At 41.1% G+C, this 288,358-nt stretch overlaps 1 long non-coding RNA gene across 1 annotated transcript; it reads right to left on the bottom strand.

The window, feature by feature from the left end:
* Nucleotides 1-66,028: 66,028 nt before the first annotated feature.
* LOC114011108 (uncharacterized) lies at nt 66,029-237,354 on the bottom strand. The gene is made up of 18 exons (XR_003552865.2): nt 237,244-237,354; nt 174,317-174,491; nt 170,022-170,198; nt 160,049-160,149; nt 154,501-155,033; nt 153,810-153,938; nt 131,985-132,147; nt 110,343-110,412; nt 91,467-91,532; nt 90,689-90,957; nt 89,895-90,187; nt 88,267-88,405; nt 85,152-85,334; nt 84,410-84,559; nt 82,704-82,876; nt 75,298-75,416; nt 66,297-66,421; nt 66,029-66,163 (listed from the first exon to the last, which is right to left on the bottom strand). It is a non-coding gene; the product is annotated as an uncharacterized LOC114011108 (long non-coding RNA).
* Nucleotides 237,355-288,358: the final 51,004 nt, after the last annotated feature.

The raw sequence follows: 288,358 nt of genomic DNA on the forward strand, positions 1-288,358 counted from the left end.
TTAGATAATCACATGTGCATGCACATACTCAGAGGTTCCTGACGGACACATGCCATCCTGGCAAGCTGAACTGCTCGAGAACCAGCTCCCTTGAGGATGTGCCTAAACCAGTTCAAAGCCAGAGCAGGCTCCCTAAGCCACAGGCTAATGAAGTTTCCCTTCATTAGGAGCAACATCACGATCCGGGGCTACTGCAGCTGTTCCTCAGCCTCCCAGGAGAAAGGAATTCTTGTGAAGCAAAGTCTCGGGTGTTCCCTCAAGCTTGAGCAATCATGATAGAAACCCTCCTCCACCCCTCTTTTCTTTTGGTACCTTTGAAGTCATGGAGGTGGCAACATCTGCCGAAGTGCACCATCAGACAAAGTGGCACTCGCAGCCCAGCAAGTGCTGCTCTCCCAGATGCATTTCCAGAGGATGATGTGAATGCAGTCCACACAGGTAACTATGATGAATTTATCTACTCATAAAGATTAATTGGTTCTATTTGCTCCTTCTGCTATTATTATTTAAAGAATAAACAACCTAATTTTTATTAGCATTTTGCAGAAAGGAATATGATTTAAACGACTCTGAGTATTCACCCATCTCCCTCAAGAAAACTGCCAAAGATAAAATTACAAATGCGTAGGTAATTTATTTGCTCAGCCATGTGTATCAGAACAAAATATGTTTCTCTGCATATTCTGACCAACTAGCCGCCCAGTAATATTTTAAGACTGTGTAATATCAAAATTAAATGTTTTCATAACGGCAGTTGTCAGGATCATAGCTCAATGCATTTCCTTTGCACAAAATGGGCAAATTTGAGTGAGATGGTAAAACTACAGGGTACATTTGCCTTGGGAATTAATCAACAGCCTACGTGGAATATGCACATCGAATTCCCTTTTGCTAAAATAATGGTGAATATGGAAATTTTCCATGTTTTAAAAATTAATACCCCTTCAAGGAACAGATGCAGGCACACAAGTTTAGACTAGGAGAGTCAGAATAATCAACAACACCACATGCATAAAGCAAAACACCCTCTAGGCCCACAACAGCATGGGACAGGCAACAAAATGCTCAGCCAGGTTTTACCGAGCAAAAGGGAGATGTTCTTTACAAGTGATAGACAGTATGAATACAACACCTATAATCTCAGCTATAACCAAGTGGTTCCATGTGGGAAACAGGAAGGTCACTGAAGTTTCAGCTGCATTTGTTGTTTTATTAATCACCATTCATAGGAATAAGTGTGCATGCAGCCAGTTCGGATGGGGCCAGATAAAACCTCAGGAAGATGTGTTAGGAAAATGTACCCCTTTGGTTCTCAGCAAAATCTGTGGGCCCTGGGTGGACTTACACTATACCTGGAATATCTGTATGACCCCTTACTTTTTTTAAATAAGAAAAAAAAAAAAAAGCCAAAAGATCCCTTTTCTAGGTCTTTGTGAAGAGGAACACCCAACCACAGTTGTGAAAGAACGCAAGGGGACACGTGTGGTGCCCCAGGTGTATCCACTGAACAGGGAGAACAACCAGAAGGAACTAACCCAAATGCGATGCCTGCAAATTAACCTTGATCACCTTGGTTAGCGACTGTGTTCATTTTGCTCTTCCATATAATAGATGATCATGTCACCTCCTCTAGGTACGGTTAGTTGTCCTAATTTCTTTCAGTAGACAACCTTGCTTTGAGGCAGAATTGGAGTCAGGCATCCCACTTCTGTCTGATCAGAAACAGTAAGGCAAGAAAGAAGAACTAATCTCGACTAAAACTTTACCAGTTTATTTTGTGTGACAGATAATATATTTCTACAGCCTCCCATGAGAACTCATATGGAGGAGGTTTAGCGGGCTATCAACACACTTCGTAACTCATATCACATCGCATTAATCATTAGCTTACATTAAAAAGGCCACCTGTCCTTGCCTGTTTGTTCCCTACAATGAAAAACGTTCCTCTATATTGCAGTTGTCCAATTATTCCGCATATTTGTTACAAGATTTTGCACATTAACATCTACTCAAACTGCAACCGTAAATCTACAGCTCCTCTTGTCAGAGTTTCTTCCTCTGGGTGAGGGAAATAAACTGAATAAAATGACACAAAGGCAGTAGTGCTTTGCTCAACCTCTGACCACACAAAGACAAAAAAACCCAAACAAACAACCAAAACCCAAAAAACAACAACCACTTTTTTTAGGTCTGAAATCTTCAGATAAGGGTCCTACAGTTCTACATCCCAGTCTGGGACAGCTGGTGAGATGCCATAAATTTCACAGACAAATTTGAGCTGATGGAATTTCTGGCTCGGTTTTGTACACTGAAACAACCTAAGTTTATGAGTTTTCAAGTATTTTCCCCAGAACAAACCCAGCCTCGGCTACACGGTACAGGTCAAGCAGGCACACAGTTTCGAACACTGATCTGAACTTTTTCAAACATTAAAAGCAGGAAGACATTAGACTTCACATCTGTACTCTCCTGCCCTGTCTCCAACCTGACCAACAAGATGCTATAGACTTGTGCATCTCTGGGAACGTACCTTTACGATGACAGTGATCTAAAATGATAAAAAGCCTAAAACCAAGAGGACAATACAGGCACATTCCTCCACACCTCTCTCCAGCCACCACATCAGTAGGGAAGCTCATCCTGATAGCCACAAATTCTCCTTGTTGCTTAAGACTTGATCACTTACCACAACCATTCCTGGGTTATCACTTGACTTACGGTATATAGGATAGAGAGATAAAACCAAGCAGTGGAATTATGATGCAAACTAAAGGTTAAAATAACAAAAGATGGATTAAGAAGGCATACAAAGAATGGAATCAAAGGATGTTTTGTGTGTGTGATGACCTGGAACAGATCCTGCAGCTTGCAGCAGCCAATTATAGGGTTTATTGTGGTGTGATTTAATAGCTATTTGAGAAGCTTGCATCAGCACATTCACTTATTGGGGCTTTCAATAATTTTAGCAGATAGAGAACTAGAGATGGCTGCTAATTATTTTGTTTGTGTAAGAGCTGGCTTTTTGTGGTTGGTATTGGGAAATGCATACGATCTAAGAGCAATTTTCCAACATATGAAGTGGTAATGGTAAATAATATTGTTGCTTGTGTAAATATTTGTAAAATATACAAAGGAGAGCCATTCTTTACTGTGGCAGCACTCACTGTTCACCAATTAGAAGGAAGCTCTAATATGTTACTAGCTGGGTATTCACAATAACTTGCAAATAAAATTGAGTTCAGACTACATAAGATGCTTTCCCCCTTCTTTTTGTGGTTACAATATAAGACACTGCAGAGGAGGGGGAGAATGAGTATTAAACACACGATATAGGAAAAATAACAGAAGACTTTTACAGAAATACAGTCCTATCTATGAAAGAGATACTTTTAGATGTGTTTGTACTTTAGCTCTTTTTCTTTTATACTTCACTACAAAGATAAGAAAACCATAATTTCAGCGAGTGATTAGAATAAGCTAAAAATACATGATAGTCTTTACAACAAAACCCCAAATTCAGTCCTCGGTGATCTGTGATGGTTTATGTACCCCACCAGAAACCTAACCTACATAAGGAAGGTTTATTCTTCACATTAAACCAGGGGGAGGGGGAGGAATGGGGGTGTGTGTCTCTGTCTCTGTGTGCGTGTGTTGTTTTGTTGGGGGGGGGGGGGGGCGTTGGTGTTTTTGTTTTATTTCTGGGTGTGTTTTTTTAATTGCAAGGAACCAATTATTTTTTTTAATGGTTTTATGTGGACTTTCTTGAAGCTGACCAGCAGGTATACTTTCCCTTCTCCCATGATAATGACTAAATCAAAATCTGGGTCTACATGCAGAATCATTTTAAATTTAAACTTCAGTGATCAAATCATCAACCCTAAAAAATCTTAGCCCTTTCTTGGATTTCTTTTTCAGATAAAGAATCCACATAATCACTTAGGCTTTTAATGTTTTATCCCAAATCACTGAACAGATGATATAACAAGATCATCTATATTCGATTCATCCTTTTCCAGCATTAAAGGAACTACTTGGGATCCTATTTCAGAGGTAGGACTTCATCCCAGATATGACTAGTTCAAATGTAAAATAACATAGTGAGACATCTAATTTTTGTCCCTAAGTTCCCTTCTGTGGAAGTAACGGTATTGTCTTTGTCCTGCTCTCCATTTTTTACGCACAAGATCTGCTCCTGTTATGATGGACTGGGGGAAATGTTTAGTAGATGAGGGTTTTTTTACTTCAAAAAGAGAAAATAGACAGTGGGATTGGTGAAACAGGAAGAAACAGACTAAAGAACCCCTGCTACTGCTGTGATGGGCAAAGGCTGCTCCAGGTGCCCTGGCCATGGTGGGCTCTGGCCAGAGAGACACCCTGGCACCACTAATAAAAGCCCTTCAGAAGCACTTCTAGCCACAGAAAAGGCATTATCCTTAACTCACAGCTAGGTAATAAGCATATGTCTGGATGTACGTCAACATAAGAGTACAAAAAAAGCGCAAAGGAAATAACAGATGGAAATGTACTGTCCACCACCATTAAAAACTGGAGGCGAGGGCATGTTCCCAATACAAAGTCATCATTTCAGCAGACAGCTGCCAAGGCCAGAGGTGTTACAGCTAAACAGCTGTAACTCAGGGCCTATTTCATTCTCCTGAAGATGAACAGGGGCTGCTTTTATTCAGAAGAAAACACTCATGATGCAATAAATATGGTAGGGCAAATGCTCACCTAGCATAAATAAACACAGCTTCTAAAAAGCACTGTACAGCTGCTAAGGACTTGGTCATCTGTATCAATGCTTTCCTCTCATGACACTATGCAGACTGATTGCTTGTGAGTGACAAAGGATCAATCTTTAATTAAAAATGTAAGTCCTAAAATGAATTTAAATTAAAACTATAGAGTCATTGCTCATCTATCGTTCCAGGGATAACAGAAAATACAGAGGGTTTGGAACGCAAGCAGCAGCGTTCAGCAGTTTCCATTTGCACCCCTCTATGTATTCATTAAAGCAGTCATTTCCTCAAAAGGTTTGAAGGTTTTATAAAATGTCTATTTGTAAGGTTTGAAGGAATTATAAACTGTCTATTCCCATCATTTGGTGTTAAACCAAATCCCTCAGCGACCAGCCCCTGCCTCACTGGAATGCCACCAAAACTGGGGTCTGCGACACCCTGCTTGCATTTTGGGTGAGATGTGTTAAAAACAAGAAAATAACTAAAACACAGTTGCAACCCTCTGCCAGGGGGTACGTACTACACAAGGCCTTGGAACAAGTGTGCGGGTAGCAAAGCTCCCACCACACCGAGGCTGGGGGGGAGAGCCGGCCTCCGCGTTCTGCTTTTCCTGCTTTTTCCAGAAGCAGCTGATGGATGCGGGAAGGCAGAATGCGACACGTGGCAGGGTTGCACTGTTGGAAAGGAGCCATACACATTACTGGCAGCATTTTATATTTTTTTTGGATGCATCTTTAGGCTTACCAACCACTCGTAAATATAGCTACCTGCGGGCAGAAAATGATTCTTTGCTTCTTTGATAGGTTCTTCAGGTTTATTTTTGACAAGACTCTCAGTCTGAAAAAGCCAGCTTTGCTTTGAGACGGATGGGGGCCGCGTGGGGACCGGCAGCGGGACCGGGTGAAGGCTGTAATTGTGCACGTTGCGGGGAGGGGTGACAGAGGCCACCTCCAGCATGAGCTAAGGGGGACCTCGGGGGTCATGCTCACACCAGCACTGCCCGGAGCCCTTCTGGCTGCGGTGGGTTCAGAGCTCTCTGGCGAGCCTGGGCGCTCAGCACCCGGCCTTGCTGGCGAATAACCTGCACCAGCCAGGGCCGCGGGCTGCGTGCGGCAGAGGCGATAGAGCACAGCCCCTTGGGGTACACAGCTCGGCGCCATCTCTCGTACCAGCCCGCTGGTGCCTGCCTCGGTGAAGGCCACGTTTCACCAGGTGAGACCCTGGGTGCTGCAGTGGCTGGAGGTCGGCCGCCGGCGGAGCATCCCCCTGTGCTGCGGCAGCCACAGCCCAAAGCCCGCGCTTGGAATCCTTGTCCTGCCGCTAATCCTTGCCCAAGGCTGAATCGCTGCCTGAGCAGGCCATACAGAGTAGCTAAACAGTATCAGCTATAACACTAATCATGATTTTTTCTTCATTTAACCAACAATTATTAAGTGCAGGTGAATAAACGGTGAAACTAAGACTCAAAATATTTTCCAAAACGATAAACATCAACCTACAAACATCACCAAATATTTGAAAAGCCCTGACAATCTCACAGAGAAAAAGTTGGTTGCCAAAAAAAAAAAAAAAAAGGAAGAAAAAGGTTTTAAAATGAATAGGTTACTCTTTTCCATCAGAATATTTAAGTATATTAAAGAAACTCATCACAAGTAAATTACAACCATTAGGGCTGTAAGCCCAGAAGGGAACCTACATTCATTGGTTTCTCCCGAAGGCAGATGACCCGTGCATTGAAGTCAATGGAAAAAATGTGGTACGTAAAGTTAGTCACATATACCTGAACCTGGGGAGTGCCAGTGTTACAGTTCCTGTCTGGAGAACTGAAAATATAATTCTGATCCAAAGTAATAGATTAGTTTTATTTGAATAACATTTTTAACTTATTTTGCTTTACTTTGTTCACTGAAGAATATATGTAACACTTTAAACAGAAGGAAAGAACTTTTCTAAGACATTTCTAATGTATTTTCTACTTTCTTGATTTGTAAAAGAAAGGCTTTGCAAGTGACTCCCACAGTATCTTTATTTCATCGCTTTCAGTGCTCACTCACATTACTACTCGGGGCTGTGAAGCAGAAAAGCTGAGGCAGCAGTTTGCATCCTGCACCATCATTCTTTCTGCAGAAATGGTAACCTCTAAAAGAAGGGCTAGGATGACAACGGGGTGCCTTAATGGGCCAGATCATTAAAACTAAAACTATTAGTTCATTTCTCAGCATGCACATTATGTACATGCACACAGCAACGCACAGGTAGGTAGGGTTTAGAGAAAGTAAGTCTTCCGTCATTATAAGAGGATTTAAAGAGACGGATCAAAAAGATGAGAAAAAATTACCTCCTTTTCATTTTCAACTCCATTAGAATTGTAACTCATTCTCTTCATGTGAGTATTACGTTCCCTGAATTTCACAAACTTCATCTCCTGCAGTTCCGAAGCAGTATTGTTCCTTTTGGCTAAGAGATCTTCTTCAAGGAAACACTTCAGAGATTGCATCGTTCACAGTCCTGCCTATTACTCAATAAAGCTGTAATCATGTTGCCCTAAATCTGTTTGTCCCACATGGAATAATCTGTTATTTTTTCCACTTGAACAAACCCTGCATGCTGTTGCACAATCAAGGGTAATACCATTCTTCCTAAACATGATTGCCTTAATTTTAATTTCCCCTATTATTAAAATAACAGAAATAATAATTTCACCAATTATGCTTTTTCTTTCTTTACCACTAGCTTCTTAAGACCTGCTTCAACAAATTATTAAAATATAACCACCTTCTCTATTCCTTTTCTTCATCTGCAACAGAAAAGAGTGTCTGGGGATAACACTGTGCTATACTAAAGTTTAGATTTGTATTTTGGAATACCAATAACCAGAGCCATCAAAAGTGATTGTTTTAATGACCTTTTAAAAGACTTGAAATCATTTTAGGAGGAAAAAGCCTAATTTCTGCAAGACCTTGTTTTTGTATAGAAAACATAATAGTTTTGTCCAACTGCAGTGTATGATACTGTAATAAAAAAATTAAAACATGTACTATAAAATGATAAAGAGTATAGTAATATGAAAATTTTGAAGCGTAGAGGATACAGTCATTCCCCTTGTGCCGGGACGCACACACACAAGTACTCCATTGCCGGACCGCCTCCCATGGTTTCCAGGACTCCTTATACCCTTCAGTCCTGCCTTCAGAGCAAACTGGAGTCCAGAGGAACTGCCTAAACCGAAAGGTGCCGAGAAGACGCAGGTAACTCTGCAGGATTAGAGCTCTCAAGCAATTTCTCTTTTGAGCACATGCTATGCTCTAGCAGCTGGCAACAAACTGCCCCTGCTAAATCACCTCCTGAATGTTGATTAAAACCGTAAAAGAATTTATTGTCATGCACTCAGGGCTTTTTCAACCTTAAATGGACTCATGTGAACTTCCTTTCTGGGTACATCAGCTGAGGCTGGCTGAGAGGAGTACAGCAATTAGACTCCACTGGAGTTTTAGAAGCAGCACTGCCCGTATATTGGAGTCTTTCTCCATACCCGTATTAGTGCAGCAGGAGAAATTAAAGTAGCAATACTGTTGCCAGAAAAGACAATAAGCAAATGGCTTATTTACTTTTTGTCCCTCCTTTCCCTTTCATCTTCTGACCACTCTGAATTTAGCCAGAAGTCCATTTGGTTTAGACATTTCTCATTAAGAACATGCTGAAGAGCAATACATTCCTCCTTCTCATCAGTACATTTTCTGATAATTTTTTTTTTTTCGAAAATCTTCCCGTTCCTTAATGAAAGATGCACAGTCACCAATTCTTGGCCAGGTGTTTTCCCACAATCAACTTCAGCTGAATTGAGGGCCATTTTTGTCCTTCCCTCAGTCCCTTCCCAAAAATCACCACTCAGCCAAGGCTTGTGTGAAATATTGGTGACAAAAATGGAAAAAGTGTTGAGTGGTTTCCACTAAGACGCAAACATGCTACCACTGATCATTTATGTTAAAGCCAGGGGCACATTATTCTGTACTGAGACACTTCACCAAGTTACTTTTGCTCCTGGGCAAGGTACTTATTGCTAAAGGCTGTATTATGGAGTTTGTACGCACGCACTTCTCCAGATAAAGGCATCATACCTGTTCTTCCTCCTTCATACAGCTGGTGCAAAATGTTCACCTGGACACTGGATAAGGAAAAGGAGAACAAGAAACAGGGGCAGCTAGAGCAATAGGGCTCCCTGGGGATAGCAGCACAGTATTGATTTATGTTTTGATAACAATGTTGAAGACAGAAAGTATTTGAAGCCAAACCAGAAGCCTATAATAACTATAACAGCACACTATTATAAGTGTGCTGATCAGGATATAATCGATATTAGCTTGCACTGAACACAAATATAAGCATAGTGAATCAGCATAATCAACAGCAATATGTGTTTTGCAACACTGATAGCCCAGCCAAACACCACGCACAGTATCGTATGTACACCAGCACGTGAGCAACCTGGCCATCAAAGGGGCACAGACAAGCAGTTGAAGACAGAGCTACATAGTAGAGAGTATGAATTTAATAGATTTTTTTTAATGTTGAAAATTTGTCAGTCTTCTAAACATTCCTGTCAAAGTGATCTCTAATTCCATGATAATATAGAGATATATAAAAATATATACTTCCTACAACCTCTAAGGAAGACAGAATTTTCGAAATCACACATTTCTTTTTGGCTCCAGCCATTGTGTTTTTATTTCATGTCATGCTGTGTGTTTCACATGATGAGATTTGAAATTCAGTAAGGTTTTCTAAGACCTGCCTACCATCACTGTCAGGGAAGAGGAGCCTCACAAACTGCTGCCTGAAGCTGTTCTACTGAAAATAGTGCTAATCTCGAAAGTGCAAATAAAAAATGGTAGAAAGCAACGGAGCAATTGTCTCCCCATCAACAGTGAATGAATGGCACAATTCTTTACACACCTTTATATTTCACACTCAAGTTAATTGAGAGATGGCTATAAAGTAGTCAGTAACAACGTATATAAAGATAGATTAACCCCTAACATTATCATTAAGCGTGCATGTATGTTACCCACGGGCGAATCAAGTACTCTCTGAAACCTAAGACATCATGGGGCACAACAGCAGCATTCAAAACCTATTCTCAATGGCTTAGAGCAAAATGCAGAAGGGTTAGAAACATTAAAAGAATGCAGAAAACGCTGAAAACTGGCATGGGAGGCTGCAGGCTCGAGCCCTCTCCCAGGCACGGCTGCCAACCCTGCCCTCCCACCTCCTGCTTGTGCCCCTCCATCCTGCTGCAGAGAGGAGGAGTGGGAGTCTCCATCCCCTCTGGAGTGACGGACTGCCCAGAAGATCCCTCCATGACCTACTTCTGTCAGGAGGAGCTATGTTAACTGCTTCAATTGCTTATTTCAACTGTAATGAGACTGGCGGCTCTCTCTAATGCCCAGCCGAACAGGTACACGTGGAGCTCAGCAGACCCCGGCAGGGTGGCGGCGAGAGGCGATAAGCTCCCCGCAGCATGCCGGGACCAGAGAAGGAGCTGACATTGGCTGTACTGAGAGCACGCCTGAATTCCCACCTCAGAGCCACTCACAGGTTGATCTGAAACAAACTGCTGACTCCAGGTCTGGTTCTGGCGGGACACGAAGCGCTGCCTCTTTGTAAACCGTTTTGCCTCAGCAGAGAAAGGAGTGGGGACGGCTCCCGCGCTGCCAAAGGTGATCGCTGCAGGACAGGGCTGCAGGGCAGAGTTTTTTGCGCTGTCCCCGCATGTGTTCCTCTGTTGTAGATAAGCCAAAGCCTCCCAGCTGCAGGTGTGACAAGCCAGGACTAATATACTTGCTAAACAAGCAAACAGGTCAGCAACAGACCTGCTCCACCAGTACCTCCGAGGGTGCTGCTACCTTACACACCCCCGCAGCATCAGCAACAGAGCATTTGCTGCGGTGAACAAAAACAGCAGTCTAAATCAAGCAATGTGGGAATATACATGCCACATCATGGTTTGCCAGCTAAATCATGGTTTTTGCTGAAATTTTTTTTGTTGAAAGCCCTGCCAGGAAACAAACAAAAAAACCCAAAACAAAACCAAACACCTGTCAGAACACCACTTCCCTCTATAAAGTCCAGTACTCTGCTCTGTTTGCTTATGGAAACTTCTTGGGCAAGCACAGGTCTGACCTTCCTGTGCTGGATGGGTCACCAGCCGTGTCCCACGTGAGCTCTCCAAGTCTCATCCTTCACGTTACAAGAAGAAGACTCCCTTGACCGTTGCCTGTTTCGAACATGAAGTCTGGGGAAAAAGAAATCACTGTACATTTGCTACATTTTTTAAATGGATATATACATGTAGCTCATCAACCAAAAACTGCTTCTATGCTTAATGTACAGGAAAAATTGTGACTGATAGGAATTATTGAACATGCACATAATCAATAATACCTAATCTTTGGGTACAGACCTGCATTGTATGTCAGTGGAGATGATTAAAAAGGCAACTCTTCCTAAAAAAGATGTTCCTTTCTGTTTTCAAATTAGTATCACAAGCTACCATTTTTAATTTCAGAGAGGATAAAGATCTCAACAATATCACAGAGGCTACTGTTGGATTGAGTATCCACATATTTCCTCCCAACACAAGTCAAATACCAAGCGTTCCTTTCCAATGAGATTTCTTCAAGTATTATCTTGCTGTTTCTTTAATATTGCACTGGCTTCCTCCGTTATCTATGCATTGCCAAGGTGATGGTCAAGCATTTAGTATTCAGCTTATCCCCATCTGCTGTCTACAAGGACAGATTTCCTGTACTACAGGAAAAGGCAACTCTAACATTAAACTCATGGTCTGCTGCTTTATTTCAAATGTAAAAATTAATAGGGCAACAAGCACAATGAGAAATGACCAAGCAACGGCCTAGAAAACCCCCAGTGAAAAGATTTAAATAAATCAGTGTTTTTTAATGAACAGAACTGCCTTGAAAACATGATCATCTTTATAGAAAGTAGCGCCACAAATAATTATCACACCCCGGGGGATCATAGGTTTCGCAGATGAAGTAAGAAAGACAAGATGCGTAGGTTGTTTTTCCTCCCCTGCCTTCACACGCTGCACTGACAAATGTACCAACAAGGCCAATGCCTGGTACCATCGCCACAAAACGCGCTTGGAGAGCTGCCCGAGTACCCATGCGCTGGCACATCTCTGTGCCAGGGCACGTGGCCGCAATTTGAGCTCTGTAGTGCACGTGCGGTGGGTCAGGGGATGCGCTCATTATGGGGCACCGCTGCTGCTGTGCAGCAGGGACAAAGCCCACCTCCTTAGGTGTTTGTCACCGCTGGTCTGGCTCCAGAAACCTGGACCAGAAAGACGGGAATTAATCTCCTCCAATATACTGCTCTTTCTAACACCAATTTAAGGGAAAGATTTACCCTGCTACACACACAGTAGGAAATTACGTGGATTGAATTTTAGCAAAAACTTAGCTGCAAATTCCTTACTGCTGCATTGCAAGAAGGTAACAGTGTAAAAGTCCTCATCTATATTAGATGAAATGTCTTCATCTCTCCATTATGTAAAGAATGTATAACTACCTGTTAGTTAAAAGAAAAAAAACCACGGCTGGCGCAAAATCTCTGTGATCAACTTCCTCTGACTTCTGGAGGACTTGCAATTTTTTGCTCTGACCAATCCATACAGTTTTCCTTCCATCTTGCATTCAGGGAGCCTACAGTCTAGATGGAGTTGAAACACACCTGACAGAGCCAACTTATTTTCTAAGATACCTGTTTGTTATATTTTAGTGATATTGACCTTTAATTGTAGTTTGCACAAAGGCCCAGACCTTCATGCTTGCCAAGATCTAATTTATCTCTAAAATTTAATATGCAGAATTGAGCTGCCTGAAACTCAGCTGAATAAGTATTTAAGTCTGGCGTACAGTCATCTAAGCTATTTTAACATTATTACTTTAAGTGGTTAAGTGTACAAATCTATGATCACAATAATTATATTTCGGGGTAAATCAGATTTACATAAAAGACAGCTGAAAAGCTGGTTCAGCCTCCCAATTTCTAAAAGCAATTTTTTTATTTTATTGGCAAACCATCACATTTAGGAAATCTAATCATCATGCAAGAGCTGACAAAAAAAAAAAAAAAAAGGCACACTTTGATGACATATGAAATGCATTTTCTTGCCCACTCCTGCTTCTGGGTTTTGATTTTTCCCCCCTCCTGCTAGCTGAAGGAGCAATTAGTGTTATTTAGACTCAAGTCTGCTCAAGAACCTGTTAAAATTTGCGTAGTTTCACGACCAATAAAACTAATAAAGACTGGATTCTTACTAATTTGTGTCTCCTGTGCTATCCCTTGTGTAGATTTTCTGATGTATTATGAGGACTGAACTCTCATGGGAACCTTCTTTCAGTTGAGGCAGGAATAGGTTCTCCTCTTTCTGGCAGCTCATTCTTGCAAAAATTCTAGAAATGCAGTATCTTTGAGACTTCTGCATCTCTGAAATTTGGTTGAAATTAGCCAGTAGATTAAATACATTCTGGAGAACGAAGAGGGGTGTGGGGAGGGGAAATAAGTGCATGCTTAAGTTCATGTGTACACACATATGTGCAAGAATGTGACCACACAAGCCGTCTTTCTTTGGGAAACCAGGTGAAATCACAAGTCTCTCACTGCAAGAGTGCAGTGCTAGGTACTGCAGTTTGCTAGATCTTTAAGGGTGCATCCTTAGGAATATTATCTTTTCCTAGAATACAACCCTGTTTTATGTGTGAGCCTTCTTCAGTGATGATAGGAGACCTTCAGATCAAACAGTCTGCTCTTGACGATTTACACAAATGCTTCTCTTGCCAGCAAAATTTTCACTTCACCTTTTAATGCTGGCAACTCCTGAGCAAGCCTGTGCAGCTCAGTGAACAACCTCTCAGCACAGAAGCTGGTCACTGGGCTCATTTCTCAGGTGCATGCCTTTGCCCTGTGTTCAATTAACCTCTTCCTCTCATACCGACAGGGACCGAACACTCATGCTGGTCCTTTCAGAGCCCTGTCAGAGTCTCTGCTTTCTCCTTCTCCCCACCATTCAGGGGAATGACAAAGGTCATCATAAAGAGGCATTTTCCTCCTTAATGACCTCCACCCTCATCGACGCATTGATTTGAGTTGTCATAAAACAACAAGGGCTCTTGGATTTTAGACTCTGCAGCTTGGGAACTTCACTTTACAAGTTTGCCCAGATTACCAGTTGTCCTTCATCTCTGAGCACCATTTCCCAGTTTTGAGGCTCTGACTGACAGAGCAAAAGCAAACAGAATACAATTTGGCAGAATCACCTGCCATCTTTCCACTCCAAAAGATTCAAAGCCTATCTGCAAAAATAGTGCTCTCACACAGAAGTGAATGCAGTTCAACCTAGTGTTAGAACGTGACGTGCAGAAAGAAAATTAATGAACGAGAAAAAAGCACGAGGGAAAAAATAAGAGGGTTGCTAGGTTTTCATTGTTTTCTTTTGCCCAAATACACAGATACTAGACAAGATAAACGAAGACTTAAATCACAAAAAATGTTCTCCCCTAGGCACATAGCTACTGCGGCACACTTACTAACAGTTGCTTTGTTCAAAGGATGTTCCATTTTACAGATAAACTCCATCTTCTGTGGGGGAAAAAGAATTTTAAAACCAAAGTCGTGAACACAATACAGGCGGCACTAGTGGTTATCTGCAAATTAAAATTGGCTCCACACAAGGAAATATTTAAAATCATTTTTCTTCCCCAAAAACTCTATGTTCTGAGCTCCACATCTCCCATAGCATACTCAGTGAAGCTGCTGGCCTCTAGGCAAAAAAAAGACAGCAATTTCTTTTCTTCTTTCATACTGCCCTGCCTTGCTCAAGATAATTTATATTGCCATTAGCTATTATATAGGGGAATACGAAACTCAGACTTTGGGGAATGTGAACCCCCAGGCATCAGAACAGGTTGCCCAGGGAAGGGGTTGAGTCACCAACCCTGGAGGTATTTAAAATGAGGTGCTCAGGGACATGGCTTAGTGGTGGGCTTGGCAGTGCTGGGTTAATGGTTGGACTTGATGACCTCAAAGGTCTTTACCAACTTAAACAATTCTATCACATGCCTTTAGGAAGGAAACAAGTAGGTGCACTTTTTCAACTCCTTCAGCAGAAACTCACCAAGAGAAAAATGCTCACAATGCAATGACTAAGGAGGACTGCTTTCAAAAGTGTATGGAGGCACGCTAGCCCCGTTGTAGTACAAAAGGAGATGTGCTTTCAACTTTTTAAATTGCTTCAGCAGATACTTTTGGCTATATTTATTTCTAATTGTCAAATATGTATGCAAATGTGCGTGTATGCAAAATCAGTCTTCATAGCTCTTGTAGTAGACTTGATGTGATGGACATGATCTTTATGTATGCACACATACATAATATAGTTTTATAGGAAAAGATCCAGTGAAGGTACTTCTTCTCTGGATCTGTTCTGGTGTTCAATCCGTTCTTGCTTGTTCAAAAGCAAGAAGAAGGGATTTAACTGTCTTTGAAATAATAATAAAAAACAAAATGAATCCTCAAGGAGGATGAAATGTTTGTAGAATTCAATTAGGAAGAGGAAATATAAGTAACCCATCTCTAATATTAAACAACTGCTGCCACCAAATGAGCTCTTTTTTTGCAGTTTCCTCCTAAATCAGTAATGGTTCATTAGTATCATACCTTAAATTGTACCTTAAAATGGACTGGAGTACTGCTTAAATCATTCAGAAAATCTTCATATAGCTCTATACATGTGTATATAGTATATTAAATATATACATACATGCACATATTATAAACAGAAGAGCTTCTAAAATTGTGCTCATCAGAAGTCAGCTGTTTCCACGAAGGGTATCCATGTTTCGGAAACTGGGAAAGCTGACAAAATCAGCAATATTTAGACTGGAAGTGATTATTTCCTTCCTAGCTGTATCCTAATCTAATTGCTTAATGGTTGTACAGTCCTGAATAGTCAGAGAGAAAATTAAAACTCTGCTCCACATTGACAGAGAAGTTTCTCAAACCTCCATCAAGGAGACACTCCCTCCACCCTGGACATTATTATTTTCACAGAGCGCTCCCAATTTTAGCTGTTTAAGCAGTTGTGTTCCGCATAAAGGGCGAGATCCAAAGTGATACCGACACATCTCAGATGCAAAAAATGGCCAAAACTGTGCGCTTCAATCCCAAACTTCTATCACACACGCACAGAGCTGCTACCCCTGATGCTCAGGCATGTGAGCAGGTTTTAAAGGCTGCAGGTTTTTATGTTTCTTTGCAAAGCTTTGTGCATTCGAAGATCTGCTGTTGAAAATGCCCACAGTAACCCTCGCCTTTGCAGAACAGACCTTCTCTCCAGGTACTGCTCTTTTGCCCAAGGCAGCCTAGAATTTGCAGGGCAGGTACCCCAAGCCAAACCGTGCCCAAAAGCCACTAAGCAGAAAAGATACTCGGAGCACACTGAAGCGCTGAGCTCTACCAAACCCATAGAAACCACAGCCTCTATCACCCACAGGCATGACCAAAGCAAGCTTCCTTGTATTGCTTACCCAGTGAGTAACACGCAAACACCTTCAAAGCCCAGGTGTCGTGTGTGTCCCCCCCTTCAAACTGCATGCCTTTCTCCTAGACATTAAGGTCACGCTCCTGCTTGCTCTCCCCTTGAAATTTTCTCTTTGGGTTCTTGTCAATCTAATGTCCAACTTCAACAGGAATGATGATGGATGGTCTCCAGGGAAATGTAACGTGGTGGTGAAGACAATTTCCTAACAGCAGGTAATATATAGGTGAATTTCTCAGACTGAGGAGGGAATTAACCCCAACCTCCCTGTTCCTGTCCCCTCCTGGCATTACTGTCATGCAGCCATCACCGACTTCGCATTCGAATAAAAGGATGAGCCTGTCATCTCTGTCAGATGCCTGCGGTGGCTGTGACATTCCAGTTTTACATTACACCTCACTGAAGGCAGTAAATACATGCCTTAGTCTCAGAGAAAGAAGAGAACTGAATTTCAGAAAGGAAGCTCCTTTCTGTAGTATTTCTATCAGTTAATTTTGAAACCTCTGTCTCAGCACACTAGAGAGGTTATAAATTTCATTCTCTGACCTAACACTGCAGCATCTCAAAGCCTATAAGATATGGTCCAAATTCCCTTCACGTCATTAAAAATATGGATTCTTTGCATGTTTTTCATTGACTACCAGGACAGGTGTGTTAGTGAGGACCTACCTATACATGTTGCTGGATTAATTTCTCTCCTTTAACTTATTTCTGTCATTCAAAATATGCGTATCTACTTAGCTGGAGCCACTACTCTTATCCTTGCCAAAATGCCTGATTGCCTTTGGGTATTCTTCTGCTGGTTTGCCCTAGATAAAAAATTCATCTATGTAAAGTAAAGCCATCTATACTATCAAAAATAAGTTACACCTCAGGTAACTTGAGGTGTTGAACATGATCCAAAGAGCAGCAGGAGGAAGCAGTCTCCCCAAAGAAGATGCTGAACACACTCAAACATTAGCTCAGTTTTCTAAAAAGAGCTGCCAGAACTCTACTGCTACAGTGACTGTAAAATAAATATCTACACATATAAATATATATTAAAAATTTTATACAGAGATATATTTGGCATCCATCACAGTTCCAAAAATGTCTTCCTTTGTAGGTGGTGGAAAGAATTTTTTTTCCAGTCCTCCTTTTTTCCACAGAATAAAAAATTTATATATACATCCTGTTGTTTCTTCTATTTGCTCAGTGGTTTCCAAAGCAATAGGTCTGTGCAATTCTTCTCTTTCTGACTTTTGGACAGGAGGATCTATCCTAGGGCATCAGCCGTGTGGCAAAGCTGAGCTTTTTCAGCTCAATTCAGTATTCTGCCGAGGGCTTTTCTGTTTCCTGGATGATGTCTCCAAATTTCCTTAGTTCTCTTTATCCTGCCAAAGAACTTGTTCTCTTGCTAAATGTCCGAAGCAATTTTAACCCAATGATGGATATTGTTGTCTCTTTTTTTCCTGGTCTTAGCACAAGTTGAGTCATTTTGCCTTTCCCCCACATTTAACGTATGTGTTCAGTGCATAGAAATTCAGCTCTATCAATCTGCTTTAGTCTTTTAACCCTCCGGTGCCTCTGGCTTTTCTTTTATTGCTTGAACACAATTTGTGGCAATATATTAGACTGTGTATGAGCATCTACCTTAAAATAAACAGCCATCCTGTTTGCTTTTAAATCAATAGCCTATTCATCTTCCATTCTGTTGCTGCCCATAGCTGCTAGGAAAAAAAAAATAAATATAAATAAAAAAAGTCACATAATGAATGTCACCTTTTTGTGCCATCACCATTGTAAAAGTGCTGACAGACTCTGCCCAGCTGTGTTTCTTGCACATTTTCCCATATCCTCAGGGCACTGGGAAATGGCTTCAGCTGGTGCCAGTTCCACAACAGAGCCCCTTTTGTTGGAGCGCGAGTTCCCATTTCAGCTGTGCCACTGCCACAGGACCCCCTCGCCTGTCAGTGACTGCTACCTGCACTGGCTGCAGCTTGCTGCTCCGCACGCTGGGAGCTGTGCTGGCAAAAGCTGCCACAGGGAAATACTTCGGTGTCTTATTCACCAAAATGCCGATCGCATTCCTGAGAACAGTGGGACTGCTGGCTCCAAGAAGAGAAAAACAACCCAGCCTTCTAGATACACGCTTGGCTTCAAAATTGCAAGATTAAGAAACAAAGCAAAGTGATCTTTTACTTTCTGGGGTTTATGGGGGTTGGGTTTGCTTTTAGCATTCATATCTTCCAAGGTTTTCTCTGCAAGGACTAGATCTTCCAAAACAACAGCCAAGAGGTTCAGATAACTGCCCCTTCCCAGGGGATGGACCAAACACAAAATATTATGAAACCTCTTCAAAAGTTATAAGCACTGAGGACACTGAAACCTATGTGGAAAGTACAGATTTTCCAATACAATATCCTGCCTTTCTTTACTAGGCAAATACAGGAACAGAGATACTGCTTTTGCTGATCCACAGGGAAGATAAATCAAGAGCAATCTAACTAAGGCTCATTTTTTCCATGACCAGGACTCTTGTTTCTCCTTTTGCAATATTTCCACCATGCATTTCATCAGAAGGAAGACACCGATTCCAAACACCTTGTTCTTTCTTTCTTTCCATTCAGTTCAACAATCAACAATTAATGTTACCTCGGCTTGAATATATTGTCATTTTGTTTCAGGAAGCACTACAGTGAGAGAGACCTGTCCAGGCTTTCCACGCCTGACCCACTGCACTCTAGTAGATATCAACATCTATATTATCTTTTCAAACCACATGAAATAAAATAAAAGAATAATTTTCTTTAGTGTTTTCACACCTTTGCACTCCATTTAATATATCTATGCATTTGCTAGGGAAGCAAAGGCCAGATGATAAATATTTCTAAATTGTTTTGCTATCAGTAAAAATAGGTGGTTTGTTATCTGTCGCTTCCATCCTTAGGAGCTGACTGTTTGCAGCAGGGATGCAGGTCTGAGCATTGTCTTAACTACTTATGGTAACAAATCCTGCTAGTAGTGGGTCTTTGTTTCCATAGCAACTGTCTAATAATTTGCCAGATAACATTTATGTGATAAACAAGCCTAGAAATCATTGTTGACTCACGTTAGACGAAATCCTATACATTCTGCACTGCACTCTCAGAGGCAGCAGTTGCACTACCCAGCTCTGAGGTTTCGCATTTCACATTAGGAGGTACTCAATCTTCTCCAAGAAGTAATAGGATTAAGCAATTTCCCCAAGCATCATAGAATATTCAACACAACTCATTTTAATGTGATCAGGATAAAGGCAACATCCTCTGCATCTGTCACCACACTACACATTCACAATTAATTAAGAAATGCATCTGCAAGCAGTGCCTCATTTAAAAGGGTTCTTTGAAGGAAGAAGACTCAAGAAAAAGCAGCCAGGCATACATGCAACTCCTAGAACCTTAACATTTTATTTAACAAATGCATGCAGATATTAAGTGAAAATCCTGAGCCACACCACGGTTCCTGACTGGCCTTTTGGTTACTCCTTGATGTTTCTTTTTGAAGCCAGCACGCACAAGACTACTGGGCACCTGAAGCAAACAGAAACACATTTCCCCAGTGGAAAAGTGGCACTGGCAGCACGGCAAAGCCTGGTGGCAGAGGAAGCTAGATGGAAATACAAATTGCCCTCACTCGCTGGCTTCAAAAAATAACACTTCAGTGGAGCCAGACTGTCCCAGGTAGCGGTTGTGTATGACTGAAGAACGGAGCTGCCTGGCGGGTTGGGAAATACATATCCCAGAAAAGAGCTAAAATGTTTTGAAGACAATGAGGCTGACTCTTATCTGGCAAAGCAGCGCAGAAATATCGACGTCTTCAGGTGCCCATCACAGTCAAGTTCATCTGACTGACATCTGCCACCACTTTACCATACTGTCACTGGGCATTTATATCCTAATGCAAGCTAACAGCAGCCCCCCATAACCACTGCTGACTCACGAGGAAAGCTACTTCTCCATTTTATGGTGTTAATGCTCCTATTGCACTTTTCCAAGACCTGATTGCTATATTTTCTTGTTTCGCCTTTTCAATACGGAATCCAACCCCCATCTGGCATGATATTGTTGACCTCAGCAAAAATTAATAATCACTGAGGTCACTGGCATGGGCTGCAACTCAGGAGAGCTCCGTTCCAGTTCCCTTCACCCTCTTGAGTGCAAAACTCAAACCATAACACATTTGCACAAACCCAATCAAGTCTTCTACTTGGAAAAAGAACCTCTGAAATTCTTCAACTTGCAATACACAAGAGTTCAGATTAGATTATCATCATGTTCCCTTTTAACTTTTAAATCAGTGCATCTTTTTAAAAATATATGCATTTCAGTGTGAAAATCTAGTTTATAATCCTTAGTGCCTACAATTAGAATGGCATGAATTATTTATTAGGAATCCATAAGAGCAAACAGGTTTCTCAAGAGTTTAGCTGAGTTTTGCTCAGACTAGTTTATTGCTTGTGGTAAAAACCGTACATAAACAACGTAATTGTCCTTTGAATTTCTGAGTTAGAATCTCAATGCATAATGTAAAGCTGGGTGAGACCTCAGAACGTAAGTCAATATAGACCAAAGCCAGTGAACAAAAAGTAGTAGGTTTTGCATGGTTTTGATCAGAGTCCCTTTGGAATAGTATCTTAAAAAAAATTAATAATAAAAGAAAAAAAATCACAGCTTTTAGAAGTACTTGTCGTGCACAGCATTAATTTGATTTTTCTTGCGAATTAAAATCACAATAATAGACTCTATTTCCTAATTACCTAGTTGCATAGCTTAGCACTAACCAAAAAAAAAATCAAAAGGAAAATGCTTAAAGAAACTAAAGGAAAAAAAAATCCTGTTTTGAATAATACTTTTTATATTATATAAATAATAGCCTTGAATATTCAAGTTACTGTTTTGAATTATATAGATGACTTGGAAGTTTCTTGACTTTATCTTATCTTAAAATCTGTGTTAAAATCAGCAGGAAGTTTAGTTTCCAACAACTGAATTTCAATGTATCTTTCATGTGGAGTATGCTGAGCTTTTTACAAGTGCTGTGTAGACCTCAGATAACCTGCTTCTATTGTTAGATGTATTAAATATCTTCATCATTGTTTCCAGTTTGTAGTAGAAATAATAGATGATTACACAAGTGGACAGAAAAATGTAGGTATACAAGTGCTATGTTTTACGGATTTTGATATCACTTATTCATACAACAATGGATTAGTGAGCAAATGGTTGAATTATTTCACTTCTTCAAGATGTGATTTCCATCTTTCCCTGTAAAGTTCAAGCGTTTGTTCCTCTCAGACCCCTCTGAAAGCAATACACTGTATTCAGCCTTTTCTTTTTAATCAGAAAACCTGTGAGCTGGTGCTTAGAGAGAAATTTTTAGCAAATTCAATATCTTTCCATAGCGTCCTTTCAAATACACAACATCTACCCACACACACGTGTCCACAAATCAAAAGGTCTAGTTAATGATCCCATAGATTAAAGACACCTTTCCATTTCATGTTCTGCGTCTCACTCAGAGTGCACAGGACTGTCTCCATATAAGCTTACTCCACACAACTCCAGTGCTACCAAAATACATTCCTATAGGTTTCAAGATCAATCCTTCTCCACGAAATGACACACAACTTCCCTGTGAGGATTAGATCCGTTCTTTGTATTGCAATATATTTGGGTTGCTCATCCAGTTGCAAATGTATTAGCTTTCAGCACCACCTAAATACTTAACATTTATGAAAATAAGTAAATGGGAGTCAAATACTGCCCTAACAAACGCAGCTGGAGCTTCTGCTACTTGTACAGTGGCTAATGACTCTTCAAAATAAAAAAGAAAAAAAATCAACTTTGCCACACAAACTTGTCAAAAACTTTTCAACACACCTACATTTTGCAAACCAACTTCAAACTACTATTGTAGCTGACAAAACCATTTCCTATACAGGGGTGTTTTATGGTAAGTTGATGATGCCATGTCTATCTACCAAAGCATGTGCTTGACAGACAAATCATTTTACAGCACAGTAAGTAAGGTAGAGCACTTCATAACCAAGTGTTTTACCTTGGATTGTCAACCAGTGTCAGCTAACAGCTGTGATTTGAAAGAAATCCCTCTGAGCTATTTCTTGTAGCTAACCTAAGGCAAGCTATAGGCTCCCTACAGCAAGGTGAAGTTTCACCCACTGCCATCCATCCTCACCTTCTGTCACTAGTCAATGAGCCATCATCTCACTCCACTTCTGTTCATTTCTTTCTAATTGGGATGTATGTTGTTTATGTTGTCATGGACGGAATGTATGTGATGTTACCGTCCTGGAACACTTTAGCCTTTGAGCGCCTGTTTTAAGCGTTAATCCATGCGTTTGGGTACGTGGGTTTGAGGCAAAGGTCAGGCAATCGGACTGTTTCACTCACCCAGTACAACAGCAGGAAATAAGACAGGCAGAAAGATGTATTACCTAGCTCACAGTAAGCATAAGAGAAGCTGAAAAAGGGGAAAAGTTTCCCTTAAGATTTAATGGTTTTGACCTACTGTGGGTAACTTCAGAGCTGGTAACCTAAGCCACAGGAAACCCTCCCAGGACACAACTATTTTGATCAGAATATTGTTTTTTCTAATGAATTACGATCACAGGATGCAGAATGAGAGAAAAAATTAGGATGGTTCAGACAGCTAGTTTTGGCTTTATATCCAGGCACAACAACATAAAATAGATTCCTCAGATTCCAAACATTCCCTTCAACTGCAGGTTAGAAGCTGTAACGGGGAGGTCTGACTGGAGGAGGCTGGAGGAGGAGACAAGTGGGAGGCAGCCAAGTTTCAATTGCACTTCTTAGACTCACAGCAACATTTACGGATGTGCTTACACGCTTTAGTAGCCTTCCAATTCCAAAGCTATGAAGTAAGGTAAAAGGATTTTACCTAACTCTTCAAATCACCTTAGCCCGTCTGTAAGGCAAAACGTTTGCCTGTGCTCGTAGTCTAAAACAATATAACCATAAGACTACTAGTGCTGGCCACTGCGACTCACCTCCTCAGCGACGTGGCTGGTCTGAGCACATCAGCTACACCCTCTGCTCCACACGCTGTTTGCCAAACCCTGAGTCAAGTTCAGGGTGCGGAACCTTAACTATTCAGTATGATCTTTATAAAAACCAATGAATTTTATTTCACTTGAGGTAGCAAATTACATCTTTTTCAGATGCACACATTTCTTCAGGAGTATACGAAACTGGCCATCAGCCTTCCTCAGTGCTCACGCCTTGATGAGTAAGCAGAAAACATCTAAAGAAAACAGCCCTGGAATCAGGGTTTTTGAGCTTCCTCAAGATCTCAAGTTCCTTCTCTCAACCGACATTTGCAGCTGCTGCATTCAGATAAATCAAACATGCGTGAAGAGAATATACAAAGGAGGTACAGGCCATTTCTGAAACCCACATAATTACCAAATTAAATGAAATATAATTGAGATTTATTTATTTAGCCACACACAATAATAGGATCTTAAAAGACGCCTGTATATTCCACTTAAATAGAATATAATTACTGGAAGGTGTGTGCCCTCAGCTATGCTGCTGCAGTTCCTTGAGGGAATTTTTTTCTGAGTGACACTGACTGGCAGATTTTCTTATTAGCAAATTAAAAATCCGGATCTGAAATAATAAATAACGGTAAGAGCTTTTTTTCCCCTCACTGTAAAGAACACAAATCAGAGCTGCATATCACATTCTCACGGAGTTTCACCAGGAGCTGCAGGCCCAGGTGCCCTTTGAGCATTTAAAAATGTCACCCTGCAGCACAGAGAGGGAAATGCTGAAATTCTTCCCTATTTCTTATTAAAATGCGTCCTCACAGCCCTTCTGCTCACTGAATCTGATTAGTTATTATGTGTGATGCCTTGATTATGATGAAAGGCAACCAACTGGGAAACAGCAAAGAAAGGTAAACATGACAATGCCTTTAGAATCTTCAGTTCTATCATCCCATGGTTAAAAACACTACGACAAAAAATAATCCAATAAATATATTTCTTTCATTTTAGATTTGCTGCTTCAGTCCACTTTCCATTGAGGTCTCGGTCTGTTGGCTGTGCTGAAGGAGGTACAGGGAAGATGCTAAGCTATCGCTGGCATTTCTTGTTTGCTCCTAAAGAGTTGCTTGTGGCCACTGTTGATATCTGGTATTTACCTGCTGCAATCCAGCTGCACGAGGGAAAACAGCCACTCAGTGGTGAGCCACAGGCTCATGGTCACGAGACTGAGAAGCTCAGAAGTGATAAGTGATAAGCACCAGAACAGGGGCGATATCTCTCCGGGCAAAACAGACGATGAACCCGAGCAGGCTGTAAACACCATACAAGATTTTGCTATGCTGGCTGGAAGTCCTTGAAGTTGCATTTCCATCCCAGGGTTCTCCTGTTCAGCATGGCTTTTTAAGCGGTGCTGCATACATAGCAGACAAAAGTTCATTCAAAATTACTTTTCCTGGGAGGTGTTGGGGTGTTTTTTTCTCTAGTCCCAGAAAGTTCTGACATCCCACAACTTAAAGTCATGTTATTTTACATTTTCAAAGCCTGCACCAATGTTTGGAGGCTTCTTCACTGCATGAGTTATAATCCCAGACTTTACTGGGGCTTCAGTGTTGGGGAAGACAGTCTTTCCAGTACACGTTGAGTGACAGACCATCCCCATAACTTTTTAGATGTCATCAAAAGGCACAAAGAATTGGATGATATCTATGAAGGAGCAATTTCCACTCCTGGCGGGGGGGGGGGGGGGGGCGGAAATAAAGCCAGCTGAGTAATAAAAACAAATATTCAAAAGCAAAATGAGGTTCAAAAAACCAGATATGATTTTTCTCTTATTAATGTGATAATTATGTTCACTGGTCATTGTTCATCAATACTAAGGTGATTATTCAAAACTATTTAACTGTCTTTTAAAATGTTATTTACTCACAACTACTGCTCCTTCTTTTTTGAACATTTTTATGACTGGCTTAGCAAACAGAGGCGAGGCCAGTTAATAACTTACAATACAAAAGTGTAGTTGAGAGGCTTGGGGTGGGATTTTTCAGGTGACTCAGGATTAATGTGCTGTTCCTGACACTGAAGTCAGAGACCATTCCTTCATTTGTATCACAAAAAAGGGAAATTAGGGATACAAAAATAAAATCTCCTTTTTAAGAAATCACTTAGTAAATCGCCCTAAAATCAGAAACGCCACGCCAAAGCAGCCCTATCATAGTACCTCAGCTGATTGTGGTTTTGGTCTGTTAAGCCTGTGTGTAGGATACATGTTGTGATTCTTCTGTTTTCACATTTAACCTAATTCACTCATGACATTTCTCAATACATTTAAGAGCGACTGAAATGACTGTCAGCCAGTGTAACACGATCTACTGGCTTCAGTTTCTGACTAGAATCTCCAGTTTCCTATGGTACCATATCTTGAGAGTTTACTTTGAGTCTTGGGACAATTGAGACTTCATTAGAAGTCTCCAATACAGAACTGATCCAATTACCTGAAATTCAAAGCCTTTTATTAACAAAAATAAATAAATACATAAAATAAAATTTTAAAAAATAAGCCTTTGTGGACTTAGGGAAAAATTGCTAAAAAGTGTGAACTCTTAGTGTCACCGAAATTGGGAATCAAACCCCTCAACACCAATGCAGCATTAAGAAGCAGGCACTCCTTTATTGCAGCGCTGGGTGCTCGGTGGCATCTCCACAGACCAAGCACACCTGTGTAGGTTTTTACCGTTATTTATACACAAAATTACAGGGTCGTACACTCCCAAATACAACGATTGGTTAGACATTTACAAATAATTGTAATATTTGCTGTGTCACCCTTCTCTGTTACTACACTTGTGCGGGGGAAGGGCCTTCACCTGGGCAAGGGTCTTTTTGACCTGTGGGCGTGATTTTTAGTATTATAATGAAGGCAGTTCACTTCTGGACACCTTACAAGTAAGTTTTGTTGCCGGGTTGGAAGCTGGATATCGGCCTTGCCAAGCTGTCCAAGAACTCATCCTATACACAACAGAACCTGGGCGCTCTGGTTATGGTCTGGAGAGTAAGGACTGAGGCTGTGATGGTCTATAGCATGGGGACTTCAAGGAACAGTCTCGGATAATCGGCAGTACAGCGATTCATACATCATTGGTTAATAAGGTGCTAACACGATTCCACCATGGAGGTTAACTCTTTAGAATCAAAATGTTCTTCTATGTAACTGTTACATTAACACAGACTATAGAAAGATTCAGTAAGATCTTAAGACAATCTGCAACATTAGGAATCCAAAACCAAATGGTAAATAAAAGTTTCTCAGATTCCCCTCCAAAATCTAAGTGACTTACCCATGTGAGACCCAGCACCCAGCTTATGACTTTTAAGCATTTAGCAGTAGCAGTTTTACACAAGTGGCAACCAAAAAGAATCCCGAGCCCATAGGAAACACAGGTTTTCCGAGAAAGCAAACACCCAGCACTTTGCAATACCTAACTCACATGACATTTACTGGTGTTTGTAAGGCAGCACCAATCCAACTTTTCTGTTGATTTAAGGGGAATTTAGGATTTTCTTCCCCTTCTATTTCTCACTGCCTCTTCTCACCGACAGCCAGCTTTGAGATTTAGTGCCCACTTACTTATTATCTCAAAAAGAGACGCAGCCCCAAATCACTGAGGTTCACCTGTCACTAGCATTGTTGAAAAATATGGAGAAATCAAAAAGCTAAAAATAGCTTGTAGCAGCGTAGCAGATTAATATGTGAGTTTATTAGTAGAGCAAGTACAAAAAAAATAAAATAAAACAGGCAGATGTTACTTTATATGTCTTCCATGCTGTCCTTACAGTATAGCCCATAGTTTAAATTCTCCCTTCTTAAATTAAAGTCAAGTAAATAAGCAGTATTTCTGTGCCAAAAAAGCCACTGGTTAGACGAGCAATGGATTTCCAATGAACACATATGCAAACCTATGGGAACAGCCGGGACTTTTCCTAGTATATCTTCTCTATTAAGCAGCTTGCTAGCTGCACTGCTTCCTGCCTTTGCCTGGTATCTCTTTCATTTTCTAATAAACTCACAAGATTTTGCAGAGATCTGTAATGACTCTTCAGGTTCAGCTCAAATATGAATCGCTTGCATGACTATTTCATTATTTTCATGCAAGCAAACCTCTTCAGAAATCGCCTTTTGTGGTGCAGTTTGTCCAGTATAAAATCCTGGGGCATACCCCTATTTAAAAGATAACACACTTTATTAGCTTTCATTTAACAGCTGCTTGTGCTGCAGACAGATTTAAAAAAAAAAAAAAAAGTTATGTAATTAGCTCTGATTTTATCGATTGCCTGTTGATGTGTGTTACTAACAGCAAATTTGATAAGCCTTGCGCAGGAAAGACCGCAAACATTGCGCCGAGAAATTTAGAAAGTGACTGCCACCCATAGACTAAAACCAACATAACACAACAGATGCCTGTAAGCAGCTACAGGACCAAGAATAAGAAACCACATCAGGCAGGGAAGAAAACCTTCTCCTGCAGGCTTTCCTTCTTGCTGCCATTTACAAATGGAACTGCATATAAACTCATGGAGAAAGGAAACTAAACATCCTTGATATAAATTTATGAAGGTACTAATAGGGTCATTGCTAAGGTGAAAAAAATGTCCAGGTTTGACCTGCCTTACAGCTGCAGTGTTAGATGGAAAAGGCATTTCTGAAAACACACAATGAATTTAAGAGTGCTCTGTCTCACACGTAAAGCTTAGCTTTAAAACAAATAAATAAAGAATGAGCCTGAGCTGTATTTTTGGCATGCCAACAGGATAAGAGTCATGCAGTAAGTGTTTTGGACATTTTTATGTCCTTCCAGCACTCACGTTGCTTGCAGAGGCTCGCAGGGTGTGTTGGTGTAGAGCAGTGCAGTGGGTTGACCGTGGCTGGATGCCCGGTGCCCACCAAGCCACTCTACCATTCCCATCCTCAGCAGAACAGGGCCGTGGAGAAAATAAGATTGAAAAACAGACTTGTGGGTCAAGGTAAAGGCAGTTTAATGAAGGATTAGCAGAAGTTGTGTGTGTGAGCGAAGGAAAACAGAAGATGTTATTCTCTACTTCCCATCATCGGCAGGCGATGTTCGGCCACTTGCCGGGAAGCGGGGCTTCAGCGCCTGTAGCGGCTGCTCCGGAAGACAAACATCGAAAAAACCAGATGCTGCCCCTTCCTCTTAGCTTTTATGTCTGAGCAGGTGTTATATGGTCTGGGATACCCCACTGGTCACTTTGGGCCATGTCCCCTCCCAAGGTCTTGCCCCCCCCAGCCTCCTGGTGAGGGGAGGGGGGCGGCTGGCGAGGCCCCTGGGGTGCTGTGCCGGCGGTGCCCAGCAGCCCAGCACCGGTGCCTCACCACCACCTTGCTGGCTGCCGACACGACGCACAGCACGGTGGGGGCTGCTGTGGGGCTCAGCAGACCCAGTGCAACCACTACTCACCCCAAGGCCCTTCGCCGTGCGGTAAGACTCGTGTGGGCCGGGGTCAGAACAAGTCACTCTCCAGCCAAGTGTAAAGGAAGCTTGGGCAAGGGCATGGCCCCCTCCTCACCTGGGTGCTAACATCTCCCCATGCCACAGCCCTTAGTTCTCTTGCTGTCAGAGCATGCAAAAAGGGGGTTAATCAGCAGCAGGGAGAAAAGAAGGTTATTTAATCCAAAGTTTCCAGGCACTTTTGCTGAGCTCAAGAAAGTCTGTCTTGTACAGATGAAAGCTGGAAGGAAAGACAAGAAGCTATTTTCTAGCTTTGATTATAGTAGAACCAATTGTCTCACTAAGCTTTAAAATTTCATATAGAAGTGCTACTGCGCCAATGGTGCAAATTATTTTGCAGAGAGATCCCATTTCAGTCTTTATTTCAGAATGTTTATGGTGTACCACAGTTGGGAAAGTTAAGGAAAGATGGTCTTAGCAGAAATATCCTGTCTAGAAGCAAGCTGAAAATCTGAACAGAACAAAGAATCGCCAGCTTCTCTTTCCTTTAAATCATAAGTAATTTAAATGAGATTTCCTTTATCAGAACTAATGCTTATAATGCATACTGTGTGAAAATATACAGTGATCACCTGCAATGCCTGGACCTACCTCAAAACTGTGTGCAGTCATTTTTCCATGTTTCACTTTATCCCGCTCCAAGGCTCACACCAAATGACAATGTGTGGGTTACCATTTAGGACCCAGTGTCTATATGGACACAACACGTTGTGTCACCAAATGAAAGCAACTTACAGCAATATTCAGCTGAGGCAGCAGCTGCCAGTGGAAAAGGAGTCTTCCTCTTTTTTTTCTCAAAGGAAAACAAGACAGGCAAGCAGAACTGCAATCTAGTACTGGTTTAGTTGACCCCCAGCCAGCAGACTTAAGGCTAGCATCACAGCAGCCATAGCATGGGTGGAAGACACTGCCACAGAGTTTTCAGGGATTTTCAAAACATTTGACAGCAAGACAGAATAATAAAGAGTGACTGGGGGGGGGGGGGGGGGGGGGCACATAATTACAGTGATAAAGGAGTATTTTTTGCATAGTTTCACCTTTCATGGATCAGTACAAATTACACCAAACATCACGTGGCATGTCAAGAAGATTTTAATTCCCAGGGTCAGATTCCCAGGTGTTGTGGTTTAACCCCAGCCAGTAACTAAGTACCACCCAGCTGCTCACTTGCTCCCCACCTGCCCCCGCCCCCCCCCCCCCCCAAGGGATGGGGAGGAGAATCGGGAAGGAATGTAAAACCTGATGGTTGAGATAAGAACAATCTAATAATTAAAATAATAATAATAATAAATAATAAAAAATATAATGGAAAGGAGGGAGAAGGGGAGATGAATGATATCCAAAGGGAAGGGAGAAAAAAAAAAAACAAACCAAGTGATGCGCAGTGCAGTTGCTCACCTGCCGCTGACCGATGCCCAGCCAGTCCCCAGCAGCCATCAGCAGGCCTGGGCCAACTCCCCCCAGTTTATAGACTGAGCATGATGTCCCATGGTATGGAATATCCCTTTGGATAGTTTGGGTCAGCTGTCCTGGCTGTGTCCCCTCCCGATTACTTGTGCCCCCTCCCCCAGCCCTCTCTCTGGCAGGGCCTGAGAAGCTGAAAAGTCCTTGGCTTAGTACAAACACCACCCAGCAACAACCAGCACCACCAGTGCGCTATCGACATTGTTCCCCCACCAAATCCAAAACACAGCGCTGCACCAGCCTCTAAGAAGAAAATCAACTCTGTCCCGGCTGACAGCAAGACATTAGGACAGTCCTGTTCTTTTTTTCTCTCATTTAGGGACTAGACGATTTGTATCACTGTTTTCATCAGAAAGGGATCTTAGATGATATACAGTAATTCAGATTCAAATATTCCACAGGCTCTGCCCTTCCCAGAGTCATAGTAGAATTGTAGTAGTAGTAGTAGAAATAATAATAATAATACTGATAGGAACATAATAGGAAGGTGAAAGCTATGTAAACTGATCTGGACTTTCTTCGTGCTTTTGTTGGAAATCTAGTACAAGGTGACAGCTGGTAAGAGAGAAATCAAATCACCCCAGACAGCTAGTAACCCCACCGCCTGCAGACAGCTAATAAACTTGCACAAGATGAGCTGATGATCTCTCTACATTGTCCGGTAAACAGATGATTCACTTCACAAAAATCATCAGTAGTTGGAACAAACATGACAATAAGTTTGGTCACATTGCAAAAAAAAATGTCACGGTAACGGCTCTTACAGTTTCAGTGCTTTTTTGTCCTGCTTACGACTGTGTTCAGCACCACATTTCCTGGGTGAGCGCAATCATCCAGTGAATTTGATTCCTACACAGTAGACTCCTCTGAATTGTGATCAGCCTGAATAAGAACAAAACCAGAACAAAACCAAACCACTTTTAAGGCACATTTCAAAGGTACATGCTGAAAATGGAAATATTATACTGAATGTAAACACTACGGGATATTCCCCTGTGAAATTCATGGGTACGTTAGCTTTTTGTTTTCTCTTAATCCTTATTTGCAAACTTCCCGTTAAGAAACAAAGCCCAGACACTCCCACCTGTTAGTTAGCAGCAAGCCAAAAAGAACTATGGAAACATAAATTGATATCACCATTAAAGAACAAGCATTTTCTTTCAAATTAAAACTGTCATTTCCTTTGGGGATGTTACTCCCTGACAAGCTGGCCTAGTGAAAATGCAGACTATAGAATAACTCTTCTCTGGAGAGTAGTTCTGCTGCCAGGTGTACCATCCTCTATATGTTCATATGGGCAACTCCATCCTATCATGTTCAGTTCTTGTCCCAGCTAAGGGGATTATGAATTCTATGTTTGGCAAGAACACCAGTGCTATAAATATTGCATGGATCCCTTGTCATATACGTTGATTCTTTCCCTTGCAACAGCTCCAGCTTTACCTAAATCCAGCAACTGCACTGCACCATTTTCACTGCCCATTTGCTTTGTAGCTGGCCAAACTGAATTATAATTAAGAAAGAACAGCTTTAATTGCATGCCAGCTAGGGTGCACAGATGAAATTCTGAAGCTTTACAACGTATATCAAGGAGGAAAGCTTGCCCTGAACAACTGTAGAATTGTAGCATTGTGCAAATGTGGCACTACTTCATCAATTCCTGCAATGTATTTCTCCTGTCACATTGTAAAGCCAACGGTGACATGAGTCCAAACAAATTAAGAGTTGTCAACTGTGTTAGCCTTTTGTCATTGCAGTGCTGTCTCCCGAATGTAGATCAGTCTAAATAATCCTTGAGGTACCAGTAGCTACACTATATTTGGGGAAATAACTCTTTTTTTATTGTCTGCAATTTCAGTAGCCTTAATCTAACTTGCAGGCAACAAGTAAAATCAACTGTACTAGCCAGAAAGGAATCATTACATATTCTGTATGGAAATGGGATTCGTTCAAAAAGTGGGAAGTGGGATTATACACATCTGTTATAGACAAAACAGTTCACACGAGGATCATTTTCAGGCAACTGCATAAGCAAGCCTTGCTTCTGCAACAGAAAATATGTTGAACTTGTAAGAGAACCAAATGAGAGGTACGAGCCATTTAGGTTTATCTCAGCAACCAGATTTTGCTCACATTTGGGTTGTTCTAACCACCCTACTATTGCAAGATCGCATGTCTTCAAAGCATATTAAACCAAAGCAGAACGGGACCACTTATTCTGTATGCAAAGTGACATATGTTTCATTTCTGCGTGCATAAATCTGCATGTAATATAGGCAGAGACAGGACACGGCAGAAAGTGTGCGGGGTAGGAAAAGCAGCTCCGAGATGGAGAAGGGAAAGGTTTGGGCAGTAGTTCTGCCCTCTGAACTGCTGCTGCTGACGGGTGCAAGTGCAGGGTGTAACCCTCCAAGGGCTGGTGGATCGCCTGTGGTCACTGCCTGGTATTCGCGATGCCAGGCTATGCAGAACTGCAGACAGCACTGTTCTTTGGCAGGAAGGACATCAAGCCATTCCTCAGGCTATGTGCTTGTAGAATACTCAGCAACAGGCTGTTAACTAGTTTTGAAAGGGAGACCTTGGTTTGAACACTGGCACGAGAGAAGAGACTACTGACTGTGATGGTGAGTAAGCAGTAGAGAGCACAGAGCAATGCGGACGTGGAGGATAACCACAGCGCACAGTGCAGCTGAGGGGCTGGGAGCCTGCCGGCACCATACTCCCCAACACACCAAAGCAGAGCCAACTCCTCTTCCAGAAAGGAGCATGTGTCATTTTAGGCATCTTATTTAAAAAGAAGTTATATCTGGAAATAAAGGCTTTTAAAGAAAGCGACTCAGAACTGAGGCAATCGTCTGGAGGCAAGTCCCCAGTGCAACTCCCCTCAGTTCAGTTCTCCAGCACAGCGTGCGCAGGTCTTGGAGCATTCACTGGAGCAACAAAGCCAGTCGTTTGGGCAGAGGCTGCCGCATGACCTGGGCGAGCAGAGTCCTGGCATATCAGCTAAACACTAAGGACAGGTTTCTGAGCCTCGTCCGAAGGCTGGCAGAGCTGGAAAGCATTAAAATCGGGAGGCTGGAGACCGAGGAAACAGACAAAGCTGAGAGCTGCAAAATAGTCCCCTCTGAGAACAAGTCCACAAACGGAACGATTTCCCACGACAGCTTTTGTGACACACCATCCATAAGACAGGTTATATATCAACGCCAGCCTACCTTTACAGGAAACATTTTGTTTTCATGGTACATTTAGCTAATACGGAATTATAATTGAGCTCATGTGATACTACCTAATATGCAAATACATTCATTATGATTCCTGGTATTACAATAGGTAGTAAATGAATTGATAATTACATGACACTTAAAACAAATAGGATAACACTTTGTAAAATCACAGCTAAGTGTTACTTTTTTACAACACATTATGTTCGTATACTACTCTTACAACCGACTGCAAGAGGTCTGGCATAGAGAGTGGCAATGCGGTATCTGCAACAAATTGACTGCAGCGTGCTTTCACTATTAGCAAGCAAGTGCTACTATGTGTTTTAGATACATTGAAGATATTTAATTAGAAAGCTGCCTAATGTACTCTTGATGTCTTATCTTCCAGCTGTTGACCATAGGGATCCACACAGGGTGTTTCAGTTAATATGAACTAGATGACTTTTTTGCCCCTCTGAGATGATAACTACATTCATGCAGAAAGTTCCATATAGATTTCTGTAGCACAGGCGTTGTTAACAACAGTATCAGATGACAAGCAGAATAAAATTAAATTGTTCCTGGATTTCACAACAGGCTGCAGAGGTTAATTACTACCCTACCTGTCTAAATGGTATGAATTTGGAGACTGCAAAGGAATCAGTGGTGTGGAAGACTTGTTTCTAATCAAGGGATGATGTACAACTGGATCCACAACGCCACCAAACCCTTGACAAATCATAAAACATGACTAGGGAGAGAAAGACATGGCATCTCTTTTCAAATAGCACAGTCTGGGCCAGTGATAAATTCTATTTAGTCTCTTTGGGGGACCAAAATAAGAAATGCCAAAATAAACGTAGCAAAGAAATCCACAACTGCTGCAGGAGGGTAGAGAGACACTAAAGAAGATTTCAACAGTGCTGAGACATAGCAGCAGCCTCTGCCGCACCAGCTGTGCAGATAAATAACTTCACTTTCTAGCCCAGTGAAGCTGGCTGCTTTTGCAAGTGTAGCCTGTACATTTAACTTAAGGACACGCTACAGTTAGCCAGACAAAGCCAAAACCCATCATGTCCTTCACAACTGGATTTCTTGGTCCTGTTTCCCAGGCCTGCTGCAAAGCACTCGGGAACAATTTGAAGAATTTTAAATCATTGTGACCCCTACTGTTGGAAAAGTAAATGTTAAACAAAAAATATCCAGTTCCTAACATAATAAGGAGCATCAGATATACTAAATTGGATCCTTACTCATCCAGTCCCACAAGGAGAGCGAATTCCAATAACTCCTTTATTACTGAATTTTCCAAGACTTTTTGCACTAACAAGTCTATCCTTTCACACACAGTAACATACAACTGCCCAGACTTTTACATGAAAAGAAAATGAAATATAGCAAGTTTGTGGACCTCTCCATTCCTGAGGTTAATTTCCATACAGAACCTGCAACAGCGGGAATACTTTGTCAAACTTTCTGATCATTTTGCAGCCCTCAGCAATTTTAAATGAGCAGCATGCTCTGGCAGTTTCATAAGTTTTTTTAATTGGGTTCAGATCCCTCTCCCTCCCCCCGTAAAGTTGTATAGGTGGAGCACCTCGCTTCTGGTACTTTAATAAGGATCATCGCTGTTGATTTCCCGTATGGCCATCTTAAAAGACTGAAGAAAGACAACTAAACTGGCAATCAGAAAGCAATCAGTGGAGGTTAGTACAACATCTGTCTTCCCATCTTTTCCTTATGTATAGTGTGGTGTTTAGAGAGGCACCACCAAGCGAAACTTAGCCCCAATTAAACATTTTATGAAAAAGTAAAAAAGCAGTGTCAGAGCCAAGGCAAGGTGCTTACAAAATTTTAAGAATTAATTACAAAGGAAATTCACATTTTACAGTAAGAACAAACTGCCCTGGGTTTGCTGCTCCGGTGCTGTGGCACCTAGCAAGAATGTGAAAACCTGATGTGAAACTTGCCCAGAAACCGTCTTAAAATGGAAGTAAAACAGCCTGGTTACTCTCACCAGTTAAAGGTAGATAGATGTCAAGCACAAGCCAGATTACGAGTAGAAAGGGTAAATCATATTTCAAAATTCCTTCTCCAAAGTAATTTAAGGGGTTAGTAATATAATTCAGGATACATCAATATACATTTCAGTCCTCACATATTACGTCAAGATATGTTTCGTTACTGAAATCTCATCACTTCTCCCAGGAAGACTGGCCTCGCGGGCACAGCCCCCAGCAAAACTAAGCATCCAGCTGCACGAGCCAGAGAGAAAAGCACCAGCAGAGAGCTCTTGCTGCTTGTGCAGTCACCAACCAAGAAAGACTGATATGGAGAAAAAGGGGGAAGAAAGAGTCCTCTTCCACTCTAATTTGTAGCAGCTATTTGGGTCCAAAGCCTCAGAAGACCAAGAAGAGGCTTCATAATCTCTGTACAAGCTTTTTGTACAGTCTTCTAATAAACAGACTTGCACAGAGGCATTCAACGAAAATAATTTAGAAATCTCATGAAAAGGTCAAGTGTATTTGTTTTCTTCATAAATGGAGATTCAATAACATCTGGGAAATTGATATTGATCATATTTTAATTCCTATGAACGTGGACAGGAGGGCAAGGGGAGAAAAAAAAGCAAAACCACATAAAAGCATGAGAAGCATAACACGAAGAAAATAATCTAGTTATAAGCAATGGTCTACATAGCATTTGCTGATGCCAAGCCCACCTATGATCAATATTCCTCTGTTTAACTCTATATAACACACACTTTCCAAATAGAAATGTATCTGAAAAGTAGAACTCCATAATCTTTGAAGGGAAAAACATTTAAATTAACATACACAGAGATATTAAAGACCTGTGTTGAAAGTCTAAAATGGACATGAGAGCTTCTCACACCCAGTTGGCATGGGGGGAGGTGAGAAGAGCACCTTACACACTATGAATGGAAGCCACAACCACTGTAAATCCCAGGACTTCTCAGGAGCCAGGAATGGGGGCAGAGGCAGAGCTCAGTGCAACTGCTCGTAACACAGAACATGGCTTAAAAACTCGAGGGAAAACCATCTCTGCTTTGGCTTGTGCACAGGGTAGGATGTGTGGTTTGTTTAAAGTGACGTCTTTAAATAGAGACCATCACGGTCCTGACAGTGTCGATGGAATACCTCGTATGTTACGTAGATCAGAGGTTTCTTCCCTTCCTCTGTTTCGACGAACCTCAAAAGTAATGCAAAGTAATACATGCTCTGATAGAAAGTGGCTGGAGAACTTGGGAGTGAACACATGCAAGTATCTCCATGTTGTTCTTTCCAGAGAATTGTCTAAAAACAGAAGTTTTATGAGCACGAAGCTTTCCTCCCATTCTTGAGCATCTCTACAACAGCAGCAAAGGTTTGCCCCAGTTTAACCAAAGACAGGGACCTGGAAATAGCGAGAAGCCATATTCTGTGACATCCACAGCCTTATGGACGCTGCTTACAGCTTCCATCGGAGATTTATAAGCTAACCCAAAGAGGTAATTAAAAGACAATTAAATTAAGCTTTACAGAAGGCGATGAAACTGGCCGTAAAGAAGCAAACTGCAGCACTGCAAACCACATAACATAAAACGGGGTGTGGAAAATACCGCAATGAACCTACTGCCTCATCTCACGATGCTGCCGCGGAGGTGGAATCAGGACAGGCCTGCACAGGCAGCCATTTCGGGCTGGGTTCCAGGGCTGGACTCAGCACTCGGACAAGGTTCTAGTGTCGACACAATATTTTGTGAAGGGGAAGCCTAAGCGATGCTCACAGCCCGGGGCAATTCCCAGAGTCCATGGCTGATGAGCAGAAATGCTGCACCAACAGGTGGGGAGGTGGCCGTGGTGGGAAAGCCAGCTAAAGCAAGCTGCACAAAGAGCCCAAGGACCAGGCAGGATTTGGCCACGTTGCTGGGGCCAACATTTAAGTCAGGAAAAAAGAACAGCAGCCTAAATGCAAAGCACAATAAAGAGTGTGAGGGATGGAAAATGCAGAGGGATTTCCTTTCACACAAACCACAATCCAGGCTAGGGGAATTTGCAGAGAAATTAATTACCCTCACAAGATCTCTGGACAAGGTAGGATCTCCTCTCCTTTCTGCCTGAGACAATTAGTGGAAGATGGAGTTACCCTGGTGTGTTTATTAGGCTGCTGCTGGAGATGAGAGCCACGCACAGGGACCAACAGCTGTACCAGGCCACTTCTGTGATCTTGGCTCATTTTTCTTTACAGTTTTTATTCATTTCTCAAAAATCAGGATATAGTTTTACTGCAAGAAAATAACTGCTAGGAGGTGAAAGAGTGTAAAACGAATGCATTCTGTAATATTAGTCATTTATCATTTATATGAAGTGTGTAATTGCTGAAAACTGCCAACAGATTGCAGGTCAACAGGGTCACAATGTGTACTTCCCACAGCATTGGGGAGAACAACTCATTGTGTTTTTGCATAATATCCTAATTTGAAAACTCAGGGCAAGATGCAGCTGCCAATATAAAGCAGCATCCCCGTAGCCTCTTCAAAGGAGAGGCACAGATTTACACCAGCTGCTGCTTCTGGACCTGTGATTCACGGAATAAAACGCTCCTACTGAGATCCCAGGGTTTTGTCACTGGAGAAAACACCCCCTCAGACATTTTTTTCACAATACTGCTTTGCAAATGTTGCAAGCAAAGGTATCCAAGCCCTGGTTTAAGGCTCCCAGAGTGGCTTCGGGGCCACATGCAGCTTCCACTCCCAGTAGGACAGTGGATTTTCCTGTCACAACAATGAGGAAAAGAGCTGTAAGATTGCCTCCTGTGACTTGGCAGGGGAAGGCATAGCCCTGAGCAGCGTGTTAGTCTGAGGGCACACTGTGACTTGCAGGGACACGGAGCTGTCAGCCACCAAACAGTCGCCCAGAGCTCAGGACCACGAGGGTATGCTTCAGCTAAAGCTCTCGCGGGCACTAAGGGTGAGGTGGTGTCTTGTCAGAGCAGATCTGCGCTGTAACTCAGCGTGACGGCAGCATATTCAAGCACATCTGAGCTAGTGCGATGCCAGGTGTCACCAGAATCAACATCCACAAGCCCAAACGGGCAGGTACCACCCATACACAGCCTCCCTGCTAGTGGCTGCCCAGGTAGCTTAGCTCTGGGCTTTCACCAGGGACCCTCCCTGGAGCACAAAGCGTTTGCATTTGGCTCTGGCTGTAGAGATAGGTAGCATTTCCTTTAATCTCCAGACTGCTGAGTGTGTCTAAACATAAATCTCCTCTGTAAAAACAAACCAAAACAAAAAGAAAGAAAAAATAATAAAAGAAAGAGATGATCCCTGTCTTCTGTTGTAAATAACTTACAGCTGCTTCCATTTTAAAACATATGCAAATATCAAGAAAGTGTACAGTTGATATATCCAACGTATTTAATTTGCAATTAGAGGAAAAAAGGTACATTTTAAAAAGAGTTATTGGATCTTCTGTTAAAGATTTTAGACAATAGCTGAAACCAGCTATACACATTCATGGAGACTCAAACTAAAGATGTTCTTCTCTGCAGGACATTCAGCTGCCACTGTGCAGAGACAGATTTTAAAAAAAAAAAAGGAAGGAAAGCAAGCAAGCAACAATGACAGGCTGAGTAGAACAGTGACACCAGTCTAAAATTCAGAGATGCAATCAGTCCTTGCAGATTTTCATCGGCTTTCTGACACTCTCCACTGAAAACTTTATTGTGCAGGCTAACATTTATTTTTTCTATTACATTGTTAGTTTTGTTCATCTCAGCAGATATTAATATTGATACTAACGTTACTCACACAAAACTAAATTTTGAAAGGCAAATATTACTAAGATCTAAGTAATGTGCTCAGCAGTTTTTGTTTGTATTAATCCCCTCTGTTTTTATCTCTGCAATCATTCCCAGAGTCCCAGAGCCCCCTTCAGAGCAATTATCTGCTTCACATTAGTGGCCTTTTACTTTATTAAAAAAAGGGGGCAAGTAAGATGAAAGCCCAAGAAATACACCTGTAATTTATGTTTGGATTAATTCGAATGTGAATAACCACACAGGATCAGCAGGACTCTGAGTCTTCCCACATTCAAAGCAGGCAGCACAACAACAGAGCATCAGGAAGGTCCCAGAGCATTTCTCTGATACTCTCCAATGCCACTGCATGAAGAATAAAAAGGTCCCTGCTCAGACAAACATCTTGAGACTCTGGAGGCTTTGCCTTCAGCTACCTGTGGCTACACTGAGCGCTCTTCCGACGGCAAGGAGGTACCCTCATTCCCTACTCATCCAATTATTCACCCATTGCTGTCTCCTTGCCCCAAACACCAGATCAAGAGCTCCCAGGAGCTGGAGCTGCCTTTGTATCAGTCACTCAACTGAGCCTAATGTAGCAGGGCTTTAGATACTCCCCAACACCAGAGACGATAACATTTCCTACTGCTTAGACGTGAGGCAATGGTTGTGTCAGAAATACGTAAGTACAGTAGACAGAGACAGATAGACTGACCTTTTGTCTTCACAAGGTCTTCACAAACAGGCGTGTAGACTGGGATGTGATGTTCTTGCAAAATATCAATTTCACCAGACTGGAATTGGACCTCTACAAAATCAATGCATCTTGGATAGACTTGTTCCAGTTTCACTGTCTTTACCGATTTATGCTGAGCTGTTTCACCTTTACAGTGATACTGTTCCATTTACTCCTGAATCTCATTTTTGTCTTATTTAATGACCATCTCAAGCAATTCCTTTTTGTATTTCTCACCTAATTCATACTTGACCTTTTCCAAATTTCCTTCCTTACAGCAATAAGCACACTTCAAAAGGTTTAGCAATCAAAGCAAATAAGCTCCCAGGAGTTTTTCCGTGTTCCTAAACTTAGTTTCATTTACCGAAGCCTATTAAAGGGAGCATCCAATATCCTAGACAGATTTCCTCTGCTTTCCCAATGGCCTTCTCCATCATACAATTCAGGACCATTGGGCAGAAGCCAACAAGTTACTGCCTGCATCTGGTACCTAGACCCTCCCCACAGAGACCCACAGCTACCCTCCCTTGCTCCCTCCAGCTTCCCGTCTCTGAGAGGAAAGTCAAAACACAGTTTGGTATTGACTAATGCGTCAATTAACTGTAGAATGCAGAAGCACACAATGTAAGACTTCTTTCTCAAATACACTTCATAAGCAAACGTCATGCATATACTGTGTACAATATGACACAATAATCATTAAAGAAAAGAAAATTCAGAAATCATGGAATACAGGCCTTCAGTTTGCAACATGGCTAAGCGTTGATATATCCAAAGTACTGAGACTCAGCAGTATGGTAGAAAAACTTAGCAAGATCCTACTATTATTTAGTTAGAGAGTGATTTCTTAGCCAAAATGATAATACCAACGTGACCCACAGAAGGGAACATGCTGCTCACCATTGAGAAACACAAGACAGTCAAATGCTTTCAGGCACCACAGTCTTATTTTGGTGGTTATTGAACTTATTTCAGGCCTTAGGTTCTTGCAAGAAACAGCTTACTCTCACAAGTCAGCCAAAGCCCAGCAATGAGTATAACCACCTATAGTAATGTGCCGATCATCTTTAATTCAAAGGCTGCAAGGCAAGTGCCTCTGCTTCCTAGGTTACAGGGTTCTAGGCAATAGGCACCATATATATGTAGGTGCGTGTATATATACTGTATACAGGTGCAGTGTGTACATATCACACAAACACAACAGTCCATTAGAAGCAGGCTATTGCCTCATTGAAAGCCCTGCTTGTAGACAATGGAGTATTTCTGTTCAGCCATCACTGCATAGCTACTAAAGAAACTTAATTTTTTTGCATGCCACTGTTTCTGCCTTCCTTCAGGTACAGCAATAGAAATTAAAAGGCGTTTTCTTACCATATATCAGGCTCAATGCATTAATTTTACAGTGTCCTTAAAGACAGAAGCCAAACCTACTGGCGGGTCTGAGCAAGAAAAGATCATTTGCCATGAAGCATATAGCAAGGACTGAAAACCAGAAAAGGAGCAAGAAAACCTGAGTGTCGATTAGACAATAAAGCAGGGATTCTGAAGAGTTAATGACTCTAAAGTAGTGCAAAAGTAATCAAGCTAAGTACAGATGAGTGCTGCACACCTCAGTGGAGCCCAACAGCTGGTGTTCTAGCCCACAGTCAGATATTCTATAAAACTGTCCTCACATGAATAAGTATGTGCAATGGCTGTCTTTCACACAGAGAAAACACTGTCTGGGGACCGGGCAATTAACCGTGGTGGGAAGCCATGAAATCCTAAAAAAACACATTTACAAAGCACAAACGCAAGAGCTCAGGGTCTTTGTGGACTGAATTCCACTTGCCTTGCTGTTTGTGGACATCTTCACTGGGGCTCACTGTGGTCATCAGCTCCTGAGTAGTTTTCCCTTTCAGTGAGCAACAGATCCTGCACTGCTGTTGTGGGATGCTGCAGCACCACGCCGCAGCCTCCGGCGGGGGAGATGTGAGCGGTCTGGGTTCAGGTTCTGATTCTGGCTGCACGATTTGGCATGCCTGGCCACGAAAGGGGTTGGGGTGTGTCAATGGTTATCAGGTTATTTTTATTTATATCAGATAGTTTTGGACAAGGGTTGGGGATGTGACTGAATAATTCAGTTGTGAATTCTTAAGAGATATCGGAAACTCCACCTCGCAGCATACAGGCAGCATGTTAAAGCACAAACAATCCTTGTCTTCTGAAAAGAGGGATATTAAGGCATGGGCTTCCCTGAACTGGAAATATAACCCAGTACCAAGACACTCATCACATAAATAGCTTTATTAACATAGCTGAAGATTTTTAATCAAAAGCATGTTGGGATTCCATTTCTAGACCTTCCCAGCCCACACACTTTTCCTCCTAGCACTACTCTTATCATCGTTGTTGTCGTTGCTATTTGTAACAAAACACTGTAAGCCAAAATCCCCTCGCACTTGGACATGTTGCTACAGCATATTTTGTGATTTAAAGTTTCAGGATTGTCTCTTGATCTTAATTCTTCAGGTTGTAAAGCCACTTCCAGCTGCCACAGTGAACAGTGATGGGGGCTCCCAGGAGGTGCGACTGTAAGTCAGCGTAAGGGGAGATGGGAAGCCTTTCGCTGCTAACCATGGCTTCATCCGAGAGACAGTAGGTATGGGCATCAAATGCTCGGAATAGAGGTTACAAAATATGATCGCTTGTTGATTCTCAACATTGATCATCCAAGGCTGTTTACATCTCATCTTAAATCCATTTGTCCATATTATTAGAGCTAAGACAGTTTCTCAATTTTAGAAGCCAGCAAAAATAACGACCACGTATGCCACATATCACAATAATACATCTAAAGTAAGTTACTTGCTTCCAGTAAGCTTCTATACACCTCAGCTATCAATTTTGCCTTTTCTACTCACCCAGTACGCCACCCAATTAAAACTAAAGCAAAGATACAAAAGAAAGAATCTGTCCTGGTGTTTCATGTATGAGTGGTGAAAGACAAAGACATGAAAGGTCTCCAGGAGCGTCCGTGGCTCCCACAGCCAAAGGCATGCTTAGCGGTATCGCAGGATTCTAATGAAAAGGTGGCATCAAAGCAAGTGTGGTCTTCCACTCCAAACAGACCAGTTTTCCTAAAACAAACGTTCTTCCACAGAAAGGTAATCCACAAAAGAAGTAAACACTTTCCTCACTAACAGTACACTATTAGTACACTATTACAAACACAAATAGTAATATTTTCATGCTCAGAAGTGCTTGGTTTACCTCACCAAAACTGCACTGGCAATTTACAGTAATTCCCATACATTATCTGCTCTAAAGAAATTTACAAAAAAAATCAGAAGCTAATGACATGAATTTGCCACCTTTTCATTGCAATCAGCCAGAATTTGTACCACATGTAGGTGACCAGACATTGTGCAAGGAAAACATTCCTGAAGAGCAGTACTTCAAAAATGTTAAGATTTTTGCACTCTTTCTTACAGAAAGGAACTAAAATATTACACAGGATGAATGAGCATCAGTAAAGGAAGAACCGTATGAAAGACAACACCATGGTCTTTTCAAAAACACTTTCTCTGGTTGGTGTACAGTAATGGCTCGAACATTTGTATATTCGGAATACAGCCCGTGCAGAGACATTGACGCACAGAGACTATAAAACATAATCTGATGACATAATTTTAAACACTCAAGACCTAAATACTACTTAAGAATATGACTTCCAAAAGCTTTTGTAAACAGCTTGTTTGCCTTCACTGGATTAACTAGAAAACAACAGCCATTGGCTTCTAGAGAAGGTAAGCTACCAGCTTTTAAAGAGGTCACCAAAGTCGTCCTGTGCCTGGAGATGGCTCTGTCACACCCTCCTCTGCTGCTGCACCAGGACGTGTTCGATACTACTTTGGCTTTTGCACATATCATCTGACAAGACACTACAAGGAGCAGAGGGGAATTGTAAGGAGGAAGGAAAGGGGAGAGGAACGTTATGCACCAACCTCTGCACCACTCTGAGGCAGGGCGTGTAGAGACATTTGGGGAAGGAGGAGTGAAGCTGAGCTGAGGGAGAAGGGCAGGTCAGGGGGTGTGTGTGGGGGTGTGTGTGTGAGGTGTTTTGTCTTTGTTTCTCATCATCCTAAACTATTTTTCATTGGCAACAAATAAAATTAATCTTCCTCAGGTCAAGTCTGTTTTGCCTGTGACTGGTAAGTGATCTCCCAGTCCTTATGCTGACCCACAAGCTTTTTTTCCATCTTACTTTTTGCCCCTGTACCTTCGAGGAGGCAGAGGGAGAGAGCAGCTGGGTGGGTGTCTGGCAGCCAGCTAAGGCTGACCCAACACAAAACCAAGATTGTCCGTGATGCCTCAAAAGCCTTACTAACTGAAGAACATAAGTAGGCTTATTCCTAAAGTTATAATTGACTTTATTCTTCCTCCACGTCATCATTTTTTAATACCCTTACGTGACTTAAGAATATAAATATGGTCACAGTGTTCCCTTTCAGACTGTGGAGTGGTCCCGTCAAAAGAAATAAGCATGAAGAGGTTGCAGAGATCATTACTTCAGGCACTAAATACTTTCAGATCATGATTTAGGCTGAGACAGATGATCAGGTGGGTGACTGCTCCCTTCTCATGTGAATGTAAGCCCTCACTAACACCGAACTGCAGCTTTCTGCATTTTATTTATGTCAGTTATAGTAAGTAATTTAGCTTGGAAAAGTGACAAAAAGGAAATACTACATAAAGTAAACACTACAGCTGCAGGTATATTCTCGTGTATGAACCCTCTGTACATGTAGGTTTAGTTCACATCTAAGGAGTACAAAAAAATCAGCAGAGTCATGTGTACAAAGAACTCTTACAGCAGCTCTTTCCCAATCAATTTGAAGTCTGGCGCACACAGAACCTGACCTTTGGGGGAAAACTTCATAACTTGAGGAAGAGAGTTTTTACTGATTTCAGAGGCCACGATATGAAGCACTCTGACTCAAATCACACTTAATAACAACAGATCCCTGCCAGTTCCTTCTCAGCTATTTAAAGAAACAAACAAACAAACCAACCAAAAAAAGTCCACAAGTTTATCCTCTCTCAAAGTATGATTCAGCAGCAAAACTATGAGAAGTGGTGGCTGGGGGACAGATGCAAAAAGTGAGGTCAACAGAATTGCAAAGACATTGTCAAAAGGGATGATGGGAGCAAATAGTAATCCGAAGGCTTTAGAAAATCAGGTTTCATCCAGACCTAACCATGAGGGAGGAGCTCCATGGACAACAAGTACTCATTTCCAAGGAAAACACAGCATTTGAGTGGGGGCTCCAAATGTAAAATTATCAAATTATAGACAGCTGAGAATATTATGTAAAATTCTTCCATGATTAAACAGCAAACCAAGAAAAGGAAAACAACCTTAAGGCATAATATTGATTTTTCTTCTTGACGTCAGGGATCAGGGCAGAATTCCAAGTGCAGCTTGCTCACAGTTACTGCAGATGAGCAGAATTAGCTTTCAGTGTCTTCCTTCCTAGCCTGGCTCTCGATTCAGCTACTCAAACTATGCAAAAAACATCGATCACATAAACCTGTATAAACACAAGATGTACATCATATTTTACCTATATAAGATATCCACCCCTACAAGATCCTTACTGTGCTTGCTATTTTCTGTAAGACCTTGCATTTCTATAGGAAGGGAGAATGCACTCGTCTAGGAGAGTGATTAGCATCTTCATTACATGCAGAACCGGTGGCAGATTAGGACTTCATGCATTTACTTATTGAGTAAAGAGTCTTTCAGAAACACTCCTTCACTGGTGCCTCGGCTGCTAAAAAACTGTATGAAGAAGTACTGGCGCTCTAAATATAGTCCTGTTGATGGTTGTCAAATGTGTAGTACTGTAGTGAATTCAAGGAAATCTCAAACAGTGAAATCACTGATCAAAGACGTGGTACTTAAAAAAAACAATAAAACAAAAAAACCAAACATGCCTAGTAAAAAAAAACTAGGATATTTTCTACAACAAGTTTGACTCACTTTACATCTACTTTCTTCACATTCTGAATAGCTGCCATCTAGTTGAATTTCCTGCATTAAATCAATCCCTACTTTTGTGCACTGGGCATACCTCCGAGAAAGAAAGAGGTGAGAAAGCCTTTCATTTCACTACCAGGCAAATGAGGAAAAGCTACATTAGAAAGATGATTACAAAGATCACAAGTACAATGTGAACGTTCATTCATATTTTAAAAAAAATCTGTTTTAATTTTCCTCATTAAAACCAAAGCAATTTAGTGCAGTTTAATTCCATTTGAAATCCAAATATCTGTGAAAACTTGTTATAGTATCTTTTTAATAGACCACGTAACCTACATTTTCTTTTCTTGGATCTTCATTCACTCCTTTTCACCGTTTTGCGTTACTGCTTCTCCAAGCCATTCTCAGTAAGTAGAGTCCTGCAATCCAATTTTAAAATTCAATAATTTTAATGTGCACTCGTTTTATCTTAAAGTTATCTGCTTTCATTTTTCCAGTACATTTTCCTTTCCAATTCTGCTTTTCATATTTGCCTTTTCTTTTCAATATAACCTCTGAATTATTAGTACATACATCAGTACCTATACGCATACGCTTTTATCTACTTACACATATGTATCTTTCTAGTCCACCATGGGGAGACAGGAGCAGATGACTGAATTAGTTCCTGGTCCTTCAGTCACTTTTCCCCACTGTTAACTTTTTTAATTTGTTTGTTTTGTTTTCTGCCTGTCACATTCTGTGCAACCTCTGTCCTCTGCAGGAACCTCCACTTTTTTTTCTTCTTTTTTTTTTTCCTCTTCATTTCCTCTCATTCATTTTCTCCACTGCTGATCTGCTCCAATAAGTACCATCTGTCTAAACAGACAAGAGGTTCCTCAAGGAGGTGGTTGTCAGGGCTACTTAGTGCTTGGTGTTGGGTTTGCAGGGCATGTGCTGGTGCTCAGCGCTGGTGCTGCATGGGGCACCTGCTGCACTGTGCAAGGACCTGCTGCTGTTTAGGACACTGGAATATGAACCAAGGTCTAAATGAGCTTAGAAAAAGTGGATGAACTTGGTTCAAACCTCCCCTCCCCATCTCAAATAACTGAACGTGTCTTTGGAGAAGCAGCCAAGCACACTCTAAGATTCACATTTCTAGAGCCCACCAAGTCAGGGACACAAGCGAACCACTGAGGGCTGGGCTGGCTTCTTGCAGCCTCCTGCCACGTGAACACTATCGCCATCGCACTGTGGGACCGTAAGAACTGTCATTTTCTACAGAGGCTCCTGTGCATGGCACATGCACTTCCGATGGACATCTCCTCAAACTATGTTCTCCTACAGCCTCCCTACAATATCAGCAAAGTCAAACAGTACTTCGGAAGCAGCACAGAAAAATAGTAGTTTTCATTTCAAACAAATAAGCTGGCTGCCTGAGGAGAGATGATAAAAACACGTCATGAGATGAGGAGAATTATCTTCTTGGACCTCTTTATTCTAAAGTAACAAATTTTCCTGCTTCACCTTTTCATCAGAATCAAAATAACTGCTCAGTTTAGATGGCAATTGCTCTCACAAGTTAAAAAAAAAATAGCGAACAAATCACCACTGATCTCATTACTTCTCCTTTGTCATTGAGATTTCACTTAAGTTTCTGGAATTGGTCTATTATATCACAGTATAGGCCTCACATTTTTCCTACAGAAGTCCTGAGCACACTAGCATTGGCTTTTTTTTGTTTGTTTTTAAAACATCTTTTAGGCTGAAATTAAATGAAGTAAATACTGTTCAGAGCCAGAAGCCTGCAAAATGCTTAGAAAAAGGATCTAGTATTTACCTAACACTCGCAAATATCAACAGCTTGCCAGAAAAAGCATTGATCTTTATTACAAAAACTGTTCTTTAGAGCAAGGAGAAATATATGTGTTAGACACCTGTACGTTTACAGTTAACTGGTTTCCATCAGAAAAGCTCTATAGGAAAAAGGCTGGTTTCAACAGTTTGTGCTACCACACTGCTTAACATGCACAGGGAAACAATCAGAAACATCACCAAAAGTTCTCTGCTTCCCCATTTCCTCTAATTTTCCACGTTCCATAAACAGCCTTCCCTACTCTGTTTAAAAACAACGGAAAAATTAAAGCAGAGACAAGCAGCAGGCTTGAAATCCAGATGTCCAAGGGATTGCTTCAGTAGGTCATCATTAAAAAAACGCACAAAAAGTCTTGCTCAGCCTGATGGGCAAGGAGCCAGGCAGCTTCAAGAGGAACAGGAATAACTAAATACCTAAACTTCCCTGGTCATGAGGACTGAACCCAGCAGCTCTAGTTATCGAGGCAGCAACTGTTGGCTGCGTCAAAGGACAATGTTCATTAACATGGGGCCATATTCAGACTCCTCCTGGCAGGCATCAAGAGGCTTTAAGAGATGGGCAATGATCTACATACTGTGAGTGAAGGGTAACGAAACGTATATTTGATACTTATCGCTTTCATGTACTCTCACTCCGCACATACCTAGATTAAATATTTGTCACAGAATAGCTCTGAAGAGCAAGTGACTTCTTTATGTCCTTTTCTTTTACAAATCATGAATATACATGGAAGGACAGCAAGCTAGCAAACATTGTCATTACAGAAGTAACGTCAAACCTGGGGTCATAAATGCATGTTGAAGCTCTTCTGTATTTTAGCTGAACAACGGGAACACTTTTCAATCTTCTTTCAACAAGATCTTTTCAATGCCACTGGGCTAATCTGGGAATGAAAGCCCAGCTCTGTAACAGCCCACTTTTATCACATTCTTTATTTAACAGTTCACTGTTCCAAAAGTTTGCAGGTAATTGGCTTGCTACATCAGCAATTACCTTCTTGGGTATAGCTGGGTATTCCTTCCTATGTAATTAAAACTGTTGAGTTGAGGAAACTAATCTAAGCCATTATAAAATAATGTAAGATCAGAACCTCTTCCACTTTCATTTAACCTGGTTTTGCAGACTCCAAGATTTCCAATCAGATCTTAATTTCTGATGCTGTTTGGACTTTATCCTTAATCTAAAGTGTCAGTAGTTAAATGCATCTCACTTGAAAAAGATGTATGAACAAAGCCTCTCTCATTGCTTGGGTACTTTAGTAAAGACACAAGAGGAAATTGCTCTAGAATGCAACTCTAGGGAGAAGAAAGAAGATTTCAAAACATGGCTGGCCTACTTCCAGACAGAAAACCATACACGTGAAGACTCAGATGTATGGAAACAGTTCCTTTACCAATTTTTTACCAAGCCTATCACAAAAGCACGATCCTGATTATGAAGCACTGCCAATGCAAGAAGCAATCAAGAGCCTGAGCAAGAGGCTTTTTAAATTTATGCTTGTATGATTAAATCCAGACTTGCGTATCCGCCATCCCTGCCTCCATTTGTCTCGCTGAGTGCATCTCTGAAATCAGAAGCGACGTGGAAAATTTGTGACAATCAGGCAATTGTACATGAGGTAGACACAGGATCCTCGTAACGAGCCACTTACTGTAAGCCAGACCACTGACCCCAGCGGGAAGATGCTTTGAAGTGTCTGAAGTGGACAAGTATGAGGGAAGCCGAAGTAAAAAGTGAAAGATCATTCTTCAAGGCCCTCTGAGGGTCCAGGACATCCAACTTTAAATCACCCGCTCATCCCCACATGGGACACAAATCATCTGATTTACCATGGCACAGCCCATGTGTTGGAGATCCACCTGACCCCTCACTGGGATCAATAAACAAACAGTGCATAAATGCACCACAAAAAAAAAAGTTTGCTCATAAATTTTAATAATGCCGGTAAAATGATAATTAGTTGCAAAGATTCCATCATTCAGGTTAATTGCATTAGATAACTCATTTCCATGAGCAGTTAACAAAGGAGTTTTCTATGCCAAATTGACATATAAAAGCTGATCTTTAACATTTTAAAACAATAGTAACTATATTGCCCTACTTTTTTTGAGCCAAATATACATGATATTGTAATAAGAAAAATCATAAATAGGCTCAACCCTGCTTCTGAAGCCCTGAATATGAACAAGTATTCACAGAGCTGATGCACTGTCAGGCCCACCAGTGCACCCATACCAGTGGATCTCTGCCAGTTCATATCAGGAAAGATTTTTCCCACTATCCTTGCTTTTTTGGGGTTAGGGATACTGTTTGTTTGTTCACCTTCATGGTATCTAATAAAGGTCATTGCTGAACACGTAATAAAATTAAAAAAAAAAAAAAAAAAGAGAAAGAGGAAAAATAAAATAGAGACTAAATGCAGCCCCATTTAATATTCCCTGTGTTTGTTGTTCCCAACCTTAATGTTACAAATGTGGCTGCAATTTCATTTTCCATTCACCTGAAAAATCAAGTCATTCCAACCTCCCAAAGAAAAGCATATTTCTTGCTATTTATCATTACCAGACATTTTAGCATAAACATCCCTGGTGTTGATTTAGATCATACCAGCAAGGAACAATCCTCTCCAACAATAAGCAAAAATCTAGTTGGTAAAACTATAATAGTTCTGGATTGTGCGTGGTCTTCACAGACTGGGATTCAGGTTACAGTGTGGTTTGTCATAAAATAATGGAGTAAAAATGCTGCGTGTTTTAGATGAGAGAAGGACAATCCTTTCCTCCAGATCTGGTGACAATTTGTAATGCCATCGATTTAAAATGATCTATACCAGGACTCGACTGACCAAAGTGTTTCAATAATCACGTTTATCTTAATGAGTCTTTCCACACACAAAGCCACTTAGGGGCATTTTGAGTAGATACTTCCCATGCAAAAAAGCGTAGATACTTCCCATTCAAAAAAGACTACCTAAAACCAAAATCCACTATGGAAATGTAGCAGCCAGCCAGGAAAACTTTTCCTTGGATAGGCCCATGAATTCACAAAGGAAATAATTTTTCCTTCCTTCTTGCCCAAACATACCAGCTCCTTTGATTCAGTAAACTGGGGTGGGGGGCCGAATCAGGTCAGCTCTTCACCTTTTGTAATGAAGACAAGCAAAGATAAGCATTTGGGAAACTCCAAAAATTCTGTAGGCCAATACCTCCACCTTCTCCCCAGATTTATTCTTCATAGTTAATCACACATGCAAATTCCTTAATATATTTGGAAAAGCTGTGATATCTCTATGTGGTAAGTAATACTGTCATTATTTTTAATATCCAAAGAGCATCTCCTCAGAATTTGTTTGTCTACCTTGGAAGCAGGATTTTGTAAAGAAGAGGTGTGTAGCAGTGATGCCCCAGCATCCTGTGGCTGGGGGTCCCCAGCTCTGGCACACGTTACATGCAGAAGCATCTTCTCTGCCTCTGAGTCTAAGACCCTGTCACTGCCCTCCAGTCCTTACACTGGAACAGGCACAAGCAACCACAGTCCGTCTTCTCCACGATTTTTATAAACCTCAGTGCCTTCTGCCTCAGTTCCATCTTGGCCAAGCAACCATATTAACCTACTTGATCATTCTTTGTTCTGCAGCAGTTTGATAACTTTGATCATCCCCATTGCCCCTCCCAGAAACTGCTTAAAACCAGCTCAGCCACACACTGTATCTGGAACTGCCTCTAATATCCCCTGTCAGTCCATTCCCCCTTCCTTCCCAGGTTATCTCCCTCCAATGTTCAAAAGGGACCAAAGGAACACGTTGCTAGGTATTCTGCAACAGTTTGACAGAGCAATTTTCAGCTTTCTACAGCTCCTAGATAATGCTACACACTATCAGCTTCCTGAAAAGCTAATCAGTTTTCAAGTATAATTACCAAAAAAGAGAGGGAGAGCAATTAAGGTTGAAGCCAATCAGTCTAAATTGCTCAATTTCATGAACTCTTAAGGAAAAAAAAAAATAAAGCAGGTCTGTGGACATTTTGACAACTCAGCTCTCCAGTTTGCTACATGAGCATTCCTGGAATCAGCCGTTTCAGAGCGTTACTCAATTTTCACAAAGTGTGTCAAGAAAATAAGGATCTGCATTTTCTCAACTTGGAAAACTGCTTTGGGACACGCAGCCTCCATATAACCGATGCTTTTCACTTTTCAGCTATCACGAACAGATTTCTGCTGTGCTTGCTTCATAAAAAGGCAGAAAGCAATGACTGCTTAAAGAAATCTATCTTTTCTAAAATGGTTGTTTTCAAATTCACATTATAGTCAATCATGCATTACTTCAATCTTTGTAGATATGCTGGTAGAAATAACCTTTTCTGCACATTAACCTACAGTCCCATAAACAATGACCCAGATTCTTCAGGTGTGGAAAAGGAGTTATATCAGCCAAGGCTTAGAGCCCCATCCAGCACAGATATCCTCATTGATCTGTACACCGTCTACTTCTTTTGCATTTCAGTATACTGTCTTGTTTACCAGACTGATTTTTTTTAATGTCCTATTTTGTCTGTTGCTGTTTGAAGCTTTTTAGTTTGTTTGGTGGGGGGAGGAGGTTAAAAACACAACAAAAGCTTCACAGCAGCAAATCTGTAGCTATGAATACTCTTGACTACTCCATTGCAGATTTTCACCCGTTAGGTATTGCTGCATTTTCCCTGTTGGAAGAAAATTATATTAACTTTCTTTCAGACCTACCTATCACTGTTTTTAAAACTAGCTTTATTTCTTTGCTGACTTCCAACACATTACTGAATTCCAATGAAAAATCCCTAGGGCATTTCACATTTACTCAAAGTCAGCTCTCCTGAAGGCAAAATTCACTCTTGTGCTGTTCCTCAAAAACGTGCTCGCATGACAACGTTGAAAGTAACGACATCTGAAGCTGAAAACCCCACACAGCCACCGCTTCAGCGCTGCCTGTCACCGTAGGCTTATTTACTAAGGTTGGGGCCAGAACAGATTGTGTCACTCTCCAGCATATTGCACATAAGAGACACCTCCACGCTTCTAAAAAAAAAAAAAAAAGGATCTCTTTCAAAGTTTTACACCACTCTCACAGTCAATACTTGTGCAATTAAAGTCTCCAAGCAGCTCAAAGACTTTCTTGCAAGCCTTGTCCACAAACCAGTCTCGTGACCTCTTTTCGGTGCCTGCCCTGGAGCACTATGCAAAGCACCACGAGTACCTGTGGTAACCGTCTCCATCACGCCATTGCTGCGTCAGCCACACCTTTTTAAATGCTTCTTGCTCACTCAATATCTCCTTTCTCTAAACACATTATCCCCCCTACATGAGACGGAATATTCCTTTAATAAATTCTATACCTTGCTGCCTTCAGATCTGCCTATTTTCAGTATGTTTTCCCCAACCTCCACCCCACCACCCCCAAAGGCTTCAGAATCAATTCAACATAGGATATCTTGGGAAAGTACTTTATCGTTATTTCTATGTTATCTTACATGCAAGTGCATAAAACATTTATTTTTAATCTCTTTCTTCTGAACTGTTTGTTAGACTTTCTCCCCTTCTTGTTCTTTCACTTCAGGAAAGTGCTGAAAGTCCTAAATCACAATTATTTATACTGTTGGTAGATGACTAGAATCATGAAAATCAGAACGTTACATGACAGCAGCATTACACACTGGGTCAATGAAACCCTCACACCTAGCTTTGACCATACTTTTCGCTTTTAATTCTGCTAAAAAATTCTGCTTGGTGCTGATATCCAGACCACCAGAAGCAAAGAGACACCCAGCCTGGGCTCCAATTTCACTTCCAAACTTCCACAGAGTTCCAAGTCGTTCCTCTAAAGCTTTACTTTGAAGCTGCTCTAGTTTCTATTCACGACCATACGCTCCTGTCAAACGCTGATTTTCCTCAGCAGGCTCAACCCAGCCACCTCGCGTCCAGCCGTATGGCTGCTCCACTCATGTTCTTTTGGAACTGCAGGGTTTCAAGGTTGCTTGTGGATGCACACGTTCAAGTTGGAAAGTTTAACAGGCAACAGTAAGATGTTCCCACCTTTGTATTTAACATCTGGGACTGTGGGACTGCAAGTGTTGACTGATTTACAATACCAGGGGGTTGTAGCTTTTTTCATACCAGAGCATCACTCACCCTTCTGGTTAAAGCTACTGCTATCTTACAAAGCACTCAACATACTTCCTCGGTGTCCACACCAAAACTACCCCAGGAATTGTCTTCCTCCCCCTTATTTGTCTTTTTTTTTTTTTTTTTTTTTTGCACTTCTCCAGTAAATTTAAATTAGAACTTTGCTCACTTTACAGATCTTCATGTGAATCAATAAGAAATACAAGAATTAAACGCCTTTTAAATTATAGAAGGATAAGGGGCTAAAAGGCTTACCTTAATTTTCCCCCTCAAGTTCCCAACTGATGCATGTTTTGAGGAAAATTCAAAAGAGCATTAAGTACCTATTTTCCTTTCACAGGTTTGCTTCCATCCTCAGAATAAAAATGCTTTAATAAATAAGAAAAAAAGAGGAACCTTTTTATAATTGTTGATTTTTACAATTATTTTTAACTTTTAAGGTCTTGTACAGATCTCACAATTTTCTGAACATTTGTGGCAATCTTCAATTATAATCACCAACACGCGCTACCAGAGGATTAAGCCTTTAGCATATACCAAGCAAACTGCATTGATTAATTGTGAAAGAACTGGAGAAATCATGTAAATATTTTTGTTCCATGATTGCTTATGTGTGGAAGCATCTACTATACCAGGCAAAGTCCTTTCAAGAAACTTATCTGCTGGAGACTTTGAATTGTATTCCCACTGAGTACTCACAATGGTGAAAAAATAGCTGACAAAACCCAAAAATGAAAGAGAAGCATATTTCTTATACCTGGAAATACTGTAGGCATACCTGTATATAACATAATCATAATGAACTAGAAGTGTTGCTAAAGTTCACTTTTTCTAAGCTACCATGGTTAGAGAAATAAGCTCTATTTATGTTCTTGTTTTTATTTATTATTTTAACAATGTAAAAATAGATTTTAAAAGAAGACTTTAAAACTATTTGATGAAATCAGGTGTAGAATACATTTTTTATTTTCACCTTTCCCCAGAGACATACAAGCAGTAAATCCACTTCTCCTGTTTTCTTTCAAAGAAAATTTATTTTAGAAATAGCAGAAGTATCACCCATAGCACTGCTGTGGAGCATTTCCATTATATAAACATCGAAGCTTTCCTGCACCTAGAAAAAAATTTCTTTGAACTGGATGGTAGTCTGAAAGCAAAAGAGATCATATTTTATGTGGGGAAGAAAATCCACTATTTTTTTTTTTCTTCAAACCAGGTCTATTGAAAGTGTCAGTACAATTCAAACTGATGTCTGTAGAGGTATGCAGGTACCCACCAGCTGAGGCTCCAATTTTCTGTTTGCAAACTGGTAAGGACACATTTGCGATAAGATTGATAATGGAATGCTAATATCTGTAACTCCCATAATTGTTCTAAAAAAAATAGGGTTTAATCTAATGGTCTGGACTAAAGGAATCAAAAGGCTGATGTCACTGTAAACCCTGCTAGCATTTACTCCAACAGCATGGCCTTTTAGTATGGAAACAAACGCACATCTCCAAAATATTTCTGGTTTCAAAGCACAGCTCACTCATAGATGTTTTCATTACGCTATGCGCCCTGGAGAGAAGGCAGATTGGATAGCACTTGTATGAATATGCAAACTTCAAATTCTTATTTATCATTTATCCAGAGCTACTAACACAACTGCAAACAATGTGAACTGTATCCAAACACGGCAGGTCCCAGAACAGTGAAATCTAGGTGGCATCATGACTATGACATTGTACCAGGTTGTAGAATCTCGTTTAATGGCCATTGTTTTAGCTGGCAAACTATGGAGAAGAAACGGCTTTTCCATGCTTTTAGCAGTTTTATTATTTGCGAATTACCCTATAACTTTTTTTTATTATGATTTATTTCCATCTCTGAGTCATTTGGAGATGTGTTTCCATACACACACACCCCCCAAAACTAAACAAAGCAAAACGATATCCACTGATGCTTGCCATCCAGCTCAGCACTGTTCAGGGTCTCTCTCCCGTGCATGGCTGGAGCACGGATGGGGGGTTGTAGTGGGAAGGCTTCTCATCCCCATTCTCCCCATCAGTCCTGGCGCTGGGGTTGGCCTCTATGCTGTGGCAAAATGCACAGCACAGGAGCCGTGCAAGGTGGTTCCTCCTCAATTTGCTCACTTCCAGTACCACCACCAAATCCTCTCTGTACTGATCTAAACAGCAGCATCCAGGGCAAGTAGGTCAGCTGCTCCCCAGAGAGGGGGCACGGTCTAAGAGCACGGAACTGTGCCAGACTAGGTGCCCTACGCTCCTGCTGTGCTTCTGGGAGTATCCAACATTACCTCTCTTTTTCTTGGAGGTTTGGATCGCTACAGAAATTAAGCAGCACACTCTCAACGTAGAATTGCTCTGTTTTTTTCCTCCATACTTGAAGACGTTTATTCCAGCAAGGATGGCAATTCCAGCTGGGAAAATGCACAGAGCTTGGCTGACCTCTCCAAGCACCAGCCCTTCTTAGCTCACAATACTGCATGAAGTTGAGGAGCAATTACCCCTGTCACTCCTCGGAATCTGTTTAACCGTCAGTTCTATTAAGAAAGCAGTTACACTGAGCAGTACCACTGAAGCAGGCATTACACTGTGCAAGCAGATGCACAGGGAAAATAAATACTGTAGCAGAGGTGGTACCCTTTGATGTCTGCTTTTGTAAATTTAATTAAGTGAGATGCTCAAAATTAACTTTGCCTTGTAACTGGTATAAAGCAGTCACCTTCTCAAAGCCAAGTATTTCAGGAAAGTGTCAGGTCATTGAACTAACAATATTAGGAATGATCATTACAAAGTGCATTGCTACCCCAGATTTCATCTCAAGATAAAGATCCCTTCTTCTGCCATTTAGTACTTTCAGATTATTTCTAGCAACACTTAAAAGTGACAGAACAAAAACCTTTGACATGAAATATTATACCTCAAGAAAGAAAGCCAGGCCAGCAAAGGCATCACCCCCTCTCAGCAAGTCAAACCAAACTCTTTTCAGATATTTGGAGCCACCACAGCCACAGATGGAGAAGTCAATCCCCAGCAATCACACCTCTGAAACACAGCAAAAAACCATCCACAGGTAACAACAATTCATTGACCTATCTGTACGAGATTGCCTCCCCTCTAGTTATTAACAATGGTCCATCACACAACTCAAATGCAGACAAAGGTCAAAGAGGTTCCCCCATGGAAGATGGAACACTACTGAAATGACACCACCTCCAAAATGAAGCTTAGAACTTTCCCTATTAACAGAACGAAGATGCTGCCCAACTCAGTGACCATCATGGTGGAGTCAATCAAAAAAATACATTTTTTTAAAAAAAAAACAAAAAAAGGTTTCAAGTTCAGTCTTTCCCAAGTCTTTTAAAAACTTTTCACAGCCCAAATACAGCCTGCAAGGGTAAAAAGAAATAATAATATATATTTTTTTAAAGCCTTTCAGACAGGCTGGGGCTTTTTAATGCAAGTCTGACTGCACTGATTTCACCCTCAGAAACAAAATTACCTAGATGCTAAAAAAAAAGAAAAAGTTGAAGGGAAAATATATATTCTAGGTGGCACAGAAACTAATTTGTATTGCACTGTAACATACACTATAAACTGTACACAGGAGTTACGGAAGTGAAAATAAAAGTCAGCTTCTCAGGAAGGAATCTTCCAGGTGATCGAAACCAAAAGACACTGTTTGTTGGTTTTCATTTAATCACTTATCTGTGATCAGCCCAGAGGAAGGGACCAGCACAACAAATATCCTATAGTATTAAAGTGAGGAGCCAGGGAAGTGGTTGAGTCACCATCCCTTGAGGGATTTAAAAGATGTGCAGATGTGGTGCTCAGGGACACGGGTTAGTGGTGGGCTTGGCAGTGCTGGGTTAACGGTTGGACTTGATGATCTTAAAAGGCTTTTTCCAACCTAAACAATTCTACAGCTCTATGAAAAGTGCATGATATAGGTTTCTCATGAGTCGTGTCGCATCTGATGTCTATTATTTATTGGCTCATTATATGCATGCTTTGCTTTGAGACAATAAGTCTAATTTCACATTCAGCCTTATGAGGACATCCGGAAAATATAGCACATTTTCTGCTGCTCAGAGCAGTCTCTCGGGGAGCCTTAATGGCAGTGTCTGTGTAGTCTCTGGCACAGACTGCATCTGGGAAACTTTAATGGCAAAGAATCACTGTTTTGCTTGCTGCTGGTGCTGCTGTAAATGAGGAAAACAAATTTAATAGGATTAAATTACATATATTAGGCCCCAAAAGTTGGTGACTTATTTGCTGCAAACTATGTTTCCTGACAAAATTATGTTGCAAAATGCCCTAGTTATGACAGCCTGCAGTCCAGAGTTGCCACACAATTATAGCTAAGTGTACAGGATATTTTTCGACACAGCCCTATGCGGTATTTCTGCTTTCACTCGAACAGTTTCACCCAGGGCTGATTGCTCTCATTGGGAGCAGCCAGGTGAAACTCTGACTGCTTCACCGCAGAGCCAAGGCGTGAGGTCTGAACGCTGAGGTCTTAAGTAATGTGGTCCCTCAGCCACGGAGAAGGTTGTTTTCCCTATTCAAAAACCCTTAAAGATGGGAAGAGTAAATTACAGGGATTCTGAACAGGACTTCTATCAGCCTCTCCCAGTTTCTTAGCATTTCCATACTGGGATTCATGTGCTGGTCTGGGGTTACAAACCTGCTCCCATGAAATTTTGGTTCCACTTAGACACAGGATCAGAAAATTTTGTATTTTGAAGGAGATTTGAAGAAGCCCCAGAGAGGCCCCGGCTGGAGATCCTTGATGTTACCAGTCACAAGTACTCCGCCACCAGCCCAGATTCAAACCCGGCTCAGGGCTGTATCTGAGCACTGTCTGTCCTTCCCCACCCGTAGCCGTGCAGTACAATATAACTACTTCAGATCCATTTAGAATTAACTGGAAAATTACAGGATTCCCACCATTTGCCTTCCAGGATGATCCCCCGGTTACAGTTTTAGCTGCACCAAGCAAATCCATGGTGCTTGCCAGACCAAGTATCCACCAGCTGCTCCCAGCACCTTAGCCTTTTGAGAACACGAGCGATATTTCAACACCAAAGTATTCTCCAGTCTGAACAGAATCTTGATTGTTTTATTTACATGTTTGTTTCCCCTCAATCCATACATCAACATCTTTACAAAAGCCTCGTCACATCAAATTAGAACACATTTTCCCTCTCCCCACCTCAAGCACAGCAGCACTGAGATGCACAGGAATAGCAGGTTATACCTGTTTGAGTCCGTATCCTCAGCCAAATCCTCTCTGTTGTGTACACAAACCCACCTGCGGCATCTCAGACATAGCAGCCCCAGGCTTACTCTAGCAAAGGAGACACAGTCTGGATATTCCTGCTTATACTTGCTGCTCCTGCAGTAGGAATGACATTCTGAGGTGATGATTTAAGGCGTTAGTTCAGTATGTTAGCATGCAGTATGATGGATACGTCACATCCATCACACTGGTACGCTCTTTGCGGGACCAAAGCTATACAGAACAGTTCTGGTCACTGGCTGCACTGGAAATCATGAGTCCAAGAAGAATATTTATCATATCAAACATATGAGGTTTGCCTTCACTTCCAAAGAAGCATTTCCAATCAGGCACCTCTGTGCTTTCCTCAAAGGTAGATGGCATCTCTACAGTTTTAAGGTCTGACTTGTGATTTAATTGCCGAGATGGTTATTCTAAGTGGTCTGACCACCTCTGCTATTGACACACCTGTGGGCACGCTTGCCTGTGTTCAGGAGCCCGTCTCAGCAGTATGGAGCAGAAAGGTGTCCTGCACCCTCCTTCACATTCATTCAACACTGCGCAAACACCACAAGGCACACATGACCACCCATTTAAACCAGTTGGGCACTGGTCAATAAGCACGCTGAGACCAGCTCGAAGCCTCTCAGCTGGCTATGGTGGATCCTGTCCACCTGGCTGGTGCTTTTCTCCAAGAACAGCTTCTTACTTTTAGTACAGAAAACCTCGTACTCTGAACACACACACACACACACAAAGATGTTTGTAATTTATGGATCAATACCTGCTGTCTCCCTAGGAAATTTATGTCATGATAAAATATAGTCAGTGCCAATTGTCAAGAAAGACAGAGAAAAACAGATGTTATTCTCCACAGTGTAAACAAAAGTGGATTTTCCAGACTGTCACCCAAAGAAATTTTTTAACATCCTCTATATCCATCATAAACATCAGCATATCCATCACTGCCACTGGAGATGACAATTAAGAGCTAACTATATGAGGAAGCATCTTGCTCTTTATTTACAACATAATTCAAAGCATTACGGCTAGGATCATTTTATCTAAATTTTAAACAAGACGACTTGCTCAAGCTGACTGATTTGGTTCAGAAAATTAGCCTGAGGTTTAGCCTTGTCACCACAGCCCTCACAAGACAGCTACCGTAGTTATCACCTGCCAGCTAATATTATGTGAGAATATGGGGCAACAACTCTTGCAAGCCGACATTTGCGCTATTAGCACTGTAAGGAGGAGTCTCACCAGAACAGCTGCCCTAGAGATTAAATAAAGGGGGAGAGAAGTAATTTGTTTTAGGACAAAAGGATATTATGTTCCAAGTGTAGATATTTCACCAAATTGCAGTCACAGCATTGCAAGGGACAGGGAAAGCCAGTTGGTTCATGTAAAGTGTTTGAAAACTGGCAGCACATGGTACACATAGAAAAAAGGTGTATGATATTTATAAAAATGGCTACGTGTGTTGTTAAAAAAGATAGCGAAAATACAAAGGGAAGGTCTAAAACCTGAAACATCAATCTCTGCAAAGTGATGAAGCACAGAACAAGCAACCCGTACAAACCGACCATCCCCATGGCTCAGAGGCTTGTGCTCTCCACTGGTTTTCCACATCAGGGCGATACACGATTCACATATTTCATTTATACCTTCATCGAGAAATAAGCTCAGAAAGAGGATGCAGTCAGCAAAGCCTCTCTGAAAACCAGAGAAGCAGTTTTCACCTCCAGGTCAATCACAGAAGCATTACGGCTTTTGCTGTAATTCTACCCCTATTTCAACAGCCTGCGTGCCCCTGCGCCAGTACGGCTCGAATACACAGAGATCTCCTTCAAGCCTTACACTTGCTCCCTACAAAAGGCTCACCCCCAAGGACACCCTGTCCTGCTGTGGCTGCTCCCCCAGACCCCCCGGAGCTGGAGATCCCTGCGGCCCCAGGCTTGCGACCAGCGGGGCAGGACCTGCACCATCCTCCCGGCCACCGACCGACCCCTCGCACGGATGCGCCTGGTGGAAGGCGGGCAAGCAGACTGTCCAACAGTGACGTTTAGACAAATTATATCCTTGGATGCTGTTATATGAAAGTCTTCCCCTTTTACACCCATTTTCGCCTTTTGTAAATAAATGACCATCACAACACTTGAAAGGCAATAACTCATATTTCCTAGTTTTTAATATTCCAAAATCACCAAAGTTTTATGAAAGGACCTTCTAGTTTGCCCATGGGGGCCACAAGAGCGCAGGAAGTTTGACATATGTGAAAGTATCTCCATAAAACACTTCCCTCAATAATCCAACAATGATCCTCAATGTTTATTTCATACAATCAACTACTGTCATCGTTACTTCATGAACTGAAAAAAAAGAAAACGAATCCACAGATAAAAATATAATCCCTCTAGACCAGGTTCTTCCCTATATATTGAGAAGAAAGGAAGCAGGAGAGGGACTAACTACATCTGCTATGGTTGTATTCGATAGCAGACATTAATCTTTTCCAGTATATATCAAGAAATGCTGCATTGCCATATTATCAGAGAAAATAGAAATACCTCACCTCTCCATGCAAGCTGCCTTCAACCCTCAGGGTTTGCTCTGCTGCTCTGGAAAAGCTAATGCATGTGTCCAAGGCAGTGGGACTGGAAAACGTGAACTGGAATAGAAATATCATTGACAAATTGAAGCTTCTATAGAAAAAGTTTGATTTGTTTAATTAAAACTATTTTTCTTTGAGTTCAAGGTGAGCATCTACTTGCCATACAGGATGACGGCTTTCATTTCAGAAGTGCCCCCTGTGACCTGCTGTACATACTGCGTCAGTCAGTGCGGGGACATCCCTTGGACGCCCTGTCTTCATCTAACATAACTCCACCACAGAGGTGCTGGCCATACCGACGCACTCTCGGATTTAAGCAAGAAAGGACATTTGCCGTGGGCATGTGGGTTTTGACTCTAAAACAGGCGGCACAACTCCTCTTTGCACATGAAGCTTTGTTGGCTTCTGGCCTAAAACTTCACAGGACAGGTCCTTTCCACGTATGCCATCGGGGGGGCTGCAGAAACACTGCCTGGCATCTCACTCACAACTGGATCTCAGCACCAGGCTTCGGAACCTTGCTCACCGCGAAGCCTAGATGGATTTTGACAGCACATCAAGCTCACTGTGGGAATGGCGCATCCACCTCCACTACCGGCCCTTGAAACTGTGCTCCTAACAAAGCAGGAGCGCTCGAGTAAATGGAGCCCCAGTCAGGATCAGTTACACCAGCTCATATTGAAGGAATTCAGACAGTAAATACTCAGCAGTAAGTTTAGTACAGTCGGCTTTAAGGTTGTTTTCTATTTCACATTGCAAATACCCCAGTCCTTACAACCATCCTGCTCCCCCCAACAGAGCTTTCGCGTTAGCAATGTCCTGTTAACACTTCTCAACCTTCGTTTTAGCACTTGATAGAACACATTCAAGGGAAGCAAAAGCAAATTCTTGAAGTAAATTCTAGTCAGTCAGCTTCCTTAGCTAGCTGCCACTTCTGAAATAAATTAGTCCCCACAGGGATTACCACCAGCGCAAGCACCAGGCATCCACCCACATGGCACATTCAGCTGTTACACTTCTAATTCATTAGTCTCCTCAGCTAGGTTAGAGTTTATTACAACCTTTCTGGGGATAAAAAAAAAAAAAAATTAAAACCTTCAACATGGCTTTTAAAAATACAACAGTTATTTCTTAACAATAGGGATCAGAAATTATTCTTATACTAAAACAACGCTCAAACCAGACCTGACAACATCTTTGAAAAGCTCTTCAAATAACAGTGGTAATGTACACTAAACCTCGGAATTGCAAACCATTTAGATCATTAGATACTTTTAAATTACCCTCAAAAAAGTTACAATGATGCTCATAAAAAATTGCCAGTAGCTTGAAATCATTAACAGTGCCCTAAATGTCTTAATCTTACTTATTTCTGCTTCAATGTGATGTTCCAACTGACATGATATTAATTGCTATTGCTGGTGTCTTTTCAGTTTCTCCAGTAAAAAGTTTCATTTCTTAACTAGTCTCTCAGTGAAAGAGCACTCCTTAATTAAAGTTAAGCTTTCTATACCTATCACGCTTAATTTAAGACAGTAAATCACCTTTTTCTCTTCACCAAACAAATAATTTACTTCTGTTGAGGGGAAAAATATTTCCACCGATTAGAAGTATCACATTTTGATGAAAATAAGACATGATTTAAAATGGCAAGATTTCAAATGTTGCAGATACCAAAATTGTAAGAATGGATGTATTACGTTAGACCCAAAAAATCTGGCTATTCATCACAGCACATACCTCTAGCCATTGCTGGAGCAAGACAGAGAGCAGAAAACCAGAAAAGTCAGTAAAGTAGTACAAAGCAATCGTTCCTTCCTAGTAAGTTATTAATCCATGAGAAGATTTCCCAGATGATGGTTTAATTTTTTTAACAGCTTCTAGTCTGTTCAATAATTTTATCTAGCTCATCACCTGATTCACCAACTATTTATCTTTTTTTCTTCCAGAGAAAGCCTGGCCATTTGTGAGGCATTATGTCCCTTTGAAAGAGCCACAGCAGCAGTTTCCCAATACATCACATTCACTAGTTATCTGCTAATTTTATCCACTGTGAAAGGTTTGTTGACGTGTTCTGTACAGGAGCTGCACTGACCTCTCCCAAGCTGCAGGGTCCCTTGGGAGCCCTGTGGGCACCACAGTTTTGCCACCTCGTCACAGTCCCTGGAGCTCCTTCACCAACTAAAGCCACAAGTTACCCTCTGCAGTAATCTCCATAAGGCGTGGGAGGTGTAAAGCACTCTTCATTTCCCTGTGTCACGCAGCACAGCACAGGCACCCCCCAGCAGCCCCCCGTGGGCTGCCAGCGAGCTCAGGGTTACATTACCTGCCCCATGCAAGGTGCATAAATGTAGCCAAAATGCCTTTGGGGATGGGTTTGACGAGACGGCACTGGAAGGCAGGTGGAAAGCCCAAATCCTGCTGGATGTTACATCTCTCTCCAGGGCCAGGCAACATGAAGAGTGGGTGAGGGGATGCCACGGGTCAGCATCTGCCCGAGAGAGTGGCCATGGCCACTGAGGCACCGCTGCCCAAGGCTTGGGTTATATTAGCACTAATTACTGGTCTCCCCAGGCAAAACGGTGAGTAACTGCAGACCAGGCTGTAAACCCCCCAACTCGCATTTCTTCTGGCTGTTACCAAAGGGGCACTGCAATGCCTTTGTACCTTCCCATCACTCCATTGCCAGTTTTACCTTCCCTTTAAACCAGCAGTGCCCTGCTGTGGGGCACTGGGAGGGTGTGGGGTGGGATGAGGAGATAGAGGAGCAGATTTGACTCAAGGCTGGGGGGCAAAGGCTTGATTCAACAGCTAGTAGGGTCAATAAGGTCTCTGCTCACTGCCTCTGAAGCTCATTTTAGCCAGAAGCTCTGATCTGGACACAAGATTTCACATATTTTGCCTGTAAAGCACACTGACATCATACCAAGATCATAAAAACTTTAATTGCTACAAACCATACAGCCAAGGCAGTGGAACCGTGTGAAACCAGGTCAGCCTGGATCTAACCCTTCTCAAGCCCATCACCAAGGCTTACAACACAACAGCAATCCCTGCCAGTGTCAGTTTTTCTACCATAGGACTGCGTAGCCTCACTCAAAACCTGCTCTTCATTGAATAAAAATCAGCTGCAGAAAGAGAAATCTGACAGCAGCTGTCTGATCCTCACAAAGGAGTTTTGCTGTGAGAAGGAAAGCTGCACAGAGAAATAAAATGCTACAACAACACAAGAAAGGAAAATGAAATAAACAGGGAGCCCATGCAGTAAATTCACAAAATGGGATCCTTCCAAAGCATAAAGTATCCCATTGCTTTTAGCATTTGGCGCTGTGCTGGCATTAATGCCTTCCCTGCTCAGGTCTGAGACCTAAGCAATCTTCTTTGTTTGCAGGACCTGTCCCATATGGTGGAACCAAACAACATGCTGAAAGCTCATTGCTCTCACTGTAAACAAAGCTTCGGTGGAGGTCAATAGAAATCTCAATGGGAAACAAATGTTCTGATGATGAGACAGCTGCTGTAGGATCAGATCTTGCAGCCAGTGACAAAGAGAAAAAAAGGTAAATGCTTTCCATCTCAATTCACTTGTTCTGCGTGTCTTATCTTCAGCTACGGGGGAGTGTATGAAAAATGTATTTTGAAGCATGTCAAAGCAGGAAAAATTCAATTTGCCACTAATAGATGAATTAGCTCTGAAAAGTAAGCTTAACTGAGTCAAACTGCACATTAGGAAATCAGCCCTCATCTGCCATCACTTAGAACATGAATACAGCAATACAAGAAAGTAATAAGCTGCCTGAATAAGGCTAAATTTCCTTGCTTTGTGAATAAATAGAAAATATGTATCAACTCAAAATCATTCCATGCTTGTGTGCATACCTGCACGCACATGCTTATGGGTATGTAGAAACACTTGGAATGCAGCTGAGTTTCTCTCTGTCAAGCTTACCTGTACATGCCAAATTGCACCAGTTAAGGATCCAGATCGTTCCAGCAGTTGCTCCGTAGTTCAGCAGAGGTCAGAGTCGTAAAACCAATTTATGCCACTTGAAACCTGGGTTTCACAAAGCTCTCCGTAGCCTACACAGAGCTGTAAAGGCAAAGAGAGGCCAGTGGAGATCAAGCAAAGATCAACACCTCTCTCCTATCACACATCAGCTTTGCAGCCTTGAAAAGCACGTTTGTCTTAGCTGTGATCCTTATTGACACAGCTGAAAACTTACTGTAATAAACCCCTGTTGTAGCCTCTGTCACCTCCTCCATCACTCGCAGATTAGCAGCCAACTACATACACCACTCAGCTCCATCTGTGGATGGAATGCGGTTGATGATGTGGCTATCATTTGACCTGTGTCAGAGGCAGAAACAATTTTACACCATGACACTTGCAACTCAGAAAACTTCCAAACATGACATTCAAAGTTATATGGTCTGAACACACGGTCTTAGTAATGATTGGCATTTGACCATCTGGTCAGCATCTCAATATATAAATGACCTAATTAAGAGATACCCATGAGGTGCATAATATATTATTAATAGCCAATGCTGGTATGATACAATGCAGCAAAATAATTGAATGCTTGGGATCTGAGCAGCTCAGTTACCTGTACTGTTGTATACTTGCTGATCTCTAGTGCAAGTTCTACATTTCCAACCCATGAGAAAGCCTAAAAGAAGTTGTCTGAGCAACAAACCCATGCTCTGCAAAAGCCAGCTGCAGCCAGCGAATATCAGCTGTGACTCAGGATCCCCAGAGCCCCCTAAGCATCACCAGTGGCCGACAGGAGACAGGCACCCCGGAAATCAATAGTTCATGAAATAAATTCCCAGCCAATCTTTTACTGGCCTCAAAAGTATGTGTATGCAGACTTCTGTAGCCTCAACTTTATGCCTTTTACAAGTATTGGTGCTTGTGTGCACACACACAAGCCCTGTAATTCATACAGGTTAGCGAAGCATGGGTACATGCATATATTCATGGCAGGAAAGCTCGAAGTATCTATCTCTACACATCAGCAGAGTCTCCACGCTGCTTCAGGTGTTCCCACCTTAGTCGTTCTAACAAGGCATGCCACCAAATTTCTCTTTACATCACCTCCTGTAAGCTAATTATTTTAACTGACTAATCAAGCTGAGTCATGATGGGCCAGACTCTTTCATTCTTAATAATTTTCCATTGTCTTGTTTATTGGAGAGGACAGTCAGTGCAGTGGAGGAACTGCCTAAAGAGGATGTCAGAATCAGACCCTGTATGTTCACGACGAATTGAGATAATCTCTGCAGACTACTTTATCTGATGCCTCCCAGGTTTTTTGTGTGTGATACTACACAGATGGAAATGTTAGCAGCAGAGGAAGAAAAAGAAGTGCTAGAAGCATAATAAATGTGACAAAAAGTGGTTACGTGTTTATTGCAGAAGGGCAGAGATGACAAAAGCTGAAAGGGGAAGCGCGGCAGCAGCAGCGATGCAAGACACTTTATCCCTACACAGACATGAAGCACAGTAGACAAAACCAGACAAAATCTGAAAAACATGGCCCTTCCCAGGTGACAACACGCAGGCTTGGTTTTCTCTTAGCGTTTAGATTCTAGCTATAAAATTCTCTTGACTGTCTATGTATAGCAGTATGCGTGTATTCCTTATCTTGCACGTACTCCTCGCCACATCACACTCAAAACTGAAGCAAATACTCTCACACTTGGGTGCTCTGTGCAAGCTGTCTTACAGAGGTCTAACATTTTAGGAAGGACTGCCTGTCTTCTCCTTTGACAGCTCACAGGGGCTTCATTTTCAAGTTAAGCAGCCAAAAACTGAGGAAGGCAAGATTACCACTGCATCTCACCCAGCCAGTCTCGGGCACCTATATCCTAGGATGGAATCAGCCACGAAGAAGTCCCTATTTCTTCCCAAGAATGAAACAAGAGACACAGAAAAATAAGTTCTGGATATAGATGTCTAACTTGCCGCTACCTTAGGTAGAGCAGATGAATCCCAAACTTCAGTGTTGATGTAGACCACTATTTATATGTCAAAATCCAAATGAATGTTGCTATACAATACCGGCTTTTAGATACCTCGCCCTAATGAACCTTATATGCAGTGATGCTGTCAGGGTCCTGGAAAGATATTTCCCACAATCCTCGTTCACATGGTATCTGCTGATCTCTTCATTTCCCCAGTACATTTCTAAGAGACTGAGTTTAGCTGAAAAGGTGTACCAATTTATTAATCGTGGGTCAGCCTTTTTTAATCCAGAGTCTGATCAGTCCCCAAGTATGCTAACATATACATCAATACGTACATCAATACTCCAAGCTGTATGCTATATATACTGACACGCTTATTTCCAGTAGTGATATATTAATGAAACCAGAACTGTGTGGTTTCATACATCTTTGATTCTTTCTGTTCACAAATTTTAAGTAATGTGGCAAAAATTCGCAATGGATAAATTATGGGGTTTAATTCAAAGTTCTAAATCTTCATATGATTTGGATAATTTAGCTTGCATTAAACAATTTTGAAAGCTGAAACTACTGACAAGAAAAATAATTGAAAGCAAGAGAAAGGGAAAATAAACAAACAGAAACAAGGACTAATAAAAGACAATTAAATATATGAAATCTGGAATAAAAAACCAAAACAATTCCGGTACTAATTTTGAAACACTGCTCTGGAGAACACAGCTGGAATAAACATTTTTTTTTTCCTGAAAAGGCTGCATAGCCATGGCTGCTTTCTGCATGATGCAATTAATTATTAGCACAATACCTTTTGCAGATATCTGACATTTCAATACAAATGAGAAACAAAAATACAAAAACGGAGTCAAAGGGATCATACATTCTCCCAGTTTTAACAACAAAGGTCAGTAATTATCTGACTGGAGACCAGGAGCTAAAAGCAGTGGTGTTAATATTCTCTGAAACTTGCTTCATCCCTCTTCTGTAGCTGCTTAACCAGAAAAGCAGCTCGGCTCCACCACCACCAAGGGCAGTCTGATGTGAGCAGGTAGATGTGTACGGTGTGTTACACCTCAGCAAGTTGCAGAAAATATTCTGTCCTGCAAAAACGGGCATTTTTTGAGATGGTTACATGGTGCTGCAATGATGACGTTCAGCCTAAACAGTAATATTTGTCTATGAAATCCAGTCAACTTGTATATAAATTTGATTCTTTATCCCATGGTTTAAATAGAAATTGTAATTCAGTTGGAACGTCTGTACTTCTGCAAAACTTTAAATAGGAATGAGTCTGAGAATAGTTTTGTTTGCTTTACAGTAAAAGAAAATAGGGCGGGAAATACTATTAATTACTTCTGATGAAAATGTATGAAATAATGGAATTTTTATATAAGAGAACTTAGCAGCTTTTTCATATGCATTTGGGCCACAAGCTACAAATTAAATCTGAGTTTGTGAACTCTATTTGTTACATGAATAAGTATGGATTAGTGGATTGAGTTGGGATAAGTTTATTCTAGTATAGCTGTATCGGTCTGAGATTATTTACAGTGCTCTACATTTCTGCAATAGATTTGACTGGGTTTTTTTTCCTTCCTTGTTTATTTCAGGATGTCTGCGTTTAGTCAGGGGGGATTGTAGTTTCTCACAGCTTTTTTTTCCCCCCTCCTAATAGAACTTCTGGGTTTTTACAGGTTACTGGAAAATATTTTAAGTCTGTAATTCAAATAGCCACAAAATAATTTGTTTGGAAGAAAACTGAAAGCAAAGGAACACCGCCTGTTGTTTAAAACCATGACAATTTTACTTGTCATGTAAACCGCCGATTTTACTGCAACGGTTGACAACTCTCTCGCACCATGGAGCAGATGGCCAGGGACAGTCACACGCACTGGGAAGGCAGGCCATTCCTGCTCACGGTCCCTCCCACCAAACGGCGCTGCCGACGCACTTACGGAGTTGCCCACCAGCAACAGCTTTGCAGGTGAACAACACGCTTTAGGATCAGCAGATACTTAGAGGTATGTGTTGATGACTCCACCACCAACTCAAATATCACCACCTCCACTGCCGCACACACACCAGCATCTTGCCTTTCATTCTTTCTCATAGCGCCGGGGGTAGGGGGGTGAGTATTGCCTTAGGGCAAACATGTCACAGCGTGTAGGAGGATCAAATCTGTTTTTTCCCTCCTCTTGAGTCTACATTAATGGAAATACCCCATGCCAAGCAGTTCACAGATGGAGGGTCAGATGAACCAACAATGTACTTGGAAGCAGAAAACTGGAAAAAATACACCACATGCCTAACAAGCTTCTTTCCCTTCTTTCACTAGGCTCCATCACTGAAGGTTCATTCCTGAGCCAGAACAGTGAATAACCACTTGCAAGACTCTCCAGAAAATTTTCAAATCTTTCAGCAATAAAATGAAAGTAGACCCTTAAGTTTATATTCTATGTTCTCTCAAGTGAGGTTGTGAGATGGCCAAAAGAGTCATTCTGCCAAGTTTATTTTTTAAACATTGTATATCCTCGTAATCTGGATTAAAAAATTTCCAGTGAAGGAGCAGAGCGTCCTCCATGTGACTGGAAGGTTTCTAGAATACCACAGATGCTAACCAAAGCTAAGAGATACCAGTCTTCTGAAAAACTTCTATGTGATTCCAGTGACAAGTGGCATTCCTCAAGTCCATACTGGGACCAGTGCTGTTCCATATCTTTATCTGCGACATGGACAGTGGGATGGAGCACAGCCCCAGCAAGGCTGCCAACACCACCAAGCTGTGCAGTGCAACCAACTCACTGGAGGGAAGGGAGGGACCTGGACAGGCTTGAGAGGTGGGCCTGTGCAAACCTCATGAAGTTCAGCAAGCCCAAGTGCAAGGCCCTGCATGTGGCTCAGGGCAATCCCAAGCACAAAGACAGGCTGGGTGAAGAATGGATTGAGGGCAGATCTGAAGAGAAGGACTTGAGGCTGCTGGTTGACAAGAAGCTCAACATGGCCCAGCAATGTGCCCTTGCAGCCCACAAAGCCAACCGAATCCTGGGCTGCGCCGCAAGGAGCATGGCCAGCAGGTCGAGGGAGGGGAGTCTCCCCCTCTACCTCACCCTGGTGAGACCCCACCTGCAGTGCTGTGTCCAGCTCTGGGGGCCCCAACATCAGGTGGATGTGGACCTGTTGGAGTGAGTCCAGAGGAGGCCACAAAGATGATGGGAGGGCTGGAGCCCCTCTCCTGTGGGGACAGGCTGAGAGAGTTGGGGTTGCTCAGCCTCGAGAAGAGGTGGCCCCAGGGAGACCTTACAGCAGCTTCCAGCACCTAACGGGGCCGACAGGAAAGCTGGGGGGGGGGGGGGGGGGGGGGGTTGACAAGGGCTTGTAGCGATAGGGCAAGGGGGAATGGCTTTAGGCTGAGAGAGGGGAGATTGAGATTAGATATCAGGAAAAAATTCTTTATTGTGAGGGTAGTGAAGCACTGGCACAAGTTGCCCGGGGAAGCTGTGGGTGCCCCATCCCTGGCAGTGCCCAAGGCCAGGCTGGACAGGGCTGGGAGCAACCTGGGCTGGTGCGAGGGGTCCCTGCACATGGCAGGGGGTTGGAACATGATGATCTTTAAGGTCCCTTCCAACCCAAACCATTCTATGCTTCTATGATTCAATCTGCCTGATGTTGAAAAGAGGAAGCATCTTGTTTCTTTTCTCTGTCATCTAGTTTTATATGCAGAAAACATACAAAATGCATGTGCTTTTTAAATAAAACATAAATATGTACACATTATTTCTTCTGTCTTTACAGCCTTACTTGGATTAAGTGATACTAACTAAAACCAAAGCTTCCTCTGTAAGGAAAGAGATGCTGATAATTCAGTTATTATTATGAAATTATATTAAGTCTGGTCAACAATTTTCTGCATTGCTTCATGCTAATTATTGCAACAGCAAGTCTTACAGATGCTGCACATGCAGAATTTCACAACAGGCACCTATAAAAAAAATACATATATAGCAGCCACAGCTAAATAAATGAATCACAGAAAAGTCAACTGAAGAAAAGATTTTCTATTTACCAAAAATTTTAGTGAAGGTAAAAAACCTATTTCTTCATTCATGATAGCATTGCTAAATAGTGCTACTGGAAATTTAGGTAAATTCTTCCCTATTCAAATAGGAGCCAGTGAAAGTGTTCAAGTGTCAGCCAGCTGCTTATCGTTACTGATGGTGTAACATCAAGCTACTGTATAGCAATTAGATTTTCCCAACTTCAGAAGATGATCAGTCACATCATCCTGCCCATGCATCTTGATTCTTTCGCCAAGGTATGGATAAATACCATCCTCTGCCTGTTTTGCAAGAAAAGCCTGGTATCGGTGATCCAGCTTGGCTGGGCTGGCTCTTCACTGAAAATGCCCAGTGCAGTGGGAGAACCAGCAAACCTGGAAGCTATGCTGGTCCTCCATACCCCAGCAGTCTTGGGACTGTGTTAATACTATATTTTACATGCATGTCCATGGAAATATTAGATGTGCAATTTTTGGCCAACTAATTATTACCCATCCCTTCTTTCTTGTCCTGTGTCTCCAGCTTGACGTAGGGAGCCAGCCTTGGTGGTACGGTGTGTTGCTGTGTGTTCTTCCTTTCATGACACAAATGCAGGAGCACCCCAACATACAAGACACCACCACATCTGACAAGTCCTCTGAGAGTTCTCTAAAGTGGAGGAGGGTTTTTTCCCCCCTCATCATTAACTGAGAACCCAAGATGTAATTTAAACATATATATTGCAGAAAATAAACAAATTTCAGCAGTGCCTAAGAAAAACATGTAATTAACAAATGTTATAACAAAAGCTATGAAAAATGCATTGCCATATTTGAAAAGGCCTAAAATAAATAGGCAAAAAATCCCGAGCAGTTGCAAAGCTGAAGCTGGAAACGTACCAATTAAGGCATACATGTTTCAAAAGACCTTGGGAAGGAGAAGAGGGAAAACCAACTTAATCCCTAGCAATAACAAGCCACGTTCCAGTACCCAGCCACAGGAATGGGAGGCAGATAAAGAAGAAAGAAGCAGGGAAGCCTTTTTATCTGGGGCTAAAGAGCAGCACATCACCCAGTGAGACTTTTCTACGTACCTCTTGTTAGGCATGTTTCAGAACACAAGCAGGAAGGATGTCGTTCCAGGACATCCAATATTTCCCCAGGACGCAAGAGCCTTACAAGCTAAGGAATCCTTCTTAAATATAATCTTAATGCTTTTCATTGTTTTCTTTCTGTATAGCTTTAGTACTGCAAATCTGTGCTTTTAAGTAAGCACGGCCTTTTTAATCACGTCTCATGAAGCAGCTTCCTCAGAGCAAGAGCACAAAAGATGTGCCATTTCCATGGAAGTAGCAGTCCCCAAAAGTGCAGCACTGCAGCCCATCTTCTCTAGGCAGAGCCTTAAAACAGGTTGCTGGAGGAACACCAGGACAAGAGCAAGGCTGCCCTTCCCATCTCCTGCCTACCTGGCAGCATGGGAGAGTGAGAGGCAGAGGCAAGCACCACCCGGCACGTGGTGGGACAGTGACAGTAGCCCCGGAGGGGACAGTTACACTAGGAAAGACATCTAGAAAAAAGTTCAGTTCAGCTGGTGTGTCAGTTCAGCCACAGCTCCCATTCCTGTGGCTGGGTACTGGAACGTGGCTTGTTATTGCTAGGGATTAAGTTGGTTTTCCCTCTTCTCCTTCCCAAGGTCTTTTGAAACATGTATGCCTTAATTGGTACGTTTCCAGCTTCAGCTTTGCAACTGCTCGGGATTTTTTGCCTATTTATTTTAGGCCTTTTCAAATATGGCAATGCATTTTTCATAGCTTTTGTTATAACATTTGTTAATTACATGTTTTTCTTAGGCACTGCTGAAATTTGTTTATTTTCTGCAATCTAAAAAACCAGATTTAGGAGAAAGGCTCTCCTCAAGCTACAGCTTAAAAGCAACTGCCCTCATACCTTGCTCACCTAAGAAGTGCAATAAAATAAATTCTGCTAAATGCTTTACAGTTCCATAGCATTCCTTTAAAACTTTCTAAAGCAATTACATCCTTTTATTAGGATATGTTAACAGATTTTAGCAGTTTCTTTAGCAAGATTATTTTTGGGTGAGCAGTCATTTTGCAGATTTAATACAAGTTCTACACTTGCAGTATATTAGCTGAGCTGAATTGCTACTGGGAAGTTAAACATATTGCAGAAGATGCTTTGCAGAGTGAAACAGCAGTAAAAAAGAAGCTATTTTGTTGAGATGATGCATTTTATTTCATAGCCAGAAACATATTAAAGTATGCAGAGCATATAAAAGTAAGTGTTGAGATTGCATCAAGGATAGTCTCAATTTGAGATAAAGAACCCAATTTCTTAGATTTCTTTGCAAATGGGGGAAAAAAAAATACATGCCAAAATGTAAAAGAAAGAAGACTTGTTCTACAGCCACAATCTGAAGGGCATAAAGATCCTTCTAGCCATCAAAGTCCTCTACAGAAATGCCCTCAGGTCACCATGATGCACTTCAGTAAAGAACCTCCTAGAAATACAGCAAAAAGTCTCAGAAGGTGTGAAATATATATATGCATATATTTATATCCAAGCCATGGAACGATACTGGAGAACATCGATTAGGAGTGTGATCTATCACTTTCTAAAGGGACTGCACTACAAAAGTCACCGAAATATCTTATTTATTACAGTGGCATCTCAGAGACAGCAGCCCTGAAATCCCAGCATCAAGCAAGTCCTCTTTGAACACTACTACAACTGCAAAACCCTCAAAGACGCATAAACCACCCCCCTGACATCGTCCTTCTTCATCTTCCCAGTAATACCACAAATTATACTTCTGTACAGAGCAGGCACACCTAAATCCAGCTTCAGTTTTACAGATTTCACAGCATCTGGTGTCTAAGGAGAAGGTTTTTGATGAGAGGGTCTTCATATCAGAGTTCACTAGAAAACCTACTGAAATATGCAACCATTTTCAGGCAGATTTCCACATTTAGAGCATGCTATAAGATGACACGTGTAACATGCCAAGATATGAGTTATGTATAACTCTGCTCTAAAAGGAGCCGCTGAGCAAAGTGCAGTCCCCAGCTGCCTATGATCCAAGCTGAGTAGTGCAGCTCAAGTGCGTAAGCCCAGCTTTGCACTCAACTAAGCTTAGTATAAACTTGGATACTCAAACCCGTCCCTGTTTCAGGCTTTAGGCTGCTCAGATCCACACCCTGTCATACCTTAAACTGTGCGTCGTAAAGTGAAGGACAACACTGGGACAGGGTCAGGAGGAATCTGCGATATCCATGCTGAAGTTCTCAAACAGCAGGTAAATGAAGGAAAGACACTGTCATCTTCTCTTAAGGGGAAAAACAAAAATAAAAATTAGAAATTGAAACAAAGGATTTGTCACTGTTTACTACAAGGGCTGTGGGCATTGAACTTGGCCTTTTAATAGGCTTCTTCGCACATCAATATGACCAGACCTTTACAAAGATAAACCACACACAGAAAAAGGACTTTAGATTCACCTCTGAACTGGGAAATTCTGCTCCTGACTGCTGGAAGCTTCAGGCTGTTTTTACCTTGTCTTCTGCCAGTCACGAGCCATGTAGTTTCCTAGTGGTTCTATGACAAATTTCCTTACCCTGCAACTGTTCTGCAGTTGCAGTTCTTTTGGAGGATTTTACCTCGAGAGTGCTGTCTCTCAGCGTCACAGTTTAAAAATCACGAAATTTCACATCCATTTCCATTAGGCCCGTCTGGCAGGTTCCAGAAGCAGAGCTGTCATGGAGCAGAATGCCTGCTATCCAGCCGTATAAACCCATTAAGACAACTTAGACTTAAGCTGCAGAGTATCAGCTTTCCAGAGGCAGTGAACTAATTCTCCTTCCCCCCCCCCGCCCCAGTACAAAGTGCCCGTCTCTCTCAGACATGCAGGTAAAAGGCAGTTTCTTCAGGAATTTATTGGAAGGCACAAGGGGGACAGGGAGAGGGAAGAAAAGCCATGGAAATTCCTGTACCTAACACGCTATTCCAAGCGTCTGGCTATTGGCCAGCATCATAGGCACACATACAAATATATTTCTATATATTTCTACAGAGTCTGCCATTTTCTGGTATCTTTATCATCATTTGGAAAAAAAACCCAACACACACACACACACACAAAAAAACCCCAAAACCCAAAACTGTTACGCTAGCAGTGTGGGCATCTTGATCAGCTTATCTTTCAGTAGCTTCGCTGTACCATTCAGTTTGTGTTTCTCACATGCTCCCAGCGCCCCCCTCACAGGAATGTCCAGCACAGACCACCCCTCAAAACATCTCAGAAGGAGTTAGTATCTACCTACAATACCAACACAAGACTTTCTATCAAGTGAAGTCTTCAACTCAAGTAACTATGAAGCATACACCAAGCTTTCAAGTCCTATTTGATTTTAAGAACTTCTGCCCCAAATAAAACCTATATAAAAAAAAACCAAAACAAAATGCCCATGAAGCTTCTCAATCACTTCTCCTATGATGCTTACTGTATGGATCTTCATCACATGCCAGTTCAAGTTTCATAATTAAGACAACATTAAGAGCCAGGTAAAGCTGGATACTGAGAGGGTCTAAAGCTTTGCATTTGCATCGGCATCACTGGAAATTTATGCTTATAAGTAAGGGTCCTGTGTGTCTGTAACATTTTATTCCGGTAATTGTTGATTTATATATAAATAAAAAAAAAACCCATGTAATTATACTTGTGCATTCCACATACCTTTCCTAATTAAAAACTAAGCAACTACATATCTTGTAATAACAGTAGCTCTAATGTGCTTCCTTACAACTCTTGATTGACTGGAGCCGAGAAGTTGTACGTAAAAGGGGTTTTTTTATTTCTTCATCCAAAATAAAGCCAGAGTGACAAGTAATTAACTGAACACATACTAATTATTTTTGAAGCACCCATACTCCACATTATTTATTGGGTCTAGTGAAAATCTGCAAGTGAATGATAGTCAAACCCTGGTTTTGATAATTTTCTCTGTATTGCAAAGGGGCTTCTCTGCGATGTGATTAGAAGACACTTTGTCTTCAAGTTGCAAAAACACAGGAGTTCACAGACTCACAAGCTTTTCCAGAAGTCACTTGCAAGTCAAGCAGCTAACATCAATCACTGCAACACCTCGCCTACAGGGTTATAGTGAAACAATGGGCTACACAAAACCAAAATAAATCCCATGAAAGCTACATTCAGTGAGAATGCATATCTAGAGACCATAATGGAAATCTCTGAGCAGTAACTGTTCTCCTAATGAGAGCTGGATGCACCTTTTATTCACGTATGATGTTATTTCACTTTGTTAGGACCAATCTTTACAAAGAGCAGAATTTCCGTTCTGCAAAGAATCAGATTTTCCTGAAGAATTTCTTTTATTAGGAAAGCAAGGAGCCAAGGGATCTATTTCTGCATCTTTCTGGTTCCAGATAAGGAGCAATACCTGGGGTAAACAAGAAGGGAATTGAATGTAGTGTTCTAACTACACACGAGATGCCACCTTCTAAAATACAACCACTTTTAGCTTTCTTGAATTCCTTTTTATAGTTACCAGTAGTGCTGTTTGTACATGCAGTGATATACAAACAGCCTCCCTAAGGAGACTTCGACCGCATTTCACTAATATTGTGCTGCAGCTCAAAGCCAAGACTGCCAAGTGAGTGCACTGGCACCGAATATATGACAGATCATATGTAGAATTAGAAAGCACAATAAATTAGAAAACACGTGTTCCATCCTACATCCAAAAAGCTGGCCCTGCAGTATTAACACTCAAGCGCCAGATTTCCAAACATGAGACAAGCTTTGCCGTGCCATAAATTTCCCATAGTGTAAGAGTCAGCTGCAAATTCAGCAACGCATACAAAACATACTTTGTACAAAGGTGCACGCTGAATCTTACGTTGCACGCATAACTGCTGCTAAACCTGCACACTATAAACTCCCAACTATTAGGCACAAGAGGATTCCAGTGTGGATGCAACATAAATTGCATCACTGGCCTGCATAGGCTGTCCGAATTATAATTCAGCTGCTAATGCTCAACATGCATCCCACAAGTCAGCAGCTCTCCTGAAGGACATAACGGTTATATTCAGCATGGAGAAATGGGTAGGTGGAGATGACAGTTTGCTGCGATGGAGAGACGGGACGCAGCTTGATGCAAGCAAACGTCGATTTACTGTACAGAAGCACGAGTTTATATATACTTTCAGAAGCTGCGCGTTTTAAACAGATTGGATCTTGAAGCTAAGCCTTGCATACCAGGCAATCCCCGACTGGTGGTTAACTACCAGCAATTAACAGCAAGGACCTACAAGCTCCAGCACATTCCCCTCAGCTAACTGGTTGCCATGCATGGTCCTAATTTCCAGCCCGCTCCTGCAACAGTTCCTTTCCTTACTCCCTGCCTTAACCCATGTGTGAAACCTGCTTCTGATCCGTACCTCATCCCATCCTTGGAATAAGTGTAGTGGTCCCCGTCTGCATTTCTGTAGCTGGCAATATACACACTAGAACTAAACTCAGTATATGCAGGTGTATCTCTACTTTTAGACAGAGACCTCTAATTCTACCTCTAAACAGCACAAATAATTTGCAGCAAACAGTTCCATTAATTAAAATCAGGAACAACTTGAACACTTACTTTGATATCAATTGGCACGTCTTTCATTCTTCTTACAGATTTAAGAGAACTCAAATGTATTTTGCAGTTTATTGCCACACTCATAATTCAACCTACTATAATAAAATTCACAGTAAATCTGATCAGGCAATATTAATTTCAAAATACCATTTCTGGTATGAAAATAGCATATATTTCTTTGTAGCATCGATATTTACTGTATGCAACCAAAATTTTCAAAGATATTGAAAATGCTGCACCTCTATCTGCCAGTGCTTACCATGGCGCAGAGATTTCAACTGAAAAAACTGCTCCCAGCTGTCTCTGTAAGCAGATTTTTCCATTTGCAAAAGAGGGGTTTGTTAAATAACCTCATCTAAGATTGCACAGAAAATCTGTTGCAAAGCATAGAGCCCCAGATTTCTGGGGTTTAACTTAAAAAGCCTCCAGCGCCATGATTTAGAGCATACTTACTTGATTCTCTGATTGCCCAGGTATGCTTTCTAGAACATGCCTTTCAAGGGTAAGTGTGAGATGGGGAGAAAAATGGAGAGAAAACTGTATTACTGCTTTGACCTCCCAGTTACCTACATGGAAAAATATTTCTGTGTTGGATTATCATATAAAACACAGTGTTGCAGCTGTTGAGAGAGCACGTTAGCATTCCTCTTTATGTCAGCTATTCATGTCCTACTCCACACCTCTAAAGACAGTGGGCAAATCCTCATGGGACTTTCAGGGGTGCAGGACCATAACAGTACAAGCAATTTAAATAAAGCAACCACAATAAACCCTGGGAGAGCTCCCAGAAAACATCATTCAAATCACCCTGAGTGAACACAGCCTTTCAGCAGGGCACATCCAATACAGTTCCTGAGAAGCAGGAATCCTTGAAAGCGATCCTAAGCCCTCTCGGTTCTATATTCCATATCTTCCTCACTCACTACCAGAATGTCGACAACACATACCAACCTGTGAAAAGCTCTGTGAAGTCTGCAGCGTTTAACTGCTTGACAAGAAAGCACAGGGGCATGATGCACAAGAAGTGTCATTAATGTTAAAAATCCCTCCAAGTTTTTAAATAAATGCTGAAGAGCTAAAAAGCACATTTAAAGTTATATAATGGGCAGGAGCACTATTTCTTGTGCTTCCCCTGCTTGTTCTGTAAATGTTGCATCTACCAGCCTCTGCTAGAAAGGGTGAGGCTGCACAGCAGAAGCTGCTCCCAGGTACCGGCTGGATCCTTTCAGTGATGGGGAGCAGGCTGTTCTCCGCGGCGGCCAACCACATCCAAGCACAGCAAGCTTGTGGACTGTAACACATGCCAAGTAGGAGAGAGACATCGCCAAGCACAGAGCTTTCAGGGTAAGTATGGATTTGTACATCTCTGACAGGAGCAGGGTGTGCGCCTGGAGGAGCATGGCCACAGGAGACCCAAAAGAGATGATGATGAGAAGTGCCTGCAGCTCCAGAGGGCAGCGTGGGCGGTTATTCCAACTTACAAAACCACCAACACCAGCTTTTCTCAGCAGCTGTAGCCAAAAGCAAAGCTAGAAGAAAGGTCCAGCCTTTCAAGGACCCACTGGAGATGGGGAAAGATTTGTTTTCATATCTTTTTATTTAAATCTGCCAGACCCAACAGATTTGTGTATTCTCTCAGAAAGTATTTCTCTTATTCTAGCTTATTAATTTGAGTCTGTTGCAATAAAACAAGGACCAGAGCCTGGGAGCCACTTTGAGCACTGTGGCACATCTGCCGTGCAGAGAAGTTGAGGCCGTTCCGCCTCGACACCCTGGCTGAATCCCGGTCCCACACAAATGCCTTTTTAAACAACCATTTTCTCTTTCAACACATAAAAATTGAAGGATCTAAATCAATAGCTAAAGCTTACAATGGATGCAGAGCAGCTGTGGTTTTTAACAACGTGTGCAGCCACACGGGCTCCAAAATGAGCAGCTGCAGGGGGAGAAGCAGCAGGGGAGGGGAAACCCTGCCAAGGCAAACCATTAGGTTGCAAGCCCTCAGCACTGAGCGTGCAAGGGGAAGGTAGCATTTTAAGCAATGGTGGTTTCCCCCCACACACCCTCCAGATCTATTTTGTAAGTAGCAGGAAGGAGTCATCGCATTTAATCTTAAAGTAATCCCCTTTAAGCCTAAAGAGCTTATGCCTCTGCGAGCGCAGCATCCTGCTGGTGTCGTATGGGACCATAGGGGAGCGAGCAGCAACGTGAAAGTAGCTCCGTTTTCAGCAGAGAGCTCATCAGACGAGTATCAGCGTCCACTTTCTGGCCGCTGTCCATTACAGGGCTCCTAAGTACTGTATTTTGTACAATTGGATGGAGTCAAGAGGAAGTACCACCTGATACTTACTACACTTGGCAACGCATTCGAAAATTGTGCTAAACCATCGGGTTACCCTTGGAGACTGCAAGGTGAAGCACTGCGCTTCCAGTAGCGCACCCTCTGCAGAGCCCCAGAGAACGTGGCATAAACAGGAAGGAGGAAAAAACCCCAAACCCCAAACCCACACAGATTACAGATTTTTACCAGCCCCTGTCATGCCAGCAGGCAAAGGAGCAGATCTACACCACTTGCTGAGCCACACAGCTCTTACTGGGGGTCACAAAACCAGTCAACAAGTGCAGTTACAGTGTGCTGAGGCATGTTGTAATCTCCCCCTTGCTCAAGAAAGCTCGAGGCTGAACGATGCAAACCCCAGCTCACCCTTATCATGGAAGGACCAGAGGCCATCATCTTAGATTAGAAACAGGATGACTGAAGATAACTGGTCCAATGTATATATTCTTTGCTGTACTGTAAGTAGCATAAAAGAAATTACAAGAGATCTGCTGTCACACACGACAGCAGGCGAGTTGCAATAAGCTTTTGCTCCCTTTGGTCTAAAAGCTAACATTATAATTCAGGGTACTCTTATTCTCCCCCATCAATATTTCTTTGATCCAGATTTTTAAGCCAGCGTACTAGCACTCTGCTCAATAACATCTCTGTGCCCTGCCAACCCGTTATTGTTACTGCCAATAAACATGCCAATTTAGAAAGGGGCTGATTATGTAGTTCTGTGTAGGACAGTGTAATAATATATCACAACAGCAACAATCATTTTTATCTGTACTTGACAAGCGCAACATCCAAACTTTAAAATGAACCAGCCTCTTAAGGAATAAACCTTTTGTCAATAAAATGCATGCTCTCCAGAACTTTAATACCAGCTAGAAGGAAGGCATAGCACCTGCTTAAACATGATAGTTAATGTCTAAGCAGGTACTCTGCGTAATGTCATCTCCCATTAACATCTGGTCCAAGGCCTATTGAAGTCACCAGGAGTTTTATAATTGATTTCAGTGGGGTTTGGAATATGCCCTTACGCTGTACTGACTGTTTCTTGTGCGTACTACTCGATAAATACTTCTGTCTGCTTCTAAAAACGTATTTAGGAAAGAGTATTTAATAAAAAAAAACCAAAAAAAACCAACGTAACTTTTGGTTTACAGAAAGCAAACTTTAAAATACAGTTTGAAGGTATCAGAGTGGAGACTGAGACCTGAACCTTCTCCCTTCAGGAGGAAGGAGCTCAGCCCCACAAACATCTGCCTGACGTCACAAAAATGCCACTTGGGAAATGCCAGAGTCCTGGGGGCAACCAAGGCAGATGATGGATGATCCCTGCAGCTGCAGTCCTGGGGGCTGTCGCAGGCTGTGGCGCGGTGTGGTGGCATGCAGCACCAGGCTCTGTGTCCTCCTCCCGATGAGCTGCTCCCTCCCTCTTGTCTGGATATACCTCTGTGCCAGACAGAGCGCGTACAACTGTCTCCGAAGGGCAGCTTCACTGCTTGCAGCATACTGAAAGAGCCTACCACAAGGATGAGATCTTTTTCGTGTTTCCCTTCTTTCTCTTTTAAATATATTAGTTTCCTTCTGACTAAACATAGCTATGGATGCCTATAATCCCTACCCGTTTTATGGATGATGCAGGTCCTTAAACTGTTGCCTGGGCTTTTCAGGTTGCAGATGTGTGTATTTATCCAAGAACATCAGGAACCGGGGCACACCTGCTCTTCTGTCATTCTACACTGAAGTTGCCTCGTTATATCCAACCTGACACATCACCATCTCTTCCAGGGCGGGCTTGGGAGGGAGGAATACTGATGACATGTTTGTTTATAACCATGTTTATTAGACATATGTTCCTTAATCACGCAAGCTGTAAGTAGTTTATGCAGACAGTACTTCTGACAATGGGAAGTGTCTCGGGGCTGCTCCTCATTTATGCGCAATGGCAGCAGAGGCCACAATGCGCTAAAGAAGTCTGAGCACCCTTGGAAACATTCCTGCACTCCACCTGCTCCCAGTAGCACCCATTCAACCTGGAAACCAGTCTGATATGTGAAGCTGCCAGCTGGTGACTGCTGGCCCAAGGTGGGTGAACCACCCTTGTCTCCTTAGTGGTACCATCAGAAACCAGGCCCAATTTTCACCCTCCCTACTAACAGAAAGTGAAAATCAACTAGAAAACCAATTCAGCTGTGCTCTCCCTAATGAAGGAAGACTTGAAAATCTGATATCTTTTTGCCATTTCAGTTGTGATTAGTGACTAGGGAGTTTTATCATTCCAATCTATTTTAACCAACATTAAACATAAAAATATCCTCTTTTTGGAAAACAGAACCTCATCTCTACATTCCCTTGCTTAGTCTTCCACTTTGCTCACCCACATGTTTCTCATCTTCCCCCCATTCTATTTCTATCATGATTCTTTGTACTAAGCTGAAGTGTAACCACTTCATTTTTTTTTAATAAGAAATTACGCTGAGTACCTTTTAACCAGACTTCCAAACAAATGAAGCGTATCTTGCAGAAGGTTTAATTCCAGGGAATTTCTATTTCTTACACTCTTGCATTAAGTCTACAGTTCCTTAAACACCTTGCAGGTATAGTACTCACTTTCACACCTTAAAACTAACTATGAAAAGGACTGGGTGTTCATGTAACTCAAAAGAAGAAGGAGAGGGGGAAATAAAGGAAAATTCAAAAGGTTGTATTTGCACCAGGGACCAGTCTCTGGAAAAAACAGCACGTGCCTCAGCAATCACAGAGCCAGAGCTGCAGGCAAGTTAGGCATCTGACAGGCGCCGACCTTTAGGCATGCAGAGATTGTTTCAAGTGGCCTGTTGATATCATGATTCCCACCTCTAACATGAACAGCAGTAATTATTCTGGTACATCCTTCCTTGCAACCGGATAAAACCAAAACTCAAGGCTATGCAGTCTTCTCCTCGATGCTTATGTTTAATAAGATTTTACTGCTTCATTTCCTTCCAGAACCTGCTGACAAGCCAGGTTCAAGAAATGTCCCAAAATTCTGCAGTTGAGTTTGTTCAGGTTATTGCTGCTAGTAGGCATCAATTTGAAAAGAGTACCAATTCTTTCAGCAGTTTACTGAAAATAGTGTTTTGTATCACAAAGATTATTGGTTTATGACACTATGAAAATAATCAGAAGTACTAAAATACATACCCATTTCAGAAGACACTGACATGGTCTTCATCGGGTTCATAAACCCAGCAGACATGCAATGACACAGCTCAGCAAAACACCTAGGAAGAACCCTAGCGTGAAATACCCCAGCAGTTAGCCATCCAACAATCAACAGAAATTCACAATTGGTATGAATTCCAGCTGCTCTTTTAGCACTGCCAGTCATGGGTAATGACCTGATTCTTCTTGCCAGGCAGACAGTTACTGAATTACAACCACCTTTCCACTTGGATTGGGATGTAGGTCTGCGGGTTTAAGCTCTGAAGGCAGAATCTGAAAGAAGAAAAGTTTCTCTAAAGCTGATGATGTAAACATCCATTTGAAATTAAGGATTTTACCTGTTGCCAGCAGCCTTCAGACCCACTCCTAGATTCCCTTATATTGTCAAGAGCAGGGTCTTGCAACCCTGCAGGTCAACAACCAGCCACATTTTTTCTGCTTAAGCGGACGCCACAGGGAATAGTCTTAAGTATTTAAATCTAGTCTTTATTTGCAAGAACCACTTACAGGTGGATGCAGAGCTCAGAATAATAAATCGATTCAAATCAAGCAACAACACCAAACAGGATTTTCAGTGACTGGAACAGAAAGCTTAAAATTCACTTGAGTAGCACAAACCAACCCATACTCCAGCACTGATTTCAAAATTCTCCTTTACTAATTACTTAAGGTACCAGTATTCAAGCCCACCCTAGGGCTCAAATTCTCTTTCAATAATAGGATTATAACCTCAGCACAGGATAATATTAATACTTCACACACATAAGGTCCTTCAGTGAGGCACAATGAGCTTAAGTAAACCTCAGTACATGCCCCTTAAGTACCAACAGAGGAGAATTTGGAAAATGAGGATGAGGGCACTTACCAAATGAGTGAGTTTTATGAATCACACCTTTATGTTGAATGTTGGATTTCCTGCTATAAAATTGTAAAGTTAATTTCCTCTACATTTCCAATGGAGTCTTGATGTGACCTCAGTGGCATAAAATGCTAATAATCTCCATACCTTCAAGACTGAAGGAAAATAATAGTTTTCCTTGATGTTCTCCTGGGGAGGAAGGAGAGCGAAATAGAAGAGGAAAGCAAAAGAGACTCTTTCCTAATATTGACTTAGCCCAGAAGATTACATCACCATTTCTATAAAACACAAAACAATTTAAAACAACCAAACCCAGTGCGTACATTTTACTCTAGTTTGCCCTTAGGAATTTCTGATGAAAACAAATAGCTAGTTTTCATATAAAAGTTATACACCGAGCATATTTATTCATGCCTTTTGGAAAGCAACCTTCAAATACCATCCGACTTGCTTTATGGTTTGTATTATACCTATATACAGATACATATTTTCATACATATACACACAATGTATGCATTATATATAATGTACACACATCAATGCAAAAATCATTTGGGGGTGGGGAGGGGGCAAAGTCATACATCTCAGTTCCAGGACCAATTTTTCAGCCAAGCTGAACGTCTCCTGCTGTAGACTAGGTGCCACCCCTTTTTCTGGGGTGGATTCTAGGGTAAAGTCATCCACTTTGTCATAGTATTTGTGGATTCAAAAGGAAACTCATCTTCTGAAGGGCTGTTCCATGACTGCACAACAAATCCCCAGTAATGACAAACCTCTACACCTCCACTATGAAAAAGTCCTGGTTTTAACACCCCTATGCAATTTAAATGCAATACTACACAAATAAAATAAACTTAATTTGTTGCATACAGGCTTTTTTATTTCTTAACACATGCATCTCAGTCAGTATGGTTCAAAATCAGCTACACAAGCACTTTGAATATACCATGGGCTAGTGAAAGGTATGGACAATTCAAGAGGCACCTGGCCTTTCTATCAGCATGCACGGTACCATTTCCACATAAAAATCATATCTTCAAACATGGACTTTCCAGCACTATTTATTCAGCAAAAATAGCCTTTTTGGCTACTGTCCTTGGGAAGCAGCTGCTATCTGTGAATGACCAGCAGTCTGTCTTGGGGCATCTGAAAGCCATTGATGTTTTTTCATCAGCAGTCCTATCAAACTCACAAAGGTGAGAGAGTCCAGTCAGAGCCCAAGGTTTTTACAGTGAAACATGAATGCAAATTTCAGCCAGTAGCCCACAAACCATACTCCTCAGGAACACAGAAAATTCCTATCAATTATTCCTAACTGAAGCTGCCACCAGGGTGAATTAATTCATACAGCTGAGACCTCATGGTCTTCTGATCATTAGCTCCTAAAACATTTCTTATAGTTATTCCTATTGAGCACTGCTTCCTAGGGCCTTAAGGAGTTGCTCTGGGGGAGTGAGGGGAAGCATGTAGACCTTGGTTAATTGCATTTCCCTTTTCCATAAAGACACTCTTCATCCAAGTTGTCTCTGCAATGAAAATAATCCTGTGAACAGGTTCCAGGGAAGAACAAAATTCAACAAAAACCAACTGTATAAACAACATTAAAATCTTCTTGCAAGCATAGCTGGAAACAACCAACAGTAACCTAACTTAGATCACACAATAAACTGAATTAAAGTTTAGGAGGATGTCCTGGTTTCAGTTGGGATAGAGTTTATCTTCTTCTTAGTAGCTGGTACAGTGCTGTGTTTTGGATTTAGTATGAGAATAACGTTGATAACACCCTGATGGTTTAGTTATTGCTAGGTAATGCTTACTCTAAATCAAGAACTTCCCAGTTCCCTGTGCTCTGCCCGGGGACAGGGACACAAGAAGCCGGCAGGGAGCAGAGCCAGGACAGCTGACCCGAGCTATCCACAGGGATGTTCCATACCATAGAGCATCAGGCTCAGTGTGTATGTATTTATACATATCCATATATATATATACGAAAACTGGGGAGAGCTGGCCGTGGGTGACCAATTGTTACTCGGGGACTGGCTGGGTATCAGTCAAAGGCTGGTGAGCAACTGTACTGTGCATCATCACTTGGTTGGTTGGTTGGTTTTGTTTTCCCTTTGGGTTTTATTCATCTTTCTCCTTTTCGTTACAGTTGTTGTTCTTGTTATTTTTATTATATTTTACTTCATTTCAATTATTAAATTTTTCTTATCTCAGCCCATGGGGTTTACCTTTTTCTGATTCTCCTCCCCATCCCACTGGGTTGGGGGGGATGAGTCAACAGCTGTGCGGTGCTTAGTTGCTGGGTAGGGTTAATCCACCACAGAGGACAATGCACCTAGCGCTTTATCCTGCATTATTCACCTTTGTGGATCAAAAATGAAAACTAAAAGTTGGAAGGGCCTACAGTTTTCCTGCTCTTAATTAAACTGCTCTCCTTATCTTATGTCTGAGTGAGCTACAAAGGGATGCACATGGAGAGAAAAGCCCTCATAGTGCGATGCTGTTTTTCCAGTTTGATTTTATTAGATTCATAGTGCATGACAGAAAGGAGCTCACTGTAAACAGCTGATTGGGTTTTAAAGCAGTGGATAATCAGCTGCGCAAATTACCATTTGCTGTCTTCAGGACTTAGGTGCTCTGGGAACAGAAGCCCACCAGCGACTGCCTGGGGTATTATACTCCTGCTTAGCTTCTCCAGCAATGAGATTCTCTGTGGTGTTGTATGGGGCAGAGCTATGGACCTTGAAAAAAGCAAATCACTTGTAGTGATAAAGATGACATGTCTCAGAGGGATTGCTGATGTTAGCAGAAGACACAAACTCAGAAGTAACGACACCAGAAGCAATCTGCGATTAAAAAGCAGCTGCAGGCTGCCATTAGAAAACTGGAAATGTTGCCAAGTAGGAGGTACCTGTATACCACATTTCAGAAAAAAAGGGAAGAAAAAGTTCTTTCTCTGTAAAACCTCTTTAGCCAGGCACAGTAAAAACATATTCATAGAATCATAGCAACATTTAACTTGGAAAAAAACCCTTAAGATCATCCACCCAGTCAGCCAGGGCTCCTGATGAGTGATGGGAAGGGGATCAGTGAGCACTTCCACCAGCTCCCCCTGTACCTTTGGGTGGATCCCATCCGACCGCACAGACTCGTGTGTGTGCCTAAGTGGTGTATCAGGTCATTGACCATTTCCCCTTGTATTGTGGGGGCTTCATTCTGCTCCTTGCCCCTGTCTTCCAGTTCAGGGGGCTGGGTACCTGGAAAACAACTGGTCTTACTATTCAAGAACGAGGCAAGTTTTTAATCCATACAGTATTAAAAACAAAAACATGAAATATGACTTCAATGTATTTAGGCTTGTGACTATGCAGAAACCCATGTCAGACCTCAAAGCAATAGCTGGAAAGAAGGCAGAGAAAAGCATTTACCACCTTCATCTACATCTAATCTTTTCAGGAATATCTTAAGTAGCATTTTACTCCAGACTGTAATAGCCTCTTACAAAACTAAAATGAAAAGCATTATGTTCATAAAAATATTTCAACTGTTTATTACAATATTTTTAAAATGCTTTTAGATTCCTCAATTTATTTTTTCCACTTGTCCGTGATGTACCATTTAGTTAGACTGCAACAGGACTTGTGGTGTGATCTCTGCCTTGGTGCTAATCCTCTGCTGGTGCAAACTGAACACAGGTTTACTAGCATCAAATTCTAAATATGCAAGCAAGGCCTTTATACTCATTTTTTATTTTACAGACCAAAAACTTTTGCGGAAGGTTACTCCGAATTAGGAGAGGAGCATCTACAATAGTAGGAAATACAGTATAGAAATACAGCAGAGCAACTATAAGTTGTGGAAATACAGACTACCCCCAGTGGGAGTTCTGAGGTCCATATTCTCTATAGTCTACTGGACAGCACTTAATGTGAAACATTTGGGACTTCCTCAGGACACTGAAATATTTAGTTTTCTCTTTTCTTTGTTGTCCTTTCTTTCAGCATACGGATTCAAAATAGGAATATGAGGGAGAGAAGAAAAAAAGTAGTTTATATTAGTTTTCCCCTTCTCCTTTTCAAGGAAACAGATACAAAAAAGCATCAGCAACTAGCTAACATTTGAATTATGTCAGAGCTGGTTTGAGCCTGATTGTACTACATTGGCAGTCAGTAGCTTAAAGAAATCTTTTTTTGTTTGTTTTTAAATTATTTTATTTTTTCCTTCTCTGGTTTATTCTTTCACATTTATGTTATTTCGTGGTAAACACATACAAAAATAAAATAGTTCTTTCTATATTTACTTGCTAGTTGAAGTCATTATGCCTATAAAGAGCAAACACAACATGTAACTTCAGAGGAAACCTTGGGAATTAGAGATTAGAAGATTGAAGCTACAAAGATACTCAAAGAAATTATTAAGGAAGCAGTATGTTAGGCATCTAAAACATCGTGCGTTATATATAGAGATGGATTTGTCAAGAACAATTTGTACCAATCCAGCTCAAATTCATTCTCTGACAGGGCTACGGAAAATGGAAAAAGAAATAGCTGTGCTATTTCTTGACTCCAATGCCCTTTTTAAGGCAGCAGGGGAAAAAAAAAAAAATAAAAAAAAAATTACATAATCAAACTAGCTAAACCCACTATAGCCAATGATTTTTCAACCTTTCCTCACTCATGGATGAATAATTATTTTGCAGAAAAGGTATGAGCACCCTGTAAACTTTACATATGTAAAGTTACTTACTTGTACTGCCTGTTCCAAACTCTGTAGATGCAATGGGCGCTGTCCCTCCCCAGGACCCCACAGAATGCAGCTGCATGATGACGTTAGAGTTGCCTGCACAGCCACCAGTGCAAGTCTGAGTATCAAATCATGTGGTTATTTCAACTTAGGAATGTGTTCTAGGCTTGCTCTTGTTCAAAACTTCCATTAATAACCTGGATGGCAAAATAAAGAGACTGTGCAGGTCACCAAGACCTTTGCAAGCGCTTGGACCACTGTTTCAGAATTCTAAATGATCCTGGTAGCAAAGTAGCCTGAAATCAATAAAAAAAGATATTAAAAAAAAAAAGAAAGTTATGCCACACAGGAGGATAGGGAGAAAATTGAATAAAAATAACAAAGTGAGGAATAACAACTTAGTCAGCTGTACCACCCAAAAAAAGAATACAGTATTTAGAGTGGGCTGCAAACTGAATACTGGCCCATAATGTGACGCTGTTCCAAAAGAAGGATTTTAAAAACATTAACCTGAAACAACACTAAGAGAAGCATCGTCATTGTGTCCACTTCTATTTTTTCCATTCCACCTCTATATAGCTGTCCTTCTCCCATCTATTTTCTAACAGTTTTGACACAGCAAAGAACCACTCTTCCTTCTTTAGAACTTGGCACAGAATTTGGGTAAAAATTAGTCATTCTCACCAGTAAATTATAGGCTGAATTCTGCACCAACTTTTTGTTTCAGTTTTACAGTGCTTTGGAACCACATTATCAGTAACAAAATTAATACTGTGCTTAAATTTTCATTTACCCACCTCCGACTTTGGAAGCCAGACCTGTGGAAGCCCAGGGTAAAGGGTTCATGCTCGGACAAAATTTTTTTCATTATGTCAACACACCTCATCCCAAATCAACACTGCACGTTGACATCAACAGTTGTAGGTGAGCATTGCTGGTGGTAATTAAATCACTGCTTTAATGAAAACAAGCTTGTTCTGTGCTGACTTCTCAGGTGCTTTTTGCTGTCTCCACAGCTGGGTTTGTGTACAGCTTAGTGATTATATTCCCAGCCAAGCTGATATTACTAAAAAATAAACCATGAAAGAGGCAAAACAAATAATTATTCTGTGGTACTTCAAACACGGTGCATGTATATTCTCTGTCAGAAAACAATACAAAGGAAGAGTGACTTCTCGCTAGTGTTTGATTTAAATTAGATGGTTACATCGCAGGCTGGCTTTCACAGACAGACCGTTTTCTCCAGGGTTGTACTATGACAAGAGAAATTTCCTGCTTCTTAGGTCAATTTACAGGAGTAGCTGCTGGGACAAAGAGAAATGAGAGATGCAAAGAGAACGGCTGAGGCCTCTCTCTTTTCACCCCCCACCTTTCTTCTCCATGCGCTGGTGTTTGATGGAGCATCAGATTAGAAATACTGTCTATCTGTATCTTTTTATACTTGTTCAGGTTGTCACCGTTAAAAAGTGAGGCTTCAACGCAATTGTTAAACCTTGGATAAAGCTCAGATGTAAATATTTCAAGCTGTAAATTTATATGTCATTGTCAGATCTGCTGTATATATAAATCACCCACCAATGTCATGGAAGAAGCAGAACCGTCATCTTTTTCACACTCATGTTAAAGATTTCCTGCATGTTCCTGTAAGACAGATCGAGGGACACATGATGGCTACAGGACTAGTTTCTGCACTTCCCTACAGAAATGAAATCAAATCGATTTCTACAACCAAAGAACCACCCTTTATTTGAATTATGGTATATACCCATAAACTTATTTTCACTTGGCCACCTGCCATATCCTTATTTACCCTTGCATTTATCTTGATCAGAACTTTACCGTACTTTCATCCAAAGACCTTTAAAAAGAGTGCCTTTTTCCTTTCCAGAAAATGTTTTATAAATACTATCTTTCTTAACAACAATTATGAATTAAAATATCTCGGTAACATGCACAGCAGGATATCTGTATGTGTTTGCCAATTCTTTGGTGTTGATAATGCAGTAGTTGAACAAATAAGAGGACATAATCAGGAGGTCGGCAAGATATCACCACGATCAGAGTGTTTGACAGCATATACACCACATGCTGTCCAAAATGCAGTCTGTGTTAAACCAAAAGCTACAAAAGTGCAACTGGTTTCTACTGTGACTGCCAAAAGATAAGAGACTGCTGTGTTTACAACCCAGTGTGCTCAAATAGTCCAGGTACAGATTTAACTGTTGTTAAACTGAAGAGAAATGGGATTGCGCAAATTGCAAATTAAGGTCACGTTGATATTTTTCAATCATTAACAAAAAAATACAAGAAAAAATCCGAACACCTCTGCAATGCATATGGATGCTTGTAATACTGTGTATGATTTTGTTATCAATGGTGCATTGACTACCAAAAACGTAGCTTTCTTTGCATTTAAAGGAGTAACAACTACAACATTATAAATCAAATAGCTTCAGTATCACATCACATACCTTCACCACACCACACAGATTTCTAGAAAATTGCATACTAAACAAAGTCACCACTGAAATTTGCCTAAGAACTATATGCACAGACAGTACACTTCTTTTTTTCAAGGACTCAGAGCAACAGAACTAGCAAACATCGCTAGCTGACAGATAAGGATACTTTCCTTTTTTCCCGCCAATTTAAGATATATTTATTCTCCTGAAACTAATTCCCGCCCTTAATTTGCCCATTCTCTTGACACCGCTACTTTCAACTGAAGTAGGTTCCAGGCCACTTTAACGCTGTTGAACCAACCGCAGTGTGCAAGAACTGTGTTGATTTAACATTGGCCTCATCTCAAATGTTCTGTGCAGACTAAGGATTTTCTAAGAAACAAACAATACTTGAAATTATTTAAATATATAACTCTTAGCTAATAAAAACTTCTGATAAAATGCACGACATTTATGCTGATTTGGTGATTCTAATAACAAAAGACATATTTTGTGGCAACAGTAAAATTAGACCTAGGAAAAGGGATTCTTCCTTTGTTTAGCAACAGAACCAATAAATATAGTTTGGTCTTGCAAGATGTAACTCCAAAATATACACATACATTGACTTTGGCTCAGCCGATATCTTTGCTTCTGAAATAAACCTAAAAATTTCCAAGATAAAATTAAAATTTAAGATTACATAAATAAGATTTTTCATTACAAGCCTCATTTCAAACCTATAAGGAAGGATATTCTTAACATCAAAACACTATGTTTTGGTTTGGTGTTTTTTTTAAACTTTATCAATATTATTTATCAAATTGACCCAGAATTAATTGAGAAATTATTGCAATTTTTCTGGAAATTCATTTTCAGTCAAGTTACTACTCAGGAAAAGTGTGTCCTTATTACTCGGTGGCAACACAATTGCAAACAGAGCCATTTTATCCAAAAAATGAGAACAGATTTAGTGTAATGTCAAAGGAAAAGACTTTTTGAAGAAAGAAAAGGTTCCCTTTCCTTTTTTAGGTCTATTTAAATATGTGTTTAGTTTTCAGAGAAATAATTTCCTTTCTGTGGCAAAAGTTCAATAGCCAGTTTAATTTCACTTTTTCCACTACGAACACCGCTGCTGCTTAATTTATTAAGCAGACAATTTCTAGAGAGTATACACACTCGGGGAATGCAGAGAAAGGTAATCTAGTCATTTATTCAGATAAACATCCACATATTTATCCTTCCTGCACAAAATAAATCAGACCTAACCCCCAGAGAAATCCATTTTGTAATCTCCATCTCCATTTTACATTAGCACTGTTTTCTTAAAGGGTATCTTCAAAGATATTGCTGTTTGGTTTCTGTGCCCCACAGCAGCGGCACTCCTCCTCCCTGGAGCAGCAGGTAGGGTTGGGATAAACGTCCTTTGATAGCAATGCTGGATCTAGGTCCTCTGCGATATGGGTGAGTCTTCACCCAATAAGCAGATGGTCCAGCTACTCTGCAGCTAGAGGTGTAGTAACTCTTAACAGAAGGAAACCACTGCCTCTCTGGAATGAGGGACAGAGGTTGGCTTTGTTGACCACGTCCTTGTACAAGCCCCCATAAGCCTTGTGCTCAGAACAAAACAAAGTGTAAAGGCTCATGCACCCATATGTGAGAAATCGATGCTCCTCACCTTCTCACCTCTGCATTTTTATGGCAGCTGCTTTAAACCCTCAGTGAGCCAATAGGTCAAAGGAATATCAGTCACTTCCACACCTGCTCTTATTATTAATAAATCCCAGAATTACAGAGCGCAGATGTGAATATGGTTCAAATCAAAGCAGCATAAATGATAATACATACAAAGTGTATAAATAGAAATATATACAAATGATAAATGCACAAAGTAGTCTGAGTTTATTTATCCATTTAAAAATAAGTATTTTTTTTCATAACAGTGCACTACTGAAGTATTTAAATTTGTCCAACCATACAACCATTTTGTTTCAGATGACTGCAATAAGCATGGTTATATTCAATGAGAGCAAAGACATATTTAGCTCAGCATGACCAACAGTGAAGGCAAAAGGAACTGCATGAGGATAGGGCAAACATGCAGTCACTTAGCCCAGAACAGTCTTCTGTGTCCAGCACTGATAGCTTATTTAGTAATCCTCAAGGGTTTGTTGGTTTTGGGTTTTTTTTTTTCCCTTGGCCTGTCTAGTAGGATTTTCATTTACTCATGGGATTTTTTTCTGTTTATTTTTTTATCACCCAAAAATCCTGTGGCAAGGAGTTCCACAATGCAATTACATGTTGCGTGAAGACCCAACCATACATTAAGTGAAGCCCATTGTTTCTTGTACAAGGACAATCAAAAAATTATTTGCTGTGTATCCCCTTTGATCCCCTCATAACTCCTTGAAGCTTTCATTCCCCGACACTTGTCTCTACACTCCCTTCCCAACTAATTTTTTTTTCCCTATGGAAGATGTTTTTCATCCTTCCAGTAATTATTGACATTCTTTTTGACCTTTTTATGATTCTGTGAGGTCAAATATGAGATGGAAGAGTCAGAACCAGGCACTATTCAAGATGCAGCTGAACCATGGATTTGAATAGTGGCCTAATAATGATCTCTGGATTGCCCTCTGTTCCTTTTCTAGCAATTCCAAACATCAATTCACTTTTTTTGACTGAAACAAGATCGTAAAGTCAATGCTGTCATTTAGGACAACATCAATATCTTGTTCTTGAGCAGTAACAGTTTGTTCAACGCCCATCATTTTATTTAAGACATTTTTGCCCCCAGGGTGCATCATCTAGATTGAATTTCATCTGCCATTTTATCTCCCAGTTACCAAGATCAATCTGCCTCTGCTAGAAATGCTGAAGTAACCCTTATCTCATTCTGCTCCATAGACTGTCCCCACTGGCAAGGATAGATTCCCTGTCTGGCACCAATTTTATCTCCCTGAACCACCAAGTCATATGATGGGAGCAACAGCAAACCATGGGAGATAAGGCTAGCCTGAAGATCTCAGTCCATAAAGGTGAGCAGCGATGCGGTGTCTGATGCATTAAAACTATCAAGTGGTCCTACTGCTAAAGCTGAGGGTGATTGGGAATTATATCAAGGTAGCTCGAAACAGCGTGTTTTCTATTCTATGGAAAGATTTTTATCCTATCTAGGTTAAAAGCAAGTCTTGAAATATTGTCAAATCCATTCTGCAGGATGGAAACCATAGTTCTTCAGCAGCTGTTCTGATGTACAATTAACAGTACATACACACATCCATATACACAAAGATGCAACTACCACAGCTGGGAGGTGGGGTGGGATTTTTTGTTGTTGGTTTTTTCCTTTTAAAAGATGTGAGGAGCAGCAGTTTACTGTCTACTCCGTTTTTTTGCCAGCAGTGTTGAACTTCTATTTTTCTTTACTCCCATGTTAATCCAATTTAGTATCCTGAAAGTAATGGTTACTTCGTATTAGCACTATTGTATCAAGATACAATAATGAAAGCGGCTCACTGATTTTCTCACAAAGGTTTTGTTCTCACACTTATTTTTACCATATCCTAGCAGTATCGGTCAAGCGTGTTAGAGACAATTGCAGTCAGAATACTTCAAAAAAGTGAACTGAATACTGTTTCTTGATTCCTCTGATCTGCAGCCTTGAGCAAATTATTGTAACAGCCCTGGATAATGTTTTCAATAGGAAATTTTTATTTTAGATATTGTAAGACTCGTTCAATGCAGAAGCCCCTGATCAAAGAGCACTTTATAAATATAAGAGCTTTAATTTTGGATTGATTTCTTTCTCACAAAACCTTATTCTAATTGGTGGAACTGCACCACTGCAAAGGCAGATAGGTTTCTTCTAGAGTATTTTTTATTATTTGTTCTCAGCTGATAATAATAAGTCTAGATATATCATTCACCAAAGATTTTTAAAGCTCCTCCCTCTCCCTGCTCCTAAAAATCACATCCACAAGCAATACTAGATAGTGTTTACTATTAATACAATTAACTGAGGGGAAAACTAACGCTTGGGCTCTATTTCTAAGAGGTTTCCTCTTTCAAGTTTCCATCCTAAAACTCCTACTCCTTTTCTTCAGTGAACAAGTCACTCCTAATTACATTTATCTTACTATTCCACATACACACTTCCAAGGAAAGCCTTATTTGAGAAGCATCGCACCACTCAAGTACCCATTTGGCTGCTTGGAGAGGTATGTGGGGAACTTGTGATAGCTCCTGTCCACCGTTCAAACCCAGCAGAAGAGTCTCCAACTGCAGAATGAAATTCACATGCAGTAAATCCTCTAAAACAATGTAGACACGCAACCTGAGGAACTGCTTCCAATCATCAAATCCCATCCCCACTGCATATGCACTGCACCCTTAAATATGTTAACCGTCACTGTACATTAGGACACAATGAGCATCTCCCACATTTAATTTCTACTTGAGCAAGAATTTGTTTCTTTAGACAAATCAGTGAGTGTAGCCTTCATAAGTATGTCTAGCTCAGGTGATAATGAAATGGACACGGCCAGGAATCCCTTTTTTAAAATGCATTTTTAAATACTGGGATTTTTTGCTGTTGCTTTTCAAACTGCAGCTGAGGAAAGTTGTTGACAGTACAAGTCACCTTCTAGCTGTCCCATGTGAGTGCAGAAACAGTCAGAGAGGAAAACTATTTTCTGCAGTGCATCGTGCTGAGCTAAATCTGTCCCTGCTAATGTCAACAATAAACTCAGTGACTTTAAAAGGCAGCAGAGTCATAGCTAGAGTGCTTTTTACTTATGATCTAGAAGAGGACCATCTAGTTTTCCTTTGATTGCTCAGTCCACTACCTCATTCCTGCATTTGCCACCTCTTCTTCTGAAGTCAGAAATGTGTTCCATCTCCCACAGCTTCCAGGAGAATTTCTCCCCAGTGCAACAGCCTGCAAAACTAACACCTACTAACCTGGGGGTTGTTTGGCACATTGTTTAAAACAGACAGAAGAAAACCTCGAGCAAAATGAGCATTAATCAGAACATATGTTGAACTACTCACTGTAAATAATGTAGCTAGAAAGGCTGTTAATTTTGTTACCAGGAAACAGAATACATTAGATGCATTCCTCACAAAACCAGAGACATCCATGTCGCAGCCAGTTACCCACCCTGCTCACCTCCCTCAGCAGGCAAACCCTGTATTCCAAGACTCAAGGCAGCCACGCACAAACCTTCCCTCTGCAAATACGTGTGCAAAAGCAATTAATACTTCCTTTTCATGCCCCATCCAGGCCTTAGCACACCTTTTCAGGGATGATTCTATGCTCTCCTGCAAGTCCATTTTCAAATACCACTGCAACAGCTCCGCACAAACTTTCTAAGGCCTGTTTCAGAGATACTAAAGCAACTACACACTCTTTACCTCTCATCATGTTGTTAAGGTGTTATACTTCTCATTTTAAACATGTTCTATACCCAGGTGAGTTTTTCTGTCTGCACAGATTTGGAAGGATGCTCCCTCCCCTTTGAGGAACAAAAGCAGAGGGGAAGAGCATGGAAATGTTAACAGTACTGATACCTAAATTCAGATATCAGAAGGATATTTATCAGCCATTTAAATGAATACCACTCATCACATCGAATCCTTCTTTACTTCACACTTAACCATTTTCTTCGAGCCACAATAGTAGCCAGAGAAATAGAAGTGAGGCACACCTGTCTGGAAAAGCTCCATCAGTGCTGCCCACAGCTTGCCCCTTCAAGCAGTCTGGGAACACACTTGTTCCCAGGGCTGGGTAAAACATATCCTATGTGTTTTTTGCAACTTCTCATCCAAAGATTTAGCATTCAGCGGGCTGTGTGCAGTTTTTCATCCAAGCCTTAAGGTAACTTTTCTGCTTCCCAACTGAATGGTGACAACCACTGGGGGGAAAAAAATAATAAAGTGAATAACTAAAAGCAGAACATGAATAGCAAATGCTCCAGGACATGCATGAATGCAGGTATTCACATTCTGTTGCTGACATTTGCTAATCAGTGTATGAAAACAAAGAAAGCACGTTCATATCAATAGCTGCAGACAGAAAGGAAATGGAATAAGGTTAATGGTGCTAAGCAACAATCCAGAATGCAAATGAATATTCAAAGACACATGTTTTGCACTGTTAGTATTTTACTTACAGACATCCTTTTTCCAATGCTACCCAGCTATGGGGAAAGGAAACTTGGCTACAAGTTCAGTACGTCTGTAAATAGTCTGGTTCATTCATGGAGTTGCATGCTATTTGATGTTGAGTTTAGAATGGCATTTTGAATATTTTACATCAAGTCTGCAGTCTACCTAATTTTATATAAAGACAGTTAATCTAATGTGCATGTACTTGGGCAACAGATGAAATTTCAGAATGCAAGTATTCGGCAATGACTAGGTTTTTGTGTAATTTATGAGTGGACTTTGGACCCTATTCTGATGCACTGAAGGGTAAATCATTCCTACAGGTAGACCCTGATCACAGATTCTACCTTTCTGGTGTTACAGTTGCTAATCAAAAGTGTAAATTAACAGCTCCTTCCCTAAAGCCTGATTTCAGTTTTTCTCAGTTAATCTTTATCTGGCTAAAGTCTAGTTAACCCTGATGAATTAAGCAATCTTTACAAAATCAAGTTCACTAGCCGGTAAGCAAAGCAAATTGTCTATGTAGTTATAAGACTTGTCAACATGACTATTACACAGAAATACGAGTGTATACATTTCTGCTCCTATGAATATTATTTCAGCTGGTGGATGAATGGAAGTCATTTCTCATAGGGAAAATTGAAAGGATAGTAAAGGAGAGCTGTGGGCTAAACCCTGAACATCTCTCCTCATATTTAAGCTATAAATAGTCCCAACAATAGAGTAGAACTCTTGGAAAGGGTAATAAATTGGCGCTAGCTGTTACAGGGCAAGCCTGTACATTCACATTCAGGGATGGTACGCTTGCAGACACAGTGATCTAAAAACATGTCATGTGCTAAGTGACAGACCATATGCTTTGCCCAGAATAGGAACTTTGGCTTGCACAAAGGACTTGAATTAATGCATCAAGTAGGTGACAAGCTTTTAAACTGATGTATACATCAAGCTTCTCATAACCAAGCTGTCATCCTCAATTATGTTTTGTGAAAAAGTCCCCCAGACAAACATAACTTTGCTTATTAAGCCCAGCATACTGGCTACAGCTTGCTGCAGAAGATTGCCTCTATTTTTTTGAATGTATTTCCATAAAACATGCAAAAAAGTAATTTGGATCAGTGTTACTGGCAATACCTGTAAAAAGCTTGAGATAAATTCTTAATAGTATATATGAAACCTTGCAGAAACCAAGCAACTGTGTATATCAGGACAGCTTTCCTAGCATCAGGGTTGAAGTGAACTGTTTACCAGAGATTCAAATACTGATTAAGAGATCATTTTACAAGGTAGGGAAATATTTACTTGCTTACACTCTTCAGGCCACAGCAATCAGCAAGCTGAGAATAAAACAAGACATAGCTGAAGACACTCTGAAAAGCTTCATGAAAGAGAATGAATGGTGCAGATCACACTGTAAGGTAGAGCTGACAAATGTGGGGAAGGACCTCTTTTACCAGAGGTAGTACATGCCTTCTGAGAAGTCCCATGGTAGTAATACCAATTTTTAAAAAAAGGAGAAAAAGAAGAGGGGGGAAAAAAAAGGGGGGTGGGGGGGGGGAGGAAATCTATGATTAACACGAATTATCTAGAAATGAATGTACTATTCAGGACATAAGTGCTCCTCTGAATGACAGCCACCAGCTCACAGCATCATACATAACAAGTACAGCAAAGATCCTGGTGCTAGTCAGGAAAAACTGTGTTAAGTGGTATTTGCAAGAAAACCAGAAACAATTTGAGAGTACTGTCTAGCTAACACAAAAAAGGTGTTAAAAGTGCTGGTTCTTCAGCTCAACCAGATTTACTGTCTCATAGTAAAAAAGATTACCTTCGCAGACTGGACAAAGCATTGCTGGGTGATTTTTTTCTGTCCTAATGCATGCACAGAAAGCAATCTTTCTATCAAAATGAAAGTGTGCTAAGAAAAGGCCATTATGTGGCAGAGTGCTCTCATTTTCCAGGTGAATACTTGGAGACTGATGATGTGCTGGTGTGAAATGTCACCCTTACATTTTGAGGTTTTGCACTGCAAGAAAATGCAATTGTTGCCTTTAGTTAGTTAACAAACACCTCTTGTGCAAAAGCAGATGTGCAGGATACACATGTTCAGAGCATCCCAAGAACTGAGATCAGCACTGAAGGCAGATCACTAAAATTTAGGATATTTTCAGGTTGTGTTTTTTCCCCTTTTTATTTTAGTAGCCTTATGGAAAAAAAAAAAAAAAAAAAAAAAAGACAAACCAAATTTAATTAAACTCTTCCAAGAGCTTGATTATCTATTTTTAATAAGAGCACACTCACCTGTTAGATTGTACATGAGAATTCACTGTACTTACTGAAGGGGGAAAGAAAAAAAAAAGATAACGTCCCTATTGTCTGCCTGGATCTGCAATCCCAAGGTCATTTTTCAAGTACATAATTAGAACAACTATTTCCTCCCCTGCAAAATAGGGGTTTGATCAAAACAGAAATAATAAACTGCTGTCAGCTTTCAGATGGTATTAGCAGAGATTTTGTCTTAAAGATTTTAAGGAGCTTAGCAATTAGGCTCCATTATCATGATGATTAGAGCTTTGAATTGTTATAATATCTTATGTCTGTACAAATCACATATTAATAAAAATGACAATTTATGGCTATCTTTGCCATCTAAATGAAATACTACAAACTTCCAGCTACGAAAGACAACTCTTACAAGGTACAGCAATGAGATTCTTCTGAGTCAAAGATGGAATTTCCTAACCTACCTAAAGCATCTGGTGTCCCCAGTCTTGATAGCTATGAATAGGCATTACCAAGCCTTACCTTAACCCTCCCCAAACACAAATCAGTCAGACTTTCCTCTTTAGCAAACTCAGACAAGATGAAGGCAACACCCCTCGGCACACCACCAGGGCTGTGTCACTTAGTGCCTTGATACATCTTCTGGGGACCTGGTTTGGCCCTGCTTTCAAGGTTATGTTTACCTAAGCGACACACCGTGTAGTCTGAATTATGAATATAAAGATGAACTGCAGCAGCTTCAGTCTTACCATGCAGCAACACATTTTGCCACATAAGCAACAACTTTGAAGTACCTTAAGGAAGATTAAGATGCTCATCAGATCATCTGATTACACAGAAAAATCCTAACATCTGTGCGGCATGGTGAGTTATGTATGAGAAAGCAGCTTTCAACAAAAATAGTGCTATACTCCTGGTGTATTAATAGCCATATTTACAGTGAGCGCACACTAAAACAAGCATTAAGTTACTTTTGTATAATGACACAAAGGGCTGGACTCCTCTAACTGATTTAGTCTTAAGGCAACTCCTTTCTGCCAAGCAGACGGCCTCCCCGGTACCTCCCCAGCCCTGTGAACACACATGCCTGCTGTGGCTGGGGACAACACTGCAGTCCGGCTCGGCCAGCTCTGGCTTCCTCATCAGGATGAAAAAACTGCTGCAAACACCAGTGCAGGTGCAGGGGCGAGGCAGCGTGAAGAGGATGCAAAGTCTCCCCAGGCTTCTTGACAGAATCCACCTGCCACACACAGCCCAGATCAGGGGCTCATTGTAGCATCCCAGCACCTTCGAGTAACTGTGCATGGTGCTTGAGACAAGCACAAAGCCAGCTGGAGCAGACTCCAACTCAAGTAGATTTTCTTATGGTTAAAGAGCTTCTGCTGAGACGGAGCCAACACTGGATCTCTGGCCACTGCATTTTCTCAGCAGGAGAGAGGGAGCATCTCAGAGCAGAATAATTCACCAGCCATTCTCTCAGCTCAGAGCAAAGCCAATTACCCACAACACGTTAGAGGAGAGCTCCAATTATGTCAGACATAATAGCAAAGTGCCAAAACCAGCTTAGACTGGGGCAGCACAAAGACATCCATGAGCCAAGAGAAGAAAGCCATCATCTCCATGTTCTCTTCAGCCACATGAAGGTCACGTTATCATCTTTGTGCTCCATACGAACTCTAACACAGGCCTCTTGGACAGAGATCGAAACCCTTTACGGAGTGCCAAAGTGCCCCAAGCGCCATCCAACTGCCTCAAGCAAGCTTTATGGTCCCAACATCTAGCTGCAGTGGTATGGCATTTATTGACTTAAACAAAAATCTCTTGGAAAAATATACAGCCTGTCATTGCGAGGAAGAAGTGCTGAGAGTTGAGAAGGATTTTTTAGCCAGTGTCCAAGAAACAAAAGACAAAGAAAGAGATCCATTTGACTCAGGAAAAGAATCTTCTAATCTCACTGATCATGTTGGGAGGAGAATATCCTGTGCCTGATAAAGATTCACCTACAGATGGAAAGCATTGTTAAATCTCACCATGCTTCTCACTTACAAAAAAATAAAGAAAAAAAAAAAACCCACACACAAACCCCACATGCCACAAACCTAAGCAGGTAGTTCCCACAAAATGAGATGTGCGACTTCTTCCCATTTGAAAAAAAACCCCACCCTTTATTTGAAAACCTCTTTAGAAGTCAAAATATTTTCAAACCCCAATCACAGCAACACACACAAAATCACGATCGAACTCAGAACATTTATTTTCTTAATTATCAACAATACAGAAAAGGAGGAAAGCTTGTTGTCATTCTAAGCAGGAATAGTGGTTTGTTTGTCTTTTTGCCAACTAAATGAAAAACAAGAAATAAGGTGATTTTTTACTTAATTTACCTTCACTGCTGTTAATGAAGTGTCTTGAAATCCTGAAAGCTTTCTTTGTTACTAAATATTCACATTGCCCATGAAATGAAAGAACATATTAGCTGAAATACTAGGTAGTATGCATGCCAGCTGTGGATGAATTAAAAATTACTTTGATTTGTAGTTTCTAGTAATAAATATACCCTCTTTTATTTCCCAATAAAATTTCCACAAGTCTTGCACACACCCAAACTTTCTTGTACCTTCTGCAGAGTGTATTGTCACTAAGTTCAAGACAACCGGTTGTACACTCTGAGGCCATATTTGCCTGCGTCTTTCAGCTTTTCTGAAATCAAATTAATTATGTTTAAATCACGCTTACTGAGAAAACAATCTAATCCCAATCTAATCATTATATTGACAGAGACTCACAGTATTTTCTTCTTTATCCAAAGCCTCTCCTGAAATATTCCCTTCTATCCAGACCCCACCATCTCACTTTCTCACTGTCTCAGACCCAAGAACATGTAAAATTTTTAAGGGTGAAATGAAACAGGGGTTTCAGTTCCCAAGCCGTTATGAGATTGCATGGAAGCACAACATAATAGCACTTTCCTTCGAGAAGTGATAAATTGGATTTTTTATTTTTTTGAGAGGAGGAGGGACAGGAGGAGGAAGGAGAGACACGAAGGCATATTATCATAAATGGTAGTTAATGAGTTTCTAATTAATGTTACAGGTCTCAATTTTCAGTTTTAATTGTGCCTTGCCCTACTTGCAAGTTTACCCTGACGTTTTTGCAGTGTGCAGCCATCCCTCCAAAAACTGTAACATAACAGCTGAAAAGCAGTTATGGAAAGCAGACCCTGATGCCTATTCATTAGATAATTACTATTGCTCCCCCCTCCCCCCAAACTCTCAAATGGGATTAACACTCTTCCAGGAACCAGAAACCCTTCATGCCACTGAGATTTCTGTTTCACTCTTACCTGTTTAGTCACTAATTACATTTTAATCACTAAAGTTATAATCACAAACAAAAATACAGCTTTATTCAGAGAAACACTGGAGTTCCAGAAAGCTCATTCCTTTACATCTGCCCAACCTAAAACCTCTGCTTTCAGAACTTCCATAAGAAAGAGATAGGCTGTAGCCTAGGCAGAGATATTTGCATGAGCCCTACCAGGTTTGCCACAAGCTCAGCTACCCCTCAGGCAAATTGGCTCCTTTAATGCAAAATTAGAAGGTGTCCATTGTATGGTGTTGAGGGAACATTTTGACCTTCCTCTGCTAAGGAGACCTTCTTTATCACCAGATTCTTTTTTTTCCCTACCGTATTTGTTAAACAAGATTAAAAAATAACATCAAGTCAATAAAAATAACTAGATTTTTTGGGGGGGGTGGGGGGGTGGGGAATGCAACATTAGGAAGACTGGACATACTTGAGAACAGGTTAGTTCAGTAACATAATGCAGGACTCACGCAGCTACCGTAAATGCTAAATACCATGTAAAACTGACGTACATATAGTAAGGAGAAGCATGATTAGCTACCCACATTAAGCCTGTATTTAACCAAAACAACTTTTTTTTTTTTTCCCCTCTAGCTGATTTTAACATGGCTCCTGGGTCATGCTCAGTACTACCTTATTATTATTAGAATCTGTAACTGGCAAAATCCTCAACCTACTTTAACATCCAGTTTTGCAATGCTTTTTTAAATAGATAGTGGGGGGAGGGGTGTGGATACAATGGCAGGACACAGGGCAGACAGACATTTATGCAGGCAAGAAAAGGGAGAAAGGAAAAAAAAAAATCAGTAAAGCTAGGGGAGAGACCATTTGGAAAAAATACAATAAAAAAAACACCACTAAAAAAAGTCCACTTTTTTTAGCAGCACTGAGCTGTTACATACTTATAAGTGTAGATAATGTATTTTCATGGATTTATGACAAACAAGAATTCAAGTTGAAAGAAATCAAAGACTTGTTCTCAGATACAGGCCAAGAGTTTATTTCATATGTTGGTGAGGGTTTTTTCACATTTCAGAGAAGGAAAAGATACTTTTTTCACGCATCCTGCTATCAGTTTTGCCATTGACCTTTCTTAATCCCCAGTTCTCCAGCTTCTGGAGTCACCCAGCCCCCAGAACAGGGACCAACAGCAGGGAGTCACCTTGGCTGCAACCAGCTGAGCTGTCACAGCAGGAACGGGGCTGCCAGAGCCGAGGTCCCCAGACCAGAACCTCAGGCGGGTGCAGGCTGGCTCCCAGCAGGGACACAGGTACTATCCCAGGCAGGCACCCTTCAAACACAGTCCTTGGGACATTGGGCAGAACAGAGTCATTCTATCTAGCAACTTCTGTTTCAAGGATATTTACTGCCTTAACTACCCTCATGCAGCTTGGACCCAGTTTAGAGGGGGGGCTATTCCAAGATGACAGCACTGCACTCTTCAGTGGGCTCCACTGGTCAGCCACAGTAAAACCTTCTAGCTTTGTATGGATTCTAGGAGATCTGCTTTTGCTGCTGACCAGCTTCACTCAACACACATATGTGCAAGAGGGCAAAAATATACCAACGGCACACATAAAACACTACTTCACTCGTACTCTGTCCCACTGTGGTCTCCAGCTTTACCTCCCGGAGCCTTAAACATAAATATTCCTCTCCTGAGTCCAGGTTCACATGTGAATGTTATTTATGAGGCACTGCAAATAATAACTACTGGAGATAGATTTTTTTTCTATGCAGATTGAGTTCCCAAATGTATTTAAGATCCCACTGAGAAACATATATTGTTAGAAAACTTTACTTACCTTGTGCCACTAATTAGAGGTTTATAATTAAACTGGACAAAGCCATAGAAAATGTACAATAAGCAGAAAGTCTGTCATTGCCAGAAGCAAAGATGGCTTAAACAGTCCTTTTTCCTGTCTAAAGCCTGTGGCTGGTAATTAAACTGAAATTGAACACCAGTTTAGGTTTTTTTAATTATTCCTATTCATGAGTCCTACTGAGAACAGCATTTACTGCATGCAAACTTCATCTTTTTTCCCTTCAAATATGCCAGCAGAAGAAAAAAAAACAAAACACCTCTATAAATTATTACTAGAAAATCTTTTTAGACAGAGGACAACAAATGTGATGGGAAATTCATACTTTATAAATACCCTAAAAATAAGGCGGGGGGGGGGGGGGGGGGCACAGAATTGTTCCAATAAACTTTGAATATACAGTCAGTTCATAAAATAATACCCTGAATGAACCATTTCTTTTTCTGGGGAAGCAGACAGAAGAAACTAGAAGGCTAGGCACCATCAAAATTAATGAACCATGAATGGACACATAACTGCTAAGCAAATGGGACTATTATAACACCCTGAGAGGGGCTTGGTCCATTCCACTTCTGTGATATGCCTTTTTGCACCTTGCCACATGATGATTGGCCCTCTGGGCATTGCTGGCTGAAGAAAATAAATCATCAATGCAGTGACACCTCAAACCTTGCATCAAAAAAAAAAAGCTAACCCCTATGGAGACAAGACACTGCAAGTAGTTTTCCCCTTGTTTTCCTTGCTTTTATATTTCCCTGCCCCAAAAAAAGACCCTCAATATTTTTCAGTTTGCACACTTGAGATTTTTTAGGTAAGAAAACACTGAGTAAATTTTAGTCTGTTAATCTCACCTAATTGGAAACAGCAATCAAATCTTGACAGGTTAGCAGAAGCATCTCAGAACAATATTTCTGATGCATGCATCCATTAGGCAAAAACACAGCAAAGCCAACACAGATTTACAAGGGTGAGAAGTTGTCACCGAAACTATCCAAGGAAATACAATTATTCAGAATACTCTTGGAGAAAAAAAAAAATCATCATTCTGTCCAATCACATTTTTGAAACTGTGCACATGTAACCAAGTATGTATGCACTACTGGGCTGATTAATTTATACTGTAGGTAACACGTGCAATGATTTCAGCTGTACTCTCAATCAAAATAGCTACTTCTGGCAGCAATCCTTCAGCTCCCTGAGCATTTCTTGATTCTCTACTGACAATTCTGTAAATCATTATAAAGGTAAGTGCATTGCTTTCTATATATAATAACAAAATGTTAACTTCAACAGACTATTGCCTTGGCAAATTTAGGCACTCAAAAATTATGCAACTCCAGCATTAAGATTACCTATGTGATGTTAATTATTTCCCATCCTTATGCACATGCATTACAAGTAGTAAATTATCCCTCCACCAAAGCAGAGCAGACTACACTGTGTCCCGTAGAGTCAATAAATAAAAATAAAAAATAAAAAAACACCAAAAAAACCATAACAAACTTATTTTGTCATACATTTTCATACACAGACTGGACTTGCACATATAGCCTGAAGATGCCACTATTGCAGGAGAAGCACTTTTCTGGCCATGGTAGAGATACTGAACCTCTCTGGATGTCACAGAAAGGGACGTGCCTTGCTGCATGGGATGGCTGCACTGCAGTCACAAAGGAAGCATGTGCCTGCTGAAAGCAGGAGGAGAAAGCATACACAGTGCTCACAGGAAGGAAAGTGGCAGGGAGAAAGGATTAAGAGATGAGAACAACTTGCTTACTCCTGAAACCCACCCTCTGGCATTAGCCTGGGGGGCCACTGAAGGAGAAAGGCCGCTGTACAGACCAGCAAATTTATTGCAGAGGCTGTATCTGTCCCACAGTTGGATACCTTTGCAATTTGACATCATCTTCAAGTTTGTTAATTTTGTCCTCCTATGGGTGTGTTAAGCTCTTGCCCACATGGTCCCATCCTATTTTGTTGTAGTAGATGAAAGATAAGGAGTAAATAGAAAAGGCAAAGGTTACCTGGAGGCAGAAGCCTCCACAGTAGGTAAAGAAAGTTTTTAATCATCCGCAGAGTCACAGATAGGCACGAGATACTAGAAATGTCACAATATATTGACCCAAGAAAAAGTTTTTTAAAAATTTGTTTTCAGTCCAGCTATATCTTTAATGCTCAAGGTTGCAAAGTACATTAAGTAGAATAGACATAAACCCAGATTAGGAATTTTAAAAAAGACTTCAAAATTACTTATGGCACAGATAAAATAAAAAAAAAAAAAAAAGAAAAAGCTTCTTCACCTGCCTTTTTGAAAAGCTACGACACCAAGCAAAAAGACCCCTGACCCAAACTCGAAGTTTTCATTTCATGGGAATTCCAATACTCATATAGTCATTTTCTTCACAGGTTAGAAGAAAACATCAGCATGACAGTTTTTCATGGTCAAAAAACTTCTGGGAGTTTTGATTGGGAAATATTGAAACATTTTCTTCCAAAAGAGAGGGGAGCAGAACAGAACTGTTTCAGCATTCAAAAACCAGCATATTACCTCAATATCAGTATATCAGAAAAAACTTATACAAGCCAAACCCTATATGTCAGCCAATTTTCCTTGCTTACTTTTGTTTACTGGGCAGGTTATTGATGCACAATAGGCCTCTAGTGTTACTGAGTGTGTTGAATATATTTGTCCCAATTTTAATTTAGTTAAATATTCCCACTAGAAACACTACCTAATTAGAGCATCCATTATAAGTTCATAATGATAAGTTAATGGGAAAAAAAAATCTAGTCTAGAACTCAATTAAATTATTTCTGTTAATAATTGGTGAAAAGCTGTAAAAGAAACCCTTAAATACATGCTCAAAAATTTCATGCAAGGTCATTGCCTAATAAACAGTACACATAAATTACAGGTTTAGCCTTTCTTCTGCAGAGGGATGTAGAGGAACTTAAAATACCTACTAGACAATGAAATTTGCTATGAACTCTGACATATAAACTTCAAGTTAGTCTGGTTTTACAATTAGAAGCACTTTTGCTGCAAATGTAGAACAGTTAGTTTTGTGATTTGTTACAGCATCCTGCATTTTGTCACCCCAAACCGATTGATTACCGTTGCCTGGTCTCAGTCAAGAGGCAGCAATAAACTGCATTTATTAAATCCATTTATAGCCCTGTCAATTTATGGGTTGATAAAATAAAGGTGGGTGGATGGTGACCCATAACACTTGAAAGTCATTCACAAGCTAGGGAAAAGTGCTTTTTCCAAGAAAAGCGAGAAATTAGGAAGTCAGTCAAGAACAGGGGATGGTACCTGATCTGTCAAAGCAACATCCCCATAGCCAAAGGGACATCTATAATTGAATGGGAATAGCTTAAGGCTATGCAACTTTTTTTGGAGAGAGAATGTGAATACGCACAGTCCCGGACTAGAAGAAAGCTAATGCGCTTCAGCTCAAATTAACGTAACTGGAAACTAAGCATGCAGGCAGACCACATACATGCTGTTCAGGTATATGTGCACATGATTGCAAGTTTGAGCTTTTATATTTGATCCTGACGTGACCAGATGATGGTGTTCTTCCCCTTGCTTGTCTTCTATAAGCATCAGTAACAGCACTGGCTGTTTCTGATACAGTAGTCCCAATAATAGGGTTGCTGTATGAAGGAGCACCAAGGCATGCCCCCATATCAAAAGGCATAATGTGCATCAATACCACCCTGTGCTAACTGATCTCACCGGGGAACCCCACAGGGCAGAGGCCATACATGATGTCCACGGTGTCCCTCACTATCTGAGAGCTAGTGTTCACAAGGACTATGTTTCCCCCACTGATGAGCTCCTGACAGTGCAAAGATCCGAGCTCCTGATAGCGCAAGGAAGCTTTCCTCACTGTAATATACCATTATGGATATATTTTGTACAATATTACACACCAATCACACTAAAAATCCATTGTGGACTGTGCACTACATACCATACCAACGGCCTGATGCACAGCTAATACCTGAAGTATCAGACTACACAAAAATGATCCACAAGTACCCTGCTCCCAAAGCTTATACAAAGTATTTTTTTACTACTTATTTCTCTCTTTCATTGTTGACATGTACTTTCCCTACAGATACAACAGAGATCTCACAGTTCTACAAGACTGAGGTACATTTCCACCTGTTCTCTATCACGCGATGGTTAAATACATTTTACCACAGAAATCCTATCACTGTAGTCTACAGTCCATGAAGAATCTGGCTTAGTCATGTGATTCACTGTTCATTTACTATGGTCATTGGGGGTGGCTGTTTAAAGCTGGCAAATTTAATGCACAAGTTAAATAAAACATCAAACTCAGCTATACATGTTTTACCTTGTAATTTTTCAGAATGTGTGATGTCTTCGGTTATCTATTTAAACATTTCAGTCAGTTTCCTGTAGACCTATAAAGAGCAAGAAAATCACTTCATTGTATGCATTCCAGATGAAAATATTAGATTTTAGTGGGACCAGGATTTTACTTGACTTTCAAAAGGTTTTTCCTTGAGATCATACTTTGTTCACGTTTAAAGGTCAGGACTTACACAGAAGCATACATTGGATACCTTCAGACAACAGTGAGAGTCCAATCCTTGTTCTGTAAAGCCACAGTAAATATATTCAAATTACTGAAAGAACACATACATATATGATGCCTAATTTCTGCTTTTAGTACAACACTGGATGACCTTTAACACATTTTCAAACCAAGAATGGACTACAATGTTTTAATTGCCTTAGTCAAGGGTATGTCTGTTTATTTTATTTTACTTTCCATGGTCTTTGCCCCAGGACTGTGACCTATATGCTTTTTGGGGGGAGTGAATGTGGACATTTATCTTGTATACTTATATTTTACCTGTATACTTGTAAATGGCATCCAAATTTTTGCCATTTGATACCTGTTTTGGAGACTGACAGAAGTTAATACATACCTGAAAATTAAAAAAAGATTTTAAAAGCATAATGGCCCTTTTAAATCACACTTGTATTTTTCGTTCTGGAACTCTTTCATTTAGTCACACTAATAAAAATACTGCAAAAATATAAACACTGAAGAAAGAATGTATTCAACTTGAGAAAAATAAACTGTTTTATCTTGAAGATAAAAGAAGAAAAATTGTGGTATAAAGATCAGCTTCTGCTACTGAAGTCACCTCCATGACTTACAGCAGAAAAATATAAACCAGGGCATTTCATATTTCTCTGGGAGCTGAGTCAGGCCTTGTGAAGTCAATTGTTGCTATAGCAACATATGAATCAGGGAGAAGATAACATGTCTGAATGCAGAAAATTAATTTACCTAAGATCATCCAATTGCTCTTTGATAGAATGTATATGCTTACTTGGAAGGGAAAAATCATCACATTTTAATTACTATGCATCACTTTCAATAACGTTGAAAAAAGCCCTGTATAAAACAGTTGAGGCTAAAAGGAATATTACCCAAACGCACACTACCCTTGCACTTAGGGTGGTTTGATTTTTATTTCATCACCTTCCAATAACAGAGCAGTGAAAAGCATAACACCTTTTTACATACTCTTTTTCTCTCTCTGCCATCAAGATACAAAATTAGATCCGTATGTTAGGAATTTAAATAAGTCTACAACATGGCACACTGCAATAAACCTAATTACTGTGCAATGGTTTCGAAGCTTAACCATGGCTGTTAAGAAAAAAGTTCAGATGCAAGAAATCCTTATTTCCCTACACTTTTAATTCAAAATAAAAATTTGCTTTGCCCTGAAATCAAAGGTATCTGATAATACTTGTTAAAACCATAAAAAAATTATACAAAATGGGAGGCAAAGGAGAGTAAGAATTCATATATTTGTATTTTTCAAAATCTGTTTAAGATTAAATCATATAGCCCCAAGCTGGAATCAGTATGTTCAGCATATGAAATATCCACTGCAGTGAGAATATAATCCAGAATTTCCATCCTAATTATCCAACAGCTTTGAAACCACCTTTCTTCTGCTAAAGGCAGTACCTTACAAGTTTCCAGCCCACGCAGACACAGCGCAAAAATACAGCCTCAGACATGGTGCACTCCACCCATGGGTACTCCAGTAGCTGGCTCACACACAGCCTGCTATGCCACCTGCACAGGACCTTCCTCACCCATCTCACCCAAGAAGAAAGCATGCAGGAAGAACACAAACAATGTCCATTTGAGAGAAAAAACTAAGCCATGAAATGAGATTCAGCTCACAACAAGTCTCATCTGTAAGCAGATTAGCCAGAGGAGAAAGAGCAAATCAAGTGCAGGACTGGTGCACAAAGGAGAGCAAAGCATCAGCAAATTACATTCGCAAGTCCAAAGATTGTAAAACTCCATTTACACCAGTCACCATTAACAAGACTGAGTTGCTCGTGCAATTCATACCACCAGGAAAAGCACTGAATACCCTGGAAGAAGGCCAGAGGAAGTTGCTAGAAATTACTGGTGACATTTCTTTGCACTAGGCTGGGCTTCACAAGTTTACCTGACTCCTTAAGAAAAAGCTTCCATAAATCTCAAAGTTATTAAGAAGTTTATTAGTAAAAAAAATAAGCCACTGGCAAATGAGAATCAGCTTCTATTTATAGAAGTGGGGAAAACAGGAGTCGCAGATCAGCCACCTTAATTCTGTTGTGGAAAAGCAAAACCACAAGAGAAGGTGAAAGCAGAAGCTGCTTCTAGGCTCTGGCCAGGAAGCCACAGGGACACCAGGTATGACACTCCCAGGGGAAGCATCAACTATGCAGGCAGCTTTCCTTTAGAAAAGGATGTGTGACTGGTAGCAAACTGCACACCCCAAAGGAGGGGTGTGACACCCAGAAGAGGCACACAATATACCAAGACATAGCAACAGGACCATAGTGGGAAGTGAACTGACATGGCCCACTGCGCTCATCAGCTCTCACAGCCTCAGCACTGCATCCTCACAGCGAAAGATTCTTTCCCGTTCGTTTTCCTTTTATGCCCCTTGCCTTTTATTCCCCCACCATGCTGTGAAGAGCTCGGCTGTACCCCTCAGTCACCTCCCACGGGTGCCAGCACCTGCTGTTGCCCCCGCAGAGCCATCCCTTCCCCAGGCGGAACAAGCCCCAGCCCCACAGCCTGTCCCCATGGGGCAACCTCCACCCCAACCTCCTTGGTGGCCTTGGGCCACTTGACTGGCTTCCTCCTGAGGTAGCCAAAACCGGACACTGCCCAAGTGAGCAGAAGAGAGATAACATCCCTGGGTCTGCTGGTTACCTTTCTAATACCTTCAGCTCTAAGTGGGAGAGAAGAAGGAGCAGAGAGCAGGGAAAAAAGGGAGCAGAAAATCTACTTGCACAAGCAAACCTCAGCGCCCGCCTCTGTCACCGGCATGGCACAGGGATGCGCAAGTCACCAGCTTTGTCAAACTCAGGGACCCATTTTCACCTTTGCAGAGGAGAACAGCACTTCCAACATGACCACCACCCTGCAACAAGATGACTCACCCAAATCAAACCAAACCCCTCCCTCCCAACACCCCACAGGCTGGTGCTCAGTGCTCCGGACACAGTTCTAGGGCCTCCAGGACCTGCAGCAAGGCAAATTTCTGGGGACAGCGCACATGGAGCAAGCAAGGGGGTGGCAGAGTCCTGCCACAGCCACAGGCCATGCACACCAAAGCTGCAGCTGCCTGCTCTAAGTAGCTAGTGGACGTGCCAGTAATGAAGCTGAGGATACAGAGTCTTGTATTTGGGGAGGGAGGGGTGAGGGGGAGGAGGAGAGATTAGCTAGAATTCAGTATGGTTTAGTGCTGTGATTCCCAGATGCATCTCCTCATGTGGAAAATTAGCACAGTGGCAGACACAAAGATAGATTTCACAGCTTTGTCCCTGTGGTCAGCCACAGAGAATCATTGACACAAACATGCAACACAAACACATGTGAGAACTGGAGGTGCTTTAGGGTCCCCTGGGTAAAATAACTCCAAAGCAAGATAATGAAAGCACAGAAGGCAGAGGAGCCACACCAACCAGCCAGGAAGGAATACTTCTTATTTTGCCACCATTTAAGGGAGCTTAAGAGATTCTCTGAAAAAAAAAAAAAAAAAAATATCACACTGAAGAGAAACCTATCGCAGCACTGTGACCAACCTAAAAGCAAAATAAGCCACAGGCTAATATGCCAATAGGCTGGATACCCTCACCTCACAAATGTGGGGTTTTTTCCCCTTCTCTGTAAACATTGTAGAGATCATGTGGTTTTTGCAGGCAAGCAACACCAATCAGAACACACAAAATGCAAGAGTAAGTCAGCAGTATCATGACCGAATTCTGTCTAACTGAATAAAAAAAGGACAAGTCTATAAAGTGAAAAAATGTTCAAATACTATAAAACTTTATATTATATAGTGAATAGGATATTATACAGTGAATAGGACAGTGAATGGCTTTCTATGCAAAGGATGTACATGGCAAGGGAAACCACAAATAACAGATAATGGCCAGTGTCCCACAGATTTACTGCAAGAAAAAGGTAGCTCAGCAGTGATTGTTAACATGACAACATAGGACCGTTCAGAGGCAGGATAAATATAAACCAAATGGACAATAAGCTTTCATTTCCACCTGCCAGTCTGAAAATGGTAGCATCAAATCAAGATGTTCACATGACATTTTGAAGCTTCATCAAGACACCCATGTCAGACATGACATCTCTCTGGCAGTATTAAACTTTTAACATTACTGCAGAATTAGAGAAAACAGATTCCTTCAAGCTGCAAGAAGGTGTACAGTTCAACAGAAGAGCTTTCAACTAGCAAAAAGGGAGGCTGTGGATCTCTACGTATGTTGTACTCTTGTTGCAGTGTAAATGTTTATTACATCCATTTTCTTTTACAAGAAGCAGGAATAAATTCCATACAGTCTAAGACTAAAGCCAAATCAGTTTCATATGCAAAGATTACCCCTGGCAAATTATAAAAGCATTCTTTCCTTCATATTGTGAGTTCCCTTTGCTAACATACAAGCAGTTGCGAAAAGAGCTTCCTAACACAAGGTTTCAGACCAAAACTCTTTTGCTGTTTGGCATTGGCTTTGCTCAAGGACAAACCCACTAGGAATCCAAATGGGAAGCCAACAATCTCTAGCTTAGATCAGAGAATACTTGTCAAGCTTGAGACCTTTCAATGAACTGTTTCTGGCTCAAAAATTTTAAATTTTGTTTCAGTGGATGTTTCTAGCTACTCCATGACAGAAAGGGACCACCATGCAGCAGTAGGTGCAGTCAGACTTTACACACTACAGATCTGGAGTCAGCAACCATGCAAGCTTGATAAAAGACCTCTGAGCAGCCGAGACTGTTTCTGGTGGCCTGCCACAGTGCCTTGGGGATGCAGATAATGCCCATCAGGGCCCAAGCTGAGGTATGTTTATTATGCTGCCCTGTGTTGCATAATACCCAAATTAAAAGTGCTTCAACTGTACCTACCAGAATTGCAGTGATGCAACGATGCTAGCTCAGGTGCCAGAGGGGCTTTAGCTGTCTGACTCAGCCAAACACCAGAATTCAACATCCAAACCCAGTTTCACCATTTATTAGAACTTCAAATCCATTTATGTTACGGAAAAAAAATTAACATGAACATACATGAACACATCCTAGGTATTGGACAACTTCCCTACAAAAAACATTTATACAGGTACTGGAAAGACCAAAGCATTTTGCAGCTACCATGCCTATACAACATCAACACACACAGGGAACTACAATTCTGCAAATTCAAAAGCTGGTGCCCTGCTTCCAGTCCTACTGACCTGTTAGTAGTCAAACCACAGCATCTGAAGTTCATTCATTATTTATACCCTGAGCATCTGGCTAACGAGCCAGATTTAACATTTTAAGTGGGATCATTTATGCAAATTGCTCACACAATGTCAAGAATACCTGCCTGAGCTACAACAGCTTGGTACTGAAAAGCAGGACATGAAGGTTTTCCCCCCACTCCACAGTTTTACTCCAATCAGTCAGAACTTCCTAATCAGAAAATGGAAGTAATTTTCCTTCCTCTTTTTTTTTTTTTTTTTAATCTTGTAATAATCTAAAAGATAACAGTGCTATATCATCTCATGGGAGAAAAACACTGGCATTTGTTCAACAACCTTATCCCTACATCATTTACTGCCCAAGGTTTACACCGTTGGGTTAGACGATATTCAAACTTCTCTAGATTTTGCTGCTGCTCAAGGAAATTATTACTAAGAAATCTTTCCCTCTTTTTCCTCTACCATGGGAAAAATCTAATATGTGAAATGGGACAAAGTAAAGCTGGTTGCAAAAACTAGCTTCCACTGAGAAGCCAAAATTCCAAAAACTATCATTTTGGTGGAAATTTTCTCAGGCTCAGGTCTGATGTTCTCCAGTCAGATCCTAGTAAGAACTGGCCTACTGCCTCCCCCAGGCGATCCGAGCATCTCTATATCCATCTTGCTTCATTCATGTTCTATGAAGTATCACTGAGGGCACATCCCAACAGCCTGATACTTCAAAGAAAAACAGTATTTTTCACATTTCTGGAAAGTTACGCACAGCACAAACACTTGTTTGACTCTGTCTGCAGATAAAGTTATTCCATTGGAAAACTGAACCATCTATCAGTTACATCACATTCCTTCTGGCTTTAATCTTTATAATTAGAATTTCACATTGTCATGGCAGAAAACTATCACAAACTACAGGGCATGAGAGATGAAAGTTAAGCAATATACCATTGATTACAATACCTGAAGTAGCTAATGTAGCTTAGCTGACAAGGGAAATGAGATACTTGCATTACCAGTGTACTGTAGATAACACATGATGGCCCATGACGCAGAAAACCTTTTCATTTGATATGCTGTGACAACTTTTTTTTTTTTTTTTTAAGTTTAGAACACTTGTAAATTTCTCATGGAATCTTGTAGAATAGCAGGAGTGTCTGTGTCCGTACAAACAAAAAAATAAATATCATGAATCTCCACTGAGCTAAACAGGACTTTCGATAAGCAAGCACCATGGGAAAACATTCTGCTTCTTTATTATCCTGTATCAAAGAAATGTGCAGTTTAGATGAAGGCTTCCAGCAATTCTATCCTCATTTATATCCTTCAGATAAAAGTTACTAATAAATCAAATCAGTAGGGAGGCAGAAACTTAAAGCCTCAATAGCACTACATATGGTGCATAGATTTTTAAAAAGCAAAAATATTTCAATATTAAGACAGATTATTAATGTGTATCTTTTGTAAAGCTCACTCATGACAAATAACTAAATATGTTTTAATGAGACATTACACGTGATCCGAGGCATAGAATGCAAATACATTACCAACATATTGACCAAAGTGTTTTTTCAACAGCTTTTCTCTGAAGTGTAAGGAATGATGAGACATTAACAACGGTAGTTTAGTATTTTTCCCCTAATATGCCACTACAGATTAAGACTGCCACTTTCTAAGAGTAAGAGTTTTTTGTTCCTTAATAATACGACTGTTTTCCCATTAAATACTCAGCTGCATCCATTTACAGTTCTGAATGGGACTTTCACCAACTCCAGTGTTAGACCCTTTTTGTTTATGTACCTCTATGTTACATCTTACAATTTAGGAGACTAAATGCTTTTTGTAATGAATGGTGAGAAGTCAATGGAACAATTCAGAGCATCTGTGTTAGATGCATGAGTCGGATGATGTGAACACCTCCCCAAAGTGCTGAAATTTGAAAGATTTATTCAAATGGCAAACAAACAGATTATTTCTATTCAAGGCATAAAATCCAAGAGAAACAAGAAGTTGCTTGAATCACATTTCAAAAGGATCAAAACTACATAATTACAAACATGGTGCAGCTTTCTGTACTTCAGTGATGCTGTTCACTGGTTTTTGATAATAACAGGAGGCAATTCTTCCCATTCTTGTGTCTTTTATGAAGAAAGCCACTACTAATGAGTAATTGGGCCACTCAGTTAAAGCCGATGAAATACAGATATCTCTTGGATGGCATCAGTAATTCTACAGAAAACAGTCAACCTCGGGACTAAAAAGGAGAGGATGGAAGCACGGGGGAGGAAGAAGGATTTTGAGCCTGGGCAGAATTTCCCAGGACCAAGCTAGTGTGGGTTTCTTCCCCAAGGCCCAAAGAAGAAACATCACAGTACTTAACATATGCCTCACAGCATGATGGTATCACATCAACAGCAGTGTGACAGGGGAACAAGTAATATTTTGTTTTCTGGTCAACTCAGATAAGAAAGGGCATGTAACATTACAGGAAAGAGCACAAATAGAAGGATGGAGAGAAAACTTCCAACTGGAAAGGAAAACTACATGATTCCCTGTTACTAAAGAGCTACTATCCTGAAAGTACCCTACAGCTGTTCAAAAAAATGTGTAGATGCAGAGTTAGGGATACAGTTTAGTGGGGGACTTGGGAATCCTGGGTTAACAGTTGGACTTGATGATCTTAAAGGTCTTTTCCAACCTAAATGATTCTCTGATTCTATGATAAAACAAGCAAGTAACCAGAGACCAACTCACAGAAATACAGGTTTGGAGACCAGTATACAATTTCCTTTACAAACAATCCCCTTACACCCTTTTGTTCAGTTGGAGGTGTTCTTCACTGCATTAAAAAAATGTCACTTTTCATATATAAATGTAGTAGTTACACGGTAAAAATCAGAGGTCTGCCACAACCTTAACAGTGCAGTCTAAGTAGGAGGTGTAACCTCAGTGGAAAGAAAGTGTTAGCAGAACCTTTCTATTCCTGTCTACATGGAATAAGTCCAGTAGCAAGAAGTATTAATTTTAGACTCCTCATCCAAAGCACTAGAAAGGTGATGTGTTAGAAAAATCAGGTAGAGTGACATTGGCCAAGTCTGTCCTAAGCAGATGTAACCTAAGCCGACATCTTTGGTACTGGTTTTCACAAGTGGTCAATGTGCAGAGCCCCTCTTCTAACCAATAGCAGACTTTGGATTTGCCACCAAATCTTTCTAGCTGTGAATGCATTCCTGACTGTTAAATTCAATGCCCTATGCCTGGAAACCCTAGCATCTTATCCATTTAGTGAATTGCAGAAGTCTAGTATCTGCTGTTTCACCCACACCTCCGCCTTGACCATCTACCCCCACCCACAGGGCAGTCAGCAGCATCACTTGCAGTGAAACACATACCAAGAAGTTCAAGCATTAGCATAGTGTGAGACACTGCACCAGACTCAGAGTTTCACCAAATCCAATTACCAGAGTCCGACTCACTACGTACGCTAGCTCAGCAGCCAGGACATGACCTTGGCAGTGATTTTCTAGGTAGAACTTCTCTTTGGTTTACCGAGAGTTTATTTAGCACTGAGCTCTGCTGTTATTGTGACTGTTCTAGGAGGTGTCAGCCCCTGACAGACAGAGTATTTCTACTGTCTACAGTATGCCTTGCTTTCTCATAAACATCCCCTTCCTCAGGAGAGACAATGGTACACTTCCAGCCAAACAGCGGCGCTGGTGGCAATGCTGGTGTTCCTTCTAACAACAGACACTAGCCATATTGCTCACTATATTTAATAGCAGTAAAAAAAACCTACCATCCCAGCAGCAGCCAGCTGATAGTTAGCAGTCCTGTGACTACGCTGCTTATTAAAATCCATGGCAGGTATTTATATTGCACTTTAATTGTACAGGGCAATTCATAAGACATAGTTGTAATTTAAGTCTCAAATTAGTGGCTGTGATTTATGACAAGGGCACTAGCACAGTTTTATTGCAACAAAACTGTCAGCATCTGTGCTCAGGTAAGCCTGATCTCCAAATACTTAATGTTCCAGAGGAGAAACAACAGTGACAAGGCAAAGAAAATCTAACGGGAGGAAAAGAAAAAGAAGAAAAAACCCCACAACTACACAAAACCCACATAAGACAGACAACAAATATTTTTTCCTTCATTCAACTGGAGTGGCAGGGTCTGCTTTCCTGACTGTAAAGCCAAAAAGCCCAAACACCAGGATTACATACATTTCACATGGCTTGCACCACTGGGCTAGCTTTGGTCACACACACCTCCACCCCTGAATGGTCACCTTGCAGCTGCTTGCTCATGATCCTTCAGTTGCAGCTATGAAGAACTTCTCTTAGGGAAGATTTTTCTGTGCATGGAAGAACCTGTAGAACAACATACCCACAGAGTTTCTGCTCTCTCCCTTCACACAGTGGTAATCATACAGAGATTTCTGAATGTCCAAGACCAATGCCTAACACACTGTCAGCAGAGGGAGATCAGGAAGATTTTCTGTGCATAAGTTCAGGGCAATTGGAAAAGCTTTTCCAGGACTAGATACCCCCAGAAAACAAGTAGCTTTCAATACTCGACTCCTTCAAGGAAAGATCATTCAAGCTACTATGGAGCTGTAATATGCAGCACATATAAACACTCAGTTGTTTGGGCTCAGGCTGCTTGTTTTCATATAGGCTAGGAAAAAATAACCCAAACCACCCCAAACAGTGAAACTTTCTTATTCTTCTGTTATGGTTGTTGGTTTTTTTCTCTGTGAAAAGTTTACACACCTACCGTGAGACAACTTTAAACGCGATGCCTGTGAGGTGCCACAGATTGTCACTCCTACGGAACACCTCCCAGTGACCAAGGAGCAACACAGGCAAGAGCATGGCCACCAGCCAGGGGAGCCTCCCCTTGTCACTTTATCAGGTATCATGTCAGTAAGAAGGCAGTGAGTGCTTAATGCACCCGGGTCGACAGCTACCCAGTGACAAAAACAGCCGGTAGGGGAGAAGGTATGCTCTGGAGCCAGAGGAGGTAGCAGACAGAAACCCCGGGTGCCTGTGACCCAGCAGTGGTGGCAGCTGTAACCAGGAGCCATGTAGGGCCACTGCAGCTGAATTACAATAGCAGTTCAGAATGACTTAAAATCCACTCTTTTGACAGTAATTCAAATTCCACAATTTCTTCCAGCATCCCCTTTATTCCTCTCATCAGCCTACTAGTTACATTTTTACTTGCCCATATTTTTCACCAGTGAGAGAAGTAGCACACTTGTGTGAAACAAAGCCATTCTTGTTCACTAAAATGCTGAAGCAATACATAAAGTCAGTGCTAGCACTGCTCCATAATCCCAATCTATATTTAGCAAAGCTAAATCCTATTTATTGATTCAAATATGTATAGTATTGAGCAAACTAAAGAACCAATTACATCCCCAATGTCATTATCACAGGGACAAGACTATATAAAACACAGTAACAGCCTCTCATTGATCAGCTAATCACACATGTTTCTCGCTGTTCGGTTACCGTAAACAAACTACAATACAGCCAAACCTTTAAATCTTTTCTTTGTTCATAATTCTTTATTACTATATGTCTGCGGTTTTACAATTTAATACTTCAGTCTTGTTCTAAAGAACCAGATTGTACTGTTTATAGCCATTACCTCATAAAATGATGAGCATTAATCTTACACTGGGCTGTCAGCCGGTCATTGGCATTTCCATCTCCAACCCCAGCAGCATACTCAGAGACTAAGAGAACAACCAGAGGTGTTATTGAGAATTGGAATACTTGTAATTCTTTTTCCACCAGAGCACAAGGAGAAACAATGGGGCACAAAAAGTCACAACATTCAAATCATCTTTCAGCCCTAGTTAGAATCAGTAAGGAGCTGTGAATGCCTGGTCTTCTGACCATGCAGCCTCAAAAAAACCCCCACCTAAACCAAACAAAACCCAACCAAGAAAAAAAACCAACCCAGAGATAAAGAAAACATTAATCATCGTAAATCAACAAAGCAATGAATTTTTTTTGCATTTGAAATAACCAGAAGGGCACTTTATTTAATCATAATTTGCCACAGTCCAGACTCACTTTCTACCCCAATTTACGTGCACACATACAGAGAAAGAGCAGCTGTCCCCACCAGCACCACACACTCATTCATCTTGCAATTTTTTTTTTATTATTTTTTTTTTTATAGCTATCTCTTTCTCTTCTCTCAAGGATATTTTCAAAGACAAACCCAAGGCATTTTAGGAGATAGCTAGCTCTCACCACTAAGTCACTTGCTTCTTATACTAAAAAGTTATAACTTGGGTTTTTCACCTAATAAAAGCTAGATTGTAACATAACCAGTGCTGTACAAAAGATTAGATGCTTTTAGAAAACTGTTTTTTAAACATGTTTTCCCCAAGTGCACAAGGGAAAACAAAGAGGGAAGGGGAATCAGAGCAAGACTAAAGAAATATTTCACTGGTACTCTTACAGTCAGCATTAGCGGTATTGACCAGAGAAAAGATCACAGATATCTATTCCCTGTCTGCTCCAAATACAGAAGCATCATAAAGAACTGAGATATCAAAAAGAAGTTCTACAGCCCAAAACATGTAACATCATCTCTGTGCTTTTAAAGGCCTTTAAGATGCAAGAACTCTGTGCTGTTCTGTGTTGTGACAGAGGGACGCTGCTTTTAGACACATGAAACTGTTTCCGCTGAAGTGATCCACTCACAGGGTGTCACTGGGATGCAGGAGTGTGATACGACTGGTTCAGGCTAAACTAGCTGAACTTCAAGCTCTTTGGTTGCTTAGCAAAATCCACTTCATCAGCAAGTCACAGCCTCTTTGTAGCCAAACTGCTTTTGGAAAAGAAGGGAGTGATATTCTCTGCTTTACTGGTAGACTATAAATGAGGTCATGTATCACAGTTGTCTAAAACTACAATTTTATTATTTTTTTTTTTTAATAAATCAGAACCACTTAATTCCTGCTTCCTCTGCTAGAAGCCTGCAACCACCTTTCCTTACATGGCCATGGAGAAGAAGTGGCACCCAGAACACCGTCCGAGGTGGCTAACACATGGGTGCAGACAGCGGTGACAGGTTACTGACGCTGAGCTATCAGCCACCACCTCACCCTGGAGCCTGTCTCTGGAGCAGAGGTCCATGTGGCAGTCTAGCCCAGGGCTATGAGCCTGCCTGTGCAGATGGAGGCCAGGGGATGGTCAGCATCATGGGACCACCACAGGGGAAGGCAGCAGACTGCAACCCCAGCCCAGAGTCATAGGTCACCTAAAATGAGCCCATACTTCAGTAGTTAAATCCAGTTTTCCATCAAGCCTGGTGAACGGAGGTCTCCTCAGGGAACACAAAAAGAACAAGGCCTGAAGTTCTCAACCATCGTCACCAACACCATGATGACACTGCAATCACCAGCAGTACTTCCTTCTATTGCAAAGCAGAAGTGGCCAGGCTGATCTGTTCACATTATTTGCCACTTGTTTACAATGAACTTGTTAAATCTAGATGATCCATTATGCTATTCTTCTTGAATAGCTCACCAAATTCTTACAAAGATGAGAAGCTTCCTGAACACTTGGCACTATGAGGGTTTTAGCTCCCTAGCCATGCTATAATTTGTACAATTTAAGCACTACTGTGCAGGTCAACAACATGCACAGCCACAATTTAGAAGTATTAAGTAGCCAGCAACACATTTAATAACACTTTCCCTTGTGACGCATCACACCAGTGCTGGGGAAGTGTGGGGGAGAGACAGTCACAAATGCAATTTCAGGACATGTGTTTTTGCAAGAATAACAGACCAGAGAAGTCTTTGGAGAAAAGACCGGGGCGGGGTGGGGGGGGGTGGGGGGTGTTGGGAGGGGGTATGTGTGTGTGGGGGGGTGCGTGCACACACGCGTGCGGCGGCAGGGAACAGAAAAGCCCATTACCAACAAAAGATGACAGTGGGGTAGCTGGGAGAGGGAGCATGGAAGAGGCAGGGTGGCCATCTATATTTTTCTGACCATTCTTTTCAAATTGTCTGTTCCCTACCTCTAACCAAGGGTCAACACTGTTCCTCTTAATATTCCAACTGGTTCTGCTTGACAGAACACAGCTATCTAGCAGTCCTCCACACAGCAGCCTAACAAAGCCACGTGAGAGCAAGCTGAATTTCTTGCTTACTACCACAGTCTTATCAGGCTGACTCTGGCAACCCAGCAGAGATCAGCCCTCCACCAAAGCAAGATGCTGTGCCACTGCTGGACCTGTTTTCAGCTGCAGCAAGAATACCCTGCCTGCCCTTATTCCAGCTGGTATATCCTTTAAGGCTCAATTGCTCTTAGATCAGCTCTGGATGTAATAGCAACAGTCAAACGGATTGAGAAGTGCAATATCAGAATTGCGTGCCCATGTTGAGTTTCACTTCATAAGCATCATTATGCAAAGCCCAGAAAAAACACATATTTTTGGGACAGACTATAAGATTTCTGACATTTAGACAATTTCTCTCTTGTCCTGCTCAGGGCTTTCTCAAGGGGAGAGAGCATGGTAAATAAAAAAGTAACGCTATGCATATATCAAGTGTTCTGGCTCAAAAGTTTTCTTTATTTTCTGATAGCTGCTTCAGAATGTAAAGGAAAAATGTCTATGAGAGGAAGATTCATAAAATACTGACTTTATTTGAGCACTATGTACTTGGAAAAGTTACTTTTCAAAATATGCCCACCTCAAGAGCTCCTAAAACACACATGAATTTTGTATTAATTGCTTAAGCCTCAACCATCAAATACAGGCTTGCTTCTGTCACACCAAGAGGTTTTTTTGACCAAATGACAAACATCAGCACTTATTAAACTATGTCTAGGATGCCCTTTTAATATCTATACTGTTTTTGTGATCTCCCTGTCAAAGCCTGAAAAAGCTGTGGAAATAGATAACTCCAACAGGCGGTAGTTTAAATTGGACATTATTAGCAGAAGCCTTAGTCCCACAAGTACAGAGTCATACTATCACTTGTTTTGGACGCTTGCTAGCGGCACATAACACCAAGAAGCACATAAACACACTTCTACTTAATTTGTTCAAAAACCACCAGCACTCATTCAGGAAGTGTCATACACCTACCACAGTGCTCAGAGATTAAACCAAGCTGCAATATTTCCATTGGAATAGCATGCTATTCCAATTCAGCAAATCCCATAACCTTTTACAAAAAGGCTGCTTCATTGTTTCCTAGGTCAATGATTCAAAACTTTTCCATAGAGTCATTTCATTACAAAAAAAGTTCTGCTGTGCTCTGAGGCTGGGACTAAATCCCTTGCTTTCTCTCTCAGGCAATAAGCCTACATGATCGAGTAAGCAAAGGGACAATTCTTCCCTAGTTCACATTCAATCAGAAAGTGGACCTACCTGGAGCACACTCATCACGAATCTGTCACATAAATACCTTCCTTGAAGCAGGTTTATAGAACAATAGTAAAAATAACTTTAAGTGTGTCAGAAAACACCCTTCCTTGATAAATAACAGCAATAAATATCAACAATCCATTTTTTTCCCCTACACACACATCCTCAAGTCATGCTGAATTTAGTATTTCACTCCAAAATCATTTAATTGCATTGAGGACTTATGCTGACCTTAAGCAATAACATTATTCATTAAAAAATGATGACAGTTACTCTACAATATTTGGAAACAGCAAACTAGATACTAGACATAAAAAACCTTGACATTTCATCTTTCTCTTCAATCTTTTCTCCATCATGAGAAACATCGCATATGGACAGCAAGGTCCTGCGCAAGCAACAACCCAAACAACCAGAAATTGCCCTGCAGAATTGCTAACTGAAAGCTTCCACATTATTTAGTATTTTCATTATGTGCCAGCTGCTGAGATCACGCGGCTTCTTCTGAAATTTTAGTTTCCATGGTGGCAGTATCTGTTCCCCAGATTTGTACCTGAGAGCTTGGGATGATAAATTAGATCAGCTCATACTACAAAGGAAGAGGGAAAACAGTCTATCCTAAAAATAATTGTTTTCTGAGCACCAGTGGATCACAACATTTCTCCCACTTGTTTGCACACATCACCTAGTTCATCACATGCTCTGTAACAATAAAGGCATTTTTGCGATGCACTATCTTCAACGCCCTATCTTTTCCAGTAAGAAAGTATTTTCACTCACAATTGTATCAGACGTAATATGCCAAAACCCAGGTTTGCATGCTTGCATTCAGCATCACTTGAACAAACTCATACTGGAGTCTCTAGCCACTTCACTAATGAAGAACTAAATAAGAAAGTAACAATTTGTTATGCTTACTTTAAAATAAAAATAGGTACTGTTGTATTATTTACTGCTAAAGTGTATCTTGTACAGAATTTCCGAGCTAGAACAAACAATGCTTCTACTACCACACTGCCCAGTAAAGGAATCCCACAGGTGAAACTTCAGCCTCACTTCTGTGTTAGTACTTGGTGCTTCTACTTGTTAAAACAAGGATGTGATCTTAGCAAAGATTTAGGCAAATAAAAAATAACCATATTGCCCAGTGTGGAGGTGGGACACGGATACACACAAAAAAGATAAAGGTCATTAGTGTGCTGGAAGCCAGGCTATAGACCTGCCAGACTCCACGAGCATCTCAGGGGAGCAAGGCTGTTCGGAGAAGCAGACGTTTCTTCAAGAATGAGATCATCAGAAGGGCAAAGACAAGGTTTTCCTGAGAAATGAGACAAACTGCACCGATCTATTCTAGCTGAAGATCTTGCCCCTGGCTTTCACCCAGTTCTAAGGGAGAGATTTACCTGTAGCAGTTTCAAATAGTAGCAAGGATAAAAGAAGGGGTGGGGGTGGGGGAGTTATTAAATCCATCCAGGCAAATTACTTAAAGCATTTTAGAGACAATGTAGTTATAGTATGCTTTCAGAGTACATGATCTATCTCTTGAGCACAACATCCACATATATTGTACCATACAGTTACAAAAAATAGTAAACACACCCATAGAACTGATGATTTCTAGAAACCAAACATATCCCAAAGATATATTTCTCGTTGTCTAAAAGAATGTCCGTTCACAAGGGTACACTATATATAAGGTGTTCAGCTAGAAAACATTAAACAAACAACTTCAGTGTAGAAGATTCTTATAAGCTCCTCTTTCCTCTTAATCAGCAGAACCTGTGAAGTTTATGTATCCAGTATTGACATGTGTGGACCTCCAGCCTATTTGCTAATACAAAGTCAAAAATGAGTATTTAATAAATACATTTTTTTATGGATGAAGAGTACTGAATTAGTAACAAAATCATCCACATCTTGTCAAAAATATTTGATTACAAGGAAGATGCCTTAAAAAAAAAAAAGTGGGATTAAAAAAATGGGAAAAGTATTTGGAAACAGCCTTCACAGGCAGGATCAAGGCAAATGGCAATTATTTCCAATCAACCACTTTGCCTGAGAATTAGAAAAACTAAAGAAAAAAAATCCAGTGGTCCCTTGTTAAGCCTGTTACAATGTCCCTGTAAGTGTATGCTTAAAGCTAGCACAAGGACAGATAAGCACATCTAGAACAGCCAAGGAAGATTAAAAGTCTTTCAAATGCCAAAGTTTGCTTTCACATGCAGGAACAGAGTCATTTGAAGATGTATTCCTTCAATTTTGCACAACTAATAACAATCCCATCCTCAATTACGCATATGCTGCTTAAATTTTCTCTCTTTCACCATACATGCAAACCCAAGCATGTAAATAAAATATTCTGGGTCTTCTTTCAAGGTAAGAACCCCATGCTGAGCTGTGGGGTTTTGGTGTTTGGCGGTTTTTTTTATGCTCTTGTCTTTATAATTTACTCATTATTTACCATAAGAAAAAGTCATTTCTCTTTATTTAAGTGCATAACTCCAAAGTAATGCAGAATTGGCAGTAGTGAAATAAGGAGCTCTGTACAGAAATTTCCTTTCCTGTAAGAGAACCTCAGAGCAGCCTTCACAAACTCCAAGCAAACTCCTAGACTTCTGCAGACAATTCAAACCACATGTAACTTTTCTTATCAAGCTTGAAGACATTTTATTGCATGTGTTCCAAGAATTTTAACAGGTGGAAAATTGCCAGCGTGTAACATAACCTGAGCCGATATCTAATATTCTGAATTCATGGGGGAACTAATTCCAAAGACTATTTAATTCTTGTTCAAGGAAAATTCCCACTGAAGTCAATGAGACAGTGTGGGGTGAAATTAGCAGCTAGAACATAAAATGGTACAATAGCAGTGAGTTCCTGAGATAAAAGAACTTCACTCATGTAGAACTGCTCTTGCAACAAAGGCTGAAATTATCAAAAACCTCACATGGGTTCAGATTTCATTTTAATTAGAAAGGAATCAAGTTTCAAAACAGTTCTTTTAGTATATAAAACTTTAAAGCAATCCTAGGCTTATTTCCACCAGCAGCCACTAAAGGCAGCATATAGGTTTGCACAAAAAAAAAAAAAAAAAAATTTGAGAGAATTAATGGCTTCAGTTGTTTTAAACAAACTGTACTTTGTTAGGAGAGATCAAAGGAAACAAAATAAGGATCATAGAAGTTGATATAATCTGTCAGCGATGTTACATCTAGCTGAGCATCCTAGAGGCAACATGAGGTGTTTCGCTCTTCTCTGAAGACAGCAGGCTGTTTGGTGACATTTGGGGTCACAGACTCTGGTAAGATTCTGCTGCATTTAATGACCGAGCCATAACTAGTTAGGGCAGTATAACATGAGCATGGCACAAACCCTCGATGTCATCTAACAGAGTATTTCCCTTCAGAAACCTTGCGGTAGATAAAGGGGAATAGCTTGTTCAAGGAATTTTTCATATAAAAACCCAGCACTTAGGCACTTGGCTTATACATGAAGCATGACAATATTTGCTTTTCTGGTAATCCCTCCTTTATTGCAGTATTTAGTTACAGCATGACTCTTAGCCTTACCACATTACAAGCTGTATAAAGAGTATTTCTTGGAACTTGCTGTTCGGGGGGTTACTGGGAGTCGTGTCTGTCTTACGAGCAGTTAACATTACCAAAATTTGACTACCAATTCCTACTTTACTTTCTATAAAGAACACTTTCTTTCATATATCTATCATCTTCTTTTCTCAGTTCTTGTTCTCGAACTTTCCTTTCTTTTCATGAGTTTTCTCTTCCATGCCATTGCATGCTCTTGAGACCACCTGAGTACTGCATTCCACAAGGATATACTGGAAGATGCAATAGAACATTACTGGGAAATTTCCTTTATTTGCTATTCTAGTCTTAATATGTACTCATCTTTCATCTGCTTTGTCCCAAGTGTCTGATGCAGCTACTCCAAGAAAAAAAAAACCAGAAAACAAACAAACAAAAAACCCAAACAAGAACCAAACACGAAACCACAACACAAAACCCCCATACCCATTTAAAAATATAGTCATTTCTAAAACTACAATTCATTACCCCTTCGTTTACCCTCTTGACATTTCTTAATTTGACTCAATATTGTGGTGTTGTCTCTTCAGTAGTGTGGATTCATACTGAAATTACTCAGTCTCCTCTTGGCTTTCAATAAGTCAAGTCATCATGCATTATCATCTGCTTTTTTCAATTTTATGCATATTCTGGGAAAAAAATACCAAGATTAAAGCTCCACTGACACACAGCTTAGCTGATACGTGATACTGACCTTGGATGAGCTATTCATGTTTTCCTCGATTCTGAGGTTTTAGACATATATCTGACCCATAACAGTACTTTGTCCCTCTTTGATCCTCTGACTGGCATCAGTAACAATTTGCTGCTGAGCACGGTGTGAGGTACGTGCACAGACATCTGCAGGGTTCACACAGTGCAACAGGTGACACAACCTAGAGCATGCAGTGGTCACAGCACTCTCTTCTGTACTCTGCCAGAGGAAACAGAGATTTGAAATCTCCCAGCCTGACCTCAGTGTTAGCAGTGATCTTCTTCATCCACAAAGCAGCGCATTGAAGCCCAGGTATTAGCAGAGTCATAGAAATCCACACAAAACCCAGTAAGCTCTGCGGAGAGTTCTTCACGTAGCTGCACACTGCTTCTCCGCTTCTATACTGCAGAGCTCCGCTAGCTTGAGCATCCCTGTGCCTCAGTCTGTGGCCCCATGCAACATCACTTCCCAAAGCCAAAGCAGCAACACCTGACTTGCCTGAGGAAGGAGCAGCACTCTTCCTCCTCCACATTCTCCCACTCATCAAGTTTCCCCTGGAAGCACGTAAAAGCCTCACCTGTTCATTACAACAGACTCTTTGGGATACTAAATATCAGCACTACTCAGAACAACCCTGTTTTCTGACATCAAAGCAACAGAAATTTCTGTAGAAGAATGCCTTTCTCATGAAAGAAGGAAATAAGGATCATTCTTTTAATAACACATTTCAGTAGCCTAGGGCCAGATCATCACACCTCCTGCACAGACTCATGCCTTCAGAAGCCAGCACAGCTGCACTGGTTGGCCCTCTGGGGAACATCCTATCCTGGTTTCTGCTGGTTTCCTCACAGATCGGTCTTGTCACAACCTTATTCCCCAGTCACATTTTGTCACCTCATCTGCGTTCTTCTTCATGAAAAAGAAACTTTAGTTATTCTGCTCAGCCTCAAACAAGTTACAGTAAAAGCCTGGAGCAGAACGTTTTGCTCCATTTCTCTATTCATCAGTGTAAATAATTACTACTGAACCTGCAACGAAATAGCATATCTCTATTCTGTTACTAGAAGGGTAAAATATCAGCCTCACTTCTCAGCTAACTCAAACACTTTCTGGAATATCAGCTCCTCTCTACTTAAGTGTTTTAATGGCATTAATATCAGCTATGCTACTGCAAAATCCATTACATTGAGCAAAAGACAATGATTAAAACCAGGAAAGGCTAAGCTAAATATTTTTGTACAGACAGAGTATAGCAAAGTTAAATTCCTAGGAGCTGAGAGCATGTGGTATACACAAACTGTAGCGGTTGATCAACCCTAAAAAGATAATTGGCATAGGGAACAAAGGGGTTTTTCAGTTCAGATGTATGATAGCATAAAAGAGTTAATGTTGGAACTTCTGAAAAACTATTATGAATCTGAGAAATGTCACAACTTCTTTACAATCTGTGAAAAAGTCCCTTCCTTTTGCTTCTGAGGCAACATTACGCTTCAGCAGGCATCAAAAACTTGAAAGTAATGGAATTGGATCAACATCACGGTTCTTTCAGGAAGCTTTGCTTTTTGCCTATAAGAAATTAATCTTTTCTATGAAACACTACTTTATTTAAAGCATCCTTCTCACTGAGACTCAGCACATCATGTTTAGTTATACAAGAAGTGTATCTGTCCCAGTCAAAATACCTCATTTTGAAAGGGTGGGGAGAGGAAGACCATTTCCACCTCACCTATTGTTTAATCCTCCAAAGCTTAGAAGAGAGCTTGGCATCTGCATACACATCTTCAGCAAAAGGGTGTTTTGTTCCTTAGCCAAGCTATCAAAAAGCCACCAAGTAATTTCACTGCTGTTCTGCTTAGGTACTATACTTTGTGCTGAGGGTCACACCAAACAGATAGACTCCAAATACACACTAATTTTAACAGGGCCCTCATTATAGGCCACACATTTTCAATGGACCTGCAACACCTAAACATATCTGAAATGTGGGATGCATCCTCTAGCAACAGCAGAATCAAGGCTGCAGCAAGCTATGATTTTTCAAAAGTTGCAGCTGGCAGAAGGGACAGCTTTATGGCCTGTGAAACATTTCCACCACAGAACAGTGTGCAAGATACTGAAGTAACAAATTCTGGCATAAAAATCTCTACCATTAACCAGGCCTTGCAATGACTCCACCAGGTGGTTACACTGCAGCATCTACCATAAATGAACTCAAAAGATTTTTAATTCCCAGAGTGGAAATACCCTGCACATTCATTACATACTGTTTGTGATTATTTAGCTTTGCTATAACACATCTCAAGGAAGCATCAATCAGGATACCTGTAAACTTCCAAAAAGTTGCAAACTGACCACAATTTTTATAAAGAAATAACTCCAAATACTAGGCGAAAAACAAATCCAAACCTCACCACTAACCACCAACATATTTCTTAAGTTCTTATGAACTGTTACAGATTAGGAGTACCAAGAAAAGCAAGCTCACCTGTCTCTGGAACAGTATCTTCTGAAACAGAAAGGAATAAGATTGAAGGAAAGACAGATCGGGCGTGAGCTGGCGCGAAGGGAATGCATGTCGGGCAGGTTCAGAAACGCTCTCACTTTCCAAGACCCTTCTCTTCCATTTGTTTCCTGCTACTTCAGATGACCTGCAAAGAAAAAAAGTTTATGCAAAAGTTTTCTCTTTATGGAGTTTCAGCACGTGCTTCTTCCAGACCAGCTGATTTGTTTGACTGTTTTTTCCAAGGTGATCTTTAAAAAGCTAGATTGACAGACCAATCTATCAAACCAATGCTGACTTTTCTTTCACACTTTTTCCTGCAATCAAGAAAGTCCAGAACCCCCAGGCTTTTCCAAGCCCAAAGGTCAGTTTTGTCTCAAGTATTTGCAGAGCTCTTCACAGTAACAATGTTAAAGCTGCAGGATGAAAGGATCAACACTCCTTGCAACTGTTACAGCCTTACGAGGATAATAGGGTTGACTCAAAAACCTCTCCGGGGACTCAGAGGTTAGAGCCTCCCTCTCAGCTAGCCAAGAACCGATTGTATCTTTCTGCAAACTTTGTCCATCCATCATACTTTCCACCCAAGCAGTGAGAGAGCTCTGAAGGGTGAAGCGGGCTGTTTATTCAATAGCTGCTTTGTGGGTGCTTTTCCACCTTTCCATTCTGTGAGCAGAATCCAGGAGGAGTGTGGCACATTCTGTAAATAAACTCACGTATTAAAGGTGCACTTGCCTCTGGGGAAAAAAAAAAAAAAAAAAAAAAAAAAAAAGAAAAAAAAGTGCCTGATGTTAACTTTCATAATTGCTGTAAGATTACCCAGTGCTGGTTTATCTTGCCAGTACTAGCAATTCCCAGCCAAATTACCCCAGGAAAGATGCAACTGTCAGGAATGCTCTAACCCAGATAGGAGAGTCTGAATTGCACATAAAAATCCTCTTGTATCTTGCTACCTACTTTGAGACACGACAGACAGTTGATCATAAAATTGACTGTTGCATGAGATAAAATAATTCAGAGTGCATGGACTCAGGCATGCAACTCCTTAGTTAATGTAAGACACTTGTGAATAGGAAGTATACATGTAAGGAAACCTCCTACCTGCTTTGCAGCCTATCGATCTTTCAGTACTACCATTTGCTCTGGTCCTGGACAGCCCAAGCCAGGGAGATTTGATGTTATACTCAGAGTGAGATGAAGACGCAAACAAGGTGAAATCAGAAATGTTTGTTGAAACAGCGTTCACAAGAAAATAGCAATAGGAAAGGGAAGGAAGGATAGGAAAAAAGGAAACCTAGCAAGCAGTCAGGATAGAATTGCAAGAGATAGTCACCACCATGGATCCAGCAGCAGCCTGTTGATCCGTAGTTGCCTTGTCCATTGGTGAGGGGGGTCTCCAGATCACGGCCTTACTGTTCAATGGGACAGTCTTTTATAGGGCATTCGAGGAGCCCATTTCCCAGACAAGAGCACGTACCACACGTCACCACATGCTCCCTATCTCGGCACACGCGACAGCTGCATGGTCCTTCATCACGGACTGCACGTGCCTCAGCAGGCTGAGGTGGTCAGTCGTGTCTGGGTATGTCCCCCCAAAAAAGTGGCCATTTCTTGACCCTGGCTGATGTCTGGGTTCAGATGGCTGTTTGCTCTTTGTCTGGTCCACAGCTGCCGAGCCTGGTTACAGCACTGGGCAGCCTTGCACTGAGCCTGGCGGGGATGCAAACAAGCTCCGAGGCAGCCAGCTCACAGTATGGGCTCCCACACCATCCTTTCATATTCACTTTTTTCCTAAGTTATGCATTCCTGGATAATTTCAAAAATTAGTGAACCTCTTAACTGAGAGCTGTATTTGTCATTTTAACAGGTCAGATCACGCTATCAGGTATCTTGGCATAACTGACCTACTAAAACACTTAAGTTTTTGCAATATTTTTTTTCAGATTCTATGCAGTCAGTGCTTCTTTTGGTTTCCTTACTATTTGCAGTCAAAGGAAAAAAACTGTGCCAAAATGTTAATCAGAAAATAAAGATATATTTAAATATTCCTTTTCGAAAATAAAATTCTTTAAAATGGAATGAATAATTAAAGAGGAAGATGGAGATAGAGTTGAGTCCACATACAATGGTTATGTGGTACAGTAGCTTTGAGGTGTTACCATAACAGCAAACAAGTTATTAGGGCAGCCTATGAATTGCTTTATGTAGCTGGGCACATATACCTACCTCAAATTTACACTGAAAAGGTCTATTAATAAATCATCTTCTCACCATCTGAATTTATGTAAATGCTTTTACTCCATAATTTCAGACTTTTTTAAGCACAGATTGTCACAGTTGAATTGTCAAATTATTAATGTAACAGTTCCCGCTATTTATATGAAATTAGATATAGCTGTGATTATTTGATCAAAATCAGCAAATAATTTGTGGCAGAACTAGGCAGAGAACACTTGCCAAACTAGATCCCAGTACCCTGGCTTCATACCAGAAGAGATTACCCTTCCCTCTGTTTTGCAATACCTACATTTATGAAGGGAACAGCTACAAAAAGTGAAAGAGTTCTCTATAGCCCATCACAGACACATGTACAGAGCTATAACAAGATGTTCCATTTATTCCTTTTATGTCTCCCAGTGAGATATTTTGGTTTTAAATATCAGACACAGATCCACGGTGTATGGGAGACTGAAATAGGAAAGCTATAAACGAAGCAGAAAGCTTGTGTCAGTTATTAAATTTCACTCGTTACACTGAAACACATGTGGATTTCCCACACTTCCAGATTTGAACAAAAAGGAACCTGGAAATTTTGCATGTTTCTGAACATCTTATAAGAGGGCAGAAATATCAAGAATACCAAAGCTGAAAGATAACGCGTCTCCATAGTTAACTGTTCTGTATATGCCAAGTTATGTAGCTATGGCTGAAAAGACAGCAAGTGCTTAAAATCCCCTTGGAAATTATGCTAGCCTTGAAATAATTCCTTTCATCATCAGTTTCCCTATAGACTTCAATCAAATTGTTCCATCGATGAAGTACTGTACATGAAACATTGCTCTGTCATTTTGCAACTAAGCCTGAACAAATATTTATGTAGTAGCTTACATTTTTAGCTGGTAAAAGAACTCCACAAATAAACCACATAGAAAGCTACTCAGCATTTAAACACAAAATTTATGCTTTATGTAAGAAACTGTCTTCACTTTTAAATGACTACAGCTGTTGTAAGATTTGCTTCTTATGTGGAAAGTTTCTGTATATGCACATATAAATTACCCTACACTCACTCATTGCCCAGTTAGGGCATTGGGAACGCTGGAGAAGAGACAGCACTAGGTTCAGACAAACCGGAAAATAACATCATCGACACTGGCTTTGGATGGTATCCTTGGGCTTGTCACCTGGCATGGGTGACTTTTTGTACAGACACAGTATTAGTGACAGATAGGGAGCGCACCATGTCAGATGCTGCAGAACCAAACCATCCAGCTCCTTGCTTCTCCACCCTTTCCTCCCCAGGGAAAACCCTACCCCTGCATGCAGATGAGCACAATCTCACAAGACCTCTCTCTCTGAAGTGGCACAGTCCAGCTTCATGCTACAGGAGGGAGAGGTCCTGCAGAGCTCTCCTCATTCCATCTCCCAAGCATAAAGAGCGCTTTGGTAAAGGCTGAATGGGATCAGGGTATTCCCATTTGCATTCCTCTATTAGCTTTAACACCCACACACACACACACTAAGAAGTCACCAAGGATGCTTGGAATATTAAACTGCAGTAAAAGCAAGGTAATAATTCTGCCAAATGGGAAATAGCCTAATTGCATCTGACACTCGCATTTCCTAATGTCACCATGACCAAAATTCTATTTCAAATATCCCTAGGACTGGAAGACAGTTATTAAAAAGCCATGAGGCTTCAGCATCCCTTACTATACCATGACTATCTTGCATCACAGATGCACGCTTTCTCCTTACTCTGCTATAAAAGGAAAATAGGAAAAGGAAAAAAAAAAAAAAAAAAAACCCAAACAAGAAACCAACTTTTTTTCAAATAGAAAAAAAAATATCTTTTTTAGATAAACAGAACTCAAGTTGAAATACATCGCTTTTTAGTTTACTTTACCTACATAAGCTTATACAAGCACAGCATTATATCTGACATCACTACCTGTGAATTCAGTTTTTAGCTTCTGAGTATGTTTCAGCAGGCTGGTGATTAGCAAAATTATAATGACTCTACTTATAGGTCATGGATCAGATATTATTTATTTCCTTCACAAGCCACGACGAGCTCCTGAAAGGGATTATTTTGACCAAATTCAGAAGATTGAGAAATTGGTTTGAGCTTGAGAGATGCTAAAAGTTAACATTTAGTTTTGTTGAAATCTCTTGGCTTCACTAATGAAAATTCACACTGAAAGAATGGATACCACGCTGGGGCAAGCTTGAATAAAGAGAAACCTGAAACAAAAAGCAATTTACTGTGCCCAATTTCCTTTATCCCTGTTGTGTTTGCTAATTATGGAAAGTTCTATGAACAACAACTTTTCTCTCCTAGACCAGGTTTTGCCTTATTCTTTACTCTGTAATGAAATCAGGATACAAGGTTTAAGATTCTTATTCCCAAAACCACCTCTAATCTCATGAGTTTTGATCATGATGACTTCACAACAGAACTCAGAAGAAGAGCATAGGAAATAGTTTTTTCTCTACATAGAAATCTTGTCATTTTGATAATTAGTACAAGCAGCAGTTATTTAAAAACTGTGGTAGGGACAGAACCCTGTATTTAAATACAATACATAGTGCACTGGGGGCTTGTTTATCTGGATTCTTATTATCCAAACTTTCTAGCATGCAAAATTGGGTCATCTCCCCTGACATGCATCATTTGCACTAAGAAGTCCCCTGATTGTGAAACCTCATTTAGCTGAATAAATTCCATATCCCTACTCTACTTAGGTAGACAGGTAGTCCTACTCCACACTCAGGGTACTGTTCTCATAGCACCCACTTTGCAATTATTACAGACCAATATTCTCCAGCTCAAGAAAGCTGGTCTGCTAGGGGCTGATGGGTTCTATCTGTCAGAGATGGGGAAGAGCATCTCTGGTCATAGGCTTGCCAGGCTGGCGAAGAGGGGTCTAAACTAAAGCTGCCAGGGGACGGGAATCTCAATACATCCCTCTTCTACCAGTTTGACACCAGTGCCAGCAAGAGATGCCCAGAGCATCCATCAGAGCTGGATGACAAGTCAGCAGGAGAGCACCTGAAGAGCAGCACAAAGGAATTCCAGGCATTCCAGCCAGTAAGTCAGCTTCATCAGGGACCAAACTCAAATACAAATGTACGTAGCATGGGGAATAAACAAGAGGAATTAAAGATGTTTGTATGCCTGCAGGGCTACGATCTTATCAGCATCAGTGAGCAATGGTGGGATGGCTCCTGTGACTGAAGTGTTGGAATGAAAGGATACAGGCTCTTTAGGAAGGACAGGCAGGGGACACAAGAAGGGTGTGTCACCCTCTATGTCAGTGACCTGCTGCAGTGTGTGGAGTTCTGCTTGGGGATGGAAGAGGAGCCAACCAAAAGCTTATGGGTCAGGATTAAAGGCAGGGCAGGGACAGATGACATTATAGTGGGGGTCTGCTACAGGTCACCATACTAGGAAGACTGAGCAGATAAGACCCTCTATAGACAGATAGGACCTGCCTCACATTCACAAGCCTGGTTCTCGTGGTGGACTTCAACCACCCCAATATCTGTTGGAGGGACAACACAGCAGGGCATAAGCAGTCCAGGAAGTTACTGGAATGCATTGATGATAACTTCCTTCTCCAAGTGATAGAGGAGCGGTGCTACACTAGACCTTGTTCTCACCAATAAGGAGGGGCTGGTGTGGAATGTGAAGTTCAAGGGCAGCCTTTGCTGCAGTGATCATGAAATGGTGGAGTTCAAGACCCTTAGGGCAGTGAGGAGGGCACACAGCAGGCTCACTACGCTGGACTTCCCTGAAGAGGCCAAAGTCAGCTCTCCTGAACTGCTTCACACAGTACCATGGGATAAAGCCCTGGAGGGAAGAAGCACCAAAGAAAGATGGTTAATATTCAAGGATCACCTCCTCCAAGGTCAGGAGTGATGCATCCCAACAAAGGCTAAGTCAGGCAAAAATGCCAGGAGGCCTGCGTGGATGAACAAGGAGCTCCTGAACAAGATCAAACAAAAAGGAAGCCTACAGGGGGCATAAGCAAGGACACATAGCCTGAGAGGAACACAGACAAACTGTCTGAGCAGGCAGGGATCAGGTTAGGAAAGCTAAAGCCTGGATAGAATTAAATCTGACCAGGAACATCAAGGGCAACAAGAAAAGTTTCCATAGGTACATCAACAATAAAGGGAAAACCAGGGAAAATGTGGGCCCTCTACAGAAGGAAACAAGAGGCCTCATTACCTGGGACATGGAGAAGGCCAAGGTACTCAACGACTTTTTTGCTTCAGTCTTTGCTGGCAAGGACTTGAGCCACACCACCCAAGTCGCAGAAGACAAAGGCATGGGCTGGGAGAATAAAGAACCTCCCACTGTAGAAGAAGATCATGTTTGAGACCGTCTAAGGAACCTGAAGGTGCACAAGCCCATGGGATCCAAGGAGATGCATCCACAGATCCTAAGGGAACTGGCAGATGAAGTGGCAAAGTCACTATCCATCATATTTGAGAAGTCATGGCAGCCTGGGTGAAATACCAACAGACAGGAAAAGGGGAAACATAACCTCAAATTTTAAAAAGGGAAATAAGGAAGACCTGGGGAACTACAGGCCAGTCAGTCTCACCTCAGTGCCTGGCAAGATCATGGAGCAGATCCTCCTGGAAACTGTGCTAAGGAACATGGAAAATAAGGAGGTGATTGGTGACAGCCAATATGGCTTCACTAAGGGCACATCATGCCTGACAAATCTGGCAGCCTTCTACAAGGGGGTTACAGTGCTGGTGGATGATGGAAAACCAACTGACATCATCTACCCGGACTTGTGCAAAGCATGTGACACTGTCACACAACATCCTTGTCTCTAAACTGGAGAGAGATGGATCTGACAGAGGGACCACTAGGTGGATAAGGAATTGGCTGGATGGTGGCACTCAGAATTGTGGTCAAGAGCTCAATGTCCAAGTGGAGGCCAGTGATAAGCAGCATTCCTCAGATCCCTACTGGGACCAGTGCTGTTTGACGTCTTTGTCTGAGACATGGACATGCACCCCCAGCAAGTTTGCCAACACCACCAAACTGTGCGGTGCAATCAACTCACTGGAGGGAAGGGATACCATCCAGGGGGACCTTAATAGGCTTGAGAGGTGGGCCTGTGCAAACCTCATGAAGTTCAGCAAGGCCAGGTATGTGGCTCAGGGCAATCCCAAGCACAAAGACAGGCTGGACAGAGAATGGATTGAGGGCAGCCCTGAGAATGACTTGGGGGTGTTGGTAGGTGAAAAGCTCAGCATGAGCCAGAAACATGCCTTTGCTACCCAGAAAGCTAACTGTACTGTGGACTGCATCACAAGAAGCATGGCCAGCAGACCAAGGGAGAGGATTCTCCCTTTCTACTCTGGTCTTATGAGACCTCCACCTGGAGTGCTGCATTCAGCTCTGGGGTCCCCAACATCAGATGGATGTGGACCTGTTGGAGTGAATCCAGAGGAGGCCACAAAGATGAGAGGGCTGAGGCACTTCTCCTATGGAGACAGGCTGAGAGAGTTGGAGTTGCTCAGCCTGGAGAAGGCTCCAGGGAGACCTTATTGCAACCTTCCCATACCTAAAGGGGCCGACAAGAAAGCTGGAGAGTGACTTTTTACAAGGGCATGTAGTGATTGAACAAGGGGGAATGGCTTTAAACTGAAAGAGGACAGATTTAGATTGGGAATAAATTCTTTACTGTGAAGGTGGTAAAGAACTGGCACAGGCTGCCCAGAGCAGCTGTGGGTGCCCCATCCCTGCCAGTGCTCAAGCCCAGACTGGACAGGGCTTGGAGCAACCTGGTCTGGTGGAAGGTGTCCCTGCCCATGGCAGGGGGCTTGGAACATGATGACCTTTAAGGTCCCTTCCAACCCAAACCATTCTATGATTCTACAAATTTTCCTGCATAACGCATCCCCATAACTGCATAAGTCTTCTTGCTTCCATGTGAGGCTGACCCACACGCTCAGACAGCTAAGACTAAATGCTTTTGAACAGCCCTTCAAAACTGCTTTGGAATGAATCACTGGTGAAAGACTAGCAGTCCTACCACACCTGTGTGCATTGCACTGATACAGCTCTGCAATGTCACCTCATTTGCATCCTGGACAATATCTAATACTGAGGAAAGAGACAAATATCTTTTATTATGGAGTTAAGACCAAGCCCCAAATGGCCTGTACTTGAGCTAACAGCTACAGTATGCCCAAATGTAAAATTCTGTTACTGTAAAAGCAGTTAATAGCTCCTGAAGATTTAATGGCACAAAGTTTATTACAGAATAATATTTAAAATGTGATGGAAAATAATTTCTATATGACATTTGAGATAATAAAAGCATTAAGCCACAACAGACACAAAAGTAATGCCTATGCTAATAGACATTAAAGAGCCTATCACCGAGACAGAATTTTAAGATTATTTTTGATTTTCCGCTCACAAATACTATACCATTTTATTGATATGTAAGGTAATAAAATAGTAATTTCCAATTATTATCGGTTCATCATAGTGAACATATAATATGATTTACTTTTTAATTAAGGAGCAGTTTCCAAGACTGAAACAGTTCATTTTTAATCAAGAAGAAAGTCATCATCTTTTTCCTAAAGCTCTGAACCTTTGAAGAGCTTAACAAGCTACAAGGGTGACATTTCAACCACTGAACCTTGACTAAAAAAACCTTTAAAATATTAAGGGGTTTTTTTATTTAGTGGTGCAGCTAACATGATACACTTTGTCAGTGTTGGTTTTGGGCATATTATGAATTGAGTTTTATAACCAGCAAGAAAGGCAGTGCAGTCAGAGCAAAGCATGAGAAAGAAGTCAGAGAAGGGGCGGGGTGGGGAGGCAAATAAATAAAATCATAGCTCTTGGTCAAGACTAGTGGCATAAAATTCCCTCTCCTGCTTGCGAGATATCTCTGCCTGCTTCTACAGGTTAATAGAGGCTTTGCAGATAGCTGGTAAATTGTAAACAAGCAATTTTGCAATTCGGAAAGTGGCTTAATGTGGGGTAGTCAGTGCTTTAATCTTGCGGAGATAGCCTGGCATGGAGGGAAAGCCAGGCTCCGCTCCCGAAGTCTCCCACAGCTGCCCGCCCAGGAGCACAGTCTGCCTTTCCCTCTGCCAGTTACAGATACTAGGGGAAAAAATAACAGATTAAACCAGAAGAAAACATTGAGTAAAGGCACATACCAGCAGTCACTAAAAGCTTTATGCTGCAAATATGGAAAAGGTCACTCAGCTACCGATGTCCTGAGGCACCAGAACAGGAGAAGGAGGGGTTAAAATTATGCTTTCCAGGTAGATGACTACAAAGCTAAGATTACATGATGAGTTAGGAAGCTATTTGTGGGCTTGTAGTTGGAAATGAGGGAGGTGTAACATTAAGCAAGAGATACATGTGGAGTCATCTTGTCTTGACATTACTTTTATGGACTCTGTCAGCCCTTAAGAGTTTGCAACTGGGGCCTTTTTAAAAATATACATTTCTACAATGATATTCCTTCTAAAACTACTGTCATGCAAAGTCTATACTCACTTTCAGATGGTCGAATTGAAATCAGTCGCACTACCTAAGGGAAATACCCTCCTCCATCCCTCAGCTGCCAAAGGGAGGCCAAGTGCTGAGGCAGAAGGTGAAACCCACCACGAAGGCAATGAGAGGAGCTTCCAGATAACAACAGCCGACTGCTTTTACTTGAACACAAGTCACTCCCTACTGAGCCTCAGGAGTATGGCAGAAGCCCTTCTCTAATAATTGTGTGGAAATCTAAGTGACAGGCAGGGGAAACCCAGGCCCCAGGCCTGCCAGCAAGGGGGAAGCACAGCCAGGCCCAGCACAGCACCATGGCAGCAGCTCCCCAGCATCGGGGTGAGCCTGATCTCACATTCAGGTTCATTTCACTTCCAGATTTTCCACAACTAGATAAATTCCTTTCCATAATTAATTGAAAAATGACTCAGTGAGACTAACAAGCAGAAAACTACATTTTATTCCTCGCTGTCTTGATGTACAAGGGAAAACTCAGCAGCTGTCAAATCAGCCTAGTGGCATGAGGACGAGCTGTCCCAAAGGCAGAGGTTTTAAGCAACCGGGGCCAAAATAACTGCTCTTGTTTTGTTTGTTGGAGTTTGGGTTGTTTTTTTTAATAGATATCAGTAAACATAATTGTCTGCTTCACTATGACAGATGGATTCTGTATATTTATACATATTTGTTTACAATGTATCCATATTCCTATATAAATTTGTTTATGTAAGATATACTTACATATTATATGGCCAAAAAGGGAATTGTGGTAGCTGTACAGAACTTAATACCTCTCTCCCCCTCTTCCTTCCTCATTCTGACCGTTTCTATTGAGCATTTCAAGGTGTACGGATAGAAAGAAATGATCAATCTACTATTAAGTGGAAGCAATCAAATATTTAGAGCAAGATAAATAAAATCCAGTCCTTTACTGAATCAGAAGCAATGACAGTTCTGTTTCCTTATATGATCTGCAATCCAGACAAGCCTGTCCACACACTCCTCATGAGGTACCTTTAGCTGAAACCTCCCTCTTCCCCCTCAACACCACGCTTTCTCCGGCTCATGACTTTCAAGACATCCTTTAAAATTTTCATCCCCACAGATACCCCTCTCTACAAGAGGAGGGGCATACAATGCTGGTCAACAATAGGTACAAGATGATTCAATCCAGAACAAAGTTGTGGAAACCTCATTATCCAGCTATTAGTGCAGCGAGACACTCACCCCGCTGCAGCAGAGTGCCTCCCTGCACTTTCCACGTCACACTGCACGCTTAAAGAGCGCTCCTTGGGCAGACGAAGGCTAAGCCAGCACACAGGCCTGCCAGGAGTGTTTGTCCAGGGAACAGAGTCCAGTTTATAGCCCGTGCTAACTCCCCACGGTGACTGTGATTATAAAAATCAAGACCTTATTACAAATTACTTAATTGCGAGTTTCATCTAAATTATTATTGCACAAAAGCATATAGTGATGAGGACAACATCCTGGATTAAGTCCTTCAGATAGCTGGGTGGGATTTTTATAGGCTGCAGTTTTACTTCAGCAAACAGAAATCAGAATTTGATCTGAGACACATGGTTTGAAATACATTCCTGACACTTACTGCCATGGCATGCATTATATAAATAATTATCTTTCTAGTTCAGGTGCACTACTGAACAAGTGTTTTCCATTTATCAATTTATATTTTGCAGAGATAAATCATATAGTATGCAAGTAGAGCCAGTCTAAAGGAGGGGAAGAAGTTCAGAAATTTTAACTCTGACTGTTGTACAAACCTCACATTGACTGGAAATAAGGATGGATAGCCCACAGGCAAAAGATCTGATAGTGTTTTTCATTAATTATGCACTGATTTCTTAAAATTATTCAGAGCAGGCTGGACAAGCCTTGATGGATTTCAAAGACAAACCCATGTCTATGTACTAAATAGCCTACATTTATTAAAATCCAGCTCTCAGCTATGAATAGCGCACACTGCCACTCCAATAATTTTCCATAAATTGAGGGACTTACAAGTGTAAATTAATTGAGGCAATGAAAGAGCAGCTAGAGTATAGAAATTAGATATTCCCTTTCATAGTTTCTTCTCTTGAACTTTCAGATTTTACAGTGGTGGGCAATTCCCCAAAATAAGCCAACAAGGGAATATAAACTCAAACAGCATTTATTAAATCCAACTGCAGAATTGGGAAATGGTTGCATATAGACTTTGCTTTCCATCACATGCCATTTTGAAGCAACCAAATAAACATGTTTGAGTGTTATGATTAGGCACTTTGCTTGTGACAATAGGAAAAAAGCAAGCATAACCCGGCTTGTCATCTCTCTCTGTTGCTGAATCACAGATGGTTTTGGGATACATGTGTTTGTTTCCTAAGACAACTTGATTTTTGGTTAAAAAAAAAACCCAAGCAACTAAAAAAATAAAAAACCACCACACAACAAAATGCCAAAACTACACACAAAACCAACCATATGAAAAGAATAAATCCAGCAAAGCCCATAGGCTGTTTAATTTCCTGAACAATTTTTGATGCTTTGAGGATACTCGCATCATTTTGTGGATGGTTTCTTACTCAGTTGGTTCAGGGGGGCTCCAAACTGTGCAAGTAGTTACTGAAGGGCTTTTGTGATGTGACAGTAGAGTGCTACTGAATAGCAGAGGCATTAAAACCAGGAGTTGTCAGTGCCAGATGCCAAATTATGTTCTTTGGGAATTGTATCTACATTGCTAGAAATAAATGCCACTTAATACATTGTTAGAAGATTGCCACCTATGAAAACAGCATGTGTTTAGAGGCACTATTGGGCTCCCAAACTTTGTACAGGGACCAAAATGGGTGGGGAGTCTCTTCTGTATTTGGAAAAGCTGCAGTGAGTGGAATTAAACATCCCCTGTTCGCCTCCCCCCACTACCAGCAATCCAGCCACGAGAAACCCTCTGCTTAGAGCCATCCCATCTCATTTCTCTTTTACATCCTGCCCATAGGTGCACAGACTCCAATCTCAGAATCTGTGAAGTGCAACAAGAAATTAATAATACACAAATGCTTCAGCTGACCTTACCTTGTACCCTGCACTGCAGAGCCAGCCCCATTTTCTTCACACAGGACTATGTGGGCACATGATAGCAACTGCTTTAGCAGCATGGCTGCACCCGCAGGGCTCCTGGGTCTCTGCGGAGCCACACTCCTCTAGCTCCCAAAGCATGAAAGAACTTTTTCCTTATGTTTCTCTTCCTCTTTTGCAGAGCTAGGTAGGTAACGCTACTTATCATTCAGAAAGCACACCACCAAGATAACTGCACTAGCCTAGATACAGAATTAAGAGAATCAATAATAATAACAGAAAACAATAATGATGAAGTCACTAAGATCAGCGTTTGCATTTCAAACATGATGAAACCACCTGGCTTCAAATTAATTTTTAAAAGTAAGCATCAGCAGATTAGAGGGGGGTTTCCACAGCAATTTCTACTGCTAACCCTTTCAGCTGCCTTTACACAGTCTTTAAACTTCATACATTACTACTTAAAACTACTTTGATTTTTGCTGAAAAAAACATCATAGTTTTTTGGAGGTGGTAACTTCACTCTTGAGCCCGGCTTGTATCCTATTAGCTGTTACAGCCTTTTAATTTCTTCTGCATTTTACAGAAGCTCTTTAGACTAGAATAACAACATTGAAAATACAAGCAATTAGAGAACTCATGGGGAGTTTTGTGCCTGCAGGGAGCAGCAAGAAAAGGGCAGCTCCAAGAGAGAAGGCAAGCTAAGGGCAGCCACAACACAGGTTGGCCAACAGCCTCACCATCAGGGCTCAGCCCCATGGCACCAGCGCCATGCAAGCAGGAACAGCAATAGCAATGCATCCCATGGACAGTTCAGGCAAAAGCAAGGCAATTATTTGGCAAATTGAAAAAACAAGCCAAGAGCAGTAACAGAAACAAGTACATCTATAATGTAGTATCATAGAATCATTCAGGTTTAAAAAGATCTTTAAGAGCAAGTCTACCACCAAACCACATCCCTAAACACCACCACATCTACACATCTTTAAATACCTCCAGGAACGGCAACTCAGCTGCTTCCCAGGGCAGCCTGTTCTAATACTTGACAGCCCCTACAATTAGTAGCTCTAAACCCAGAGCAACACCCATGGCACAGCTTAAATAGGGCTCCTGCAGTAATGAGCAGAGGGTGTGGTGTATGCATGGGGCGGGTGCTAGGCTGGATGGACCCCAGGTGAGGCTGGTCAGCATAATTAAGGGTTATTGGTGCCTTTGGGGACCTGAAACAGTATTTTCCTTGAACAAGCTTTAATGAGTAAGACCTCTTAGTGACCACACTGTAGCAAGTGAATATTGCATTGGAAGATGTATCAACTTATTGCTTGCTTGATCTATATAGCTATATGATGTAAATCAATGTAAATCTGTCTCATTTTACAGTGAATTCTGCAAATGCTCACACAAAACCCATAGGAAACTCAGTGGGAAACACCAGTCTACAATTAAGAAACTCTGTTTCAAATTGCATGCTCTGATGTCGCTGTCTTTTGGCCTGCTTTCATGACATTTTCATTCTGAAAATGGACTGAGAGGTCTTCTGTTCTGCCAGGATATTCTGCCATCACAAATCACATCCAAACCCAAATCTGGAAGAAGAAATAGCACAGAAAGGGGATGGTTCCAAGAGAGCGCTTCTAAATGTGGGGAACACTGAAAGTACAGAGAGTACCTTATCAGCATGTCTAGTTTGTCTCTAAAGAGTGCACCCTCCATTTCAGACATGCTCACTTGCCAGTGGTTTTGCAGGCTATTGCTGCTTGGAGCCACGTTTGAAAAGATCAAGGAAAAAAAAAATGGGAAGAGCAATGGGAAAAACTTGGGAATGACACTGCAGCCTCATTCAAAATGCAGCTAACAACGATTTCACAAGTCAGAATCACTCCACACTGGCTCAAGTGATCTGATGGGTGGCCAGAGAAATCGTGTGTGGTCTACAATGAAAGGAGCTGAACACAGACTAGGAAGGAGATTATCCAAGTGATCAGTGAAGTGAGATCAGGATAGCTGCACACAAGATCTAAGGACACTCGTTCATTCTTCAGTTTCTCAATCATAGCTTTTTATGTTTCCTCATTGATCCATACCTGTAACACCTCTTCTTTACTTCTATACACCGCCCTTCCTCCCCTCACCCCAGGCCATATCTAATGTGGGGCACTTACCTAGAGTTTGAGCTGTGAGGGGAAAGGAGCGTCTTTCCTCAACAGCTGAGCCCCTGAGCTACAGGTGCTGGGCCTAATGAATTCACTGCTATGTGCTACCTCATTTCCAAGAATAAATGTAATAAAAGCTTCTTTAATTATGAATAAAGGCATGTATTTTTATAAATGCACACTGTCATAAAATCTAAAATAACTTTGAAACTTAAACCAAATCACATCAAAACAGCAAGACAGCGAGCATGGCAATCACCCTGAAAAGAAAAAATGCCTGTGTGCATTCAGAGGGAGATATGCCTGCACACGTATCAGTGGAGACAGCGTAGCCACCTGAAGCAGCTGTATGGAACTGCAGAAGGAACGAGCTCTTTCCCCCCACCTCTTTCTGTTATGCTTCATGTAATGCTATTGAATCAACAGTCAGACAGGAAGATTCATCCACAGAAACATAAGCAGCTTTTAAGTACCTCCACAATAAACAATACGAAGCAGAAACAAAGGCACAAAAGTAAATGTCCTTAACAGACAGCGCTTCCTATTTATATTCTTGTACTATTGACAAATTTTAGGAGTATCATTTTCCATGGGATTTTTTCCACTGTTGTTTTCATCTGCTAGGAACACCCACTGAGGGCAGCCAGTTAGCTAGTGTTTTTGGCAAAGGAAAACTACTCTACAAAACTTGAGGTCTACATTTCTCAAAGTTCTGTTCAGCTGCTGTAAAATTTGATGGGTGAAAACACTATTTCCACATCCACACTCTTCCTGATGATTTCAGACATCTTTTCTGACCTTCTTGTGCAGTGAAACACCAGTCTCCTTCCAGCTCTAAATCAAGTAACAGCCAAGGAAGAAACAAATAAGAACTCTAACCTGTGGTGCTGTTACTGCCTCCATTACTTCTCTTTTTCATCAGTTAAAACATTTTCCTTTCTAACACTGGATAGCAGCTGTGATGTACGCTTTAATGAGATAGAGCCTCAGATCTGTTTTCCAGAGACTGACAGATGTCATTTGCTATTCCCCAATTCATTAAAAAGGGCAAGAGCCGGAATATATGAGCTCCTCCCAGCTCCTGCACAATGGTTGACCTGCTTTTATTGGAAAGCAAGGCTTACGCAGCGATGAAATCTGTCAGTCCCCTTCTTTCGAGCAGGTTCACCTAAATTCAACAGAAAGGCTGTGCTCAAGTGCTCAGAGCTAAATGGTCCAGGCAAGTTGCCCCCATATGGCCTTTATGACTGAGAGCTTGGGCTTTTCTCCCACGTGGGTCTTTACTTGTCTGCCTCACTGCAGACTCACTGCAGCCAGAGCAAGAATCACGTGGGCAATGCAGATTATCAGAAAAATGCAGGACTGAGTAAAGGCTCTGATTCCAGCTTATCCCAGCTGCACAGGTAAAGTCAGTAATACACTGCCAGATGTTTGATGGCTGAGGCTGGATAGAGGAGAGACACCGTGTAGTTCTCACCAAGGGACAGGCTACAAAATAAGTTATTACCAGGTACCATAGGATCTGCACAGCAGAGAAATGACACAAAAATCCTAACAGGAAAAACTCATGCTTTAATAGATTCTGTCCTGTCAAAACACTGGATACAAATTCATAAAACATCAGGCTTTGTTTGCTCCAACGCTCACAGAATTATTCATTTGCCTGATGTGACTTTAATTCTCATATTATTCGTTAATTTAGCCAATGTGTTCTTTGCACTGATAATTTTATGAGACAAATTAAAATGGTAAGCAGCAAGCATCACTTAAGACATTGGTCTTGAATCGTGTTTGATAGATGGTAGTTTTCAACAACCGAGTGCCTTGCTGACATGTTTGTTTATTACCCTTCTCCCTCACCCACATACACACAACATTTTTTTGTTAATATTAGCTTCCTGCATGTTTTGGAAAGCGTAGGCCCAACAGCAACGACACGAGTTTAGCAGTCACTGTGCAGACACTCAGACACTACAACAGCATGCTGCTCTATTTCCCTGTTCTCTTTGAACAGTGACAATTAATCATGTCAAATTGTGCCAGATGCCAAAGCAGTTTTGTGATGTCAATAAATATTCAGAGGAGACTTGCTTCAGATGAAGACAGAGATTCATTTCAATTGGTGATCTAAGCAGGGTTCAAACCTAGAGGTAAAAAGCTGTTGGACTAATTTACTGAACATCCTCCATTTCTGCAGCCCTGAGAATATGAGGTCATATTTTAGGAATGAGCATTAATATATTTCACTGATTTTAACACATGCTGGCCTCATCCTGTCATCTTTATAAGCAGAAACGATTCATTGGCTTCCATGAAAGTATACATGCATCAGAATTGCAAGACAACTTATCTGCTATACAAAAAATAAGAGCAAACTTTCTCCTTCCTTTTTTTTTATAATGCTACTGTACATTCCAGTATCTAATTAAATAACATTTCTTTCTCATATTGAACTGTGAATGCTGGTCAACAGTCCTGGTTAATTCCTATGACAAGATATTTTGGATTTTTTTTCTCCTTCATCGTCTTCAGAGCAGATCATTTTAATTCCAGCTAAGACTGAGTGAAGCAATGCTGATTTCCCCAGATGGTTCTGCTTTCTTAGAACCCCGATGGAATGATAATTACAGCTGAGGAGACAGGCAAAACTGTGAAATAAATGACAGAAAAAACAATAGCTACATTTCACCGGCATGCACAATCTGACTGAAGTGATCACATGATTCATTATTAGCCTCATGCATAATGCTGCCAGGTTGAGGCATGTTTTTCATTCCTCATCAGATTTCACTAGTCTCTTCCACACCATTTTTTTATGATTCTGCAATGACTGGTAAATTCCTAAAATAGGAAGAACACTCTTCTTTCATACTTCTCCCATGTGAGAAATGAGGAGTATCAGCAGGGGGAAAGCCATTTATTGGATTATCAGAGACGTTACTTCTCGACACTTCCATCAGGATCATGTGAGATTCTTTTTAATTTGGGAGCTGCTTTGCTATGCTGCCAATGGGAGCACTATGCATGATCCTAGCAGCCCAAACCAAAACGAAATACGTAGCCAGCTGACGTAGGGTCTGGCTGTCTCACTACCACTGACAGCACAGAATAAATGCATATAATATTTGTCTGATCCAAGTAATACTGCAAGGCTTCACAACACCTTATAAATACTCAATAATAGAGAAAAATGCTGCACACAGTCCCCATCAGTGGACAATAAGTAAAACAGACTGTTCCAGCAGAAGACACTTCAGGCTTTGTACGCTTACGTATAATCAAATGGCTTTGTACACTCATTCATCCTGATTCTCAAATACTTTCATTTCCTGTGAAGCTGCAGCCTCAACACATAGATTGTAACATCTCTTTCTACTTGCAGTTATCCTGGGATAATGATAAGTAAGGCCAGTAATCACCCCTAGAGCTGCCCATGAGACCTTCTCTTGATTATGCCCGTTTCTTTCTATTAAAAGATTTTCCATGAGGTATGCACGAGCAGTATGGATCACTAGAGCGTGTGCTTGCTTTCTTCCTGCACCTCGATAATGGAGCACAAAACCAGCTTAACAGGGAGTGCTCATGGCAGCCAAGTTGCCTGTTAAACAGGCAAGTCAGCAGAGGCACAGCTTTGCAGACATCCATGGTGAAGCATCTGCATAGAGTGGGGTTGTCTCATATCCCCCACCGACTTTAAACTCTTAACTAGAATGTACTACAATTTATCCTACCCTCCAGCTGAGCTAATGGAGGGGCAGGCTACTCCTGGGATCATTACTATTCATTATTATTTTATAATGCCTGCTGGTGTTATTTTAACAGCTGCTCGCATGAAGGAATACATAAAAGAGGCCACCTTTGTGACACCAGCACTAGGCACATGCCTAGGGAATGGAGAGCAAGGACAGGACACTGCTGGACGTCTGTGGCAGAACTGGCATTATCTCTCTGTAACATCCATACTAAAACCATGCAAATTCTGTGATTAAAAGCATCACCTTTTAAAAAAGGAACCGAGCTAACCTACAGTCAAGCTTGGGTTTGGGGCATGCTGGGGACCTGCAGCTCCCGCTGAACCAGAATTGCAGAAGCTTTAGCAGGCAGAGAGGAGAATTACTAGGAGCACCTGGGGAATGGCAAGTCTATTACAAGAGCAGACTAAAAAAGCCTGGTTTTCTTAGTCCAATAAAATGAAGGCTGGGAGGGAGTAAGATCGCTAACCACAGGCTGAGACGGCAAGGCAACAGAAGAGATAAGCACTGGGGAGGGAAACGAGCAATATGAGCTAAAGGACAAAAGCAAGTAGTTCCAGGTTGGTCATGGCTAGAAATTACTTGTCAGAACAGCATAGCTCTGGATAAAGCCCATCAGTAGGAGAAATGCCAGCAAAACCTTGTGGCTTTTAACAACACGGTTTGATCCATTTCTGTAAAGGGTTCTCTAATTCCAGACCCAGGATAAGAAAACAGCAGTTCTGGTAGTTGGGGAATACAGGTGACATCTCCAGTCCCATGCTCCTACTCTACTCCATCCAGCTCAAATGTCAAAACTACTTACAGACAGGTGCCGACTGGCATGATTGCTCTGTGCTTTCCATACTGCCCTACAGGAGAAGAAATCCGGAGGGTTTTAGTAAGAAAATAATCAGTGATCAAGTCAGGTTGTGCAAATGACAGGGTTACATGCTGTATACTTACTTACCTTTGATAGGGTTTATAGTTTTCAGATTCCTAGTTCTGATAAAGCTTAAGACAGCAATCTTAGTATTCATGGGTCTTACGGTGTGAATTTTCCCCCCAGAAAGCATTTCAGCCTTCCAAGATCCAAACAAAGATGGGAGGAAAATATAAAACACAGGATGCAAATACACAGTCCTGCTGGGATGTTATAATGTTTGTGAATGAAAAGCTTTTTTCTATGAACTCTCTGAGTTTATAACTTTTTTTCATAATGTGAAATTAACATGACTTCAAAAAAAATGAATTTTCTCAGCTTGGAAATTTTGTCTTGCACAGGGAATTTTGGAGGCTGCAGACTATGGCCTGATAAAAGCCAGGTGAAGGTAAAACTACACAATAATACCTAAGTAGGGTAACAGATTAAAACCTTGCTGGAAGAACATGGAAAAAAAAAAAAAAAAAAGGGAACAAAATTAAAACCAGCTGATTGGTGCAGTGAAAAACATTGTGGAAAATCAGTAGATAAGGGTACAGGTAGTAGATTGTGAAAGACAGGTGGAGCAGGTAGTTCCTGAAGGAAGAAAGAAATGACAGACATTGAGCATGGGTGAAAGAAGGGGTGGAAACTGGAAAGTGTTGTGATTAGAAAGATCCTGCACAAATGAAGAGGTAATGCAAGAAAGAAGCTGACAGAACCTGAAGAGAGGAAGGAAAGAGTTGAAAGATTCAAAACAGGAAAAATACACCTATACTAAGCATACCTCTGAGGAACCAGATGTCTTCTGGTTGGAACCAGCCAGAAAACATCATCTTTTCCACCTACCATACAAACCAAGTATTGGAGCAAGAAAGCAAAAGGAAGAAAAAATAATTCAAATATTTTAAAATTGGCCATTCAGCTCTTCCCTTAGATGCAGCCAGAGAACTGGAAATCACTGTCATGAATACTAGCAGGAGGGAAAGGACCAGGCAAGGATTCCACTACAGGAAAGAACACTGTAAAAGCATAGTACACTATGCCAGAAACTTTCAAATTTACGTCCTAATTCCATGACCAACTGAGTGCTTTCTGTATCTGAACTTCATGTCAAGAAGTTCAGCACACAAACTATACTGGTGTACAGACAGTATGTGCTTGGCTTCACCACTCTGAAAAGGAGAGACATCGCCAACACATTTTGCTGGTTTGCACTCCAGTGATAAGCACCCCTTTCCCAAAGCATCTGACTAGATCCATGTGCAAATTCAGTAAACCCATTCATTTCCTGGCAACTTAATGGAACTTGCTGGATTGTCAGTCAGCAGCCATGTCACTTCTGTGTGAATGCATCTGCAGCTTTACCACGAATCCTTTCTATAACCTCCCTTCCAAGAAAAACCAAACAAAATGTCTTCTTATTCTTCTTGTCTGTTCACATCCTAGCTCTTCTCTGAATCCAAACAATCTCTTCCAAACCACAACCAGTCACATCTACCTCTATTTCATGGAGAATTTGTGAATCTGGTCTTCTTCAGTCTTTGCTAGAAATAGTCAAAGGCTCATTGAACCTAAAACCCTAAAACATGAAATTTTTGTGCAAAGTATTCTGTATAAACTCGGGGGGGGATGGAGGGGGGACGGACAGATGGGACAAGACAACTGAAACACACCATGACTCTTGTTCTCTCTTAGAGAAAACAGGTTTTCCCTCTCTCCTTCCTCTCAGACCGCATGGGGGTTCCAAAGAGCAGAGCCTTGCCGGGTAACAGAAGACTCAGAAGAGACTTCCCAGTGGTTCTCTGCCTGTCCCTGAAGGGAGAAGCAGAGAAGCTGCCCACCAGCAAACATGGATGTGCAGAACAGAAAAGAGCATCCATCCATACCATATGAAGAACAGGAGGCCACAGATCCAGGCAAACCGAACAAGCATCAGATTTCAGTTCTGCTGGGCTGTCTGTCATTACTGGCATTACTTTAGAGAAAAAAGCTGATTTGCAGTTCAGTTGATCTACATGCAAAACAATTAATAGCAGAGTATTCCCCCAGCAGTGGTAGCATATGGGTCGTAAGAACCAGTAAATATTTGGCCACTCTAATCAGGAACTGCTACAAAGTGAGTTGGATTACCACAAAGATCATTGCTCCCTCTGCACTTACCAAAGAGGTTTTTCTTTCCAACAGTCTTGCCTGTTTTAAAATCACACTCCTTGTCAGCTGGCTTGTCTTTGGAAAGTCATTTCTCCTCCTCTCCATAGACATTAGAAGATGGGAACGTGACATCTAAACCTATGGTTGCAAGAATACAGATGGTGTCAGAAGAGCCTATAACAGGTGAAAGAGTAGAGTCAGGAAAGAAACTTCAGGAAGTTGTCTTATAAACTGATTTTTGATGCCCTGAGGCCTCAAAAACCACAACACCTGCGTGCAAAGATAACATGTGAGGGGTTTCACCCAAAGTGAGTACAAGACAGGTAGTAGTTAACACGTTTCAGCCATCCCCAGGATCATCAGAACTCTATGGATGGCAACACCTGCCTGGGTATATGAGAAAAGACTTTAAACCCCGCGGGACCTACAGTACATGCAGTGGCTTTAACAAAAGATCTGCCAGCAATTTGAGTGGGCGAAGTACAGGACAGATGGGCTCACATTGCAGGGTAGCAGCAATAGTCAAGAAAAAAAGAATTCTTGGCAATATATACTATTCTTTCTTTAATTATATTCATTATTTCAACTCAATGATAAGATGGAAGGAAAAATAAAGAAATAAAAGCATGCTGCTGTCATGCACTAAAAATTAATGAGGACAACAGACACCAGTGATAGCCAAGGAAAACAGAAAATTTACCTAAGGTGTTACAGCTGTTTCATTAATAAAAGTTTTTTAATCCCCATTTCCTCCATCCTCATTCCCTTCCGTCCCAGCTCAGTGTTCCACTGTTGTGCTGCCAGTGACAGCAGACACCACACATGGCATTCCGGCTCCTCCGCCGCGTTGTGCTTAAATCACTTCCCACCATTCATTCCAAGCCTCTCCATCGATGCTTTGCCTCCAGCCACAGCGCAGCCAACACAAAACACTAAACACCACACCAGGAACTTGTTACCAGGGCTGAGCAAAGAGCAGCATCTCTGCTCTGCAAAATATCCAGGGGCTCTGTCACATCAGAGCCTCCTGTGAGGCCAAACAGAGCCCTGTTCATGTGGAGGGTGACAAAGGAATTTGCAGGCTCTAGAGTATTCTGGCAATGACAGCACTGGCATGGGATACATGAGCTCAAATCTTCATTCTCCCTCGAGTTTATCATCCCAGACAATGCAGTCAGGAAGTCAAGGGATCTCCCAGGCTAGTTCCACGCTTTGGGATGTATTAATTTTCCCCTGTGGAAGAAACAACAACAAAGTCTCTTGTCTGTGAAATGATCTAATTGCCCCTCAGTCAATTTCTATAACTAGCTCAAATATGTTTCTGCTAAACCTTCTTAGCTTCTTACAGCAGCATGTTGTTAAAATTCCCTTATTAAAGTTTCCTTTTATCTCAGGAACCTCGTTCTGCCTGGGTTGGAGAGAAAATGGCAAAATCAGTATGTTCTAGCACTTCAATGAGTGGATTCATCTGCAAAACAACAAATGACTGTGTTCTAGTAAATGGCATTTACAATTAATACACTATTGATATAGCTGCTGTAAAATATTTAAATGTTTATTGGCATGAATAGCTATCATTAAATCAGCTTTATAGTTATTACAGTAAAAAGAACTGAATTTCATAAAGCCCTGGATAATTACTAGTCCCTTGTAAAAAAGAGGGAGATACATATTTACAACAAATAGCCCAACAGAAGAATATGAAAAGCCAAAAACATTCACTTACAGACAACAATTTAAGACAGGCAGAGTGTTAATTAGAAGACAAGTCTCCCCAGGAGTTAGTCGGGTCAGGGCAAACCTTTTCATTGATTCAGACATTGTTATAGGTGCCATGCAGATTATTTAACCTGTATCCCAAAAGCAAAAGAGGACTTGTCCAGTTTTCACTGAAATTGGGTTTCTAACTTGTAAATTGTACACTACAAGCACAAAACTGATGCTAGATACTATAATGTGTGTATATTTTGCTGTGACCTGAGATAGGTCATTCAGTGATGAGGTGAATCGTTGTTAAGAAAATGTGCAATCATATGCTCCAAACTCAGGCACCTACAAAATGCCAGCCTTTTCTCTTTGCTTTTATTATTTCCTCTCATCTGATTTAAATTTAGTACCTTTTCATACTGCTTTGTACTACCATCATCCAATTCCAAAACCTATGCAACCACAAAGTATACATGATAATGGGGTTTTAAGAGCACTCGTCGCTCCTCTAATTATCAGAAGGTCCTTTTTACACTGAATACAGTGAAAAGGCAGAACATCAGACAGCTTATTTGATATCTTTTTGTGTGTTTTTAGTATAATTACAACCATTCCAGTTACTAGAAACTGTACAGAGATGATCAGCTTTCTTTCCTTACTGTAACAAACGGCTGGACATCCACACCTCTACCTTCTGCAGACACATAGCAGACACGTACAGAGGTTACTAACAGCTCACAGATGCACCAGAGTTAGGGGTGCCCAAATAATTTGAAAATAAGGCATATATTCCTGTTTTTCTTCAAAAAGAGTAGAGCTTTAGCGATGAAATTTCCTACCAGCTTGGCATACAGGTCTCTCAAAATTTCCTACACACTCCTGTTTGCTTTTGCTCCATAAATACTTAATAAGTGGCTTTAAAATTGAGCTCTGGCTGATAAGTTTTGGGTTAGTTTGGTTTTGGATTTGGTTTTTTATGCTTTGGCAATTCTACTTTCCTTTCTATAAAGGCACTATTTCTGAGGAAGCAGAATAATAGTCTGGAATTTCTTATTCAAATAATGGTACAAATGCAAACAGTCATGCTCAATTTCTGTAGGAGTAACCTACCTTAGAAACCGTGATATTACATTAAGGTACTGGAAGCAGCTGTAAACCAGCCAGCACCTTGGAAACCACGTAGAAAAGATGCTTCTCAACTGCTGCAGCTGCACTGCTTCTGGTACCCAAGCTAACTCATGCAGATTTAATTAGGGTATCTGTGCTGCTCTAACATGAAACCTGGGACATAACACATTCCATTCAAACTGGGCTATGAGGTGGAGGTGGTCTGGTGGATATTAGTAGTCTCTGATATCATCCAGCTCCAAGAATTTGGAAAACACAATTCATTTTGCAAAATCACTTCCTAAACCTGTGACCTGGGTGTGTCCTAGTAAACCCTATTCCTTTTAAGCCCCAGCCTGTCTGTGATCTTCAATCAGTCCAAGGTCTCCAAAAAGCAGTTCTTAACCTCATTGGCCTAGTGACAAAAACAGAATAAATCTTATAAATGAGGAACAAGCTCACTGCTCTCCTTCCATTTCTGGGTAACCTCACTAATATTTCCAAATATTTCAAACCTCTTTTACTTTTATTTATTTTTTAATTAAAAAATCAATGAACATACTGTGTTATTTTAAATAGGATGATGGCAGAGTTAAAAACACTTCTTGTAAATAAAGATGACAAGAAAGCAGCAAAAAAGAATTCATGCAAAAAGAAGAAAGAAGAAATATCTTCATGACATGAAAAGAAGGGCTTTTTTAACAGGGGGATGGAAAATTCATTCCACTGGTGGCACATAGAGTTATATGCTTATTATCATTATTTCCTTCATATGTTTGTGTTCTTTTAGGGTTTTTTAAAAGGTCTCCCCAGAAGCCCCTAGGGAGGTAAATGCTGCACCAAAATATTAATATACTATTGTTCCTCTTTGGATGTGTTTCTGTCAGAAACATTTGGGCCTATGAAGGCAAAATCTCTTACCGTGGTGTTTCCCAAATGCCCATTCCTTTTCATACTACCCACCACACACGGGATGTCCAACTGCCTTCACCTATAGTATGTTCACTCCAGTATTTCACTTAAAAATTATGCAAAATATATTCAAATACTGGAATTTGTGGTAAACTCAAGTTAAAAATCCATGTCCTGAGTTTACTTCTTCATTTACTGTTTTACTGGGCAATAGAGTTTTATTCTTTATTCAATGCAGAAAGATGAAGTAGATTAAGCCCTCTTAAAGTATTGACTTTAAGTCTAAAACCAAGAAGGAAGGAAATCCCATCCTGACTAATGATTCAAAAAAGGTTCAAGTCTGTTCATTGCTAAGTGGTTAGGTTCTGCAGGAGAAGCCCTTTGGAAGAATAAGATGGAAAACATTGATACTTTAAATGGGCACCCCTGTGCTCTGTCACTAGAGCTCTACAATGCCAATCTTTTAGGTTTCCACTGAGATAAACCCATTTATTATTTCTGCCCTGGAAATCATGTGGGTTATTAGCTCTTATAAATACAAAAGAACATTGCAGCTGAGTTTTCACAAGCAGCTGGCCAGAATGTCAACATTTTTCCAATTTCAAGACACCAGTGGTTGGGGTATTTTTTTCCTAGATTTTAAATAATTTTTATGACCTTGATTTTTTCTAAAAATACTCATGTATACCCTTTCTCCACTATCTGTTTATGATCTAAAAAAAAATGTAGGGGTAAAAAGAAAAAAAAAAAAACAACGGGGGGTGGGGGGTGGAATAAAACATAATAAGAAAGGAACAAAATCATCCCCAAAGGTACAAATTTATATGCTGGGTATATATTTCTCATTTTCCTCTTCTACAGTGTCCATGTGGGGTATATTTGCTTCCTTCTTAATTCTTCAGCACAAGTTTTTCAAGTTCATCTGAAGGCTTTTCAAGCATACTTAACAGAAATTATGAATTCAAGAACAAGGTAGGCGGAACTAACCATTTCTTATAACTTTAAAAACAATCTGTAGCCAAATCAAACCATTAAAAATGTAAAGATAATTTTTTTAATAGATCTACTTAGAAAGGGGAGTAAAGAAGGCCATATATAAGCAATGGATTGTGGAGAATGTTCCTATTGTACTGTTTTGGTCAGAAGATTTACAAGCCCTTTTTTCTACAAAGGAAGGTGTACCTGGTATTATTGTCACAGAAACTCACGAAAGCAAAGATCTAGAGGAATAAACACACCTAAAACCAAAGATGATTGCTATACAAGAATGTTGCTGCATAATTACTGTTTATACCTATTTCTGTTATGTTAATAATATTCTATACATACAACAATGCAAAATTCTCTCACAGTTCTTATCAGTAAAATATATTGCCATCATTAGGAAATGTTCCATAAGACTTCAATGAGGTTTTAATCCTTAACTTTTTCACATTTTTATCATCCTTAAGCTCTTAATTTACTTTTGTTTCGTTTTCCTACAGTTATTCTGTTTTGCTTTAACTACTTCCATCTGATTGCATGGCAACTCCAGTCGTTTTTGTCAAAAAATTACCACCCCCCTACCCTATTTGATTGCAAATCATGGCACAGTGGCATGGCACAGTGGCATTACACTAACAACCAGTCAGTTTGACTCTGAAACAGTTAATAATCGAGCTACACAAACAGGCTGCATCAAGGAGAAGAAACATACACTGAAATTAGAGTTCTGAGACGACTCTTAACTCTCGAGCCTCTGCTGCATATTAGCAGCTAGCTAGTTGATTCAAACCCTTCTCAATTACAATTTAATTATAGGATTATAAATGTGATGCCATTTAGCATTCTGACAGTCAAATTAACCAAATCCATTACTTAACATATCAGCTTACACTGGTAAAGTTGCGTGCATAAAAGACAAATTATACTTATCCCAGACGTTCCTTACAGAGCCTGTTTTGTGTCAATGGTGGGTGTTTCACAAGGCACTGAGAACAGATCGTGAGATTTCTTCTCCAGTGTTCCCAGTTTCCCTTGAGCACTTAGGGTAAGATTTTTGCCTTTTCGGGGGAACCATGTTCACCATGAATTCTGCCCATTTTTAAAACTGGTGAGGATTTCAGCAGCAGTTGCTTGTGGTACAAGCTGTGGTGTTACTAACAAAAATGGGGATGTCTGAGGGGGAGAGAAGGGGCTATCCACGATCCAGAACTTAGACTGCTGGTCTCTCACACAAGTGAAGGTCTCCCAGCACTAAGAAAATATCCCTAATTCCAAATACTTGTGAAAAAACAGAGCATAAAGTTCAGAGCTGGGACTGAGAAACCTTGTCCACCAGGAATTGCCAAAAAAGAGGCTGCAAGATGGCAGTGCTGGGAGGAGGGTGCTGCTATTCTGACCTTTATACATTTTATACTGGTTTCATGCTGATAGTTCGGTTTCTATTTACTAGTTGTTGCTTCCAATCAGCAATGTTTGACGTTTGCTACCAAAAGCAGAGTGGTTTCCAGGTGTGGATGCACAAATAAACATGAACTTACAACTTAGGAGGGCAAAATGAAGAGAGATCTTGTAAAGATGAAGGAACCGAGGAGCAATTCAGCTGAAGGACATGTTTTCTTAGGTCCAGTTTTTCATTAATCTGCAGTAGTAATGAGAAGGTTGACAAGCAGAGTGAGAATGGATGTTACATGTCATCAGAATGTGTGGTTTATTATAATTATTTCTCAGAGTTTGGTTTATTTGGTCTTTAACTGCAATTTTTAAAGGCTTTGGGGTGGACTTTCTTCCCTGCTGATTCATTTCTTTCTATCTGGAAAGCTATTGTTTGTTTACAGAATGCTACATCAGCCTTATTTTTCATTGGTCATTGCTCAAAATGCCTTCCTCACTGTCTTAATGGTCTTTACTTTAACTAGCTAGGCCATGATGAAAAAGTACCTTGGGCTGATAATGTGCTATCAATAGGTCTGTACAGTTCAATTTCAATCCCCTATTAAATATCTTTTGTAGTTCTCGCTCTATTACTTCCCCTCTGTACTCACTTTAACAAGCGCTAGTTTAGCTGTAGTGTGCACATTTTTTTCGTTTATTTTGCCTCATACAAAGGCAAGATCCTCAGGCAATGTCAACTGGCCTATCTCCATTTGCTTTCTGCCTTCAAGCACAGAACCTGGCCAAAATGTATTTTTCTGAATTCACCAGATCGTATGTCACGTTCTATTCATTTCATAGTAGCAGTAAATATTTCTCTGTTAAAATATCTGGAGTGATTTTCTATTACTTGACTGATTTTTATTCCACATATGGTTCTGACCAGCAGAAATGGAATGAATGCATCATCAGTGATTACGCTGGACACGTTAATCTCTTTCAGGGAACAGCATTTAGGTATGCCTAGTGTAAAGCAGAAATATACAAGTTCTTATGCTCCAGATTAAAACCCTGACACTCTGCCTCAGAGCCTTTCTCACCATTAATATCAATGCTTTTCCCAGCTAGAGAGGGAAGGGAAGAGAATCTGGGTTTTGTTCTTTGAGTCAGATGCTCCAAAAGCTCTCTTCAATGCTCAGAAACCTCGAGAAACAGGATTCAGGACTCAACAGTGTAATGTTGGTTTTATGCATAGATTTCACGCAGATCTTACAATATCACAGTTAACATCCTGATGAACTTGAATGCAGGTCTTTTTAAACAATATGCCAGTAGCCTTTCCCCTTTCTGCTCCAGAGAACAAATTCTGTAGTGTTCTTGATAAACCATGCTCGGTCTCAGTCACAGTCACTATCACTTTAAAGAACATGGGGGCATCACAAGCCTCTTTCTGCAGGTTCTTCCCTTCCATTTCCTTCCACATAGCAATAGCAAGAACATTTGGCAAATACGCCCTGTTCCTTGTCATGTAAGGCAGAAGGTCTGAAGCCCATAATCCAAACCAATGTAAGTTAAGAACCACTGGTTTGGGGAGTACTAAATTGGCCGTGTCAGAGTAAGTCATGGGATCCATGTGGTCATGTTGCTTCCAGTGCTCTAGGATAACACAGATAGGGTCACACAGAAAATGAAAGTGTCAGAAAGCAAGGAAGGTTATAATTTAAGAAAGACGGTGTATATTGTCTGATGATCTGAACACAAGAAGTCCAAATATCCTTTCCTCTATTCATGCTCTGTGATGTGGAACACACCTCCTAACCTTCAGCTGTTTCTGTCCGCATAGACATGCAGCACCATGAGAGCTTGAGTAGTGAGCCACAAGCAGGAAAACCCAGGGCTGCCAGCCAGTGCTGATGGACACACAGGAGACTGCAGATGAATTACAAACACCATTTACATCAGAAAAACTTTAAAACTGCCGTGGATTTAGGGTATATTATAAATCTAATTGCAATTATTCGCACACAACTGGAATGAGTTGTTTCACTTTTTCTACTGAAGCTCATTTATCCTCTTGTAATGCCACCACACATGGCTTGGCAAGGACTGTTTTTATTGCCAGTTCATAATATAATTTCTGGAAAGCAATCATTTTGGCATAGCAATATATGAGACTGCACCATATGGCACTTGCATGTAAAAGGGGATATAACTCCTTCTTCAAAAAGTTTTATATATGCTATAGCATTACTATATGTTAAATCTATATATTGCATGAAATATATAAAATTGTGTATCTTTTGTCACATTTACAGTGACTAAAAAAATTCCAAGTCTTTAAGTCTTCATTCTCATTACTGCCATGCCTGACAGTGCTAAAAGTGAGCTAAAAATTTGAGATCTTAAATTTCCATCCAAACTACAACTTTTAATTCAGTGAGTTTCCTTTCACTGAAAAAAAGTAGAACCATAAACAAGCAAGGTGCATTAGGCAGATCCCTATCTTTCAAGAATCACCACGCAACTTGATCAACAAACTGGAGGACATCATTCAACAGAAACAGAAAAGTAAATTAAATTTGTAAAGGACTAAAAATTGCTTCATTTTAGCATGTGCTTTTATAAATCTGAATCGTTAAATAAAAATATTTCTGTGTAATCTGGAAGTCCTGGCACTTTCAACCTCTACCAAAAATTCTAAGTATAGGAAACTGTGGACAATAGGGATACAATATTAAGCTTGATATAGAAAACACGAGAGAAGAGGAAATTTCTCTCAAGACTATGGAAAGAGGTAGTAAAATACTTTTCTAACTACTTCAACAGAAAATGTTCACTAAAATAGTTGCAGAAATTTCTATGGTAAACCACAGTAAAATCAGGAAATCAGGAACTACTTTAAGCAGATAAAGAAAATGAGATGTAAGAGCACTAGAATACTGATCAGGGATAAAAAGCAGTGAGCCCAATTGCATTAAAATTTGGGGAGGTAAGAGAACAAAATAACTGCTGAGGAAGTTCTGTATTTCTAGGTCTAGTTCAAACTGTTTTCATTCCATAGTATATGCAACAAGGCAAAAAAAAGAGCAAGAGAAAATCTGGGGTAGTACCGAAAAAAGCAAGCCAGCTACAATAAATTGAGCAGAAAGCAATGAAGACATAAGGTTCAGTTATTATATTCATCATATCAGAAAAATTCCTCACGGCATACACAGGGAAATGGCAGCACAAAGGAGCGGGACTCTGAAAAAAGCACTCCTTGATTAACCGCACCTATTCAACTAACAGCTTGACAAGGAATTAACTTCGCTCATTTCAACAGATTAGTGGAATTTAATACGAGAGAGAGAGAGACAGAAGATCCTTAGCTACATGGATTGGCCCCAGCTGAGGAGCTGGCCCAGCACCCTGCAATGCAAGTGCCTCATCTTGCTGTTACTGAGTGCTCCGTGCAGGTTCCTGGTACGCACATACTGGAAAGGGAAAACCCTGCACGTTGGTTTCTGCACACGGAGGCTGGTTGCAGGAGCACCTCTCCCATCAATCTCCCAAAGCAATGGAAAACACACATTTTATTTCAAGGAATGGTGCAATGAATTTCTTGAGAAGTTTCCACTCTCCTGCCGTGCCATACCGACCACGTGCTATACCGATTGTAGGGCTTGTGATGGAGAGAGGAGTAAAGACACTGAAATATGTGTTTTGGAGAAGAATTATGTTGGTTTAGATCCACATTCTAGAGGTAGTCGGTAATGGTCCCCTGTAACAATGCTCCTTCTAGACTACATATGATGTACTATCATGAATTGTCGGAAATGGCTCATTTCCCTCCTCTCTTTCAAGTCTCGGGCGTGAGTTACGTTCCCAGCTCTCGGCTGGATTTGTGGCATAACCCTACACATGCCACTCACTGACTCAGGCACAAACAGGCCTCTGATAAACAGCAGGAACGGCACTACAAGGGTACTACATATACTATACATGAAGTCCTCCAACAGATGACAAATATTAAGTGCTAAATATTATACCGAGCATTTTGCTAAGTATTCTAATTGAGTATTTGATATCCTTAATTAAGTGCATTTCCCAAGTACAGTTTGAAACCTCTTTTCACTACTTGTTCGATGGTACATGCCCAGCTAATCAATAGACTTACCAGAATTGGCTTTACTTTCCAGAAGTAGACAAGAGTAATAATATTTCTGTCATTGCCCCGGAGGAAAACAAAAGAACAAAAAATAAGCACATGCACCATTTCTATTTACCGACAGCAGGGCGTTAGCTAGGAACAAACTGAACTCAAAGCACTCTTGAAAAAGCTCCACCAAGCCCCGTAATGAGACCATCATTTAATGTGCTGGCTGCTTCAGCTTCTTTCAGACTACTCCCCTAAAGGCTTTTTAATCCATAGTTCAAAAGCTAAAGGCACCTGCACTCAACAAACTTGTGCATGGATGTCGCCCACATCCCATTTTTATTTCATCCCCTGATGGTGAGGAAATGCATGTAGCTTGCTTCTAATGTGCTCTCCTTTTATATTTCTTCTTTTAATACTCTCTGAACTTGTGCTGACTCACCTCATTTCTTTACAGGAGATGGCAAGCAGACCTTCTTTATCATTACTGTCCTTTGATCCTGCTTTCTGTCCTGCCTGTCTCTCCATCGTACGTTCAGTACAGCCTGTAAGTGCCCTTTGATCTCATGCCACTCTTGCCTCCCTCATTCGTTCTTGTAATATGAAACTGCCGATCCCAAATTTACAGGTGGACCTCTCCTTTTGAAATAACCTGTGCATTTACTATAACTTCCAACGCTTTGATGTTATTTGTTTGTTATTTGTTTTGTCTCTAGTAGCTTTAGGTTTTTACTAGCAAGTTGCACAATTTCTCGGATTTTTTTGACATACAACATTAATTTTTTGTGAGGGCAGGTTTAATGTTCCTTTGCATATTCACTAATTTTTCACTTGCATTTTTCTTACATATGCTGCCCTGCACTGACATAACTCTGAAAGATTGCTAAGACTTCTTCATACTCTATACATTAATTCTTGTTTTTCAGAAGGCAGTTGGAGCATTACTTTATTGCTGTTCAACAAAATCAACCAAACCTAAAACCTAAAACAAAAAACAACTAAAAGAAATCTGAAAGACCTAAAAGAAGCATGCCTCAAACTCAGGATAGTTTACAGCTGTTTGGGGCATTTGATTTGGAACCTGACATCTCTCAGCTGGACCACAGGTGCTGCATATGTACATCGTACCTAAATACCAGCTGAGGAACATGCAGGAATGACAGACCCGAGTTAACCAGCTGTTTCTAGAGTGGAGAATATGCATCATCTTGAAATGCTAACACTGAAGTAGCATTTAGTATTATTCACTAAGTAATTCACATTTCATTGGGAGGATACCAGTGTCACCGAAGTTCTTGATTTCAGTTTATTTTATTTACTGAGAGGGCAGAGCAGACAGGACAGCTCTTTCTCCTGGAACCCCTGAAAGGTGAGGTATGCCTCCTGCACACATACCTGACACCTTAAAGCCTCTCCTCACACAGCCTCACAGCTCCACAAGTCAGTGATCCCACAGAAACTGATGACAGAAGCCCCTAACTGCAGGGGGAAAAGGAGGAAGGACCAAGGATTTACTGTGAGCTTCACACTTGAACTGTGGCACCATAAAAACGGAGACAGCTGCACCGTCTGCAGCCTGCTGCAAGGCAGACATCTGATGGCAAGAGGTGTCAGCGCTGCAACCTTTTGCTCCCACAGCTCTTGAATGAAGTCCCTCCCACACCGCTTCCCCTCGGATGAAATAACTTTTCCTTCCCATGTTTCTTACAGAATTTTATGTGTCGTAACTCAGCTTCGTAATAGCATACCACCAGAGTAACTCACTTGCTAAAATCTTGATAAATCAATGCAAACCAACTGGCTACAAACACCCTAGCACCTGAGGGCTCAGCTCTCCCTCCCAGTGATAAATCACGTCCTAGTAACATCCTCCAGTTCCCATGAGGGTTGTGGTGGACAGCCCTACACAGGAGGCCACTGAACTCCCACAAATCATACTCCAGCAGTGGTCCCCTGTAGCAGTCCTGCAGTGCATCTGCTAGTTCAAAGGAGACCGAGTGACGTCTAACGTGCCCAGGCAGCATCATCACCCCATGGGGGTGCAGCCTTGTAGCTGTAGAAGACAGATGAGGAACCTGCCTTATGCCAAGGGACTACTCTTACAGCACGAGGAGGCACGGGGGGAAAGGAGTGGGATGGAGACCCAGCCAGCCAAAGGGATGTGCAGAAGGGCGATAGCAGGTGGCACCCTCCTGCGACCCCATCCACAGCCCTGCTCTCCCTCCCCCAGGGAGACAGCCAGATGCCAGCCTTGCTGCACTGGGGACCGCTGTATGCCTAAGCAACAAGATCACAGGCATTTTGCCACCTCTGGTCATTTATTGCCTATTTTTTCTAGATGGAGCACTAAGCTCTGGCCTTAAAAACATTAGAAATAAGTGTGCCATGGATCCGAACCAGAAAAGGCAGTCAGAGAACAGAAAATTCCACCGCTATGCCTGGCAAAACATGGACACACACTATTCCTCCCACTGATTTTAAGATGTTGCCCTTTGCTTTTAGACATTTTATACCGATCACTACAGCTCCGCTTCTAAATCTCAGTCTCTCCAGGCACCTGCCGGTTTCTTCAGAATTAATTTTCACCTGTTTTCCTTCAGTCTGTGCAGGTGCTTAGCGCAGGCTGGTAGCAAGCCTGGGGTACTGCTGACCTCAGAGGATACCCAGCTGCCTTGCCATCAGTGCTGCCCTGGCCAGGTAGAGACAAGGTGGTTTCTTTTGTGGTTGAGGGGTGGTGGGGGAGTTTCTTTAACAATGCATTGTATGCTAAATAGGAGCTGCAATTCAAGCCTTTTCAAAAGCAAATATCCCCCTTTCCCCACCACCCTTTTTTCTTTCAAACGGCTGAATTCTTCTGTCCATTTTATATCCTTTTTGCAGCCTTTTAAGTCAGCTGCAAGTGTTAAATTCTAATTTTTCAATGCCACTAAGCACGAAATCTCCGAGTCATTAAAAAGTCCTTTTTAAAGAGGAATCTGAGGTGAGGGCTTCCAAACTTTTGCATGCCACATACTTACTGTAATGTCTGATAGAGAAAAATGTGTGTTGGCAACACTGCTTAATCCACATTGAAAAAAGAAAATTGAAGCCATACTTCTAGCAAGATTAGTTAATGATCAATAGCGACAGGTAGCTATAAACACAGTAATGGAGATCCTTTCATATTCTCTCTCATCTTCTGGTGCAGCCCTCCCATAGCTACATTTCAGGAAAATGAATTTGTTTCAACTCCCACTCTGGGCAAGTTACCACAAAAACAACATGAGACAGAAAAAAAGCCAAAGGTTTCCCATAAAGAGAAATACCAACAGCTGCAGTGCTAGACAAAAACAACTTAACCCATCAATAAAGAAAAAAGGGAGGGGGGGGGGGGAGACAGGGGGGTTGTGAAGTCCATGGAGTAAAAGAAGAAGCTGCTTCTGATGGAGTCGTCCTTGTTGGAAATGAGGAACCATAGAATAACAAGTCTCAAGAGATAGGAAGACCAGTGAGAGGAGACAGGAGAAAGTTTATATACAGGCTGGAAAGCACTTCTTCTGGCAGATGTCCACAAGTTTGCCCATTAAAGAGAGTCAAGGTTCTGCTTTTTCTTGACCCTATTTCTCACTTAGTAATGCCGTTCCCAAGCATTCCCAAGAAAAGCAGAATTACAATTTCCACCCTAAAATTTCAACTTCTTGACTTCTTCCATCAACCTTTCCTGTATAAGAGGTCAAAGGTCAAATTTCAAGCTGTTCTATACAAAGGCAAGCACAGAACCATTGGCCATCTCCTAACGGAGAGCAGACGGAGCGAATTTTGTCCCCCTTGTAGTCCAGGAGGACCCTAACAGGAACACAGCAGCTTGAAGGCATTTCTTGTCCAAAGCCAGAAGCCTGGTAGCTTCCAGCTGTAATAAAACTTAGGGGTTCACTTGAACTAGTAAAGTTGCTTGCAAGATTTTGTTCTCTTACTGGGATGTTTCAATGGAAATTCCAGCCTTAGCCAAGGGATTCAGCAGAGCTTTTTCACTATACCATTTCAGCTGCCCAGCTCGGGACCTGCTCTTCCTGGGCTCACCAGATAGTGATGGAGAGAGACGAGTTTTTCCAAACAGGAATTTCAGACCGCTTGCATTTAGCTCCTGCTCTCACTTGCTCTCTGTAGGAGGGTTCTCCCCCTGACTGCACAGTCTGCGTGCCTAAAACAAGAAAGCCAGACTTTCGCCTACTCCTTTAAAATTCAAAGGAGCTTGCCTCAGTAGGTCATGCCTCAAAGCCTGCAGGGAGTGATGCCCCATTTAAGCCTAACTGGTGGGTTAGCTGGGCACAGCGGCACCACGCCTGTGCCGGGACACAACATCATCACTGCACAGGGCGCACTCCCAGCGCCGACAGTCCACTAAGGGGTTTTTGCAGAGCTCCTCTGCTTGTGAAACATATTATCAAGAGACTTGCCTGTCCCATATTCTTAAACTATAATGGGCAGATTTCTTATTCAATGTATTAGACTAACAATCATGATTCCGTTTAGCATTAGTAAGGATGTTAGTTCTACTTCAGTGAAAGTCTCATTAATTCAGGGTAATTTATATAGGACTTAAAATGTTTTTAAGTAGTTTCCTGCAACGAGAGTGATTTCTAAGTGTCTTAGAGTGATTATATGTTCATTATCATTTTGCACATGCTTTGGCATGTACAAAGACCCCATTCCTTCAAAAAACAACACTTGCAGGTATGAATTTTAAATGCAGGAATATTAAGCACTTAACAGAGATAACTGCAGAATCAGGACCACTGCACAAATATCAGCTGTATCTTTGAGTGAAATTCAGACCTGCTACTCTGAGCACTCAGGCACAACTTAAAATACAAAAGAGCAAAGTAGCATTTACAATTAACATTGTTTCTCACTAAAAGAAACATAACTCTAAGTTTATAGAAAGAAAATAAACATAAGCAAATAACAAATCCATGTCTTAAATGAGCTACAAAACATTAGATCCAAATGTACTAATTAAAGGAAAACTTTATCAGCCATTATGTTATGGTTAGAATATAAGGGTAAGAGCCTAACAATGAAAATTAATAATGTAGCTTATATGTATAAACTACATATATATATATGGATTTTGGTCTAACGATGAAAAAACACCATCAACTCAAAACAAATTAAATTTCCAAACTCATTGTAAAGCATATAAAGGCCAATTCTATATTTCTTAGGACCTGTACATTACGATTTACATTAAGATGTGTATGGGCAGACAGAAGCAATATCAGTCTCTGAGAAATTTGCTTTTGCATAAAAAGGACCACAATGCCTAATACCACCTTGCAATCCTAGACATAAGAAAAGTACAAAATTTCTCCTTTGTGGCATTGTACCCAGAACAGGTTGAGTCTGTCCTTTATGCCCCAGATCTCCAGAAGAAAGTTGAAGAAGGTTTGCCAGACAATCCTTCTAAGTCAAAACCTTCATTCTATACAGCAAACGCTGTACCCATTTGAAAAGTCTATCAGTCAAGACCTCCTCTGCTTTTTCTGGTTTCTGGGCATCCAGAAAAATACAGACTAAATTAGGCATATGCAATTGCAGCTCTACCCTGCGAGGGCAGTAAGAAAATCTGCTTTTCTCTTACAGTGATTTTTCTTCTGGACTTGTCTTACTTTTCAGCCTTTAAAATCTGATAACCCTACAACAGAGGTGCCATGCTGCTACAACATTTTACTAGCAACGAAAGTTCTGGCCTTAGTCCTTGACAAAGACACTTCCTTTATTCACAGTTCTAATCCACTTTTAAGGAGATGTTGCCATGCAGAAAATTCTTTGCTACAGTTAAACAGCCCAGAGCTGCACTCCTTTTGCTTTGCAGTCTCCATTTCAACCTGCATCGTGAGTTTCCATGGAGATTTGCAGAGGGAGAACTATCCCTGCTCTGTCAAATCTGGAGATCACAAAACATTTTCTTTCCAATATTTAAGGAAACAAATCCAGAAGGAACATCTTGCCCTTAAGGTCCATACCTTGATTCACAGTTCCAGCCTTCTGTCTGATCTTGGGAAAAGTTAACATCTTTGAGCTTCAGTTTCCTGTAAATTAGTTATAACAGTTCTTCCCTTCTGCCACACTTTGCCTGTCTTGCATACTTCAAAGGCATGATCTTCGGGACAAAGAGTCTCTTACTAGAATTTTGTACATCACTAAAAGATGAAAAAAAAGAAGAAAACATGCTTTGTTTGAGAGCTCTGTACAGGAAGTACATGCTGTTGCTCACATCATCTAACGCCGGGGTGATCTTTTTCTGCAAGCCTGCTAAACTCCCCCTCCCGAGCTTCAAGCATCTGTAAGATGTTCATCCATTTCTTCCACCAGGTGCAACTAGTGCTTACAACTACCAGTGATTAGACCTCACATCTGAGCTGATATGTATCAAGTTCAGAGCAGAACTAGCTTAATTATGGTGATATGCCTGAATGTTTAATCAGTTACTGCTAAATAAACAATTAAAACAATTAACTGCATTTTTTTAAGACACCGAATACACATACAGCAACACTAAATTGCTTGCAAACATTGCAGGTGATGTGGTTTCTTCTAATAATACTTTGGAGAAAGCTGTATACACTGACAACTGATCTAGGGTTTTTGTCTGACAACACATGGAAACTTTAAATAGCAGGGACCAAGGCAAAGGAAGGGAAAGCATCTAAAGGATAAATTACGTGGCAACCGTTTTATTTTTCAAAGGAATGTAACTTCTTCTTCCACCTTAAATTCTTTCTAGAGCTTTGTAAATATCTTACATTTTGCACCTATATGAAAGAGAAAACTGCTTTCTTTAAGCTTGAAATACAATTTCTGTAAGGTTGGGTATCAGCACATTTTTATCATTTGATTTTTTTAACGTAACTTCATCAAAGTAGGATTCAATAAATTGAGCCTAAAGAGCAGTGCAAGATGAAATGCTGCAGAAAACTAATATTCTGTTTTCCCCCTAACATTGCAATATATATATTAAAGATTAATTGGAAGAAAAAAATCATTTTATTTCCCATGCTTAGCCTTCTTCCCATGCTTAGCCTTAATGGGTAATGATGCTGGTGATATTTTAAATTTAAAATAATGGAGACTAGGTGTGTTTAAAAAAAAGCAGTTAAAAAAGTAGGCTTCACAATTTTATAATATTCTAAGTTAATTTACCAACCTTTCATGATACACATGTACAAATTTGAAATTTGCCTGTCAAAAATTACAAACCCAATTATTCCACTTCCTCTTTAAAACAAAGGTTCTTTAGAAATGAGGGTTATTTCCTTTCTTTCCTGTTCCCCACCTGCATCTTTCTTCCCTTTCCACCTCGTTAGCATACTTTCTTACTGTTACATTCTCAAGTATGTAGGGCTGACATCAAAACTCCTGCAAGGAAAACATTAGAGGACTTTTGGAAGACACAAAGCAACAGGAATCCTTTGAGCACTATTTTTCACCAAGGTTCACCATAATAAACTGATCACTTCAGGGCTCTGCAGTTTCCAAAAGGAAAGATAGATGAGAATGGTAAAACAGTTCAGTGTATATATTAAACTGTAGCACAGTACATTTATTTTGGCATTTAAATCCCTCATTTCCCCAAGGACAAACTGTGCACATCTCAAGTAATGATGCCCAGATGGCTCTATGGATATGGCTTAGCAGTCAAGCTTTTTGCTGGTGTAAACTGGCAATTTCACTGATCTCTCATACGTGTTGTTGAAAGCTCACAGTCATTTCCCTTACAGGACAGCACACCAGCTTCACTAGGTCCAACAGTCTGCTTAAGGACCAGTTTTATGGCAGTAATATTTACCATTTTGATTTTGAAATCTGCTTTCGAGAAATTTGCAGTATTTATTCAAAATACATTGCTTTGCAACCATTCATGCCATTAAGAGCTCGCTAGTGAAAGAAAATCTCCAAGGGGTGTGAACACTGCCAAGCAAATGCGCTTACTAAGTCAAATAAATATTTGCAGATTTTTTTTTCAGCATTCACCAAGCTTTAGTGTCAACATATTTGCAATCACTGCAATTAGCAGCAAGTGAGGCTTCAAGACTGTGATGCAGTGAAACATCTTTAAAGAAGGAAGGGACCTTACTTGACTTGCTAAAATGATTACGAAAGAGGCTGAAAGTGAACAAGCAGCACATAGTGTTTCCAAAGAGTTGCACAAGTTTAGCAGAAAGTGCTGCTCCATTACTTCAGTTAATAGAACGTTTTGTTACTCCCGACTTCCTCTGTCGCTGTGCAAAAGAAAAGAGGAATATATTATTTTCCTTTAAATAGAATCAAAGCCTATCATAAGAAGAATATATAAAATCATTACATTATTAGGAGACTGGATTTGTTGCCAGAATTGCTAGGACTCTGCCTTTATTTTAGGAACAGTCGCACTATCAATTTAATGCCATAATCAAACACAGAGCAGCTTACATGAAAAATGGACACTTCCTGACTTCCCCAGTAAGAACAGGGATTTAGTATTTATTTCATCTGTAAGCATCGCTGAAAGTCTACAGGCAGGTGAAATTCATGTGTTTATTTTGGCCACCATATAATTCAAACATGAAGATACCTCCTCTTTTTGTTGTATCGTAGTGTCTGAGCCCGTAGCAGCCAAAATATATCTAGCTCTCTTAATGACATAATAAAAAGGAAGGAGAGAAGGACAGGTGGGGGAAAGGAAGAGTAAATGAAAAATTCATTCTTTGCAACAAAGCTTTAAAAGGAAAACCTCTCCTTGAATTAAGGAGCAATATATTAAACCAAGTAATAATTTCACTTTCTCGTAGGAAAAACATAATTATTCACACAGTACAAACTACTGGAATCATTGAAGTTGCTGTATCTCCTGTGATTTAAAGCTAAATAGCTCACAAGTTTTCAAATGAAAGAAGGGCATTTTTTTGTTGTTGTTTGAAAACAGAATCTTGAGCATCTAGGAAGACAGTGAATGGACAGAGAACATCAGGGCAAGATTATCTTCCCTCTTATTTTCCTATTATCAATTTTCTCAAAGGAAAAATACAATGGAAAGGTCATCACACTGGAGAAAGTAGCTTAGGGTTTTCAACCTCAACAAAACACACAAGCTTGCCATTTACTGTTAAAATCTAGAGAACTTTGAGCAATCCTTCCAAAAGAGCTCGTTTTAATCTTGCTGCCCTTACAGCTGCTGAATTTCTCCCTTTTTATTGTTCTTTGATTTCCATTCTGATTATTTAATGAAAGGATGATAAATTCTTGACCTTCATCTCATGGGCTGTCATGTCTGGCATTTGATAATGCTCTGTGATAGGACGCTATGCCTGTGGGGTCTCCATGTATTGTATATTAACCTTCTAAACTGAACCGATTCAAAGAATGTAAATTATGCAAGTTCTCTTGCTGTACTGTTTTATCTTTTGATAATTTGCCACTGATGAAATTTCTGAGGCTAATCAAAAGCCAGACTCTTTCACATGTAGAGCATTTTGAATGCTTTCTGATATGCTGCAGCTTACTTTGCTTACTGGGAGACTCACAAAGGTGTGTTTGATCTCAACTCTGTTGTCATGTGAGTCAATACAACAGTACAATGACTTAATTTAAGTCCTTTACTGTGAGGTTGCTAACCCAGACCACGATGCCAGGAGGGACTGCTGTGATCTATGACTGGCTTCATGCATAAAGTAAGCCATGGGACACTGTTGAAATGTTCCTGCTCGGACTAGCGTGTGCACTCTCAGAAGGAAACCCATGCTTCATTTTTAAAGGCCCTGAAGGTGGACAGACAACCACCATGCTTGTCATGCCAAGGGAAAAGTTAATTATCCTCCCTCTTCATATGTTTTATTTCACCCTTGAATTTGTCAGCTTCAGCTCACAGCCCCTGACGCTGTTATTCTTATACCTGCCTGCCTGAAGACCCATACAGTGTGGACTCTGTTGGTATACCATTTGCCATGTGTTGTACCTATACCTCCCAGAGGAGGAGAGTGTAGAGACCTTCTAATGGCACCGTAGTGGCACAGCCAAATGCAGTAAGTCAGCCAAGTGGTTTTGAGGTCTGGACTTGGCTGGGTCATTCATTTACACTCTAGTCCGTTAGGGAGCATATGTAACCAATGTACAGATGAGGTACCTTCACTACCCCAGATGTTTGATAATTCCCTGTGTATACAGACAAAGTCTTATGGTCACATTACGCACATTTTACATCTGAGTGATCATCCACAGGAGTTTCAAGACTTTTCCAACATCACCAGCCAGAAGAGAATTCTCCATCGTTACTTGTCATTACCTCCACAGGAAGAACTTCTCACTGACAGGCAGTTTTCTTTGCCCTTTTCAGTATACCAAACCGATTCAGGTCATTCCACATCAGCTGTCTTCTCTCTTTCAGCAGCTGCCATATTCCCAATACTTGCATCACTTTAAACTTCACCAGTGCTACACACCTTCTTGTTAAGCCAACCCTAGAAAAAGACAAAGAAACAGGAAAGATTTCAGACAGGGCTCATTTCTTCTTGTTTACAATTCAGGTTTGAGACACACTGCTTAGCTATTTTTCATCCTTACATTTTGATCTTCTGTCACTTTTATTCCTAATGAGAAAGTTGTGTCATATTAATGCAATGTCTTAACAAAGCTTAATTATATTGCCATTAAGATTTAGATTAAATAGTAACAGATATTTCTGTAAAGATATACTGTCTAGCACTATTTTGTCTAAGACTGGTGCCAGATGGATATACCAAGAACTACCAAGTATAGTTTCTTTTAGTCTATTGAAATGTTGCAAGCTTGTTTTCTTTCATTTCAGGGAAGTTTGTCATGATTTTGAAACCTTGAAAAACCAACATCAATGATCCAGGAAGGCTGGCTGCAAATTATTTAGATCTGTAGATACAGAATATTTTCCTTGAAGAGTTGCTGTTGGAGAACCTTCTGACCTGCTCCTCCAGCTCCCATCCCCAAAAGAGATGGGATTCCAGTACCCATTTGAACACAGACTCAGTAAAGCATAGGGGTTCATGCACATGACGCTGTGTGAGCCCATGAAAAACTGGACTGAGGGGGGGTGTGACTCAAGTTGGTGGTTTTTTTTTCTTTTAGATCCCTGCTGTGCCCTGAAGAGTGCTAATGTGTTAGCAGTGTGCTCGTGAAGCTAGTTATGTTCAGCTGAACTTCCTACCTTACGTAAGCCAGCAGTGAACTAGGTGAAGCACGGCTTGGTTCAAAATGGCTCATTTTTGAACTGTTGGCCAGGGAAACAAGATATTGAGCTTGCTTTCGTTTGCTGTCTAGCCACATCATTTTCCTTTAACACGAGCATTTCTCATCCTCAGTATCCTCATCATGGATTACATCATCGATCTGTAGACATTGACCGAAATATTCCTAACTAGTTCCCAATTATTGCTCCTATTTTTCTGCCCAAAGTGAGTTCATATGGCTAATAACAGTTTCAGCTTTGAGAAACTGGCAAGCACTGAACATGATTTGTCTCTGAGGTACCAGTCATTTGGCAACAGGATAAGCCATTTTTAGTGCAATTTGACACTTCCTCTCCAATTTTCCTCACTCGGTACTTCCTGATTATCATTTTTACTCCAGTAATAAAAACCTCCCCCTCAGGTGTCATTAATAGTAACTCAATCAAATTAATGTCTATGAATAAGCCATCATTATCTATTTTCCTACCCATGAAGCTAGCATTACAGCTTATCGAAGAATTTAGTTCAACTTGTTTGATTAGTTTTGTGAATGCATGGGTCTGTTCTGGATTTGTACTCTTTCGGCTCTACCATCCCCTCTCCACTCTCTGTTGTTGAACATTTCTAACGCCTTTTTGGTTTTGTTTGCAGAATGACTCCAATAACAAACACACCTTGTCACAGTTTCACCAGCTATCTATCACCCACATTTTGAAGGCGATTAGCATTCAAAGACTAATCACCATTCTCTCAGGGCTTTAGCTGCTAATAACAAACCCTGTTCCTCGCTAGAAAACCTGAAGCATGGTGGAATAAGGTTTTCAGAATGAAATAATTTAACTTCTATTCAGAAAATTCTATTATGTGATTTGGTTTCAGAATAGCCATTGGGGCCCTGGGGAATCAGCAAATATTGACTATTCACCCACTGATGCTAAGCAGCAGTTAGTCAGGCAGTCAATACTATCATGAGTAAATATCTCCACGGCTGTATAACATTCAGTATCTTAGCAAAAAACTCTCACTTCATTGTGATGGATTATGATGCAATATTTATCAGTATTGTCACATAGGTAATCACAGACTGCTTAAAAAGAAACCCTACCTCACTGAGAATTTTGCACAGGGTAATACTCACGTGGACAATCAAATCTCTTGAGTAGGAAGGGTCTGTTGCTCTCCGTCCAACAATAAGACTCATTCACAAATGTTCTTCCAACAGTGACCAGATGAACTGAGGGAAACTTCCCTTCAGCTGTTTCTTATACTCAGCCGGACTCGTTGTACTTGGCTGCCCCATGCATGATGCGTCACTATTTACTATCCTACCTTACGCACAAAGCTTCTCCTGTCTACCTTGGATATGTGCAAAAGACATGACCATTTCTGCATGTGCAAGAACAGTTTCTACTGATGATTTACAAGTGTCTTATCTCTGTCCAGTTTGATCTGTTCTGCAGCAGAAACCACCTAGACTCTCTAGTATGGCCAGGTTCTCCACTCAGCTCTAATGCTGATTAACATCAGCACACTTCGACACCTAAAACTATCCAGACACAGCAGGAGCTGCCTGGGGGAACCTCCAGGACTTTCTGAAATTCCTGCCTGAAAAGCTGTTGTAGCAGATAGTCAAATACTTTGTTGAGAAGGTGGTTACCATTCAGAACTCACTTTGTCTCAAGTCAATCCATGGTCTCAAACCAGTTGATTGTCACACCTAGGTAGCCACATCAGTGAGATCCTGGACCACCCAGGGAATTAATAAGCACAGTAGGTGTGCACACAGGTACAGCCCTGATACCCAGCTACAGCACAATTACAACTATTGGACAAATTTGAGTTCCACCCTTGCATCTCCCTTACGGCTTACATTTGATAAATTTTCCCACAGTACAATCCTTCTTTTTTTAAGCAAATATTTTACCAGTAATTAGATCTACTAACCCCAGTTCTAATTTCATCAATTTTAATCATGTTTGCTCAATCTAGCCCAAACTGAACCCACACCATTCCTTTCTTACATCCTCTGGAAATGGTTCAAACAAACATGTGCTTGGGTGCGTTGTCTCTCACACACATGGGCCATATTATGCCAAGGAGTATTTTAAGTGGAACTTTACCACTAAGTCAACACACAGGTCTGAAGAGAAAGCAGTAACTTAGTAGGAATCTTGCTTTCAACTGATAGCAAGGAGACTTTATTATTGTATCGTAGAAGCTACTCTTCATTCCCAGTGTTCATGAAACTAGGAAATGAGATTTCTAGTATTTCTTTTGGGTTTCTTGTGAATAGCTAAAGAAAAAGACTATTAAATGCCTAAGTGTTCACCAGAAAAACAGAATACATCAGTTACTGTGTGAAAATCTCTGCATTTCTCATACCTTTATAGCAATAATTTACCAGCTTTACACAACAAAAACATCAAAACGCTGCACTCATCAGCCATCTTTAATTTACTGTTTTAATTTATACTTACTCTTTATCACTTAAACTCGTATAGTTCGTAGACTGTATGCAATTTAATAAAAATCAGTCCAGTGCTGAACTGTAAACTATGTGGATTATTTCAATTTCCCTTTATTTTTTCAGATAATGGTCTTCTGTAAAGTCATGCTGGATATTGAGCTAATTCCTAGTTACAAACCCAGAATATGAAAGCCATGCATCCGTGTGGTACACATGCACATAACTTAACCAGGGTTTCATGGAGTTTTGAGCTGATTGGAATGTGAAAGCCTCAATCTTTCTTCCAGCTATCGTACAGCAGAGCAGAAAGAGAGTTACTGTTTCAAACTGAAATGGTAATTAAAAGTGATTTCATCATGAAGTGAATCAGAGCATGATTTGTTGAGGAGGACTAAATGTTCTAAATGGGCACATCTGAAATCCTCTCTAAAATAAGCTACAAAGTAAAGAGGTACACAGAAACACAATCTAAAACCAAAGCATACAAGGGTGTTTTTACTGCTCCCTGGGTTTAGAAATCTTGTGTGTGTTTCCCTGACACAACAGGGGGATTCTTGAAGAGACACAAAAGTTAGAGATGGGCACTACATAAATATCTGCTTCTTAATGTTGTCCTTGACAATAGGTGCCCGGTAGGTGCTGAATGCTTGTCTTTGCAATAATTCTTGGGGTTTTCCCTCTTTCCTTCACCTATTAAGCTGTATTATCGAGACCAATGAGTTCCTCACTTTTGATCTTCCTATTCTCTCCCACATCCTGCAGGAATGGGAAGGGGAGTGAAGTGAGCAAGCAACCCTGTGGGTGCATAGCTGCTGGACAGGGTCAGCCTAGCACAAAGGGTAATATTGTATCTTCATCCCTTTTTCCACCTTAAACACTTTACATATCACTGAAATCTATAGCATCTCTAAGTCAGAATGAATTTAGAAGCCACCTGGCAATATCCAGATTATCAGTATGTAGGTTGCCTAACTAGTACAAAATGACGTGTTTTAGATTTTGCTGCCAGTCATTCTAAGTAATGTAATCATCCCTGTAATGACAGACAGCATTAGCTATTATTTTATTTTTCTTAAAATCTGGTCTGAATTTAGCACAAAGCAAGATCTGGTTCATCGCTGAACATCTCCAAAGTTCATGAGAATTGACTCACAAGTTTTCACCCAGTTCTCCATCTGTTTTAGAAAACTAGCATTAAAAGACAATCGAGTCTAGACTGAATAAGAGGATTGTAAAAATGAAGGTGACAAGCAAATAGTGACCCAAAATTTACATCAGTCTCAGAGATCTTCATATACCTGAATTTAATGGAAGTGTTGAATTTGCATTCTGAAGATAATAGAATTAAACTTTAATAATGGGGGGAGGGGGGGGGGGTGGAGAAAAAAAATGAGAGAAAAAAAAGAGGAAAAGTAAATCAACAATCCCAGGGACTACGCGTTCCCTTAGCCTAGGTAATCTGGAATACACAAACTCTCCAGGAAGCAACTTTTCTAAATCTGCCCATCTAAAGAAAAAAAAAAAATCAATACACTGCCACACTTTTCCCGAAGCCCACGCAGCTGGTACACCTGCAGCAGTCTGGAGACACACTGCTTGTCTACGCTCCCTCTTCTCCTTTCTTCCTTCTTCCTTATGTGTCATCCCCAGTTACACACAAAGAAATTCTGCCCTATCACGTTAATATTCGGAAGCAAATGGTCAGCTGTGCTACGTATGGAAAATAGCTACTAACTCAAGCTTTCACACGCATGCAGTGGTATGCATTCTGTCTGCTTCTATATTTAGGAGGGGAAGGGAGTATCCTACTGTACCTGTCCGTTTTCCAATTATTTTATTTTCATCAGCTAAATTTAATTTTGAGAAGGGCAGCAAGAGGTCTGAAGAAGCAAAAACGCTAAAAGACAGGAGAAATGTAACTAAGATGTACTATGGACAGAAATTATTAGAGGCTAAAATTGGGGAAATTCTTTGCTGCAGGCATTTGAAAGCAAGAAATACATACTTCTCAGCAAGACAAACAAGACTTGAACTCTGAGTTTAGGAACTGCAGAAATATCTTTCAGCAGACTGTAAGGGACAATATAAAATAAAGACATTTGCTACCAGCTGACTGAAATTCCCAAAAAAAGGAAATCACCTGACCACGTGTAGTTGCATGGCCTGAGATCCAAGCAGACAGCAATTGTCCTGATTGCTACCAGCTTCTACCACGATCAGGAACCTTGAATCACCACTTAAGTGCTACATCTGTGACCTTCTACCAAGAACAAGCTAGTGTTTCCTCCATGTTCCTCTCTCCCTCATGGCAAGCTTTTTGAATGACAGACATGTAGTTCTTTGGCTTCACATGGCCTTTGGGCAGTACCACTCCTGTCCCTTGGTGACTAGCATTTTTGGATGTACTTCATCTCCAGAGGGCAGCAGTTAGATGTAAAAGCCAGGCCTGCCTAGCACATATGAGAATCACATGCAAATCCTTCTGAAAGCCTCTCGGGCAGTCTTGCTGCTTCATGAGGTGGACAGCAGATGACGGCCACCACTGCTGTTTTCCCCTACCTGTAAGCAGCAACACCCCTCCCATTTCTTGGCACTCTGTAAGATAACTTGCAGGTAATCGGAAATGTCTCCAGAATCAAAAACTTTAATGACTATGAGGATCTCACCATTAAAGCTCTCTGATGAAGCAATAGCCTAGGCAGCCCAAAACGTACAAGGATCATTTACAGAGTAAAAAGTGTAAACTAACATTTAAAGGAAACACATTTTAGGCATATATTGCTGATTACAGCAATTTTCAAGGAGCATTTAATTCCTTTACTTTGCATACCCCTATCAGGATATATGGTTACTGTTGCATACAGATCCAGTGACTTAAAGAAACAGAAATATCACACGTGATCCAGCACAGCATCCCATATAACCACCCACACCTCAGCCAAGGCTGCCTGTGTGTGCCTGTGGTGCAAGATAACAAGGGAGATGCCCAAGCTGAGCTGGAGAGTGGAAGCAGGCTGAGACAGTGCTTAACCTAACCCAGCCCGACCTTCCCTACTCGCTCTCTACACTGCACAAGAATAGACCTAGTGTGAACATATTCTGAGTAATTCTAAGATACTACAATTAAATCAAATAGCGTTCACATAAATATGGTCTCTCTTCCTTGCTTACCTGACCAACTGATCGTTCCTAACGACGTAGACTGAAGGCTGCACCTAAAAAACATTCGGAAAATGTTGAATGTTGTGGGTTTGTTTTTAAGCAAAGTGAAACCCACTAAAATTTCTTTTTAATGTTCTGGCTGGCTCAGTACACACTGTCCTTGTTTCAGAATGAGGACACTTAACTGCAGACACACAAAGTAATTATCAACATTAAAAATAGAATACTGCAGAAACAATCCTGTAAAATACTGTAATATCATAGTAAGCCTCGGCTTTGCGTCTAGCTTTTGGTGTTTGGTACACAGGGAGGAGACCACAGCTCTGTTATAAATGACTAGTGAAGATCAGTTTATTCAGCAAGAAACTTTCAGGAAGTCTGGAGGGAAATGCTAAGCACAACCACTCTAAAGTCTGAGCCGCTAAGGAGCAATAATTAAGAATCTTCTCCAGACAGTAGGTGCTTAGAAGCACTCTTTCAAATTTTGAAGCACTTTTCTTTAAGACAAAAAAAAGCCAGATACCTGCCTTTTCTTTAGATTACTTGTGGTGAAGCCAGGTTGCTTTTTACCCCATTGCCCATTTTCTCATGTGTCTTAATTAGCCCTTCTTTCAAACTTTGTTCTAAGCCATGCATGCAGCTGAGGTGAGATTAATGGCCTGTCCTTTCCCACATCACTTCTTCTTCCCCTCTTAAATAAAGGTACTGCAATTCTTATTCTGTAGTCATATCCATTCTCCCCTGAGGTTTATTAAAAATATTCACCGGTAGTCCTGCAATTTCATGTGCCAGCTCTTTCAGCATTGTGGGATGGAAATTAGTTGGTCTCCTGTCTTGAAAGGATTAAGCTCTTTAGAGTTCTCATCTAGAAAGTGGTAATTTCTCTTTCCATAACCTCACGGCTGCTAGCCATCTTGCCTCTGCTCTAATGGTCAACATCCTAGGCCTGCTAAATCCCAGCACAAACTATTCCGTTCAACTGTTAGCTACGCTAGGATTATGTTCCTCTCCCCCTTATTGTACATTGAACCATTTTACAGTCGTTGCTCTTTTTGGTTTCAAAGCCTGAAAAATCTTTCTTCATTTTCTATTAATATTTCTTCCAAGGTGTCTCTTGGTCTGGCTTGTGGCAACGGGTATTTTATTCCTCTGTCTCTTGACTTCTTGTCTAATCTGGCTTTTAGGAAGTATTTTCTCCCTTTTTCTGTTTAGGGACTGTCCTCAAATCTGTGCTTTCATTCTTTGGAGTTTAAATCTTCATAGGGGTTCTTGGATATTATGGCCGAGCACTAAAAATAATGAAGTAATACACAAAGTAATAATGAAACCTACACATTTGTAGCATGACACCAGAAGATACAAAAGGGTTATGTGCAGTGACTTTGGCCAACTAAAAAGGAGAAACAGTGAAGACTGGCAGACATAACAATGCAGAAGAAATGCCAGGGCTCTCAGGTATATAATATGGTTTATGCGTGTAAGACTTCCCTCACTCAGACATTTAGATCAGGAAAAGTTCCACTGAAGTCAAAGGAATTCCCTTCCATTAACTATGGAGTAATACAGGCAGGAGTTAGGACTGCTGAAATAAAAGCAAATAGCTTTAAGTGTTCCTTCTACATTCAGTCTTGAGCAGTTCTGATTCACTCCCATATAATAAGCCCTTCTGCAGAGAAGCAGAAAGCAAATCCTAAGGCCCGCATACAGTCAAACCCTGTGTCAGGGATGTGACAGCCAGCTTATCCCAGGCAATACGTTTTGTACGGTCCAGGTGTGAGCCTTTCGAAAATCAGTGTGAAGTGCTCAAACCCTGCTAGGGCCATCTGCACAACCCCACAGCTGTCCAAGGCTCCCAAGAGGCACTATCCAAACCACTCGGCATTGCCTACATCACCTGCTGCTGCCACCAATACAGAGGGGAAATCAGGAGCAGGCAGCACTGCTGCTGTTGGGGATGGAGCTTTGAGGCTTGCAGCTGCCCTTGCACTTCATGGTATATCCCTTTGGTAGCTGGGTGGTAAGGAAGGTGGCAGGTACACAGAGGTGGTCCGTTGGGAAGTTTGAAAGTGGTTACATACGTGAGCTCCTCAGTACTGCACTCCTCTTCCATGGAGAAAACTAAGGCTAATAACTCGTGTATTAGTCGATCTCATTTTTTCACAGTTTCTGCCTGTCCCTGGAAAGACAGAGAAAACAACCTGTAGTGGCTCTGGATACTGGGCTTTATGAAGCAACGTAGTCAGTGCTTTTACTCTACTTGATTATTTTACACGCTTTCTTGCTTACTCCCCACCACAGCATTACATCTACTAGATCTTGATTCCTCTCCCTGGTCAATGCTAGTCCAGAAAGGTCAGGCAGAAAGTCATGTCGATTCATGCTGTCCCACTGCTCACAGTATACTCTGTCAGTAATTACGAGCCAAAGTCCCTGGGCACCCCCGCAACATTTGTCTCCGCACATCTCTCTGATCTCTAGGTCTTCTTCCACTTTCAAGTTCTTTCCTCCACCCAGGACCTTCACCTTCTTAATTCCAGAGCCCCTCCTCCTTCCTGAAACCACTTCTTCCTTTCAGGAACCCTTCTTTTGGCCTCCAGGCCCTCTTCTTCCCAGGCCCCAAAAATGACATTTTTCCCAATCTAAATAGTCTATGTGCAGAAGCTCAGCAAGCCATCACCATCCATATCGGTGGTTCTGTCCCATCTCTCTGTATTAACTGAAGGATTCAGGCTGTGCCACTTCAGTTTAATCCAGATTATCAAAATTTAAATCCAGCCCATACTGGCTGCATCTGGCAAGTAGCAGGCTTCTGCTGGAGCGTTCAAAAGCTCAACATTGGACAGTCATTCCGCATACACAGACAACTTCAGCTTTCACTCATGACACTCCGCAATCAATGACTGGTTTTATCCTTTTCTTCCCTGCCAAGAAGTAGAAGTCCTCCAGATCTGGATACAGTCACTGCGAAAACAAGTAAAACGTAAACAAGAGGTTTAATGTACCAACATGGAACATTACCTTCTTCTCTTGTGCCTTTTTAACTGTTGAAGTCTTTAGACTGAGTCTCCGTGTAATGAAATGAAATCATCTGTTTGGCTTCTACTGTGCTCCACTACATTCACGTTTGGTTTTGTTTTTTTTTTAAATGCCATTTATTTCTGCTTTAGCGTGTGTGGCTCTGAGGTATTTTAACCCCTACACTGCTTTTGCAGTCCAAAGAGGTACAGTCATGCTATTATGATGGTTGGTACTGAATCAAGAATATCAGATCAATATAACACACACCAAACAGTTTAACCAACCCCATCATGACTTCATGACAGCCCCCCAGAAGCTGTAAACGGATCACCTGCGAGCAGATACTAGAATTGTAGAACTAGATGATCACCCTCTCTTGAGCTGTAATAGCCCAATAGATTTAATATAACTCAGGAACATTTAGAGCTGTACAGTTTATCACTCTATAAAGTTAGGCACCACAAACTATGGGGAAAATATCACTGTGTGAATCTCAAGAGTGTATTTAGGAATCCCACATTACTCAAATTCTTTTAAGATTTTCCTGTAGATCCTTGGACCCAAAGGCAGTTTTCAGGTCTCATTAATTCTACTCACTGTTCTAAGTAAATCCATTGTAAATAGGAGTTCAGATCACATTTAAATGTGGTCCTGGAGTCAGACCAGACATAACCAGAACTGCACATCTGAATTCAAGGGAGGCGAAGCAACAGGTACCACTGGGCTGAAGGGGTGCTGGTATTTATCGACAGGAATGGCATGGGGTATTACAGAAGATCTGAGTTTAAGAGAACTGAGAGAAGATTTCTCCCTGGGTGTGCTGTTCTGACAGCTCTCTGAAAGTGGTACTAAATGCCAGAGTCAACATAGGTGCATCCATCCTCACTAGGAATAACGGCAGAAAAGGTGTGCACAATAGACTACAACACTGAAAAAGAAAGAATTATTCAATCTGTTCATTTCACTCCCAGTAAGAAATAAATACAGCTGACCTCATCCTGGGGGTGGGTATAACTGTAGCTACAAAGGAGCTTTAAAATACAGTGCCCTGCCTGCCTGCTGGGCTGTGTGGAGGTGGATCAATCTGGTTTATTGAACCTGCTATCCAAAACAGACTGCTGTAATTTGAATCCAAGGCGCTGTGTCCTGAAGAAGTGTCTCTCCTCTCCACACGTGTGCTATTCCAACACAGGTTTTGGCTCTTTGTAAGGTCCAGTCTCCCAAACTCTTTGTTTCGAGCTGCTGGCTCTTCCCCTAGCTCCTTTGACACTGGTAACGTTCAGGCACTGGGTGGCTGTGTAAGCACAAGACGAACAGAGCCGCATCATCCACCTTGGTCCAGCTTTGTTTCCAAAATCAATGTCGTTCCTGCTGAAATTTACCCCACCAGCTTCTTGCCCTCCCTGATGAGCCAGGTACAGGTGGCAGAAAATGAGGCTGGAGGGGAGCAGGATAACAACAAGGAAGCATGGCTGCTGCCTTGTGGGGTCTGGAGTACCTGCAGGTATTTGACAGCAGATGGCCAACACTTCACAGGCGTTTCGGCTTTACAGGACACTTCTTACCCGAATACGCAGCAAGGTTCCTATGAAGAACGTCCCCGTCACAGAGCCACCTGCTCTCACCTCAGGTGACATACACATACCATGGCAGGCCCATCTAGTTCTTCTCTGCCATTGCTCGCTGCTTAAATACCTTCCTTTTCCTCTCGAGTAGCACAGACTTTCCACACCATTGTACTCTTCCCCCCTGCGCACACACCTCTCCCAGGAACTCCCGCCGCCTTCAGCCCGCATGCTTGGGACCCACACAACCCACAGCTGAACGGTTCCTCATCTTGCTTGGTTCAGCCCTTCCACTCCAGTAACGGCAGCATGTCCAAGACACACTGTTCTTGCTGCCTCTCATCTCTTTTGCAGCAGTGATTCCCCACTCCAGTATCTCTGCCTACCATTCCCTTGGGTGCTCTCACCCTTGGTAGTGGTAATTCCCCATGCACCAGCACCGTGAACTTCTCCACCCTGATGACTCTTTAGCCTCACCAACTGATATTGGCCTGACTATCACTTCTGTCCTCTTTTCCTTCACTTGGTAACCTGGCAATCCCAGCTGATCTGCATGATCCTCTTCCTCCCTCCTCAATATTTCTGGAGGAACAAACAAGATCAGGAGTATACTATAGATTTGTTCTCTCAGCATTTAGTTCATTAAGCAAATCTCTCCTTTAACTTCAACTAAATCCCACACCATCATGGGTGAGGACAGTTTTGCTGTTGTGACACGTAAATATTTATCTTCAATCAGAGTACAGGCAGGTCAGGACCTTCCAGGAGCATGTGTGCAATCTTGGGGGAGCAAAGCATCTGGCCTGCTTGGGTGGAGCAGGCTGAGAGGTGCAGCAAGGGAGTGTGAGAGGTCAGCACGGAGGTCCTGTAGCCCAAGAGAGACAGAGCCACAGCAGCCAGCTAAAACTGACGTTACCTGAAACAGCCACACAGCCGTATCTCTGATGTAACGGGAATAAAAAGACACCAAGGAGCCTGCAGAGAGTTCTCCGAGGCAGGCTTCTGAGCTGTTAGGAAGCAAGCCTGAAAGAAGGCTACTGCCCTGCACGAGCAGAGCAGAAAGGGGCAATTTTCTTTACAAACCCTTTTTATCTCTCAGCTAAAGTTTTCTCTATTTTCAAAGATCTCCTAGTTTACGTTCTAATAAAACCTAGCTATTGGATTTACAAGCCATTTTGGTCTCCGCCAATGTGTTCACTGTCAGAAGAAGGTCACTTTGGGATCCGGTTGCCCATTTCTATAATCCTTGCAAACGTCTCACTACCCCTGGCTCCTCAGACTGATTCATCTTCCCACTTGCGACTCCTATTTCTGCACAGAAGCTGAGTGAGTGGCTTCAAGGGAGCACTGACACGATACATTACCGTCTCTGTCTTCCTCATTAGCTTCCTTTCCTCTTTTCCTCTCCTTCCTCCAGTGGATGCAGAATTTTGCATTTACTTCTTTAATCCCTTCATGTGTCCCGGTGAACCAGCCTTACCGATCTTCTCCCTCTGCAACCTATCTACCCGGTTGGCTTTTCCCCTCAAATGGCAAGCATGTTTGCTGTTTACACACCCATTTACATACCTCATTGCCTCTTTCCTTTTGTCCCATTCCTCTTTGATCTTTCACTCCTGAGATCCTTCAATACCCTGTGGATACCAGCTATCAAGAATCCCTTTTCTACAGTTCAGCCTCAGTCCCTCCTTACCTATCTGCTCTTTTGCTTGCCCACATGCTCTGCTCAGCACTTACAAGCCTCTAATGGCTGCTTCATAATTTTGATAATTTTATAATGAGAACTGCATTTTCACATGCATTAACATTGTATCATTTTTTCTGGTTTCTGTGACTTTATTTTCTCTTTTTCTTTACTCTCACATTATCCCTGAGCACATCCATCTAACTCCCTTCATTTTTGCAAGGAGTCAGTTCTCCTTCTACAGCGCATCCCAAGGTGACAGGAGATCAGAAATGCAGATACCGTTACCTTGCCATCACCCCAAGGACCTCTGTATACTTCATATTTCTGTCCTAGGCAAATTTGTATCTTGGCCAACCTGTCAGTGATTCTTACCCAGGAACTAAAGTGCAAGAAAAACTATAAAGAGCTCCTGACCCCTCCTTTCCACAGGCCCTTTCTCTTTTTTTGATCATTAGAATTCACCACTTTGCTTGTTGTTCAGGACAATAAAAGCTTGTCTCATCTTCAATTCTGAGTACACATCCAAATTCTGCGGAGCTATCTTGCGTATAATTTTTGAGTTACAATCTTTCCTGTGTGGCTACTGTCATGCCACTAAAATTTACTTTCACACTCTCGCTTCCATCTTGCTTACTGTAATATCATTTATTCCGGCTTTGAAAAAATAAAGCCTGTACCTGTTCATAACCACTACAAACACTGCAGGAGGGACCGTATTCCCAGCCAATCACTTCAATTACACCAGATTTTTCACTTTGTATCACCTCACAGACTCCTTCCTCTATCACAAAAGTCATAAGCTAATTTTCCTCCTTCTCTTTTAAGTTACTTAATTCCTCTTCCCAAAAGTCTTTCATTATCTATTGAAAGACTACTTCCAGTCCCAATTGGGCTTATGACCCTTCCTGCCATGATTTATGTGCTGTAGTTTTTTGAACTAATATCATTCCACTTGTCTTCCCACTGTTCCTTATGCCATCTTCCCTCTAAGCTGTACATTCTCCTCAGCAGCTATACAACATAAAGAAGCCATGTGCTATGACAAAATACCATTGTCCTGTTTCCTCACAGTCTCTCTGGCAGCTGCATATACTCATCTGTAGCCTCCAGCCTACATTAAGTAGAAAATTCCTTAAAGCAAGACACTAGGGTTTTTGTGTTTCAGTAGTTCCAAACACAATAGGAATTGATCAGAGATGAATGCTTCTACACTAGTACAAACACACAAATAAATGGTAGTAGCACTCATTACAATGAGAGGTCATTGAAGTCTCTTCTTTGGCAGTTGCTTTTGCCGATACATGGGTGAAACAACGCCAGCAGAGATCAGCAATATGAAAATCAGCACTACGAAAATGTAAGCACAATCATTTGTGCTAGAAGGAACCTTTACACTGCAAATGCATGGCATGCTTAAAAATATCTGGTAATTCACTAAATTCGGAGGAATAAAAGCAAAATTATTCCACTGTGCCTTGTCTTGACCTCCTCTCTTTACAAGCCTTCAAACTTCATATTAGTCTACTGTGATCTACCTATTTGTCTTTCTTACTTACACTGTGGGAGCACACTCTGCACATAGACCCCACAGCAACAGGGCTCTGCGCGCACAGAACCAGATGAGGAACACCTTCTCAGCCACATCTGGGTCTATCCCAAACAGTGCTACAAGCCATGTTTTCAAAATTGACTCTCAAAAATAGCCTGTCAAGAAAAAGAAAAGAAAAAGAATTTCTGTACTAAGTGCAGATCATTTTGCATACCATCTGCAGAGTGCTAATTATACACACCGTTGTTATTTGTCAGTATAAGATATTTCAGAATGATATCTATAAGCCATCTGCCAGCTATCTTACTCACATTCTTTAGATCATCAGCAAGAAACTTTATACATTTTTTCCTTAGGTAACAATCTGCAATACGCAAAAGCTGTTAAATGAGAATGACTTTTTAAAAATGACTTTTTAACATATAACTGAAGTCAACTGAACTCCAACTGAATTATTTCGAATTGTTTAAAAACATCACATTTTAAGTAATGTTTTTGATATTGCGTTTAGGTGTTAGGAAATAATTTCCATAGGTGCTTGATGCTTTTTTGCTTTTTTTTTTTTTCCCCTATGTTCTTAATGTGATCTTCAAGTAGAAACAGCAAGGAATTCACATGCTAAAAATAAAGTGCCACTAGCAATTACATTATGCAAACAATTTATTTAATGTTCCACTAACCCCAAACTCTGTATTGCATACTTGCTTAATACAGAAAAATATTGTTGGTTTGGGGTAATTTTAGTTGCTTGGTTGGTTTGTTGTTTTTTTTTAATGCACGTGCACAACATCATTACTTCTTAGGGAAAAGTTGCAAAATTTTTCCTCCTTTCATTTTTAATAACTCAACTACTCAAATGTATAATCTTACTGCACTATTGGTTATATTTTCAGTCCAAGAAACAACACTGAAAGAAGAGGAGAAATTAAGAGAAGTTATTCCCAAATAACCAGTGAAACAACTGAAAAAGTGACACACATCCAATTCAATGGCCATCACACAACTTTCTGATATGTGTAGAATGACATTGTACAGATGATCAAAAGAGAATCTCATAAACAAAGAAAATAGGTCTTTTATCTAAGGCTTGAAGAGCTACACTCCGTTCTTAACTGTGTAACAGATGCCTGGAATGACCTTGTACACATTGTTTCAGCAGAGAAAAAACAAACAAACAAACAAAAAAACCCACCACCAAAACAAAAAAAAAAATATCCCATTTTAAAGCCATACAAACAGTTCTTCATCTCAGCCTTTGTTTCCCTGCTAAGAACGCACATTTTAAGAACCTCTACTACATGTTTCCGAAGATGCAGACAGCACTCATGCCATCAGTGCCTCAGTTCTAGTATGAGTCACGGCTACTACTGTAAAATACACAGGGAACAAGACAATCTTGACCATACCAGCAATCCTGCTGTTGTTGAATTTATTAAGCATCATAAGACCTATGACCACAGTTGCTTATTGTTGAATTTAAAGCATGAGCTCCAAAAGAAACCAGTGAGATGTTGATCCAAGAAAAGAATGATTTATCACACACTAAAAAGAGTTATAAGGTTCAGTCAAATGGGCTTTTGTTTAGTGTGCTGCAACACAGGAAATTTTAAAAGAATTGTTCAGCCTCCTTACTACTCACTATTATTTTATAAGCATTAGGAGTACTGACACAGTATCTTAATTGTTCTGAGCAGAGATCAGCAGGTTGCCATAGCAGGTATTGTATAAACACCAAACAAAAAGGAATTTCTTTCACAAAGAGGATAAAATTTAATAAAAGACATTTAAACATATACAGACTTATACACTCTTTGCAAAAGATAATAAAAATATTAGGCAAATGTCTACAAACAAATTTGTGACATGTAACTTCTCCAGAACCATAAATTAAATCATCCAGGTAGGCTCTGTCCCTGTGCATAGCACCTGTCAGGATCACCCAACAAACATATACAGAGAAGAAAATAAAAGGGAAGTAAAAATTTAAAAAAAAAAAAAAGAAGAAGAAAAAGGAGGAAAAAAAAAAGAAAAAGGAAAACCCAAACCACCCACCCTTCAACACACAATCAAATGGAATACTTTCTGCTTAAGAACATGAGCTTCTACCTTCACCACCCTCACTCCATCTGATGGAGTTCTTCTACTGTCAGTACACTGAGTTTATATTTTCATTGCCAGAAAAATGTTGGCTATTCGACAACAAGATAACTAACTTGACTTAGCTAGAATATATTGTAAGAAAGCCAGCTGTATAGATACCATCTTAACATAGCTGGCTGAGGTCAGCTGTAGCTGAGAAGACAATATATTAATTTCACCTACCTATATCAAGGTAAGGACCGCTTGACTCCAGCTAGGATTTGGTCACAAAGCAGCTATCTGGATTTAATTATCACACTATAAAAGCACACCATTGTGGAGAAATGAGTATATATCATCATTGCACAGACTGTAGAGAGTTTGTACAGGCCAATGCTGAGAGAAATTATATCCAAGATGGGCAGAAAAAATTCCTGGCAGATGGAGGAATTGCAAATAGCGAATAGCTTGGGGTACTCTCTCATGCAACTCATCAACTGGCCAAGAAACTAGAGAGGAGAGGAGAGGACCGCTACTCTTCCGGAGTAGAAATGCCAGAGAGCTACCTGTGGCTCGGGGAGGGAAAAAAGAAGGGGGGAAAAGGGAATAAGCAAAGACTTTCCTGTATTCCCCCAGCCACCCCACACAGGGGGTCAAGCAGAAATTAACACGTACTTACTAAGTTCCATGGATGTGAATCAAGGCTTAATGAAATGAAAAACCATCAGCAGAGCCCATCAGCTTGATACCACTTCTTTCTGCTGATGCAAGCAGAGGATTTTAGGACTAACCTCTTGTTAAAAATACCACTGCCTGCTTCCCAGCCCATTATCACATAGCTTCTAATCCGTACCAAACCACACAAACATTCACAGCTGGAATATGATAGTGTTGTTTCTGTTTCAGAATAATTTCATTTGTTTTTTAAGGCATCTCACAAGCGTCTCTGTTTGAATCTCTGCTAAACCACGCTCTGTCCCCATCCCAGGCTGCCTCCCAGTGCTGAGTCTAATGGCTGCAGCAGCAACAGACCTGAGTGAGAAACAGCCTGTTGAATTCATGGCATTCAGAATTGGACTGTTTAGAAGAGTGGGCACCAGGTCAGGTGGCTAATGCAAAGCCATCATCCAGGTGAACAAGGCCTTTCTCAAACAGAAAACAACCGCATGGTTATTGTGCAGATGGTGTCGTACGGATTCAGTACTCCCCAGGAAGATCTCTGTTGCACCACTTACACAATCCACTCAGATGCTTTCTTTTCCAATTCATCTATTTTGTTTTAAAATAAACACTCTTATACATAGTACACAAAATCTTACTTGCCAGGCACGTTATGGTTTTCACACGTGTCACAAGCACTGCCTCAAAGAGCTCAATATCAAAGTGCAATGACTTATCAAGCTCAAGCTGAAAATATAATTTCCAAACTTCTGATAATATAGAATAAGGCACAAACTATGTTTACAGATGAGTGCAAAAAACTGGAGTAAAGCAAAATTATAAGTAATCAGGCTAGACATGTGGGCAATCATGGCTTTTCACCCAAGCATGGCCTTAAGGAAAAGGACAAGATCTAAAACTCTACAGCATGATAATAGAAGGGGGGTGGAAACTTCACTTCCACATCATCCGTGGACTAGTACAGCACTGGAGAAGGTATCAAGGAAGTCCAAAAAGATGGAAGTTTGCAGCAATGAAAAGGGACTGGAGGGAGTTATCCGGATTCCAGTTCCTGGCTGATAGAGACAAAGAGCTAGCTCTTTAAAGGACAGCAAAAGGACTACCATCAAGAACAGAGCCTGACACAGGTGGGGAGGAAAAAAGCAAGTATTAGCACTACTGTGTGATCATTCTCGGTGACTGGAGTAGCGGTCATTTTGTATTGTGTGGGATGAAGAAAGGTTGTGGGAGGAAAATCAGTTGGTCTTTATGTGCAAGATTTAGTAGTGGAACATCTTCCCTGTGCTAGCTGTGCCCCAGGAAGGGAGAGCTTCAGGCCTGGGATGTCATGGAGAGCCCAGGTGCCTCCTTGCAGTGATACTTCCACTGACACCTGAATGCATTGGTGCAATGAAACCAAGGAAAGCTCAGACAAACTCAAGCACGTGTGATATACTAAATAAATAACACAAGGTACTCTTTTAGCACCTCAAAGTGCCTTGTTGTTACCTCATTATTGCAAGCATGTAATTCACCATGCAGTCTCTAGCTTTCACTAAATCTAAAAAGAAAAACATGCCCACCTAAACTGTCTGTCCCTTGAAAGAAGAAACTGAAGAGGATAACGAATGAAGAAACCCTTGAATCTTTGAAAATGCACGCACCACCATAAGCCCTTTACTGCCTCTTCTCTTGTATATATGCCTTATTTCTTCATTTGCAAAGGTCACCCCTTTTAGAAGCTAAGACACTGAAACAAAGGTAATAGCTGGCTTCAACAAAACAGGTACTTTCTAAATCCCACTTTGATTTTGATTCTTCCCCACTCTACACAGTTGAAACCTTTTTAAGAAATTCTCCACATCAAAACAGCAATCACTAATAGCAGCAGAACAGAGATCTCTTTTCCAGCCTAAATGGGCCATGACTAGACAATGTCAGGCTGTTCTAAGCTAATCTACAAAACACTTTTATAAACTTGTAACTTTCATATTGTATAAAAGCTGGGCAAATAATCTATGCAGGTAATTGTCATGGTTTAACCCCAGCCAGCAGCTAAGTGCCACACAGCCGCTCACTCTCTCCCCCGCGGTGGGATGGGGGAGAGATTCAGAAAAATAAAGCGAGAAAACTTGTGGGTTGAGACAAAGATAATTTACTAAGTAAAGCCAAAGCCGCGCACACAAGCGAAGCGAACCAGGGGACTCCCCCCCCAGGCCCCGTGGCAGGTGCTCAGCCATCCCAGCAGCCGGGCTCCAGCAGCCCAACGGGGCTGGGGAAGGCAAACGCCATCGCTCTGAGCATCCCTCCCTCCTCCTGCTTCCCCAGCTGGACGTGCTGAGCGTGATGCCCTGTGGTACGGGATACCCCTGGCTCAGTGGGGTCAGCTGTCCCGGCTGGGTGCCCCCCCAGCTCCCGGTGCCCCCCAGCCTGCTCGCTGGTGGGCTGGGGGAGGGGCAGAAAAGCCCCTGGCGCTGTGCAAGCGCTGCTCAGCAACGACGAAAATATCCCTGAATTACCAGCACTGTTCCCAGCACACACCCAAACGCAGCCCCACGCCGGCTGCTATGAGGAAAATTAACTCCCCCAGACAAAACCAGCACAATTTTGAACTTTTTCTTGCTCATTGTCTACAACTGACTGACTGCTGCTCATTTAGTACTGGGACTGTGCTTTGATTGCCTTTGATTACCAATCCCTGCAAATCACTTAATCGATTTCCTTTAAGTAATCAAACCCTCCTGTGGCTTTGGTGCTTCGTTACTTGTATCATACACTACAGTTATCTGACATGGTGGCTATGTTCTCTTATTTTATGGCTTAACTGTTATCATGAACTGCTATAATTTATCCATTTATAATTGGACTATACCTCCTGCATCATGGTTCACACAGGCTTAGTCATGTTGCTCCAAGACCAAATGTATATCCTAAAGAAGCTTTATGATCCAGTTCACACGGCTTTTAACTGCTTCATAGGCCTCCAGCACATCAGGGTCAAAAGATCATTATTTAAACTTCTGTCTGTAACCAATATGAATCCAGACTATGAGGCTGAGGTTTGTCGGAATAAACACCTCAAGCAACAACTTAGCTTTCACTTATATCTGCAACAAATTAAAGTGGTGCTTTACATCAAACCTACACTGAAATATCAGTCAAGAATATGTTCAAGAAACAATTTTCTCTTAGAAAAGATGAGCCTTTAAACAGTGAGAACGTTTCAATTTATGACAATTTTTCACCTTTTCAAGTCTTGGTGCTGTAGCTATCCTAGCCCCCCAAAATAATGGAATTGTGCCATGAGAAAAAGAAACCCACAAAAATATTACTCTTCAGGCCAAAAAAACAATCCCAAACTGAGGAAATAAAACAATATAAATCAGTAATATAATATGTACATAAAATCAGTATATAATTTGTATAAATTAATTAAGTATTTTCCACTTGTTCTTACTGACAAAAAAGCATGAATTGTTTTATTCCTTTTCCACTCCATGGTAACTCATCATCACAAAGCTCTTCCCCAAAGCAAGTGAGGAAAGAAAAGGGTTTTTTAAAAAAAAGGAGCTTTGTACGGCTGCATCCACCATCTTTCATGCATGCAAATAACTAACAGATGAGTATTTATATTTAGGATTAGAGTTTTGAATAGACAAACAGCAGATAAATGTGTGCCCTCAGTATCTAGGTTACATCCTTTAGGAGTTGGGCCTAATGTTGTCTTCCCATAGAAAAAAGAAAGATTTGAAGAAGCAATGAGAAGATGAGAAATGAGCTTACTTTGAAATATGACAATAATGATACACAAATGCTTGCCAGAAGCACATTAATGACATTCTTGAAAAAGTTAAAAGTTCAAGAAATGTAAAATAAAGTATAAGATATAATGAGACATAACAAATAAGAATCAGGAATAGCCGTGCTGCAGTCAGAGCAATGTGTGAGCTTATTTACAAGTCAAAGGAAAAATAATCACCCTTGTGTTCACGTAAAAGCCTTTTCCAAGCCTCCCATTAACCATGTGTTGGTGCATGCAGCTGTCAGATTTTAATAATTCAGCCCAAATTTCACAGAACTGATTCACCTCCTCCTGTGACCCTTCTCTCAGGTGGGCCAGTGGAGAGGGCCCAGGGACTAGCAGTAGCCACACTTCCCTCACAGTAAACTGAAAGTGGCCATGACTGCACAGCTGTGCAGTGTACCCTGTGGCAGAAGCCGTGCCCAGCCACACTGGAGCATGAACAACGCAAAGTAAACATATACCATGATCAAGGTAAATGCATGCAACCATGACCCTGGCTTCTGCAATGGTCCATGCAGACCCCTGTGCAAGACTGGAAGGCTCCTGAAAGGCCTTTTGAAAGACTGAACCAACTCCATATCTGTCATTGTACGAAACATCAGAATCTCTGAGTTCTGTGGGTTTGTTTGGTTTGTTGGTTGGGGTTTTTTTTGGTCTTTTTAGTTTTGCCTGCCCTTATTTCTCTGTGGTAAGTCGGGCAATTTTGGGCATTACAGAGAGACTGTAGGAAGCACGATCATCTTCTATCAGCAGCTTCAAAACTTGAAGGCAGAAAAAAAAAACAAAAAACCCGCTGACAAGAACATGTAAAAGCAAAGCTCAAGGCCAAGACCAGAATTTCAACCTATGTCCTTGAGCGCTCCATGTGCCTTGAAGCCTTAGATCACTACAGCTGTCTCACTGAAGGATCTTCAAAGCACTGTATATTCTGATACATGAAAGGAAGGTTTCCAGTGCTACTCTCAGTTTGAGCAAGAGGAGTATCATATATATGCCTTATATTGGCAAATAAACAGAGGTGAAAAACAGCCGTAGCACAGATGTGCTAGACAGCAAACATAGCTAAATAAATGAAAAGGAAACCACTGTAGCAGTGAGTCACGTGTAGCAAGAGAAATCTACCCATCTGCTTGTTATTCTGCAAAGCAGCTCAGTGTGTCCAGATATATCAGCCTTCTTGCTCCTCGTTCACTACTGGGAACTGGCAGCATACTGTTCACCTATTTTTTTTTTTTTTCTTTTGTAGCAGAGCCCACACGGACAGGCACTTTCAAAATAGCCTCAAAATGATGGTCCTTCCTGACAGAGAAACCCACTACAGACAGATTGGCCACTGCTGAAAGCTGGGGAAAGCAAAGCACAAAAGGAGTGCCGTATTAGTCATCTGCACTGCTCAGCACACCAGGAAAAAAAAAAAAAAAAAAAATGTATAAAGATTTTATGCAAGAAAACTGTCTTATTTGTAATTCATTAATTTGTGATTTGCCTGTTCAAAAAAATCTGAGTAGCCCAATCATGGTAATTAATCAATACACAGAGAGTCTTATGCCTACCAATTTCAGCAGCAAAATTCTCATTTAGTTTCACTGGATCCTTGTTTTCACTCCACTATGAAGGGGAGGACCTCAGAGAATATCACATATTTTGCAAACCTCAGCCTTTGGCTAATAAGCACAAAACAAATACTCTTGCAGTTCCCAAACAATTTATGAAGAAGTGCATTAGGTGAAATAAATAATTCAGTTTGCATTACTCCCAGTAGAAACCACTTTACGAGCCCTGGTAAAGATACACAGGGAGCACACGTCCAGGCACAGCAGAAAAAACCTGGACCAGGGTGCAGCAAACTGACCCTTCCTCCAACTCTCAAACACTGTCACACTAGTGAATGTAAGAAGTATTTTATTGGCATCCAACCTTCTCTTCTCATGCTCTCTCTGAGATCTGAGCCTCAGCTTATCCATGTAGCTGAGGTCGTGTTCAGAGCAGTGCTGAGAAGAGAGGAGAGAAGGCAGAGGAGAAGGGAGAGGAGAGAAGAAGTGCCATCTCATGCTACACGACTTCGGCAGCTCCACCGGCTCCCACCGTCAGAGCCAGACAGGATGGCATTTCCCTGCAGCTTGATGGTTGAAGAGGAACAGTTCCTGCCTTTCTCCCTGACCTCCTGCAGGAACCAAAGTGAGCTTATGAGAGAAAACTGACAGGTTCCAAGGACCCAGATTCAGAGTCTGAACGGTGCTCTCAGTAGCTCTCATGTACTTTATTTTTACTAGAGGCTTTCACAGACCATAAGGAATGCTGCAGCATTTCTTGCTCTAAGGAGACCTTAGTTAATAATTTTCTTCTATTCCTTATTCCCAGCCCTCAGCAGGACAGTGATCTCAGGGGTTTTATTGGAAATTGAGACCATAGCGTTCTTTCTACAGATGTATCTCAGTTGCTGCCTAGAGCCCCCAGACATCAGCCAGCTAAGGGCTCGGCCATGGAGGAGTTACTGCCACACGTATCCCCACCAGCGTGGGTGGATCAAACCCAATGGAGCTTCTGTAGATCACCGCTGAAGGATGAGGATCGACAGAAGTGCTTCTCCCAGATTAAGCAGTACTCTTTAATGCTACTGCTATTTACAGATGTGATTACGTGGATACATACTCTGTGACCTTCTTCTCTGATCTAAACAAATAAGGAAAATGCTAAAAGAAATATATCCACAGCTATTTATTTGGATGTTTTAAGTTCTTTTTCGGCCTTTCTTGAGCCCATTGGGTTGATTCTTTCAAAATGTTTGATTCACTTTGTTTTTCTGACCGAACACTTTGGAGAAATTTTAAAAATCCAAGAGTGTTCCTAGCAACCATGCCTCAGCTTCACCCACACAATTATTTGTGCCAAAGTGTTTGTATGTTTGTCTAATCAAGGAGCAGAAAAAACATTATAAAATGCTTCTGATCAATAGTCTGTAGGCACAGAGCTCATAGGCACAGAGCTCAACACTGAATATTCACCATCAATCAATAGAGTAAACATTCGAAAACATTTGCTGAGAAAACTCAAAAACCTGCATAAACCACAGTCTGCTGACAAACATACTGCTAATGCTGAAAGAAACATTCTTCTAAATGCTATTCTTTGCAAACCATTCCTCTCCAACTATATTTAAGTTGCTTAAAGCTTGCCGTAAATTACAGAAATGACCTGGATTTAATATTTCTTTTCAGATTGTGAACAAAAAGCCTGTTAGAAGAGAAGAGAGGACATTTGGGAAAACTTTAACGTTTGGACTGTCACTCTTTTAAACCAACCGCATATGGCAGGAATCAACAGTCCTGTGCTATTCACACAAGCAGAGAAAGGGGCATGAGAAGGAACGATATACAATTGTATTTGTATATTTTTCTGTTGGAGAAAGATGCCTTCTCAGAATTTTAACCCAGGAGATGGAAACTTACTTTGCAAACAATATATTACGCACAATTTATTGTTACTGTATTTCTGAAAAAGACATGTGAGAAGTCATATGTGAATAATGTACATTTCACTTGCAACACTTAAAATGTGGGGACGAAGACTTTCAAAGAAACACTGTCTTGCAAGTAAATAATGTATTCATTTTTTTTCCAATGTATTTCAAAGGTAAAAAACCCCACACTTACACTTCAACACTACAGCCCCTAGGGACATAAAGATGATTTAGCAATACCTGGATAGTGTTCAGCTGTATGTATTCCTCAGTGCTTCCTCAGCCTGCTGAGCCATGGACTGTGGTGCACTGTTTACACTTTGTGCTGTTATGACTCCATTCAGATGACAATCTCAAAGTATTTTTTAAACACAAATGAATTAATCCTTGCCAGCCAAAGGCAAGGAGAGGTTCAGTGTCTTCCTCAGAGACACAAAACCCAGCCTTGATTCAACTCTCAGGCTACGGTCTGGCACATAGCACACTACTAGAGTTCAAAAGTTCACCAGAAGTTTTCAACAACATTCCTCTTTACATCCCCGATCGTGCTCAGGTGATGCAAATAAACGGAAGAGTTCTAGCTGCAGAAATGAGCTTGTTCATAAATCATACAGCTGGGCCAGGAGTCAGATCTCTCTGTTTCTCCTGGTCATCACGCCAGATTTTCTGATATCTGGAAATTAGGTGGGGCAGCAGAAGGATCTGTCATCCTAAGCTAAATATCACTAAGCTAAGATAAAATATCCTAAGCTAAGATAAAAAAGAACAGCAAGCATCACCGTACTGTCACGTCATTGCCCAACTAATACCAAAAAGACCCAAATTAAATTGCAGAGAAAGAGCTAACAGCTTTGCAGCAGGAACAGCAAATGCCCTTTCCAGAGATGTGGGTTACAAACCTAAACCGTCATTTCTACTTTTAAGCAAAATGGACAGCTAGAAGACCTAAGGGTTAAAACCACTAATGCAGATCGAATCTCAAAACAGAAGACACTACCTTTCAAAGGAAGCATATTCTTTTCTCCCCTTCTCTCCAAAGAATTTTAAAATGCATTTAAAGGAAAGAGACGTTGATAACCAAAATGAAAACAAGGCAGAACTTTACTTCCCAATATACTTTTGAAAGTCCCCCTTTGAAATACTCATGTAGGCAGAAGGGAAAAACATCATTATGCAACAAAATACAGTATTAGCTGTCCAGACAATAACAAATGGGGTTATTGCAGGGCTAGGGAAACTATCAGTTCTCAGAGTGCTTCCATTTATCAGTGTGTTTTCTGCCATTTGTTGCAAAGGCATGTTATTCAAACAATAAAATATGGAAAATACATTGAAAAACATCCAGATGAAATGTAAGATTAACTGAAGGAGGTAAAATTAAACTTTACTGTTCTCAGGTATCCATTGCTTCATTACACAGCCCATTCTTCAGGGCTGCACTGCAGCAAAAAATACAGTAATTCACTTTTTACCTCTGAGCTCTGTATTCACCCTGTTTTTATTTTATTTTATTTTTATAAAAGATTAATTTAATATCAAGGAATGGCAATTTCTCCTGACTTGCAGGGATTATAAGGAGCGCTGGTATGCACAGTGCATCTTGGAAGATTCTCTCTTCTGCATAGATGATAGAGCAGAGTATCAAAGTTTCTGATTCACCTCTTAGCTGAAGTTGTTTTCAGTATTATGTGTAAAACCTTTAAGCTTCAAGGCTTGATCAAGCATTAACACATTGCTAAAGGAAGAGCCCTGGTGCCTGAGAACAAACACTGGAGTGAATAACACGGTGTTAGAGATCATGCTGGAGGTTTTAACAGAAACCGAGCATGTCTACCTCATTACACATTGAAACCACCTCTTCCTACCTAGTTGCTTTTATCTATTTCCATATACATGTTTATGAGACAATGTGGGATATGCTCCCAGGTCAGAAAACAGACATAACTATTAACTTCAATGCAACTGGATAATATGCAGAAACTGAGGATATGACCTCTATTTTCAGTGAAGTGACACAAACCTCTCCAAATGAAAGTACACAGTGTCTGAGTGGATAATTTGCTTAGCAGCAGGAAGCCAATTAGAACAGATTCAAAAGGTCAAATTATCCAACTCCTTCTGATCTTACACCGAAATCAGTGGAATTATTTACATAGATAGGGGGAGCTTTGCAGTGATGGAAGATCAGACTAAACCCCATGCTCTTTCTAATGTATAATTCCAGTCATTGCCTAGTTACATGTTTATTGCATTACTAGAAGCCTATTTTAAATCAACTACATTAATTTTAATTAACTTGAAGTTTTTAATCAATTTAATGTTGATGTAAAATCAGAATCGAGCCCCACCCTGTAGACAGTGAACTCAGTATTTTAGTTCACGTGAGGAGAAAATAAAGGCAGAGATGAAATATTCTTCAAGGTAGGCTCTGCTAAGGATGCTTAACAATGCAGAGCAGCGGTGAACACTGAAGAGCAGCAGTCCATCACTTAAAGCCAACTGTGCTGCACCCCTAGTCCTCCATCAAAAGGTTCCACAGCATCTGAAAGCATTAGGATTTCAAGCATGAGCTGGCCAGTTGCTACAGTAGCTCAGCCAGCTAGCATTTGCATGTGAGACAAATTAATGCCTCACTAATATGCTGGCCACGCTTCAGTGGCATTCCTAGAAGAGCTTTTGTAGTAGGAATTGGAGGCAGGACACTACTCCTTATTTGAGAAATCAGCTTTGGTTCTCATAAAACCACCTTTTGCACACTTTTCCTTTCTTAAGAGACGTATCCCTTGTTATCATGTACTAGCTCCTCGATACACCTACAGTGGTTTCCAGTTTCTCACCTAAGGGGATGCAGAACTTGATACTAGACCCAACAATCTACAATGTGTATTAACAACAGCAACAGCCCTGTAAGCATGGGATGACAGGGCATGAAGAACATCACCAAAAGCAGGAAGGGCTGGAGCAGCACAGACCTGTCTTACTGCTCCAGCTGTATCAACAGTATCGTCCTTCTAAGTTGCTGAACACTACATCTCTCTACAACGATCTCCACTGTGACCAACGAAGTTAACTCATATTTAACCAGATCAGAATTCAGTCTCCATTGCTACCGGTGGTGTGGCCATAGCAATGCCCTGTCACGACCAACCCCCATGCCACCAAAGAGCAAGAACACCCAAAAGGCTTGCTAGAACATTCAAGAAATCTACTTTAAGCTGAAAAGCCAGATCTGGCCTTTTAGATTCTCTTTTTTCTGAATATGTATGGTCCTTTCATTAGTGCTTTATATGCCAGGCTCACTCTGAACCTCAGTTATGGCACCTTAGCGTTATGTTCCTCCAACTATATAAAAGACTTGGAATTAATGACACAATATTTATGCAAGACAAAGGGAGACAAAGGGACAAAGAGAAGCACAACACTCACACTTAAAGTGCTAACTTGTGCCAAACACATTGCACCAGATGCAGAGATCAATTTTTCTATAACATTGCCAACTGTCTTCAGCATTTTTTCAGGATATTCAGTGACAGTGGGTTAAAGCCAAGGGAAAAGAAAAGCGGATCATGTACTAACTGGGATAGCTGACTTTTTTTTCAGGATGGCAATCACCTCTCCCTGTAACGAGCAGAACACATGCTAATGCACCATGGTGCACTGCAGCCAGGAGAAAAGGTCAGGCTTAACAGAGGGCTGCAGAACTCGCAGCAAACTGAGCATCTATTTAATCACCACAATGAGGCCAAGAGCATTATCCACGGGTAATCATATTATTTCTCAAATACACTTTGACATGTTAAAACAATATTCCACCAGAATGAGAGGCTATTTGTGCCACTGTGGGATGCTTTGAAGCTATGACCATCAATTTTGTGGATTTGTGTCAAATGTGCAGTGCGTTAAAAGATATGAGCAATACCCCCTTTGAGTTTTTCCATTAAATGAACCCCTGTGACAAAGTACTTCAACAAAGACATGCTGAAAATATTTGGGCAACAATTTCACACAAGTGTGCTAAAGATCTCATGTTAATGATATGACTGAAAAAGGCACTGGGCAAAGTGGAACAAAATTATTTTATCTAGCAGATCCGCTATTATTTCACAGGAAAAAAAAAACCAAACAACATTATGCAGCAGGCCAAAGAGCAATGAAATGAAAGTATTACAGTGAAGAGAAATATTTAACACATTCTCAGCCATTTTTATATCATTTCCTTTTTCTAGGCTTAGGGGCAGTAGGTACCTACAAGCACATTTATCTTGTGCATGAGTATGGGGCTAGTTTTATTAGTAGCAGAGACCAGAATTCATCAAAATTTCTACAAAGAGATGTGATACAGATATTCAGTGAAATAAATTGACTTAATAAATACAATAAGAGCATGTCAACATAATTATTAATAACTTTAACTCATTTGTCATTAACAGTGCTCTTGTCCAAAAGGCAGGCATTAATTCTTGGTCTGGTCATTATTATAACCACAGCCACATGAGCATATCGAGAGCAAATGTTGCTCAGTGTGTACTACTGCCATAAAATTACAGAAACTGGGCAGAATCTGCCACTGATGGAGCCAAATAAGTTTAACTGAGAAAACCAGACAGCATTCCACATTTCAGATTACCGTTTCCTCCACTAGCCCCAGCTCTTTCCTTACAACCTGCGTCATTATTGAGAAGCAAACTCTTCCTTCTCCTCATCTGCCCCGGTTTGCACTTGGTTCCCAACTAGAATTTAGCTGCAGACAACAGATCAGCCAGAGACAGTCAGGAGAGGTGGGGGTCTCGTTGGAAACACTGGACTCTGAGGATGAGCTCTCAAAGCTTCAGCATCATGTTTCCATGCCAACAGAGAGCATATGAGGAGGTACTGAAGAAGCAGTCGTCATTAAGAAAAAGTACGGTTAATTTTACTTCACCTGCCTTCTGGAAGGATCGTTACAGGGACAATGAACATTTGCACACAAGCAAATATGATTCAGAAATCAAAACAGCAAGTTTTCACCTCGGTCTCCACAACTTCTGCGTACACCTTCCAGACAGTCTCACTTTCCAGAGCACTGGAATCAGGCATTCAAGGTGCATCTGCTTCCACACCAGTGTTTGCTACATCCAGGTCAGGACTGAGCCTGTTCTGCAGTTAAACTGCTTAAGTCAACCTCTGGCCCTTGAATCTCTCGACCCTGGGTTTCAAAGCCCTGCTCCCCAGGTAAGAGCATGACAGCAGGGTGCTCTGTACCCTTAGCGTGTGCTGGCCTCAGGCCAGTCCCTTTCCAGTCTCTTAATTTTGGGGTTATCACAAACCACTGTTGCCAGTCTCCTCTACTCCCTTGCCAAGTGCATTTGGCTCTGACCCCATCAAAGGACTACACGGGCACCAGAAATGGGACTGAAATCGCAGGCTGAAATGTCACGATAGGTACAGCTACATTGGTAAGAAGGTATCTGCCTCACATCTCCAACACGGGCCCTCTTCAGCATCTGGCACAGGATGGAGCACACATCCCTCGATGCACCAGCTAAGATTTGCTGAACAGTCTGGTCCCCTGGAGCAGCTTTTCCTAAAGCCTCATGGCCCCTCCAGCCTTGCCAGCCTTTCTGCTCACAGGGCTGGCTCTTAGCCCTGTCTAAAGATCCTTATTCCCTTATTATTTACATCACTGAATCGGGCTTTGACTATTCCACATCTCTGGAGCCTGCCTGTTGGAGTCTCATTCTGGTCTGAGGCTGAGATGTATTTACGTGCCCAGGCAACACTAGCAAAGCAAAATGTATTCTGAGACAGAAATGAAAGTCTTAAAATGTGCCTTGGGGAGAATTTGGAGTTATGCATTCAAAAGCAGGATTCATGAAAAAAACCCCGGCTGATTGCTTGGGTAGCAGCATTCAAAGGGCAGTGAACTATCCAAGGGCATGTCCAGATTGCACAGGAGGGGGGAGACAACTTGACATCGTATGGTGACGTTCTTCATCTCAAGTCAAAAGTGCTCAGGCCCCTTCTACTGTTGCCCAAGCAATGCTAATGCATTGCGCTATTTCTGGTCCTCAAACTAGGTTATCTGGCAGCAGCTTTGCTCATGCATTTTATTCAATTACTCTTTCACAGATCTGCCGTTGGCAGCTTCCATACCCAGGACACCTATCCCTCCCAGGTTCCTCTGGATGCTGCTCACAACAGAAGTAGTGGGGAGGCTGCCACTGCTTTGTCCATGGTCACACAAAAAGGATGGAGTAGGAGGCAGCAGTGGCAGTAGCCAGCAAGACTTGAAAGCTGTCTCTGCCTCTTTCCCACAGCAATGCCCAGGGCACATCACTCGGCTTTTGCAGTGGCTCCGCTCCTTAAATTCACAAGCAGCCAAGAGAGGGGGGACCTGCCCCCTACATGACAGAGCTACAGGGACCTAATCCCTCTGGAGTCCTGCTGCCTGGCTCCATGGACTCGTGCCACGGCTGCCCAGTGACTCCAGCTCAGCAGTGGATGGCGGTGGGAGGAAGGAGTGTGACAGCCTCACCCCTAGGCAGGCGAGGGGGGTATTCTTGGGGGAGGGGTGGGGGTGGTATTCGATCCCTCTCACACTGAGGAAGGACTCATAACTGAAGTTCCCTACTTTCTCTATGACTGCACTCGCTGCTCAGCCATTACAGAAAAACTGGCGGTGGCTCTGCCACCTGTGGTAGTATCTCATAAGACATGGACCAGACCCACTAACCGTCATCGACAATGATGGCAGCAATAGAGCCATCCCGCCTCTTAACATCCTCACTGAGGACCAGGAAGTCACCTAAATTTGTGAAACTAATTTTCAGATTAACCCCACTCTCTTCTGGTTTAGCACTGGTGCTTCCCCACCACCCTCCCCTCCTTCCTCTCCTCACATGCCACAGATTCATTGTAAACTCCATCTTAAGCAGACAACGCTCTCCCCACCATTCACCCCATAAAATCGGTTTGGCATAAAGATGCCAAACTTGGCTTGGCATTCCCAAAACCCACCACCCGAGGTGCAGCTGTGCAATGCATAGCATTGCTGGCACCTTCTTCGGAAACAGAGCTGAAGTGTTTTGAAAAATGCAATCCATGTCTTCTTGTAAAATGTTACAGCACACTTAAGGACTGTGCCTGTGTGATAAGCTAAGTAAGAGATTATACAGCGTATAAGCAGCTGCACTGTCAAAAAGACTATAGACTGCTTGTCCAGTGTGCAGTTATCCTCTGGGACGGTACATCTGTATGGTAGCTTCAGCACAGCTACCTAAACAGCTATCACCAGATCACACAGCCCGAAAATCCAGCGCTTCGCCTAAAGGGGTTAAGCTGCATGTGGGCCGCTGCCCCTGTGAGCAGCAATGGAAAGCGATGCCTACGACCTGTAATGGAGCTACTCTGTTTAACAAATGCCCCTTAATTTCAAACACGATGAGCATTACATCGCTACTGATTTTCAACACTACTTCCACATCTTGTGGACTTTTATACAGTAATAAATTGAGCATGGTGGTAATTTGTCCCTGAAGTTTGTGTGTCCTATCTACTGGCTTCATTAATGATCTCAGCTCTGTCTATTTAAGCCTCTGTTTAATGACACCATTCCCTGTATTGGTCATTAATGCCTTTACAGTTTAATGCAGCACGACAAATGAACACAGTGCATTTCATATAGTTGCAACTACAGTACTGCCTCATTTGGTATTCCTATCAAATGGAAGTAGAACAAGCAGACAAAAATGTGCTAGAAATGCAAACAGGCTTAGGGAAAATATTTGGTGGTTACGAGTTGCGCGCTGCTTCAAGTGTTTCACATTTCTGTACACAGCTGAAATGAGTTTTCATAGCAGTGTAGGTCACAACTGAATTAAAAGTCTCCAGATTTTGCTGATTGCTTGCTTTCAATTTAGTGCTGCTGCAGAGCTGCTTCAATTCAACCAGATGAATACACGTATCTTAAAGTTTACAAAGTATGGAAGCTGTTTTGCACGTAAAAGTTTGTTATACTGAATAGCCTAGATTTTGTTTGTGTTTTCTCAAAGTGTTTCTCTCTGTGATATTAATTACAAAATGAATGCAAGTACAACACCTCAGTAATATAAGGAAGAATTACTAAAATTTCTTTTCTTATACCACTTAGTCTCAGTCTATCTCTATACTTTTTCTGACTCTTCTTTTGTCCTGTTCTCACTAGTGACTTCCTCTGCTATCGATGTGGCATTCATTTGTATTTTTTTGTAATATCTAATGGTTTTTCATGTTTTCTTTGCCTTGATGTGAACCAGGGCTTATGGCTTTGTTTAAGGTGCTCTTGTTGTATTGTAAGACAGTCAGATATAACATTTACAACCTTGTCTTCTTGGATAGGTCCTGCTCCCTCTCCCTGGCAATGACAAGTCCTGCAGCCAGGTCAGGGAAACCCTCAGCATCAATACAGGCAGGGAGGGGTGAAAGGATTGAGAACAGCCCTGCAGAGAAGGACCTGGGGGTACTGGTGGCTGAAAAGCTGGACACGAGCCGACAAGGTGTGCTCCCAGCCCAGAAAGCTCACTGCGTTGTAGGCTGCATCAAAAGCAGCGTGGCCGGCAGGTTGAGGGAGGCAATTCTCACGCTCTACTCTGCTCTCATGAGAGTCCTCAGCCCAGAGTACTGCACCCAGCTCTGGAGCCCTCAGTACAAGAAGGACACGGACCTGTTGGAGCAGGTCCAGGGGAGGGCCAGGAAAATGCTCAGAGGGACAGAACGCCTGTCCTGTGAAAACAAACTGAGAGTTGGGGTTGTTTAGCCTGAAGGAGAGAAGGCTCCAGGCAGACCTTATTGCGAGCTTGCAATACTTAAAGGGGGCTTGTAAGAAAGGTGGGGACAGACTTTTTAATAGGGCCTATAGCAATAGGACAATGGATGATGGTTTCAATCTAAAAAATTGTAGATTCAGACTAGCTATACGGGAGGCATTTTTTCTGATGAGGATGGTGAGACTGGCACAGGTTGTCCAGAGCGGTGGCAGATGCCCCAGCCCTGGAAACATTCAAGTTCAGGCTGGATGGGGCTCTGAGCAACCTGGTCTAGTTGAAGATGTCCCTGCTCACTGCAGGGGGGTTGGACTGGGTATGACCTTTAATCATCCCTTCCAACCCAAACCATTCTATGATTTTTGGTTTTCACCTCTTCTATATGAAATCCACAAGTTCATTAACGCTCTAGCTTCATCTTCCCAGTGCTGCTAAAACGCCTTTCCCTCTGCTAACCAGCTCAGTAGTGCATTGAATGTTCCTCACTTCCTTACCACAGCATCCCAATGTCCATGACTCTCTCTCATATACCCCTCTGCTGTGTTTCCAGAATACTCCTTCCAGAATCAGCTTCCCAAGGCATCAGGTATATTCTTTCCTAACAAAAATTATTCCCCCAAAAAAGCAGGTATAAGCCCAGTGGAGGTGGCTGTTCTGTCTTCCGCTGTCTAAGAATAAACTTCATTATGCTGCGAGCAACTTGTTAGACAACTGAGTGACAGAATTATTGAAAGATTACATTTAAAAATTAGCTGAAGGTGTTATAAAGCTGAATATAATATAACATGCACACAGCTTCAGAATTATGAAAAAGCTATTTCTGCAGTGCTCAATATAGACACCTTGCAACTGCATGAATGCAAATTCTAATACAGAAGCAATTTTTTAAGAGATTATTTAAGAAATTACAGTATAATGCACAAGAGCAACATTAACATCACTATATAAACTTTGAGACACTTTAGAAAACTTTAGTCTAAAAAAAAAAAGTTGCAAACAGGCCTCTTCAAATGAGTTGGCATTGAGCTTTAGAGACATTCATATTGAAAATAAAGTAACCACCGGGACTGTCCGCATGCTTTTGTCCTAAGTGGTCAATGAACACACAACACCAAAAATAAAAGCAAACAATCACACAAAAATCACAGCTCCAAAAACCCTTGCCAGCTATAAAACCCCTTGAAAATGTATGGAACTGCTGGAAACATTGAACATTTTCCCAGTTATCCATAAGCAACAGGTATGGAGTGTGATGATAAACATCACTAATAGTTTCATTTCTGACAATAAAATACTTTCCTAAGTATTTTTATATGATTCTTATTTAAGTATGAATTATAGTCAGCTTACCCCAGTTTGCTCATGGCCACCTGCCATCACTTTTTCAGTATATGTAAGAATGGAGATCCCACAGCCTCTCCAAACAAGCTATTCTACCCTCACGTGTCAGGTGGTGTTTGACCACACTCATGGTTAAATAAAGAAATAACAGAGCAAATTGATCAGAAAGGAATTTCCCACATTTCAATTCACATCTGCTGCCTCCAATTCTATCACTGCATGTGTGTATGAAGGGTCTGGCTCTGTCTTCTCTGTTCTTTGAAATTAGGTGTCTGTAAGCAGCAGTGAGAGCTGCCCTTTGCCTCCTCCAGCCTGAACAAACCCGCGCTCTCAGCCTTTCCTCGCACACCTTCTGCTTCAGCCCCCAGCTCATCCTGGTGGCCTCCAGTGGACTCTCTCTCCTATGTCCATGTTCCTTTTGTGCTGGCAAGCCCAGAACTGGACACGGCACTCCCAGTGCCAGTTCACACGGGCTGGACGGAGGGGGACAACCCCTTCCCTCAGCCTGCTGACTACAGGCTGACTGGCATGCAGTCAGCCACCTTCGGTGCAATGCCAACACGTCATTTCAAAGGATCTTTTCTTCCAGGGCAAGGTAGCAGATGCGGAATAATCTAGTCCCAAACCTCATCTCCAACAAATATTTGTATAAACCTTCCTTGAAGCTTAATGTTTGAAATCCTTCCGTAAGTACCTGTCAGTAAATTAAAGCAGTTATGGATATCCCATATAAATACCTACTTTATCATCTCATAAATATTATGTTCATGACCTCAACAGCTTCCTGTGCCTGAAAGTTCTACAGTTTAATCAAAAGTTGTACAGAAAAGTATTTCCTTTTATCAGTTAAAAATTTCCCTTTTTAATGTAATCATGTTTATTTCAATCTCCTACTTTCAATCAATTTGATTCTTCAGCTGAAGTTAAACATGACATAATAAAATAATTAGGTATAAAACTATTTTGAGGTAGTCCCTCTAGTTGTCTGTGTTGCCCTTTCCCTGCATATGGGTCTTAATTCCCTTAATCTCTGTCATTCCTTTTCCTAGTGGAATGCTAGAAAGTAACGGCCAGTTACTACTACCCAGCCACTTTGTTGTATTTTTCTGCATTGTCCGTAAAACCACAACATTATCCATTAGCATATGTCATTACACTCCTACAGGTGCTCTTTACCCTTTGATATTAATTTACAGGCAGGAATGCTTTCCCTTCCTTTCTGTACTGCAATAAGAATTAGACAGTGAAGTTACTGCAGAAATAAGACCAAGGGAATTAGTTCAAAAAGTCTGCTTTTGTTTAGTACAAACCTGCTCTGACACCATGCATGCTCAGCTTTGCAGCTGATGAGTCTCCTCATGGACACCAAACCCACAAACTCTGATTTTCTCTCCCCAGAGGTTATTATAGATTTCCACTGGCTTGTGCACTGAGGAAGTCAAGACTGTATTTTCAATCGATTCCAGCCCTGTGGTATTTAAATAACAATCTTAAAGGAGCACATTTTAAAAGACCCTTTGTGGGGCTTGCTCTTGTTCACATATTTTACCCATTAACTATAAACCACTGTGCAATTCAGCAGGGGCGGGGCAGAAGTCAGTTTAAAGGCACTGATAAAGGGAAACTAAGAATTCTGCAGGCAAAGAGCTTGACAAAGCTGACGTCCCCCAGGATGACGATTGCCTCACAATGTCCATCTGGGGGAGAGAGCAGCCTCTGTGCTACTTTGCTGCAGTAAAACGTACCTTGGCACAAAGTCCCCATAATCTCCTGGAGTTCTATCAAGCCTTCTCTCTCCTGAAATAACACCCTGACTTCCTATATTTTTCTTTAAACTGACAGAAGTTTCTGTAAGAAAGAGGGAGAAGTCAGCAGTTACTCTTCCTGCATCCAAAGCAGGGTCAGAGCAGAGCGCAGTGAGTGAGGCTTTCAGCGACAGAACAAACCGCTGAAGGGACGTGCATCTCTTGAGTGACATTCATTTCTGTGCTGTGAAACGTCTTGTGGGGGAAGAAAATACAGAGACGGTCCACTGACAAAATAATGCTTATCTCAGAAATCGCTGACTCGGTGCAACCCATTTTCCATGGAAACGTATCGATACCATTGAACAGTCTGACTGAAAGGCAGTAAGATAAGTCAGAGCTTATTTGTGCCATCTTTGGTTTCAGTCCACATTTCTCACAAGTCAAATAACACCGAATTTATTTTGCTTGTTTGTTTGTTTGTTTACTGGTTCTCATTTGGTTTCCCCACTAAGCCCTGCTTGTCAGCAGCCTGTCCCCTCACCATTCACATGCACTTCGCAATTTTTTTGCTATACTCTCAACAAAGGAAAGTTTTCAGAAATGTATTCTCTCTTTTTTTTTTTTTTTTTTTACTGACAGAAAAATCCTCACTCTGGGCAGCTCTAACCATGAGCATAATGTGGACATTCAAGAAGGGTAAAACAGACTGTAAGGACAATTTAATCTAGTTTACCAGAAATTCTGACTTTCAGCATGGTGCTCCTGAAGTAGTCCAGACTTATTCAGAGACTCAGGACACATACCAGACACTCAGAAAAATGACCCTTTTATCAGCCAAGTCAGAATTTGAGACTCTGGAGTTACTAATAGTTTCTCTTCTTCAAGGTTGTGAGACAGGGTATGACTGCCAGTAGCTTTCCAACCAGCGCTGGGTGACAACAGAACGGTAAAACACTTCCTTAACCAAAAGCATGTTTTATATCTCCTTTCCCATGTCTCAGCATCAGCAACTTACCAAATAAAAGATTTTACCTAGATTATTTCCAGTCTACCCTTCACCCCACTACAGGGTTAGCCTTAACTTCACATGGTGCTCGTTGCGGGGTCCCTCTATCAATGCACAGGAACAGAAATTACAAACGAGCAGCTTGAGGTTTGGGGCTCATTTTAAATACATTTTTGAATTACCTCCTAACATTTTCTCAGGCAGGCAAAACCAAAATGCAGCAAGCATGGCAGTAACTCAGCACTACTTCACCACGGCTCCCTGCCAACCCTTGCCCTGCTTGCCACAAATAGGGTCTTTTTTTTCTGTACCATAAAAAATCAACAGACTACCCCCACAGAGTGTATAAGAAATCATTCAAAACACAGTTGAAAGATATTATGCAAAAAAAACCCAAACAAGCATTCACACAAGAACACTACAGATGAGAAATAATGAGGAAATTACTGTTAAAGTAGTACCAGGACTACTTTCAAAAAACATGGGAGAGGATCAGAACAGAAGTTGCCACAAGAGCCAAGGCTAAACAGAGTCAATATAGCTGTTTTTTGCAGGATTACTGAAATGTGACATTACAGCAAGCAGCATCAATAGACCTGCAAAATCAGGCCAGGGTACTTCAGATGCTCTCTTAACCTGTTCTCAGGTTAAAGTAATACTCATGGTGACTTAGCTACAAGAAATGGCTTGAGTGAGTTGATGCACGTGCAATATTATCCTTATGTTATTAGAGTTGAATGTATAAAAATTGATGTAGACACGATGCTTAGGAAATCCTTATTTTCCAAATCACCTGGAAATACTCAGTGATTCTTCTAGATTTTGCTTCTACTGGTATAAAATGTCAGCATTTATGACAGACAGACCAGAGACACATAGGATTACTGAGTAGACCTTCATTTATAAAAAAAATTGGCAATAATTTTCATAGAATTGGATTGTACCCGAAGATTCTTTCACATTTTTCCCGAGTTTCATGCAAGTTACCCAAGAGTTTCATCCTACAAATGTTCCACTGCAATTACACTTATGCAAATAATATGTTTTTTCCCAGCCTCGGTTAAAAAAAATAATAAAAATTATATACCTTTTATTGCCATAATTTGGTATTTTTTCTATGGAAGCTTCTTGTGTCCTACAGAGATATTTCAACTCATCTCTATTCTATTTGGAGACTCAACAATTTCAGGAGAACTATTTGGATGGTTTCACCCCATTACTTTCAGAGTAGTCCAAACTAATGTACCAACATCTCAAAGACACATGGAAAATTCAGATGCTCAAGCAAGCTGCAAAAAAGATCAGTGCAGTTCAGGTGCTTCATTTTGTCAAGAGTAGAAGAGGGTTTGAAAAAAATACCAAAACAAACAACAAAAAACATCCAGAACTGGCAGAAGATGGCAAAGGTTATAAAGCTATAAATAAATCTCCTGGCACAGTGTAAGCACTAAACTCTGCCAAGAGCACATTAACAGGAAAAACTGGGGCAACATGACAAAAATGTGGGTGGTGCAGGTGAGAAAGGAAGCCACCACTAGCATGAGGGATTCAATGTGGGGGCAAAAAAACCCCCCAATTTAATCCAACCTGCAAGAAAAAGCTTATCAGTGAGAGCTAAGCCATTGTCCATCAAGCACTCACTAACAAAACACTGAAAATCTCGAGGGGCTTTAGAGTTTTCTATTCATCATATTCAGTTTATCTTTCTACCCTATCCACATTTTTTATGTGCATTCTGAAAAAATCTGTTCTCAGCCTGACCGTTTTTAACTATAGATTCAATTTCACTTGCTCCTTATCACACAATTAAAACCAAGTATCATCAGCGTCGTGAACAGGAGTCCAGAAAAAAAGACCTTTTTGTGCACTGTCTCCAGGGAAGATGTGCATAAAACGATGATGTTCTGCTGACAGGTCCCATAAAGCAAGTAACAGTGTACGCACCCGATGTATGAGGCCACCCTGGGCAGCACCACTTCCAGAGAGACCCTGGGAGGACAGAACTTCTTACATCGCAAACTTCCATTTTGTTCTTTTGTTAGGCAATTTCTCCTATGTTCAGTACAGAAAACATTGTCCAGACTCTGCTTCAATAACGGTATTCAAGGATTAAGGTCAGTAGATCTATGTCATCATTTTAAATACAGTTGATCTGGTGGATTCCAGATGAGGTCTCCAGCTTCAGCCTCCATGCAGACACCAGGCACTTGTGGAGGGACACTACTGTTCCCGACATTTCTGTATGCTGAAATCCCACAGGTTTTGTCCCCTGACCATGACCCAGCTGTGAACTGAGCTCTTTACCTTGGTCTCCCCCTAAATATCATTTTACAGAAGTAAAATTCCAAGAGACAAGGACGGGAATGATTCCTCATCTCTACCCTTCTTTATTCCCCACTCACCCTAATGAAAACAGGTAAATAAAGGACAGAAGAAACTCCTTTCATTCCCAACCCACATTCCTCTCAATTTAGGATTATTTCTTCAAATGGAGTAGATCGCTAGATATTGGCAAATCTGGGTATTTATTCTACCAGATTAAAGCACATACACATTATAATACACAGAGATATTTAGCCAGACAATTCTCCAGCATAAAGAAGTTTGATAACCTTTTCAGCAGGCTCGCCACCTTTCTAACCCTGACAAAATGCACCAATTTTTGAGTTGGTTTATTACCTTTCTTCTTGTAATTTCAAACACAGGTGTTTTGCATGTATTATACTGCTCGGTGACCTTAGCAGACTCTGTTCTTATCTCCTGCCTTTAGGACAAGCACAACTAAAGCAGTCTCAGGAGACACAATAGCCAAGGTCAGCTGCTATATTTCTAACACAAATGAAGTGGGAAAATAAAATTGGGTTAAGCTTTATAACCTTCATGGAACAATTCTATTATATTCCTCATGCAGCTGCAGAACAATAAAGTTGCCAAAGTAAAAAGGATCACAAAAATCACTATACTCGCTATTTAGTTGCGGTAGGATCAAACCTGTCATCATTATATTGCTGTCAAACTAACTTCCAGGGTGCTGAGAGTCATGTGCGTGTTACTTAAAAAGACAATCCATCTGCTCAAATTGGGAGAAATAGTTGAGAAATATTTTACTTTGCAGCTTAAATTCCCACTGACCTCATTATGACCTTAGGGTTTGACAGGAATGCCAAAAAAAAAAGGGAATTCTACTCTGCGGAGATCTTTCACTACAAGGGAGCACAAAGGGTGGGAAAACGCACCAACGCGGTTTTGTAACACCTTTTCTGGGTTAACGGCCTGCTTAGCTTAGGCAGAGGGGTGGAAGCAGCCAAGCTTCCCTCTACAGTCAAGACACCTAAACCTAATTAGGCAGAATTTGCCATAAAGATACTGCCCCGTGTCCCAAATGGCCACCCAAGGGTGACCAGGAGCACAGGGTCACCTTGGCATTCCCACGCGGCGGAGAGTGCCACCAGCCCAGCGCCGACGCTGGGCCGTCCTCACCCCCACGGCAACTGACGTACGGCGGCAGTGTACGTCCGAGGGGTGCAAGCAAAGGGTGACATGCACAGCAAAGTCATTTTAGCAGACCACGACGAAAAGAAGTACCGAAAGTTACGTGGGCCCAAACAGGTCAGAAGTCTGCCTGCATGGTGGAATCCTGCAGGGATATCCTTCTGTTGTGGGATTTGCAGCTGGGTTGACAGATATGTAAAATATGCGGCGATTTCACCTTCAAATTCCAAATACGCCGCATTTCATCCAGTAGAAACTGATACAACATGTGAAATCATTTGGAGAACAAATCCTTCTGACCTTTTCACAGTTGTTTTGCAGGGATGAGCAAAGTCACCTGGTTAGATCTATCACACAATATAATACGGTATTAAGTGAGTGTTCCAAAATCCCAGCAGTGGTAAGAAAATGTATGTAAACTAGTAACTCATACACTAGATATATTTTACAGTAAAAAATTTGCAAAAAATTCAGGATGGCATCAAACTATAAGCACAGCTCATAAAATAGCATTTTACAAGGCATGCTAAGTGGCTTTTCCAAAATTATGCTGTTTGTCACATATATGCAAACTAATAAAATACTCTGCGTGTTTCTCCCCTCAGATTCATGAAATATTTTTATCAAGATATAAATATGACAGTCACACTCCCTCTTCACCGGCGGTACATGAGCATACTACTGCGAGCAGGCTCGTTCTCAGACCATGCCTTTATCTCTGAACCAGCAGTATCAGGAAAATAATAGCTCCTTAGGCTTCAACATTGTAAAGAAAACTCTAAACCAATTTTAACCAACCCTCTCTCCCTAGCTTAATGAAGACAACGGCCATTAACAAAGGCATTATGAAACACATTTCACATCCTGTTTTTTTCCTAGGACTCTGTTATATCGCATTATTCCATCCCTTCCTCAGTCACCTTCCTTACAAAAGATAATTTTTATCAGGTTCACGGGATCCTGTTGCAAGCACAAAGCATTAAGCAGTCACAAATCACCGAGTCCTGCCGCAGAAGGTAATAAAGACAGATGATAAGTTGTGCTTTTGCAGCTGCATTTTTAAAACAAAAAGCGTTCGCCACAGACAACTGGTGGTAGAAACAGCGCACAAACATTTTGCTGCATCTACCTATGCTGAGAATTCTTCACACTCCCAATGTTCCCCTTCTCATTCCATTAAACCTAATGGAAATATTCTCCCTTGATTTCTAAGGAATGTAATAGCTGAAGTTAGTTTAATAGGTCACACCATTTAAAATACATACTTCTTTTTTAAAAGAGAGTAAACTCTAAAGTGAAATGAGAGAGAAACTGCACAAGATATCCTTTAAGCTACTAAAGCCACATCTCACAAACCTGCCTGGCTGTTTCTGTAATGTGGAGTCCATGTTAATTTGTCCTGAGCAAGCACCTGAATATAAGTTTCTTAGGCTTTATGGGCTGGATCAGTGATTCTTATCAGTGAATCGTCATGTATTATTAAGTTAGTGTTACTTTTCTTGACACCTGTAACAAGGACTTATTAACATTTAATTTGTCCAGAAATTGCTGTTCATTGATGGAACCAAGACAAATATGAAAAAGTCCCAACAGAAAAGTTATATACAAATGGAAGAGGAAAAGTAATAACGTATCACTACTATTTCCTTAGTAGTCAGTGACATCCGTGTAAAAGCAAGGAAAGAAGGCTAATGGTAAAGGTGGGAATGACAAGGGCATGGGAAGGCAAAGGCAAAGCCTTCACACCGTCGGGTTTGAAAGATGCCCTGGGATGCTCCAGGCACCACAGCTGCACGGGTAACACCTGTAACACGCAAGGGAACATCATAAAACTCACTTGGAGCGCTGCCAGAGTAACCTTCCTCGTCCGAGTGCCCCTACCTGAAAGGAAGGAGTGGGGTGCAGGGGATAAGAGGCAACACACCGCAGAACCCCGGGCAGCCAAAGAAGGATCCAGTGCAGCAGGGACTGGTTTGGCGTCGATGTCACCTGGCCACAGGGCTCCAGGCCAGGTCACAGCATCACTGAGGAGCTCATTCCTCAGAGAGAAAGCCTGCATTAGCAAGCATAAAGGCCCGTGATCTAAAACCAAAAAAACCCCAAACCACATTGCCCCCCATTTTTCAAACACAGAAAATGTAACTACGTGTGAAAGAAGAGGCAGTAGTTCTGAGTTACGGGCAATTAAAGCAGAAGCTGAAAGTGACAGTCAAAGAAGAGCAGTAACGGAATAAGGAAAACCTGGCCTTCAGCAGCAACGGTGTCTATGTCTGTATTAAAAGACAGATTCAGTCTTCATGGTTTTAGAAAGGATTTTAATGCCTTACTTGCCAGTGTTTGGACCCTTCTACATCCCTGCTTCCACAACAGCCAGCCCCCACCTAGCTGAGCAGTAGGACCTGTCCTCCACAGAAGCCAGGCTCACCCTTTCGACTAAATCACCGTCAGCGGCATCAACATAAATGTGCAATTAGCGTGCTTATTGAATCTTAAATGTAACCATACAGAAATTAAACAGTGTGATGTCTGTGTGGAAAATTGGTCCTTTTTTAAGCCCAAGTTTAAATAATTTTGGTAATATTATTTAGGTGCCATCAAAAAGTTCTTAATGACAATGAAACGGGACCAGAAAGGCAAGGAATAGTGGGAAGGAAGCTCCTACTTTGGTGTTGCCCAGGAATACATTATACCAGATGTAAAGCAAGCGGGGTAAAGAACCACTATCTGATTTTATATTCACTCTGGGTGTATATACAAGGCTAAAGATAGTGGAAGTCAGCAAAATAAGCCTAAAATATTATTTTAATTAGGCCCTCTTTTAGTAAGGATAAAATAGTTATGAACATACAGAATGTCCTTATAGGACTCAGATTTACTTCTCCTCATCTTCCAAACAGAGCAACTCCAAATCTTTGTACAATGCTGCTTGAAAGACACAAAAATTAAAACCATTTTTCTCTTAAAATGTCTTATTCGTAATTTTTTGTCTCCCAAACACACTGGATTAACATGAACGTGCCGGACCTTGCAATGGAAAACGTTAAAGTGCTTTCTCCTAGCCACTTGTGCCTTCACTGTGACACCTCTTACATCTATCCCAAACCTCAAATTTAAAGTGTAGTCCAAGCACCCGCATTAAACAGCATTAACTACACTGCGAGTGCTGGAGGACTCATTCAGACCAATTCAGGACCAGAGGAAAAGGCAGCACAAAGATGCTGGCTCACACAGGTGCCAGGGAAAGGCACGGCTGATCAGCAGAGCCAGAAAATCCACGCAAGGCTGCGCAGCAGTACCCTGAGAAATCACTTCAGCTGGCACCAGCACTGTGAGTACGCACTCCTCCCCCTCTTGAATGGAAACCTGGGCATTAAATAAAATAATTTGATCACATAAAAAGCCAGCATATGTGAACAACTCATTTCAGCAATTAAGAAAACCCAGGTGGCTCGTGTTTGTTGGTTTAAAAAAATACCTTCTCATTTAGTGGTATAAATCAAGAGTAATTGCATTAAAAATTAAGAAATCAAACCAATATGGGAAGAGAAGAAGATCCATTTAGAGTTAGCTAGAAAGCAGAATTTCAACCACAGGGGAATCTCTGACACTTCAACACTAATTTCAATGTCAAAAGAGGAGGCTAGTCAATATATAATACACAGCAGTATAATAGATAGCCCTGACATACTAAGCTAAAAATGCTTAAATTAAATTGTTGTAGCTCTTTTCAGAGTACTTTATTCTGCAATAATGATTCATAGCAAACCACCTCCATTTGAAGTGTTCAGCATTTTCAGAGCTGAAGAGTTTGAGATGCTTGTTCTGAACTTTCCTACTGAAAAGTAGAAGTTCCTTCACAAATCCTCGCTTCCTAAGAAAAACATGCAACTACCAATAGGCTATATCTTAATCAGGAGGATTCTTGTATCAGCTTTAAGATTACTGTATGGCTGGTTGTGTTAATGAACTATCACTTTATTGTCCCACGATGTAATCAGCAAACTGTGTTAAGGGTCCTCGTTCCTGCCACATGAAGCCAGTTTACCAGGAAAAGGCCTGTTTCCCCACATCCTAGCTTCTTCAGCAGCTTACTCAGGGAAGGAGACTATAAGAATTTTCTTATTATGAATTAACTAAGACATAATTATATAGCTTTCCCCTGCGTATAAAAAAAAAGTGCATTCACAATTCATCTTCCAAGATAGTGTCTCTTCATCCCAGAACTCATTTATATTTATGGCCTATTGTAAATGCTCCTTGCAGCTACAATGTATTTGCCAACAGAAACCTTGAGGTTATTCAGGTATATGCAGAGAAATGTGACCTATTCTGCTCCTTTTTTCTTCACAAGCATAGCAAATTTCTCCTTTCCCTGAGCCCCATGGCATGATGCGGGATCAATGGCAGCTTTTGGCTTTGGGTCAGGGCACAGATATTAAAAAAAAAAACAAACCCAAACAACTGGTCATAGGTAAAATGGTTCTTGGTAGAATCAGAAATCAGCCTAAAATGTCATTCAGTATTTTTAATATTTTTATCCCATCTGCTTCATGTTGAGTTCTGCAGTTCCCCACAGAAAGCCTAAACTAGTAATAACATAAAGTCTGTCCTCTGGGACCATGCCGGCGTAACGAGCATCACAGCCCTTCTCCTGTGGCTCAGGTCTGCAAGGTTCTTGGCCACTTCCTAGGGATGGAAAAAGCTCTGGCGAGGTCAGAAACGCTTTTGAAAACCTGAGAACTTGAAGGCTGCCTTCCAGGCTGCTCTGCTCTGGCATGGCGTGAAACCTGGGACCAGGCTGCTATGACAAGACCTGTGAGAAGCCTTTCCCCGTGTGCAGAGCTGTCACCCTTGCTCACGTCTTGCTTTCCCTTGCAGAACAGCTCCGTCCTTTTGCTCCCTGACTCTTGGCTCTTCAGCTGCTCAGAAATGGGGGTAGTTTCTCATGGTCTGTCTTATCCACCCCAATTAACTTCAGACAGCTGACATAACACACTCCACATCCGAGAAGACAGGTTATCTCTAGCAAGGTAGGTATAACCAGGGACATTTCTCAAACTCATTGACTCCTCATGAAGAAAAAGAAAAAGTCAACTTTGATCAGAATTAACCCTGAAACAGGCAAGAAAACTGTGCATTATTTGGGGTGTATAATATATGGCTGTGAAGAAGAGTTCGCCTGGCTGATTCCTGCTCGTCAGCATTATGTACACCATGCTAGCTGCTGATCATTTTCTGGGGCAGATGGAAATGTCGGGAAAATAAAGCAAAAACCTTAGCCAGCATGGAAAGTAAACTCCTAATTAAACAGGTTAATGTCTTTCTCCTATTTACATAAAGAAAGGGCATGGCAATCAAGATGTAGTCTTACTGCTGAAGGAAGCGAATGCCAGTGTCCCCAGTTTCTCAGATTAAAGTCTGGGGATGACAATTATTGTGAAAAACCGATTTACCTTTGGTTTTTAACAAAGTCTATATATACACCATGTGTGCCTGAAGACAGCTTTTCTCCCTAACAGCCATTTTCCTAGCAACATCTGCTGGTTTTTCATCTGCTATTTGTGCATGCAGCCTACTTACTCACATTATGTCCCGTAAATAATGCATATCTTTCTATTTATTTTCACTTAGCTGGCTGAAATGGGTTTTCTTGAATAAGCAGCATCTATTTATGAAATGCTGCAATAAAATTTAACACATCTTCCTGATAGCATTCTGCATCTAAAGAAAGTTGTGAAGAATGGAGCTTTATTCCAGGTAAATCAAGAACCTTAAAATAAAGATAAAATTGAAAGAAGGGGGGGAAAAAAAAAAAAAAAAAGTCCTTTAAATTGCAAAGCCCTTAAGCCCCAGCTGGCTGGTCAGGGAAAGTGGTCAAAGACCAGCACTCTGCAAGCGGTGTTGAAGGGAAAGCAAGACTGTAAATCCCATGGATTCAGATTCAGCTTGTACTTTCCCATTGACTTCAATTAATCAAAGAGTATTAAAAGCAGCGGGAGAATGTAACAGCATTAGCGTTAACAGGTTTTAGATCAAGGTCAAAATGCTTAAAACGTGCGGCTGTAGGTCCCAGCTCCATGTTCTGCTCCCAGCTCTGCTATTCCCCAGCAATGAAAGCCAGCCCATCTTCCTTTGCCGTTGCTTTCTTCAGGGCTTCCAAGGGGGCCTTCCACATCTACCTGCAGCCCGTAAAGTCCGACAGAAATCTTGAGTGAAAGGAAAGGCACCAGTGCAAAGGGGGGATGTTTGTTTGGGAGTTTAGGGTAGGTCATACGCGCTGCCTGTACTACTCACTGCTCATGTGGCGTGAGGCATGGGAGGTGGAATTTGCTATGCAGGAGCAGAGTACGCCCACAAGCTGAAGCATTCTTCAAATTGAAAGGTGTTTGCCAAAGCTAAACCTGCCTATTTTGTTTCACTGGAATTCTCAGGGTTGGGTTGTTGGGGGTTTTTTTTTGCTTCAAAGTGCCTTCTTTAAATACATCAAGACCCCAGTCATAAAAAGCTGACAAACACTGTGCTCCAGGTTTCACATTTACTGCCTTGTTTTTCTTCCTAAACTCTTCCATCTGCACTTAAAGAGTAAAAAACAAACAAACAAACAAACCTCAGCAAAACTTTGATTTCAAGTGCCAGCCTGAGTGATAGCATCAACATTCAAACACTGGGTGAAGAGAGCTGATTGATGGTGTAGGAGACTGAAGCATGGAGACACTGCATTATCGTACCTCTTAGGGGTCTTTCTCTGGGCTAGTGAAATTCACTAACTAAATGCATTTCTGATAGCCATGCACCTACATAAAGGAAAAAACCTTACTAATTTTCAAGGGGAAAAAAAAAAAAACCCAAACAAACAAAAACCAACACCAAAACCTCATTCATTTTTAGATTTCTCAAGCCTAATTTGAAGCAGAGCTTTGAGCTCCTCCCGATAAGCCTGTCAGTCTGCCTCAGAAGAGGGACAGAGCTGGAATGAATTAAAATACACTTATAAATGCATTTCTGAGCAGCTTTACTCTAGCATATATTTCACTACAAAGCACTTCAGCAGGTGTTTGAATTCAAGGCTTAAAACGGTCTCAATAATAATCAAGAGTGAAATTCGTAAGCTAAAAGTGCACCACAGTCAAGTGCTTTGCTGAATGAGAGTCTTGGTGAAATCATTAATTTCAAATTGTTTTAAAGTGCTTGAAATTTATTCTATACAGTGTTGGATCTCACATACTGTTAAGATTATAATTACACTATACAGTATATAAAAACAGTAAAACAGTCCCTGACCAAAGGTCAGGCAGTCTAATTAAACAAAAGTGGCAACAAAATGAGAGACAAAAGAGATACAGAGAGGGAACCTGAGCTGAAAGAGAAACCAAATTTCTGATCTTTACATTATTAACAAAACCATATTGCCTTCCCAGGCAAACTCCACCAGTTCTTCTAATAGTTTATGGGTAGGTATAACATATACAACACACATATAATACGAATTTAGATTTCTTAGTCTCTTCTAAAGAATTCCTTGAAATCAGTTGGGTCCCAATGATTCTCTGAGAAATGTAAACCTTTGACATAATCCTAATTTACTTCTACCTAAAAACAGACAAAAAATCAGTAGCTCTACATTATGCCTTAGGCAAGAGTTTTTTGATTTTTTGGAAAGAATTTTCAAAAAGAAGAGGCAGATGAGCAAAAAAAAAAAAATCACTTAAACCTGTAAGTTAAATACATATGCTAAAATGCAGGGTTCAGAATCTTGATTAAATATTTTAAAATCTATTATACATACTCATTGTGATTTCATATTGAAAACAAAAAATATTATATTACAGGAGTAATAATAGGATATTTATAGAAATTGTGGAATGACTGATAAATACATTGTATCATTATATACAATGATTCAGTATGATCATGTGAAATATTCCGGAAAAGAAAATTAAAACAAAGAAAATGAAAACATGCAAACATCCCTTTTTGACAATTTCCAGAAATATTTTGTAATGCCCCACAAGTTCTTGGCAACGAAGAATGAGGCTGCTCCCCTAAGCAAACCCAGCAGAATGCTCTTCTTGGTAGTCTAACCATGGCTCTTACAGAGGAAAATGAATTTGCCAGAGAGAAGCTGACTAGACAAAATATGCACTTTATCCAGTGAGTAACTTTATAGTTATTGACAATGTCAGTCATTCACCTCTTGCCAGAAAAAGTGAATCATATCAAGTCATTCCAAGATGACTATCTGGCCGTAAAAGATAGCTCTTCATTACTCACGGGGTTTAATAAGCACTGCAATCTTCGTTCCTATCTCCTGGCCATGCTCCAGCTCAGGTAATTACCTCCTGCCTCCCTCAATTCCCTTTGCAATTCCCTTGGGTCAGACACTCTCCAGCCTGCCCCAAGCTGCCCACGCGCTGCTGAAGGCTGGAAGCAGCTGGAGAACTGCACGGCGAGCCACAACCAGCAGCCTTCCCAGGCTGGGCTGCACAGACCGCCTGCACCCGGTGGAACACAACCGACATTTCCAACAGAACACACTGGCTTGCATGAAGCATTTTGCTAAACATTACTGGGTCACTCAGTATATTGTTGGGGTTTTTTTAATTAATCCTGAATTCCTTGAATGTATACTTCACTGGTTACCCATGTGTTTTGCCAGCTTGCAGGCCTCAGCCAACAGGATCATAGTGAAAATTAAATGGGTGTTCTACTTCAGTGTATCCCATCGAGATATCAGTGGGATGTCTCATGAGCCCCAACGCATGTTCGTGCTCCAAGCCTTCTATAGAGCATGACCAAACTGCATTTTTCTCTTCTCCACCACAAACACAGGCAAAAAATAAATTAGGATGTGCCAAAACTTCCTGTTGTAAAGCACCAAGTTCTTACCATCCCCGGCCAGCTGCTCACATTGTACCATCTGTTTCTGTTTCCATCACCTCATCTGTTTCCATCACCTCATCTGTTTCCATCACCTCTGCCTCCCAGAGCACCGCACACACAGCACTCAAGGTCAGTGCCGCAGCTCTACCGGGACTCCCTTCGAAATTAAAGGGAAAAGGGAAATAACGGTCTAACTGGAAGGAACTATCAGTTGCTTTCAACAGACCACTGTGTGGTCTGTCCCTTTCGAGTGTGTAAAGTGTGTTTCCCAATTAACTGTGAAAATTACAGGTATACCTCTAGAAGGCTGCATCTCTGGCATACATAACCCTGACAGACAATGGAATCCTAGTGCAACTTGATAAGCTCTAGGCAGCAAAAAAATGTTCACTGTACCTTTCTGATGTATTTCTGTTCACCTCATGATGTCAGCCACTTTGCTTATTGGCTACATTTCAACACTCCCTCCCACATGTAAGAGCGAAAAAAAGATTCATACCCACCAGAGATCTTGTTGCTTACCTGACCTTTACGTTGCAATCACCAATTTTTACCTTTTGCATTTACTTTTTTAGTTTTTTTAATTAACTCAGGCATCTTGATAATAAAACATTAATAATATAACTTTTAAATAATTGTAAGTGCTGTACAGACACTTGATTAAATCTCTGTTACCAGTAAAACAAATGGAGACAACTACTTCTGTTGAAAACAGAATATCCTAAGCTCCAGTTTCATATCTGGTTTAGTGGCAAAGACATGTCCTTAGTCCACAATACACCATCATTAATTTTTTATCATTTCATTTCAAGCTTATCAATATGCAAGTCCTTTCCTTTTAGGGTAAGTCACACTTTTATTCTTTTTGTCATGCTTTTATTAGTTTTTCAATCCCTTCCCGAATTCCAGTGTTCCTTTTCTATATACACCATCTCAGAGGGCAACAAACAGGTTTCTGGAGAGCTGCAGAATGGAATCCCAGAGAACATATGGCCATGAGAAAATACCATTTCCTTTTGACAATGATCAGTCATCTGCGACAGTCCCTCGCTGAATGGGACTGGCATGGCAGCTTGTTTTCCTACAGAATTAATGAAGAATCAAAGCCAAAGTATGTCCAGGTGGACAAGACAGCCCAATCAGCTCCTCATTACATCTACTGCATGACACGCTCCAAAAGCGGCTCCAGAAGCCATCACAGCAATTACCTCATTTGTCTGTGTTTTCTGCCAAGAAATAAAGTATTGCCACTGGTAAATATCTTCCCTTGCCTACTCTCTGGGTGCTTGGGTTTCTATTTAAATATAAATCAGCAGGACAGAAGAAATAGTTTCTGAACAAAGTTGTTTATTAAATATGTCAAATGTAGCTTATAGAAAATCATGGGCCAAAAAAACCTGCGAGGAATAAAATCAAGCACCACCCTCTAGAACCTCACACACGTTTGTCCGGCCAAGAGCTCAGTTCTGAATTACTTCATGCAAAAATACTTGGGGAATGTGTTGCTTTTATCCTGTCAATCTGTTATGACAGAAATTCCATTTGTTTCCTTCGATAATAAAGATGGACAAGGTCTGAAGCTGCCCTGGAAGTGCTAGAGCTCCTCAAGTTCAGAGTTCCTCTTAGAACCAGGAGGATGCTCACCAGGTAGTTTTCAAAGGAATTGCAGGAGCTAAGCATAAAACTCTTTTTGAACCGTGCCCATCTGCAATCATACTATAAATAACTTTGGAACAACAGAAAAAAAAGCTCTTTCCATTAGCGAGGAAGATGGGCTTTGCATCCAAGGCCGTGGCGCTCAGATTGGAGTGCCAGGGTGCAGTTCCCAGCTCTGACAGCACCGTTACAATGACACCTGGGAAAATCAGTGATACTCTGAGCATCCCTCTTCTTGCAAACAGGAATCTCAAAAAAAGATCTTCTTTCTTGTCATGTTACTTTAGAATATAAACTCTTCATGTCCAGAAACTGCTTACAGTGTATAGATACAGAGCCTAACCTGATAATGCTCCCATTGCCGCTGGATGACAGATGCAATAGAAATAATAACCGGTTACTGTGCATGCCAGATAACATGAAAAAAATAAATAGACCAACTTATCACTTAAACCCCTCAAAGTGAATGTAAACCATTTCAGCAGTGATTATGGGACACTATTTTTTTCACTTTTTTTTCCCTGATATCTATTTGGCATCATGAATTCACTTAATTTCTTCCAATCACGTTTCAGAAATACACCTGTCAACCAGTAATCAAGAAATAAAACCTTTCCCTCCACCTCTTGGGTTTACAAAGCTTAAAGGTAACTAACAAATTATCCAGAACGAAATAAATGGTTTCTAATTATAAACAAACATGTTTCCATCAGTAAGATCCAGCTTCCACCTATAGATGCAAGTACCGCTGCACTGAGGACCATGCCAGTTTGGCATTGATAAGGGTCTTAATGGATCAAGTTCACGTGCTCCACAGGTTTTAAACCTGGAGCATAAAATGGAAAGAAAGCAGCAGGAGGGGAAGAAAAATTAAAAAAGAAAAAAAAAAGCAAATAAGATTACAGGATTACAGAAATGCAAACCTGTTTTTTCAAAGTGCATGATCAAGACACAACCCTAAGCGCATCCTGAAGCGGCAGGTTGAGTCTGGCCCCACCATTGAGGAACTACGCAAACAACTCAAACGATGGCTGGTGCGCTGCTGCACTGTACAGACGTAACGCCAGGAGCGCAGCCCCTTTCCAGCAACAACAAGCAGAAACACCAGGGCTGTAAGACTTCAGGGAAGGGAGGAAGGTTTGCTCTCTTTTCCCTTGGGTTTGTAGTTGTATTTTTTTCTCTGCCATTTAGGTGCAGAGCACAGAGCCCCTCGTGGCACTCACTATGTTCCAGCTGGAAACAAAGCGCTGTCACGGACTGCATTCAAGAGGAAAGCACCGTGGGTCTGGGACATACTGCACGGCTTTCTCTGGTAACAGAGCGTAGGGAATATCTACTCTGGACTGCTGAATTATCCCCCACGTCTGTTTAAAAGAAAACAAAAGAAGAGCTATTAAAGCCATAGGTTTTTAATAAAACCAAAACAAGTAAATAAGATCAAAAATCCTCGACTTTCAAAGACTGGAAGGGTTTCTAACCACGTGATATCATTTTCCTTTGGTTACGTATGGATGTGCTATATCTAATCAGACATGATGTAGATGTAACATGCCAGAACAGCGTGACTAAGCGCAACACACAGGGCAACGGAAACCCTAAGGCATACATTTCTTTCTCTGGTACCAGACTTGCAGTTTTCTGGAAGGTTTGGGAAGTGTGGGAACTGTTCGTTTTGTTTTCAGCCCTTCTCAACCCATTGCCCTGCACAGTGAGGTGAAAACACACTCTGCAAATGTGCTGGATAAAAATATTCTGCCTGTATTTGAGAAGATTGCAAGACCTCTCTGTATCTTAAGTAACAACATAAGGACAAATACTTTCCTTTTTATTATTAATATATTTTTTAAAATCTATTACAAGTGCATATAAATAAGCAAAAAATACCACATATATTGCATGTTAAACCAGCCAGACTTTAAAAAATATTGATTGGCTACAGCTGCATTGCTGTTACGGGGTTCTCTCTCACAGACTGCAGCAGGAACAAAATGCAGAGTGATCCCCAAAGACAGAAAGTCAGTCCCCCCTATAAAAACAAGATATTCAAAACAGACTTGCCACTGAGCACTTAAGAATACTTTAAGGGTAAAGAAATGCAGAGTTTATATACCAGTAGGTCACTTAAAAGGTGTGATGTTATAACTGACAAACAGAACAGGAGAATAAGGTGGGGGGAGCCCTTGGAGGTGGCGGGTTTGGAAGCAACACAGAGCCACGCAGGCACCACCGAGCCCCACAGCCAGCACAGCACAGGGGTTTGGGGCACAGGCATGGCCAGCGTGCTCCACTGCATCAAGGGCACTTCAAAACACAAAGAAAACAGCAAGCTACCCAAAAGCTACCCCAAGGCTGTTAAAAAAAAAAAAAATATTATCCTTACTGCAAATTATCTACCACAGACTAGGATAAGATTCCAGCTCCAGCTGGCAGGTGAAATGGGGAAGGAAAACATGATCTTCCCCACCTATTTACCTCATCTTCTTCTTCTTTCCCCTTTTTCTGAGAGTCATTTAAAAAAAAATATGCAACTAATCAGTTCAAGGCTGCATTTTGGCAATGATTTCAGTCAGGTCAGGAAATCTGTTCACATGGAGTATGTGACTGTTCACGTGCAGTATGTGGCTGTCCAAACTCTACGTACTGGTGGTTTTGTTCACTTTAAGAGCTCCCACCCTCCCAGCACAAGGTCAGGAGCCGCGACCATATCTATGCTCCCAGTGAGGTGCACCAGCACACCCAAGGGCTTTGCCTAGGCAGCAACATCCTCCTGAAAGCACGCGCCTGCTCTCAGTAGAGGGTGCTCCCCACCACCAGGGTCCCAGCTCCAGCCTCCCAGAGCCAGCTGCACCACGGGACAGATCCTGCCTGCTGCACTAGATGAGTAAGCACAGGCTGTGCCCACCCCGAGGGCACCACCACCAAGAGCAGCCACCCCCCAGGAACCTGCCCGAGCACAGGCGCTGCTCTCCCCGACGGACAGGCAACCAGCCCTCCGCAACCTCCTTCAGAACATACACCCTGGCACAAAACCTGGCACTGCCATCCCTGCCAGCACTTACGGACAGAAACAGAACATCTAGGAAAGCCTGCTGTACAACGTGCCTGCAAGACGGAGGTTTTCGAAATACTAAGCACCAAAGAATTGTTACATTTTAAAACTTGATAAATTGTGCTCAATAATTATGCCATTAGCAATACAACATTAAACCTCAGCCTTTACGTTAATGCTTGTCTTAATCTGATCTGCCCAAAACATAAATAACAATAAAGTACACATAAATGTAATAAAAGTATAGTGGACTACATCTTGTTCGAAACTCCAGAATCTGAAAAATTCAGACACTCAGTATCTATACCACAACTTAAACAAAACAAAAAAAGAAAAGAAAAGAAAAGGTCATCTCAAACATTTAGCACCAATCATACAGCAGTCAGAAGGGGAAAGAAACCAAAAATGAGAAAAACGGTCCCTGGAAATCAGGAAGATCCAATTCACTATGCTTTCTACTACTTTACTGAAACCTGCTTTCCTCTTTCAAAGTCAAATAATTGAGAAGTGATACATGGTACACATGACCTGAGATCATCAGTGTGCTTTTGTCACTGTGTTTTGGCATTGAAGGAGTGGGACAGCACACTAAGGTACCCTAGCAAACGAAACCTTTGCTTACTGGCAGGAAGGGCTGCATCCAGAAATACCCTGGTACCCAAACTGCAAAAGATCAGAACTCAGCTACAGTTATCACATGCACTATCACAAGGGTATGCCCACACCAGAATATTCAAATAGAAAACATTTTCAGTAGGTAGAAAGGCATACCTATACGTCAATTCCATCAAATTTATCAAGAATCATAATTTATGATCATAGGCCTTTTGGTAAATCAATTAAATGGTCCACTCTTTTACTTATTAATTGTGCTCCAGAGTATAAAACTGTGATTTACAAAAGAAATTAGGGATTAAATTCTCAGGGAAACCAGTCCTTGAACACTTTCATCGACATCATTTGAAGTGATTGGTGCTCAGCGTTTCTGGGAAAAGAGAGAGCCCTACCAATCTCATGCAACCGTCACTGAAATCAGCAAGCAGATTAATGATGTATAGGCTCAAGTTTCAAGTCCAAATGGCATTTTTATACCCACGTCTCCTTGGAAGGCAAGAAGAGATCAGATCCCAAAGCATGCAAACATCCAACCCATTCTTTAAACCTGGGAGTCGTGTGCAAACCACAGGTTTAAGATTTTGATCTTGGTTCTGCATTATGAAGGGCACCTGATTTCCCTTGGCTGCTCTGCGGACACCATGTCCTCCTCGTGGTTTTCTCTATTGTCCCCCTACCCAGCCTCCTTAACCTCCTTTCTCAACTGAGCAGAGGATCTCTTCAGTTTCTGTTCACCTGGAGTATGTCTACAATACGACTGGTGTATGTTCTCCTTTTAGCGGATCGTTTTGACTCTCGCAATAACATCATTGTTGTGGGATGAACAGGGATTAACACCACACTCAGTTTGCTCTGCGTCACATCGTGTCAGTGGAATTCTGCACAGTGAAAGATGTGACAGTCTCCAAGCAGACCCCTCCCAGCGCTCACAACCACCCCAAAGAATTGTTCTTACTGTTTCCCTTTCATCATGAAAGACCAGGACATTTTTTGGACATAAAAATTATAGACAGCTGATGCCTTTAAAATGCTTCTAAAAAATAAGAAAAAAAGTATTTCTGTGTACAGGTGTCACTGTTACTCAGTCTTTAGCTTGAAAACACATATTTAAACTTGGAAAAACACGTTAGTTCACTTTGGTGACTCAGGTGTGCACAGACATGATGCTCAGAACAAAAGCTCTCTGCACAGGAGGCGAGAGCTGAGCCGGAGCTTGGTTTCGGAGCAGAGCTGACCGGGTCCCTGAAAACAAGGGGACGCCTGGGGCGAAAGCGCAATGCAGGAAGTGCCGAGCGGGCAGCTTAGTGCCCTCCAAAAACCCCGGATTTGGTTTATCAAAATAGCTAAAACTTACTGTAGTTACACTAGGAAGCGAATCAGCAAGATTCAGGATGCCCACTGCCACTTGACAGAAACACAAGACGGCTTTTATATAATATTTACTATTATGCACTATTCCTATTGATTACAGCAACACACAGTGGGAGCTTTATGAAGTGGAATTGAATTTGCCTTACAATAAATACACTGAATACTGAGCCTGTTGTGTAAATACCGCTGCACTGTGCCATTTCCTATGGGATGAAGACAAACTCTTTTAATCTCACAAGGGCTAATAAAGATTATCAGGCTGGGAAGTATGAATGCTTTGCATCTATTCCTCTTTGCCACAGCAGACTCTCGTGCTCTTGCCTGGCAGCCAATTAACTTGGTGGCCCTTGGGAAAGAACTTCTTTCTGCACAAATGGACATAAAGGCTCCGGTCCCTTTAATATACTTCAACGTGAAAAATACTTTAAGGTTAAAGTTAAATAACTTTCTTTATTAACTGTTTTTATGGCTTTTATGTTGTTTTACATCTGACCGTATTGCTACAGTGGCTGCACATTATGGCCCCGTCAGCAAGGGTTGATGTGCACACCAAGGGCAAGCCTTTATTTAAACTTGGTGCACTGAGACTTTATATTAAAGGCACCTTTGTGGAGAGGTGCTCCTCAGAGCTACACAGACTCTTCAGTGAGCACACAAGTTAAAAAAAATAAATAGCATATGTACTTTGGTCCAAGTGCCTGAGGCTCTGGGAAATTCACCTCTATTAGTGTGTGAAGCCACACAATTTAAGCACACACTGGCTCCAGGATGAACAAACCTTTCCGATAACCAGCTAACTGTGCCAGATTTGCTTTTTTAATTACATTAACTTCATATGCAAACTGAGATCATTAAGAAAGAGAAAACATAACACTTGCTCAAGAATTGCCAGAAATCATATTATGAATAAGATCTTAGTCTGGGAAGAGATCTAGAGGCAAGGTATTGTCTATCTAACATTGCCTTGTTGCAGAGATTCAAAACTCCAAGAAAAAAAGGAGCAACTATAGTAAACATGCAAAAATATCCTCATTTCATTCTGCAAGAACTTGTTTTGAAAAATGGGGCTACGTGAAAATTTGTCACAGACACCTGTTACAGTGTTTAGCAGGAAGGGGATCACGCTGATGGCGTTCGGTCGGTTGGCTGTTTGGGGAGCTTGCAGAAGCCACAGTGACTCGCTTCCTCTGAGACACGGCGGTGAGAAATGCAGTTAACAGCAAGAGAAAATGACTGTGCTGCCCTTTGCGAGATGGGATGTTGGGACAAATGAAGGCGATTTATCACACGTACCCTAAGCACGCACCCAGGACCTAAGCCGCACTTCATTTCTCTTTGGCTGCCCTTGCCCTCCATTCCTCGCCCGGCTGCTGAGCTCTTCGCGGGAAGCTCTGTGCCCGCACCAACTTCTTCCTGCAGAGTTCCCCATCTCATATCTCATCCTGTCTCTCCTACTCCTAAACATCTTTTGTTTCCCCTCTCTACAGTTTCTCAGGTCATTAGCCCCACTGACTCCTGCCTACGCTTTACCCCTCTCCATCATCAGCTCCTTCTCATGCTCCACAGCACTTTGTTGGCTGCCTCAAAAGCAAACAAATACCCAGCAATGCTTTTTGCTTCTATTTGAGGTTTCATTTTCTCTTTTGGTATCAGCTTTCCATAGGCAGGTGCACCTTTTCCTCCACATTTGCACTGACTTCCTTTCATATTTTTTCCCCCTCTCCCACCTTTAAAGGTTCTTTTTCAGTATATTCAACCATAATTTGGTCTGTACAACATTAACAAAACCAAACCAACATTACTGAGTCTCCCTTCCCTAACCATCATCTTAAGCCTTCTTGCTTGCCCCCAAGCAGGCTATTTATTTTGCTGCCTAGATCTATATCCCTCCAGCTTTCTCCCTTCTTTCCATTTAATTGTGTCACTAATAATCTCTAATTCACTGTCTGGACCTTGTAAGATACTGATATAGCCTGAAACCTGACAGGTGCCTGACAGAACTGAGAAAACGGTCAGTGCTTTCCAAGAATGAGCACCAAGTTCACTTCCATATCCTTCTCCTCCAGGAGCCATCAGAAGTCTTCACCACAGGTCACGGGACTAGGACTAGTCCCAGAGGTGGTAGCCTAACTGGATATGCCCTAGCCATATCCCGAATTTATGGCAGATAGGTACCAATCATACCTCTTCCCTTCCTGGGGAACGAATGGGAACCACTAGTTGATCAGGAGAACGTGAGCCTGGGTCACACCAGCGTTCACACCTGCAAGTTGTTTAGGTGCAACCTGAATGTACATCACAAGCTTTCATGTCACTTTTGGATTAATGGAACCACCGTGACATTAACCTTCACGCATACCTCTCGGTATGTACGTACAACACAGACTATGGGACAATAAAAAGAACATTCATAAAATATCACACCTGGCTGCCAAGACCTTCAGACTGTTGTTTGCTCCCTTGCTGTGTCTGATTTGACTGATTCAGACCCTGAAGTTGTTCCAGGATTTGTGGGCTCTTCTGCAGCCCCACGCTGGAATTTAGCTAAGACAACGGTTTAAGGAACACAGGGCTTTAATCATGGGTTTAGAGCAAAATACATATATCTACATCATTTACAACATACTGCATAGATTTAAAATTGCTTAGAAATGGCAAGCAGAGACCATCAGCATCGGTCAGCTATGTGATGCTTTTTTGTTGCCTCCTTCACAACACAGCAGATAATTTAAACAGAGGGGACATGCAAGTATCTTATTGTCAGTGGTCATCGTCTCTAATAATTACATTTCATGCCTTTCAAATTGTCTTCTTATGACCCCATTTTATCCCAAATACTCAAATAATTTAGAAGCCAACATTACTCTAAAAATATATGCCACTGAAATTAATGCATTACCAGATAATAGGAGTCCAATATATCTCAAATTTAAGGAGAGAGTTCCCTAGAGTGATAAAACTCTAGCAACCACCCACAGCTAATTTATTTCAGATGTATGTACATGGTTCAAATTTTATAATATCCCAGCAGAACAAGGCAATCTTAACCTTGACTGGATTATTATAATTTACAAATTGGTTGCCCATCTTGCTTTATGCCTTGGGGAAGTTTGTATCAAATGCATTGTTAGAGCAGACAAACCTCTGGAGTGGGATTTGCTTTGGTGAAAATGATTAAAAATGAGGAGGGCTTCAGTAATGTATTTTTAAACTATAAAACTGACAGCTGTAATCTTAAGTAAGTAACTGATTGAAACATTTGAGCAGATGCCTTAACCGCTCCTTTCATGGTATCTCCTCCCTCCTCTTGGAGGTACACTGTTGTACCCTCAAGACTCATCCTGAGCCTATATAAGCATATATTATTCTATAAAGTATACGATACTACTGACTTTATATTATTTATATTGGACATATTCAATCGCTGTCCAAATCTAATTTAATGTCCTGTTTCTCTGTGCACTAAAAAAATAAACAAATAAAAACACTTTATATGATTTCCACATGCACACTACCAACCTCGAGAGTCTGCTTTGCTCTGACAGTCCTCTGTGTCACCAGGACCTTCTGCTGGGTGCCTCTTACATGCAAGAAGTTACCAGCATCAGTATTATAGTGCACGCATAAGAATTTCTATCATTTTCATAGCTGTTGCAGAAAGTAGCAAGAGTAATGCAGTTAAGTTTCTTAGCACTGCTGCAAATACGTGCACATAACCTCTTTTTCCTAGGTTTACAAGGCTTGCAGAGTTAGAGAAATCTGATGAACGCATGCATCTGCCTCTCTGTTAATGACTTTCTGCATTTGCAAAAGGGTGGTTGTTTTGGAGGACTGGGAGTTGCTTTTAATTAAACAAACCCACTGCATGATTGCTTATTCATATGAGCAGATGCATGTAACTGCCAATGCTACTCTCAAAAAAAGTGTCAATTTGCCAGGGTTCCCAGTCCACCAGGCAATATACTGGTGCCCATCGTTTAAATATATGAAACTCCACCCTGCAGAACTGCAATGGGTGTTCCAGGGACAACAGGCAGGGGTGCAAAAGGACAGAATTCACAATCTGTCCTCATCAAGAGGAGATACAACACCGAAACATTTGAAACACGGCTTTGGAACAGCAGTTACGTGTCCCTAGGTACCAAGTCAAACCTCGGGCTCAGAGGGAAATCAGCTATCCCCACTGTGTGCATTCAATAAAAGCAGCAGAAAATACCTGGGAGAGCAGGTGGAGTTTGCAGACACCGCTATGAACAGGGAACTTCAGCGAGCATGTATCGCCAGCCGAGGCTGCTCCCGTGTTTATAGGTCAGACCTATAAAAGGCCAGCTACACTATAATTTGCTTCTGTTAAATTTTAAACTACATAAGTTAAATTGCTGCAAACAAGTATGTGGAGCCCCTTATTTCCATTAAAGCTGCACTTTCAGCATAGCTCAATTCAATTAGGAGCAGCTTTTCTTAACCAAGTCTGCCCACAACAATTTCTGTCGTTTTACTTTAACCAATGTAGTGAACTGGTGTAAACTTGCACGCAGACAAACCCTATCTCAGCTCTTCTTTCTCAGAAAACAGCAACATGTTTCTAAATGAGTACTCCATGTAGCCTTTTTCCAATTAAATCTTTACCAATGATTGACTTTACCCTAATAAGAACTTTGATTTTCTTATACATCTTTACCAAAATTTGAAAGATGCCCGTTTTTGAAAGATGCCCCTTCAGTAATTCTTGATAACACACACTCTGAACACATGCAGATAAGATTTCCACACCACCTCACCTGGAAAGACCAACTAATAAAGAGGTCTTTACCTTGACTTTTTTTTCATCTTTTTTGGCAGTCATTAGCATACTAATTAGCATTAGTCACAGCAATTAGCATTAGTCACAGTAACACATATATATATATAAAATATTGTATTATTTATACGTATAAAGATAAATAATCTTTATACGTAAGATTATATATATATAATTATTTTTTTAATTTATAATTTAGATTATAACACTTATATATATATAATGGACAATAACTTACAAGCATTTACTCATGACACCAGATTTCTCAGTTGGTTTGGTTAGCTTAGGTGCTCAGAGACACATAGGAAGGCTGAAAGGTTCTGCTTTCCCCAGCGTTTTGACCAGGTGCCCAAAAGCTGTGAAGAGTCTAAGGAAAAAGAAATCAATACCGTCTTCTCATGAAAAATGTGAAATCAGATGCTTGCTTTCTCTTTGTTAAGAAGCTCAGAAAGGAACCAAAAGGTGTTAATGAATGACAGTGCTGAAGCCCTTAGCCTCACCAGACAGCAACGCTATCTCCCTACACCTACAGATTGCTGCATGCTTGATTTAACTAATTCCATACTCATAGATGCGTATTTATGTGCAGATACTTCTGTGATTATATACTTAGATAAATCTAAAAACTCACCTAAAAGTTACCAAGCATTGCCAACCTTCATTCATATATCTTTATATACACACTCACTCTCAGCATCATTGTGGCAGTGACAGAAAAGGATTCTCACAAATTTTGTACATGAAAAGCCTAGCAGATTTTAAAGCTCACTAAAATGCACTTCAATATTCACACATTACCTGACCGGAGGAGAGGGCTCAGAAGATACCAAACCTAAATTCCTAAAACGTTGGCAGCACTTTGTATTAAAACTATAAATATTATCAGTAGGAGGGATTGGTTTTCACATAACACTCGAGAATTGGCCAAATAGGTTGAAATCAAACTGAAGTTGTAGCCAGTACATCTTATTTCGGTTGAACAGAGTTTAGTGATGACAACTAGATGGAGGCAGTCTGAAGGACAGAAGGAGAAGGAGGGAAAGCAGAGCATCAGCTGTCTGTGACAGGTATGACACAGCTCTTTAACCAGATCAAAGAAGTTATTTCTGCACGGCACCTAACAGCTTATAAGAAGAGGCTGATGTGGTAGAACAGCAGAAAGAAGTCAACACTGGAAAGATGATCCACCGAGAAATGGCACAGCCACCAAAATTTCCCTGTGGTAATGTGCAAAACCTAATCAAATCTCCATAGTGTAGACATGGAGATAATTTGACATATCATGCAAATTTTGATAGCAAAGGCACACCCTGAGGAGACACAGTGGGACACTATTTGCGTTGTAGTGCCCTGGGAAGCAAAAATAGCTGTTCCACCACAGCGTGAGGGTTACCTCGCCCACCGCTTTCACAAGCCAAAAGTGAGAGAAACAGTTTTCCTTCATGCAGCAGGTCTGACTGATGAGAAGCGAGCAGCTTCAGCTGGTCTGCAAAAACACGTTTTCCAAAATTAATCTGAACTAGGTATTTTTTTAGAGAAACGACTACTCTTGAGAATTCCTGGCAAGGGAGAACGACGCACCGGGGGATGAGCTGCTCCTGCATTTCACTCCCCTGACTGCAGCACAGCATGCATACACTTTCCCTTGTATTCATCTGCTCTTACATCCCACAGTTCTATTAGCCTTCAAGGTCACACTAAGTCCTTTTCAGCTGGTCCACAGGGTGGAGATGACCATGCCTCAGGCGTGTTCGGTGTCCCTTGTGCACGCATGAATTTACCCCTGGCTGTACCAAACACTCTCGGTGCACCCAGCTTACCGCAGGATCCAGAGTTACTCGGCGCAGTCAGCTGCTTCTCTTCCACTGACCCACTTCTCCCAAACTGGAGTTGTCTGCAGACTTCAGTTTGTGATGATTTTGCGTTTTCACCTGCAGATTAAAAAAAAAAAAACATAAAATGCCTTAGGGTTAAAAAAACAGTCTCTCTAGGCACTCCACCAGAAACACAGATGTGTAAAAATCATTGCCTGTTTACAATTATATTTTGAAATGCATTAGGCTGGTTTATTCCACTTAGCACGAGCCAAGGAAATGCTATTTTTTAATCCAAATGCCATGGTCTGTTGAATTCAAACCCCTACAGATACCTGTGACTGACACAACCCCTATGGGGAGAGTTGCTGAATGAAGCCCTATGATGGAACAACACCCAGAGGAGATGGACACGGTGATGTGCTCAGGGAATAACACAAAGCAGCTGACTTCATCTCAACACAAAGGGGGCCAGAGGGTGGCCTTTGATTAAGATAAACAGCTATCAACAGCTGAGTGGATCAGCTGGTGGTACACATTTCTCCCTGAGTTAGCCAGACGGGGGTAGGGGGGAAGTAAGTATGTGGCTTAACCAGAGTATTAGAAAAATACCTAACAGAAGACTTTCAAACAGATCAAGAGGCTTGAGCTGGCTTCAACCCTTGTGTTCCTTCAACCTTTGTATTCCTCCCTGGCAACAGAAGATGCCTAGCATCTTGGTGGTGAGCTTATTGTTAAGACTGGTAATGGGAATCACAGTGGCATTGTGAGTGAACTGTTTATTGCAATTGTTATGTTTTCCTTAGTGTAATTAACATTTGTATTGTGTTTTCAGTGTATTTTATATGACTCTGCTAAATCAAAAATTGCATGTAACATCAAATATCTGAAAATAAGTAAGTTTGACATTAAGCATTACGCTCCCCTTGCATGGTGTATCTAAAAGAGCCTGGTCTGAGAGCACTGGTCTCTGATGATATCTTTTACAAACTTTAAAGCAATGTCTTTATCAACAAAACATCAACCTCAAAAAAGTGATGTCTAAATTGTTATGGTCTATTTCCCACAAATTATGTAGATTAACATCCATTATATTCCACTTCTTAAACTCTTTGTCAATCAAGTCTCACATCAACCTTTCTCTTTATATGGATGTCAGACCTACCTGACAGTAAGTCCATTTATCCTGTGACAAAACTTTAGCATTCTACCTCTCAAATCCCCCAAATGTTCTAAGATTATTTAAAAAAAAAAAAAAAAGGCATGAATATCAGAGAGACATTTTAATATTAAATTTCCAAGAGTTGAACAGACCTTTTTTAGAGTTAAGCTACATGGATATTTTAGTGCTGGTAAAATTCCATAAGATACCTGCAGTGCTAGCAGAGGACAGTTTCCTATATATCAGGGACAGATCTAAGATAAATGCTTTTGTTAACTATCTGCTGATTTTCTGCAGTACTATGTACCTATTAAACGACATTTCACTTGTTGGGATTCAATTCTAAATTTGCAAGATCATTTGCTTCTGGCTTATACATGACAAAAAGCAACAGTTCGCCCGTTTTCCCACCTGATGCTTTCTACACTGTGGATTTTAACACTGTGGCCACGTGTGTCATATTGGCTCCCATCATACCAAGAATGTCGCATTTAAGCTCACAAAAGAGAATTTCTAGACCCACTTGCCTATCACCTAGACCCCTCCATTAGCATTTTCCTAATCAAGGAATCTTCCTCCCCGCATCCTTTGATGACAAGACTGTTCTCCCACCTCTCATGCTGACTTTACAAGGAATTCGTCCATGCGTTTTCACTCTAGTTCTACCCTAAAAATCAATTGGCTATCTATTGAAATAAAAAATCAAAAAAATGATCCCTCTTTCCTCAAAGTTCCAGATTTTTTTTAAAAAAAAAAAAAGGTCCAGACCCTCTGCAACCCCAAAAACTTCACCTAAACCACTTGTCTAATCATAAATTCATCTCCAGTACATTCTGCTTGCTTTCTTGGATTATTTCCTTTTCAAAACCTAATACAATCCCAGACCATTTTTCTCTGTCTTGTCGGCTGATGCCATCTGAGCATCAATGAAATCAGTAGAGCTGCAACAATTTACTCCAGAAGTTCTTGTAGCCAGCAGTCGTTACAGATCTGACACATTATCTAGATACTACCCTAAGTGAAGTTTCTACTATAGCATCATAATTTTAATCAAAGAAAAATAGTCATATTTCAAGACATTGAATATTTCACCCTGTTAGTTTTAATTACCAAATCAAATTGAAATGAAACAGACTGGAATCTTAACAAATATATTTTTTTTTTAAATTAATCAAGGCTAAACATCATTTATTTAAAAAAAAAAGTTAAATCACCATGATGTAAAACTCTGTAGTCACTATTGTAAGCAAAATGTTTCATTCATTATTATAAAAATATTGCAAAACAATTTCCTGTTTTCTTTTGCACTATAGATTGTCTCACTAGTTTAATCAAGCCAGTCAGACATCCAATGGTTATTTTCACATAAGAGAAAAAGCCTGTAAGCTATTTTCCCTCCCATTATGCTGCACAAAGCAAAATACTTCAACAACCCCAAAAATAAAATTATGAAAGAACACTCATCCAAAGCAGAAGTCCACCTTTCCTTCATGTCACCCCATACCACATTGCGCCATGGGTAGCCCAAAGCTTCTGAAAACTTGACGTTGACAAGTGGTTTCTAAAAAAAGTGGCAGATGCTCAGCACCTCTGAAAATTCAGCCAGGACTGCCTTAAGAAGTTAAACTGTTCAGCATTTCTCAGCATCCAACTGCTAAAAGACAAGGACCTAAATATGGATTTAGGAAGCGTAAGTTCTGCATTGAAGATTAAAGCCAAGGTGAAAACCTGCTGCCTTCCAGCACAGAAGTCAACCCTCAGGGGGGTGGGGTAGAAAGGGCAGCTGCCTTCACAGCCTACGTTGTTTACCCGCAAGAATCGAGCATTTATATTTTCTTTAACACTTTTATGGGCTACTCAGAGCACACAAGTTAGGTGCCTCGTGTAGCCTAAAACAACTCACATCAACACCCTGCAAGCATTCAGACAGTTACTTGTATTTTTAAGCTACATTGTTTTAATAGCAATAACTGGGGGGAAGAACCTAGTATCCAGGAGTGGACCTCTTGTCATCCAGGCTCATATTCAGACTCCATCGATTTCCATGGCAGTTAGGCACCTAAATGCAAATTGGAGGACCAGGACCTGATTTGTAAAGGTACTTAAAACTAGCAGCAGACAACATAATGATTTTGAAAATCCCAATAGGTCCTTAATCTTCACAATTAGTCACTTAACTATGTCATTACAGTTGGCCTAAATTCTCCGCTGAAAGGAAGGGCTATGCTGGTGTAGACCATGAGGCATGCCATGCTCTCTGAAGTTCTTCAGTTCAAGCTGCCTTGTTCAGCCAGATTTTGGTGCTTTATCCCTGGTTTCACCTATCACAGAGGTGCCTGTCGGAAAGAGTGGAAAGAATGCACATGATGTGATAATAGCTTACTGGGGAATGCGGGTAGGCCGCATGGCATAGCGAAGCATGACTCTCCAGAAGAGAGCCTTGCAACCTGCAAGGGAGCAGCTTTCTGTCAGGAGGGTTCAATGGACTTTGCTCTGGTCTCCTCTTCAAACGTGGGACCGCATCTGCTGATCTGTCAACATGTCTGGTTAGGTCTTGCAAACCTGATGGGAAGCAAACCAAAAAAAAACCAAAAACCCAAGAAGTGAACAGACTTTATAGCTATTTGTCAAGTTTGCTGAAACGCAGGTAAATCAGTGTTTACAACAGTCTTTAATTCTACAGACCCCATCCACTCTGACATTATTATAACTCCTTTCTAAATCACCTTCAGGCATGTGCTGTACCTGCACTCAGGCAAGCGTGGGGACTGCAGGATTAAACTCCCATTTTCTTGTCTCCAAAAATTCCATTAAGGATTCGGTTCACTGGTCAACGAGCGAGATAACCTATTACAACAAGTCACATCTCTCCTTTTGCGTTCGCAATGCGAAGGAGAAGCGGCAGCGCTTGCACAAGTAGGAGCTCTGAGGACCTGGTCACTGGACACATGGGGCAGAGCAATGCAAGAGGAATTTAGACTTTGGAGAACCAGACTAACTGCTGATCACTGATGTTACAGAAACCCTGCTTTGGGGACAGTAAGGTCATTCCAGATGTTAACAGTACGTTCACCCAACACTGGCACACAGGCTTCTCATATACCACATCTCTTCTACCATGGCAACCTGAGCTCCAATTCACAAACCAAGAATTTAACAAAGCTTAGATGCTGATAATTGAGATTCCTTTTACATTGCTATGCCCTGTGTGCCCATTGACCAGACCCACAGAGCTTCTTCTCAGTTGAGTCAGCTTCAGCCACCTGGATACCTGCTACCTGCTCACATCGAGCCCTTCACTTCAAAACAGCAGCCTTCCAGTAACGAACACCAAACATTAACAAAAAGCAAGTCTTTCACGGTTACAACGCAGAAAAATCAAGACCTGTCACGCTCTTACTAAATGCTTTCATAATAAAACTGCTAGAAAATAATTCTTAAACCTTGAATTTGCTACTGAAAAACTTACAACATAGTCTGAAACAGTCAAGTAAATTAGCAATGAAAACAATTTATCTGCACCAGCTCCACAGCTAGTTATCGCTTGTTGTGGCATCGGTAGTCAAAGCTATTCATACACTGGGAGAGGAGAATGCTGTTACGGAGGTGGGATTGTGGACCGATACCTGCAAATTGGCTTGGCAGAAGACCTGCTTCAATATTAGCCAAGCAAAGGGCCACTGCTTGCATCAAGAAGCAGTCAGCAACTGTGGCACAAATTTCTGTAATAATTTCTCCTTTAAACTCCATTCACAGTTTAATTACAGCAGAAAAAAAAAAAAAAAGGAAAATAAAAAGCACTGATCAGGGCCACAACTCCACATGAAATAACTAAAATGCTGTTTCGGTTTTTAAATGAGGTGCCTGAAAAAAACTCAAAAGAAAATTAAACCTTTCTATAATGAGCCTGTGAAACGTGTCATAGATATATTTAAAATAAGCATAGCTTCAGCTGAGTAAGAAAGGATAAAATTTTAAAGTTGTTTGGTGATGTTTGAAATATGGTATGGTTATATTTACTGACAAGAAGGAAGCTATTTGAAATGTGAAAGTATTTTAAAGTAATTTCTAGGCTTTGGGTTTTGACTTAGAGCTTTTCATAGAAGTTCCTATTAAAGAAGCCTTCATTCATATAAATAATTTTATGTGAAAGATGACATAAATATATTCCAGAGTTTTCAAGAAGACTCAAACCTACATCATTGCAATTAAGAGCAAAGGGGGGGGCGGGGGGGGGGAGCCAAAGAAACAGCTTTTATTATGGGCAGCTGATAGCAATCACCAGAGTTCATTGATTTTACTGTTGCTAGCTGACAAATTTATGTGAAAACATTTATAGTAAACCATAAATATAGCTTAGAAGCAGTCAAAATACACAAGCCAGAATGAGACTCCTTAATAAAGGAGAGCATTTCTAAGCACGAGCATCACTGATGTTCTGACAGGCCGCGTAAAACCCCAGCTCACTTCACCAGCAGCCGGTCCCCCCGAGCTCTGGGCAGCACTTACCCTCAGGAGTATCGATTAAAGGAAACTGTGTGTTTCCGACGTGCAGTCACCACCTTTATGCAACTATACATTCCCTTAGGTCTCAGATCCACATTATCAGGTATAACGTCTCTCTGACACGTTAACTCTTCCCTTATCTCACAAAATTCAGAGGGTTAAAATAAACACTAACACTCCTGTGAAGGTAGAGGGGAAACCTGTTAAGGAGTCACCCTCTTCTGTGTCACCCTTTACTGCAAACGAGACCTCTACCAGCCAATCTAATTAACGGCATTTATATTCCATTTACCTGGTGTGTAGGTCTTGAAGATGCGCAGCACATATGGTCTGCATCTCTTGTCGTTGTGATGAAGACAACCAAGGTTTCTGTCTTGCTAACCCAGGATACAGATTTTTGCTTTGCTATACAGAGCTTCACAGTTCTTGTATTTTATTAATTTAAAGGAGGGGTTTGATTGTCTCGGTTACTCCTCAGGACAGGCTGGGTATCACAGTGGGGAAATAATTTACCTGCAGCACGAGGAGATGGTAAACGCATTATCATCGGAGCCGGCGGTGGAAAACAGTCTCTTGCACATCACAGGCAGAAGGCCTTTGAATGAGTGGGGCGCCTCTTCCAGATAAAGCCCTAAACATACTTAGTTTTATATTTTTTTCTAAATATTAACCCACAGTACTTTCCGTGAAGCTGACCACCCACGGCAGGGCTGCGGGCAGGCTGCCCCGTGTCATTTGACGGTGCTTTGCTATGGGGAGGCTCATGGTTGTCTTTAGATATAAAGTCTATGTTGGATTTAGTTTTGCCAGCCAAAAAAATCAAAAGCGAGGAAATTACCGCTGGGATGAGATCAAAATCGGGTCTCAAAAACACTACAGGCATCAAAATTGGTCCAGTTAACAAAAGTGATCTATATACAAATTATTTCTTGCTGTGTGTAATTGGCATGGCTCATGGTATTCCTGATGACCTCAGACTGCAGTCTAGCTTCTCTGATACTGGTTGAATTTACTTTAGTCAAGTCAACTCACACCATACACCAGCAAAAAGCCTTTAGCCCCTTTTGCAGGACGTGAATGTTTTCAATACAGTCATTGTTACTTTCATTTGAAAGAGTATCGTATATTTTAATTAGGGTTTAATAAAAGCTACTTCATCTTGCCTACCCATTTGTGACTTCAGTTGCTAAGAAAAGCAAAGCAAATCACATAAACAGATGTTGGCAGCTAGAAAAATCTGAATGTGTCAAACTGCAGTCTTTAATAAAAATAGCTGTTCTCCAAAGTTACCCACAGTTCACTTATTTTCACCTTCTCTGGCATTTACATCCACCTCTTCAACAGGTCTGGTTTTGTTTAGGCCAAAGAGATGGCTTCCTTTTTATAAAGGCCAAGCATAAAACCTTAGCGTTAACTTGGGACGAAGAGAAAAAACTCACAGCTGACTTAGTATCTACCGACAGCCTTGAAGCGCAGTTCAGAAATGCCAATATACCTGCTGTTCCATAAAATAACCATAGGAAAGTACATCATTGCTTTAAAACATTTACTGGACAACAGTCGATTCAATAAGGTTCAAAGTTCTCATTATTACACAGAGCAGAATTTGTTGTGCCTGGCTTGTAACACAACATGTGATTACTGCTGCTGGTATTACATTTCCCTTCCAGAGATTAACATAATGTTCCCACACTTCCAGAGGTCTAACTCCAAGAACAAGGTGTACTGGTGTGCTTCATTAACAGCCACAGAGGCATGCTGATCTTACTACAGCTGATGATTTTTGCACCTAAATTGGAATACAATTATTCTACATTGTTATTAACCAATGAACTGTGTTTGGTTTGGGTTTGGCGTTTGTTTTTTTTTTTTTATAATTTCCAAATTTGCAGAAAATCTTACACACACTTGAAATACCACAGATCCATCGCTGAGTTTAGTCAGGGAAGAGTTTAACAGTTCACCACAGAATAAACAACTTTATCAGCACACTCCCTCTCCAGAATCCATTACTAAACATGCTATAAAAGCAATGCAAGTGGGTACAATCCAAAACATAAGATCACCCAGTCATCTTCCAATAAGCAGCAGAAAATGTGCAATTAGAAAGCTCTCCACATAACGAGCCACTGGTTCAGACCCAGCAGCCCCGTGTGCTAGCAGCCAGGCACCACATCACACCAAAGCTTGTGCGCGGGACGTGCCAAATGTAGGTGGAAAGGGGTGGGGGACAACACACCCGACTTGACCAACACTAGATTTAAAACATGCTCTCAATCAGGCATAAATTAAGAAAGGGAAGATTCAGCTATCCGCACGCCTTAGCACAGCCCCTTCCCTCCTCGTGCAGGCACCATTCGCAGGGAATTGCAACAGCTTATCTGACTTGCTTATCGCATCGGTAAGAGGAAACATACCTCAGTACCTGCTATTATAAACAGACTTTCTCTAAAGGCAGGCACACAAAATTCGAGTTTGAGGTTAAAATCTGAGGGAAGTCAGCGATGCCTTTGGTCGCGGGCAGCGTTCCGTGCCTGCACGATGGGGCTCCTTGTGTGTGCCTTGCGTTTCCTACGGGAGGGTCATGGCTTGGAGACGTGGCACTACAAATAGTTAAAAAGAAGGTAGTTTGCAGGTGTTCGGGGAACTGTCTGTTTTTCAGTGTGTTTTGTTGAAGTAAAATTTCTAATTAACCTTGTAGCTAGACTTCGTTAATGCCCCTCCGTGATCAAACCGCCTCCCGTGATGCTAACGCGTGCATGATGCGAGTGACTCAATTTTTCTTTCCTGATTCTGTACCACTTCCCCATCTCTTCCTCTGTGCTCTCCCAAGATGCTGTCTTTTTTTTTTTTTTCTCTCCATTATAATCACTCTTTGGTACACCCGCGGCAGAAAGGCAAGGAGGAATCTACACAGCTTGTTTGAGACAATTGCTAATGATCTCGGGTGTTTTGCTAGCATCAGGGCTACCAGACCATGGTAGGACTGTCCAAGAGAATGGCTTCAGGCTGCCTCAGGACTGAGAGGTATTTGATTTGAGGCCAAACCAAAAGGGGTCTTTTTATACCCTCAAAGCTGTTACAAGTCCTTTACTCCAACATGGTGTCCACCTGCCACTGCCATCTCTTAGGACATTCTTCTTTCTACGTCAATTGTTCGGTACGACAGCAATAATGTCAGTGACACTGAGCACTACCACTAGCTAATAGTTTACCACTTTATCTGGATGCTTATTTTCTATAATTTCCCACCTATGAATTAGCATTTGTCTTGCTGGTAGGGACTATTATCCAGTTGAAATCCATATTCTACTGAAATGAATCACTTAATTAAAACCATAGTGTGATTCTTATTGTGTACAGAAGTATTTTCTCAATCATCTCAATCAGTACACCGAGTACTGTTATAGCTACAGGAGCAGTGCAGTATAATAATATACTATGGAATAATAATTTGCACTTACACAGCACAAAGGTGGTTAATATTTTCTCAAGAGCACCACAGGATACACCATCAGACTTGAACTTGTTTCATTCAAATTCTGCTAATATGGTTTGACACATAAATGCATTTTCAAATAATATTTCCACTAATTGCATCCGCTTTTTTCTGACTAAAATTTCAAAGGACCTTTAAAGAAAATGTTCAGACTGAAAACTCTAAAACCATTCAAAGTAATTAATTGTTTTTCCTAGCTTTAAAATTGCACTTTTTAATGAGCAGATTGCAGGATTTCAAAATTAGCAGTTTCACATGCTATTGAACTTCCAGTGGCAGCTGGGGGTTTTTCTCTCTTGCACACCAGAAAAGGCTAAAGATTCCCACTGATATCAAAGGAAATAGGAACAGTCACAGGGAGACAACGGAAAATATTTGTTCTTTACAGACTGCCCCAAACTTACAGCTGCCAAGACATTCTTGAACAATGCAGATATTACTTTAACATTGCACTTTCATAAAAGCTACAACAATCACTGAGCTCGTATGTGATTTCCAGTGGGGGAAATATTGGCCTTTACAATAGAAAATAAGAGGAGTGATAGAGAATAATACACTCACGGTAGTAAAATAAAGTACTTATGCAGTAAACATCAGAGCTATGCTGTGGAACATCCCTCCTTCAAACAAAACACAATGCAAGAACCTCTGCTGGATCAGCTTTGCACGCAGCCTCATCCCTCAGTCATAAACAAAGTGTAATTCCTGCTTTCATAGTTATCCCCAAGAGTTCATTTTTAGCACCTTAATTTCATCAATTTTATCAATAGAGACTAAAAAAAACCCCATATGTAGTCGTTCTATAGGAGTCTAGACACTATCAATAAATGAAACGTACACCATATATTTTGTAAAATATTTGCCAAAACCTCAGGTTCATCCCTTTAGTTGTAAAAAGTGAAGGAGTTCAGATTTAAAGTACAGTCTGTTTCTCCAGCTGAACTATTAAGTCAAAATCTTTCAGAGCTAAAAAAAAACAAACCTATGAATCCCCTCCTTCTCCTGCCCTATTCCTGTCATCTCTGTGCCTGCTGGTGTCTCAGAGCAGCGTGGAGATGCTGTAGCTCAGCTGAGGACCAGCCCTCATTCTGTTACCAGCTCTTCAAACCACCCAGTTCCCTGTGAACTTTTGCATCAACTCTTCTTTAACCCACAGAAAGATAATGACTGTCATCATTTTTTAATGTCAGAGTAGCCATTGCTTTAGGATTGCTACCATCACTACAACATAACTAAATCTCTCACTGGCATCTGGAGACCATGAATCATTTAACGCGGCACAACGGAAAGGTTCTCCACCATGATCTCAACCAGAGCTCCCAGTTTTTACAGTGAGGGCAAACTATTTCCTTGTTACACTTTCTATGAGTAGGAAGCAGGTCACCCAGTGCAGACCCTTCCTTCATTACAGGATAATTCTTTCCTTCACCTAAATTTCTGGGCAATTATAGTTTAACTCCAGCACTCCGACCATTTCAAAGAAGCAGTAAGTAGCTTTTAACAATACCTTCTATTTCTATATGTTGAGTCTTAGGCGTGGAAGGGTAATACGATGCAGAACCTCAAAGAGCTGATGCTTCAACTTCCTTAAAATTAAAAGCAAATCAAGCGTTTATGAAGAGTCATGTGGTTAAAATTATCATTACTAAGGAATTCATTTTCATATCTATGTTTGAACAACTAGACTTAACAAGTACCAAGCTGATCATAAAATTCAGTGAGAGTTTTTACTGACTTAATGGTAATAAACAAACATTGTGTTTATTTAGTCTGTTAAAGTAAATCAATATATCTGTATAAACTGTTGAAGGGAAAAGTAATATATAGCAGTAGCAGAAAGTAGCAGTAGTATTGTTCAGCTACAAAGGTTTTTGTGGACTATCTATTCTTAATAAAGCCAATGAAAATTTTATGCAAAACTTGCAAAGAGAAAACATACAGCATTGCTACTTAAACTAATTTCACAATGTTTCATACGGTTTCAGCCATAAAGTGTGTCTTGAGAGAACACACAAGAAGTTAAGGACATTTCTAGATTACATACTGGTTGTTAAAAACAACAAATTCTGCCTATTGGGTTACTATCATAACAAAAAGTCTTGGCTGCCAGGGAAAAAAAGGATGCTCTTACCTCGTCTGTAGCTGAAGAGCTGATAATGTGGTGCTGTTTAACAAGCCCAACAGGGCACTGAATTAATTTCTAGACTGTCTCGCAGATCTCGATACGTGAAAACTTCACCGTGCCTCTTGTACACCAGAGTTTCACCTCAGGCTACTAACATCATACGGGCAAGTCCAAGGTCAGATTACCACGGCTGGCGCACCAGAATCCAAACGTCCAGCTCGCTCGACACAAAGCCAAAGCCACGCTGACGGAGGAGGGAACCAGAGGACAAAGTGACACAGAGAACAGGTCCTCCCTTGAGGTCCCTACGCATCGGCACAGAAGTAAGGTAAAGGATGTACAAAACCTGCAAGCGGTCGAGTAGTACAAATGATTTTGCCAGTGTTTCCGCACATGGTGAACCCGCTGTTACGCCAGGGTACCCCCAGCTCGGGTTCACCAGGGGAGGTGCTGAGGTGGGCTCCTGCTAATCCACTTACATCAAAGGTAGCCTGGATGGAATAATTCTTTGATTTCTCATTCTGACAAGCAGCGATGCCCACAGTTGGCAGCAACAGTGACCTTCAAAAAAGCAGCAGTTACAGTCACGAGGAGCTAAAGCGGATATAAACCCAGTTTCCCTTTCTTGCATCTGTTTGATCAGTAGCTTTCTTTTGCCTTCCACCCACTCCTATCCCTTGATTCCAGCAGAAGGTACCATATGAGCATCTCTTCCCCATTTCATTATCTCCAGGATCAAAATCTGATTAACAAGGAGCAGGGATTTTCACTTGTTCTCACTTGCTGCAGAGTGAATAAGGACCAAGTGACGAGCCACGAGTTTACAGACACCAGGTCTTAATAACAGTCCTCAAAGTGTACGTTGTGGGGTCATAGACACTTCCTACAGTCTGTAAGTCAGCATGGCTGGTTATCTCCCAGTTCCCTATGGGCACTGCACTGCAACGTTCGAGCTGCAAACACTGCTGAAAATGCTTTACATTCAAACAATCCTTTTTCACCAAAGTGAGATCACCTCCGTCGAGAACCTGGTTTCTGCCGCATTGATCACCATAGGGTTACCCGTAACTTCTTTGCCTGAAGTTTGAAATAACTGCAGAGCCTGTACGTACGAGTTACACCTGGAAGGTGTTTGCGGCCGAACCTGAATCATGTTCCACCCAACCATGCATTCACCAGAGACCAACCTTTTGAGAGCGGACGGTTTTTCAAAGTACCCAAATTAAACCAATACCTTTGAAGTAAGAGGGGGAAAACTCGGATATGCAACTTTACACGCTTCTATTTTTCTTTTGCAAAATTACCTTCAATTAAAAATTGATGTAGGATTGAAAACACACTGAAATCCGATGATAGAGAGTGGAGAGGGGGTTAGAAGGGTTACCTGACTTGGAAATCAAATGGCTCATTTCCAATGCACCCGTCTGGCTTGTATACCACTCATTGATCCGGACATTATAGTAGATCACAGGTCTAATATTAATAAATGTGGTACCAAGGATGCACATTCGTTGACACACTATGTCCAGACAATAGTTTCAGGAGGCGAGTGGGAATTTTTCTTTCCTTAATATTTTAATATTGGCCAAAGTTGGTGTAGTTGTAGTTAGGAAATTATTGACAAATACATTTATTGCAAAATAGGTCACTTCATTTGGGCATCTATTATCAAAAATCTCCCTGTATTTCCCTCTGTATAAGGAGGGCTTCCCAGCAAAGCGGTACCAGTGTCGCCAACTTCTGCTGTCTTACTCCAAGTCTGATCCAAGCAGCTTGTAGCAAACTACCTGACATTCATTTCATTCGCAAGAAACCATTTCAACTTTTAAAATGCCACTGAGCGCTTCCCATTATTTTTAAACTGTAGCTGTTTCTGGATATAAATGGGATCTTGAAAATAATTCAGAATGAGTTAAGCAATGTTACATAAAAACAATCTCCAACTGTATTAAGCAGGGGGTAACACAAAAAAAAAAAAGAGAGAGAGAGAGAAAAAAAGTAGTAATACTTCCTCTACTTCTTCCCAGAGGCAAAATTCTGAGAGGCTGTGAAGTATTTATACCATAATTCAGTAGGTCAACCCTACAACCAGAAGAACTACTCATTTTTAATGACATGTGTGGCAAATTTTGCCATTTCTCCTGCTGCAAACTGAACAGATTTTCATTTCTCTGTGGGTTTTTATTATAGAAATCATTCAAGCAAACAAACATTCACATGAAGGCACAGTACACATGCTGTGGGTTTTTTCCTCTAACCTTGAAAAAAATAATGTATAATAATACTGAGATTTAAAAGTTTTAAAGCTTTAGATTTAATTGCCCCCGGTATTGACTTCAACAGGATCTTAGGGCAGTCCATGTACCAACAGCTATTTAAAAACCAGTATTTATAGAAAAAAAAAAAATCAGTATTTTTTATAGCCTCCAAAATAAAGATCTTTCAGACATTTTGCAAAATAATAACCAGTAAATGTAATTTTTTAGAAAAAAATATATCTTAGGAGCCATAGAACAAATGGTCTGCAAAACTTCAGGCAAAATCTTGCTCATCTAAAGGAAATTAAGTATTACTCATTTTTTTTACCATTGTGTACAGTCTCCACACTTTTGCACCTGAGCTTACAGGCTTCCCAAACAACTTGGGCTGGCAGGTTTAAAAATCATTCTTGTTTTTTCTACAGCACCACACAGAAGAATTAATTTTGATGGGTTTAAGCATACTTTTGCAAAATACGTTTACAGAGAAACGATCACACTAAAGTTGACAATCTGATTACCTAGTTTCAAAACAACATAAATTAAAATGGCTGCACTAGCATACAAAGGCTCTATTACAGAGATTTATAAAGGAAAAACTGAGTGAGCTTTAATTACAGCAGCATTTCCCGTGCCACTGTATTACTGACAGGTCTATTGCCTCTTGCTCAAAGTAGGATTATAGCTTTACTCGAGGGCTTTCTGTTTGAGAACCTCCGGCACAAGCTTTCGATGACAAAGTGCATGAGGAAAGCGCCTAGAATTGCACTGTCTAAATCCACATAGCTCAGTGTTTTTAAAAAGGAAAATCTGGCATCCTACGGGAGTCCTGATCCCTTCTAGGGGAAGCTAGGTCCAGCAACGGCTCAAGGAGGGATACGGTTCCGAGATACTGGGAGTGGGAGCCATGAAACAGCTAGATGAGGCTGGTAGTACTGGGGGGAAAAAAACAACAACATTAAAGCAAGATCCGTTGAGAAATCAAGCACTTGAAAAATCAAGAAATTCAAGTGTTATGATTACTTCTTCACCATTAGCTCAGACACCTCGCACACAGCCTACTTTCGGTGGCATACATTAGGCAATTCAGGCAGAAGCCTGACCCAGGTAAGTACTTGAGCCCCATCTCCAGCTGCTCCAAAACACCCCGTCTCCGTTACAGCCGCAGCAGCTTTGCCGATTTAGATCCGTGAGAATCCGGCGTAAAGCCAACATGTTACTGCAGTCATGCAGGGGCCGAGCTGCGAGGTGCAGAAGCAGGTCAGAGATTCTAAAAGCCTGATTCTTTCTTTTTCCTGCCGATCTCAGGGATGGAGGGGGAGGGAAATCAAATTTGTGAATGTTTTTAAAAGGTGAAAGGAAATCCCAAGAGCATCCAGTGCCTAGTACTGCTACAGATGAAGCAATAAGCCTCCGTTGCTCACGCTCTTAGTGATAAACATGATGAAGAGTCACTAAAGACGATGAGTTTCAAGGAAGGATTGACACCAAATTAGTCACTGGGAACGCTAAAAGTGAAGCTGAACCTTTACAGACCTTTTTCCAGCATAAACTCGCAGCTCTCAGGGATTCTTCCAGCCCCAGCTACGGCTGTACTGAGGGGGCTGCGTGAGAGGGGAAGAGAGGAAGGCAAATCGGGAAATCATTTCACTTTCTTGACTCAATTCCAGCTGCAGTCTGTGCACATATAAATCCTGCTGCCAGACAGCTTTAACTCCAGCCATTCCTTTGAGGTCATTAAGGATTTTCATACCTGGAGGACAGCCATACATGCAAACACAACCTGCGCCCGCCTCTGCACATCTCTCTACCAGGAAGGCTCTAGTGAAGCAAGAAATTTTCCCAGCAGAGATGATTCTCCTCTGGGCATGTTCTGCGGAAAGCCAGAACGGAGCTGCAAAATTAAACTCCTTGTCTTTAGCTGTACAAAATAACAATTTCCACCTCACAGAAGAATCTCAATACACACTGAGCAAAAGCTATAAAAAAGCCGTACTCCTGTATTCGAAAAGGTAGGTAATTCTGAAGCCATCTGTAGTTAATGTGCAAGTACGCACCCTATGTCTAGCTGAACAATTGTAAATCTCAATGATATTTTTTGTGATATCCTGACAACTAGACGCAAGGACTGCATAGCCAGTTGTGAGAACATCTGGAGAAATACACAGTACGCGATTTCCCACATCACTGACTTGTAAGAGTGTTTATCTAGTTGCTGCTTGTCCTTTCAGTGCTGTAAAGCTCCAAAAGGTGAAAAAATACATGCTGACCTGAGAAGCTGAAAATACTCTCATTAGCCACCCAGATGTCTTTATCTCCTGCCCCAGGGGCAGATCTACAACAAAAGGTGTGTTCAAGTAACACAACTTTTGCTTCACTCTGGGTCTACTTTCATGAGTTGTTTTAACAGGTTTGTCTGGATCTACTTATTTATTGTAAAGTTATCACATCTGGACCAAAGTTCTTCAACTTAAACCTTCAAATTCATCCCTTCAAACAAGAACCCACTCCTTAGAATTTATATGAGTAATAAAGCCTCTTTTCAGAGCATCGCTTTGAGGACCAACAAATAAAAAAATACATAGGAGAATAGTCCATCACAGGCCACAGCATTTCCTTGGGCCAGGCAGAACTCTCTCATTTCTGCATCAGCACCAGGATAGAGTGGGGAAAAAATCAGGTTGTTCTATAAATTTATAAAGGAAAAGTGGAGGGCTCTGACACGGGAGTGAATATTGGCTCAAGGCTTGTAAAAATCACATTCTGAGACTTCTGGAGAGTCATTTGTAGGCTCGGATGCACGAGGAGAACAAAAGGTTGAGTAATTCCTTTGCTTTTTCTTACCTATAGTATCCAAGAGAAGGATTTCCAGTTCTAATAACATGTTTCCTGATCTTGCAATCTGAAATTAATATAATTAAAAGAAAACAATGCTGTGGAGGGGTACCACACTCATGACAATATAAGCCGTACATATGTAAATATGATAAATCGTCACCACTAAGCCATCAAAGTAAGAATGAGACCTTTCCACTTTTTCTCTTGATCTCTGTTTTTGCCATAAAGAGAAATGTCTTGTACGGACCATGCCAAGTTGCCTCATTTCCAGAATGAAATCACTCTCTGAGAGCAGATCTGACCTGACTACAGCCCCGATGCTGTCAACATTCGGGTTGGCCGGGGTCCGGGGCAAGACGCGCGGCGAGCCGATGGCCGGCTGCCAGCCCCGGCGGGGCAGAGGCCGTGAGGAACACTGCTGGGAAGAGCTCAGCTGCCAGCTGAATTGGAAAGACCTCGCTGACTCCTGAATTTTAAAAAGTACCAGTCAAAGCAACATTTAGCGCTTCCAGTATTAGTTTTGTTTTGTGTCTCATGTCCTCTTGCTTCACCAGAGCTCCTTTACATCCATTTCCTCCTCTTTCTTCCTCCTCCCTGGGGCTCTACAGCCTTGTCCACTTTGTCACTTTCAGCTCTGTCCTTCTTCCTTGACCACTCCTTCTGTCTTCCCCCACAGGTTATGAATTCTTATCTTATTTAGGAAAGCTCAAAGCCTACAAAATACCACCAGGTTTATTCTCTGTGCAGTATTCCTGTGCCAAGCCCAAGGAAAATCCTCCGTGCAAAACAATCAAACAGAAAACTCCATTCAGGATCCATAGAAACAAGATATTCAGAAAACTCTTGAGGGCTGGTGGGGTGTTTTAGTTGATTGGGGTTTTAACTTCTATATTTCTGTACCCAGGCTCTGCTACTACATTGAGTAAAGCTGTTGTTTCTCTACCACAGCACTAAGGCCATATGTATTCACTCACAGCTGCTCAAACCCTGCTCTAGGATAGTCCACATCTCTCCCTTGCCTTGCACAGGGATGCTCATCCTCATGCACTCTCCGCAGCCGATCACCACCACGCTGCCTCCAAGCTTAGTGCCTTTTGCCAGGATCGAGAGACGAACTGGCAGGTATCTGTCCTCACGTTGCTCAGCGAAGAGCTGAAATTAGCAACGCCAAGGCAGCTGTAATTCGGAATCATCATTACAAAGATGTTTGAGCCTTGTTGATAGCAGGTGTATGACACCAGAGCAAACAGCTAAAAATGGGATGGCTGTAACTCAGGGGCTCACAGTGACATCTGCTGGAACGATTCAGTTTGAAGTACCATTACAAGGCAGCGTTGAAGCTCTGCACAAGAGCCTTTTTTTTTTTTTTCCTTTCAATATCAAAAGCAAGGAAATTGATAATGTGAAATCATCTATAATCTTGAAAGCTGAGTGCCTGAGTGTAAGGCAGGCTGCAGAGAGCCTGGCTCCCGGTGAAAAAGGAATCCCAAGCCCTTTGGCATGCTCCTCTCCTGCCCAGTTGTTTTCTTCACTCTGAAGCCTAAAAACCCAAAGAGCCCAAGCACTCCTGTGGTGTACTCAGGGATAATGTCTACACACGCTGGCATCTCCTTTTGATCATCTTATGGAGAGCGCGGCTCCAGATTGGAATGGGAGAGTTGCCAGATTTCTAACAGAGTGTTAAATCCTTCTGAGCTTTCCCAACCATGGATTTTTTTCTTTCCCCTTCTTCAAAGCAGTGTTAAAAGCCCTCCAAATCTAAATTGACCAACTTCAGCGTACTCCTGGAGCATACCAACCACATTTGAAAACTTGGAACTGCTTTTCAGTAGCAGTCGTAATAGGATTTTAACAAGACTAATTCCATTCAGCAGCTCTACCTCCATAGCCTTTTTCCTAATTTTTTGCTGCTGCTGTTGTTAACTGAAATGTCTTTCTTTAAAGCTGAACTGCTTCACAGCATTAACAAGCAACAGCTTTGGCACTGCGGGTCAAGCTTTTTCGGGTCACCTCTCTGTATGCTCAAGTGGCAGCAGGCACACACCGGCGGGATGCCTTGATCATTCTGCTGGCGAGACACTGCAGTTCAGTTTAGGATACGTATGAGGTTCCAGCTCCAGCGTGGAGACTGTAAGAGGAGGGCTGCTAAGTCAGGAAATTATTTTTTATTTTATTTTATTTTTTTCTCTGAACAGCAGCATCTAAGAGAAAAGAGAAACTGGCATTCAATAACAAAATCTGGCAAGAGAGCCCCTCACAGCTCACCCTGCGGGGCTCGGACCAGCCGTGAGGTTGGGCATCTTGAAGCTTCCAGGTGGCAGCAGGAGGGAGAGGGAAGGAAGCTGCAGAGGAAACAGGTCACAGCAAATGTGCAAAGGGAAGAAAGCTCCTTACAGTTCCTCGTAAGAAAAGCAGTAACAGGTCCTACGTATCTTTCTGTGTCAAAAACTTGCAGAACAACACCACCTTCCCACCCTTAAAACTGAACATGAAAAAGTCAGCAGAATAGGAAAGTCAGCAGAAGTTTACTCATGAATTTTTTATATCCAAATTACTTATTTAATTTTGAAATTTTAGTGCCCAGTTACAAAACCTTGGCACATCTACTGCCATGACCATAAATTTGCTCTTTACCCGAGCATGCAAAACCTACCATTACAAGGATGCCATTACCTAGGGTACCCTCAGCTCTGAAACCCATGCCCAAGCACCACAAACTGCAAGGTGAGGCAGCTTCCGTAATGAAAAGCAATGTCTTGGCTGGAGCTGGAAGCCTGCCTGGCCTCTCCAGCTGGGAAGGAAGCGGCCTGGGGAGCCGAGCATGGCACGCGACTGGAGGCCCGGTACTCTGCGCTACGAGGACTTTCCCTACTATAGGTGTATGTATAGCACAGCTGCTTAGCCCACCCACATCAATCTACCTAGCCTATCTGAAAAGCTAAGAAAAGGCAAAAAGATGCAAAACCACCCCAGAATTACCAGTAGCCTACCAGTTACATCATTCACCCAGCACATGTGAGATCGTATTTCAAATCACAGTTATTCAGGACAAGGATAACTGTATTTTAAAAGGGCTTTATCCTATTTCAGAAGCCTGGATACTTCAACTACATCAAGGTCTAACCAGAAGGACCTGTCAGAAGGGAGATGTCACCAGTACGGAGGACATCATCTGGGCACAGCTGAGTGACAATTCAGAACGCGAGTGAGTAGAGGTGGCCTGAAATGACCAAAGGGGCAAATCATAGATTCAAAGAAAGATTAAAAACACAATATTGTTATTACATCTCTGACTAGGTTCAAAACTGCACAGGCACATTATCCAGCTATTCAGTTAAAAGACAGAAGCTGGGAGAGGAAAAAAACCCCAACAAAATCAAAACAACAAAACAAACCCAGACAGGACAGCTGTCTAGGTATTTGCATAAACAGACTTGGACCAGGTTTTCTGCTTTAATTACAGCAAAGAGATGTCTCACCCATGGAGGATCTGGCCAAAGTTTTCAGACTGTATGAAATTCTAACAAATTCCTAATTATGTGAATATGGGATGTAAGAGTTTTTACTAAATTCTGAATCTGCTCCTAATTCATCAGTCTGTTCTGCAACCGACAATTGTAAAAAACCCCACATATTTTAAGGATAAAAATTTAATGTTTTGACTTTGATGAAACTATTCGTGTATTTGAACATGTGTTTAAGGGCTTTTCTGGCCATAGGCCTAACCACAGATGCTTTATTCTTTAGTGTTATTGGAAAAGAAAACAAGCTTTAATGACAGTTCTCATTTTTCTGTAGGAAATTCTAATATCTGGCTTTTAGCAGGCGTTTCCCTGGGTTTCTCAGGAAACATTAAAACTTGTAAACCTGCAAACCTCATTTTTTTGTGGACTGGATTTAAAACCTGATCTGTAGTAATACAGATAAAAACCATGGGATTTCTGTTTGGCAGAACTGGTCAGACTGATATTTTTATGTTTATGGGAGATCTGGGGAGGAGCTTTGAATATCTGGGAAGAAAGTATCCAAAATATAACTCCCATAGTATACTGCAGCAGCACAGGAAGATTTAGTTTAATGTTGAAATGATCCAAGACAAACCCCTCTGAATTAATGAAGTAAACTGAGATATTTCTATTCAACTGTTCTAATACAAAGTTAAATACTTGGTTTGCTGTTCCTGGTAGAAATGGGTATATACCTGAGTGTTTTTTCAAAATTAAGGCAAAAAAAATCTTCAACATTATACAAATGAGTTGGTCATATTTTTCATTGAAAATTCAGTTATGCAGAAAATTCGCCAAACATCTCTGACAGACCATCATCAACTTACTTCTGGGCTTCACTGCTATAACACACCTCAGCTGCTAACACTCTGACCAGATTAAAACCTTTAAAAGGCTTGGTAACATTTCTATCAATTTCATTCACGTGTGAGTTGATGTTTATGTAGATGGTGCTGAATAGAATTCTTATTTGTTTCAAATCTTGGATCCTTAGTTCAAAGTTCCTAATTGCTTCAAAATTTTAAGTCCTTAATAAAATAGTCTGACATACAGAATAGGTCCCATTTTCTAACCTTTCTTTTAAATTTTCTTCTTGAGAGCTGTAGGTATTGGGCTTATATTCCAGAATGTACATGATCTGATTGTGAACACTCCCTTGAATTATTTAAAACAAGATTCCACATGAATAAGAACCAGTATAATTTGCCAAAGAAATCTGGCGAGCCTTCATTTCTTACAATTTCTGAAATTTGAGATTAAGCCAGCCTTTCTGAATCATTGTCTGATCAACCTATTCAACATATTTACAATAGTGGTCTGATTTTCAGTAACAGTTTTTAAGTTCTGTGTATTACAGGAATTATTTTACACAGCTGTAAACAGTAGTTGAAATGTAAGGGCTTTTGTTTTCTTCAAGCCCAAAGGACCAGGATGCAAGTACTTCTTCGGGACAATGTAGTAATTTCACGGACAACTTCTGCTAACACTGTGGGAAGGACCATTTTCAAATGGCAAATCCTCAGCCCATGACTCAGAGGATATCACCAAAACTCAAAGAGGCAAAATATGAAATAGCATGGTATATGAGCAAACTATTACAGAAGCACAAATTGCTTATCATTAGGGAGAGGGAGGGAAAGGCATCTCTGTGATAAAGCACTATTCTGCAAAAATATTAAACAGTCATTTAGTCCAGCTGACAGCTCTAACGCTTCAAGAGCTTCAAAAATTTCTCAACTAGAAACATAGTAGTGCCAAAAACACATCAAACGGGCTTTTAAGAAGTCATGCCATCTGCTAGGTTAACACTGCAATTTTTGATCACTGGCTTTAGCTCCAACAGTTTATGAAAAGGGTGAATTATTTTTCACCCTTTCCACCAGCCCTGCAGCACAAATTTGTCCTATTATCTTGTCCACCCAGTAAGACAGACAAGATGTAAGGGACATTCTCTAATTAGACTGCAATGTTATTAGCTCATCTGGAAACACTTGGCAATATATCATGCAGGAGAAGGTAATTATTCCTCTTTTAATCATTTCCAGCTGTTTGAGTGCTGTTGTCATTCCTTTGCCACCCTTCAGACCAGCTCAAGCATCCGCCCAGGACCCTGCTGGCCCTGCCTCCTTGCAGGCGTTAACACAAATAGTACAGGAGGTGCCTCCTTGCTGCTTAATATACACACAGGCTCAAACACCCATTCTAATTTGGAACCATTAGATAATCAGACCCCTCTATAGAATTAGTGCCTCCAGACATAGCAGCGATTAATTTGATGCCAGACTCGTGGCAATTCCCTTCCTGATGCCGTGAAGCAAATCTCCTCCTTCCTGGCCAGGCCAGCGTATTCCATCAGACCTTCGTTACTCAGTGCTAACTAGTAAGTAATTATCAGTCTCCTCTGCTCACACCCACCCACCTGCGAGCAGCTGCGGGCTCTCCTCGTCAGCCCACAGCAGCACAGCCTGTTGCGAGGGAGCCTTTTCCTCTGCTAGCATACCGTCAGCTGGAGCCTGGCCACACATCCCTCCACGACCGGATAAATATTCATGCTCTCACTCAATTTCAAACATTTCTCTCATGAATATATGATTATCACGTTTTCTGCCAAAAAGCCAAGGAAGGGCATCATCCAGTCTGATTGCCTACTTGGGCAGGGCAACCCTAACGAGCGCCTTCTGCTTTTACTGGCGGTCTAGTGCCTGGTAACATCCCCTACCTCCAAGCACCCAAATAAGAGAATATTGGGCACCTCCCAGGATCTCTTTGATGTAGCATTGATGCTGTCAAAGCTCGTAATTAAAAAGCCACTACAAAGACCTAGGTAAAGCTGATCTGCTACAAAAGTTGATGAATTACAAGGGTGTAAACGTAGGTGAGATACTGTATTACCAAACACATTCCTGACCTGCAGGAATAACGTAAACCAAAATCAAACCCAGCGACGTGGTTTAACCCCAGCCAGCAACTAAGTATCACAGCTGCTCGCTCCCCCCTGCCACCCCCATCCTGGGCTGGGGAGGTGAACTGGAAAAGGTAAAACCCATGGGTTGAGATAAAAACAATTTAATTACTGCAATAAAGTAAATAATAATAACAATAATAGTAATAATAATAATAGAAAAAAGTGGAAATAACAAAAAGAGAAAGGGAAATAAAACTCATGAAAAAACCCAACAAGTGATACACAATCCAGTTGCTCACCAACTGCTGATCGATGCCCAGCCAACCCCAGCAGCCATAGCTCCCCAGCCAGCTCCCCTGGTTTATATACTGACCATGACCCCGTGTGGTATGGCACATCCCTTTGGCCAGAGGGGGCCAGCCGGCCTGGCTCTGCCCCCTCCCAACTTCTGGTGGCCCCCAGCCTGCTTGCTGGCACAGCTGAAAAGCTCAAGAGTCCTTGACTTAGCATAAACATTACTTGACAACATCTAAACCATGTGTGTTATCGACATTATTCTCATCCTACATCCAAACCACAGCACTGCACCAGCAGCTAGGAGGAAAATTAACCCTGTCCCAGCCAAAACCAGGAGCCCCACCTTACACATCAACACTTTTTTTTTTGCTATTCTACAACCAACATGGGAACCTTACTGCCTAGGTTAACCTAGGGCTAAGCCTCACTGTTTAATGTGACCAGGGCCAACTACAAACCAGTCCATTAGCTGCTTAATTAGCAGTAGAACAGGTATAACAAATCAAAGGCCAGGTACTAACCACCCCCAGCTGCTCAAGGCCTGGTTGTTCCCATTGTACCACAGCGATGCTCTGCCCAGAAATTCATTCTTCCATTTATAAACTGCTCCCTCAAGTAATCACTGTGGCAAAGTGCAGAGGAACCGATAAATGGTGGTGACCAGTGTGGCAGGCACCCCTGCTACTGAAGCTGGTCATTTGATCAGCACAATTCTTTTCTGAACACTGTTGATTTTAATCTCTGTCTTACAGTGTAACAGGCTGTTCCTCTGCCAGGGGAGTACAGGGGTAGGTTTGGAGGTAGATTTATGAAGAAACAACAGTCCTCGAATCAGTTGCAATGTCATCAACCTTCAGCCAGCAAATTCTCATTTTATTTAGCATGTGTTTGAAGCACCCTGGTGGGATGGAAGCGGTAGAGGCACAGCCAGCTGCTGCCACTACCAATGTGACCACAGCAGAAAGATGACTTCAGCTTTTAAGGCATGACACAAAAAGTACATGTAACATCACAAGATACCTCTTAATGATACAGAAAGCTGTTCCAAAGCCTCCCTCTGCTTAGTTCTTCTCTCTCCCCCTTAGAAGACACTTATCCCCTCTATACATTTTTTTCCGTATGGATCTCTACATCTTCTCACTACACACAGACATTGTTGAAGCCTATAGAAGGAACTAAACATACTATAGCTATACTGTTCCAGAAGACCTTCAAAATCAGCTACTTACAAAGCAGTTTATAAAATGTTAGCTGCAGTAAGCTCAGCAATAAATAATACTACCAACATCCTTCAATTTTTCACCCTCTAGACACATCAACTCTGTCTCCTGAAGTGCTTTCTGATTCAAATAGGATCTACAAACCACAAAAAGTCATGCTAACATACTGCGGTCCAAACACATACAAAGCTTTACTATGATCAAAGATGACAATGCCAACACTCGCAAAAGATGTTCTTTCAAACACTCTGTTCCTGACACTCAAACCCTTTACATCAACAGCCTTTTATCCAGCATAAATTGTAAGAACAACATTTTAATGGGTGTCATATGTTTGTAGGGCGGTTTGCATTACCTGCTCTGTTTTGTATTTCTCTTCCTCCCGCAAGTACTCCCGCAGGCTCTTCTCTCACCTGGTTTCTTGCTTCACCTCTAGAACTCAGCATTACAGAGACAACTTCATTAGGAAAAATATCCTTCAAAACCACAGCCAGTTAATGCTGTGTCTCTGCCTGTGGTCAAAAACAACCGGGCCTCTTCAGTATTCTTTGGAAATAAATGTACCAGAAACATTTACAAGACTTTCCAGAAAAAAAACTGTGAAAGAGTTTTAAACCTCCGGCACACAATGAAGAACATCTCCCATCAAAACAGTACATTTATACAGTATTTACATGTATCTTATCAGCAATGTATATGGCACAGTCCCAGTGATACTGAGACTGACTAACTTTTGTCACTTGATGAAAACAAGCTTTTCCTTCTAGATTTTAAAGATAGAAAGACCCTATTAACATGGTCTAGCTGAGCTGCAGAACACCAACAGCCATAGAAAGTCATTCAGTGCTTTCCATGTCAAGCCAAAATAATTTCCAGGTGTGCTTGCCCATATATGTCAAAAAATATTCTCTCGCAATTCAAGATTTTGCCCAGGGAGCAGTATATCCTCTTCTGCTTTTTGTTTTTCTCACCTACTTGAACTTTGTATGTCTTTGTTTCACAAAGAAATTTCCAGAGTCAGGTATCTTTCCCGCACACAGGAGATTTTAGGCAACAGTAGTTACTTTGTAACTTTCTCTTCAGCATATTAATATTTATAAACTGTATTTATAAATTAAAGAAGAAAATCTCAAAAATATGCTGCTTAGTCATTGGGGATGAATAGCATGACTCATAAAGACTTAGATGGTAACAAAGTTAATATGAATCGTGCACTGTACCAAATGTTCCCTTATCCAGAATCTAACAATCCTCAAAATTCTGCTTTCTGTGAAGAACAAAACGGCTCAATGTGCCTCATGTAGCTTGGGTTATAGGGCTGGTTTAGTCATGGTGGGTTTGTTCGTTTTCAGAATCGTATATACAGGGCCACTGATGAGCAGAGACACCTTTTCATCCATTTTCCAAGTAATTTTTGATGGCACATCATCCTGGGCACCTGTGAGTCACAGTGCAAGCTGCTCACTGCTGAGTGACGATGTACAGAGATTGCCACCCAGCTATCATCATGGCAGGAAAAGGTTTGGTTTCACTCAACATACATTTTGAATAAATGGCTTTCTGCATTTTCAAACCTTTCAAAAAACTGAGTTCCAGTGCTCATATTATAAAAGCATCCTCTTGGCAAGCATTGTTTATCCCTGCACAACTCATTAACACTTCCCCGTAGTGGGACAATTTTGGACAAATGACAGGTCCGATTCTTTCTGCTACCCAGGCGATGCTGTAATGGAAGCATAGGGTCCCCTTTAGGGTCTGTAGGTTCTACACACTCTAACAAGGGTCCGTGGACTCCGAAGGTATGCTCGTACCACAAAATAAAAAGGCAGCTGAGGAGCAAATCTGAGTACCGGACCTTTGACTGTTTGCATTGCTTCATCGTTAGTTCAATTTTAAATCTGTTCTTAAATGCACCAAAGAGCTCCCCAGGGTCTGCTAGCCGGGGAGAAAGCTCTAAGCAGTGTTAACATAAGCCAGTCCACACCACTCAGCCTTAAAGGCATGACCTGCTGCCTGGCCCTCTTCTGTTCAGCCCTAGCTAGTTTCATTTGGCCACAGCCACCAGGGACGTAGTTGGGCGACACAGAAATGCAGAAAACGAGTCCTTCAAACCCAGAAAGAAATCTTTACAAGGTTCATACAAGAGCCAAACCTACCAATTTTGTTCTTTTGTGCTAAACAGAGAAAAAGAACTGTGAAATATGTTTAAGAAACCACCTGTGCTGCTTTGCAAGGTCTTCATGCCCAAAAGGAAAAGCAGGGAGTGGAACTATTTGCAGGTGAAGAAAATAAATGCTCTGAATGAGTGGGATTTTCTTTGGTTGCTTAGTTGGTTTTTGGCAGAGGAGACATGTAACATTTCAAAATCTGACCTGGTTTCTCACAGTTTAAAAGATAAAATAGAAGATTAATTACATATCCAGATATTAGCTGCTACAAACAAGTTTTTCATCTAAAGCCTTAAAGGCAAGTATCATGAATTTTGTCCATCACTTTGAATTAGCTCCAAGCAGTGAATTAGCTCGATGTAATTCTTGCAGTCTCCCCACACACACACAATTTATTCCTTTCTCCCATCTTGAGCACTATGTTAAAAAAAAGAAGTAATAAAATAGACCAAACAAATTACCTTAAATATACAATTCCCAACTGCTAGAGACTTCTCATTCACATCACTAATTCAATTTTTTCATACTAATAACTTGCCTCTTCTAGAGCTAATTTAAAACTTAGTGCTGGTGTCTGGATTTTCATATTTAACAGCAGCATTCAATAGAATGTAGAGGATTGAAGCTGGGTTAATTAACATTGATAATATACAGCTGTGGGCTGGCTTCAGGGGCGGTGGGTTGGCCAATGCAGATAAGGTGCAGCTGTGGCTGGTTCTGTTAAGAGGCCGAGCAGCCAAGGAAGAGAGGGGAGGAAGAAGCAGAGAGAAGAGAGAGTGGGCCCTGGATGAGGTGAGACGAGACGAGGATAAGGCAGTAGAGGGACTGGCATGAAGAGTGTAATAGTATGAGATGGTAAAAGACCTTGTTGCAGCTTGATAGTTTGGAGAGCGATGTGACAATAGAAGACTTTTTTTTTTTTTTTTTTTTTTTTTTAAACAGAAAAGCTCTGCAGCAGCTGTCAGAAGATCCTCCACCAGCACAGCTTCTTGGGCCTGTATGATTAATTCCCCACTGCCAGTGTATGCCCCAGACAGAAGCACACCTTGCATTCATTTTAAGGAGAACTCAGACAGAAAAGCTCATTTTGCTGTCCTGTACCACAGTTTTTAAATCCTATCTGCTCTCCCTGTCCCTGTTTATTACAAAGCCTTTACTTTTGCCATATCTTCCATCTATCCTTGTATTTTTACTGATGTCCACAGCTACAGTTCAAGTGACATAGTTTATCATATTCATTCATAATTCAAGTCAGCAATATCACTAGTGCATAAAACCTAATTTCAGTGGTTATCTACAATGAATGCCAAGTGAAATGAAAAAGGTACATCCATAACTCATTGCCAGAAGCCTCTCCCCGGTCTTTCATTCCTCTATTTCCAACCACGTCATTTGGTGTGGAAAACTAACACTTCTTAGCTTCAAATACTAAAGTAGCTCAGCTAGTGATGAAACATTGTTCTAATTCTACATAGCAAAAGAGAGTGAAACAGACAGAAAAGACTGATGTCAAAATTACTTTCCACATAGATTAAAATAGAAAGTTTAGAAGACTAAATAGTTTTCTAAAATCAGCAATTTAAGAGAGAGAGGATTGCGATGAAAATCTTCATATCATATGTGCAAATGAGAAGGAAAAGGAATAGCAGGAAATTAATTGGATTGCTCTAATATCATTAAAAAAGGAAAAAACTTAAAAAATGTTGCCCAGTTGCAATCTCTATTCTTTCTTTCCTTTTAGACAAAAAAAGAAGAGGTAAAAATCTGAAGTTACAAAAATGACAAACTTAAAGCAAGACAGAGAAGGAGATCACACTCTAGAAACAGACACACAAAAACAGGACATTAAGAATAAAATGAGAATAGGAGACGGTTAACTATAATAAGATACAGTATTGATGCTCATAAACACCAGTCAGATACTGAATGGCAAGCTAGTAGGATTTTAAATGTTTTCTCCTTCAGTTATTTTATAAGGTGCTGAGAGGAGCAATTTTCCAAGAAATTGCGGTAGCGAACACACTGTGCAATACCAGGACATCCGTGTGGGAAGGTACATTTGGAAATTCAAGATACCGGGTAGACGGCTTCAAGTCAACATGAACATCAACTGAATTCAATTACCAGTAAGTCGAGAAATCCACTGATGACCTGGTTTCTGAACTTTGCTATCAGCTCCAAATCTGTCGATTGTGGAAAAGCAGCACAGGTTCTCGCATAACAAAAGCACCTCAGTGATGTTCTCATGCCAAGAATGGCTCTTAATAGTACAAAAAATATTGTTTGGCCATTAATAAAGAAGAATATTGATTTGCCTTAGAAATCAGTAATTAGTGGTCAAGAACTGAATTCTGTCCCTTTCCTGACAAGGAAAGCAAATGACATATTTATCAGTTTATTATACATTAACATGTTATCAATTACATTTTTTTACCACAGTAGGGTTTTTGAAGGGGAATGGGAAGGAATGACAGAATGGTTTGGGTTGGAAGGGACCTTACAGATCATCCAGTTCCAACCCCCCTGCCACAGACAGGGCCCCCTCCCCCCAGCCCAGGCTGCTCCCAGCCCCATCCAGCCTGGCCCTGAGCACCGACAGGGATGGGGCACCCACAGCTGCTCTGGGCAGCCTGGGCTGGTGTCTCACCGCCCTCACGGTAAAACATGACATGAATTCGTGTTGAAAGCCTGGACCTACTGAACTGGGCAGTTTTGCTACTAAACTCAACCAAGGCAGGATTTCACACATACTTTATGAGAAATAATCTTAGTCTAATTTCACTCACTGCTATTTGTGGGTATAATCCAGAGCCCATCTGAAGCACTCTGGTTTGTTTGTGTTTTGGAGAAGAATCTGAATAACATCTTGTATTATCTTTTCTATTATTTAAAAAAAAAAAAAGGCAAATAAAAAAACCCAAACAAAAAAAACGCAAAGGAAGAAGTAGAATAGAAGTGGGTAATAGCTAAAATTCCAGAAATTATAGGCCACTTTATACTGTAATCTCCTTGGTTTATCAGTCAGTGCTCTGTCACACACCTGGTTTCATTCACTCCCAGGACCCAACTGGAAGAAGGATGGCTAGATACCAGAATGCAACGCCAGACCCCAGGGAACAGAAGACCTCCAGCCAAAAAGAGACCCAGCTATTTGCTTCCTTGCACACACACTTTAAGTTTGTTCGTACTAATATTAACAGTAGAAGTGTGGTGCTCAGGAATGGGAGTGATGTATTACGTGTGAGGATGGGCCTATGCTGATTAAAATGAATCTGGGTTTTCATTAAATTAATAGCCCTGATAAGGTCAACCAACTAAGAAAGGGTGATATCACTATCTTTCAAATTAAATTTCTGAAATCCACCTCAGCTGAAATTTCCTGTATGGTGAAGGTCACCGCACTGATTAAGAGAACAGCCAGTTCAGTTTTCAGGGAATTAAACTCCCCTGCAGTTATGAGGCTTTAAACCCAGAAAACAAAAGAGGTTTGAGAAGGCAGAGGACAGTCCACCCTGCACCTGACCGTGATGCCAGCACATGGCGCAGGAGTGTAAATTTTGCAGGGGCCAATGAAAGTAGCAGAGCAAAAATCCCACCAGCGATTCCCATCCTGTCTGTAGAGTACCTACCATGCAGCACATCATCTCAATGCAGCATCATGAGAAATACAACATGACGCACATGCACATGCCTGAATCCCTTGTTTTTAAAGCTTAAAGGTGTGTGCTGCACAGTAAAGACCAATTCAAAATGGAAACGGGGAGAAAAAAGTCCAGTTGCTCCTCATTGCTGCAGCACTACCCACAGCTGATCATCTACTGCCTGGGAAAGCAAGGGCAGAGCATTTCCAAAGAGGCATAAATCAGAACTGTCCTAAAAAAAAACCCAAAAAACAAACCAAAAGAAACCAAAAAAAACCAGCCAAGTGTGCTATACTTCACAAGCACTGAATGAAAATACAGCTCTTAAAGCAAAATGTTTATGATCTAAATGATAATTAATTGCTTAAGCCACATTCTTTTGTTCTCCCATTGCCCATTAATGCAAGTTGGCAGAGGTAAATAGCTGTAACTCAACATCTGCCCACCTGAGCAGACATCACAGCACCATCACACAGCACACACACAGCGCCCGACTCCACGCGTATGAACTTCAGCTTTCCTGAATGCTTAAACACGAGCCATACTTCATGCACTGTGCTTTAGCCAGTCGTCCCTGATGACACTTTCTTTATAATGAAAGAAAAATAATCAGCCCGATATTTCGAACTGCAAGCAAGTCTGAGAAAAAACTGTTGGCAGCTCCTGCTCAGAGGGAGAAAACATGAGACAGAGAGTGAAATCCATATAATAAATTATTCCATGAAAGCCATGTAATCCTCTGAATTATGCTCATATATTTTCTGGTTTTCATTTTATATGGACATTGATCGGGGAAGCTATTTATACAGGAACATTTTCATGCTGTCTGCAATTTGCATGCCATCAGTTTTGCTGCTGACTTTGAAATGGGAAGTAGAATAAGACTGACATTTATGGTGTGCAGATCACGGTGTGTTGGGCAGTCCACAAAAGAATTGCTTATCAGAGTCTCTAAAGCTGTAAAAATATGTTAATTTGTTCCTGGGACTGTGCATACTGAAAATACTAACAGTGCTAGTGCCACCTCAGAGAAAAACAGGGATTTTGAAGTTAGATCTCGAGATAAAATTCTCCTCTCCTAACACTACAAGGAAAACCATGAATTTTTGAAATTATTTATAATCTTGTGGAAAGCAATATTGCGTTATTGTCATTTATAAAAGACAAAAAAAAAGTTAAATAGAAAAAAAGCTGAGAAATAAATTGTTTATCTCTTTTTGAGCTACTCAGAGCTGAGCCTTATTTATGTGTGTGCAGTAAGAATCAGACTGGTCTTTTTTTTTTTTAATAATGTAAAAGTTCTTGAATTCTCTTTTGAAACTGGGACAGTACTTGTGCCAGCTTCACTGCCAGTGGGTTGATTAATTTCTCATTAACACAAATGGCCTAAGCTAAGAGTGGTTGTTCACTTCTTGCCTTACAAGTAGGTTTCGAACCCAAAATTTTCTTGAGTCTTATCTGGTTTTGGAACAACTCTTGAAGTAAATCTGATAGAATATATTGTGCATCCTAAAACCAAAACTGAAAATGAAATAACATTACAAAAGGAATCTGGCTATTTCTGAATGTTAAAGCATCCACAACAGCGAGCAAGGATGATTATTTGTACCTTACATCCGAGGCGGTAAGAGGCCAGAGAAGTTAAGACGAAAGACAGTTAAAATGATACTGCCCAGGTGCGATACACAGCAGTTCTCTGGCTGGATAGGAAAATAATGAGAAAAAGCGGAGGAAAAAATACTGAAAAATGGGCAATAAGTAACATTCTCAATTCCCCAGTGCCAGTGAGTGACAGAACTGTAAATAGGATGCCCAGGCATCCTAACTTGCACGCTGATGCCCAATACTGTCAGCTTAGCAAACCTGCAGAAGTATTCTTATCCATTAATAATGCTAGTTACTGAATATCATTCCAACCCAAACCAATGCATGTAGCTACATGTTATTTCTACATTTAGAAAGCAAATCTATCACGAAATAAATAGGACTCTTGGATAACCAGTCTCCAGTGAATTGTGCAGCATATCCAATACTCTGCGTTGGAAAAGCAATCCTCTCCCTACGTGCAGCGGGGGAGCACAACACATAAACCACCTCAGCCACGGCACGTTCGTGTCAGGAAAGTGGATACTTCGAAATAAAGCACTTTGAACAGGATGGGTACAATGTTTGATGTACACAGATCGTTACAACGCAGATTTCCTTCCTCCAGAAGCTGGGGAACACGGGGGTGGGAAAGTCTGCAGTAATGAAATGTTACCAAAAAGCTAATAGATTGTAGGTGGGCATTTTTGTTGAAAGCTCTTGCACCACTGGATTCAAAGCAAACCTGTTCTGGCCATGCCTCCCTCATCTGACTTCACGCTGATGACATTTTCCTTTTAAATTCCATTGAATACTACCTATATTTTGGGTACTGAACATTTATGAGTTATTTATGCACTACTGTATTTAAAGTGAGTGGGGAAAAAGTCAGAGAACTGAAATAATTTGATTCATGCAATTTAAGCTGGGTTTTGTACGCCAGATATCAGATACTCAAACCAGCACTTGCAACCAGCATTTCACAGCCGACCCACAGAGGTAATGTGTTTGGGTAAAATATATTTTACTAGATTCTCCAAGATGACAGGTGCAGTAAAATTATAGTATAACTATCAAAACATCCATAAATGTGATTAGAATCAAGCTTTTTATATCAGAGCAAAAGAGAGGGCAAAAGCCAATTAATACATGGCTAATTATTACATTTAGCCCAGTGAGTAATTCAGGCAATTTATCTTTCAGTCTTGATGTCTATCTATACACCACTATAGATTTTCAGATGTTTTCTTACTAAATCTGCTAATCAAACAGTTTTTACTGGGCACCGTGTCAAAGGTAATCCAAGTTTTTAATGCAATGACTCAATTTTTTATAACCTAATACCAGCGGCCTGGAATCGAATGCAAACCTCAACAGTTCACTTTGTGATTAAGACTCCACAGCAACAAGATGTTTGGAGACAAGGTGAAACCACACAGATTTCATATTCTGTTTTCTAGCTCAACAAACATATACAAGCAACTATCACACCAAAGCTGCTAAAATGTTGCCATTTAACTAGAATTCATGTACAATTCCATACCTTGTCTGTGCTTGGTTGGCCTCAGTACGATTTAGTCAGTAATTTCCTGAGGAAGCTATTTGGGATATAAAACACTGTTTGAGTGGGAAAAAAGCTGTAATACATATAATACATACATGTATACATCCATATAATATATATACACACATGCAACATAAAAGTTGTAATACGTATATTACATAATAATACATGTATTACATGCATATATGTAATCCATATAATACATATTTATTAAAAAAATAATCAAACAACAAACCACTAGCAAGAAATTACATTATTTTATGGAATTCATGCTTTAAAGTGCTTTTCTTGCCAACATGTCTCCAGCCTTCCTCCACAGTAAAATCTGAATGCTTTCTAATTACAAGAGTTTTTAATATAAGCTCAACTCTGTGAGGATATACATTGCTATATAAATGCACAACTTCTGCCTGTCAATAGTATTTTCATAGGAAAACAGCAGTAAAGGGGAAAAACTGATGGAAAAAAATGAAAACATATTTTCAAAAGTAATTAACATGTACATTCTAATAAACACACTAATCACAGTTACCAGAGTCCAGATAATTCTGGTCACTTTTTTATTTTTCTTGGAAGTGAAAAGCTGCAATATTTTCACCTCTCCTTCTTTGAAACAAGAATTCATTTTAGTGTTGATAGTGGAGAGAAAATTATTTCAGAAACTCATCAAAGGATATTCTTTTTCTGGTATTTATCAAATCACATTAAATGTAGCATCAGCATAGTTCCCTATTTTTGTGTGCTGGTTTCATTTCCAGTCAAGATGCATACTTTTTGCTCAATAAGCTGCAGAAGCAATTGATGATCTTCATCCTTTCTCTTAAACCAGAATATAAGAACTGCAAGTCTTGGAAATAAGTTTTTTTTCTATAGCACCCATTATCTCACAGAAAAACTCCAAAATAAAGTTTAGATGAATTTTTATAGAGCAAGCTGTGAAGATTTACCCAATGTGTAAGACTCCTACAATACGTAATTTTTCCATAATTCTGCTTTAGATTTGCATTATTCTCAACAGATAAATCATAAAAATCAACATAAATTTTGGCTCCAACACAAGCTCAGTGTCTGAGCATGCACTTACAAGCAAACACAAAGAATTTTAAAGAAAGAACTTGGCCAAAATCTATAATTTACTGCAGCCAAATATCCCGCAGGAGAACCAGAATATCACACATACTACTCGTTTCTGCTGAGCTTGCACAGAAACGTCTTTCAAGCTATTTGACAGCACGATGCGATTCATGTAGGTACCATTTAAATATTTACAGTGTGACTACTTAGATAAAGTTTCAATCATTTCTGTAAGCAACTTCAGGGGGAATCAAGCTTGGAAAAACATGGAAATTACTACTGCACTACGTGTCCGCGCTTGCAGAAATACCAAATTTAATGTGCAGCATGAATCATTTTTAGCTAGTAAGAGCTTGAAATAGGAAGAAGCTATCTAGGATTTTTAGTCAAAGCAATTTTTTGAGGATGAAGACCACTCTATAAACCAATAAATAAAAAGTCTGATTGGACCAAACATCAAAACTCAGACTGCCTCGGCATAAGCATGTGCAGCCTGCTGAAATAATAACAGCTCTAGCAGGACTCCAGTATGCAAACCCATCTCCAGAGGTACCTGTGCAATATTCATATTTGTACAGGAAAATTATCTTTTCTGTAGCCAATTGTTTGACTAGCATCAGCATGTCGGATGTAGTTTCCAACCGTGTACTTAGGTCTGCCTTAGCTAAGCTGATATAAAAATCCTTTGATTTCTAGCCTAATACAATCACCTGTCTAGCTCAGGAGAAGCTGCAGGAAAGCATGTAAAGTAACAGAACATAAAAATCAACAGTTTCAACCAGCCAACTTTAGAGGGGCCAATTCTGACTTGATTTATACTGGTTTAAGTCAGAATCTCATTATATCTGCATAATAATCTATCTCCTTGACAAGAAGGCTGGGTGCCCTTGCAGGCTCAGGCTGCTCAACAGTCGCCGCGCTCTGACAAGGAGATGTTAACTGGGCGCTGCTGACTCATCCCAGCCCCTGATTTATTTCAGCTGGCAATAGGAGGAGACGGAGTGTGTCTGTAAGGGGTGGAATTCAGCTGGGTAGCTATCAGGTGGGGAAAGCCTTTAGTCTGTTATTAAAGCCTGACCTTGTTATTAACCGAGACCGTGTCCCATCCTTCACCTCCCCAGAGCCTTTGCCTGGGCGCAGCGGCCACGGCGCTGGGCGTCCAGCCTGGAGAGAGGCAGGGAGCACAGTGTTCGGGGGGGGCAGGTGAAATCTGATGGCACCTTCAAAACCAACACACTGTTAGCGTTCACACATTAATTACTGTTTATGTTTGCCTCTAATCTGCATACGTATTTTAAACCATCCACCAAAAGTATGCTCTTACAATTAAAAGTAATCTTCAATTACTTCCAGCCAGTGTGCAGTCTCGCCTGCCAATTAATTACGGAGTTTGTGAAAAGTGTTTACAAATTAGGCAATTGGAAGGCTAAATACAGCAGAGGAGTCATCCTGATGAGGTGGGAAATAAAAATGCCCGAAGGTAATTTATGACTCCGCTCTTGTGTCCACAACCAAGGACTGAAGAGAACGTACTAAAACTCAACTGGCAATTTTCCAGGGTGCCAAAATGATGTTTTATACATAATAGGTCTCCACAACTCGCAAGATTTATAGTGCATTCCAAAATATGAGGCTCTTAATGGCAACAATAGATCAGTCCTTGTTTTACAAGTTACAAATGCTTTTAAAGAGCCTTTTTCCTAACGGTCTTTTGACTTCATAACAGCTGTAATTAATGTTGACAGGAGCTGTGCTCCCTAATTTTTCATGCTTTGTAGCAAGAAAGATGTACTATCAGTGATTTAAAAGTTAGAGAAAAAGGGGAACTTATTGTCGGAAACTACCTGGGTCATTAAGTTCAGTCACCTACAAGTACATTTATAATTGTTCCGATAAACTTCTCGTGTTCCTGCTTCAGCCTGCCCTTAACAGTCTGACAGGAATCGCTAGGGCTGTTCTAATTTTTACCCTAAAATACATTCATGCCAGCTTATACCCACTTGCTTTTGTGCCACCACTGTATCCCAAACTAATCAGGTAGGATTTTTTCAGAAACTACATAATTACATTGTGGAATTCAGTCCCACAAGATGCTGGAAGTATAAAGGGATAAATGAGGAAGCATGGATTTACATTAAAAGTATACCACCTCAAAAACTGCTCAGACAAATTAATGGAAGTTCATCAAGGGCTATTAAAAATGTATATCTAACTTCCTGAGGCTCCTGCATTTCAGAGTGAGAATGTAAAGCAGGGGAAAATGCAACTCTGCACCCATCAGTTCCTGTATTATTGCCGTAAGCATCCAATACGAGCTACTAGCAAAGAAAAGGCACTGGGATAGAAGATAACTCCTGGATGGTCCCTAAACAATATTTTTCATGTAAACATAAATCAAGCAAAAGCCCTCGTACTAGGCAAAAATCCTTTTCCACGGATTTTTTTTTTCCCATTATCTAAACTGCAGAAAAGAAATGCCCTTCACTCTAAGTACTGAAATATCCTGAAGGTCTCCAGTGCAGTCATTGCTAGAAACTGTGGTGAAATACCATTTTGTTTTATGAGAAAATTAAGGACAGCAGTGATTGAACACTTCTCTGTTCTTTCAAGGAATTCTTGTAAAAGCCTCTAGATATTAATTAGGAGCAGCCAAAAACAGGTCCATGATGCAACCGTTCATAAGTGATGCAGCCTTTGGATTAGCCTTGCGAAAGAAGTTTTCCTTTGGATTAATTGACTTTTTCAGTTACTGTACAGAACACTGAATATGACTTGACAGCACTTGATGTGACAGTAACAATAAGACCAATCTGTGCTTCAGATCCATGCACTCTGAATATATTGCCATGGAAACATTTATCCCTTTACTCCTTTTATGCTGAGATGCGTTCCCCAGAACACGTCTGGATGTGTAAGGCTGTTGGCCCGTATATTCTAATCGTTGCTGAGGGAGAGACTGGGGGGGCATAGGAAGAGAGACAGGATGCTTATATAGCCTGAAGCGATATGTTTATGAAAATCCCCTCACAGTGAACTATGTCTCTTCCTGAATGAAGTAGGCTTTCAATGCTGCCCCTAAACTACGATCAACCGTAGATTTTTGACAAGTATCAAAACACATTACCATACAGAGTTAGCAGGCAGGCAGAAAGTCCTGCCAGAAAATTATGTCTCCTGGCAGATATACTACAGCGATGTCTTCTTTATAATTCAATGGGAATTTATTCAGGCAACAGGTGCAAAGGCAGTCTCTGAAAAACTGATTCCAGCTCAAATCTCCAAAAAGCGGTTTCTCCAGAGACCACAGTAGGTGAATGATTAGGTCATGGCAGGATTAAGGCGTAAAGGCAGTTTTCTCATTCAATGAGTATCTTTTATTATCTATAAATAATACAATTTTGGTTCTTGGGTTTTCAGAGAAAATAAAATGCTGATGGACCTCAAGGGCTCTTTAATGGCAGGTTTCAAGCAGCACGTGTGCTTTGAGCTGCAGCCTGGAACCACCAGCTCCGCTGGCAACGCACCAAGACCAAAATACTCATTTCCTTAAGGTCCTTAGCAGAACTCTTCAAATCCTAGGAGCTTTACCCCTCCAAGTCAGAGAAGGATATTCATCTAGAGATGAGTGTCAAAGCCTGAACAGTTTCATATTTGTAGCTACATATTTGTAATCCAGAACTACCTAAAATATAAAATTATGCATTTTAATCAATACTCAATATTAGTCTTTGTATAAGAGGTATCATAGTTGCTTCATATAACATAAATTAGGTCAGCTTCAGATACTTATAAACACCTGCTGTTCTCATTTAGATTTTTTTAAGGAAAAAATAGTCTTTATTTACATTAAATGACCACTTCTGGACTTTAATTCCTATTTAGTGTTTTTGTCTTGAAAAGGGTTTTGTACCTTGTATCTTGACATTTTTGTATCTTGAAAACTTGAGCTAATTGGCTTAATTTTTTGTATCCCCAGAAAATGCATCTATGCAATTCAGGCTGTTTGGGGGGCTGAGAAGTCTTCTGTGCTCTGCATCCTCTAGAGGTGTGGGTGTGTGTAAGCTTTCCATTCCATCTTACTCAAAAGACATACCTTTGGACGCACGGTGCCCCTCAGCGCCTTACCAAAGCATTAAACAGAGGGAAGCACAGCCCCTCCTAAATCACAAATAACATCGCTGCATCAGCAAAGCGCGTGCTGGGAGTTTCCCGTCAGACAGACTATGTGCACAGCCAGGTGCAGAGATCACCACCACCCACAAACACCTCCAGCACTGACACCCCAGAGCTCTCAGGTTTACCTGGGTTTCTTTCAAGTTTAAAGATTAAATGCAGAAGAGGAAGTGAAGTTATTTGAAGAGCGGGTCACATGAAGTAGGATGTGCTGCATCCCAGGATAAGGACACTAAGCCAGATCCACGTGCCACTGAACAGAAGAGAAGAGCTCCTGCCGACTGCAGTCTTCAGGTGAGACTCATTGCTTTGAAATTGAAACCACATGTCTACAAGTCTGAAATGTGCTTCAATAACAAAAGCTTATCTGGAGAGTAATGAGGATTTGGGAGAAACATGTCTGGGAAGATTCTGGAGCAAAGAAGATACAGCAATTTTCAAGAATAATGAACTTACATGAGGAATTTTGATTATGTTTCTGCACTATTTCAGTGTTATGAGTGACGTCTTATAGATAGAAGTTTTCAGAAGTTAAATGGTCTATTGTTATAAAACAACAACAAAAAATTAAAGATGAGAAAATCTAGAGAACCTTGTCAAATTCCACTTCTGAAAGGAAGGAAAATTAAAGGGAAATTTACCAAAAAGGAACAGGTGTTATTCTATGAAATGACAGCAGAGGAAGTGAGAATTACAACCTGAAAGGAGCTGAGCTCAGAGCCACAATTTTAGGCACTTAACACCTACAATTAGGGTCAGATTTAAAATAAGTTACCTGATGTGTGAAAGACTAATACATCCCATTGGATGTCTTCCTAGTTCAAACCTGGCTTTCAGTATCAAACTCTGAGCAAAGGGACCATAAGATTCTGTTTCAGGGTGCTCAGCAGTCATTGGCCAGATAATTTTCAATATAATTCTATATATATATGTGTGTGTGTATATTTTTATATATATATATCAGAATACAGAGATAAATTCAATCTCAGTGTCTGGCAAAAACAGGAGTTTGGTCTGCAACCCCCCCCCAATAGCTTGTGTTAATATCAAAACATTAATATGTCTCATTTAAATACTATTTTATATTTGAAACTTTTCTTTTTTGTACTGTATTGTCATTGCTATTATAAAGCTGGTTCAAAGCAAAATTAAACAAATACTTTTATAAAAAAAAAAAAGTCATTAAAAACAGATAAAAAGAAGGCCTTGTTTCCCTTCTACTCCAAGTGTTTAAAAAACGCTGTGCCTTCCCTCGGATTCAGAAGGAAAGCAACGGTTTAGTTCTGAACATCCCCCTCCACAGAGCCCAGTGTATGGCACCCTTGCCTGGATTTCTACACAACAGAATGTCACCAAAAATGTACACATGCACCTGAATTGGAGAGTCAATAAATATTTTCTTGCTGGAATGAATTACTGTTCTGTAATTAGTTACTGTAATTAAGCAAAACCTAGGTGACTCTTGGGGAGGGCAGCTGTTGCCTAGCTTTGCAGGATTCATCAGAACAATTCTGCCGCTACGTGTCACCAGTTACATGGTACTTTAATGACTTGTTTGCTAAATTTGACTCCTACCTCCGAAAGTGCTTTAATTCATTAATTTGCAAAATACCTTAGCATATAAGCATCAGGGCTGTTTTAAGAGCTACAGAAGTGTCATCCACGATAGAAGATAACTGCAAATTAAACTGTGAGTGGGAAAGAGGAGGGAAAAATTAGAATGGGTGTTTATATACAGCTGTACAGAAAAGCAGAGCATTGAGTCAGAAAGGTACATTTAGACTAATGCAGGCTTTCCCTCAATTAGATGCACTAACTAGGATTAACTCCCTGTTAGATTTTGACTCGGCGCTTGGCCTTAGTTATGGGAATAGCAGCTGGGTTTGCTCTTAGGTCAGGGAAACCCAACGGCTGCTGCTGGCAGCCCCTGTGTTTCACCCTCCCCCAGCCCACCAGGCATCAGTAGGTGAGCACTTTTTTGAAGTAGCGTGTCTAAAATTATCAGAGAGAAGTGAAACCTCTCCCCTTGGAGACACTCAGCTGTGGAGAAACCCCCCTCCCTGAGGTCCTGGGGAGGCACAAAGCATGAAGATACTGACGAGTCCTGGGGAATGAGACCAGCCACAAGACGGAGCAGGCTGCATTTCAGCAGCGGATATTATCACCTCGGGAAGAAATAAAAGAGCTGGATAGCCTACAGAGCTTTGTATTTCCAGAAGCTTCAGATCAGTGTTAGTCAGAACAAGCAGAACTGCCTGAATAGAAGACACTGTTCTCCCAGAAAAGCACAAAGAAAAAACTCCAAACTGGTAACAGAGCAAAGAAGAAAGAATTGATGCTACCACACTATTCTCAACCTCTGAGAAATATTTTTTCTACATTTTTTTTTAATATAAAAAGATTTATTCTCATTCACTCTTATGTAAGTAATCTCCTATGTAGGGATTTATCGAAAGTGGGAATGAACAGTGCTGGAATTTAAGGAATTTGGCTTCTAATGATGTTTAGTAGCTCCTGCATTTAATATTTTTTTTAATCCTTCTTAGTAGGGAGAACTAGATTAAAATCAGATTGCAGAGCAATCACTTGGGACGTGAGTGACCATGCCAGCCTCACCATATGAAAGCAACCACAGGCAATAGCTATGGTGGAAGGAATTAAACTTCAGAAAAGAATTCACATTGCCCAGGGTGCAACAGGACATCATGTGGCACCACGATACCACTGATTCACACAGATCTGCACATGCATACAGTAGCCTCAGGCATGAAAAAAGTTAGACGAGGCAACATCAATAATGTGTTTATTTTAAAAGATGACTCTTGTTTGTTAACTATTTTCCCTATATATCCCACCTTGGCCATCAGTGCATGCCTACTACTAAGCTTAACAATTTATTAGGTATCGCGCATTGACAATTTCTCTAGGCCTTAAAAGAGGCTGAATCAAAAGTGGAGGAAGGCACTCCTGGGAATTCCTGGACAACTGTTTTATTCAACCAATTTCTACCCTTCCTTAAGCAGCCATGTTTCCTGAGAATCTACCAGAAGGTGGGAGATTATTTCATTGTGGAACCTGAACATCATGTGAACATCAGTAGGCAATGACAGACCGGAATTAGAATGGAAATAATTTTGTAGCCCCAGCTATGGGGTTCTGAGCAGCTCCCTCGGTGACAACAGAGGTTAAAGAGAGCATTTTAACAAGAGACCAGGCAGAAACGTGAGTGTCATTGCACAGTATCTGCAGAACAGGTTTGTCAAACCAAAGACAGTAGACCTGCACACTTAGAAGAAAAAACTGCTTGTGCCATTCTGAATCTTCGCCAGCAACAGCAAAAGAAATCTGACTCTGAACAGAGGGACAGAGGAAAGGAAACCTCTGATGGAGCAGAGTAATAAACTCCACCAGCTTCCCTTTATCATTTGAGTTTTCTTGGACAGGGTCCTTTCCAAAGGAAAAGACGTATTACAAGTACCCAACAACATATTGTACTCAATCCTGGCTTTGTGATGCCATCAGAGAGGTTTTAAACACTAGCAGAGACTGTAATTTTCCTTGCAGTGCTTACAGAAATGTCTATTTTCAAATAAAAAAAAATATAGACAGAAAGAGACTCTCATTTGACACTGAAAACAGAGAGCCTGCGCCTAATGGGCTGGAGAACAAGTCTAAAAGCAGTTCATCTCTCTGAACTCCCTGACCGACCCCTGCAATGCAGCTGTGGTTAGCAAGACATATTGCTGCAAAATGGACAAGGGACAACTGTGTGAAGGACAGTTAAAACAATCATGTGAAGGGCAGTTAGAACTTACACACTTGGTTACTTTTTCAAAATATTTTGAGGCAAGACATCAGCTTGTCTCCTAATTCATCTGAACAGCCTAATACAGCCACCTTCAGTACTGTTAATGTATTAACCTACATTCTGGTGACCAGTTTAAAGCTAAACATGAAATGCTCAGCAAACAGAGCTCTAAACGTGATATATTCTTTTCTATCTGCGTTCATACTTCATGTGCAAAACACAGAATGGTGTAACCCTATAGTTACTGCCAATGCATTACCAAGCCTTATGACCTTACGAAGGCTGTACTTCTACAACCCTGAACATCACAGCCCTGATCTCTTTACACCACAGCAGCGTTACCCAGGAAGAGCAAGCAGCGGTAAGCCCCTTGATAGCCACATTCAGATGTTGTGAAGGGGACATTCACATAACCCACCAGTGACTTCAACACTGCTGACAAGCTTAGGACAGATGCAGTGCCAGACACTTCCTCTGTATTGCTGGACACTGTTTTGAAAATAGCACTGGCTCTTCAAAACAGAGTTGATGACCAAGTGACAGAGGGACTGTTTCGTTTCACCCAGCCTCCAGGAGTCCTTTGCTTTCCGGACTGGTAGCCCACAAAGTAGAGCACACAAAACCTAAGTACAAATTCAGCTCAGTAGAGTAGCAATGAATGCTGAGATGCTTACCCTAGCAAGTTTCTTAACAAAAGACCCGGCAGTACTACTTCACAGCTAGAGTGCTACCCAAACCAAAGCAAAAAAAACCCAAAACAGCCCACAAACAAAACAAAACAAAACAAAACAAAAAAAAAAAGAAAAGGAGACAAACAATGCAAACAATACAGCATGGACAATTCTCCTGTGGATATTGCTGCTTTTCATTCAATGTGGATACAGCAAACGCTCAAGTTTTAGGGTATCATGTCCCTGTCCAGGAAGGAAAAGGGCCGAAGCCACAGCAAGAAGATGAGACTGGCCACCCTCTGCCCTCAGGTGTGCTGAATACATCAGCCTCCCTGGCAGCAAGAGACAGCAGCAGTAGGAACTATGGAAACAAACAGCTTTATTTTTCTTCTTGAGAGGAGAAAGTTGCAATGAAGTTGGTGAAACAGCCAAATGAAAGGGGGTGTGAAATCTAGAGGGGGAGGGAGAGTGAAGTGAAGTTTTTTCTTTATAGTGTTGACAAAGCCCAGCATTGGTAAAGCCTGAGAAGGGGCAGAGAAACAGTGGCATTTTCCCACCCTGCAGTTCAGGACTGTATTTACTGCTACAGGCTGTGGAGCAAACAGAAGATTGTGTCTCCCTCTGGCATATGCTTCCTCAGCAGCAGCAGCCCCAGTTGTCCCTTCTCCCTCAGTAGCATTTCAGGTAGAACTGAAGGAGTGAAATGGCAGACTCTGCTTGGGGTTACATCTGAGCCTCTTCTACTGTTTATGATCTGCAAATCGGGAAGCAGACTGACTGTTGTGTGCCAGGCTGTTCACAAATCTGCTAGGAAGAATTTGGTGGCTTGGCCTTAGGCTCACAGAACTGGGTTAAAATAAATCAGCAAGTTTTAGGCTAAAACACTTCAGCAATTATTTTCTGACGACAGAAAAAAATTTCCACCCACCTGAAGCTCCGCATCGTTTTGACATTTCCCAGAACAGTAGCATAGTTTAAGGGGAAATTATCCCCAGAAAGAGGGATAGGTGTTTTGCACCCCCTTATTCCCTAGAGTAAATGGCCGTAATAATTATGAAAGTCCCAGCAAAACAGGAATAAGGACGTTGCAGCCATCTCCCCATAGCAAGCAATCAACAGTAAGAAAGGTCATCACTGTCCTTAATATTGCATTTCAGAACACACACGAAAATCTAGAAATCGCTGTTGACCTCACTGGCAGCCACACATACACAGAGCCCTTTGAGAAGCAGGTCCATGTCTCTGTTAAGGTCAGCTCTGCCAGTAGTCTCCTCTCCCAGGGCTGGAGAAACTCCCCGTAGCCCTCCAGTAAACATCCCACAATAAAAGAGTAGAGCGGGTTGGCTTTTTAGCTGCCCTGCTGTGATTTTCCTCAGTGTTCTGTGCACTCAGCAATAAAAGGCAACCTTAAAATTGCAAATCAGAACTATATACCAACTCTGCTTGGTTCCACCACAGAAAGAAACTCCTGAACCATGTCCCTCCATGGGCTCTCTTGCTGAGGACACCACAACAACTGTTCTGCATCAAAATTCTGGTTGAAAAATGTTAAGAGTTGTAATTTACTAGCTTTAGACTACTGAAGTTGCATGAAAGGCAACTCCTTTTTTCTTAACTGTATTTTGATGCGGGTCCTCATGCTTTAACCTTTTGGGGGCATTATGGAGACTTCCAAGGCACTGATGAATGCAAACTCTGCCACAGGTTTTAATACCTAAGATTAGTTTTAGGATCAGGGTTAAATCTTTACCCTTCGTAACCTAAGAGAGGAGAAGTCTTTGAGGGCTTGTATCAATCAGATCACTGTTTCTCTTATTTCATGCCAAGCCTGGTTTTGTCTCAGTGGACTTTAAGAGCTACAAAGTACCTATACCTGTATGTTTGTAGGTGGAAAGAGTTAGGTCAATTCTATTTCAATCTATTTTAATCCTGATTTTTAAATAATAACATGCCCTTTTGCTTAACAGCCCACTCATTGCTGAAATGCATTTAATTTTGAGATTCAAACTACTCAAAAAAAAAAAAAACCAACAAAGGTTTAAAAAGTGATCCTTTCACCAAAAACAAACAGAGTAGATAGGCAAGGCTTTTTTTTTTCTTTCTTTCATACAGAAGAGTAGAACAGTAGAACTTCACGAACAGCTAAGGCAAAGAGAAAGCACCAAAGTCTTTATAACACTTGTTTTGAAAGCAGAGCAATCCCACACACAGCCTCCAAATCCTAGCGCCCACCATTGAACCCAGCTGCAAAATATATTTCCTGCTGCAATCGGTGGAGGAGCTGAAAGACAACAGATAAATCCATCTGCTGTGACTTATTCATTTCTCTTGAATCAATCATCACAAAATCAGCAGTACAGAGCACTCATCTATTTGTAATTAATAGCAGAGATGAGGTGGACACACAACTTGCACCCACAGGGGTGCTATACATCACCCGTTTACAGCTGGGGCGTGGCGAGAGAAGAAATTAAGGAGTTTTATGTGATACTGTGATCATCCTAGATGATTTTCCTTTTTATCCCTTCTCTTTCTGCTGCTAGCAATATCAGTATCACTAACCGACTAATGGCCATTTTATGAATACTAATCAAGGTGGAGAACACGCCTGTTTGATGTAGATCATTGATTTTACTGCACCAAGATTTCTGCAGGGCAAATGGAAACACAGGGAACGCAGTCACCGTGAGATGTGGGGCAGGGTGGTGGGGGGAGCCCACGGTGCTCCTGAGGGAAGGGGCACTGCCAGCACTAGCCTTGCCACTGGCCAACTGCCTGACTTTGCCCTCTGTGTCTATAAAATAGAGGTGATGGTGTTTACTGCAGTTTAAAACAGTTTGGGATGTGAATCCTGCGTAAAATCTGTCTTGCAGATTAGCATCACTCCTAACAAATCCGCTGTCTGCAGTTCTCTGGGAAAGTAGGAAAAAGGAAATAGCAAAGTAACGGTTCCCTACTCTAGTTAGAAAATCATGCCACATCTCTGGGACCTGAACACCCTACTCATCTCCCCTTATTGTCCTATGATTACCAAATTCTATTTAATATTTCATTACTGACTTGGATGGTGGACTAGAGTGTATACTCATAAAATCAGCATGAGGAGAGGAGGTGCAAGCAGGCTGAGGGAAGGATCAGAATCCAAAATGAACCTGATAAACTGGAAAAAGTTTTAAATCGACAAGGTGCCATTCAATAAAGACAAGCTGAAAGTGTTGCACAGAGTAAAGAAAAATCAAAAACAGAAATAGAAAATGGGAAGGAATTAATGATGCACCCATGCAAAGGAAAAAAAGATGAGACCAAAGTTTGTAACAACAAGGAGGATGTGTTGACCACACGACAGTGTAGACCAAAGAGCAAGCCTCAGCTCTAAGCCCGTTAATGCCATGTCACACACCCCCGAAGAGTTATTTCTTCCTCGCTCAGGTGAGGCCTCAGTACGTAGCTACTTTTGCACAGAGCGCTCAAAATAGCAGGCTGGTTTGCCAGAATCCAGAGGAACAGCAGAGGACTGATGGAGTCGAGGAGAGGGAGACGAACTCTGAGAAAATAGTGAAGGAGCCGATAGCAAACGCACGGGTTTTCTATGAGAGGAGGGAAAGATGCAACTTATTTGGAGTGGGGTTGGAGACTATGATGACTCTAACGTCAGAATGGTGAAACGTGGAAATGGGCTGGGTAGGGCTGTTGTGGCAGCTCCTTAATTGGAAGCTTTAAAGGAAAAGGTCACTTAGACATAATCTAGGTACACTTGACTGGGCATGTTTAAAACATGGTTTGATGACCTATTGTGGTCCCTTTCTGCCCTGCCTACAGTCCTAAACTGGAAAAGTCATGTTTTATCATGTATTGAAAATGTACTACATAGGATGGGGGTTAAGTGTCATAAAATTTTGTGCTTTAATTTTATTTTGGGATTATTTCAACTTCTGAGACATGCCATTTATTCAGTGTGGGAAAAGCAACAAAAATGGGGACTGAGCATGTTAAAGCAAACGTAGGTTGAATCTTTACCTAATACTGAGATAGTGATTGAATAAAATGTAACACCAAAACAAGTAGGCAAGGAGATGTTACAGAAACCCAGAATGTACAAATCAATGCCAACGCAGCCTGCTAAGTGGGACCTGGCAGATTACACCGGTGCACTCAAGAGGACTCTGGTCTGTTTGGTGTTTGTTCACTCTGCCCCTCACTCCCGCTCTCAGTGCAGAAAGCATTCAGCCCTTGAATTGCAAGTGCAAGTGTGTGCCAGCCCCTTTTCTGATTCCTGCCTCTTTGTTTAAATTACAGGCTCTTAGCAGCAAGCACCTTGTTTCATATTATGCTACAAAACACCCACCACTGCGCTAATGTTCTAACAAAGACAGACAAGACAATGGCATTTCAAAAGGCTGATTAAAAAAAGCCATTACTCATCTCCAGGGTCTCATACAGTTCCCTTCGGGAAGATAAATAGTGCTGCAAATACAGGCCTTTGAAAATAAGGCACTGAGATGATAAGAACTTCATTTCCATAGGAGGAAAGATACACATATATAAAAAAAAAAAAGCAAGATATTGTTTACGCCACATTAAAACCTATAGTAGCTATACATTACGGAAGACAGTTTTTTGTCAGTAACTGCCATGTGATAGGAGTATGTAGTTCATGAAGAAGTCCACAAGCCAGTAAGTTTGTTGAGTGATGGGCAACCATCTGGCCTCACGAACCTTGCGCTGCTGCGTGAGCCCCCCAAGCTATAGCAGTGCTTTGAGCAAGCCCGCCCCAGGCAGCTAAACCCAAGGCTTGCATTGGAAGGGAACAAGATGAAATTTGCAGTTTGTGCACCTCTGAAGGCTCACGAGGACATGCCCCTTAAAGATTTACTGGTATTACTGGAAGTTAAACACAGGCACCCAGAGGAGAAAAGGACTTTGGGAGTGTAATCTGCAAAAGTAATGGATATTCATAACGACAAATGGATGAACACTGTTTGCTAAAGGGAGAAAGGGGAAGTTCTTTCATGTTTATGCTGTTGAAGTATTCAGTCGTCTGGTTTTAAGCATGGCCAAGCCCCACAGCAGCCCCCACCGTGCTGTGTGTCGTGTCGGCAGCCAGCAAGGTGGTGGTGAGGCACCGGTGCTGGGCTGCTGGGCACCGCCGGCACAGCACCCCAGGGGCCTCGCCAGCCGCCCCCCTCTCCTCACCAGGAGGCTGGGGGGGGCAAGACCTTGGGAGGGGACATGGCCCAAAGTGACCAGTGGGGTATCCCAGACCATATAACACCTGCTCAGACATAAAAGCTAAGAGGAAGGGGCAGCATCTGGTTTTTTCGATGTTTGTCTTCCAGAGCAGCCGCTACAGGCGCTGAAGCCCCGCTTCCCGGCAAGTGGCCGAACATCGCCTGCCGACGGGAAGTAGAGAATAACATCTTCTGTTTTCCTTCGCTCACACACACAACTTCTGCTAATCCTTCATTAAACTGCCTTTACCTTGACTCACAAGGGTTTTTTTTAATTTTATTTTCCCCCACCCCCATTCTGCTGAGGAGTGGGGTGACAGAGTGGCTTGGTAGGCACCGGGCATCCAGCCACGGTCAACCAGCTACAAAGCATAAGGCTCATCTGGATTTTTGAGCATTTCACAATAGTGATATTGTGACATCACAATAATGATGACACAATAGTGTCAGACAAATACGGACTGTAAATAAAAGCTCCATTGTAAGTGACTCCAGTACATTTTACCTTGTTCGTGGTCTTAAAATTCCACTGGGAAGGAAAGCTTGCATGGTAAGGACACTTTCTTCAAACAACTATTTTTTTCTCTTCCTACAGCTTGAAGACGTAGCCATATATAGCTATGCACATATCACATCTATATACACATTTATCACACCTATAGCAGTGTGACTACTGTGACAGCCTTCGCACAACATGCTTGACCTCAGTTCTTCTAAAAAGCTCCTAGAACATACCACTCCATCACACAGAAACATTTTTCAGTCCAAACAGTCCTAACACCTTTCCCATTCCAACCCAGGGAGCTGAGCAATGGACTTTGTTCCCAACTGCAGCAAAGGGAGCACTGAAAAACCCTCTGAAGGAGAACAGGTGACATTGGAAGGGAGGGACCCCATGAGGGACGTCAGGCTGGATTCCTGCATTCTGATGGGACAAAAGCAGTGACTCCCATCTTTTCAGTGGGATTCAAAAGGTTATCACAGAAAATCTCCCTTTTTAAGACACAGCTCTCCAGTGGTGGATCGCTTTAGTTAAAAAAGACGACAAATGCCACCACAAGGCTGTTGTGCCTGACTTTCCCGACACCTTCAGAAACAGAAACCACAGTTGATGGTCAAGACTCTTTCCCTATTAGGACCTATAAAAAGAAATTACATTTCTTTTGGGGGGAATCTTTTCCTAAGCAATCTCAATTAGCAATTCCTCCTGCATTTTAAAAGACTTTTTCATAGAGTTAGAAATGCCTATCGGCTACCTGCTTCTCAACCAGGAATGTCAAAATAAACCCCTGCACACTTATGTTCCTCTTACTTAGAGAAAAAGAATATTCAAAAAGTAGCTACAACTCTAGTATGTCTTATACTGTCAAAGACCAACAAGACTGAGCACTATAGATTTCCTGATGTCAGGAAAATATGTGGAAAGCTGTTACAACAAATGGGTTATTACAAAGATTCCCTTTAAAATGAAGAAAAAAAAAATGTTAGCCACTCTCAAGCACACACTTCATCTTGGTGTTCATCTAAACAAACATAATTTTCACTTTTTTCTTTTTCCCTGAAAAGAAATAAAGGTCTTGGAGTATCTTTAATGTGTGGTTCTTTTAAGCCTGCTAAACTGAAATGGCAGAATATCCAATCTGCAGGAAATTAATTAATTGTGTAAACTGCCAGCATGTGGAGCAGGTGGCTGGACTTCTCCTAACAGAATAGCATAAAGCCTGTGTTTAGATTTACTCCCATAAAATATTATGAAATGTAGAGACTAAAAACCAACAGAACAGCATGGTCCTGCTCCATCCAGCCGTGATTTCTCCAGACATGTTAAGCAGCCAGGAAGGGGGGACAGGAGGTGGGGGGGAAGGGTAAGTTGTTTTTTCTAATAGGAAATGTGGAAAATCACATTAAAGTTCATGAAGATGATCTCGCACAAAATAAAAATTGTATTTTCCTACTCATCAGGCTCATGTCAGGATTGTAGATTTGAATGACAAAAGGGACACACAGCTGCTACTTTTTATTCTAACGGGGCTTGTGAAGTAAGCACAGCCAACAGACAAAGCGCCCCAAGAAAGGCTGATTTGTTCTCTCCTGTATGGCAACCCACTGAGACGTCTTTGGAGGTAGGAAAACCTTGACTATTTACCCTGGTTAACTCTGGGATTTTGGTAGGTTTTACAGTCAGATGAAACAAAAATAGCATTTAATACCTAATTTAGAACTCCTTCAAGCTACACGGTGTCTCTCTGCAGTCATCTGTCTACCTGCTGCTTGGTTCTCAGTTGACAATGACATGGACCACTGCACCACCAGAAATCTTTATATGGGAAGGGTGGAAGGATTAAGTTTTTTTTCTAGGTTCCCTGTTGCCCTTGATGACGTCTCTCAAACAGTTTTCCTCTCTGATATCTGCTGTGGCCTCTGTGTTTACACAAATTCGTTCTGTCACACTCAGCCTGCCATGATGTGTGCGGGCTATTTTACCTTGAGTTACTTGGGAGTATGACTCTCAATAGCACCATCAGTGTGTTTCTGCACAGTAAGTCTACTAACACGTAAAGAAAAACAAAGGGAGAAACAGTGCTGGAATTCAGGTTGCCATAATAATTTTACACGTGTGCCAACCCAGGAGAAAATATGTGGACTTTCAGGCTTATTTTTCTGTACCCTGCATATTTAAATATTAATATGAACATTTAATGTAACTTTGATTTTTCTCCCTATAAGAGGGAGTTAGTCCCCAAGTACCTTATTCACCATATGGCTCAAGGGAATTAGCTTGTTCAGAGCCATCCAGGTGTTAGCAAATACAACACAGATGTCTTAACTCTCTGTGGATCTAACTCAATGATAACTTATAAATTTATAATTTATTGATAAAGATACAAGTATAT

Source organism: Falco peregrinus, chromosome 11, assembly GCF_023634155.1.
Source record: "Falco peregrinus isolate bFalPer1 chromosome 11, bFalPer1.pri, whole genome shotgun sequence".
Classification (NCBI taxonomy): Eukaryota; Metazoa; Chordata; class Aves; order Falconiformes; family Falconidae; genus Falco; species Falco peregrinus.